This window comes from Typopeltis vanoorti, chromosome 6 (genome assembly GCF_054136105.1).
Source record: "Typopeltis vanoorti isolate ZY-2024b chromosome 6, IOZ_Tvanoo_1.0, whole genome shotgun sequence".
Classification (NCBI taxonomy): domain Eukaryota; kingdom Metazoa; phylum Arthropoda; class Arachnida; order Uropygi; family Thelyphonidae; genus Typopeltis; species Typopeltis vanoorti.
The window spans coordinates 57716115-58004472 of NC_143554.1; the positions used below are offsets into that span (position 1 = coordinate 57716115).

Here is a 288358-nt window from a genome sequence, read left to right on the forward strand (position 1 = left end):
GAGGCTCTAAGACTGAGGTTGCAAATTATAGACCAATCAATATATCTGGAGTGGTGGTTAAGATTTTGGAGAAAAAATTGATAAAAATTAGAATTCAGGACTGGGTGGACAGCAATATGATACTTTATAAGGGGCAACATGGTTTTGTGAAGGGTAGGTCTTGCCTAAGTAATTTGCTTACGTTCTATAATAAAGTAACAGTGGAGTTGGATAAAGGAAATCCTTACTCAGTAATACTGCTTGACTTTGCAAAGGCTTTTGACACGATTCCACATGGAACTCTGTTACATAAATTAGAGCAAATGGGTTTGGATCCGAAGATGGTGATTTGGATTAAAGGATGGCTGGTGGACAGATATCAAAGAGTGGTTTACGGAGGAGCTGAGTCCAGGAAAAGGCAAGTGACTAGTGGTGTACCTTAGGGCTCAGTTCTTGGTCCTCTATTGTTTAATTTGTACATCAATGATATTGGAAATACCGTGAATGGAAATATCCACATGTTTGCTGATGATGCAAAATTGGGAAGAGCGATAATCAATTCAAATGATGTGGATATTTTACACAATCTTAAGACCAGTTCAGCATGTGAGAGAACGAGGGGCCATCCCTGGAGATTGTGTAAGAGTGTGGTTAACAAGGGTGTTAGGACTAGATTTTTTTTACTTGGAAGGTTGTGAATGGGTGGAATGCTTTGCCAGAGGTGGTTGTGAATGCTTCAACTGTGAATGAATTTAAGGAGAGGTATGACAGGTATTGTGTAAATAATGGTCAGTGTGTCAATGTCGGGTCTCCCGCGATTAGTCTTTTGACTCCTTGGAGACACCGTTAAAATAATAATAATAATAATAATAATAATAATATTAATTTATAATTAGGTATAGTTTCTGGGAAAATTCCCATGCTACTTCTCTTAAACACTATTATTATAATTACGGCTATTATAGCCTGTTTTTGTTTAGGAGTGTCCCTTATTTTAAATACATTGGCTATTATTACTCAAAAAAGGGGTATATATATTTTAGGGCATTGTGGGTGAGTATAGGAGGCAACTGTAGCAGAATAATTGCTTCCTATTATAGCAGAGGTGCCCCAGTTTCTCCATAAGTAAACCCTTGCCCTTCTCTCCTCTCCCCCCCTTTCCCAATATGCGCCCCTAAACAGAATAGTATATATATATTATTAGCACAAAACCCCGGTTTCCAAATTATTTTCCTAAGTCAACCCCCCCCCCCCCTCACGCTTCCTTCCTCCCCCTTGTTATAAACAACCTTCAGTAGGATCATGAAATCGGAAGACATCCTAGTATTCAACAAGGTATGTACAAAATTTTTCCACCTCTTTTATTCTGCTATAATTTCCTCCTATACTCACCCATAATGCCCTAAAATATATATACCCCTTTTTTGAGTAACAATAGCCAATGTATTTAAAATAAGGGACACACACGCTCCTAAACAAAAACAGGCTATAATAGCCGTAATTATAATAATTAATTTTAGATGCCCTGCTGCGAGTCTTAGCGTTTCTGTTTTTTCACTGCCCTGGTTTTCGGTCTTATGGGATGTTTACGTTCGTATCAGCACGTGTTAGTTTGATTGTTGATAGATACGTTGTTATCAGGGGCATACGTTTGCGCGGGGCGTGTTTCAGAATGAGTCTCAGGGATCTGATGAATCCAACCTCAGGTCTTAAATTCTTCCGATATTTCCAGACGCAGGCATTTTCTCATTTAAGATGATTTTAACAGCCAAGGAGCTTTATCGGAGAAATCTTGCAGTATGTGTTGTCATAGTTGTCGGAGTAATAGCAACTTTAGCAGTAACATTTGTTTTGTTGACATTCATTGAAGAAGAATTCCGTAAGTTTGTATAACAATTTCCAAGTTTATGAAAAGTTTTTAGGAATTAAACAATTTTGATATCTGCTTAGTTTAACACATTACCGCGATTTTTGTTTAAAAATTAATATGCATCTATACTTTATGTTAATTGCATAAACTGGTAATAATGAATGTTTTAGTAGGTGACAAAATTGAGTAATTAGTTGAATAGGAGGAATTTTTTTTTGTTGTTGTTGTTGTTTAGGTATTATTATTGATGCCAATTAGTTTATAGTTATATGAGTATTTACTTTTACAACAGATATTGCTACAAGTAGTTAAATTTGTTATGCTTTTTCTCTATTATTATTTTATGCCACTGTGGGGTTTCAGAGACCACTGGCCATCAGCATTGTACCATGCATTTTTGTGTTAATTACAAGTATTCTGTAACTAGTATGTAGGAGAACAAATCCTCCTATGTCAGTAATTAGACTAGACTGCATGACATATCTAAAGTCGAAAAGATTACATCCTTATAAAGACTCAACATATAATGACAAGAATAAAACTGAGGTCTTTCCATCCAGCAACTGTCTGTTGTCATTGCGATTAAAATTAGCCATCGTATTCCTGTGGAGATCATATTCCTTTAGGCCTTCAAATACACATCAAATTTTTTTATTTCTTCTAACTGCTTGGCCACTCACCAAGTGACCATGACTGGGCTACTTGTATATAGAATCTGGGCTGATTGTAAATTATATAGAGGCTGATGACTTCACAATTGAGCTACTTGTATATAGAATCTGAGCTGATTGTAAATTATATAGAGGCTGTGATAGGTCTCAGGACCTCTTGTGTCTGAGGCTGATATTATTATTATTATTATTATGACACCTCCAGGGAGTCCAAAGACTCATCGAGGGAGAGTGTGCCGACAGCATCGAACGATTGGTCCCCTTCCAACTACTAACCGCGCTCAAACTTACTTAACTGAGCCATTAGTAGCAGAGGCTCTACCAATCGACCAACCTTCTAAATTCTAATAGATAAGTTAGAATTTATATATTTCTGCTTATATTTCGCTGAATTTCAAATCGGCATCGTCAGAGCACAACACAGCTAGTATATGCAACAGTGAGTAAGTGAAATGTTTGTTTCACAATGAAGTGACCATGACTGGGCTACTTGTATATAGAATCTGGGCTGATTGTAAATTATATAGAGGCTGATGACTTCACAATTGAGCTACTTGTATATAGAATCTGAGCTGATTGTAAATTATATAGAGGCTGATGACTTCACAATTGAGCTACTTGTATATAGAATCTGAGCTGATTGTAAATTATATAGAGGCTGATGACTTCACAAGTTATTGGCCTCTATATAATTTAATATATAATTTCTTTTACTCAAACAGTTAATCTCTGACACAGGAATCATTCAACTATTTTGTTAAATTTTACTAATGTTATTATTTCTTTTACTTAAAGCTTAGCAAAAGAACTGGCAAGCATATTGTTTAATGACCAAGTTGATTTCATCTAATTTTTGCTTTCCTTTTTAGATCTCATCATCAGTTTCCTGCTTTTGATTAAGTGGAATGAAAAACATTGCACCTGTCATTTCAGAAGCCTTTATAATGGTCTCGTATATTCTGAACCCATGTCTTTCCGATTGAGTAAATTTCATGCAATGCTCTTTTTTTGTACAATGCCACAAACAGTTCTTGGCTGCTTTCCAGAGATCCTTCCATTTGGTAATGTTATAGTACCAAATGGAAGTATCATGTTATACTAAATAACATGAGATTGTCATAAAATCTTTCAAAGAAAACCTGACATAGTCATATATTAATGAGGGGTGAAAAATGCATGTGAAGACATACTAAAATTCTTTTGGAAATTTTCTATACTCTAAAATAGAGTAGATCATATTATTCTTTCCATAGTAAGTGGAAAACCAGAGGAGTGGGGGAAGGAGGAAGGATCTTTGACAAGTGCAAAAACCAAGTGAAAAATCTTTCAACAAAATAAAAATGATATATAGTAACTGATATGCAGATTGACAAGGCAGGAAAGAGGCAGAGGATTTAGGGATAAATAGTAGCAGTACATTTCCTTCTCCTGTGAAGAGCAGTGAGAAGAAAATATATAGGCAAATAAGAAAAGGGTGATTTTAATTACAGACAGAATATTAGAAAGATGGGTAGCATCTGGGAGCAAACAGAATGAATTTAATGATAAATTCTTTGGAGGATATTTGAGGGGGTGGGGGGGCTGAGAAGTTCTGATAATCACCATGAAGGAATTGAGGAAGAACCATGTAACTTACACATTATTTTACATATTCCCCACAAAGTGTTATACACTTGTTGCATGCTGATGCATCATTTGCAATCCTCTGAGATAAAAAATCGCATCAGAAAATATATTTTTTGTTCTAGGTGTTTATCAGAACTTCTCAGCTCCTCCTCATAGTTGAGATATTAAATGAGCAATTTATAAACTTATTTCATCCTTGTGAACATGGCAACATACAGAATGTGAATGCAATAGGTAGGGAGGAGCATATGAGAGAATTAAACTTCTAAGCTTGATGATATATTGTGTTTTGAAGGAATGTTCCAGAGAGTTAACAGTAGCTTTGACATATCCGTTTAACATGAGTTTCACACTAGACCAAGTTCCCAAGGAAGGAAAATAGGGCAAAATTGTTCCACTTCATAAGGGGAGGTGATAACAGTGAGACATTGGAGTCGTGATTAAAGTGCTATCGAGGACCAAGATTCAGAATTGGGTTCATAAAGGAAGATGTGTTTTTAGCAATCTACTTACTTATTACAACAAAGTGGGAGATTTTGCAGAAACCTTTGAAAGATTGCAGCAAGACCAGTTGGTAATTAAATTGGAATGGATGGGCCTGGATTGGAGATTGGTATCAACAATTTGTGAATGGATGGAAAGTGATATTTAGTGGCATGTGAGCCAGTTGTTAAACCAACAATGGTTATGTAGATTGGCATGTACTTCAATCCACAATAGCAAGCAATATTTTTTTATTTTTTATTTTTTTTTTACCAAGCCAGTTGTTAATAATTATCAGCAGGTGATATCCCAGAAGAGGAAAAGTCACTAGTAGTGTCCCTGAAGGGTATGCTTAACTTGTATTCTAATGATATTAGTAAGGGTTTGAATGATGATCTGCAGCTGTTTGCTGATGATGCAATTGGAAAGAAGTATGAGGTGTAAATTAGATGTTGTGGCTTTGCAAGAGGACTTCAATAGACTGGATAAATGGGGTGACCAGTTCGATGCTGCAAAGACTGGATGCAGAGTATGCAGTTAGTAGAGATATCACACAGGAGGCGTAGGGAATAAGGAATCTGAGTTGATTGTGAAGAGAGCATAGTGAATTATGGCAATGATGCTGAGGACACTGACATGTAGAAGTAAGGATGTTATGACTTCATTATATAAGGTTTTCATAAGGCTGCATATGGATTTGGTCACCTGTTTTCAAAAAGGATAAAGAGATATTGGAATGACTGAAGTTTTTGGTCTCTGGAATGTTGGAAATAGGAAGACAGATTCAAGGAGGAAAGACATGACTGAGATGTATAAGATGGTAAGGGGTTATTACCAGTTTAATGTTGATGAGGTTTCTCTGTATGATTTCTTCTGTAATCACATTAACGGTATTTCTGCATTTGTGCAGATTCAACATTGATTTCGCATTCTACACTCTCGAGTAGTGAGAACACGTCTGTAGCTCCAGTGGCTTTCATTATTACAAGTTGTCCAGAATACCACACAATCTTACTTAGTAATCCCACCATAACAGCTGTGTTTCTTCTCCTATGCTCCTGCAATTAACAGACAATAACGCACTGGCATCAGAGCCATAAAACACACAAGCAGTTTCTGTGTTTTCTATTGATTTGTCCCATGACCAGTGGCATATCACAAATTTTGTTTTATGTAAAACAGTTTCATTCTCATGTTGATTAATTTTAACGGTATAGATGAAAACACAGACTGATAAGAAAATAACTATTTATTAACTTATTGTTGATATTTCGCTGGTATTCTATCCAGCATCTTCAGAGCACAAAAACAGTTTGTCACAGTATGCAAGACAACAACAATCCAGTATAACAATGGGACTAGTTTGAACAATTGTAATGTACAACTAAAGTCCTAATTAGGTGCCATTTATGTTGGGAAAAAAAAACAACAAAAAAAAACAGAAAAACAGAGAAAGAAAGCAGGTATTAATTTGGTCTTAAGATAACTGTCTCTTAAATCTTTGGCAAATTTATACAGCCATACTTGTTTAAGTTTGGAGTATTTTCAAGGCTTCTGTTGATTCCAGGAACAACCTCTCTGACTTATAAAAGCTTCTGTGCAGCACTTTTATTTTTTCCAATTGATCCTGTGTGCAGGGGTATCTAAAGCATGTGACCTGACTTGCCATAGCAGTAGTGCAGGATGTATCTATTATTATTATTATTATTATTTTTTTTTTTTGAAGATGCTAGAATACCAGCAAAATATGCAATAAGTTAATAGTTATTTTCTTATCAGTCTGTGTTCTCATCTATACTGTTAAAATTAATCAACATGCACGATGAACTTATGAGCCTTCCCACACATTTGAGAATTTCATTCTCAATCTCATCATCTTAAAAAAAAAACTTGCCTCACTTCTATGTTCTCACCAATGTATACAAATAAAACCATCAGCTCTAAACAAATCTGATTTGGTATCATTCTTCTGAATTCCTATTAATTCCTATAAAGAACAACACACTGAATGTTTCCTTTTATTTTTTGATAAAAGGATATCAAAATTTCACGTAGCTTCAACCTGTGATGGCAAATCTTTTAGTTTGGTCTGTCAAAAAATGTAACTTGACTCTGCTGGCTTGACTCCATAACAGGGCTAGAATGTTAAAGAAATAAAAACTTTTCATTACAAATTACGAATTTCACAAAAAATGAGAGATTGTTGAACTGGCACGAAATAATTCAACTCGCTTCTTATTCTCACAAATGCAAAAGCTGAACTGAACTCAAACAGGAAGAATGGTTGTTGTCAGGTGTTGATTAACGCTGGGTGTCACCCAAAACATTGTGGTGTGCTGCCATTGACACACACGTGTCACTGGTTTAGACAAGGAAGGTCTGTTGGTCACAGCAGTAGTATTATCCCAACCTCCAAACTTGGGGTCTTTATACTCGCCCTCAGTTGGCATCTGCACAACAGCATGCAAGTAGCCTATTCTTGAGATAAAGGATGCTATCATCTTAGTCCTAAATTAATCAAGGTCATTAACAGTTAATGCTCTCACTAATTAAACAACATGGATTCTGTCAATCTTACGATCCACAGCAGATCTTGTCATCATCATCCTTATTATGACTGGGTAGCCAGTTTCTTCTCATGTAATAGTAATTTGTCTTTTTCTAATAGTAATGCAAGCAGGTCCCCACAGCTTTGTTCTTTTACCTTTACCTGGTTATTAATGCTCTTCTCTCACTGACCTGAAACCTATTCATCATTTTACTGATGATGGTACACCAGATTTCTCATTTCACAAACATTCTACAACTAATTTCTTAAGTAAAAACTGATTTCCATGTCATTATTTAGTGCAACTAAAATAATCTTGACTACTTTGCAAAAAAAAAAAAAAAAAAAAAAACCTCACCTCACCAGCCTTTGTCAAAGATAACACAAAAATGACTTCTACAATTTAGCTTTCCTAGCACAAACTCTTTTCATGTTTTCTAACCCAGTGTCCTTCCTTTCAATACAATATACAATTTCTCATCAGACTGTACCCAACTATGTAATATTGTTCTCGCACTTCAAATGATGCATTAAAATATTCTGAAAAAGCTTTGTTGTTCATAACAGAGTAATTCAACTAATTATGATCCCTCTATTTCAGACTCACTGCATTTTTTTATAAAGATTGTTGTGTGTGTAGGTATTTTCTTGGGTGCTGTTCTAAACATTTTATTATTATAACAGACCTCCATGAAGTCCTCTCATGGACTCCTCATGGTGGTCTCTCTCTTTCTACTCTCTCTCTCTGAGCAATATATATCAATCACACTGAACCTTAAACTCATTCACAATACATTCCACTCAATATAATAGAGAAATTACTCTTCACCACCTCTATAGGGATGATCTTTCATTCTCACTTTCCATTATATGTGTAGTCTCTTCTGTATTAATCTAGTAAACTCCCTTACTAACTTAAACATTTCTGTCATATCGCCTCTTTTCTGTCTATCTTATAAACTTTGGAATGTTGATTATGGAGAGAAATTGAAATTTCCTAGTCCCAAGTCACTCATCTCTGGATCCTCTCCAGAGTTTCTACATGGCATTGGAACTTAGGTGAGCACAATGGTCTATATGTTGCCTGATCAATGCTTTATATAGTGGCACATCCACTTCCTTATCGTAGAAGCAGGTACTGTTTAGCCTTTGCAGCAGTTGTAATGTCTTTTGAACTTCAGGCCAGTGTCAACTATCCTACCAGATCTGAAATCTTGTCCACCTCCCAAAGCACATTCCTGCCAATATGCTTATACCTATGCACTTATTAAAACTTGTCCAAAGCTAAAAGCCATATGAAAGCCATATATCACATCAGCGCTGAAGATGTAAACAATTAAATATCCCCTGTCAAATGACATGCAATATCATACACATCTCTAGGTCTGTCTTAAGCTAATATTTAAGTTGTACCATATGGTTTATCATGTGGCACCCTGTCAAATGTCTTTGCAAAATGTAATGGCAATATGCCTTGCAGTCATTATTTTAGTACAATAGCCAAACCAGATTACTGAAACAATAATGCTGCAATAATAATGAAACAACAAATCCATGCTGACTCTTGCAGATAACATTACCCCTACCTGCCCAATTTATGCAGTGACACTGTCTTTTACTCCTTGGTCACCTTTCCTATAGACAGACTTTCAGTGAGCAGGCTGCTCAATGCTCAGTTATTTACCACATTCTCTTGAAATGTGATGAAATTCCATCCAGTCCCATAGCCTTATTAACTTCTAGAGTATTCAAAACCTTAAACTCTCCCCATCCCTCTAATAATCAATTCCATTATGTCATCTTCAATGACCACTTGATTTCCTTTTCCATTTAACAGTGTCATTCTTCTACAATCATATGTCCTCCTATTGACCACATCACAAAAGAAGTCATTGCATAACCAGTCTCTTATATTCCAGCTTTGAGTCTTATGTTCTTCATCTCTTTCTATACTAGGTTTATTTCTAGGTTGAAATTCCTCCAATTTTAGTTTTTTTTCTTGCTGACAAAGTTAAAAAAGCAAAAACAAACTGGTGTTGATTGGCTTTCCCAATCAATTAGTAATACTAAAAGAAACAGCCATTTCATTTTGGCAATGCAAAATTACATAGGCAAAGTAGCTATTAAATCCAACGTTATTTCAAAGCCGAATCTATGAAACTATGAAAGGCTCGTAAGTTGATCTGAGAGCTTACGAGAATACAATCCTCAGCATCCCCGAGTTGCCTTAGTGTGGACTACTTAAAAGATGTAGATGTGCCTAAGCATCACATGACACACGAAATTTGTTGCAGCATTCGGTTTTCTGACCATCTACCTAAAGACTCATTGTGAGATGCCTTATTAATTAATATGTCTTTGGCAACATGTAATAGAGGGAACAAGAGATTCAAGAGTTTCGGATTTGGTCATAGCATCAGAAGAGCTGATAATAACTGAGATGACATCCCCCCCCCTCAGTTGGAGAGAGTGACCATGTGGTTTTGATGTGGAAAATGAATAGATATGCAGGAGTATCAAAGAAAAAAGGAACGTATGTGGAATTATAAGGTGGGTGATTATAATAGTCTTAGATATCAACCTGGGGCAGTTCCATGGAGAGTGGAATTGGAAGGCCGGGATATCACTAGTGCTTGGGAAATTGTAAAGGAATTTTTTGTTAGCAGCAATATTAAGCTGTATTCTACGAGTGAAGAAGAGGATAGAGTAAAGTAGATGACAAACAACATTGAACAGGAACTGCAGTTAAAAAAGAGGTTATGGAAGAGATATAAGGAGAGGGTTGGAGAGCAGATGCATGAAGAATATAAGATTCAGGCTAAGAGAGTGACCAGTATGGTAAGGAAGGCGAAATTGGAATGAGAGAAGAGATTGGCACTAATATCCAAAGAAAATCCTAGGGAATTTTTTAGCTATGTGGCCAGTAGGAGGAGAAATGATTGTAGAAGAATGACATTGGAATAAAAAAGGGAATAGAGTGACTGATGCATAGGACATAGTGGAATCGTTCAATGAACATCTTATTGGAACATTTCATCCTGTAGAAGTAAGTTTTAATACTAGAGGGCTAGGGCAGGTTTGAGGTTTAGAGGCACAAGAGGAGAGTGTGTTCCAAATACTGAATACTCTGGATGTCAGTAAAGCTGTGGGACTGGATGAATAATGTGCTAAAGAACCGACAGCTCCGTTGACCTGACTTTTCAATGAAAGTCTGGCTATGGGAAAGATACCCAAGGAATAGAAGAAAGGTAAGATAGTGCCATTGCATATGGGCAGTAGCAGACTGGATGTGTCTAATTATAGGCTAGTTTGTGTTTCATCAGTAGTTGTTGTTAAGATCTTGGAGAAATTAGTGAGGGACCATATACAACATTGGGCAGATGAGGGTAATGTTATCTGTGAGAGTCAACATGGATTTGTTAAGAGGCACTCTTGCTTTAGTAATATGATTGCCTTTTATAATAAAGTGACAGGAGCAGTTTATGAGGGAAAGGCATATACTTCTATTTTTTTGGATTTTGCAAAGGCATTTGGCATTCAAGATTGGTTGTCTGATAGGTATCAGAGAGTTATGTATGGTGGGGGTGATATCAAGGAGGCAGAAGGTTACCAGTGGGATCTCGCAGGGCTCAGTACTGGGATCTGTATTGTTTAACCTTTATATCAATGACATTGTCAATGAATTGCAAGGGGATATTCAGTTGTTTGCAGATGATGTGAAGCTGGGAAGGATTATTTTTGTAATAGTGGATGTGGCAGCCCTGCAAGAGGATTTGAATAAACTAGACAGATGGGCAAATGAATGGGGGTTTCAGTTTAATGCAGCAAATAAAATCTTGAAGTTTGGGATACATCGATGGGAGGCTGCATACTCGATTGGAGGAGCTGTACTGGAGGAAATAGGAGAGACAAGAGATCTGGGGGGTGATGATTGATAGAAAACTGAAATTCAGGGAACATATTGCAAAGGTGGTGAAGGTAACCCAAAGGATTGTTGCAATGCTGAGAAGGATGCTAACAGTTTCACCTTTTTTTTTTTTGTTTGTTTTTTGAGGTACTCGGTAAGAATTACACAATATCCATATCCCAAAAGATAATGGCAAGACCCTTCTCTGGTGACTTTTGGGTTTGCAACTTCTTTGGCTGTGGAGAACCTTTGTGTCTACACTCTATTGTCTGTTGTTTAGTCTCGGGTCATAGTGATGAAACCACGTTTCATCAACAGTCACAATATGAGCCAAATATTGCGCATGATTTCTCAGAATGATTCAAAATCCCTTGAGATGACAGCACACGTTCTCGCATTTGGTTGGCATTCAAACATTTGGGAACGCACTTCTCTGCATCCAGATGTTGGTGGATAATGACCCCAACTCATTCACTGGATATCCTCAGAGTCTTTGTGATGTTTTTGGCTGGTATTTGTCTATCATCAAAGATGGCATGCACTGCATTAATGTTTTCAGGTGTGATTGCTGTAGAAGGTCTTCCTGACCTGGGGGCATCCGTTGTCTCAGGATGCCCAGTTTTAAACTTGACCACCCATCTGACAACTGTAGAATGTGCTGAGGCACAGTCCCTTAAATTCTCACACAAAGTTTGGTGAATCTCAGATGCAGACTTTTCTTGCAGCACAAAATAACTTGATGACAGCATGCACCTCTGTGTCTTCAAATTTCTTCAAAAGTTCTGACATATCTTCTTATATATCTTAAAAGAAAAAGAACAAATTATTATAATTTCATGAAACATGGGGGTTAAAGGGTTTTAAGATATGTTCTTTCTTGGTTATATCAGTTGCTTTAATATCAATTTTTGTTCTAGGTGTTTATCAGAACCTTATAGTCCCCTTCATAGAACAGTACTAAGATCAAAACTAGAGTGGAGCAGTACATGATTAAAGAAAGGATGTCTCATCAAAAATTATTTTAAGCCTTTTCTTTATAAAAAGAAAAATGTATATATGTAACCTGTATGTATGTAAAAAGGAAGGGGGATGACCTCAGATCAAGGGAAATCAGTTGGATTTGAAGAAGGTTCTGAGATGAATAAAGAGAAAAAGGATTGGCTCAAAAAAAAGTATGGAGTTATTACAGATCAAGGAATGAGCTGTTATGTTTGTATACAAATGCTAGAAGTCAGTGGCATCGCATGCCCATTTTGGTTGGGTGTGCTGTCATGTGGGTTATGCAACCTGCACTACAAAATTCACGTCAATTTGACCATATGATTGCATTTTTATCGATGTATGAAAGTGTTGAGAGTACATAGCGAATCAGCACTCATCTTAATTGGTCCAGTGCAAGCAATTGTAGGATAACTTTGAATACTTTATCAATTAATTGTAACTAAATCTGCGTAGAGTGGGGGAACAATCTGTTTGTTTTGGGATTTATTAGAAAACAATAATAAAGGAGAATGCTCTATTTGGTTGGTATATTTGAATTACTCAAAGGTGAAAATATATGAACCATCATTTATAAGACATGTGAGAATGAGAAATGAAAGGAAAGAATAAGTGTGAGTAAAAATACTTTCATTAATGGCAAACAAATTATTAATAATCAACATTTGTGATATGTGTGTCCTATAAGTTGCTGGGCAGAGGGAATAGCATGTGATCCTATAAAGTCTGGACATGAATAAGTGAATTTATGATGGCAAAATTAGAAGAACAAGGAGAAGAAAAGAGATTTGTTTCAAAGTATAAACACCTAACTGGAATATAAACAGCCACTAATACATTTAGTAGTTCAGTTAAAAACTATTAGGGAAAGGCTAATCCATTGAACTAATAATGTTGATCAGCCTGCCACTGGTTAGAACCAACACTGAGAAGTTCTTCTCGGTGATGGGGTGAGCCTGTCATCGAGTGGAACAACAGTATGAGGACCTCTGTAAGAAAAGGGTATATGTGGAACTACGGGGGGGGGATGATTATGAAGAGCTCAGGAGACAACTGAGTGTAGCATGGAATGAGGAGTTGCTGGAAAAGAGATCAATGCAGCTTGGGGGATTTTCAAAACTATCCAGTAGATGCAATGTCTAAATGTATTCCAAGGGTGAGAAGGTTAAATAAGGTAGGTGTGAAATGGATGAATAAAGAGATTAAGCATGCAACAGAGAAAAAGGGCATTATGGAGGCAGCATAAGAGAAGTGGGAATAACCAATTCCACGAAGACTATAAAGACCAGGCAAGGTGGGTGACGGTTGGTGAGGGTAGCTAAAGAGAGGTATGAACAGCAGTTAGCTAATGAAGCCAAAAAGAATCCTAGGGAATTCTTTCGATATGTAGCCAGAAAAAGAAAGAATGACATTGATTGGAGAAAATAGTATAAAGACAGCTGTTGCAGAATGTGTGGTGGAGATACTTAATGAGCAGTTCATAAAGGTTTTTCAATCTTGTGAATGTGACTTCATGGAGAGATTGAGAGCAGCTGATAATGAGGAAGAGAGACTGACTGTAAGTGAGCAAGAGGTGTATGGGGGAGTTGAGCAAACTAGATGTAGATAATGCTGTGGGATTTGATAATATATCACTACTTATTCTAAAGGAATGTGCCAGGGAGTTGCCGCCGGCCTTGACATATTTTTTTAATACGAGTCTTGCACTGGGTCAAGTTCATAAGGAGTGGAAGGAGGGCAAGATTGTGCCACTTCATAAAGGAGTTGATAGAGCTTCAAACTATAGGTCTATCTGTGTGCCAGGTATTGTAGTTGTATGGTGGAGTTGAGCAAACTAGATGTAAATAATGATATATGCACGTAAACACAAGAAAGATATTTAATTAACCAAATATTTTGGTCTGGAAATAGCAGACCATCCTCAGTGGTATTACAAGAACAGTTTAAAAAAAAAAAAAATACTAGCTAGAATACTAACAATTAATCGTTAAAAATAACTGTTCTTGTAATACCACTGAGGATGGTCTGCTATTTCCAGACCGAAATATATGGTTAATTAAATATCTTTCTTGTGTTTACGTGCATATATCATTCAGTCTTATGTCACAAGTATCCCTAAAACAGCAAATACTAGATGCAAATAATGCTGTGGGACTTGATAACATATCACCACTTATTCTGAATGAATGTGCCAAGGAGTTGCCGCCGGCCTTGACATATTTTTTTAATACGAGTCTTGCACTGGGTCAAGTTCATAAGGAGTGGAAGGAGGGCAAGATTGTGCCACTTCATAAAGGAGGTAATAGAACTTCAAACTATAGGCCTATCTGTGTGCCAGGTATTGTAGTTAAGTTGTTGGAAAAGCTTGTGAGAACTAGGATCTAGAATTGGGTTGACAACAATGGTATTATCTTTCATGGACAGCATGGATTTATTAAAGGGAGGTCATGTTTTAGTCAATATTGCTAAAGGATATGTCTCGATAATAGATTTCACAAAGCCTTTTGATAGATTACCGCATGATAAGTTGATAGTCGAACTAGAATAGATGGGGTTGAATATTAGATTGGTGCATTGGATTGGAGACTGGCTATCTGATAGGTATCAACAAGTTGTGTATGGGAGAAGCGATATCCAGGAAAAGAAAAGTTACTAGTGGTGTGCCTCAGGGGTCTGTTTTAGGGCCATTGCTGTCAACTTGTGTATTAATGATATTGGTGAAGATTTTGATGGAGATATTCAGTTGTTTGCAGATGATGCAACGTTTGGATGAACCATGAAGAGTAGAGAAGATGTTGTGGCCTTACAAGAAGACTTGAATAAATTGAGTGATTGGGCACAGGAATGGGGATGTGAGTTCACTGTTGCAAAATGTAAGGTTTTAAAATTTGGAAAAAAAAAAAAATGGGATGTAGAATTTATGCTTGGTGAGGATATATTGTTTGGGATATATCGATTGGAGGAGCTGTACTGGAGGAAGTAGTGGAGACGAGATCTGGGGGTGATGATTGATAGAAAACTGAAATTCAGGGAACATATTGCAATGCTGAGAAGGATGCTGACCTGCAGAGATAAGAGTTATCATTCCATTGTATAAGACCCTGATCAGACCACATTTAGACTATAGTTCTCAAATTTGGTTCCTCAGGATTTGAGGGATAAATTAACTGTGGAAAGGGTACAGAGGAGATAACAAAGATGGTTTCAGGATTGTACAATGTTAGTTATGAGGATCAGCTGAGGGAATGTGAACTGCAGAGTTTGGTGGATGGAAGAAGGAGAGGTGATATGATTGAGACTTTTAAACTGTTGAGAGGTAGTTGCGGGATTGACAATGGGGAGTTCTTTCTCGCCTTCCTGATGTTCTGTCATCACTCCTTTCCACTGTTCTTGTGAAACTGTGGGAAGGAGCAATGACAAGGGGGCCATCCCTGGAAGTTGCAAAAGGAAGCTGTGAGCAAGAGGGTGAGGAGTGGAGAGTGGTTGAACCGTGGAAATGCATTGCTATAGAGTGGTGAGAGCAAGAACGTTGTGAGTTCAAGGAATTGTATGATAGATTTTGTGTTTCCTATTTCGTATGCTGATAGAATCAGCACTAGATTATTTTTTTTTAAAACTCTTCTTCACCTCTTTACCATCCTTACAGCTTGAGTCATATGTCAGTCTTCAAGATCAAAAAAGACACTTTCACCACATGCACGTTACTTTCTTGTTTTGTATCTTTTTTATATTAAATCCACCCATGAAAGGTTGTAAGTGTATCATACATTTATCACCATGAGAAGGCTAAGAATGAGATAACATGGAACTTTTTTTTTCTCCCTCCAGGCCTCTGGTATGCAGAGTGGTAGTGGTTTCTTATTAGGCAGTGATGATTGTGAAAGTCTTCAGGTGGTAGAGAAACATCCATTCTGCAGCGTGCTTGATGGAGAGCAAATGTGCCAACCAGGCCAGCAAATAGTACTACATTCAGCATAAGCTGGTTATCTCTTTTATATGCCTTTCCTTTTCTCATTCAATTTCATTCGTGTGGCCTCCCATTTAATGGCGCTAACACTACGACTGTTTTCTCATATGCTGTTGTGACACATAATTGGAACTACTAAATTCTGTCATGTTTGAAGTGTTTGTTGCATTTTTGCCAAAAACTTCAAAGATAATTAATGCATATAAACAGCATTTCTTTTTATGCAGAAGAAGGAATCCAATTCTTTAAAAAAAAAAAAAAAATGCAAATTCATACAAAAACGGTTTGTCAGATGGTCATTTGTAGACTTGAAGAATAAATTGAGTGATTGGGCACGGGAATGGGGATGTGAGTTCAATGTTGCAAAATGTAAGGTTTTAAAATTTGGAAAACAAAAATGGGATGTAGAATTTATGCTTGGTGAGGATATATTGTCAGAGGTGGAGGAAATAAGAAATCTGGGGGTGATAGTGGATAAGGATCTGAAATTTAGGGGACACATAACCAAAATTGTGAAGACAACACAAAGGCTTTTGAGAATGATGCAGAGGACACTGACTTATAGAAGTAGGGAGATTCTTGTTTCATTGCGTAAGGCTTTGATTAGGCCACACATGGACTATTGTGCCCAGATTTGGTCACTTGGTTTTCAGAAGGATGAAGAGATGTTGGAAAGGGTTCAGAGGCGACTGACTAAGGTAGTTTCTAACCTCTGGAATGTCGAGTATGAGGAAAGATTGAGAAGATGCAACTTGTAGAGTCTGGTAGGCAGGAAGAAGAGGGGGGGGGAAGATGTGATAGAGACCTAAGTTATTAAGTGGGTGTTATAGGATCAATGCCAGGGTTTTACAGAAAATAGTGAGAGATCAGGGGAGAACCAGAGGTCATCCCTGGAAACTGTATAAAGAGGGTGTGAGTAGGGAAGTGAGAGGCAGGTCTTTTTCTTGCAGAGTTGTGAATGATTGGAATGCCTTGCCTGAGAGTGTGGTGTCTGCAGAGAATTTGAGTGTGTTTAAAGCACAGTATGATGAGCTGTTTGTATGATAAAAGGTCCTCCTAGATGAGTCTTTGACTCCATGAGGGGTCTTGGGTAATAATAATAAAACACTGAGTTGGACGGTCCTTCGGTCACTTGTAGGGAGTGATCTGGGGGACCCCTACCCCTAATTTTTAGAGAGGTCTTTACTTAAACAGCACTTCAATAAAGATAGAAACTGGTCTGGGTAGTGACCTTTCCCTTAATGCATAACATTATACATGCCTGCAAGGATATGTGGTTTGCATTATGGGATACTAAGGCAAGTGATGAGAACTTGTACCACTTTGCCATGAGTTGCCCCAGTCCTCAAAATACTTCAGGTGCAAACTTTGTTTGCTTACACTTGGATAAAGGATTAAACCAAATATATAATGTATGCTTCTTCTTTTATACGGAAACCCAAATATCATCAAATCAATGTTCCTTGTCATTCCTAAGCTGTTTCATAGTGTCATGCACTTTTTTTACAACAGTACAATGTATCATAGGATGAAGTTTGCAGTATATTATTCAAGACATCAGTAAAACCAAATAAAACAGAAAAAATTTCTAGCCACAAAATTGTTTGAAAATCTTGCAAGAAATGCAAAAAACAACAAGCTTTGATCCACATTCCATTTCCCAGAATCTCCACTATGTGTTCAAAAAATTCAATGAATTGATGTCCGTGACGTTTTATTGTGCTTGTTAAACAGGAAGTAAAGTTCCATCTAGTTGGTGCGACAAAGGGTAATTTTTTAGCAACAAAATCTTGCAAAGCATTTATTCTTCTCAATGATTTAGAAAAATATGCTGCCAATTCACTCATAGCTTGGAAAAATAATCTACATTCCTTGATGTTCAAGAGGTTTTGCTTCAGAACTAAATTAAAAATGTGGACATAGCAATGTGTAAATGTTGCTGAAGGATATGTCTCGATAACTTTCTTCTGTAAGCCATTAATACGGCCACTCATTACACAGGCACCATCATAAGTTTGGCCTACTAACTTGTCCTTGATATTAAATTCTTCAACTCTGTTTGCAACATGTTTAAAAAGACCGCTCAATGTTCTATCATCACTTATGTCTGTAAATCCGATGAACCTTTCATGTATATTTGTCCATTACAGACAAAACTGAAAAAAATTGATAGCTGCAATTTTCACATAACATCCAGAATAATGCTCACAAATGTAGCTGCAGGAGTTTCTTTTTTTTATAGCATCTTTAATCACATCAGATATAGTGCTAATAATATTATTTTGTACTGTGGAAGAAGTTCTTTGAAATGCAGTCGAATCCTTTAAATGACTGTCTAAAAAAGAATCGTACTCACAGAGTGCATTTAAAAATTCTATTTAATTTCCTTGATTAGTTGAATCTTCAGACTCATCACGACCTCTCAAAGGAAGTCCTTTCTTAGCCAAATAGCATACAGCATCAGTTAATCTTTTTAAAATGTATCTATTTTTCTTTACCTGTTCATTATGACAGGTAACTTAAATTTTTTATTGTTTGTCAATGAGAGTGTCAATTCTTTGTTTTCCAAACATCTTGAGATTTAAAAATGGTTGAACATGTGATTGGGAATGCTCATGTTTTTGCACTGTGGCTGTTAAATGGTTAAGGTCAGAATATCTATACTTATTCCAAATGCCTTTCTCTCTGGAGAATAATAAACAAGGTCAACAAAAAAAGTCTTGACTGCACCTCACATCCAGTTAACCATTCTACTGTACTGTATTGTGAAACAGAGAAGTGTCTGATGTACTCAGTTTTAGCATCTTAGTGCTTCCTCTTTAAATTTGGAAGAGGAGGACAAGGCTTACCTCATTCAAGTACAGTCATACAATCCACAAAAGTTCTGGCATGAAATGGGACATTCAGTAGATTGTCAACACTGTTTCCCATTGTAAATATGGGCAAAAAAGTTATAAATTTATGGAAACTTATATATTAAAAACTTGTCTATATTATATATAAAAACTTACTTCCCACATCAGTTCACACTTCAAGCATGCAAAACAGATGAAACTCAGAAAACAAAAACAGCAACTCATGACAATTGGATTGATTGACACAATAACCAATCACAGCCTGTAGGTGCTATTGTCTCAGAGCTCACCCAGCCTTGCCTTCTCAGTCATTTAAAACTACTAGAACTAAGAATTCATAGTGTTCTAGTAGTTTTAAATGCTGTGCACTCTTTACATCTTTTCAAAGGACTCAAAGGTGTATGTATTTTGAAAGCACTCAGGCTGTTAATGTGAATGTGATGCATTGTTTACGCATCGAAAAGTGCCCTCTTCATGAAGCATTAGTATATTGTGTTTTATTTTTAGGAATCATGTGAAACCAGGAAACAATTAGGGGAGTCTTAAACAGGAATAAATGCAAAAATATAATATTAGTAATACTGATATTCTGTGGATGAGCACTGCACACATAGCACACCTGGAATGTTCGTCCCTGCTAGAAGTATAAGAAAGAAGGCAAATGGTTGAATGAGGATGACATTCTGACAGGAATAGAGATGGAAGGGTAGGATGTATTTTGCAAAGATGGAAAAGATGATAGAAAAAGAGTTATATCCATATAAAGTAGAGATGCAAGAGGGAAATAGTAGCAATGGTTTTGAGACTGTATGGTATGAAATAGAGGTGAATCGAATGAAATACTTAGTTGATGTTGTTATAGACCTGGTAATGTGGATGGTAGTGACCATGAAATGTATAATAAAATTAGCCAACCAAATAAGAAAAGGGTGATCATTAGGAGCAATTTTAATTATGAAAATATAGACTGGGATGATGTGATGGCAAGTAGAAGTAAAGAAAATGAGTTTCTCGAGTTTTTGAGTGACAACTACCTCAGGCAGTATATGAGGGCATACGAGGATTGAGGGTCTTAGATTTGATCATCTCATCAGAGGATGTTATTATAAATGAGCTGTAATGTTATCTCCAGTTGGAGAGTGACCATGAAGCAATTACTTGGATGGTTGCCAGCAGTTGGAGGACTTCTGTGAGGAACGGTTATATGTGTAACTACAAGGCTGGTGATCATGAGAAGCTTGGGAGACAGCTTGCAGGTGTAGCATGGAATGAGGAGTTGGCTGGAAAGGAGATCAGTGCTGCTTGGATGATGATTCAAGAACTGTCTATTAAAAGTAATGTCCAAATGTGTTCCAATGGTCAGAAAGTTAAATGAGGTAGGTGTGAAATGAATGAATGAAGAGATTAAGCATGTAATACAGAGGAACAAGCCATTATGGAGGCAACATGAGAGAAGTGGTAATAATCAATTCCATAAATGCATACAACTGCTGCAGAGGATATAGTTGAGAGATTAATGAGCAGTTCATAAAGGTCTTTCATTCTTATGAGTGTGACATCATGGAAAGTTTGAGAGCAGTGGATGAGGAGGAGGAGAGACTGACTGTAAGTGAGCAACAGGTATGTGGGGAATTGAACAAATTTTATGTTAATAAGGCTGTGGGACTTGATAATATATCCACACATATTTTGATAGAATGTGCCAGGGAATTGACATCTGCCTTGACATATTTGTTTAATGAGTCTTACATTGGATCAAGTTCCAAAAGAGTGGAAGGCGGGCAAGATTGTGCTGCTTCATAAGGAAGGTAACCAAACTCGAGCATCAAATTATAGGCAAATCTGTGTGTCAGGTGTTGTGGTTAAACTGTTGAGAGGCTGGTAAGAACCAGAATTGGGTGGACAAAAGTAACATCAACTTTGATGGACAGCAATGATTTGCTAAAGAGATGTCATGTTTTAGTAATTTACTTACTTATTACAAGAAGGTGACTGCTTCATTGGACAAAGAAGATGGATACACAGTATTCATAGTGAAGAATTTATGGATACACAGTATTCATAGTGAAGAATTTATGGAGACACAACACATGTGTTAGAATAATTACTTTACTTAACATTAAGGAAGTAACATTCAATGTTTCGACCTCTGTATTGAGGTCATCAAGAAAAATATATACATATAAGATACAAGCTGCATGACAAGGCACATACAAAAGTAAGATGAATCTAAATGCTTGTTAATCATTTACCCTAGCCTGACCTCTGGTGAAAAAAAATGAATTAAACAATTTAAAATAAAATAAAAACAGAACTACATAGACAATTTCTAAAGTCCTAGTGTTGCAATTTTCTGTTTGGGGTTGTTCTGGTTGCTATGAGAGTTGAAGATGGATCCTCCACATTCTTGGAATAATTAATCCATCATTTTTGTTCAGATTTGGATGATGTTTTAGAATTTCATAAGCTTCTTTGAATTTTCTTTCAGACCAGGTTTTGGTGTTGTGTATGGACTTGGTGCCTTTCCAGTCAATTCTGTGGTATGTTTGGAGTGGTTTTTCCCATAGTGGAGGTATTTAATGTGGCGTTTGTGTTCATCCTTTCTGACTGGAATGATGTGTTTCCCCCCTATGTAACGTAGGTTACAGGTACATTGAATTTTGTAAATCCCTGGGGGGGGCAGGTATGGAAGAGGATCTTTGGAAGAGCTAATTAAATTTCTTAATTTTGTCAGAGTTTTGAAGGTCGTCTTAATGTTATATTTAAGTAGTGTTCTATGTATATTTTCTAAAATGCCCATAATGCAGGATATGGCTATGTCATTCTTATAATCTTTTTTACTTTTAGTGGCATTTTTATGGAAGACCTTGTGAACTGTTTTTTTTTTTTTTATTGTAGCCCTTTTTGACAAATGTTTGGTTAATAATTTCAAATTCTTGATTCAGAGTTGTTCATTGGAGCAAATTGTTAGGGCTCTGTATTTGAGGGTTCTGATTCATCCTAGTTTTTGTGTTGGATGGTTGGTGGTATGAATTTTTATGTATGTATTGGCCTGAGTATGTAGGTTTGCAGTAGATTGTGAAGGAGAGACAGCCTGAAGGAAGACATATGACAAGTATGCCTAGGAAAGGAAGAGAGTTGTTGTTTTCAATTTCGATGTTGAATTGGATATGTTTATGTTGTTTGTTCAGGTGGCTTAGGAATGTATTTAGTGCTTTGCAGCTGTGGGGCCAAATAGCGAAAATCTCATCAGCATATCTGAGCCAGACTTTGGGCTTTAGGCTGGCCGAATCTACAGTTGATTTCAGTTCCTTTTTTTTTTTTTTTTTTCCAGATAGAAATTGTGCATCCTGTTTCACCTATATAGAGCATATTGCAGGTGCAATGAATATGGTATACTCCAGGGTGAGTCATTGGACAAAGTGGAATTCTTGGATGAGTTGAATAAGTTCATTAATTTTGCAGGAAGTTTAAAGGTGGCATTAAGGTTGCATTTCTGTAATATTCTGTTTCTTTTATCTGGTATCACTTACATGTATAGAATGGCTACAGTTTTTATTGTAATCTATTTTATTTTTGTTTTTAAGTGGAGTCTTGAGAAGAATTTTGTTGATAGTATTTTTGCTGTAGCCATTTTTAAGGAAGGCATTGCTGATAACTTTTAATTCATGTTTAAGTGCTCACTCACTGGAGCAAATCTTTATTTTTTAGTGTGTTAGTGACAGTGTGTTTGTGTTGGGTGGTGGTGGTAGTAAGAGTTTATGTGTATGTGTTTGCGAGTATGTGTAAACTTACAGTAAACAGTGAAGGAAAGACTGCCAGAAAAAAATGTGACAAGTGTATCAAGAAAAGGAAGTGTGTTTTGACTTTCATTTGTAAATTGTATGCATTTGTGTTGGAAAAAAGGAACATAAAGAACACCACATTAAATTTAATAACTATGGTAAATGTTGGCTTTCTGATCATGACCTGAATATACTCTACAAAAAATTGACTAGAAAGGCTCCTGTTGTTTACGTCATGCCAAAACATGGTATGAGCATAAATTTAAAGAAGAGCCTGTGAAATATTAACAATAATTGTGGTCTAAAAATCCCAACAGTAAGGATGGCATATATTCCATCCACATAACCTTTTGGTCTAAGAGTTAATTATAATTAGAACCATAGTAATCTAGGGTCCTAACTTTAATATAACAAACATTTATGTTAAACTATAAACTATTGATTAGGCCACCAATTTTGCTGTAATTCTCGTAGACAAGCTTATACGTTGATTATGCATTACTAAATCACTTAAGGAATTGATAATGTACATAAGAATATAAATTAAATTACACTTTAATAAATATTTCCGATATTTTGGCAACGTCACGTTGCCATCTTCAAAAGGAACTTACAAAAAGGCACGTGCACGTAGGCACTACGACACAGTAACTGTGAATGAAGTGTTCAAGCTATTGTTCTCCTAAAAGTCCTAATGGTGCCCCCAGCAGGCTGTGTAGGTGTTCTTGGCCATTGGGCTGAAGGGCTGCTGATGTAAGCCTCCCAAATTTGGGGCAGTCTCATGCAACCAAATTTGTTGAGGTTTGGAGAGTTTTTTAGGGCTGAGTCTGATTCCATGAATAGTCTTTCAAATTTGAACTTGCTATGGTGTATTATTGTAGCTTTCTTCCACCGTATTCTGTGGCATGTATCCAGAGCATGGTCTGCAACACCAGAGTGGCTATACTTGTGAAACCAGGTGTAGTCCTTGTGTTCCGAAATTCTGATATTTGCTGTCCTGCCTGTTTGGCCAAAGTAAGACAGTGTACAGCTGCAAGGGACCTGGTAAACACCAGGTAGGTCTAGGGGAAGTGGTTGGTCTTTAGTGGAGCGGATAAGGGATGCCAATTTTCTGTATGGTCGGTAACAGGAAGTTAAGTCATGTTTTTTTAAGATTTTGGTAATTTTTTCCGAGGTGCCTCGGATGTAGGGAATGATGATGGATTTAGAGTAATCCTTGTTGTAAAGGGGAGGGGGGGGGGGTTGTGGTTTGTTGTTGGTTTCAATATATTTTGGATTTTATGAGGGGGGGGTAGCCATTGGCTGAGAAAGTGTTGAGGATGTGATTTAGTTGAGTGTTTAGGGCCTTGTCATTAGAACAGATTAGTTTAGCCCTATTGTATAGTGTTTTCACCACTCCATATTGTTGTGAAGGGGAGGGGAGGGGAATTGTTGGTGAATGTACCTGCCTGTATAGGTGGGTTTTCTATAAACATCAGCAGACCTTCAGCCCAATGGCCAAGAACACCTACATAGTTTATAGAAAACCTGATTTTCTATAAACTGATTTTGTCAAGGTTCCATCAGGCTGGCGGGTGACTTGTGTGTCTAGGAAAGGGAGGCTGTTGTTTTCCTCTTTTTCCAAAGTGAACTTGATTCTGGGATGTTGGTTGTTTAAGTGTGTTAAGAAGGAGAGGAGTGCATCAGTGCCATGTGGCCAAATAGCGAACACATCATCAACATAGCAAAGCCATATGGTTGGTTTTTGTGGGGCAGAGGCTAAGACTTTTTCTTCAAAGGTCTCCATAAAGAAATTGGCCAAGGAGGAAAAAGAGGAAAAACAACAGCCTCTCTTTCCTAGACACACAAGTCTCACCCGCCAGCCTGATGGAACCTTGGTTTTCGCAGTTTATAGAAAACCCACCCATACAGGCAGGTGCATTCACCCCCCCCCCTCACAACAATATGGAGTAGTGAAAACACTATATAACAGAGCTAAACTAATCTGTTCTAACAGCAAGGCCCTAAACACTGAACTAAATCACATCCTCAACACTTTCTCAGCCATTGGCTACCCCCCCCCCCCATAAAATCCAAAAAATATTGAAACCAACAAATCACAATTCCCCCCCCCCCTTTTTTTTTTTTTTTTTTTTACAACAGGGATTACTTTAAATCCATCACCATTCCCTACATCCGAGGCACCTCGGAAAAAATTACCAAAATCTTAAAAAAAAAACAACATGACTTGACCTCCTGTTACAGACCATACAGAAAATTGGCATCCTTATCCACTCCACTAAAGACCAACCACTTCCCCTAGACCTGCCTGGTATATACCAGGTCCCTTGCAGCTGTAAACTGTCTTACTTTGGCCAAACAGGCAGGAAGGCGAATATCAGAATTTTGGAACACGAGGACTACATCCGGTTTCACAAGTATAGCCACTCTGGTCTTGCAGACCATGCTCTGGATACACGCCACAGAATATGGTGGAAGAAAGTACCAATAATACACCGTAGCAAGTTCAAATTCGAAAGACTATTCATGGAATCAGCCTCAGCCCTAAAAACTCTCCAAACCTCAACAAATTTGGTTGCATGAGACTGCCCCAAATTTGGGAGGCTTACATCAGCAGCCCTTCAGCCCAATGGCCAAGAACACCTACACAGCCTGCTGGGGGCACCATTAGGACTTTTAGGAGAACAATAGCTTGAACACTTCATTCACAGTTACTGTGTCGTAGTGCCTACGTGCACGTGCCATTTTGTAAGTTCCTTTTGAAGATGGCAATATCGGAAATATTTATTGAAGTGTAATTTAATTTATATTCTTATGTATGTTTTCAATTCCTTAAGTGATTTAGTAATTTTGCTGTAGTAAAAGTATTTATATCAGTTTGTTCTCTGTCGATGTTATAAATAGGATATAGCTTTGATGTAGTTTTTTTTCCACTAGAGGTCAGGCCAGTAGAATAATGGTTGATCAAATCATTGTCACTTTGGTATACTGTTTCAAATGCAATATAGCTTGTCTTTGTGTATATGTGTGTATATTATTATTATTGTTCCGGGAAACTCCAAGGAGTCGACAGACTCATTGAGGGAAGCCCTAACATCATGTCAAGAACAACTATTCAACATTCACACAGTATCTATCATACCTTGCCTTGAACTCATTCACGGTCGTAGCACCCACAACAGACTCTGGAAGCTTATTCCACTCATTCACCACTCTCCAAGTAAAAAACCTAGCTCTAACACCCTTGTCAACCACGATCTTGCCCAGCTTCCATGCATGGCCCCTAGTCCTCCCACCACCAGTCATATTTTCAAAAATATCTTCTGGATCAATCTTATAAAAACCCTTCAGTAATTTGAATGTCTCAATCATATCACCCCTCCTTCGCCTATCGTCCAATTTCTGCAACCGACAAATCCTCAACCTATTCTCATAAGGTTCATTCCACAGACCTGCTATCATCTTGGTCACTCGTCTCTGGACCCTCTCGACTTCCTCCCCATCACGAAGAAACCCTGGTGCCCATAACTGGGCACAGAAGTCCAGGTGGGGTCTTATCAAGGCTCGATACAGAGGAACAACAACGTGTTTGTCTCTGCATGTTAAAGTATTTTTCAGAAGCCGAGTGATTTGGTGAGCTGTTTTAGTCACTTTTTGCAATGTGCCCCCTAAACTTCAACTCCCTATCCACCAATATATTCCAGATGATGACTTTAATATGAAGATTGAAATGTCAGGAAAGTAAAGTAATTATTTCTAACATAGTTGTAGTCTCCATAATTTACCAAAATGAATGCTAATCATGTGTAACACTAAAGGAAAGGTTTCTCTCTTGCTGGGACACTAGATCCAGCACTCTCAAAACTCATGTCCCCTCCATTACATGCTCTCTCTCTCTCTCAGCTAATTATGTCTTAGTAGCTGTATAAATTCCATTTTTCTTCCTTTCCTGTAAGCGTTCATCCTTCCAATCTTGATAAAAAAAAAAAAATCAAAATGTAAATGGAAGAATTCATTATACCTAATTTAATAACAGAATCACTTCATCATCATCATCATTAGTGTTCTGTCTCTTGACAGGTCCAATAGTATAACTCAGCAGATTCTCTTCCCCCAATTTCCTCTGTCTCTTGCTTCCTCCTTCATTTCCTGATATCTTCTTGTTCCCATTATATCATCAAGCATCGTTTCACTTACATTAATTTAAATCTTTTTATTTGTTGAAGTTTTGACTGTGTTTCATAACCATTATAAATGGTATCTGATGAAGAGAAGACTGACAAGTGCTGCCATCTCCCTAAAACAATATATTTATTATCTGAAATAGTGTAGGTTCTAAGTTCAATTTCCTTGAGTTTATGAGATGAAAAACTCGAGTTTCTGAGAGAAAAAAAAACTTGCTTGCCCATGCAAGAGATTGACTAACTTGGGAACTTGTTGAAGAAAGGATTAAAAGGAGATTTCATCTCAGTTACAGAGACATCAACAGAGAGTACAATGAGACTTGTATTCATTGTACTCTCTGATGATGTCTCGGTAACTGAGATGAAATTGGAAGCATTAAATACTATTTTTAATAATTTCCTAGTGCTGTTTCACTTCATTATCACGAGTTTTTCCCAGCACTTAAGCCTTGACAGATGGATAGAAAAAGAGAAAGTCATACAGAAGTTGTGATATCCTGGGAATTGCAGTTCATTTAGGCCTGTTGAAAGGAGCATAGCTTTAGCTGGAAATGTTAAGGGCTGGTGAGGTGGCATAGACTAGGATAGTTAGAGGCCTGACAATAAGTTGCTGTATGTTTAAAATGCCAAGAGTATCAGAAGTAGGATGAAAGAATTTGTGCACTGATCCAATTGGTGTGCACAAAAATTGTTTGTGTAAGTGAAACCTTGTTAATTGAGGCAGTATACTGAAGAGCATAAGCAAGGGCATGCTATAAACTTTTCCATGGATTTCCATGCAGAATGGTAAAGAAGTTGGTGTGAATGATATGCATTTAACATGCCACTAGTTTAAATATCCTGGCATGAATGTTTGATCTTTAGAGGATTTCCAAATGTGTGATATAGGATTTATTGGATAGTAATTCAAACCTTAATAAGTTGGATTGCTATTCAGAAGGCCTGTGGAAATGGCATATGTATTCATAGCACTAGGCTCTCCGAAGAAAGACATTTTAAGTTTGATCTTGTTGCTGACTAGAAGAGATTGATCTAACCCTTTCTTTGACTTGTTCCTGAGTTAGCTGATCTCTACTATAGACTCCACACTATTTCAGACAATAATATATTGAGCCAGGGACACGATGGTAGTACTTGTCTGCAGTGCTCTCTCTTCACCAGATGCTGTTTAAAATTAGTGATATTCTTGGGCCAGCTTTCTTATCTGCTAACAGCAGAGTTTGACTACTTCTTAAGCTCCAAATGCTAGATAGGGCGAAAACAGCCTTGCTTGCCCTCTGTTGGAATAAAAGACATTAGCAGATACTAGTTACTATTTTAGAAATGCATATCTTATTTATAATTTGTGATATAATAAATATTAAATTGTCATTTTATTTATTTATTTTTTGTATTTTCCAGTTGAAGAGAAAAAACCCCTTAATGTTGTTCTTATTGTTGTTGATGATTTAAGGCCAGCTTTAGGTACCTATGGTTACAAAGGTATTTTAACACCAAATATCGATCAAATTGCAGCAAAAGGAATTAAATTTAATAAGGCCTATGCACAAGTAAGTAAAGACTATATACTGGCCTAAAATACACGAGTAGCCAATTTGATGATTGGTCTATATGTATATGCTATATTCACGCACATGTAATGAATTTATACTTACAAAATATGTATATACAGCAATACCTTGATTAATGTGCCCCTGATTAGTGCGTCATTTTTTTTCGATACCCAATTTCGATTTGTGCATCTCTAAAATTCAATTAGTGCACCTATATACATCTTAAAAATAAATGTTACAGATTTTAAAAATTTTCAATCTATACATTTTTTATGGCTAACTATTTTAAAAAATCACTCACCAGGATGAAATAATTTAGTTACTGATTTGAAACATTTTACGAAGTTATTTTTTAATGGCATACTACACTATTTCCATGTACACTATGTTCCAAATTTACTGCCAAAATTTATGTTGTCTGCTTTACAATAGCATTTTGCCGATCTCATGCAATTGTTTTTCTTACTTTTTTATTTTAAATTATTTTCCTAACCTTTTAATCATGAGTAAAAGAATTAGTGAGCAAAAAATAGAAGTGTGAAAATGATTCGAAAAGTAATCTGATTGGAAGTGAACAAGGTGAGTCCAGAGCAAAGATAGGACAAGAACACAAAAATGGGTGAATCAACTGCTGAATACAAAGAGAAAGGTAAAGCTGCTTCAAGTTCATCATGCATGCACTCGAAATCAAAGTATTATAATGTTTGAATTAGAGCGATGTCTTTTTACATGGATCAAAGATTGTAACCAAAAACGGATCCTGCTAAACCCTGGCCTTATTAAATCAAAAGCATTGTCTCTTTGTAACCTGGAAAGAAAGGACTATCAATGATGGAAAAGAAGAATTCCACATTAGTGCTGGGTGATTTGAGCGTTTCAAAAAGAGAAATAGCCTACATAATGTTCTAATCATCACAGGCGAAGCTGCAATTGCAGATAAGGAAATATACAGAGATTTTGAAGAAAATTGTGTAAGAAGGGAACTATTGTGATCAACAAATATTTATTGTCGATGAAAACAGCCTTTTTTTGGAAGCGAATGCCTTCCAAGACTTTTCTAATCAAATCAGAAAAATCTCAGCCTGGTTAGTTGTGAAGTCGCAAAGTCGAATGAAATTACTGCTAGCAATATGTGCGCTGTTTGGAAGCACATTCTTCTACATTGTGCAAATGATTTTAGAGGCTTTTCAAATGAATCTGAGTTAATTAAATCTCATTCTGAGAAGTTGAATGATTCTGACCTGCTAAATTTAGATGCGCAGCGGGAAGATCCTGAAGAATATGAAGAAAATTTAATCACTGACAAGCCCAAAGAGGTTTCACAGAAACCATTTGAAAATAGTTTTCATACAGTCGAAGATTTTAAGTAGCAATGCTTAGAGACCGACCCTGGTGAAGAGAGAACCAGTAAAATTTACAGAAGAGGCAATAGGGCCATACCATCAGTTGTATGAAAAAAAAAGAAACAGAATGCCTGCCAAACTACATTAGCTCAATTCTTTGTTAAGAAGCAGAATAATAAATTTATATTCTGAATATGTTTTATTGTACTTCAGCTTCATGGTTTTCCTTTAAGGAAAGACATAGGTGAGACATACCCTAATTTTTTTATAAAAAAACTTAAGGGTCATAAAAAAAATTTGAGGAACAAATTATACATTTTTCCATAAGTTACTATATTCGATTAGTGCATTTTCAATTAATGCACCTGTTTTAAAGAACGCATTAGGCTCAGTAATCGAGGGATTGCTGTACATACTGTATATTAGCATGCCATTTTTCTAAAAAAAAAATGGGGAAGGGATTTAAAATACACTTTCTGAATGCAGAGCAAATCATTCTTTTGATGGTGTAAGGTGCTAATAAAAATGTTAATTTATCATTGTATTAATTTATGTACTTAAAAATTATATAATTTTTTTAAATTATATAATTAATTCTAGAAAATGAGTTTCTTGAGTTTTTGAGGGATAACTACCTCAGACAGTATGTAACAGAGGGCACACGAGGATTAAGGGTCTTGGATTTGGTCATCTCATCAGAGGATGTAATTATAAATGAGGTGTCAAATCATCCACCAATTGGTGAGAGTGACCATGAGGTGATTACCTGGGTGGTTGCCAGCAGTGCGAGGACCCCTGTAAGAAAAGGGTATATGTGGAACTACAAGGGGGGGGGGAGTGATTATGAAGAGCTCAGGAGACAGCTTGTGGGTGTAGCGTGGAATGAGGAGTTAGCTGGAAAAGAGATCAATGCAGCTTGGGGGATTTTCAAAAACTATCTAGTAGGTGAAATGGATGAATAAAGAGATTAAGCATGCAACAGAGAAAAAGGGCATTATGGAGGCAGCATAAGAGAAGTGGGAATAACCAATTCCACGAAGACTACAAAGACCAGGCAAAGTGGGTGACTTGGTTGGTGAGGGTAGCTAAAGAGAGGTATGAACAGCAGTTAGCTAATGAAGCCAAAAAGAATCCTAGGGAGTTCTTTCGATATGTAGCCAGCAAAAGAAAGAATGATTATGGAAGGATGACATTGATTGGAGAAAATGGTATAAAGACAGCTGTTGCAGAATGTGTGGTGGAGATACTTAATGAGCAGTTCATAAAGATCTTTCAATCTTGTGAATGTGACTTCATGGAGAGATTGAGAGCAGTTGATGATGGGGAAGAGAGACTGACTGTAAGTGAGCAAGAGATGTTTGGGGAGTTGAGTAAACTAGATGTAAATAAGGCTGTGGGACTTGATAATATATCACTGCATATTCTGAAGGAATGTACCAGGAAGTTGACACCTGCCTGGACATATTTTTTTAATGAGTCTTGCACTTGGTCAAGTTCCTAAGGAGTGGAAGGAGGGCAAGATTGTGCCACTTCATAAAGGAGGTGATTGAACTCAAGCATCACACAATAGGCCTATCTGTGTGTCAGGTGTTGTGGTTAAGTTGTTAGAGAAGCTTGTGAGAACTAGGATCCAGAGTTGGGTTGACAACAATGGTATTATCTTTGATAGACAGCATGGATTTGCTAAAGGGAGGTCATGTTTTAGTAATCTACTTACTTATTACAATAAACTGACTGCTTCCTTGGACAGAGGAGAAGGATACACAGTAATATACTTGGATTTTGCAAAGGCTTTTGATAGAGTACCTCATGATAAGTTGACAGTCAAACTAGAGCAGATGGGGCTGAATATTAGATTGGAGACTGGCTATCTGATAGGTATCAACAACTTGTGTATGGGGGTGCAATATCCAGGAAAAGGAAAGTCACTAGTGGAGTGCCTTAGGGGTCTGTTTTAGGGCCATTACTGTGTAACTTGTATATAAATGATATTGGCGAAGATTTGGATGGAGATATTCAGTTGTTTGCAGATGATGCAAAGTTGGGACGAACCATTAAGAGTAGCGAAGATATTGTGGCCTTGCAAGAAGACCTGAATAAATTGAGTGATTGGGCATGGAAATGGGGGATGTGAGTTCAATGTTGCAAAATGTAAGGTTTTAAAATTTGGAAAACAAAGATGGGATGCAGAATTTATGCTTGGTGAGAATATATTGTTGGAGGTAGAGGAAATAAGAGATCTGGGTCTGATAGTGGATATGGATCTAAAATTTTGGGGGACATATTGCCGAAATTGTGAATACAACACAAAGGCTTCTGGGAATGATGCAGAGGACACTGATGTGTAGAAGTAGGGAGATCTTGTTCCGTTGTATAAGGCTTTGATTAGGCCACACATGGACTATTGTGCCCAGATTTGGTCACCTGGTTTTCAGAAGGATGAAGAGATGCTGGAAAGGGTCCAAAGGTGACTGACTAAGGTAGTTTCTGACCTCTGGAATGTTGAGTATGAGGAAAGATTGAGAAGATGTAATTTGCAGAGTCTAGTGGACATTAGGAAGAGGGGAGATATGATAGAGACCTACAAGTTGGTAAGGGGGTTGTTATAAGATCAGTGGTAGAGAAGTTCTACAGAGAATGGTCGGATATCAGGGGGAGAGCCAGAGGTCATCCCTGGCAACTGTATAAAGAGGGTGTGAGTAGGGGAGAGAGAGGCAGGTTTTTTTCGTGCAGAGTTGTGAATGATTGGAATGCCTTGCCTGAGAGTGTGGTTCTGCAAGGAGTTTGAGTGTGTTTAAGACACGGTATAATGAGATGTGTGTGTGTGTGTGATAAAGGGACCTCCCAAATGAGTCTTTGACTCCATGAGGTCTTGGGGTAATAATAATAATAATGAATCATAATGCCTTAAAGCGTGTAAACAGGGCTGAAGATAATTCAGGCGATATCTAATTATATATTGGATTACATGATTAAAATGTCTAGGGCAGGGGTTCGTGCCAAAATTGCTAAATCGTTGATGCAAAATTTTCTCACGTGCCAACTGAAATTTTGTGGAGTATGTTATTATTTGGTGTCTTTTAAGTGTTGGGTGAACTTTTCAAATAATCAAAAAAACATACTAGAATGGTAAAATCAAAGATTGTTGTAAGAGTGTTATTGAAATTTTTTTCCAATTGGTTATACTATAAATTAAAGATACGAAGAAATTATATGCTTGGTTTAATCCTTTATCCAACTGTAAGCAAACATAGTTTGCACCTGAAGTATTTTCAGGACTGGAGCAACTCGTGGTACCCATAATTCAAAACACATTTCCTTGCGGACATGTATAATGTTATGCATTATGGATAGCGTTATATATCCATAATGCATAGCATTATTCATGTCTGCAAGGAGATAGATGGCATTATATATGTCCACAAGGAGATGTGCTTTGCATTATGGGACACTAAGGCAAGTGATGTGAAGTCATACCACCTTTATCACTAGTTGCCCCAGTCCTGAAAATATTTCAGGTGCAAACTTTGTTTGCTTACACTTGGATAAAGGATTAAACCAGTATATAATTTCTTGGTATCTTTAATTTATTGTAAGAGTGATTATTATAAGTCATGCAAGATTGAAGGAATGTAAAAATTCTGTTGATAGCATGGATATTTTTTATTTGCTTTTAAGTGTAATTTTAGCCACCATATGCAGTCACACAATTTAAAGATGCAATTTTTAACATCAGCAAAAGAGTCAATGATAATTCTGAGTTTTTGTTTTTTTTTGTAAAGATCAATCAGACATAAGTTTTTTCAAGTTTTCCAATATATTACAGTGCACAATCTCAAAATTGTTTTACTTGACTAAAGCACAATAAAAGAAAATGAAATTAAAGATATTCTTTTATTAATTCTTAATCCCTTATGAGTAATACATAAAAATTCCAGATAAAATAAAATGTTATTTTACCTACATAATATATTAAACAGAAGTTAATCTTTACCATTTTTTAGCAGAAAACATAAAATCGAAACTAGAGAAAGAAAAATAATGGACGTTTTATTTATTTAGCATCAATTAGACTTCTGCTGCTGTATCACTGATAACAGATAATTTATATAATTTTGTAACCTTTAGAGATATGGATACGCTACTAGTTTCATCTGTAAGGCTACTCCTATTACGAAACTTAACAAAGTTCATCACTGAGAACAATGATTCACAAGAATATGTAGATACAAAAATGGATAATAATGCTGTTGCAAGGGTTTTTAAACATACAAAAGATTCTGGAATAGTACTCCAAGTCCTTAGTACTTTGTTTTCTGCACTTCTCTCTGTTACTCCCATCTCGAATTGCTCCTTTTCAATATTTTCCAAGTCAATAGACTTCTGCCTCCAAATTGAGCTACTCTGAAAATCAATCAACTGCAATTCAAAATCATTCATATCCATGAAAACATCTGCAAGTTTAATTTATCCAGTTTTATTGTGTCTGGAAACTTAATGAATTTTGCAGTCTCTTCTAATTCTCTGAACTTAACAAATCTTAGAGAGAACTGCTCAACAGTTCGCACAGTGACATTTAAAAATAGCTTTTGAAGGCACTGGTGGTCTGTTTTGTCATCCTTTTGGAGATCATTGATGCATTTGTTTAGGTTTGCAAAATATCTAAATCTCTCACTGTCTACATCCCTCTTAAAAACTCCTAGTTTCATATCAAAAGCCATTATGTCATCAAACATAACATCAAGAGTCTTTCCAAAGCCCTGTAATTTAAGGTTCAAGTCATTTAAATGTTCTCAAAAATCTGCAAAAAACACCAGTTTAGAAACCCACACAATGTCATACATTTCTTTATGACATTTGTTGATTAGTCAAAAAGAGATTTATCTCATCCAGGCATTCAACAAATCATTTCAGAACAAGACCTTGACTAAGCCAACAAACATTGTTGCACATTATTAGTCCTTTGTACACTGAATCCACCTCATTCAATCGTTTCTGAAATTGTCTTTTATTCAAAGCACATGCAGAAATGTAATTAACAACCTTTGTCAATTAACAACCAGAGTCAACATGGATTTGTTCAGGGGCGCTCTTGTTTTAGCAATATGCTAGCCTTTTATGATAAAGTTACAAGAGCATTAGATGAGGGAAAGGCATATACAGCCATTTTCTTAGACTTAGTGAAGGCATTTGACAGGATGCCACATGATAAGCTGATATTTAAGTTGCAGCACATGGGTCTGGATTGGTCAACTGGATTCAGGACTGGCTGTTCGATAGGTATCAGAGAGTTGTGCATGGTGGGGCAGTTTCAAGGAAGCAGAGGGTTACAAGTGGGGTCCCACAGGGCTCAGTACTGGGACCTATATTGTTTAACCTTTATATCAGTGACATTGTCAGTGGATTGCAAGGGGATATTCAGTTGTTTGCAGATGATGCGAAGCTGGGAAGGATTATTAGTAATAGTGCAGATGCGGCAGCCCTGCAAGAGGATTTGAATAAGCTAGATAGATGGACAAACGAATGGGGGGTGTCGGTTTAATGCAGCAAAATGTAAGGTCTCTTGAGGTTTGGGGAACATTGATGGGACACTGCATACTCTATGGGAGGAGTTATGCTGGAGGAAGTAGGGGAGACAAGAGATCTGGGGTTGATGATTGTTAAAAACCTGAAATTTAGGGGACATATTGCAAAGGTAGTGAAGGTAACACAGAGGATTGTTGCAATAATGAGGAGGACACTGACCTGCAGAGATAAAACAGTTATCATTCCGTTGTATAAGACCCTGATCAGACCACACTTGGACTATTGTTCTCAGATTTGGTCTCCAGGATTTGAAGGGGATAAATTAACTGTGGAAAGGGTACAAAGGCGGATAACAAAGATGGTTTCAGGACTGTACAATGATAGTTATGAGGATCGGCTGAGAAATGTGGACTGCAGAGTTTGGTGGATAGAAGAAGGAGAGGTGATATGATTGAGACTTTCAAACTGTTGAGAGGTGGTTACAGGGTTGACACTGGGGAGTTCTTTCGCATGGTTGAACAGCGGGAAGGAGTGATGACATGAGGCCATCCCTGGAAGTTACGAAAGGAAACTGTGAGCGAGACGGTGAGGAGTGGTTTCTTTGCATGGAGGGTGGTTGAACCATGGAATGCATTGCCTGATGGAGTGGTGAGAGCGAGAACGGTCAATGAGTTCAAGGAGTGGTATGATAGACTTTGTGTTTCTTAGGGGGGGACCTCCCCCTCGATGAGTCTTGATAGACTTTGTGTTTCTTAGGAAGGATCTCCCACGATGAGTCTTTTGACTCCATGGAGGCCCGAATAATAATAATAATAATTGGTTACTATTTGCATCACTTCTTGAAGTTCCTTTAGGCTAACTTTTTGTACATAAAGTCTCCTCGTGTATAATGCAATGAAAATCTATCAGTGGATGACCAACATGTTTTGCAAACAGATTTATAAATTCTGCTTCCTTACCAATCATGCTGGGTGCACCATCTGTTGTGACAGATACCACTTTTGAAATATCAATTTGCAGAATAGATAATTCGTTCATAACTGCTTTACAACCCTACTGGTACACTCATGTAGTGTTACAAGGTTAATCATCTCTTCACATACTTTGTCAACTCTACAAAATCGAGCAAAGATTGCTAGCCTAGCTGATGATGTAATGTCTGTGCTCTCATCAACACAAATAGAAAAGAACTTACTTGAAGCCAAATCTTTTGTTAATTGTTCCGTTGTATTCCTTTCCAACTTAAGTATCCTATCCTTAACTTTTTTTTCTACTCACAGACAAACCTTTAATGCACTAAATAATTAAAGTATACATTTTTGGTCGTTTTTATAATAGAAATACAATTTTATTAATACAGACCAGTATTTTACAATAAACATTTATTAAAACCTACCAGTTTCGCCAGCAAACTGTCTGGCTTTTTCAAGGCATTACGGAGATATGAAAGTAAATGCAAATTAAAAGGAACATAAAAAACGTTGTAAACCAAACTAGTATCTATGGTTACACGTTTCGCGTGACAGAGATGGCTTATTGTTCTTATTCATTATCACGCATGCGTGTTTGTTGTAGACTTGTAATGTGATTACTGGCTAGCTGTAGTTCAGATCGATTGAGAGAGAGGATCAAGTTTTTCCACAAACTGTTTAGAATTATACCCTGATTTCTGTTGAGGTTTCCGCCGGTTATTAGTACTATTGTGGCTTCCTTAAATACACGATGCCTGTAGTCGTCATCTAGATATGGCATGGAGCTGTTTTGCCAATCTATCGTGTGGTTAGACGTGCAGAAATGATGTGCTAAGCCGGAAGAGATGCTTCTGTTGTGGTTTACATCACCAACATGTTCTTTTTGTCTAATTTCTAAACTTCGTGAAGTTTGTCCGATGTAGGCAAGACCACAGGAGCAGGGAATGTAATATACTCCTGGATATTTGTAGAACGGAACTTTATCTTTTGGAGATCCTAAAACTTGTCTGATGCTGGTGGTTGGTTTGAAGACCACTCTGATGTTGTGGGCTCTTAGTATTCTTGCTATTTGATAAGAAATTGACTTGATGAAAGGTATCACTACAGTAGAAACGTGCTGACGGTGGGATTCTTCTTGTCTGGGGTTGTCATTGTATAGATATTTTTTGATGATGTTTTGAGGATATGCATTTTGTGATAATGTGTTGGCTATTAGTGAGAGTTCATTCTGTGTATCCTCCTCTTCTGATATAAACTTTTTGGCTCTATGTTTCAACATGTGGATAATACTCAGTTTGTGTGACTTGTGATGGTTTGAAGTATAGTGAAGATATCTTCCAGTATCTGTGGGCTTTCTGTAAATGGATAATTTGACACTGTTAGGTTGTTTTTTTATCAAAAGATCTAAAAAATGCAGTTGGTTGTTGTTTTCTATTTCCAGAGTGAATTTTATCTTGCTATGTATTGAGTTGATTTTATCCACAAACGATTTAAGGTTGTCTAAGCTGTCTTGCCATATTGAAAAAGAAATTCTCTCTGCAATCTCTCCGAGACCATCTACATGGTGGAGATATGTGGATGATATATTCATCATATGGCAAGACAGCTTAGACAACCTTAAATCATTTGTGGATAAAATCAACTCAATACATAGCAAGATAAAATTCACTCTGGAAATAGAAAACAACAACCAACTGCATTTTTTAGATATTTTGATATAAAAACAACCTAACAGTGTCAAATTATCCATTTACAGAAAGCCCATAGATACTAGAAGATATCTTCACTATACTTCAAACCATCACAAGTCACACAAACATGAGTATTATCCACATGTTGAAACATAGAGCCAAAAAGTTTATATCAGAAGAGGAGGATACACAGAATGAACTCTCACTAATAGCCAACACATTATCACAAAATGGATATCCTCAAAACATCATCAAAAAATATCTATACAATGACAACCCCAGACAAGAAGAATCCCACCGTCAGCACGTTTCTACTATAGTGATACCTTTCATCAAGTCAATTTCTTATCAAATAGCAAGAATACTAAGAGCCCACAACATCAGAGTGGTCTTCAAACCAACCACCAACATCAGACAAGTTTTAGGATCTCCAAAAGATAAAGTTCCGTTCTACAAATATCCAGGAGTATATTACATTCCCTGCTCCTGTGGTTTTGCCTACATCGGACAAACTTCACGAAATTTAGAAATTAGACAAAAAGAACATGTTGGTGATGTAAACCACAACAGAAGCATCTCTTCCGGCTTAGCACATCATTTCTGCACGTCTAACCACACAATAGATTGGCAAAACAGCTCCATGCCATATCTAGATGACGACTACAGGCATCGTGTATTTAAGGAAGCCACAATAGTACTAATAACCGGCGGAAACCTCAACAGAAATCAGGGTATAATTCTAAACAGTTTGTGGAAAAACTTGATCCTCTCTCTCAATCGATCTGAACTACAGCTAGCCAGTAATCACATTACAAGTCTACAACAAACACGCATGCGTGATAATGAATAAGAACAATAAGCCATCTCTGTCACGCGAAACGTGTAACCATAGATACTAGTTTGGTTTACAACGTTTTTTATGTTCCTTTTAATTTACATTTACTTTCATATCTCCGTAATGCCTTGAAAAAGCCAGACAGTTTGCTGGCGAAACTGGTAGGTTTTAATAAATGTTTATTGTAAAATACTGGTCTGTATTAATAAAATTGTAGCACTAAATAATTTTTACCTTTTCTGAAAGATTGTCAAAAAGGAATGGAGCACATCACCAAGTAGTTTTCCATGTTGGGCAATAACTTTTGAAACTTCAAAACTAGCTGCAATTAAGTTGGAACTAGTCGTACCTGAAATAAATTTCATCAAAATATTGGACTGTTTTTTTGTTTTCTTGCTCACGTTTCTTGCTTAAGTTCTTATGAACAGTTTCAAAATGTCTCTTTACAGAAGAAGCCCTGCAAACAACTGATTCAGAACATAAAATCTGTAATGCTTTATTATCTTTCTTAATCATACCAAATTTTTCAGTCCAATATTCTTTAAATTCTCTAATACCCTCTTCATTTGAATGTTGATGTTTCTTTGTTAGTTGTTGTTGCACTCTGTGCAATCTGTAAATGGCAGGAAGTAAATAAAAATATATGATAATCGTATATTTATATTATTATTATTCAGGCCTCCATGGAGTCAAAAGACTCATCGTGTATATATGTATATATATAACATAAATATGAATAGAAAAAAGGAGGAAAAAAGAAAGAAAGTCAAGACGGGAATAAAGCGAAAGGCAAAAGGAAAAAAGTATATTATACCTGAATGACTAAAGTTGTACAACCATAAGGTACATACAAAAAATACTTGCTTTCTTCATACAGCTTTCAACTTTAATGAAAATCAGATTATGGGGTGTAAAAATGTCAACAGAGATGTATGGACACTGACAAAAATTATAATTTGGACTCAGAAAATCTCATCATAATCACTCTCTGAATACACTTAACAAGTTTAAGCAAACCAAAAATTAGTACAATTATAAGCTTACCTACACACACACACACACACACACACAAATGAAAGAGAAGAGTATGCATGCAATCTTATCATGTGCAGACAACACTTCATAATCTTGAATATTGATAATACATTTCACATAGCTTTAACAGTAACTTATGTTTATGGCAATGTAAAGAAAATTTGCATTTCTTCTGCTTCTTTTCAGCCGTTTTCTGTCCACTGCTGGACGAAGGCCTCCTTCAGTTCTTTCCACCTTTCTCTGTTCTTGGCAATGATTGACCAATTTTCTCCAACAAAATTTGACAACTCATCACTCTACCTTCTTTTAGGACGTCCTCAGCCTCGTTTCCCTTCTTTTGGAATCCAGTTCGTTAGTATGGTGGTCCATCGCTCATCTTCTCTTGGATAGATATCCGGCCCATTTCCATTTTATTCGCTTGTGGTGAAGAATGATGTCAGTGATGCGAGTCTGGCTTCTTATCCAGGTGTTTCGCTTCTTATCTTTTAATGTGATGCCCAGCATCAACCTCTCCATTTTTCTTTCAGTTGTTGTTAGTTTATTTGCCAGTGCTTTTGTTAGCGACCAAGTTTCGAGGTTATATCGTAGTGTGTAGTGTTCGTGCAAGCTCCTGATAAGATAAGTATTATTTTCAGTTATCGTTGATAAAATTACTTAATATTGCGTAGTTTTGTTTGCCTTGTGTATTTTAGTGCGTCTGTTTGTGTGTTTTTGGTGTGTTATAACTTATTATTTGATAAAACACGTTGCAAATAATTATGGTACCTGTACGAAGGAAAATGGCGGCCAGTAATGATGGTTCACCATCTTTATCAAAGAACGGTAGTATAAAAGAAATGAGTCAGTGTACTAGCTGTGAAATGTACGCTTTGCGGAGTGCGGTCGGAGTGTAGATAGATGATAATAAAGAATTGAATGTGTCTACAAAATGTAGGGAGAATGAGGAATCTAAGTGTATTTCGGATCGTGAGTGTGATATTTTTGTCAAACTTCAGAATGAAGAAAATAGCGAAATGACAAGAAACGGCAAGGTTGTAAATGAGAATTATGAGAGTGTGAATGTAGAAAGTGTGAATGATAGTATTAATGGTTTCTCAGAGAATAAAAAAGATGAGATAGATGCATTGAGTGAGATTGCGTTGTTGAATGGTGCGATAGAAAGTGCAAAACAGCAGCTAGAATGCATGAACAAAAGTCGACTGAATGAACCAACCAATAATAAAAGGTATGACAGTAAAAATAGACGTATGAATGTGAACATGAACAAAATGAAGGATAGAGTGCTGTATGGAGACTCGTTAGTATGAGGTGTGTTAGTAGAGGATTTGACAAAATCGTACCAACCTGGTGCGACCATAAAGGATGTAACTGAGTCTATTAGAGAGCAAAAGGAAAGGGTGAAAGAAATGATTGTTGTGGCAGGTACGAATGATTTGAAAGGAGATAAAATGGAAATGATAGAAGACCTGAATGAATTGTTTGAGGTAGCAAAAGAAAAGAGTGAGAGAGTTAGAATGATTAGTCTTTTGCCATGGTATGACAGTGAAATGTTTAAAAGGAGGGCCATAATTGCAAATGACTTTATGCGTGGGTTATGTATGACGAGTGGTGTGGAATTTGTGGACGTGTGCAGTGAGTTTGATGGGCGAAAGGATCTGTATAAGATGGATAGCTTGCATTTGAATGGTTACGGTGTAAGAAGACTGGAGAAAGTGTTGCTGAATGTAGTGGATGTGCAAATTCAGGGAAACTAGATTTGTTAAGGGGGGGGGGAGTAGATATACAGGCCTTAGGGAGGCAGTTGAATGTAAGAATGAATATAATTTGCTAGAGCAAATAAGGACAACAAGCCAGAGTGGGATAGTTAATATAAGGCATAAAGGTAGGGTTGGGGCTAATGGGGGTCTTAAATTCATGTACACTAATACTTAGGAGTATTAGGAACAAGAAGGAAGAGTTTTTGGCCATGGTTGGCACTTCCAGACCACAGGTTATTGGTATTAGTGAAACATGGCTGACTGTAGATGAGATAGCTAGTGGGATTGAATGTGATGGGTATAGTGTGTTCAGGAATGACAGAGAGAATAAAATGGGGGGAGGAGTGTTGTTGATGATAGCTGATGAGCTACAGCCAAGGAGAATAGAAGTTGAATTGCAGGATAGAGAAAAGAGCACATTTGAGGCCATTTGGTGTGAGATTGTGGCTAGCAGAATTAAATATACAATTGGGTGCTTCTATAGACCAGGTGATGGAAAAGATGGTGGTGACAGTATGCACAAGCAAATAGAAGAAATGAGTGGAAGGAGGGTGATTATTATGGGAGATTTCAACTATGGTCGCATTGATTGGAGTGAGGAGAGGACACACGGGAGGAAGGAAATGGATTTTATGCGGTTATTAAGGGATAACTATCTGCGACAGCATGTAATGGAAAATACTAGGGGTCAGAGAGTACTTGACCGAGTAATTACATCTGAGGATTTGGCTGTAACAAATATGACCACATTGTCACCAATCCGTGAGAGTGATCATAGGGTCTTGACTTGGGAGGTGGCTAAAGGTGTAGAATTTTCAATTAAGACAGGGTACATGTGGAATTATCGGGCTGGAAAGTATGACAAGCTTAGGAGTTTGATTGGCTCAGTGCCATGGCATGTACAACTGCAAGGACTAGAAGTTGATAGTGCATGGGAGGTAGTTAAGAAGTGCTTGCATGAAGCAATGGCTGACTGTATACCTAGAGTCCAAATAATAAATCAAGTAGGGGTTAAATGGATGAATAACACCATTACGCTTGAGCTGCAAAAAAAGAAACAACTATGGAGGGAATTTAAGGAGAAAGGTGACCGGCAGGCACATGAACGGTATAAAGCACAGGCCAGAAGGGTGACGAGTGTGGTAAGAAAAGCAAAAAAGGATTACGAAAGAACGTTGGCCATGCAAGCTAAAGAGAATCCTAAACAGTTTTTTAGATATGTAGCAAGTAAAAGGAAAAATGTACATGGCAGAATGATTTTAAAGAATGCCGATGGTAGGGAGGTAACTGAATCAGTTGAGATAGTTGAGTTACTGAGTGAGCACTTTGCAAGAATATATCATCCAGGTGGTGACATTGCAGAAACGAATAAACCAGTAGATTATACGGGAATTGTGGTGAATGAAGAGGAGGTGAGTAGTCTATTGCATATCCTCAATGTCAATACATCTGTGGGATTGGATGGTATACCAGCTCGTGTAGTACGAGAAGCAGCTAAAGAATTGTCAGGACCCTTGACCATTTTGTTTAATTTGAGTCTCGGGTCTGGGTTAGTCCCGAGCGGGTGGAAGGAGGGGAAAATAGTTCCACTGCATAAAGGTGGTTCCAAGACTGCTGTTGTAAATTACCGACCGATTAGCATATCAGGAATCATTGTCAAGGTCTTAGAGAAATTAGTCAAGAAAAGAATACAGGATTGGATAGATGAAAATGGGATATTGTATGGGGGACAACATGGTTTTGTGAAGGCTAGATCATGCCTCAGTAACTTGCTCACGTTTTATAACACAGTGACGGCTGAACTGGATAGGGGTAGTGGGTTTACAGTGATACTACTGGACCTTGCCAAGGCCTTTGATAGGATACCACATGGAACCCTAATCAGTAAACTGGAGCAGATGGGGATGGACATAGGTTTGGTGAGATGGATAGGAGGGTGGTTGAAGGAGAGATACCAGAGAGTGGTTTTTTCAGGAGTGGAGTCAAAAAGACATCTTGTGGCTAGTGGAGTGCTGTAGGACTCTGTTCTTGGACCACTGCTTTTCAATTTGTTCATCAATGATATTGGAAAGGATTTGAGAGGAAGTGTTCACTTGTTTGCTGATGATGCAAAGTTGGGTAGAGCAATTGTGAGTGCACAGGATGATTTGGATAGTTTGGAGGACTGGGCTAGGAAAAATGGATGTCAGTTTAATGTGGCAAAGTGTAAGGTTATGCACTTTGGGGTGAAAAGAATAGCAGCAGTATATCACATTGGTGGAAACCTACTCCAGGAGATTGATCAGGCCAGGGATTTGGGAGTGCTGGTGGATAGGGAGTTGAAGTTTAGGGGGCACATTGCAAAAGTGACTAAAACAGCTCACCAAATCACTTGGGTTCTGAAAAATACTTTAACATGCAGAGACAAACAAGTTGTTGTTCCTCTGTATCCAGCCTTGATAAGACCCCATCTGGACTTCTGTGCCCAGTTATGGGCACCAGGGTTTCTTCGTGATGGGGAGGAAGTGGAGAGGGTCCAGAGACGAGTGACCAAGATGATAGCAGGTCTGTGGAATGAACCTTATGAGAATAGGTTGAAGATTTGTGGGTTGCAGAAATTTGACGATAGGCGAAGGAGGGGTGATATGAATGAGACATTCAAATTACTGAAGGGTTTTTATAAGATTGATCCAGAAGATATTTTCGAAAATATGACTGGTGGTGGGAGGACTAGGGGCCATGCATGGAAGCTGGGCAAGATCGTGGTTGACAAGGGTGTTAGAGCTAGGTTTTTTACTTGGAGAGTGGTGAATGAGTGGAATAAGCTTCCAGAGTCTGTTGTGGGTGCTACGACCGTGAATGACTTCAAGGCAAGATATGATAGATACTGTGTGAATGTTGAATAGTTGTTCCAGACATGATGTTAGGGCCTCCCTCGATGAGTCTGTCGACTCCTTGAAGTTTCCCGGAACAAATAATAATAATAATAATATGAGATGACTAGAAGTATACACTGGTTAAATGTCTTCCTTTTTAAACAGTGTGGGACATCATTGTTTTGAAAAATGCTTTTCAATTTTCTGAATGCACTCCAGGCAATTTGTACTCTCCTATTTATTTTCTTTTGGAGTCCACAGTTTAGATCAATGAGATGACCTAAGTATGTATATGAAGAGACACTTTAGAAAATCGATAAATTCTTTATGAAACACAAAAAATATATAAATGATGGTAAAGGAGTCATGGCACGTCTAACTGCCCAGCGAATGAAACAACTGAATGGAACAAAACTTGTACGTCAGTATATCGCAGAAATAGTATGCTTGTTTCATTTTCTTATTACTTATTATTACTAAAACAAGTTGATGGTGTTTGTTTCTTTATTGCATTTTTATTTGGTATCGCTCTACTTAATAAAATTGTATTTTATTAAGTTAAAGTATACAACTCAGCAAAGATATTGGATATGTATTTATTTATTTAATTACTTTTTAAGGTGAGCCCTGGATTGCTTGCTAGAAAAAAAGAGTCATTGGTGTGCCACGTTTTGGCTTGCATGCCAAGGGTTCTGGTCTCTGGTCAAGGACTAAACTTTAGTATTCTAAAATTTTGATGAAACTGATGTTCTGGTATACTGAAGTTCAGTGAAGTCAGGTTCACTCTGCAGCATCTAAATTCTCAGCCTACACCTTAATGTTGGTGGGCCCATTGGTAGCCCTGGATATATCCCCTCAAATAGGCATTAGACAGTCAGGCAGGAGTAAATGACCTTCAGAGGAAAGACCAGACCTATGCAGTAGTGGTACTAGGCATTAAACACTAGGTAGATAAGTTTCATCACCTGGTGATGAAACTTATGTACCACCTGATGTGGCACACTTATATACTACCCTAGATGATAAAGTGGGGCCAAAAAGCATTTGGATTTCAGAGCAAAGTACTAGTTACATTTTTCCTCCATTTCTTCCAGCATGTAATGAGTGATGTTTTCAGAACTATGGCAAACATAATGGAAAAATTCGTCATTTCTTCTTGAGTGTGCATCTTTAAAATGGTTATTTCAACCATCTCCCACCAGATAGTGCAGTATAATGGTTGTCTGAATCTATTATTAACATTAAATATAGGAAGCTTTCAGATCAGATAGTGAATCTTTCTGCCACTGTTCTGCAGTGTGCCTTGAGAAGATCTAAGTAGTGGTGTGTGGGACACTGCTTAGGCTGATTTCATCCACTTCCTCTGCAAATCGCAGAGGAAGTGGATGAAATTCTCCAAATTGAAACATAGTGAAATAGATTACATTCTGATAAAAAGTAACCTACCACAGCCTTCAAATTCACTTCAGAAATATGTGATCTACTGTTCCATATCAGTGACATTCATTTCGACATCCAGTCTGCACATATCTTTTCTTAAAGGAACTCATATTCTTCAAGACTTTTTTACCAGTCATTCTTTGACTATTTTGTCTCAAAGCTGGCATCGGTGTATATAACTGTGACATACCTTCTCAATGTTTTCCAACTTAGAATCTCCTCTTTTTGATCTTCTTTGGTTAACAATCTTTTAGCCACTTTAGAATCATTATATTCATATGTTGTCTCTGTTGCTTTCCTAATGCCCCCAACCAATCTGTATCTTTCGATTTCCTTTTTATAAATGTTATTTATCTTCATTTCAACTGAAGTCATTTTCTTTGGAGATTTTAATGTTCAAAACTTCAACTGGCTTTCCTTTCCTTGCACACAGATTGAGCAGAGATACTGAGACATTTTCCATCACCAATAATCTTACACAAATTGTTTGCATGTCTACCAGAACCTCACCAGTCTCCATACACTCTAGTAGATCTTTTTCTGACTACTGACTTAAGTATACTCTGGATGTTTCTTGTTCTTAGTATATAGCTAAGCACAATATAGTGTTGATTGATTTCTTTACTCAAGCAGTAATTCTCAGTCACTGCCATCCACATGTTGTATCCTATCATAAAAATGTCAAATGGAAGGATCTTTGTAAATTCTATGCCTTATTTCCATAGTTCAGATATTGTTTTGATTGTTATTGTATGAGCACCTCCTTTGAGTCTTAAGATTCATTGTGGGGGACCCAGACTATCAAAACAACATCTATTGTACCTCTCCTTGAAACCATTAACAGACAAAGCACTTACCACTCATTCACTACTTTCCAAGTGAAAAATTTAGTCTTCATGCTTTTGCTAATCACACTCTTACCCAACTTCCAGGGATGACCCCTTGTTCTGCTCCCTCTAGCTAAGTGGTGAAATATTTCCCCTGCATCAATCCTATAAAATCCTTTAAGTAACTTAAATGTTTCTATCATATTCTACCTGAGCACAGTAATCCAGATGTGGTCATATCAAGGCTTTATAAAGAGGAATGATAACCCCCTTATTCAAATCCCTGGCTTCATCAGTTAAGTGCCTCCATTGTGCAATTGGAAGTACAGTATATTGCGTCCTTTGATTGGAAAAGGCATTTGATTCTTGTCATGACAAGAAGAATCTTTATATGTTTTTTTTTTTTCAATTGAAGGTGAGTTAGCCGATCTGATATGGAGGTAGGTTTTTTTCTCTCAGAACCTTGGGTTTTTCATCTCTCAAACAGACTAATCAAATGTAATCAGCCTTGAGTACACACACACACACACACACACACAATTTGATGTTGTTGATGATGGTAGTGGCGGCTCGCTGTATTTGGTGGATTAAGTGGTGGCGAGTTGTTGAGTAGGTGCACTCCCTCAATGAGTCTTTGGATTCCTTGGAGGCATCACGTAATAATAATAATAATATTCCTCCTGTCCCCTTTTTCACCTATCAACCAACTTTTGCAGTCCACAAATCCTCGATCTCTCCTTATAAGGATAGATTAAGGATTTGTGGACTGCAAAAGTTGATTAAGCATTGATTAGATTGAGCATTCCACAGACCACTCACGATCTTGGTTACTTCCCTCTAGATCCTCTCCACCATTTCCTCATCCTGAAGAAACCCAGGTGACCAGAGTACAGTAATCCAGGTGTGGTCCTATCAAGGCTTGTTGGCCGAGTGGTTAGTGTATCCACTCTCCAGCCAAAAGGCTGCGGGTTCGAATTCCACCGTGGGCATTGATGTCTGTGATTGTCCGTGAAAATACTAGTAGTGGTGGTGGTGGTGGGCGGTAGATGATGATCGTAGTTGTGGTTCATTGTAGTTGGTGAATTGAGTGATGGAGATAGAGTTGTAGAGTGGGTGCCCTCTCTCGATGAGTCTTTGGACTTCCTGGAAGTGTCATATAATAATAATAAAGAGGAATGATAACTCCCTTACCCAAATCCCTGGCTTCATCAGGTTCCCGAAGTACAGTTCTCTCAGTATGGTACACAGCTTTCAATCTTTGCATCCCAAAATGCATAACTTTATACTTTTCCACATTAAATCACCATCCATTATGTTTTTCCTATAATCAACAAACAACTGAATATCTCTCTTCAAATTATTTTCTATATAATTTATGTACAAATGAAACAGCAGTTGTCCAAGCACAGAGCCCTACATGCTACTAGTCACCTGCCTTCTACTGAATTCTGCTCCTCCATATACTACTTTTTGGTATCTGTCCATGAGTCACTCTTTTATCCATATCACCAGTTTCATATCCATCCCCATTTGTTGCAGCTTGTGTAATAGAGTTCCATGTGATATCCTGTCAAATGCCATTGCAAAATTCAGCAGTATCACCGTGCAGCCATTCCCTTTGTCCAACTAAGCTGTCACTCTTATTATAAAAAGCCATTCTACCCTTCATAGAGTATTATATTCATATCCACCCATTCCTGAATTCTCTTTTTGGCCAACTTTTCCAGTATTTTTACCACCACTTCTGAAATATTGATTTATCTATAATTTGCTACCACAGACTTAGATCTTGCTTTATACAAAAGAATTATTTTCCCCTCCTTTCTATCTCTTGGGAGTTTACCAGAGATGAGACTTAAATTAAACAGCCTAGTCAAAGCCTTTGTCAGTTCTTCTGCACATTCTCTTTAAAAACGTAAGCTGAAATCCCATCCAATTCCACTGTTGTATTTCCATTCAGATTCAGTTCATCAATGTCTGTTCTCACATCAGTCCCTGTCATCTCTGCCATAACAATATCTTCACTTGGATGATATACCCTTGCGAAGTGGTTGCTCATGAATTTTGTCTACTCTGTCACCTCTACCATCTGCACTTGAAACAGCACATAATTGAAGGGACACATGGTGTGAGAATGTTGGACCTGGTCATTGGTTCAGAGGATATATGCATAAGTAAGGTGTCCTCGTTACCTCCAATTAATGAGAACGATCATGTGATATTGACTTGGGAGGTTGCAAAATTTGTCGATTTCTCTCTTAAGAAGGGGTATACAGAACTACAAGTTAGGCAGTATAGCAAGCTTCGGAGTGAGCTTGCAGCTGTCCCATGGCAGAACATATTGCAGGGGAAGGATGTTAGCAGTGCATAGGATAAAATCAGAGGGTATCTGAGGAAGGCAATATCAGATTCTGTCCCCATGTCAGGAAGACAAACAAGGTAGGCATTAGATAGATGAGTAGTAGTATCAAGCTTGATCTGCAAAAAAAAAAAAGAAAATCTTATGGAGAATTTACAAGTAGAAAAGCGATCAGTACACCCATGAGCAGTACAAGGCTCAAGCTAGAAAGGTTACCAGCATAGTTAGAAAAGCTAAATCTGATTATGAGAAGACCTTAGCCAAGGAGATCAAGGGTAATCCTAAAGAGTTCTTCTGCTATGTGGTAAGTAAAAAGAAGAATGACTTCGGAAGGATAACTTTAGTGGGTGCTGATGGTATTGAGGTGACAAATTCAGATGTAATAGTAGAGTTACTGAGTGATCACTTTTCAAAAGTCTATCACCCAAGTGAGGATATCTCTGTACCTGTAGCAATAACTAATGTGAAAATTGAAGTTAAGAAATCAGAGGTACTTAGTAATATTGCAAAATTTAAATGCAAACACTGCTGTAGGTTTAGATGGATTATCAGCTCGGGTGTTGCATGAATGTGCAAAGGAATTGTCAACACCTCTTACTTGGTTATTTAACTTAAGTTTGAATTCTGTATCCCTAGGGAGTGGAAGGAAGGCAAAGTAGTTCCTTTGCATAAAGGTGGCTCTAAAACTGCGGTAGTTAATTACAGAACAATCACCATCTCAGGAGTGGTGGTAAAAGTATTGGAAAAGTTGGTTAAAGACAAAATTCAAGACTGGGTGGATCAGGATATAATACTCTATAGGGGCCAACATGGTTTTGTTAAAGGTTGACCCTGCCTTAGCAATTTATTAACTTTTTATAATAGAATGACATCTGAGTTGGACAAAGGAAATGGCTACACAATGGTACTTCTGGATTTTGCTAAGGCTTTTGACAGGATACCCCATGGAATACTGTTGTGCAAATTGGAGCAGATGAGGATGGATACTAAACTGGTGATATGGATAGGAGAATGGCTCAGGGAGAGATACCAGAAGGTGGTGTATGGAGGAACAGAGTCCAGGATGAGGCAGGTGACCAGTGGTGTGCCTCAGGGCTCTGTGCTTGGGCCATTGTTGTTTAATTTGTACATAAATGATATAGGAAATGGCTTAAAGGGAGATATTCAGTTGTTTGCTGATGATGCAAAGTTGGGTAGCACAATAAAAAATCAAGCTGATGTTGAGAGTTTGGAGGATGATTTAAATAAGCCGGCAAAATGGACAGAAGGTAATGGATGTCACTTCAATGTGGAAACGTGTAAAGTTATGCATTTTGGGATTAAAAGATTACTAGCTGTGTATTACATTGATGGAACGGTACTCCAAGAGATTGATGAGGCTAGGGACTTAGGGGTGTTAGTGGATAGGGAGATGAAGTTCAGGGGACACATTGCTAAGGTGTCCAAGATTGCACATAGGATTACTTGGTTATTGAGGAACACCCTAACATCCAGAGATAAAGAGGTCATTATTCCCCTTTATAAAGCATTGATACTTCCACATTTGGATTACTGTGCTCAGGTCTGGTCACCTGGATTCCTTCAAGATGAGGAGGTTGTAGAGAGGGTTCAGAGGAGAGTGACTAAGTTGGTGAGTTATGTAAAAAAAAAATGCTACCTACATTGATAAATTGAGTGCTTGTGGATTACAGAGGTTGGTTTGATAGGCAGAGAAGAGGGGATATGATAGAAACATTTAAATTACTAAAAGGTTTTTATAAGATTGATGCAGGGGAAATGTTTCAGCTGTGTGATAGTGATGGAAGAACAAGAGGTCATCCCCGAAAATTAAGGAAAAGTGTGGTTAACAAGGGTGTGAGAATGAGGTTTTTTGCCTGGAGGGTGGTGAATGAGTGAAATGCATTGCCTGACTCAGTTGTGAGTTCCTCGTCTGTTAATGAATTCAAGAAGAGATATGATAGATATTGTTTTGATAGTTTGGGTCTCCCACGATGAGTCTACTGACTCCATGGAGATACCCGTAATAATAATTAAAGTTATCCTTCCATCATCATTCTTTCTCATGCTTATCACATAATGAAAAAACTCTTTGGGATTTCCTTTTGCCTGCTTGGCTAATTTCTTCTCATAATCTGATTTTGCCTTCCTTTAGCATACTAGTCACTCTTCTTGCATGACTTATACTGTTCATGAGTTAGCTAGTCATTTTTCTCCTTATATCCTCCACAACATTTCCTTTTTTTTTTTTTTTTTTTTGAAGCTCATGCTTATTTACACCACTCATCCATCTAATTCCTATTCAGTTTATCCTCCTGACCTTGGGTGTGCAGTATGATGTTGCTTCTCCAGATATGCCTTGACTATTCTCCATGCACTGTGAACATCCTTCCTTTGCATAACTTTATGCCATGGTATTGCTTCATGCTGCCTCCTTCCTTTCATAATCATCATTGCACTTTTCTTAAAAATAAGGCTGCCGGTACTGTCAGATTTCTATACTGAAATCTAAGCACACAAATAAGATCCTAGATATGTATATTTTGCTATGATAATTCTCTATTTTTTACAAAAACGAAAAGCTATTTAATAATATTAAAATTCATTAAAAGGAATTTCCAGAATTTACAATATATTGAACTGAAACAACAGTAATTCATCTTAAAATCTAAAAAGATAATTATCTAAATGACATCTTATCTGGTTTTTAGACCTGAAAATATCCCAGCTAAAAAAAAGATTATGTTTCTCTAAAAAAGTGAGTGGTTCTTGGTAAATGGGAGGTTAGATGTGAGATTAGTCATTCAGATGTGAGAGAGGTGAAACATAGATGGACAGAATCCAACTGCCCCTGGCAAGTGTTCAGAAGGTACAACTACCATTTGAACAGGGAGCCATTTATTTACATTTGGTCCTTTCAGGATCAGATTTGAATATGTTAATGTATAATTTGATAATAATTATCCAAAAAAAAAAAATAAAAATTCCTTACCTCAGTCTCTTAAAGCAGCAGGATACAGTTATCCAGTGTAACTTACTTTCCATTTTAATATCTATAATAGCAGATTTCTTGTAGACTGACCTTCAGGAATATAAGCTTGGTTTGCATAAAAATTAACCGAGGATCAAAATTTTAGATTCCTTTGCTCTTTCATAAAAGAAATTTGCCCATATTAATCGAATCTTCCAATGTATTCTTCTTTAGTAAGCTTACATGCAATGATTGTGTTGTTCTTTATTTGTGAACAATGCGAAGGGTATAGTGTGTTCAGGAAGGATAGAGAGAAAAGATTAGGGGTGGGTAGTGTTATTGATAATAGCCAATGAACTGCAACCAAACAGAATAGTTTCAACTGCAGGCCAGTGAAAATAGCACATTTGAGGCTATCTGGTGTGAGATTGAGACCAGCAGAACAAAATATACAGTTAGGTTCTGCTATAGACCAGGGGATGGAAAAGATGGGGATATGCATTGGCAAATAGTCTCAATGAGTGGAGGAGAGGTAATTATTATGGGGGGATTTCAACTAATACACAGTTGAAATCCTCCCATAATTATTTTTATTTTTATAGTTGAAATCCCCCCATAATAATTTTTATTTTTATTTTCTTCCTCCCAGGAAGAAAATAAAATCCATTTTCTTCCTGGGAGGAAGAATATGGATTTTATGCAATTACTAAGGGATAATTACCTGAGACAGAATGTAATGGAACATACTAGGGATTCGAGAGTTCTCGATCTAGTAATTGCATCTGAGAATTTGTCTATAACAAATATGACCACATTGCCACCAATTGGTGAGAGTGATCATATGACCTTGACCTGGGAGGTGATTAAACGTGTGGAATTTTTAGTTAAGACGGTGTATACATCGAATTACCAGGTGGTAGTTATGGCAAGATTAAGAAATAATAAATTTAGTTTAATCCTTTATCCAAGTGTATGCAAACAAAGTTTGCATCTGAAGTATCTTCAGGACTGAGGCAACTCATAGTAAAGGTGAACCAAGCTCTCATCACTCCTTGTCTCAGTATCTCCCATAATGCAAAGCACATCTCCTTGCAGACATGTATAATACTATGCATTAAGGGAAGGGCCACTGTCCAGACCGGTTTTGACCTTTATTGAGGTCTCGTCAGTGGGAGCCAGACCCAGAATTGGTGATACTAAGGCAGAAGCAATGGAGAGGTCATATTTATTTATATGAGTTGCCAAAAGGCGTACCTTATTATTAAATAAGGTACGCTTTTTACCACCTTATTATTAAATTACTCTGGATTTAGAGAAAGATGTTGGAAGTTTATTTTCCACTTGGCTAGACTATAATAAATTTAGTTTAATCCTTTATCCAAGTGTATGCAAACAAAGTTTGCAACTGAAGTATCTTCAGGACTGAGGCAACTCATGGTCAAGGTGGACTAAGCTCTCATCACTTGTCTTAGTATTTCCCATAATGCAAAACACATCTCCTTGCAGACATGTATAATGCTATGCATTAAGGGAAGGGCCACTCAATCCACACGATTTCGACATTTATTGAGGTCTCGTCAGTGAGAGCCAGATATTATTAAATTTATTTTCCACTTGGTTAGACTATAAGTAAATATGACTTCTCCATTGCTTCAGCCTTGGTATCACCAATTCTGGGGCCGGTTCCCACTGACAAAGACCTCAATAAAGGTCGAAACTGGTCCGTGTAGTGGCCCTTCTCTTAATGCATAGCATTATACATGTCCGCAAGGAGATATGCTTTGCATTATGGGAGATACTGAGACAAGGAGTGATGAGAGCTTGGTCCACCTTTACTACAAGTTGCCTCAGTCCTGGAGATACTTCAGGTGCAAACTTTGTTTGCATGCACTTGGATAAAGGATTAAACTAAATTTATTATAGTCTAACCAAGTGGAAAATAAACTTCCAAAAAGCTTAAGAGATTGCTTGAATCGGTGCCATGACATGTAAAACTGCAAGGGCTGGATGTTGATAGTGTATGGAAGTGGTAAAGGAGTGTTTGAGGGAAGTAATGGCAGACTGCATACCTAGAGTCAGGAGAGTAAATTAAGTGGGAGTTAAATGGATGAATATCATCATCAGTACTGTTCATGTGCCTGCAAGGTGATTTGCAGGCACATGAATAGTACAAGTCACAGGCCAGAAGGATAACTAGTGTGATAAGAAAGGCAAACAGAGATTATGAAAGGAAGTTAGATGCAGACTAAAGAGAATCCTGAACAGTTCTTTCAATATGCTGCAAGCAGGGATGACTCGTGCATAGGCATTGTGGAACTGCAGCACCCTCCAATTTTTCTCGATATATAAATACAGGGTGTTCGGGATAAATTTGACAGTTTCGTAAGGAAAAAGAAAATCTTCTTTGTATCTATTAAATTTAATGAATTGACAAAAAACATTACAGGCAGAGTTAATTACAATACTATCAACAAGATTTACTCAAAATAACCACCATTAGCATCGATCACAGCTTCAATCCTGCTTCGGAACCTCGAACAAGCTGATGCTACAGTCTCCCTGGGAAGGGCCGCAAAAACTGTTTTAATTTTATCCATTAACTGGGCTTTTGTATTACTGGAAGTGCGATTGGTGTCTTTTTCAACTGCGCCCCATACAAAATAATCCATGGGGTTAAGGTCTGGGGAGTTTGGAGGCCAAACATTTGGACTGGTGAAGTCGTAGAAATTTTCAGACAACCATTTTTGACTTTTCCCAGAGGTGTGGCAAGGGGCCGAATCCTGCTGCCATACATACGGCCTACCATTGGCTACCCTTGTTATCCAGGGCTTGACTACAGTGTTTAGCAACTCCACGTAGCCATCTGAAGTCAACCTGAGGCCCTCTTGGAAAAAATGCGGAGGCATCACATTGCCTTCAGAGGATACACATCTGAAAACCATCACAGTTTGGGGAAATTTAGTCTGCATTACACGAGGAATGTCCTTTGTACTGTATGCAAGCCATCTGTTATTCTGCGTGTTGTGTTTTTGATCCTGGCAAAAGTTTTTCTCATCGGAAAAGAACCAGATTGTTTGTGGTTCCGCAGGATGTTTCACTTTGCTTAGAAGTTTCTTCGCGTTTATCAAACGTTTTTCACGGGCCTTTTCTGTAAGCAGCTGACCTTTGCGGCGCTTGTATGAGTAGTAGCGGAGGTCTTCATTGAGTGCAAGCTTCATAGTAGAGGCTGCAACATTCATTTCACGTGACAAAGCCCGAATTCCAATGCCAGGGATCTTCAACACCTGTTCCTGCAGATTTGCGAGGAATTCTGCTGTACAAACGCAATCAGATCGTCTGCTAGGGATCTTTCTTCTTGCTACATCCTCGTAGTCACCATTGCAAGTCTCTAGTTCATGCCTGATTGTTTTTACTGTATTCAGGGAGCATTGGGCAGCAGTCGAAATATCCTTATTTTGATGGCCGGCACGAATCATCATGATACAAGTTATTCTCTTCCATGATTCAGGTGGGTTCCAGCTATCCATCCTTTCTGACATCTTGTATATGAATGAAGAAGGGTCCAACCTTTTAAATGAAGAGAAGTGTGTGTTAATACATGTAACTTACGGAAAAATATAATTAATTATAAATATGTCAAATTTATCCCGAACACCCTGTATATTTATTAATTTATTTATATTTGCTTGTAATATTTAATTTTATCATCAATCCTATACAATTCTCTTATTTTGTATAAAAAATAATAAAAATCTATCTTGTAGCACTTAGGAGTCCGAAGGATGCTAGCAGCACGGTGTTTACCACAGTGTCATATTGCTGTGCACGCAAGCATATGCACGTCATAGTGAGATGTGAGCTATTAGCATAATGCGGCACTGTCTGTCGTGCATTTCCACTGTTGTTTATATGCAGTTTGTACCAGTAGTAGAGTGTTCATAGTGCTTTTCGTGTTTACTCTGCTCTTATAATATTTGGACATTACAATTAAAGGAATGGATTTTATTTTAAAGTAATTTTGAATTATACTAAAGTGTATAATTTTATCGATAATAAGCAATAATTTTTCATGAAACAAAAGAAGAATATAAGTGTATAATTTTATCGATAATAAGCAATAATTTTTCATGAAACAAAAGAAGAATATATTTTATTTTAAAGTAATTTTGAATTATACTAAACTTTATAATTTTATCGATAATAAACAATATTTTTTCATGACTTATGCGAATCCAGAGTTACGCGGTTTCGTATATGTACGTATTCCCATCCTGCTTCACACCTCACCACTAGTTGTATCTTTCAGGTGCCAGCTGCAATCGCCAGTGTTGCACATGCTGTGAACAAGCATTGACGTGTTTTGCATGGTCTCCATTCATACACGATTTTTTTTGTCTACAAACCTTGTGATTGTTTAATGTTTTTTTCTTGATAAAAATTTTATCACATAAAAAATAATAATGTCATCCAAAAGAAGCAAGTCCGATTCTTCTACAGCTAGCAAGAAAAGAAAAACATTGACTTTGGAAACAGAACTCAACATTTTTAAGGATTTTGAAGGCAGATTGAAAATTTGTGAGCTAGCAAAGAAGTTCGATCTACAGGAATCCACTGTAAGAACAATCATAAAAGAAAGGTTTACAGATTTTGGAGGACATAGATTCTAACGAGGAACGAATTGTAGCCACAAGGCAAGGAATAAAAAATCATTAGCTTGCCATAAAGAAATTTTGCGTGACAAAAAAAAGACATTATGCCGTCAGACGAGCTTATTAGATTTTATGAAACCATCGACATCGAAATAACTTTCTTTTTTTTATGTACAAAAAGCTACAATTATGATTATATTTCTTAAAAAATATAGGTGTTATTGTAAACCTTTGGTCCTAATTGTATGTTTGTATATATAAATTACATGCAAAATTATACCCCAAGTTACGCGAATTCGACTTGCGCGCTTTTTGTTGGTCCCATGTAACTTCGGGTTTTACTGTATTTTATTTTTAAGTAATTTTGAATTATACCAAACTGTATAATTTTATCGATAATAAACAATATTTTTTCAAGTTGCAGCACCTCCACAATTTCAATCCATGAGCCGCCACTGGCTGCAAGTGAAAGAAACAATGTATATGGCAGAATGATTTTAAGGAATGCCAATGGTAGGGAGACAACTGGATCAATTGAAATAGTAGAATTAGTAAGTGAACACTTTACAAGAGTATATCACCCAGGTGGTGATACTGCAGGAATTGGAGAGCCAAAGGCTTATATGAGAAACTGAGGTAAATGAAATGGAGGTGCATTACAGATTACAGAACCTTAATGTGAATATAGCTTTGGGATTGGATGGTATACCAGCTCGAGTTTTATGTGAAGCGGCAAGGGAATTGTCAGTGCCCTTGACAATATTATTTAATCTAAGTGCCAGCTTTGGATTAGTCCTGAATAAGCTCCAAGACTGATGTAGCAAATTACCGACCAATCAACATATCAGGAGTTGTTTCTTTCTTTCTTTTTTGTTTTAAATGTTCAAATTTGTCTTAACTTTTTTTCCTATCCTGATTTACGCTCATGCATAGACCCACACCTCACCATGTAGCATTCAAAACCGAAATCCTACAGAATAGATTGGTTAATCCTTATTCTAGGAGTGTGTGTTATGTCTTTAGATGTGTGTGTGTGTGTGTGTGTGTGTTAACGGGGCCAGTCACATTGCATTCCCCAAGGATTACAACCTTGTTCCTTGCAATAATATGTGGTCTTGTATGTATGTGTGGGGATAATACTAAAACATGTTGCTCAGTTGCATGTTTACTAATGCCACATGCATCAAGAATCAAAGACAGGAATTCACATAAATTTCTGAAAGTTACCAGAATTAATGAGATCTCATTAAAAGAGGAAAATAATGTTGTGGGAATAGAATGTAAAAGATATGGATTTCTGTATAGTGTATGGAGAAGATTATTATTATTACCCAAGACCCCATGGAATCAAAGGCTCATCTGGAGGTCCTTTTATCAGCCATGCTTTAAACACACTCAAATTTTCTACAGGCACCACACTCTCAGGCAAGGCATTCACAACTCTGCATGAAAAAAAACCTGCTTCTCACTCCCCTACTCACACCTTCTTTATACAGTTTACAGGGATGACCTCTGATTCTCCCCCTGATCTCCCACTATTTTCTGTAGAACCTCTCCAGCATTGATCCTATAACAACCCCTTATTAATTTGTAGGTCTCTATCATATCTCCCCTCTTCCTCCTCTCCACCACACTCTGCAAGTTGTATCTTCTCAATCTTTCCTCGTACTCAACATTCCAGAGGTTAGAAACTACCTTAGTCAGTCGCCTCTGAACCCTTTCCAACATCGCTTCATTCTTCTGAAAACCAGGTGAACAAATCTGGGCACAATAGTCCATGTGTGGCCTAATCAAAGCTTTATACAGTGGAACAAGAATCTCCCTACTTTTACAAGTCAGTGTCCTCTGCATCATTCTCAGAATACTTTGTGTTGTCTTCACAATTTTGGCTGTGTGTACTCTAAATTTCAGATTATTATCCACTATCACCCCCTAGAGCTCTTATTTCCTCCACCTCCGACAATATGTCCTCAACAAGCATAAATTCTGCATCCCATCTTTTTCCAAATTTTAAAACCTTACATTTTGCAACATTGAACTTGCATCTCCATTCCCATGCCCAATCACTCAATTTATTCAAGTCCTCTTGTAAGGCCACAACATCTTCACTAATCTTCATGGTTCATCCCAACTTTGCATCATCTGCAAACAACTGAATATGTCCATCCAAATCTTTGCCAATATCAATAATATACAAGTTACACAGTAATGGCCCTAAAACAGACCCCTGAGGTATTCACTAGTGACGTTCCTTTTCCTGGATATCGCACCCCCATTCACAACTTGTTGATACCTATCCAATGCACCAATCTAATATCCAACCCCATCCACTCTAGTTTGACTATCAACTTATTATGTGGTAATCTATCGAAAGCTTTGTGAAATCTAACTATATTACTGTGTATCGTTCTCCTCTGTCCAAGGAAGCAGTCACTTTATTGTAGATTACTAAAACATGACCTCCCTTTAGCAAATCTATGCTGTCCATCAAAGATAATACCATTGTTGTCAACCCAATTCTGGATCCTAGTTCTCAAGCTTCTCCAACAACTTAGCTATAACACCTGATACACAGATAGGCCTATAGTTTGATGCTTGAGTTCTATTACCTCCTTCATGAAGTGGCACAATCTTGCCCTTCTTCCACTCCTTAGGAACTTGACCCAGTGGAAGACTCGTATTAAAAAAATATGTCAAAGCTGGCATCAACTCCCTGGCAAATTCCTTTAGAATATGTGGTGATATATTATCAAGTACACGGCATTATTTACATCTAGTTTGCTCAACTCCCCGCACACACCTCTTGCTCACTTACAGTCAGGCTCTCTTCCCCATCATCAACTACTCTCAATCTCTCCAAGAGTCACCTTCACAAGATTGGAAGACCTTTATGAACTGCTCATTAAGTATCTTCACCACACCTTCCGCAACAGCTGTCTTTATATAATTTTCCCCAATCAATGTCATCCTTCCATAATCATTGTTTCTTTTGTTGACTACATATCGAAAGAACTCCTTAGGATTCTTTTTGGCTTCATTAGCTACCCTCACCAACCAAGTCACCTGCCTTGCCTTGTATTTGTAGTCCTCATGGAATTGGTTATTTCTACTTCTCTTATGCTGCCTCCATAATGCCCTTTTTCTCTGTATCGCATGCTTAATCTCTTTATTTTATCCATTTCATACCCACCTTATTTAACCTTCTCGCCCTTGGAATACATTTAGACATTGCATCTACTAGATAGTTTTTTAAAATCCCCCAGGCTGCATTGATCTCTTTTCCTCATTCCATGCTACACCTGCAAGCTGTCTCTTGAGCTCTTCATAATAGGAAAGTAAATGGGATAAAAAAAAAAAAAGGTAGGAAAGTAAATGGGAGATATACTGCTATTGATAGCAGAGGAGATGATGCAATTAGAGCAGAGATCTGCAGTGGCATGTGCTGTAGTATGAGACTGTTTTTAGTGTGAAGTAGATTCTAGTGGAGAAATACACAGCTCAGTGTTGTTAAAGGCAAACTTCAGGTGATCACTATGAACTACATAAATAACTTAAAAGATATAAGAAGAGCAAACATTATGGGTGATTTTTGTTATTGGGATGTAGACTAGAAGAAGAGAAAGAAATTTAGTGTTACTGGTGAGCATATCCCACGTGATACTACCATCACATGTAGCTTTCAAATGTAGAAAGGTATATAAAAATATATAAAATACAAAAATATATTTTATATATACTTTGCTTTTATATATTTAGAAATGCTTGATTAAATTCAGTTTCACATCGCATCTAATATGCTTATATATGACATAAAGTATTCATTATTTTAGCAGTCTCTCTGTGGTCCAAGTCGTCTCTCCTTTTTAACTAGTCGAAGGCCTGATACAACAAGATTATATACAAATGGAAAGTACAAAAGGGCTGAAGGATATAATTTTACTACTCTTCCTCAGTTATTTAAACAGCATGGGTACTACACAAAGAGTATAGGCAAAATATTTCATCCTGGTAAGAAGCTGATTTATTTTACTATAGTTTGTTATTTACAATGTGTATGATGTGTTTGACATTCTTTCCAAATCAGAGAATATTAGTTCTGTTAAAATTCACAAACAGATGAATTGAGGTGATTTCCAAATGAGGATATCATTTGAATATCACTCCCATATATTAAAGTAATTTCTCTATGTATTGCTCAAGTTTTAAAACCTCTTAATATTGCACTATCCTTTTGTCCTGTCAGAAAAATTTCCAGAACAAAAAAAGCCATTAGGAAAAAGAAAACCAGGACGTCCTCTTAAACGATTCAACGATGACTTCTAAGGCAACAGGCCATGCTAGGCCTAAATCCTTGATATGTATGGTGGTGATGAGAAAAATTTCTACCATCCTTTCTTCACTTAAAGATAAGTCTTCCAGGTGTCTACCAGATCCCCTGCTTCTGTGGTTTCTTACTTTAGACAGTTTGGCAGTCTGCAGCCATCCATTGTGAAGAACATAAATCTTATATCGAGTATCTTGAATCTGAGTAGTCTTGTCTAGAAGAACATGCCATCCTGACTATTAATGGAAAATATTATTATATCAATTTTATGCAATTCCTGGTTCTGTTGTTATTGTATTTATTTATTTTTTAATATTTGGGAATTTACTGACTGTCTGTTGCCCCTAATGCTGTAGTGGCTTTTTAAAATTGATTCTCTTTTAGTGTAATTTATTTTGTGTTCCATTGTTGCTATTGTACTGAAGATGCCTATGATACTTAGGCAAAAATTTTATGCCTAATAAATTTATGTCACTTAAGTTTAAGTTTCCATCTTTAATTTTTCAAAAATGTTTGTAATATGTCCTCTAAATAGTGAATCTTTCTCCACTATCATCCCAGATCTATAACCTTGTCCTGGTATAAAAACTGGATTACAGGAAACTTGTCCGTTTCCTGTAATCCAGTACCATCAACATGATACAAAGTATAATATTTTCATCCTAAAGTGCATTGCCTTATTTTTGCATCATTAAATTGGCAACCAATTGTCCTCCACCCTCACACTACCAATTGGGGGGGGGGTTGAGACAACCTTCTCGTGGTTTCCCTCGTGGCACATTGCTGGTGCTTCAGACACAAGAAGTCCCAGTGATGTCACACTAGTAGCATGAAGCTAATGTCTCTAACCAGGCATCCAAAGGTACCAAGCCTCCTGGACCACATGCAGCAACCATGGAAAATACACATCCCAAAAAAACTCTATGCCAGCTCGATCATTGCCTGGAATAACAAGGATTGTGTAACTTGTTTGTGAGGAGGACAAGCTACAAAAAATAAGTTACAGTTCTCCCCTGAACAACACTCTCTCAAGATCTGTTCCTTAAACATAGAAGGATTATGCAAATCCAAAGTTGAAGTCTGGCAAAATAGCCAAGACAAAGTGATCAATGTCCTGGCTCTCCAGGAAACCCACATGCCCGACACAGCTCTTAACAGACTAAAGATACCAGGCCTAATTCTTGTGTCTTATAACTGCCATCTCAAGCATGGTCTGGCAACCTAAATCCAGCCCGGACTCAAGGACATAACCCAACATGTACCTAAAACAGAATACTCCATAGGCATTAAAATTCAAAATACCACCATCAATAACATCTACAAACCACCATCGCAATCCTTGTCTGACCAGATAGACAAACTGCCACCTCACCCTGCTGTCTATGTTGGTGACTTCAACACCCATCACACCATGTAGGGCTATTCCTCTAACAACCAAGATGGTGATAATCTCATTAACTGGATGGATACATATAACCTGTATTTGATCTGTGACTTGAAGAAGGCACCTTTCACTCAGCCAGATGAAACAGAACCTACACCCCAGATCTGTGCATAGTCTCTAAAAATGCTGAAGACCACCCTCTGCCAACATCCAGAACCATTCTCAACAGATTCCTTAATAGCCAGCACTGTCCTACTCTAATAGAGACAAGCACATCAATCTCAATCATCACTGGCACATCAGTTGTTAGAATGGAAACTTTGTGGATCCAATTGGAATGTATTTAAGAAACAATTTGAAAAAACCATTACAGCAATACCACTCCACATTTGTTAAACTAATCAAAGCTGCAGCAAAAGCCTCTATTCTCGGAGGCTACAGAAAACAGTACATTCCATGCTGGAGCAAGGAAACTGAGGAACTTTTAGACAGATATGAAGAAACTGAAGACCCAAATGCTGTTAAGAAGCTCATAATAACACTCAACAAAAATAGAAAGGATAGATAGATCTGAACCATCCATGAACTTGACATTACCAGGACTAGCCAGAAAAGCCGTTCACTTCTTAGAAAATTAGGTGGGGCTGAACCAACAACATAAAAACTATCAGAGATAACTCCAGACTAAATGGCTAGCCATCTACTGAAAACCTCCAAGAAATGTACCAGCTCTACCAGGAAAATATCCATGCAATCTACCATCAGAAAAAGACCCGAAGATGGACCCCGAGCTTCCTGAACTTGTACGCCCGGTATCTCCTGGAGAGCTACAGGAAACCTTAAAATTTACCAAGAATAGCAAGGCTGCAGGGGGTGGATGGCCTCCTCCTTGGGTTTCTCAAACATATCAGTCAGTCAACAAGGTCAAACATGGCTGGTTGCCCTGTTCTCAAAAATTATAACAATTGGAGAACTACCAAAACTATAGCAGGAAGCCAAAATAATTGCTACGCCCAAACCAGGGTAAGATCCACATAATGTCAAGGATCTACAACCTATTTCCTTGCTTTGCCCCACCTTTGAGCTCATTGAAAGAATTCTCCTTAAAGAATTTCACCATTCATTGAAAGAGCACTCCTGATTGAACAAGCTGGCTTCAGACCAGGTTCTGGCTCTGACAACACAGATTGAAGCAGGCTTCCAGAAGAAAACTTAAATCTGGAGTCACTTTCATTGACCTAACATCAGCTTGCTACAATCTGGATCAGGGGTCTCCTAAAACTAGGCAATATTATAAGGTGCAAAAAATCTTTCAGCTTTTTCAACCTCTACATGTTCGACATACCAGCTCAAGCAAATGCCGATGACCTAGCAATCCTACACCAGTCTACCTCCTTTGCCAACCTGGAAACAACCTTGAACACAGACCTAAACATCCTGAAAGAGTACTTCAAGCGGTAGTACCTGAAGCTAAATCCAATAAAACTGTGTACACAGCATTCTACCTAAACAATGCAGAGGAAAATCGATACCTCAACCTCTCTCTTTTTTGCAGTAAGATGATAGAACATGACCTGTTTGCTGATGATGTAAAGTTGGGGAGAATTATTAGTAGCACTGCTGATGTTAATTCCCTTCAGGAAGATTTGAATAGACTTTTGACTTGGACAAAGAAGTGGGGGTTGTAGTTTTAATATCAATGAATGCAAGGTGTTCATTTTGGAGTGCAGAAATATAAGGTTGTGTACTATATCGATGATGCCGTACTGCAGGAAGTGGATGGGATTAGAGATTTTGGAGTGATGGTTGACGGTGGACTGAAGTTTAGAGGATGTATTACTAGTGTTGCAAAGGCTGTACGTTGTAGTGCTGCTATGATAAGTACTCTAACATGTAGGGATAAAGAAGTGGTTGTGCCACTGTATAAGGCACTGGTCAGACCACATTTGGACTATTGTGCTCAGATCTGGTCATACTGTGATGTCAAGACATTGGAGAGGGTCCAGAGATGAGTGACTAAGACAATGTCAGGACTTTGGAGTGCTGGCTATAGAGATAGAGGTTGAGAAAATGTGGATTGCAGAGTTTGGTGGATAGGAGGAAAAGAGGTGACATGATAGACATTCAAGTTATTGAGAAGATTTTATCAGATTAAATGAGAGGGGATTATAAAAAGTGTAGAAAGTGAGAGGGGAAGAACCAGAGGTCATCCCTGTAAGCTAAGTAAGAGTGTGGTGAATAGGGGTGTGAGGAGTAGGCTTTTTTTACATGGAGAATTGTCAGTGAATGGAATGCAGTGTTCTTTGCTTAATCTTACTTTATCTATAATATTTGTGTCTTGTACCACAGATGATTTGTCTGTTAATATGTAATCTATTTCATTTTTGTTAGTTCCATTTGGGTGTCTCCAGATCTCTTCTTTTTTTTTTTTTAGGTTTCTTTTTGAAAAAAATGTTCATTATTTTTGGATTTCTTTATGCTGCAAAACCCAGTAACACTTCACAACTTTCATTTCTGATGCCAGTACCGTTAATTCCCACAGGTGATTCATGTGTATTTTTCTTTTTTCCTACCTCTGTATTAAAATCTCCTAGCAAAATATTAAGATAATGTTTGCAATTTTCTACCTCTTCATCCATATAGCTAATTGTGAGTAGTAAACTTGCACTACTCTTAGTCAGTTACTCTAATAGCATAGGTTATATCTTTTATTTAGTGTCATTGTGATTTGGCAGATTTTTTTCTTATATGAATTTTACATTTTCTAACTTATTTTTTATTTTTGTTTATCACTTTGCTGTTATTAGATGTCCACTGCTTAGATCTTGGATTGTATTTTCTTTTTGTCTATGTTTAATAATCTGTCATCACTGGTAAGAGTATCTATGTTATAAGCAGCTATGTATAGAATTCTTGCTGATTGTGTCTTCATATTTAATGACTTATCCATTTTTAAACTTGGTCAGGCTTATTTCCATTTGAGACAGCACTTCTTTGCAGGTTTGGACCTGTTTCTTCATTTCTGGCCAAAAACAGTCTAATGTGATTTTATTAGTTTGTCCATTATGACCTTTCTTTCTTTCTTCTCTTCATATTCATGGAAGTTATTTGATCCAATCTCCTATGTTGACTAGATGGATTGGGAGATACATATTATAGCTTTCTGCCAGATATATAGAATAATAGGAAATGGAAGGAGGAGGAGCCCCTTGAGTTACTCTAATGGCATAGGGTCTGAAAAATCATTAGAAGTAAGAAAGTAACAAGATGAAATAAGGAGACAGGAAAGGGGGTGTGACTATCAGATAAGTATGAAGTATGATCAAACCAACTCAGGTTGCTCTGTGCTTGCTCACTAGATGTGTGCCCTAGAGGAATCTGTTTTTTTTTGTTGGATTAAGTTCTTCAGCTATCAATAATACTCTCTCCTCTTGCCCTATTCTCTCTATCTTCTCTGAAGGCACAATATCCCTTACATTCTATCTATGTAACTACATTATTCTCCAGCAACTATGTCTCGCTGATGCTTATAAGTTTTGGTCGAGTTGAGCTGACCAATGCCAAAAAACTCCTCTTCTTTATTTCTGATACTTCTGACATTCATGTGTATGCATTTCAACAGTTGCCCTTGAATAATGTCATTACCAGTCCATTTAGATTCAAAACCTGGAAAACTGCACCCAGCTGTTCAGTCATTTCTGCACTCACACACTCATTTAACCCAGAGATGGCTATTTTTGCATGGTCATTCTTCACTCACACTCATTTGTCCCAGTGGTGGCTAGACACATGCTTGTTTAAATCCCCATATAATATCTCTAGTTTTCTTGATTTTTCACTTCCAAACTCTCACTGAACAACACTTTCTCCAAACATCTACCTCCAAAACCATTCAAATAAATCAGACATGTACCATTCAATTCCATCAGGCATATACAAGTCCTTTTGCTCATCAGATTCATTTCATACATCTATAAACTTCACACCATTCCTCCTGTACAATCTTCTCATTGATTCATTAGTAATCATGGTCTTTCTCAGTTTTGTTCTATCATACCAAGGTAGCAGTTTCACAATCTTTACTTTCTTACTCTTCATTTTTGCTTCTTTCAGCAACTCTTTCATATCCTCTCTAATTACATATTTTTCACCTTTCAAATCATTTGTTCCTGCTAAAACAATCGATTGTTTCACTTCTTCCTTCTGAATGCCAACAGCTTCACTAACCTACTTGATCTTTGTACTTTTTTCCTTGAAGTAAATTCGCTAGGTGCTTAGCCAATAGGTACGTTAGGGATGACCTGCCATCCACAATCGGACGAAGTGGCACTTCTTCTTTATGCACTTTAGGTGCCCCATACAGTCTAGGAGTGATGGGATGTGAGGATTTCCATGTACAAAATCCTCACCATAGATCCCACAATGAAGAACCACAATGAGACAAACTTCCTGATCCGTAACATGAATACTTGGCCTGAAGAATTAAAACGAAAACTTAAATCCTCACATCCCATCACTCCTGGACTGTACGGGGCGCCTAAAGTGCATAAAGAAGAAGTGCCACTTCGTCCGATTGTGGATGGCAGGTCATCCCCAATGTACCTATTGGCTAAGCACCTAGCGAATTTACTTAAAGGAAAAATTAGACAAACAGAGTCCTACTTAAAAAATTCTCAACACTTTGTGGACAAACTAAAAAACATAAAAATTACACAGACATAATGGCCAGCCTAGATGTAGTGTCCTTGTTCACGAATGTACCAGTAGAAGTAGTAATGAACATTATCAAAGATATCTTTCCTGCAGATATCACAAAGATGTTCAAGCATTGCCTACAATTAAATTTTTTCAAAGTTAACAACAAGATATACAAACAATTAGAAGGCCTAGCCATGGGCAGCCCTCTGTCGCCACCATGTGCAGACCTTTTCATGGAGAAATTTGAAAATGAAATATTCACCAGCATTACTCCTAAACCTTCTATATGGTGGAGATATGTGGATGACATCTTCATCATATGGAAAGACAACTTAGAAAGCCTACATCTGTTTAACAGAATTAATGCACTCCTCAATAAAATAAAATTTACTCTAGAAGTAGAAAATAACGAACAGCTACACTTTTTGGACTTACTAGTAAAAAGACAAGGAAACAGCATCAACCTGTCGATTTACAAAAAACCAACGGACACTGGAAGATATCTACATTACTCTTCTAACCATCATAGGTCACAGAAACACAGCATCATCCACATGCTAAGAAATCGAGCTAGAAAATTTATCTCTGACAAGGAAGAAGTTCAAACAGAACCGTCTCAAATAGCTACAACTCTATCACAAAATGGTTATCCTAGACACATCATCAACAAATTTCTATACAAAGATAACCAACAAGAAAGAACAGTCGCCCAGCATATCTCAACAGCAGTCATCTCCTTTATAGGTTCTACTTCAACAAAAATTGCAAGATTGTTAAAGACACATAACATCAGGGTTGTATTTAAACCAACAAATAGCATAAGACAGGTCCTAAGATCCCCTAAAGACAGTGTGCCATTTTATAAATATCCAGGTGTGTATAATATTCCTTGCACGTGCAGTCTTTCCTACATCAGACAGACTTTGAGAAGCCTGGAAATAAGACAGAAAGAACATATAGACGATGTTAATCACAACAGAACGATCACCTCAGGATTGGCACATCACTTTTCAACTTCGAACCACACTATAGACTGGAATAACAGCTCCATGCCCTATGTAGACAAGGATTACAGGCATCGAGCATTTAAAGAAGCGGCAGTTGTACTACGTACGGGAAGTAACCTAAACAGAAAGCAAGGGGCCATTCTGAACGATACCTGGAAAAATCTAATTAACTCCCTCAGTTCAACAGAGCTACAGTACGCAAATAATCATATTATGCATTTGCATGTAACGCACGTTCATGATGCTGAGTAGTTATGTCACGCGAACGGGGTCACCCTAGCCACCTAACAGGTACTAACGGTTATTTGTATTTTGAAACCTTTTTTGCATTTACCTCTTTTTTGTACTATGCAAGCCTTGAGAAAGCTGGTCAGTTACTAGCGAAACCGGTAGGCAATTTGTAAGAGCTTAAGTACGTTGTAAATATATGGTCTATGTAACAATAAATCTTTATTTTGTAATACTTTATGACCAAAACATGTACAATTTAAATACACACACTACATTACACTAAATCCTGCATATTGAAATCAGCATATTTAATTCATTCACTTATCAAGGCATAATTTTTAGGACTTCCTGAGTGAAGTAAGCAGATTACATGCTGTGAGTTTTTACATATCACCAGCATTAACATAAAAGTAGAAGAAAACATTAAAAAGTACAGTTTTTTACTTTTGTACCAGTTACTTAATTATGTGTGTAATGTAATTTCATATAGCTAAAGTTCGCAAAGAACAGGTGCACTGCAGTTTGAAGTGCACCTGTGCACTTATAAAAATTTTGTTGTATTTTAACTGGTTTTACCTAGCTAGATAATAATTTCTTACTCTACCATTTGCTGTTGTCACTTGGCACCCCACTCACAATATACTAAAAAAAAAAAACATTGTCTTTCTAGGTTGATATACTAAATACACTGAAAGATGGAACAAAAAAAATTCCAATTTTCTTCATTTTCAAAAGGCTGAAGGGATGAAAATAACAGAATGGGAACCAATTTTGCTTTATAGCTACCTGTCAAGAGTCTTCTTCTGCAGCTTCTCCCACTTAAGTGGGGTCACTGTTGATGATGAGTCTCCTCCACATCCTCCTGTCTTGGGCTGTCACCACATCCAAGTTCTTCATCCTTCAAGTCCTCTTCTACCAGCTCCTTCCATCTCTTCTTGGCCACCCACGCTTCCTCCTTCCTTGCACATCCATCAGCATGACCCTTCTTCCCACATATTTGTCCTCCCTCCTCATCGCATGACCAAACCATCTCAACCTTGCCTCCTGTATCTTCGCTCCTAAGTTCGTAACTCTCACTGTTCCCCTCACATAGTCATTTCTCAGACGATCCTTTTTGGTCACATCGCACATCCACCTAAGCATTCTCATCTCTGCTACTTCCATCCTGCTGATGTTATTTTTCCTCAGGGGCCACAGTTTCCACAGCATACGTCATAGCTGGCCTCACTGCTGTTCTATAGATTTTGCCTTTCAGATTGATTGGCACCCTCTTATTGCATAACACTCCAGCCATCTCCCTCTAGTTCCTCCAACCCGCTTGTATTCTGCATCCCACTTCCTTCTCAGCTCAGTTGAACCTAAGTATCTAAAGTCCCTCACCTTTCTGATGAAATTTCCTTCCATCTCCAGATCTCTCCTGGCTGCTGCCCACTGTGCAACACATATACTCTGTCTTATACCTCTCTCTTCCAGTACTTGTCTCCATCTTTCCAGTTTAGTTCCACTTCTAATCTTGAATCTGCATACAACATTGTCCAAGGCGCATCTTCTCTCACCACCTCCATCACAATATTAAACAGAAACGGACTTAATGCTGACCCTTGATGCAAGCCAACTGTTACTTGAAAACTTTCTGTCTGTCCCAGACAGGTCTGAACTCTTGTCTTCACATTTCTGTACATTTCTTCAGAACCTTCTTCTCCCTCAGACACCTCCAGACCTCTTGCCTTGGCACTCTATCGTATGCTTTTTCCAGATCAATAAATACCAGATGTAGCTTCCGTTGTTTCTCTTGAAACTTTTCCATCATCTGCCGTAACTCAAAGATAGCATCTGTCATTGATCTACCAGATATGAAGCCAAATTGTTCCTTTGCAATCTCCACCTCCTTCCTCAAGCTTCCATCAAGAACCCTTTCTAGGATTTTCATTGTGTGGGACATCAACTTTATTCCTCTGTAATTCTTACAGTCTTGTGCATCCCCTTTACCCTTGTAGATGGGGACAAGAGTACTCTCCCTCCATTCCTCGGGTATATTTTCCTGTTGGCAAACTTTCATGAACAGGTCCCACAGCAGGTCAATTCCCTCTTCCCCCAGTGCCTTCCATGCCTCCACTGGAATCCTGTCGGGGCCCACCAATTTTCCATTCTTCATCCTCTTCATGGCCTCCATCACTTCCACTCTACTGATGTTCTGCACCATCCCCTCAGAAGGCTGCCCATCTTATCTGTGAGTCCTTGCATTTTCCTCATTCAAAACTACCTGTCAAAAGTATCCCTCATAATAATTTATCACTTATAATAAGTAACACTCCACCTTTACCTTTCTTATCTGCCAAATACATCCCATCATCACATCCTTTTACTTTTATTTCTGTCAGACATCATCTTCTGTCAGTCATGTCTTACTTACACAAGAATTCTTTTGATATTCTACGTCTATCAGCAGTAAAGTCATTCCCTTTCTGATTTCTGATACTCCTGGTATTTGCATTATAAAAAATGCAGTGGGGCAATATTCCCATTTCTATACCTATCTTTGCTTTACCCAGGCTCCACTTGGTTCTGCAATATCCTACCTCCCATATCTCCCAATCTGCTATTTCTACATGAGGATATCCTGCTACCCTCCACTTGGGCAACTGTAGTTTGTCCTGCCCCAAGACACTTACTTGCTCAGGGAACAGTAATCTTGCCAAATGTTTATGTTTTTCCATTTTCAGATGTAACCAATATCTTGCGTACTGCTCTCTTCTTTCACTTCATTATCACTGCTGTTCTCCTCTTTTCTGTCTGTTTTTCTCTGTTCCATCTTGAAAATGCATCTCAAATATTTTGCCTTATTCACCTCTCAGGTTATTTGCACCAGCCGTCACCATCTCATCTACATTCTGACATTACTTCATTGCCATAGTCACACTCTGTTGTTCCTCCTGTCAAGTGTTTCTTTAGCATTCTACTTTGCACACCTCTGAAATAATCAAATCTCTATATGCTACACTCCTTACATTTGTACTCATTCTTTCTCTCTCCCCCCCCTGTTTTCCTTCCTTGCTCTGCTACTTAGCTTCCTCTCTTCCCTAGCTCATTCACTCTCCCAGTTTTCTCTTTGCCTGCCTATTCTATTTTCTTTCCCCCCCCATCTCCTATTAGTTTTCACTTTTTACTCTTTCATTTTATAAATTTCTTCTCTTTGCTATCTTTCATTCTAATGACCTTTCTTACACTTCTACTATTTTCATGCATCAGTTAATCCTGTGTCAGGTTTCCTAATCTCTTCATTCACTCTCAAAAAATTGAAGATAAAAATGATCTGAATATCTCATATAATGCTCTCAGAAATCATTAAATGAAGTAATAACAAATAGTAGTGGGATATGCCCAACAATATGCATTTATAAATATGTTTGCATATCTGGGGATGGGGGGGCTATTAGAAATATGAAAAGTCAGTTGGAATAGAGCATGTGACCTAAACTGCTGAAGATATTTTAATTTAAGGGAGCTTGTAACAAAGAATTTACTGTAACATGAAAGGAATACATTAGCAATAAAGATGTTTTACTTGTTAGAAATATGGGTTTCCTCTCATAATAAAAAACAGACTAGCCAAATAAAATGAAATGATAATTTATCACAATCATTTTAATGAATTCGGTTCATTGTATTAAATTAAAGGTATATTAATAGATAATGGCAGGAAAAGTTAGACACCTCCTGTTTCTTTTGGTGTGTGTGTGTGTGTGTGTGTGTGTGTGAGAGAGAGAGAGAGAGAGAGAGAGAGAAAGAGAGAGAAAACTTAAACAAAGAAATTAAGTGCATATGCCAGATTGGATTGACTGAATGGATAAGATACTTGTTCTCCACCCAACAGACTGCAGATTAAAATCTCACCAGAGGTGTGATTGTAACCATGGATATTTATGATCGCCTTTAGGTGGAAGATGAACCTCATCTTCTTATTGGAAGCTTGAGGTGGCTTGAAAAAGTTCCATGTAAAATTCCCACAGCACTAATATATTATAGGTTTCCAACCTTTCATGGGTGGGAGTCACATAAAAAAGAGTTTTTGGGGTTAAAATAACCCATAATATAAAAAAAAATTGGTTTTGACATCCCTGCTTCAGGATATCAATATTTTTTTTCAAAACAGAAGGCTATTTTAACTGCTCTTTGGTATGTGTGAAATATTCATGGCAACAGAATTACATTTTAATATTTGTCTTTAACATAGATCTGAAATTTAGAGAAATGGGGATGTTCTTATTTTTTTTTTCCCTATGATTTTTTAGGGACTTTATCCAGTGATGATGATTATCCTTACAGCTGGTCAGAGAAACCTTATCACCCACCTTCTGAAAGACTGAAAGATGTAATGTTGTTATTATTATTATTATTATTCATAATTTATGAATTAAAAATCTTATTTTTGATAGCTGGTTTTTCTTGCTAAGCAGAAATTGCAGAAAAGTTTAATGTGATAATTCCTTTTGTGAAATTTTTCTTCTCAGTTAAATACTGCTAGTGAGTCAGTAACCCATCTCAGCATACAGTAGAAGTTCAGTTAGAATATTCCACACTGGAACTTTTTTTAATCATCAGTTTTAGAATGCTTGCATGAGAAGAACAGTGGATAGCACTTTGACATAATTGGAATACCTACAAGAATTAATAATAGAGAAGGGATATATGTAGAGATTTAATAAGCACACACACATTTCTAGAATGCTGTATATTTTTAACTTAACACTGTGAAGTATATTGCCATGTAAAGTTTATTTCCTTTCATGGTCAAGTAATATTAAACATATCTAAACTCTTTTAAAAAATGTATTAGTATTATTTTTTTGTAAATAATACTAATAGCAAAATGTGATCTGAATGATGCAGCAAAATAAATGTGAGGGTTGCTGTGTAACTTCACAAATTTCTCTAATTATTATTATTATGTGACACCTCCAAGCAGTGCAAAGACTCATCGAGAGAGGACAATCTACTCTACAACTCTGTCTCCACCATTTAATCTGCCAACTACTAATACTTCATCATCATCATCTACACCAATGGCATTTACTGCCTGCCACCACCAGTATTTTTTTTTCTGTAAATTGCGTGTGTACTCATGTCCGATTTTTCTGTATGTGGAGTGAAAAACCTGAGTTTCTCGGAGAAAAAACATGTTACTTCCATATGAAATCAGCTAACTCACCTTCAATTGAAAAAATTCATATAAAGATTCTTCTCATCATGACGAGAATTGAACTTAGGCCTTTTCCAATTGAAGAATGCAAAGTACCGTCCCTCCAATTGTGCTATGGAGGTGCTATAGCCATTGCACATTTGTGGATCAGTTAACTGAAGGTTTGGTTATTTGAGGGTTGAATAATTGAAAGGGCAGGTTGAGTCCTCCTAATGAAGGACACTTATTGTATTGAAATACCGTATATATATTAGAAATATGTGCAGTGTTTAGCACCTACCAGTTTAATGGTGTTGATTAAATAGCCATCAAAAAGAAATAACTTACTTATTTTCAATATTTTCAGCATAGTTATGCCATCTTTGAATACAAGTTACGTTGGTTGTATCAAATTGCTATGAAGCTGACTTACTGAATAAACTTTGAATTTACTTTATTTGATTATTTTAGTTTTCTCTGAGGTTAGATGAAGAAGTAAAGGTAGGTTTTGATAAATGCTGGATGACAATGTACTGGAGGCTGTGCAAATAAGAAGGATGTCCATGGAAAAACAAAATTAAATTCATCATGGAAAAACAAAATGAATTTAATGTATGAGTTAAGGCTATTGATCTGTTGTAGGAAAGTGGTAAGTTTGTTTTCTGAATGAGACCAAACAACAAAAACATTATTATTATTAAGAGAGAGACCTTCAGGGAGTCAGGGACTCATCGAGGAGATCACATACTACTACAGCACCAGCTATCATACTTATTCTTGAATTCATTCACACTGTTTGCACTCGCAACATCCAATGGCAATCCACTCCAATCACTCACCACCCTATGAGAGAAAAATCTAGCCCTCATTCCCTTCTTAGCAGCATTCATTCTCAGCTTCCAAGGATGACCTTTTGTCCTTTCCACATCTTCCATAAATTGAAAAATTCCATCAATTGAAATCTTGTATGACCCTTTCAGAAGTTTGTAACTCTCAATCATATCACCCCTCTTTCTCCTGTTTGCTAGTGTCTGTAATCTACAAATTCTCAGTCTGTCTTTGTAATCAGTATTCCACAATCCTGATATCATTTTTAATGCTCTCCTTTGCTCTCTCTCCAATAGATCAGAATCACAGTGGAAACCAGGAGACCAGACCTGTGCACAATAGTCCAAGTGAGGTCTTATCAAGGCCTTGTAAAGGGGCAAAATGACATTCTTATCTTTACATGTGAATGTTCATTTCAGCATTGCAATTATCTTTTGAGTTGTATTTGCAATCTTTGCCACATGGCCCCTGAACTTCAACTTCCTATCTATTGACACTCCAAGATCCCTAGCCTCATCAATTTCTTCTAGCCTAATCCCACCAATATAATATGACATTGGATACCTAATCATGATGAAGTGAATGACTTTATATTTACTGACATTGAACTCACATCCATTTTCCCCTGCCCATAATTCCAGCTTATTGAAATGATTCTGCAAGTACTGCATGTCACCAGCATTCCTAATTATCGTGCTGTATTCTGTCAAAAGCCTTACCAAAATCCCAAAGTATCATGGTGTATCCATTCCCCTTGTCTAGTTCAATGGTAACATTGTTATAGAATGTGAGCAAGTTGCTAAAACATGATCTTCCCTTAGTAAACCCACGTTGCTCATTGCAAAGTAGATTCACTATCAACCCATTTATGAATGCTACTCCTAACCAGTTTTTCCAAAAATCTTCATCACCACTCCTGAGATACTAATTGGTCACTAGTTGGATACATCGGTCTTTGCACCACCCTTGTGCAATGGAATTACTATACATTCTTTCCATTCCTGCGGAATTTTCCCTGTTCTGAGACTCATATTAAACAGCCTGTCAAAGGAATAGCCAGTTCAGCTGAACACTCTTTTTAGCACACATGCTGATATCGCATCAGTCCCTATTGCTGAATTCTTATTCAGTTTTTGCAACAGCTGTAATATCTTGTCTTCATATAGCTGAGTTTCTTCATTCAGTGAAGAGGTAGAAGTGAGGTCAATGTCGCATACAGCGGGTTGATAGCTTTTAACAAAATGCATTAGTTAAACAACCTCTTCTGCATCTGTAAACCCTCATGTCATTTGCATTTAGAAGAGTTATTCTTTCATATTCATTTTTTCTTTTACTTTTGCAGCATATCGATAAAATTCTTGTAGGTTGTCTTTAGCACGAAGAGCCAGTTTATTTTGATACTCAGACTTTGCTTTCCGTACAACAGTTGTGATATTCTAGCCTTTTCTTTATTCTTTTATCTTTTGTCTTATTCTTAATGAAAGCAGCACACTGATTTCATCTACTCTCTTCTCCCTTCTACGTGTTAAGCCTACTGGCTTGTAACAGAGCTATCTTAAGCCCTTCTAAGTCATACCCAACCCGAGGATAAGGTGACTAGCCCTATGCCTCCCAGTATATTCTATGGCTGTAGCTGCATGTGTTCATGGAACCAATTTGCCTGCTTGCAGGAGGAAAACACCCAGATAAATTGGGGAGAAAAACCTGCTGTCCATGCCCAAAACTGGCTAACTTGGCTATGTCTGAGAAAGATCCTTAAGCTCCTCACGTCAGTGATGGGAATCGAACCAAGGACACTCCTTTCTCAGGCATATATGGTTGCCAAGTGCATAGCCACTAGTTAGCGGACCACTAATCTGTGTGGTCCGTGAAGTTAGCGGACCACACAGATTTCTGAACTAGGTAAATTACATGGAGGTAATTTGCTTCTGAAGAGTAAATTAGCAACTTCAAAGTGTAGGTTATTATTAGCATCTTTGCTTGAAAGTCCTGACAGATTGCTTTCGATATTATGCAAAAAAAAATCAAGATACAGAATGAATTTAGATACCACAGCAAAATCATGGCCTTAAGCCAACACACTAGTCTCAGCATCAGACAACAGACATCCAAAAGTTAATTGCTGTGGTTATCGTGTAATTTGATGTTCATAGTTATGACACAGGTACCTTTAAAGATTAAACCTCTTTGATTGTTACTATTCAGCCATCCAACTGTGGCATACATGAGATCGTACCCACTTGAACATGCTGAACAATACTCTGGGATCCAAAACATCTTCAAATGTCAGCAATCCATATGTTATTTCTTTTTTTTTTTTTTTTATTTTACTTTTATGTTATACACCCAATGAAGTCTTCTAGGATGACAAAACTAGTCGTGCATTCAAAATAATAAATAGTTATTATGAAAGAAGCCATATGGCTTCATTAGGCTGTGTAAATTATATAGAAATAGGAGATATTAAAAATCCAACCTTATTTCAAAGTTCAATTATATGTAAGACTGAAAGTTTCGAGATTTTGACCAGAGAGTTTATGAGAATACAATCCTCGGAATCAAAGTTGCCTTCACTTGCACTACTTAAAAGACATGAGCACTGTCCAGCCATCTGTATATTTGCCTTTTATTAGTGTATTTTATCAAACCTCTATCAAAATGCACAAATAAAAGGCAAATATATGTATGGCTGGGGACTTTTAAGTAGTGCAACCTATGGCAATGCCAATGCCAAGGATTGTATTCTCATAATCTCGCTGGTCAAAATTTCAAAATTTCCAAAGTTTCTACATACATTTGGCTTTGAAATAAGGCTGAATCTTTAATTTCCCTTATTTCTACAGGGTGTTCGGGATAAATTTGACAGTTTCGTAAGGAAAAAGAAAATCTTCTTTGTATCTATTAAATTTAATGAATTGACAAAAAACATTACAGGCAGAGTTAATTACAATACTATCAACAAGATTTACTCAAAATAACCACCATTAGCATCGATCACAGCTTCAATCCTGCTTCGGAACCTCGAACAAGCTGATGCTACAGTCTCCCTGGGAAGGGCCGCAAAAACTGTTTTAATTTTATCCATTAACTGGGCTTTTGTATTACTGGAAGTGCGATTGGTGTCTTTTTCAACTGCGCCCCATACAAAATAATCCATGGGGTTAAGGTCTGGGGAGTTTGGAGGCCAAACATTTGGACTGGTGAAGTCATAGAAATTTTCAGACAACCATTTTTGACTTTTCCCAGAGGTGTGGCAAGGGGCCGAATCCTGCTGCCATACATACGGCCTACCATTGGCTACCCTTGTTATCCAGGGCTTGACTACAGTGTTTAGCAACTCCACGTAGCTATCTGAAGTCAACCTGAGGCCCTCTTGGAAAAAATGCGGAGGCATCACATTGCCTTCAGAGGAATTCTGCTGTACGAACGCAATCAGATCGTCTGCTAGGGATCTTTCTTCTTGCTACATCCTCGTAGTCACCATTGCAAGTCTCTAGTTCATGCCTGATTGTTTTTACTGTATTCAGGGAGCATTGGGCAGCAGTCGAAATATCCTTATTTTGATGGCCGGCACGAATCATCATGATACAAGTTATTCTCTTCCATGATTCAGGTGGGTTCCAGCTATCCATCCTTTCTGACATCTTGTATATGAATGAAGAAGGGTCCAACCTTTTAAATGAAGAGAAGTGTGTGTTAATACATGTAACTTACGGAAAAATATAATTAATTATAAATATGTCAAATTTATCCCGAACACCCTGTATATAATAAATAGTTTTTTCTCTTTTGTTATCCCTTGGCTTTATTTATTTTTAAGTTTCTTCAGTTATGTCAGATAGCTGAGTAAATCCATTGCATCAAATATATGTATACAGGGCTTGAAAAATCCACTCAGCTGTAGAAAATAGATTACTGAAGAAAATAGATTTATTTTGTCCTAAATTTAAAAAAAAAACTTTCTAAACAAAATCTTTTAAAACACAGAAGATAATTCATAATATAAAGGGCATTATTGACAAAAATTAACACTAATTAAATTTTTCAAAAAAAAAAAAAATCAATGTTGTTTTTATTCTACCTCTCTTTCTTGGAATGGGTCTCACACAAAGGAAATGTTCTCCAAACAACAAGGCAACACAGCTAATCACTTTATAGACTTATTGGAACATGTCATTAAAATAATAGAGGAAGGGGCATCTTGGTCCAGTGCATTTTTTTCGTGGCAAGTAGGATTTTGCAAGATTTGTTGAGTCCTATTACACGCACACATAACACACTTAGATACAACCAGATACACTGTAGGTCCTCATATCCTGGCTTAGGGTGCAAGGTATAGCAGTAAAAAGGTGCAACCCAGACCATACACTGGGTACATGGGATCCAGCCTGATATTAATAAAAGCTTCCTGAACAAATAGTGATTCATTCTTCTGCCTCAGAGTTTGTGAGATCATATTTTGAGGGAGTTCAGATATGGTGGTATTCAGATGAACTGTTCAGGCCATGTTTGAACAAAACTGAGTTCTCTCTATGTGTGGTAACAGGCTTGTGAATTTTTCAAATTTCACTATATGCCCCTGCTTGGTATTTAACTCTTCTACTTCAATGAAGGACAACATAATCAAGTTCAATTTTAATTATCATAAAAAAAATCTCCTGAAAAAAAAAAACAGCAACAAAAATCAAACAACGAAATCTCAAAAAAAAAAAAGAATGCTCAATCTATCCTTATGAGCATAGATTAAGGATTTGTGAATTGCAAAAGTTGGTTGATAGGTGAAAAAAGGGGGGGGGGGCACAGGGAAATATGATGGAAACATTTAAGTTACTTAAAGGATTTTATAGGAATGATGAAAGGGAAATGTTTCAACACTTGGCTAGAGGGAGCCGAACAATTTTAGTTCAATTTTAATTATCATAAAAAAATCTCCTGAAAAAAAAAACAGCAACAAAAATCAAACAGCTAAATCTCAAAAATAAAAATGCTCAATCTATCCTTATGAGCATAGATTAAGGATTTGTGAATTGCAAAAGTTGGTTGATAGGTGAAAAAGGGGGGGGGGGCACAGGGAAATATGATGGAAACATTTAAGTTACTTAAATGATTTTATAGTAGTGATGAAAGGGAAATGTTGCAACACTTGGCTAGAGGGAGCCGAACAAGGGGGATCATCCCTGGAAGTTGTGTGATTAGCAAGGGTGTGAGGATTAGATTTTTTGTTTGGAGAGTTGTGAATGAGTGGAATGGGTTGTCAGAGTCAGTTGTGAGTGATTTGTCTGTTAGTGGGTTATAGTGGTATGGTAGACTGTGTGGGTCTCCTGTGCAATGAGTCTTGGGACTCCATAGAGGTTCCCATACAATAATAATAATAATAAAACGTCAGGCATCAAAATGATATTGATAATTATTTTTGACTCTCAAGACATAGTGCACAAAGAATTCATTCCACACAGGCGAACAATGAATATTGAATTTCATTCTGTATCAGACAATCCATAACTTTTGTGTGTCAAAAAGCAATGCACATTTAAAGTTATGGATTGTCTCCTTGAAATGCATTCAGCATGTTCATCCCACCCTTGCATCCAGCCACGAGATTTGTCTTGTTACATGATAACATGCTTGCTCACAAAACTGCAAATGTGCATTGGCTTTTTGACACACAAAAGTTTCTCTACCCTTTGTCATCTCCTTTACGCATGAGATTTATTCCTTCTGGACTATTTTCTGTTCCCCAAGTTGAAAATGAAGCTGTGAGGACATTAGTTTGTGATTGTTTCTGCTATCCAAAAAGCTTTAGCCAATGAATTAATGATAGTTGAACAAATGCTATTTTCTGCAGCTCTCTGAAAACTATGCAACCATGCTAAAGCCTATAGATGCTAATGGATCACATTTCGAATAACAAATATGTTTTATCTTTCTTTCTTGTGTTTTTGATTTTTTGTAATTTTTGCCCTAAAACTTATGGACTACACTGTGTATGATCTCATGTCAGAGATTAATAAAATTTTGAATATCTTCTCCCCATCTTTCTGTTCTGGCCCAAAATTTCTTTGTCACGTGTAGTTGCATTCTTTTGCTATCTCTGTTGGTCTCCAAATTCTGCTAACCTGATCTTTTTGGTTACCTATCGCTAAAGTTTGATTTGCTGCAGTTCAAATACCTAAACATTGAGGTTGTCTTTCCTGGGGAGGTCATTATCCACAACTCCAACTGGCATCCCATCTCCATTTCCTGTGATCAAGCTAGTAGATATGGTGAAGTATTTATTGTTGTTGGCAGTAATCTAACTCCTACAGCACATCTGTCCAACAGAGCACTAGATAAGCCTCTATTCTGCTAATATTTCTCTTTTCAGATACACTGCAGATATCACTACCTCAAGATATCTCCTCTTGGTAACTTACACTCTGTAATGGAGCACCTTTTGCTCGCCATCCTCAGTCTGAAGTCCTTTGGCATTACACTAGTGTTAGATGGAATGACCTCCATGATTTCTGCTCCACATTTTCATGTTCTCATCACAGTTTCCATTCCCCTAATTCAAACACTAGTTTTGACCAGATAATAGCAATAATTCTAACTGGAATGAAGGTCTTCATTTCCCAACTCCATCAAAAATCTCTGATCATTATCTCCTAGCTTGGTTCTCCAATAAGTGTGGCAGTTCATTTCAAGAAAAGAATTCAAGCATATCTTAAATGGCTTGAGGCCAAACTACAGCTTTGCAAGACACTGATGGGTGAGCCTTCTGGTTCAACTTTTGCCTTTCCATGCTATCACCTTTCACTGATCTACAGTGAAAAGATAAGGCAGAATTTGGGTCATCATTCTTTTTTAGTTATTGCATAGATGACCATGGCAAATTTCCTCCCATCTTACCAAGAATAACTTACTCCATATCTCTTTTAGTTTTTTGTCAGAAAGAAATCAGAATAATTTTAAATAGCTTGGACACCAACAAACTATCTCATCCTCATAGTATCTCTCTTTTGTGCTCCAGATCTAAACATATTCTGTTATTGCCTTTTTAGTCTGTTCCACTTAACTGGCCATAGAAACAAGCCAAAGTTCAGAACTTTTTTCCAAAAAAAAAAAAAAAAAAAATGTCAGCCAATAAAATTAGCATCCAGTTGCTCTCATTTCAGGTTTTTTTTTTTTTTTTCAAAAATAATGGAGAAAGTTATCAGCAGCAAATGTCTTCATCACCTTGGAAGTTCACTAGCTTTCTGCCTTTTGCAATAAGTGATTGCCAGTATGGATTTTGCCACTCACTATACTTGATGTCAAACTATACTTGACATCAAGTATAGTGAGTACTTTGAGATCATGATCTCAAACCAAGGAAAGGTTTGAGAAACTTACATACTCACTCTCTCTTTACATTTTTAGGGTATTTAACTGGATCTGGTTTGCTGAGCAGAGACTTGCTCAGCAAACTACCAACTTATGGTCTGCTTTCTGCCTTTTGCAATTGAGTTGCCTGCTTCCTCTGTTGTTCAGCATGTCACGGAAGAGGGCTTTCTTTCCTCATATTTCCTCACCAAGTTCATTTAGGTATAAAAAGGAATGTGCTCTGCTCTGCTTTCGTCCACTCTCTTCCTTTTGTGCCTAAATCATTTTCTATTGCAGATCTCAAATCCTATCCATGGCTTTGCTGATGACAATATGTATGTGTGAGAGGAGTGGTTTAAATCTTAATTTCAGTACAAAAAGAAAACAACACCTGAAACTGAACTACAAATCAACCTTACACACAGATTTGTATCTGAGGATATATCTCATAAGTAGTTTAACCTCTAAAATTAACCTATTTAACACATTAAACTCATTAAGAGATTGCCTTAACCAAAATAAACATCTTTAATATACAAATAACACAAAATACAGTATGATGAAAAAGAAAAAAAAAACAGTACTGAATAACTACAGGAGTAAATAGGTTTAAATAAATAAATCCGCTACAAGTCTGCAAGATTCTCTGACTAAATTGAATAGCTGTTCTGTTGTAATAGATATGGTATGAACGTCAGCAATAAAAAGACAAAGACAATGAAAATAGGTAGAATCATTGAAAATGTCAACTGTGTTGTGAATGGAGAACCTGTGGAACAAATAAAACATTTCAGCTATTTAGGCACGATTTTTATACTGAAGATGGTAAATTAAATATAGAAATAGACAACAGAATCAGCAAAGCTGGTATGGTGGGAAGTCAATTGAATAAATTCATATGGAATAAGAGAGAAATTAGTCGGAACACTAAATTAGCTGTATATAAGACAGTGTTCAAATCAGTTTTAACTTATGGATCTGAGAGCTGGGTCAGAAGTAAAACACTTGACCAAAGACTAGAGACCACAGATATGAGAGTCCTGAGAAAGATTATAGGCGTGAACAGATGGCATCAATGGCAGTATCATATTAAAAACGAGGATATTAGAAAAGAACTTGACATTGTCAGCATTCAGGAATTCGTTAGCAGAGCTAATCTCAGGTGGTATGGTCACTTAAACAGAATGGGCGAAGAAAGATTAGCAAAACAAGTGTTCTCTGCCAGGTTGGCAGCAAAACGACCCAGAGGAAGACCAAGATATAGGTGGATTGATACGGTACAAAGTGCTTTAGACGATAGAAATATAAGATCTGATAATGTTGGAGTGTTGACAAGTAACAGACTGATTTGGAGGAAAATTGTAGATAGGAAATTAATAATGATGTAATTTTTTTCATGTAGTACTATCATATCCTGTACACTACACCCCTTGAGGGTACATGGCAGGAATTTGATGATGATGATGATGATGTAAATAGGTTTATTTGTAAATAAACCTATTTGTTTATTTATATGTACATCCACAACTTTCAGTGGAATCTCAGTACATTACATGCTCACAATGGACACACACCATGTCTTTCAAGACAGGTTTTGTAGCACATGCAAAGGTTCTCTGTCATCTTGGAGAAGAAGGATTGGGACATTGACTGGACATATCATAGATTTTTATCTCTTAGTTCATCAAGATTTGAAAGTAGGTCATGGTGGAATACCCCAAACGAAGGCATCAAGCAATGTGAGATCAGAAGAACGCGATAGGTACGGGAATTCTGTGAACCTCGAAATGAGCCCTCTTGGAAAGTGCTCTGATAAATAAGCTCTAGAATCGCATGATGTGTGACAAATTGCTCCATCCTTTTGGAATACCTGTGTATGAAATGGAATGTTTTTTGTACGACACATCTTACACAAATCCTGGGTGAACAGAACCAACACATTCTTGATATAGCATTTGCTATTCAAGATCGCAGTGACGCTATCCTCTTCAATGAAGTAGGCCTCAATTATGCCATGGCTGGAAACTGCACATTGTGTAGTAACCTCGCTGTCAAGAGGTTTCTCTTGGACAAAATTCAGGTTTTGAGAAACCAAGAAACCTGTAGGTTCATCTGTTTACATGACCGCTTAGATGGAAATGTGCTTCATCCGAGAACTAGACATTATGGAGGAAGGATGTGTCTTCATAGACATTGGCCTACACGTGCACAGTATTCCCACTGTGAAGCTTTATCCATTGCTGTTAAACAATGACCCACCTGAATGACATATGAAAAGGCACCCAGCTTCTTAAGGATTCTCTGTAGTGACTGCCTTGGTATCCTAAGTTTTACTGCTGTTCAGCATTGACTATGTTTCAGAACCTTCATTGAGAGATTCCAAGGTACTCCTGGTACCTTGGAACCTCTCAATGAAGGCAATAATGACACTATTGCTTGGGGCATGCTTATGGAAACAATGAACTAACTGCTCACAAACATGCCATAGGCTTAGCCCATTTGCTCTACCTACTTCATATGAAGGACAATAATGCTCAACAGTAAACGTCTTTTCTTCCAACATCAACACCATTGCTACAGCTAAATGTAATGTCATAGAGTCTACACGTGCTCTTCTATTAATGTGCATGCAGTCGAATGGCATATCTCATACCACATGTACTGAAGGGGCTCTCAAAGTTCAGTACTATTTTTTTTGCACCATACCATACAACATCAAATCAACTACTTAACTAAGCAAACCTCAATACAGTCTTCAAGCAACATGGAAAACTGAAGCTGCACAGCTTCCCTTCAATTATCATAAGCTAACAGTTATTATACTATTTGGACAAAACTTTTGTAATTTCAGTTTCTTGTTTTCTACACAAACTTTTATTCTTTCTTGAATTTACACAGAAAAAAGATTTGAGATGCATTCTTAATGCATCTCAAATCATGGAACACCGAAGATAACATATTTTGTCTTCATCCTATATGCTTCAATAACGTAATTCACTTTCTATGTGAAAGTTAATTAATTGTTTATACAGTGAAGCAAACTTCACTGTATAAACTACTAGAAACCTTATCACCTGTTTTGTCACTTCAGTTTTTTTTTGTATGAGCTTTTGAAGAAATAAATAAAACATCAACAATTTTGATAAATTTTAAGACAGAATCCTAAATAAACTTTACTGGACTCATTTCTATATAAACTGGAAATCAAAGTTCCTTTCAGCTTTAACTGAATTAAATCCTATATGGATTAATAACTAAAATATAAACTGGAAATCAAAGTTCCTTTCAGCTTTAACTGAATTAAATCCTGTATGGATTTATAACTAAAATAAATTTTACTCATCTCTCTCTCTTTTAAAGGATATCCTCTTACATTCTGTCATTTCTAACTTTTCTTTTAATTTCTGTTCAGTCTTCATTTATTGAAGACACAGAAACTCTACTATATTTCTCCTGCTGTGTTTCTCTCGTGCTTCCCAACAGCTGAATGCTAGACAACATTCAGTAACGTTCCTTTCACTTCTGTGCATGCTCAGAAATATGTTACATCAACTTTTGCTCCAGTCCACTATTTTGCATAACTATTACTACTTTCTGTGCTATACTTGAAATGACAATAGTAATTTTCATGATACAAGAAAGTTTATTTACTTATAATTTAAAAAGTGAAACAAGTTGATAACATTTCTTTGTTTCACAATGTGCATTACAGCAGTAACTTTCACTTCCCTTGTCATTGGCAGCATATTTTGTAAACAACGCTTGTCTAGATAACAAAAACACAAGCATTTCAACATTAACAGCTCAATACAAAATTACAATTAATCTCTAATATTTAATCTAAATACATTTATTTGACATATAAGCAACATTTTTAGTCAAATATAATAACATTGCAAAATGTCTTGCTTGCGACATACAAAAAGAAACATTTAAATAACTACTTTTATAAAATAACTTCTTACTAACTTCTTAATTTTATATTCATTTATTTTTATATTTTTAATTTGTGGGATATCTGAATTTTAATACAGATATCCTACAAATTCACTCCATCCTTCTTTTTTTAACAAGCCTTGTAGTACACAATCTTTCAATGCTTAGATCCTTTAACTGAATTAAATCTCCAAAGCACTATCTTATTTCTAAAAAGAAAGATCTTAATTTTGATAATATCAAGATCTCTAAACATGATAGTTTGCACATGAAGTAACACACATGCAAACTTTGTTTGCCTACACTTGGATAAAGGATTAAACCAAGAATATAATTTCTTGGCATCTTTAATTTATAGTATAACCAAGTGAAAAAACTTTCAACATCTATATCTAATCTAGAATATTTTAGTAATAAGGTGTGTCACCTTTTGACTACTTGTATTTGAAAATATGACTTCTGCATTACTTCAACCTTGGTGTCACTTCTGGGTCTGGCTCCCACTGATGAGACCTCAATAAAGTTCAAAACTGGTCTGAGTAGTGTCTCATAATGCATAGCATTATACATGTCTGTAAGGATATATGCTTTGCATTATGGAATACTCAGGCAAGTGATGTTAAGTCATTAGCCTCTGCATCCAAGTAGCCCAGTTGTGAAGTTAATTCATGTGCAAACTTTATTTGCTTACACTTGGATAAAAGAAAAAATATATATATAACAAATACTTGTTATATTATTGATTAGGTCACCACTATTGCTATATTAAAAATATAAAGGATAATATGAATTTGTTCTTTGGCCATGTAAAAATAGGATATAGCTTTGATGTATGTTTTTTTTCCCTCACTAGAGGTTAGGTCAGTTAAATAACACTTGATAAAATTAGTGTCACTCTGGCATACTCTTTGAATTGTAACAAATGTAGCTTATCTCTGTATTATATATGTGTGTGTGTGTGTGTGTGTAGTTCAGATGATGACCGTAATATGAAGGTTAAAAAAGTGTCAAGAAATTAAACTAATTATTCTTAACATGGTAGCAATCTCCATAATTTTATCAAAATGAATGGTGATACACTTATTTTACTACTTGTATGCTAGGAAAATATATGACTTGTGTATTTGATTTAGTCTTATTATCATCTGGGGGTTTGTCTTTCACTGATGAGACCTCAATAAAGTTTGCAACTAGTCTGGGTAACCCTTCCCATAGTGCATAGTGATATATACCGCTGAACGGAGGTGTTCTTTTGTAATATGAGATAAGGCAATTGATGTGAAATCGACATCCTCTGTATACAAGTAGATTTGCTGTGGAGATACTTAACACACAAACTTTGTTAGCTTACACTTGCATAAGGATTAAAATAAGAATATAATTTTTTGCCAAATATAATATGTTTTATTTGCGAAAAAAATTCCTTTTCACAAACATCATACTTTTGATGAGATTTGAACACATGTTGAGTGTGTTGACTGAGGAGCAGATATGCTATCTACTTGACTAAACTGCTAGTTTGAAATTTCTGTCAGTCCTGACTAGTAAATTCTGTTATAATGAAACTCACTTTAATATGAGTACATTAAAAGTTCCAGCCAATTCCTCATAGCATCAGTGTTGTTCAGAAGGAAATTCACCTTTCCCTAGTAAATCATCCAGATATAGAGAGTACCAATCATGCTATAAATTTTTAAATTTACATAAAACTGAAACTGACACATCATTTTTTTTAGCAGTAGGCTATTATAAGCCTCATATCCTTTTCAAGTATCCTAAGAAATATTATGGTAAGTTATTTATCTGTTGAGTATGTCTGAAGTCCCACCAGAACACTTGAGCTTGGTGGCAGAGGATCATGACCATTGGAAGTCCCTCTTGCAACTGCTGCCCCCACAACCCAATTAGGAAAGGTGGGCCTTGAAGATGGATGGATTTATCTGTTGAGTTAAATTCACAGCTATTAAGAATTATATGTTTGGTTGATATGTTTTAGCTCCAGAAAATCCACCTTATTCTGTTTTGTGATATGTTTTTTATAAATCTAGCATACATCATAAGCTAGATGCATTACAACAATTTTCTCCTCTTGAAGGGTAGTCCTTAATAACTAAATTTTCTTTTGTCTGAATTTCACGCAAACTCATTTGTAAAAATAAGTAAATTTTTACAGTAAGTTGTTAACAAGATTATTTGACATATGTTTCTGAACTTTGCTTAAAACATTTTGATTGTGTTCCAACAGTCGACATTTTACCTACCCAGCAGTTATTGTGTAAGAATTTCTTTAGTAGATGATTGTATTAAATAATGTGATCTCTGAATTAATTTCGATAAATGTTGACTATTGGAACACAATTAAAATTTTATTTTAGTTAAAATTAAAATAAAATTTTAAGCAAAGTTTCAGAAACATATGTCAAATAATCTTGTTACCAAGTTCTGCAAAAATTTACTTATTTTTACAAATGAGTTTGAGTGAAATTTAGTTGAATAATTCTTCGGATGGACCTAGTGATCATTATGGGAGATTTTAATTATGGTAACATAGACTGGGATAAAGAAATAGAAAGAAAAATAGAATGTAAAGAAATAAAAATAGAAATAGAAATGTAAAGAAATAGAAGATCTAACAAAGATTGGAAGAATCGATAAAGCTTATAACATTATAAAAGGAATAATAAACAGGGGAACATACTTATAGATAAGGAAGAAATTTTTGTAAAGATGAAAGGAGTACTTAGAAGATCTATATAGTGGAAAACATCTAGATGCCAAGGCTGTAGAAGATGAAACAAGACTTGATGTGGAAGAAATTGGTCCAACTATATGAAAAGATGAATTTGAATGGGCACTGAATGAATTGTCAACCAACAAGGCACCAGGCATTGATAACATCCCTTCAGAATTAATAAAATACTCAGGCAACATAACTAAGTCATACGTTTTCAAGATCATAAAGGATATTTATGAAACAGGGATCATCCCCAAAGATTTTACACAATGCTCTATCATACCCATTCCTAAAGTAAATAATGCAAACAAGTGTGAAAATCATCGAACAATAAGCTTAATATCACATGCTTCAAAAATACTACTCAAAATTATACAAAAAAACTAACAAAGAAAGTTGAAGAATATGTTGGCAATGACCATTTTGGATTCAGGAAACAGCAGGGGACAAGAGAAGCAATCCTAGCTCTAAGAACAGTTATTGAAAGAAGATTGGAGAAGAATCAAAATACTCTGATAGTCTTTCTTGACTTGGAGAAAGTCTTTGATAGTATTGACTGGAATCGCATGTTTCAACTCCTAAAAACAATAAAGGTAGATTGGAGAGATAGAAGGCTCATATTTAATCTTTACAAGCATCAAGAAGCCCTAATAGAAGCAGCCAGCAATACAACAAAAACCGCAATAGCAAAAATACGTAGAGGTGTAAGACAGGGGTGCTCTCTTTCACACATATTGTTTAATCTGTATATTGAAGATGCAATAAATAAATTGAAAGAACTAATAGAAACAGGAATTAAGATAAATGGAATTGATATTAATTGGCCGTGATTTGCGAATGATATAGCAGTTATAGCTGATAATGAAAACAAACTGAAAGCGCCACCTTAACAAAGATGGAAGAAATCTTCACACAGTACAGCCTAAAAACTAATTATAAGAAAACAAAATTATTAATTACAAGTAAAACAAATCCAATGAAAATAAACCTGGAAATAAATAATAACCTAATACAACAGGTATCCTCTTTTAAATATCATGGAAGTCTTATCACAGAAGGTGGAAGAAACCAATCAGATATTAAAGCACAAATAATCCTATCCAAAAAAGCATCTATAACAGAGGAAACATTTTTACCAGTAAAGGACTTGGCACCCAGCTCAAAAAAAAAGATTAAGGAAAACATACATATGGAGCATTGCATTATATGGTTGTGAGACCTGGATTATAACAAAACAAGACATTCATTAATGAAACACATCAATAAGAGAAGAAAAAGCCTAATTGAACATCATTTGAGGCATGGGGGACTGATTACAGAAATAATGGAGGGGACTGTAGAAGGAAAGAGTCCACGTGGCAGACCAAGAATTTCATATATAAATAACATAATGATGCTAACTGGTGCTAAAAGTTATGAAGAGATAAAAAGGAGGTCACAAGACAGGATGTTGTGATGTGCTGCTATAATTACCAATCTTCGGATTGATGCACCAAAGAAGAGGAAGAAGACTGGGATGAGTTTCTTGAGAAAATGAGTCCCTCAAAAACTCAAGAAAATAGTTTCTCAAGTTTTTGAGGGACAGCTACCTCAGGCAGTATGTAACAGAGGACACACAAGGATTGAGGGTCTTGGATTTGATCATCTCATTAGAGAATGTTATTATAAATGAGCTATCAAATCGCCTCCAGTTGGAGAGTGACCATAAAGTGAATACCAGGTGGTTCCTAGCAGTGTGAGAACCTCTGTGAAGAAAGGGTACATGTGGAACTACAAGACTGTTGATTATGAGGAACTCAGGAGACAGCTTGCAGGTGTAGCATGAATGAGGAGTTGGCTGGAAAGGAGATCAATGCTATTCAGGTAATATTCAAGAACTGTCTAGTAGAAGCAATGTCTAAATGTATTCCAAGTGTCAGAAGGTTAAATAAGGTAGGTGTGAAATGAATGAATGAATGAAGAAATTGAGCATGTGATACAGAGAAAAAAGCATTATAAAGCATAAGAGGAATAGTACTTAATCAATTCCATGAGGATTACAAAGAACAGGCAAGAAGGGTGACTTGATTGGTAAGGGTAGCAAAGGTGAAGTGTGAGCAGCAGTTAGTTAATGAAGCCAGAAAGAATCATAGGATTCTTTTGATATGCAGCCAGCAAAAAAAAGGAATGATTATAGAAAGATGACATTGATTGGAGAAAATGGTATGAGAACAACTTCTGCAGAGGATATAGTTGAGATACTTAATGAGTAGTTCATGAAGATCTTTCTTGTGAATGTGACATCATGGAGAGTTTGAGAGCAGTTGATGATGATGATGATGATAAGGAGAGACTGAATGTAAGTGAGCAAGACGTATATGGGGAATTGAGCAAAGTTGATGTTAACAATGCTGTGGGACTTGATAATATATTACTACATAGTTTGAAGGAATGTGCAAGGGAGTTGACATCTGCCTTGACATATTTTTTTAATATGAGTCTTGCACTGGATTGAGTTCCAAAGGAGTGTAAGGAGGTCAAGATTGTGCCACTTCATAAGTGAGGTGATAGATTGTGGCTAAAGTGTGGAGAGGTTGGTGAGAACCAGGATCAAGAATTGGGTTGATACAATGGTATTATCTTTGATGGACAGCATGGATTTGCTAAAGGGAGATCATGTTTTAGTAATATACTTACTTATTACAATAAGGTGACAACTTCATTGTACAGAGGAGATGGATACACAGTAGTATACTTAGATTTTGCAAAGGCTTTTGATATATTACCCCATAATAAGGTGATAGTCAAACTAGAGCAGATGCGGTTGGATATTAGATTAGTGCATTGGATCAGAGATTGGCTGTCTGATATTTATCAGGAAGTAATGTATGGAGAGCGGTTTACCAGAAGAGGAAAGTCACTAGTGGTGCACTTCAGGGGGTCTGTTTTAGGGATAATGCTGTTTATGTTAATAATATTTGTGAGGATTTGGATGTGGATATTTAGTTGTTAGCAGATGATGCAAAGTTGGGAAGAACTATGAAGATTAGAGCAGATGTTGTACAAGAAGACTTGAATAGACTGAATGAATGGGCATTGGATGTGGTGATGCCGGTTCAATATTGCAAAATTTATGCTTCAGGGGAATATATATTGTTGAAGGTGGAGGAAATAAGAGATCTTGGGGGTGATGGTGGATAAGGACTAAAATTGTGAGGACAACGGATTCTGGGAATGATCCACAGGACACTGACTTGTACAAGTAAGGAGATTCTTATTCCATTGTATAAAGCTTTGGTTAGGCCACACACTGATTTGGTCATCTGGTTTTCACAAGGATGAAGAGGTATTGGAAAAGGACCAGAGGTGACTGACTAAGGTAGTTTCTGATCTCTGGAATGTCGAATATGAGGAAAGGTTCAGAAGATGCAATTTACATAGTCTAGTGGATAGGAGGAAGAGGAGTGATATGATAGATACCTACAAGTTAGTAAGGATTTGTGATAGGATCAATATTGAAGAGGTTTTACAGAAAATGGTGTGAGATCAGTGAAGAACAAGAGGTCATCTCTTGAAGCTGTATAAGGAGGGTATGAACAAGGGAGTGAAAAGCAAATTTTTTGCATGCAGAGTTGTGAATGATTGGAATTCCTTGCCTGCAGATAATTTGAGTGTGTTTAAGGTGTGGTATGATGAGCTCTGTGTATGACAAAAGGACCTTCTAGATGAGTCTCTGACTCCATGGGGTCTTAGGTAATAATAATAATAATATTGGCATTTAACTTCTAGAATAATACTCTGTACCTGTACAAACTGTTAAACACATCCTCAGTTAAAGAAACAGTAAATTGATTTTCTAATGATCAGATAATGGAGAGATTATTGTATGTATACATAATTCTATTTATACACTTACATAATAGTGTGTGTATTATAAGTAAATCAAGGGGATTTCATATGTATTACCAGTTTTAAATTTTCTTATGTAATTTATTTCAGCATTGCTGTTCATCAGAAGACAACTGTCACAGGAACCTGATATGTCCAACAGATACTACAAATTTGGAAGATATAGAGAGTACCAATCATGCTATAAACTTTTTAAATTTACATAAAACTGAAAATGATGCACCATTTTTTTTAGCAGTAGGCTATTATAAGCCTCATATACCTTTCAAGTGTCCTAAGAAATATTATAGTAAGTTATTTAATCTATTGAGTTAAATTCACAGATATTAATAGTTATTTTAGAAAAGACTGATTTGTGCATAATAATTTTTAAATGTATAACTGTATTAAGAGGAATTTTTGTTTCCTGATGCATTTTAAAAATTGATATTTATTGTATGAAAAATTACATTTTTATCATTATAGTCCAATCCATCTATTATTATTACATCTGATGGGGTCAGGACTCATCGTGGAATGTACATATTATCTCGCACAATGCTCATTCAACCATGTCTTAAACTGATTCACAACACACTCAGGCAGTACATTCTACTCACCAACCACTCTCTATGCAAAGAACCTGCTCCTTACTCCTCTGCTTACACTCTCCTTGTACAATTTCCTGCAAAGGCTTCTTGTTCTAACCTCCCCTCCCATTCTATGAAAAATCTCCTCTATGTCAAACTGACTAGCTTATATATCTGAATTATATCCCCCTTCCTTCTATTCACAAGGCTTTGCAATTTATATTCCCTCAATCTGTCCTCATACTCCACATTCCAAAGGTCACTCACTGACCACCTTTGTGAATCTTCTCTGGAGCCCTTCTAACATATCCTCATCACCACGAAAACCCAGCAACCAAATCTGTGCACAATACTTCTTATGAGGCTTGATCAAGGATTTATACATCATAACTTCTTTATTTCTGCATGTCAGGATCCTCCACATCATTGGCATTATCTGATATGGCATCTTCAGAACTTGTGCAATGTGACTCCTGAATTTCAGGTCCTTGTCCACTATCACTCCTAGATCTCTCATCTTCTCTGCTTCCTTTAAAGTTTCCCCACCAAATTTGTACTTTGCATCCCATTGTTTCTTACCAAATCTCAAAACCTTACACTTTGCAACATTGAATTGATAGTTCCACTTACCTGCCCATTCATGCAATTTGTTCAAATCCTCCCCTAAGGCATAAGATCTGCTTTTCTCTGCATTGCTCTCCCCAATTTTACATCATCTGCAAACAGCCTGCATATTACTTGTTAAACTTATCCCAATATCATTAATATAGAAATTGGATCATTGTCCCAAAACCAACCCCTCTGGCACACCACTAGTGACTCTCATCTTTTGGGATACTGCACCACCATATACAACTTTCTGATACCTGACATCCAGTCACTGATCCAACTCTGAAGTCTGTTATTCAGTCCCATCTGTTTCAACTTTTTAACAGCTTATCATGTGGGAGTCATTCAAAAGTCTTTGTGAAATTGAATTAAATCACTGTATATGGAACTTCTCCCGACATCCAAGGCATTTGTCACCTTGTTATAGTATACAAGTAAGTTAGTAAAGCATGATCTTCCTTTAACAAACCCATGCTGATAACCACAGAGAATACCGTTGTTATCAACCCATTTCTGTATCCTACTTCTCACCAATCTCTTCAGTACCTTCACCACAACTCCAGATTTACAGATTGGTCTATAATTTGAAGCTACAGTCTTATCACCAGCTTTATGCAGTAGCACAATTTCACCCTCCTTCCACTCCCTTGGAACCTGCTGTTGTAAGACTTATTAATCCCTGGATTAATAAGAGTCTTTATACTCTCAGTAATCCCTGGAACATTCTCTTAACATGCATGGTGATATGTCATCAAATCCTATGACCTTATTGACATTAAGGTTATTTATTTCTCAAATACCTTCTGCTCAATCACAATTAAGCCATCCTCTAATATGTCCTCTTCACTAAATTTTCTCATGATTCCAGCCTAATGAGGATGAAATACCCTTATAAATTGATCACTGAATACCTCAACAATAGCTTTTGCAGCAGTTACCATTCTACCATTTTCATCCATTGACATCATCTTACCATAATCATGCATTTTTCATAGTTTACCTTCCTAGTTACCATAATCATGCATTCTCTAGTTGCGTTCTTCCTTCTAAAGCAAAAGCATATTATGAAAGGAAGTTAGCAGAGCATTCTAAAGAGAATTCCAAACAGTTCTTTCTATATGCTGCAAGTAAAAGAAAATAAAATATATGACAGAATGATTTTAAGGAATGCTGATGGTCGGAAGGTAACTGAATCAGTTGAAATGGTAGAATTAATAAGTGAGCACTTTGCAAGAGTATATCATCCAGGCAGTGATATTGCAGAAATGAGGGAACCTATGGTTTATATGGGAACTGAGGTGAATGAAATGAATATGCATATTACAGAAACTTAATGTGAATACATCTGTGGGATTGGATGGTATACCAGCTCGAGTCTTATGTGAAGTGGCAAAGGAATTGTCAATGTCTTTGACCATATTGTTTAATCTAAGTCTCAGCTCTGGGTTAGTCCTGAGGAGGGGGAAAATAGTTCCATTGCATAAAGGAGGCTCCAAGACTGCTGTTGCAAATTACTGACTGATCAGCATATCAAGAGTCATTGTCAAAGTATTGGAGACGTTGGTCAAGAGCAAAACAAAGGAATGGATAGATGGAAATGGGATACTGAATGGGGGACAGCATGGTTTTATGAAGGGTAGATCATGCCTCAGTAACTTTCCCATGTTTTATAATACAGTGACAGCTGAATTGGATAAGGGTTTACAGTGATACTGCTGGACTTTGCAAAAGCCTTTGACAGGATACACGTGGAATTCTAATCAGTAAACTGCCACACATTATTATTATTATTATTATTATTATTATTATATTACACCTCCAGGGAGTCCAAAGACTCATCAAGATAGAGTGTGCTAACAGCATCGAACAATTGGGCCCCTTCCAACTACTAACCGCGCTCAAACTTAACTTTCTGCGAGCCATTAGTAGCAGAGGTTCTACCAATCGACCAACCTTTGGGGATGGATATAGGGTTGTTGAGATGGGTAGGAGGGTGGTTGATGGAAAGATATTAGAGAGTAGTTTATTCAGGAGTAGAGTGCAAAAGAAGGCCTGTTACTAGTAGTGGGCCCCAGGGTTCTGTTCTTGGATCATTGCTATTTAATTTGTTCATTAATGATATAGGAAAGGATCTGAGAGGAACTGTTGAGTTATTTGCCGATAATGCAAAGTTGGGTAGAGCAATAGTGAATACACATGATGGCAAAATTTTGCAGGATAATTTGGATAGATTGGCAGACTGGGCTAAAGAAAATTGATGTTCAGTGTAATGGGGCAAATTGTAAGGTTATGCATTTTGGGGTGAAAAGATTATCAGCAAATATACCACATTGGTGGAACTGTATTCCAGGAAATTTACAAAGCCAGAGACTTGGGAGTGTTAGTGGACAAGGAAGTTAAAGTTAAGAGGGCATATAGCAAAAGTGGCTAAAGCAGCTCCTCAGATCATTTGACGAGCAGAGACATGCAGGTTATTGTTTCTCTTTATTGAGCATTGATAAGACCCCATCTTGACTATTGCACACCGATCCTAGGGCGAAGGTTTCTTGGTGATGGGGAGGAGGTAGAGAGGATCCAGAGGCGAGTGACCAAGATGATAGCAGGTCTATGGAATGAACTTTATGAGAACAGGTTGTAGATTTGTGGGTTACAGAAACTGATTGAGAGATGGAAAAGGAGTGATATGATGGAGACATTCAAATTACTGAGGGGGTGGGTGCTTAAGGGTCAAAGCTGTATAACTGAGAGGAGACCTCCACATAGCCTTTATAGCAGAGAACCGACCAGGACTTCTGACCTAATGTCCAGTCCTCACCTTCTCGTGGTGTACTGTGTTAGGTATCTACCTGGATACTGAATGAATGAGAATGGGCTGGCAATTTGGGATGTAGCCGACCAAATTGGATTCTTATTGGCTTGCTTGCTTGTCAGATGCCATCTCCTTCCAGGAGGTTGACTATCATGAGTTTCCACCATGTACAGTTTTGTGCTTCTCTTTTACATTCTTCATAGGACAAAAAGGTCTAGTCCTTAATATTTCCCATCTGATCTGTTCTTTGTCTTCTTTTTCATTGTATCATTACTTCTAGAAGTGTTTTTTGTAGGGATTCATGCTGTAGTATGTGACCAAGGTAGGTAGTTTTCCTTTTCTTAATGGTTTTCAACAGATCCTATCTTCTCCGATCATCTCTAACATTTCTTATTGGCTTAAACCACAATATAAAATGATGGTACAACATGACAGAAAGAATTTCTTGGCATCTGGGGCATCACCTAGTTAAACAAGCTCCCCCCCCCCCATTGTTTTCACCAGGAAATCAGGGCGAACAGCAAAAAGTCAGCTACTAGAACAAATCCAGAAACACACCCCAACCCAACATCACCAGAGATCAAGATTGATACTATTAACATCAGAAGCCTGAATGTCAAAGAAATGGAGCTAGCCAAAAAGTACCAGATCAACATAATAGGGGTGACTGAAACGGAAAAACAAAAACTGGTGAGATCTTTCCGAGCAAAATGTTATATTCAGGCAATGACAATCAAGGAAAAGAAGGAGTAGCTATTTCGACACTATATATGAGGCTAATCTCCTTGAATATCAGGCAATATCAAGTAGAGTGATTTGGGCAAATATCAGAATGGAGAACTGGACAATGAAACTTATTTGTGCCAATGGTCCCACAGAAGGTTCTACTAAGGTAGAAGTAGAGGAATTTTTTGAGGCTTTAGAGAAAGCAACTGACACAGTGAAAAATGAAAAGTTGATTCTTGTTGGGAATCTAAATAGCAGAGTAGAAAATGATTGTCAGACATATGAAAATATTTTTGAAAAATTTGGAGAAAAGTGCAAAGCTAATAATAGTGCCAAATACCTGTTGGATTTCTGCTCAGGACATGGACTGGTTATTAATAACACAGTGTTCCAACATAAAAATGTGCACAAATTCACATGGAGAGAAGTCTCATTGATTATGTTATTGTTGAAAGAGATGTTCTCTCACTGGTGCAGGACACTAGAGTGTACAGAGGATTTTAAATTGGAAGTGATCAACATTTAGTATTGAGCAGGATAAAATTGATTTTAAAAATTTTATGGAATTTACAACCGTGTTAAAAAAAACTTTTTTTATTATCCTGACGTTTCGATCTTCACATCAAGATCATCATCTGGAGCGTACATAAATATACAGGACAAGCTGAGTTACATCATTAACTGTAAGCTAGAGAAATAATGAGTTGATCACATGTTATTCTACTGGTGTGACCTCTGGTGGAAAATAAAAAAAATAAAAAATAAATAAAATAAAATAAAATAAAAAATAAATTTTTACATCAAGCTAAATTCTATTTTTACAATGACAGGAATAAACATTCTTTTAGATGGTTTTCTTTCAGAAACAATTGGTGTCCTATTTTTAGTATTACAATTCTTATTTTTGATTTACAATACTGAATTTTTTACAGTCCTGTTTATAGTTCTTGGTGAGGAAGGTCGAATATATACCTTCCATATGTTTGGGATTTTTAAACCATCATTGTTGTTCAGATTGGGGTGGTTGCTGATAATCTCACAGGCTTCCTTGAATTTCCGTTCATACCATGTTCTAGTATGATGTAACTCAGCTTGTCCTGTATATTTATGTACGCTCCATATGATGATCTTGATGTGAAGATCGAAACGTCGGGATAATAAAAAAAGTTTTTTTAACATGGTTGTAAATTCCATAAAATTTTTAAAATGAATTCTGATCACCGTGTAACCCTAAAAGAAAAGATTAGGATAAAATTGAATTTCATATTGAAAAGAAGAACATGTAAGAAAGTTTTAAAGCGAATAAAAGTTGAGCAGCTCTCAGATGTAAACTGTAGACTGAAATATACAAACATTAAAATAAAAATGAAAGAGTTTGAGATCAGGAACCAAACCTTGGAGGATCAGTGGCAAATCCTGAGGAAAGCATTGATTGATACAGCCATGTGGGGAGGTTGTGTGCAAGGATTGAAAAATCATAATTCCATAGTGGACACAGGTTAAAGAGGCAGTGAAGGAAAAGAAGAAAGCATATCAACAGTTACTGGCGAATAAGTCAGCTTGTGCTCCTAGAGAATACAGAGACTAATGTAAGAAAGCTAAACACTGTAAAACTAGCTAAACAAAAGTCATGAGAAGATTTTGGTAAGACCATAGAAAATAAATATCAAGAAGGTTGCAAGATATTCTAGAGGTTGTTGAAGAAGCTTAGAAATGGAGGAAAGGGTACTATAAAAGGAATTAGAGATGATAAAGGTGACATGAAAACTGGAGAAAAAGATATCCTTGAAGTATGGAGTAATTACTTCGAAAAATTGCTAAATGAAACAATCAGTGACAGCCCAGGGGTAAAAAAACACTCAACAGACATGCAATCAGGAATACATATCCATGCTTGAAGTAGAAAAAGCCATCAAAAGCCGGAAATGTGGAAAGGCAGCTGGAATAGATGATATTCGATCAGAAATGCTGAAGTATGGAGGTATAAAAGTCTTACAGTGGCTGTACTGCATAGTTCAGAATGCCTGGACAGAGGGACAAATTCCAGATGATTTCAGTAGAGCTCTCATAGTACCCATATACAAAAAGGCAAATAAAACTGAATGTGAGAATTATAGAGGTTTTTCCCTGTTGAGTGTTCATGGTAAGATTTATGCAAGTATACTTGAGAAACAGTTGAGAATGATGGTAGAAGAAAAGCTTGGTGAAGAACAAGCAAGATTCAGGCCAAAACTAAATTGTCAGGATCAGACTTTCACTTTATGATAAATAGTTGAGAAATCATGGGAATATAACAAGGATCTGTGTTTAAGTTTTGTAGATCTGGAAAAGGCATATGACAAAGTGCCAAGAGAAAAGCTATTCAAAACAGTACATTTACATGTCAATGGAGCATTATATCACGCAATACTTAGGCTTTATTTGAGTTGTAAGTCAGCAGTTAGAATTGAAGTACAGGAAGATGGTTTAATGTTAAATCTGGTGTCAGACAAGGATGTATGTTATTCTCTCCATTATTCATTACCTATATGGATCACATTATGAAGGAAAGTGGTGTTAAACCTGATATCAAAATTGGAAATGTTAATCTCAGGTCTTTACTTTATGCGGTTGATGTTATACTTCTAAATAAATCTGCTACAAGTCTGCAAGATTCCCTGACTAAATTGAATAACTGTTGTAACAGATTTGGTATGAAAGTCAGCAATAACATGACAAAGACAATGCAAATAGGCAGAAGCTTTGAAAATATCAGCTGCATTGTGAATAGAGAACCTATTGAACAAGTAAAACATTTCAGCTACTTAGGCATGAATTTTTGTAAAAATGATAAATTAAATATGGAAATAGACAACAGGATCAACAAAGCTGGTATGGTAAGAAGTCAACCTACTTAATTTATATGGAATAAGAGAGAAATTAGTCAAAACACTAAATTAGCTGTATACAACACAGTGTTCAAGCCAATTTTAACTTATGATATGATAGCTGGGTTAGAAATAAAACACTTGGCCAAAGACTTCAGATATGAGAGTCCTGAGAAAGATGAGGAGCATGAACTGATGGTATCAATGGCAATATCATGTTAAAAATGAGGAGATCAGCAAAGAACTTGATATTGTTTTCATCCAGGAATGTGTTAGCAAAGCTAATCTCAGGTGGTATGGTAACTTAAACAGAATGGAAGAGGAAAGATTAGCAAAACAAGTGTTCTCTGCCAGGTTGGCAGGAAAAAGACCCAGAGAAAGACCAAGATATAGGTGGATTGATACAGTAAAAAGTGTCTTAGAGGACAGAAATATAAGATCTGATAATGTTGGAGTCTTGACAGATAACAGATTGATTTGGAGGAATCCATGTGTAGTTGTGCAGAAATATCTTTTGTTATGAATGAGAAAAGATCTAGGGACTAAGTACTGAGTATGGACTGATTTATGTACTGAAGAAATAGTCCCTCAGTATATGATCCCTCAGATGTAGTAGGTTCCTAGTTTGTGATGTGAAAAACTTGGGGTTTTCACTCTTCATAAAACAGGCAAAGCAGCCAGATGCTTGTGATTAATCCTCTTAATCTTGAATGCTAAGAATAGCAACATGTACAACAGAAAATTAACTGAACAATCATAACTAGTATAATTTTCTGCAACTAAAATAAGAAAAAAAGGAAAAGCTCATGTAATGGAATAAAACAGTTTTTTATTGAAAATCGCCATTATATTTTCTCTTATATTTTTATATCCATCACAGATATTGAGAGAAGTAAATATGATGTCTTGCTGTTAAAAGTCAAATGCATATATGGTAGAAGGGCAAACAAATGATAGATTATCTTTGGAAGCTGATGACTATTATATGTGATAAGAGAAGGAGCAGATGTTTCTTCTTTTTTATTGATCCCACTCTTAGATGATAGTAAGTGGTACCATGAAAAAACCTGCTGAGAAACCAGATTTTTTTATTTGTGATTTTTTTTGAAATTCAGATCATGTAACATTTCTAAAAATTTCAACTACAAGAAAGAAATGTACCACTGGATATATTTCTTTCTTGAAAGAAAGGTAGCTTATTTAGAAGATTAGGGACCATAACAATTTGTGTTTCCTGTCATGTTTCCCTGTGTTTCCTTGTCTTCAGCATTGAATGCTGTAGTACTGAGAAAATTATGTATCTCTTTGAGGATTTCAAACAGGATTGAAGCCTAAAACAAACATACATAAATTTTGTAATTTTCTTTGATCACCTCAATTCTTGATATGTATTTTTGTTATAATGGGAAAAAATCCACTCCCAGTAGAACTTAAATCAGTTATCTCCACACACAAAGAACAAGAATTATAGTTAATTTTATAGTTTTATTATTACTTAGAAAACATCATTGCAGTGTTAGTTTGATTTTTTTTCCTCCCCTTCCCTTCAGATCTGTATCCAGTTGATAATATAAATCTCACAGATAGCAAATATGTTGCTGAATTACCACCTGTAGCTTGGAATCCATGGATGGATATAAGATCTCGGGATGATGTAAAAAATCTTTCCCTTAATTTTCCATATGGACCACTACCGGATTATTTTCAGGTAGGATTTGAATTATGTGAAGTATGGATATGGTGTCTTGAAACTTCATTTAGTTGATATAATAAATAAACTTATGGAACAGGGTGTACTCATTCAAGAATTTGAAATCAGTGATGTTAAATCATTTTCCACAACTAATTGTATATATCTATTTTTTTTTCTTTTCCTAATTGTTTTAGGAAAAGAAAAAAACTTTGTGCTGTAGCTGTATTTTAGTTTGTTTAGATAGAAATATAAAAAAGATATATTTGATTCTAATTTAAAGTATTCATTCTAGAATTCATGATTCAGGTGATGAAAATCAGCAGCCTTTTAAGATATATACCTATCTGACAATCATAATTTACTTTCAAAAGTACTTTTCTTAAACTATATCTTTTGAATTGACTCTCACCCTAACAAATTCCTAGGGCTATAGTGAATAGTTAGTTATAGTGGATAATTTTCTGTAGTGAATTTCTTTTATAATCGCATTGTACCTATGTAATTTTGGTAGGGAATTTTTTCTGTAGTTTGTTATAGTAGTGTTATAGTGGGCAGTGCTGTAACGAGGGCGTGGCGAAAGAGGCGCCCCGCCATGGGCGCAACTAGGTTTGGAGCGCAAAACATAAAAATTGTAAAAAAATAAAAATAAATAAATAGATATAAAAGTCTGCTATTTTATATTGTATTTTTAAATTTCGGCAATACGCCACTTTAGACACACAAATTCTGCAACACACTGCAACTCATTTTGATGGGGTTAATAGTAAGTATTTAACATATTGCATTTAGTAAAATTTGACTTGTTACATTTAAATTTTTCAAAGTTTTGTCATTTTTGGGTTGGGGGGGGGGCCTAAGTTAGACACTTGTCACAGGCGCTTTATACCCTCGTTACTGTACTGATAGTGGGAGTTAAGTATAAAGTAATATGGTATGGATACTTAGATGTTTCCTCTATTAAACATCAACATGAGTGACTGTAAAAATATTTTTAATATTACCATCCTGAAATTAACTAGAAACTTATTTTACTGTACCTGAATGCATGATTAAAAAAATTATGAATGCACAGTGATTAAAAAATATATATAAATGTACGGTGATTAATTAAAAAAATTCATCTGTTACTTGCTGATGTAATTTTTAATTAAATTTATTTATTTTGGTTTTCAAAAGGTATCTTGCATTAAATGTGTAAAAAGGCCAAGGTCAATTCATTTTAATGAATTAATAATATTAATTCCCAGCATTACAAAAACCAAATAAATGTGATGTTATTAAGTTTCTGGTATTTTGTTAGACTTCAGACTAGCAAGCATTCTCAGAGAGAGAGAGAGAGCTGTGGGGAACAAAAAACAAAAGGTACTACAATCAATTTGTAGAAATATTTCAACATTGTAATGAACAAAATAACTAATGTCCTCTTATGGCTGGATTTTAAGTAATTTCCTGTTGTTTGGCTAAAAATTTTAAGATGATCATCTCCCATATTTCTAGTTAATTAATGCATTGCACTTGGGAATGCTTCATTGCTGATGTTTATTTTTGGAGCTGCTGTATTATAGTATAGTTTTCTTCTATTTAATCCTGTGTGTGGGTTGGGGGATCCATTGTGTGCCACTGCTCATATTGAATGTCGCATCTATAATCTATCTTCCATAGTTCCTAACAGTGTTGATTTGGAAGTAATCAAAATCCTTATCAAATCTAAATTTCCTGAAAGCAGCAAAAAGAATAGAAACAGTTGAACACTTAGAGAACAAAGCCCTCAGCACAGGTATGCTGTGTTTGTAGTGTATCTGTTGTCAGTGTATTTTTTTGGTTTGTGGCTAGACATCTTGGATACATATTTAGGACATTTAAAACAGCCAACATCCAAACATACACTTAGACCTAGAAAAGGAATCAAATAATGGTCTGCTCTCCTCGACAACACATTAATCACACTTCATACAAATAGTTCATTCGCTGTCTTTTCAGTTTCAGAAGGCCAATATATATATATATATATATATATACAGGGTGTTCGGGATAAATTTGACAGTTTCGTAAGGAAAAAGAAAATCTTCTTTGTATCTATTAAATTTAATGAATTGACAAAAAAACATTACAGGCAGAGTTAATTACAATACTATCAACAAGATTTACTCAAAATAACCACCATTAGCATCGATCACAGCTTCAATTCTGCTTCGGAACCTCGAACAAGCTGATGCTACAGTCTCCCTGGGAAGGGCCGCAAAAACTGTTTTAATTTTATCCATTAACTGGGCTTTTGTATTACTGGAAGTGCGATTGGTGTCTTTTTCAACTGTGCCCCATACAAAATAATCCATGGGGTTAAGGTCTGGGGAGTTTGGAGGCCAAACATTTGGACTGGTGAAGTCGTAGAAATTTTCAGACAACCATTTTTGACTTTTCCCAGAGGTGTGGCAAGGGGCCGAATCCTGCTGCCATACATACGGCCTACCATTGGCTACCCTTGTTATCCAGGGCTTGACTACAGTTAGCAACTCCACGAACAAAGCCCGAATTCCAATGCCAGGGTTCTTCAACACCTGTTCCTGCAGATTTGCGAGGAATTCTGCTGTACAAACGCAATCAGATCGTCTGCTAGGGATCTTTCTTCTTGCTACATCCTCGTAGTCACCATTGCAAGTCTCTAGTTCATGCCTGATTGTTTTGACTGTATTCAGGGAGCATTGGGCAGCAGTCGTAATATCCTTATTTTGATGGCGGGCACGAATCATCATGATACAAGTTATTCTCTTCCATGATTCAGGTGGGTTCCAGCTATCCATCCTTTCTGACATCTTGTATATGAATGAAGAAGGGTCCAAACTTTTAAATGAAGAGAAGTGTGTGTTAATACATGTAACTTACGGAAAAATATAATTAATTATAAATATGTCAAATTTATCCCGAACACCCTGTATATATATACACACACAAAGATAGTTATATAAACAGTCAGAATCTTACTCAGCACAACACTATAGTGCTTTAAAATCAGAGCTGTAGTGAAAATATTTTGCACTCCTAGCAAACCATGCATTTTGCACCATTTATGAAAATTTTAAATGGTAAGAAAATTATTATTATTTTCTTGATCTCCATGCAGTCACAAGACTCATCGTAGGAGGTCAGTACAAGGTCAATACTCTCATACAACTCTTTAAACTCATCAACTAATTACACTTGCACCATCCTCTCAGGCAATATATTCCATGCTTCTACCACTCTCCATGCAAAAAAATTACTTTTCAAAAGTACTTTTCTTAAACTATATCTTTTGAATTGACTCTCGCTATAACAAATTCCTAGGGCTATAGCTAATAGTTAGTTATAGTGGATAGTTCTCTGTAGTGAATTTCTATTATAATCGCATTGTACCTGTGTAACTTTGTTAGGGAATTTTTTCTGTCGTTTGTTATAGTAGTGTTATAGTGGGCAGCACCGTAACGAGGGCGTGGCGAAAGAGGCGCCTTGCACTTTCGGGTGGGGTGCCTCTTCTGCCCCAAATTACTTCTTATCCTTTTATTCATTATTCACTACTTCCTTTTGTAACTCAGGGATTGTCATTTGTCCTTGTTCCTTCTTCTTGTTTTACTATATGAAAAATCTCCTTAGTATTAATATGATAATAATCTTCAACCACTTAAATGTTTCAGTCATATTCCCCCCTTTACCTTTTATCCACCAAACTCTGCAGTCTGCATGCCCTCAATCTGTCCTCATAATCAGCATTTTATAGTCCTGAAATCATTTTTGTTATTTGTCTTCACACCCTTTCCACAATTACTTCATCCCCTTCAAATCTTTGTGATCACCAGATCTGAGCCCAGAAATCCAGATGTGGTATGATAAAAGCTTTATAGAATGGGAAACACCACACTATTATCTTTCGTGGTCAGTGTCCCACTCAGTATTGCAGCAATTCTCTGAGGCATCTTCACAACCTTTGCAATATGTTCTCTGAACTTCAAATTTCTATCTGCAATCACCTCCAAGATCCCTTGCTTTGTCCACTTCTTCCAGTATGACTCCCCCAGGTGAATATGAAGCATCCCAATAGTATTTGCTACAAATTTTATATATTTAAATATATATATATATATATCGAAGTTCATATTTACTCAGTTAATAATGTTATGAATATTAATATGGTTTAAATGACTATAACACCGAGATTAAAAAAGAATAAGGTTTAATCGTGAGACGCTACTAGTTTTGTTGAAAAAATCAACTTTCTCAGGTGTCCAATACAGAGAATTATATAAAAAATAACAGAAACATTGTAAAATAACAACAAACAATGTTTTTGTTTGTAAACATTTAAATATATAAATATGTTTCTGTTATTTTTTATATAATTCTCTGTATTGGACACCTGAGGAAGTTGATTTTTTCAACGAAACTAGTAGTGTCTCATGATTAAACCTTATTCTTTTTTAATCTTGGTGTTATAGTCATTTAAAGCATATTAATATTCATATATATATATATATATATATATATATATATATCAAGGATAAAGTGGTTAGCCCTATGTCTATAAGTTGTTGAAAGTTTATTTTTCACTTGGTTAGAGTATAATAAATTTAGTTTAATCCTTTATCCAAGTGTGAGCAAACAAAGTTTGCACCTGAAAGTATCTTAAGGACTGGGTTAAGGTGGTACAACACCAGGGCACTCCTTGCAAAGGTGGAGCAAGCTACCAACACTCCTATCTCAGTATCTCCCATAATGCAAAACACATCTCCTTGCGGATATGTCTAATGTTATGCATTAAGGGAAGGGCCACAACCCAGACTAGTTTCGACCTTTATTGAGGTCTCTTCAGTGGGAGCCAGGGCCCAAGTGGAGATACCAGGCAGAAGCATTAGCAGGTCATCTCTACCTATAGGAGTTGCCAATTGGTATGCCACCCTTTTTTAATAAATTACTCTGGATTTAGAGAAAGATGTTGAAAGTTTATTTTTCACTTGGTTAGAGTATAATAAAGTTGTTTTGCATTATGGGAGATACTGAGATAGGAGTTTTTTTTTTTTTTTTTAAATAACGAAACCTGTGGTGCGTTCATAATTAGAAGAAACACACGTATAAACCACAGTGAAAATTATTTAATTGTAAATATTTCATCCTAAGTATCTTAGGACATCATCAGTACAGTATTTAAACAAAAATTAGGAATAACATACAGTTAGGGCGCATGATTACAATAGAATCTCATGAAAACGTGCATAACGTGCTAAAGTAGTACAAAAAAAAAAAAAAAAACGTTAATTATTTAACACAGTTTTGTATGATAATTTCCCATACTTTAGAAATAGTAAGAACGTCGTTGCGGTTTAGGTTTGGTCTGTGTAGTAGGGCTTCAGAACTTTCTTTGTATAAACGTTCATGTTTAAATAAAGATCTATGTAAAAGTTTAGCCTTTTCCCAATGGATCCTATGATTTGGATTTTCAATTCTGTGTTGAGAGAGGCCAGATTTCTGCGGTTTAAGAAGACGAATGTGGTCTTGATGTTCCGAGATGCGTTTCTGAACAGACCTACCTGTCTGTCCAAAGTAAGATAATTTGCATGAGCATGGAATCTCATAAACACCAGGTAACATGAAGGGTGAGAATTTGTCCTTAGGAGAAGGTAATAAGTATGGGAAATTATCATACAAAACTGTGTTAAATAATTAACGTGTTTTTTTTTTTTTTTTTTTTTTTTTTTTTTTTTTTTTTTTTTTTTTTTGGTACTACTTTAGCACGTTATGCACGTTTTCATGAGATTCTATTGTAATCATGCACCCTAACTGTATGTTATTCCTAATTTTTGTTTAAATACTGTACTGATGATGTCCTAAGATACTTAGGATGAAATATTTACAATTAAATAATTTTCACTGTGGTTTATACGTGTGTTTCTTCTAATTAATTGAGATAGGCGTGTTGGTAGCTTGCTCCACCTTTGCAAGGAGTGTCCTGGTGTTGTACCACCTTACCCCAGTCCTGAAGATACTTTCAGATGCAAACTTTGTTTGCTCACACTTGGATAAAGGATTAAACTAAATTTATTATGTCTATAAGTGTTCTTTTGTCTGTAAATTGTGTGTATTTTCTGGTTATAACTTTTATTCAGTTTAGTTAAAAAAAATCCCAGAGACTTGCACTACATTTTGTTTAAGAGCACAACATCATCTGCACAAAGCAGAGAGAGCAAAGTCTGATATATCTGATTTTGATATCAGGTTTAATGCTACTTTCTATCATAATGTGATCCATATAGAAGATGATGAATAAGAGTGGGGGTATCATGAACTGTTTGTACTAAATTGAAAATCTGATCATGATAACCTCTATTTGGCCTGAACCAAGCTTGTTATTCTCCAATTTTCTCTTCCAATATTTTTCTTAGCTGCTTCTGAAATATGCTTGTATAAATCTTATCAGGAACACTTAATAGAGAAACTCCTATATAATTTTCACATTTGGTTTATTTCCTTTTTTTTTTTTATAGGTAGGAAACTATGAGATTCTCCAATTACCTGGAATTCTATCCTCTGACCAGGCCTTTTGAGCTATGTAGTCACTGTAAAACTTTTATACCTCCATATCATTTTTTGCTTCAGTATCATCTAATCCACTGCCTTTCTATATTTCAGGATACTGATTGTATTAATTACTCGTGGATATATTTTACCAATGTTCTTTCAATGCTTAAGTCTTTCATTTGAAATTATTACCCCAGGTATCTAGGATATCTTTAATTTAAAATTTTTATGCTACTTTTTTCATATCTTATTCCGTTATTATACTCTTACTAAGCTTTTTCAATAGTCTTGAAAACATTTTGCCATCTTCCTGATATTTATCTTCTGTATTCTTATCGATCTCCTAACTTTTGTTTACAAGTAGTTTACTTCTCTTATATCTAGTCTCTGTATTTTTATATTTTTCTCTGTATTCTCTTAGGAGGTATACTGACCTTTTTACTTGGAACTTTTGATTTACATCTTCTTTTTCAGAACTGCTTGTTTAACTTCTTTCATTTTCCATAGAGTTCTGAATTTTCTATTCTTGCAGACGTTTTCACCACATGCCTTGCTAGATGAATCAATGTTTATTGTTTTAATTTCCCACTGAGACTCCAACATTTGATTCTTGTTTTCAAACTTATTTTTTCTTGAATAATTTTTGTATAGTTAAGTCTATAATTCACTAATCAAAGCCACTGAACTATTTCTTTAAAAAAAAAACCTCTTCCAATTTCAAATTATTATTATTAATGTCTGACTTCCATGCAGTTTGAAATTATTATTAATGTCTGATGTCCATGCAATTTCAGATTATTATTATTAATGTCTGACCTCAATGCAATTTCAAATTATTATTATTAACATCTGACCTCCATGCAGTCAGAGATTCATCGTGGGAGGTACACGCTATTGCACACAATACTCATCCAACCATGCCTTAAATGAATTCAAGTGTCTACATTCACAACACACTCAGGCAATGCATTCCATTCACCAACAGAACAAAGAACCTTTTCCTCACTCCTCTGCTCACACCCTCCTTATATGAGGGTGGTCTGAAAAGTTCTTGGCCTTACAATGAAAAAACGAATTTATAATTTCAAAATTATTTTTGTTTTTCAACATAATCTTCCTTAAGACTAATACATTTATTCCAGCGATGCTCCAGCGCTATTATCCTGTCTCTGTAGTGGTTCTCTGTAAGATCTGCAAAAATATCCCTCTACAGCTGCAATCACCTCTTTATTCAAAGAAAAACACTGACCAGCGAGGCAGAGTTTCAGTTTTGTGAAGAGATAGAAGTCTCGAGGGAGCCAAATATGGGGAATAGGGTGGATGTTCCAACAATTCATAGTGCAGATCCCTTAATTTTCCCATTTCCAAAATCACCTTTGTGGGCAGGTGCATTGTCCTGATGAAAGATGATTTTTTTTTTCTTCTGCAAACCGGGTCTTTTCCCACAAATTTTTTCATCTAGTCTGGATAAAAGATCAGAAATATTCCCTGGTTATTGTTTTACCTTTTTCAAGATAATTAATAAACAAAATGCCTTTATCCCGAAACACTGATGCCATGACCTTTTCTGCTGATGGAACCGACTTTGTCTTCTTTGGCACTGAACAACTGGCTTCTGTCCACTGTTTTCACTGCTGTTTGGATTCTGGTGTGTAATGGTGAATCCAAGTCTCATCCATAGTAATAAATCGTCGCACAAAATCAGTTTTATTCTTGTTAAAACGCTCCAAGCACTGTTCAGAGATTTTCATGTAAATACAGTTTTGATCTGCTGTGAGCAAGCGTGACACCCATCTTGCACAAAGCTTTTTCATTGGAAATTCTTCATGCAAAATATATCCTACACGTTCTTTTGAAATGCCTATAGTCTTAGCAATTTCATGCACTTTGACTCGCCAGTCATCCAATACGATATCGTGCACTTGACCAATGATTTCTGGTGTTGTTACACTTTTTGACGCCCTTCATGTGGATCATCTTCAAGGCTGGTACAACCATATTTAAACTTGGCAGCCCATTTCTTTTGGCATTATATCTTCTTTTACAAAGAATTGTATATAATTGCACGATACTCAATTTTATCCATTTCGAGGGATACAGACCTGTATAAAACAAACTCTTGCAATTTCACATGGATGCTTATGACAGATGTACCAACTTAGGGGAAAAAAAATCTTGCAGATAGTGTTGCCATCTATGGTTAAGGCCGAGAACTTTTCAGACCACCCTCTTGTTCTACTCCCTCTCCCATTCTATGAAAAATCTCTTCCATGTCAATCTGATAACAACCCCTGACCAGCTAATATGTTTCACTCATATCCCCCTCCCATTCTATTTATGAGGCTTTGCAACTTACATTCTCTCAATAGAGTCTCCATAGCTCAGTCAGTATAGACAAAGCCTTCTAGTTGGAAAGACCTGCGTTCAATTCCCATCCATGTTGTGAGGAACCATTATCTGGTCTCTTTCGACGAAAGGTGAGTTAGCTGGTCTTATACAGAGGTAGGGGGTTTTTTCACCTGGAAACTCAGGTTTTTATGTGCCTCCACAACAGGCAAACCAGCCCCATGAACATACACATGAATTACCGTCAGGAATACTTGAGATGCAACGATAGGTCTGATTCATCATTTATGCCGGTTCCTAGCCTGGATAAAAATGGGGGAGGGAGGGGAGTATGGTGACATACCTTTCCATAAAAGGGGCTCGTGACTGTTGTATCATTATATGCTAAATAAATAATAATTCTCTCAATCTGTCATCGTACTCCACATTCCAAAGACCACTGACCATCTTTGTGAATCTTCATGAGATCATTTCCAACATATCCTTGTCACCATGAAAACCCGGTGACTAAATCTCTGCACAATAATCCATATGAGGCCTGATCAAGGCTTTATACAATGGCATCATAACCTCTCTATTTCATTGTGGCCCCTGAATTTCAGGTCCTTGTCCACCATCGCTCCAAGATCTTTCATCTCCTCTACTTCCTTTAAAGTTTCCCCACCAAGTGTATACTTTGCATCCTGTTGTTGCTTACCAAATCTCAAAACCTTACACTTTGCAGCATTGAACTGACAGTTCCATTTACCTGTCCCTTCATGCAATTGATTCAAGTCCTTCTGTAAGGCCATGACAGCTGCTTGACTCTGTATTGCTCTCCCCAATTTTGCATCATCTGCAAACAGCTGCATATCACTAGTTAAGCGCATCCCAATATCATTAACATACAAATTGAACAACAATAGTCCCAAAGCTATGAAAAATGTGCAGTGTACCACTAGTGATCTTCCTCTTTCAGTATACTGCGCCTCCCATATACAACTTTCTGATACCTATCTGACAACCAGTTACTGATTCAACTCAGAAGTCTGTTATTCAATCCCATCTGTTTCAATTTATTTAACAGTTTGTTGTGTGGCAGTCTCTCAAAAGCTTTTGCAAAATCCAAGTACACCACTGGATATGCATCTCCCCCTGTCCAAGGTATTTATCAACTTGTTATATATTTCATACGTAAGTTAGTAAAACATGATCTCCCCTTTAACAAACCCATGTTGATAACCACAGAGACTTCTTCTTTCACTCTGCCTTATTCCATGTTAAACAGGGTCGGCGCACCAATCTTTAACCTTCCTCTTCCAAGTTCTCCGGTCCAGAGCATCCTTTGGACTCCATCCTTTCTCCCTAAGATCCTCTGTCATCTTATCCCTCCACCTGAGCTTGGGCTTGCCTCTTTTCCTCCTTCCTTCCAACTCCATATACTCCACTCGTTTACCAACATACTCCTCACCCTTCCTCTCAACATGTCCAAACCACCTCAGCCTACTTTCTTGTATCTTCTTGCCAATTGGTCCCACCTTGACAGTCCCTCTGATGTAGTCATTCCTTATCCTGTCCTTCTTTGTCACACCACTCATCCATCTCAACATCCGCATCTCCGCTACCTCCATCTTCCTCTCCTGTGCCTTGGTTATAGGCCACGTCTCCGCACCATGGAGCATCGCCGGCCTCACCACCATCTTATAGAGCTTTCCTTTCCTCTTACAACTCACTCTCTTGTCGCACAGGACCCCGCTCATCTTCCTCCAATTCATCCAACTGCATGTTATTCGGTGCTGTATTTCCTCATCCAGGTCACCATTCTTCTCGACAACTGACCCAAGGTACTTGAATTTCTTCCCTGAAATTAGCCTTTCACCCTGGAGTCGTATGATGATATCCTCGTCACTCCCCGTTGACATATATTCAGTCTTCACCCAGTTAATTCTCATGCCACTCTCCTCCAATGCCTTTCTCCACTCTTCCAGGGTATTTTCAAGCTTCTCTCGGGATGATTCACATAGAACAATGTCATCAGCAAACAGCATGCTCCATGGTGCCTCCTTCTTGACATCCTTCACTAGTACATCCATGACCAGGTCAAAGAGGTAGGGGCTCAGAGCTGACCCTTGGTGTAGCCCTACGACAATAGGGAACCCTTCTGTCATGCCGACACTAGACCTGACCTGAGTTTCTGTTCCCTCATACATCTCCTTCACCAACCTCACGTACTTCTCCGACACCCCCTTCTTCCTCATACACCTCCATACCTCCTGCCTGGTCACTCTGTCGTATGCCTTTTCCAGGTCTATAAACACCATGTGCAGATCCACTTGCATCTCTCTATATTTCTCCATCAATCGCCTTAGCGCAAATATTGCATCCGCTGTCCCTCTTCCTGGCATAAATCCAAACTGCTCCTGAGTTTATAACAGACTACTGCTGTTATAAACTCATTGCTATATCCTACTTCTCGTCAATCTCTCCAGTATCTTCACCACGACTCCAGATATACAGATTAGCCTGTAATTTGAAGCTACAGCATTATCACCAGCTTTATGCAGCGATCAATTTTACCCACCTTCCACTCCCTTGGAACCTGTGCTGTTGTAAGACATACCTTATTCAGCCCTTTGGCCTTCAGAATACATTCACACACTGATGCTATTATGTATTTCTTTGTCAGTTCTGCTCTTACTGCATTTTTGTTTTTCTTTCTAACTGAGTCACTCTCCTAGCTTGTTTTTTATTCGCTTCATGTAATCGATTATTACCGTTATTCATCTTGTACCACCTCTAAAGTGCCTTATTCTTCCAGATTTCATGCTTAAGCCCCTCATTCACCAATTTTACATATACCTTATCAGTAATTTGGCCTTCAGAATACATTCACAGACTGATGCTATTAAGTATTTCTTTGCCAGTTCCCAAGCAGCATTTATTTCCTTAAATTTTATATTACTGTTTTAACTTGCTAATTAATTTCATATGTGTAATCTGACAATGATAAAGGTAAGTGAAGAACCAGAATATGAGACCAAATTCCCAGTTATAATTAGAATTAACTTTGGTCCCTGTCTCCCATATTTAATTTAGATTTTGAATGATTCAAATTCAGGTCTCTAAATAAAAAAAAAAGAAGAAGAAGAAAAAGAAAGAAATGAGTTTCTAAGAAGAGTGAAAAAGAGATATTGATAGCATTTCAAGTTTCTTTGTCTATCATTCTGACATTATTAAGCTGCCTTTAAATGAATGAATTGATGAAGAAGATTCAATGACTACAAATTTCACAAACTCTTAAGCTAATTGATATGGTAACAAATATTGACCCAATACTACTCACCCAAAAAGGGCTCAACAGCAGCAAAGAAGAGCAAAAATACAGATTGAATGAGTTGGGAGAATTTCATTACTATTTGGAAAGAATTAATAAATTTGCAGAAACTCAAAAGATGTGTTCAGCTCCTGATAATCATGCACAAATTTTATTCTTCTTTTGTTCAGATCAGTGGTCTGTAATGAATCATTTTTGTAATTATTTGTATTATGGGTTTTGATATTTAAAAAAAAAAAAACCCAGCACTTGAAAGTTTTTTATATAATAAAGAAGTTCAAGATTTTTCAATTCTTGGTCCATCAAGTGAACCATCTGTAGACAAACTCTAGTAAGTAAAACTCATTTATTTTCTCTGGATATGCAAATTAAATAACTAAAATATACAGAATTTTTTTCACTTAAAATGTAAGATGATAAATTTACTTATAGAACTGTATTTTGCATTATATTTTTCTGTAGCATCCGACATCTTTTCACGTAAAGAGGCCAAGAGAAACTAACCTAAAATTCATTACAGATTTCTCTCCACATAACACACCTCAGATAATCTAGTAAATTGTAGATTAAATTATCATCAGGTACAATTTTATTTTGCTATACACATCACTTTGTGTAACACAATTCAGAGTGACAAAGAAACCTAATGATAATTTAGCCTATAATTTGTTTAGTATTCTTTAATGATGATTGCAAGTTAAGGGGGGGGGGAAATCATTAGCAATTTTTTTTTGTGTTATTTTCACCCATGAAAGGTTATTTGCAAACCTTTAGTATTGGAAGTTTTTTCCCACTTGGTTAGATTATAATAAATTTAGTTTAATACTTTAAAAAGTGTAAGCAAACAAAGTTTGCACCTGAAGTATCTTCAGGACTGAAGGAACTCATGTTAAAGGTGGACTAAGCTCACATCACTTGTCTTAGTATCTCCCATAATGCAAAGCACTGGTCTGGGTAGTGGCCCTTCCCTTAATGCATAGCATTATACATATCCTTTTCCAGCCAAAAGACTGCGGGTTTGAATCCTGCTGTGGGCATGGATGTTTGTGATTGTCTGTGAAAATAGTGGTGGAGGTCGGCTGTAGATGGCACTGGTGTAGATGATAAAGGTAGTTGTGGTTGGTGGAGATGGAGAGTTGTAGAGCAGGTGCCCTCCCTTTATGAGTCTTTGGACTCCCTGGAGGTGTTATGTTGTAATAATTTTTTATTGATTTCTAAAATATTTGCAGATATACAATAATTATCTTGGATGACATTCCAACTTATAAATTTACAACATTCAGCACTAAGTGCTGCATATTTGGTTCATTTTCTACATTGGATTTCAATTAAAATTTTTAGTAATACTTTTCTGCCTCTATATTATGTGTTAATAACGAAAATTATGCAGAATTTTTTGTATTATGAATAATAATAATAATATATATATATTTTTTTTTAAACTGTAATAACATTTTATTTATCATCATATGGAGTATTTACATATATACAATAAAGTATACTATTGCATTTTCTGTTCAGTACAAAATGTAGAGTACAGTGATTTTTTTAAATATAAATGTACATAATTTTTTTTTTCAATGTCAATATCATAGCATATTATTATTATACAGCCTATTTACATATACACAATTTTTTTTATTTTTTTAATATCAGTATCTTCATTATTGTTATACACCTTACTGACTATTTTGTTTACATAATCTGCAGTCTTTGATTATGAGGATTACGTGTAGATGAGTGAGGCGGATTAATCCCACCTACTTCAAAGCTTGGGTTAGCTTTTATGAAGAGAGTGGGATTAGCCTTCACTATTTATGTTGTTGTTACTGTTTATGTATGGATGTAGGCATTGGATGCTGGTGATTTGTGATGTGTATATTAGTGTTAATGGTATATTAACTTTGTTGGTATATTTTCCAGAGTTTGTGTTTTAATGTTCTGTAGTTATCTATGTGTTTTAAATTTCTTGGTAGGTTGTTGAGTTGCATGGGTATCCGATGTGATCTCACAAAAGAACCATATGAGTTGTTGAAGGGTGTAGGGATGTAGAGAGTTGTTGTAGGTTGTGTTATATGATATGTGTCTCTGTTGTTTCGATAGGTGATGTTGAAGTAATTTCTTATTAATGTTTCAGGTTTTTAATGCCCAGGATTCTGTGTGTCACCATGTGCTGGTTGAATATTGGTTGTTGCATATAAGGTGTCCAAATCACTATTGACACAATTCTCCTATGTAATATTTCTAATTTTGTTAGATGGCTGTTTGATGTGTTTGCATAGACTGTTAATACCATATCTGAGTAGGGATTCACAGATACCATGATATAGGAGTTTTTTTATGTTGGATGGAATAATGTCTTTTACTTGGAAGAGTTTGCTGTGATGATCGGGAGGCTGGATGATCTGAATAATAATAATATTATTATTATTACAGCCTACTCCAAGGTCCTTAGACCTCATCAAGGGGGGGGGGGGGCTAAAATCATGTCAAGAACTATCCAACATTTGCGCAGTATCTATCATAGTTTGCTTTGAACTCATTCACAGTCATGGTATCCACAAGACTCTCTGGCAACTTATTCCACTGATTCACTACTCTCCAAGGAAAAAAACCTAGTTCTAACACCCTTGCTAACTACACTCTTACTCAGTTTCCATGGATGGCCACTGGTTCTTTCACCACCGCCACTACCAGACCTGTTCTGAAAAATTTCCTCTGAATTAATCTTGTAAAAAACCCTCAGTAATTTATATGTCTCTATCATATTACTCCTTTTCTGCCTATCAACCAGTTTCTGTAACCCATCTTCAACGCAGTAGTCAATATGAGGGGGGGGCGTCTTAACAGTGCTCGATAAAGAGGAAAAATGACCTGCTTGTCTCTGCTCATCGAAGTATTCTTCACTAACCAAGTGATCTGATGAGCTGCTTTCGCCACTTTAACTCTCTATCTACTAACCCTCTCAACTCTCTGGTTTTGTCAATTTCCTGAAGTACTTCAACCAATGTGGTATACAGCTGGTAATCTTTTCACCCCAAAATGCACAACCTTACACTTTGCCACATTAAACTGATATTCATTCTCCTTTGCCCAGTCTGCCAACCTATCCAAATCATCCTGCAAAATTTTGACATCATCTGTATTAACTATTTCTCTACCCAACTTTGCATCATTGGAAAATAACTGAACAGTTCCTCACAGATCCTTTCCTATATCGTTAATGTCCAAAATTAAACAGTAGCAGTCCTAGAACAGAACCCTGCAGCAGACTACTAGTCACAAGCCTTCTTTTGGATTGTACTTCTTAAACTACTCTCTGATATTGGATAGTGAAGAGAGCACATTTGAGGCTGTTTGGTGTGAGATTGAGACAAGCAGAACAAAATATACAGTTGGGTGCTGCTATAGACCAAGTGATGGAATAGTTGGTGGAGATAGTATGCATAGACAAATAGATGCAATGAGTGGAAGGAGGGTAATTATTGTGGGGATTTCAACTATGGTAACATTGATTGGAAGGAGGAGAGGATGCATGGGAGGAAGGAATTGGATTTTATGCAGTTATTAAGGGATAACTACCTGAGACAACACATAATGGAATATACTAGGGATTCGAGAGTGCTTGATCTAGTAATCGCATCAGAGAATTTGACTGTAACGAATATGACCACTTTACCACCAATTGGTGAGAGTGACCATAAGGTCATGACTTGGGAGGTGGCTAAAGGAGTGGAATTTACAATTAAGCCAGGGTACATGTGGAATTACCGGGCTGGCAAGTATGACAAGCTTAGGTGTGTGCTTGGCTCAATGCCATGGCATGTAAAACTGCAAGGACTGGATGTTGATAGTGCATGGGAGGTGGTTAAGAACTGTTTGCAGGAGGCAATGGTTGACTGTATACCAAGAGTCCGAATAATAAATCAAGTAGGGGTTAAATGGATGAATAACACTATTAAGCTTGAGCTGCAAAAAAAGAAACAACTGTGGAGGAAATTTAAGGAGAAAGGTGACCTGCAGGCACATGAACAGTACAAAGCACAGGCCAGAAAGGTAACGAGTGTGGTAAAAAAAAGCAAAAGCTGATTATGAAAGGAAATTAGCTACGCAAGCTAAAGAGAATCCCAAACAGTTTTTCGATATGCTGAAAGTAAAAGAAAAAATTTATATGGCAGAATGATTTTAAGGAATGCCGATAGTAGGGAGGTAACTGAATTAGTTGATATAGTGGAATTATTGAGTTAGTACTTTGCAAGAGTATATCATTCAGGTGGTGATATTGCAGGAATGAAAGATCCAACAGGTTATACGGGAATTGAGGTGAATGAAATGGAGGTGAATAGTATATTACAAAACCTTAATGTGAATACAGCTGTGGATTTGGATGGTATACTAGCTCAGGTCTTGCGTGAAGCGGCAAAAGAATTGTCAGTGCCCTTGACCATTTTGTTTAATTTGAGTCTTTGGATCTGGTTTAGTCCCGATTGGGTGGAAAGAGGGGAAAATAGTACTACTGCATAAGGGAGGTTCCAAGACTGCTGTTACAAATTATCGACCAATCAGCATATCAGGAGTCATTGTCAAGGTTTTGGAGAAAGTGTTCAAGAGAAGAATACAGAACTGGATAGATGATAATGGGCTGTTGTATGGGGACAGCATGGCTTTGTGAGGGGTAGATCATTCCTCACCAACTTACTCACATTTTATAACACAGTGACTGCTGAGCTGGATAAGGTTAATGGGTTTACAGTCATACTGCTGGACCTTGCTAAGGCCTTTGACAGGATACCACATGGAATTCTAATCAGCAAACTGCAGCATCGGGAATGGTATAGGGTTGGTGAGATGGATAGGAGGGTGGTTGATGGAGAGATATCAGAGAGTAGGTTATTCAGGAGTAGAGTCCAAAAGACAGCCTGTGACTAGTGGTGTGATGCAGGGTTCTGTTCTTGGACCACTACTATTTATTTTGTTTATTAATGATATCGGAAAGGATCTGAGAGGAACTATTCATTTGTTTGCTGATGATGCAAAGTTGGGTAGAGCAATAGCGAATGCACATGATGTCAAAATTTTGCAAGATGATCTGGATAGATTGGGGGACTGGGCTAAGGAGAATGGATGTCAATTTAATGTGGCAAAGTGTAAGGTTATGCATTTTGGGGTGAAAAAATTAGCAGCAGTATACCACATAGATGGAACTGTACTCTAGGAGATTGACGAAGCTAGGGATTTCGGGGTGTTGGTGGATAGGGAGTTGAAGTTTAGAGGGCACATTGCAAAAATGGCTAAATCAGCTCATCAAATCACTTGGTTACTGAAGAATACTTTGACGAGCAGAGACAAGCAAGTTATTGTTTCTCTGTATCAAGCCTTGGTAAGACCCCATCTTGACTACGGTGCCCAGATCTGGGTGCCAGGGTTTCTTCTTGATGGGGAGGAGGTAGAGAGGATTCAGAGGCAAGTGACCAAGATGATAGCAGGTCTATAGAAAATGAACCTTATGAGAACAGGTTGAAGATTTGTGGGTTGCAGACATTGGTTGATAGGCGGAAGAGGGGTGATATGATTGAGACATTCAAATTACTGAAGGGTATCTATAAGATTAATTCAGAGGATATTTTTCAGAACAGGTCTGGTGGTGGGAGGACTGGGGGGGGGGCATCCATGGAAACTGGGCAAGCATGTTAGAACTAGGTTTTTTGCATGGAGAGTGGTGAATGAGTGGAATAAGTTGCCAGAGTCTGTTGTGGGTGCCATGACTGTGAGTGGGATCAAGGCAAGGTATGATAGATACTGTGTGGAAGCTGAATAGTTATTGACATGATGTTTAGGGCCTCCCTCGATGATTCTAAGGACTCCTTGGAGTTGCCCGTAATAATAATAATAAATTTCCATCAACCGCACTCCTATCCATCTCACCAATGCTATATCCATCCCCATGTGCTGCAGTTAACTGATTAGAATTCCTTGTGGTATCCTATCAGAATCCTTTGCAAAGTCCAGCAGTATCACTTTAAACCCATTACCTTTATCCAGCTCACCTGTCACTGTATTATAAAGCATGTGCAAGTTACTGAGACATGACCTACCCTTCGCAAAACCATGCTGTCCCCAGAAAAGTATCCCATTTCCATCTACCTATTCCTGTATTTTCCTGTTGACCAGCTTCTCCAATATTTTGACAACAACTCATGATATTATTTAAATTAAGGGGATATTAAATCCCACATTGTTTTAAAACCAGATAAGAAACTCAAAGATTGGAATCAGAGAGTTCCCCCTTAATAGTAATATCCCCTTAATTTAAATAGTGTTTATATCGCCAAAATGAAGCCTATTGGCTCTTTATATTTAAGTAACTCATGATGTGCTGGTTAGTAATTTGCTACATCAGTCTTGGCACCTCCTTTATGCAAATGGAGCTATCCCCCCCCCCTGCTTGGGAATAACCCAGAGCTGAGACTTAGATTAAACAGTATGGTCAAGGGCACTGACCTTTCTTACCACATTAGTTACCCTTCTGGCCTGTGCCTTGTATAACTGATTAAAAAATCAAATCTCATACCAGCTTGCAAAATTACAAGAAACCCACAAAAATTATAATATTACTAAATTTCAAATAAAACACAGATAATGAAAATTGGAAAACACCGGGAAAATATACAGATAACTGTATAATCAGGAAATCATAGAAGTTAATCAATGATTTCCTGATTATTCTAGGAATTTAAGCTATGTCATTTAAGTTTGAAGCCAAGAATCCTAGGAGCAGTCTTGGCTTCAAACTTAAATGACATAGCAACAAAAACACAGACTCTCCATAGTATGGGCAGTGATGAATAAACTTAATAAAATTTGGGAAAATGACAAAATTACTACATCTTTAAAAAAAAAAAAAATCTAACGCCTTTTTATTCTTTGTATATACAGAGAGTAGGCGAGGCCGTTTTTAGCCCTATCTAACATTTTAGAGACTGAGTGGGCAGTTCAATCTCCACTGGTACCCAATCAGAGATAGCTGGCCCAAGGCTATCATTAATTAAGCAGCACACAGTGAAGAGAGACGGCTCTACAGGTGCCACAATCTCGTGGTCCCTAGCCCTAACACTCGTATTTAATGTTTGAAATAATGTGGGTTCTATGGTCGATTTTCTTGAGTTTACGGGACGAAAAACCCGAGTTTCTGGGAGAAAAAACCCGCTTGCTCGTGCCAGCGATCGACTATCTTGGGAACCGGTCGAAAAAAGGCTTAGAAAAATTTCCTCTAGTTGCCGACTAGACTCAAAACCAAGTCTTCCTTGCAGCCAAGCGCAGTGGTGTGCAAATGCCACATCCACTGAGCTACACAGGCTCTACCAACAGCTCACTATGGGATAGAACTTGGACTTTAAAAACAGAAGAAAAGAGGAAATTTTTCCTTTTGAAATGAAATGAAATGCTTCAGGAAAATTGAACTCATTGGACAGAACATAAGTGTAATGCATAAGTGCTGCAAGATTTGATCATCCCTAATTCAATAATTTTCACACTCTAAAAGCATCACCTTTGTTGGTTTGGCCACATTGTGCAAATGAAGCCAGCCAGACTTCTTTGCCTGGTGTTTGAGGACACTATGGAGGGTACAAGACCCAGCAGAAGACCAAAATTAACACTGCATAAAGCTTTTAGAACTGCATTGGCCTTTCAAAGCTGTTTGCATATGAATGAGCTTGCTTTGGATAAAGAAGGGTGGAAGACTCATCCATGAGGGACTCAACTTGTCTTAAGGATGGAAGAGAAGAATGTGGTTTCTGCCATTCTCATTCTGTAGCAAACCTCCATGCTAACCCTATCCACATTTGGACACAGGTCATTAAAAAATTTGGAGAATCTCATGTGACCACTTTTGATATTTCCATTGCACCTTATTGTCTCACATCAAGGCCTTTTCAACAATCTACCATCTTATGGTCTCCCTCCTGCCAGCTTCCTCTCAGGCTGTTCATTGCATGGCATGGTGGTGGTGGTAGCTTCCTCTTATCATACTTCTTTATCAATGACCTTTTCTTTAAATCATATTTGCCAGCCTGGTTGGCCGAGTGGTTAGTGTATCCGCTCTCCAGCCAAAAGGCTGCAGGTTCTAATCCTGCCATGGGCTTGGATGTCTGTGAAAATAGTGGTGGTGGTCGGGGGTAGATGGTGCTGGTGTAGATGATGAAGGTAGTTGCACTTAGTGGAGTGGTGGAGACGGAGAGTTGTATAGCAGGTGCCCTCCCCTTGATGAGTTTTTGGACTCCTTGGAGGTGTTATATAATAATAAAATAGTAATAATAATAATAATTTGTAGTTTTGATAATGACATTACTCTCCTCTTTTTTTATTCTAGAAACCTTGTAGTACTCAATGATTCAAGCTTGAAGATCTTCCATAACTATTGTCTTAAATGTTGATCTCACCATTTTCAAGTCGAATGATAATAATCTATTAAATTTCATTGCTATTAAAAGACACTCCTACTACATAGAAGAAAGATTTTATTTCATTTCCTTTTGCTTTTGATAATGTTCAGACTTCTAGTCAAGATTATTTACAGTGAAGAATTTATGTAGACACAACAGACATGTTAGAATAATTACTTTTAACATTAAACAAGTAACAATCGACATTTCGTTAAATGATTAATGAGCATTTAGATTAGTTTTACTTTTGTATAGTGTAGCAGCATGTAACTTTTATATTGTACATATATATGTTCTCCCCTGATGATGACCTCAATACAGAGGTCGAAATGTCGATTGTTACTTGCTTAATTAAGTAAAATAATTATTCTGACACGTGTTGTTTCTTCATAAATTCTTCACTATGAATGCTGACCACTGTGTAACCTTAAAAGAAAGGAAAGCTTAGTCGAGATTAGTTTCCCTTTCTTGGGCTGACTTTAAAATCTAAGTTTAGAACAGTGTTCTTCTATACTGTTTTTTCCCTATTGAATAAAACCTCCAACTTTTCAAGAAAGTTGCTAATACAAGTAGATACGTTCTCCTTGATCACTTGCCCACACATGACTCTGTTGTATTGGTCTTGTGATCTTTTGTATATGTATCGAGTTGGTGTGTGTGTGGGGGGGGATGTTTTATGTTGCTCCCCTCCTTCACAAAAGGTTATTTGCAAACTTTTAGTACATTTTATATCATTGGTGGGCTAAGGATATTTTTTTAAATTTTATCAATATATATATATTTTATTTCTTTTTTATGTAATCCAGAAACCCTGCTCTAGAGACTAAATATGGAACTTTTTTGAATCGCTTCAGGCCTTCAATAAGCAGAGCAGTGGTCTCGTGCTGGGTGATGAAATTCATCTCCCATCTAAAGACAATCACAAACATCTATGCCCATGGCAGGATTGAACCCACAACCTCTCTGTTGGAAACTGGATATGCTAACCACGTGGCCAACCATGCAGACAGTATTTATATATATATATTATCACCTAGAAAGTATTAATATGATGCAAAATGCTACAATAAAACAGTAATAAATCATAACTTGGGTGCAAAAAAAAAAAAAAAAAAAAGCGCATTTGCTACACTACCTACACATTTTAATTCTAACCATATTCCAAGTAAAAAGTTAGTTTATCTGAAAGAGTACAGTTATACACTTCTATGGAAAGAAAGTGTCATTGCTTGATGCATATGATAACATTTACATAATGACGGTTAGCTTGTTAACTTGTTTAGAGCTTTGCACAAAGCATTTCCTTTAACATGAGATAATAGTGATTGATAATCATTGACTGACAGTAAAAGCTTTCAGTAAGGTCAACTAAGGCAACTCCTTATTTTATATCATACAGTATGGTGAAAAAAAAAACAGTACTGAATGTATGGAAGGAGTTATGGAGTAAATGGATTTATTAACAAAGAAATATATGTTTACACCTGATATGTACATTCACAACTATTAATGATTGTTAAAGCATTAACAACAGTAGATTATGTGCTCAAAATTAGCACCTTTTTCTTTCTTTCAAGGCAGATTTTAGTGTATGTGAAGGTTCTCTGTCATCTTGGAGAACAAGGGTTGGGACATCTGCTGGACATATCATGTAATTTTATCCCTTAGTTCATCAAAGTTTGAAGGCAGGTCATGGTGGAATACCAATTCCTTCAACATACTCCAAAGAAAAGAATCAAGCAATATGAGATCAGGAGAATGTGAATGGTACCAGAATTATGTGAACCTCAAAATGAGCTTCCCAAGGAAGCGTTCTGATAAATAGGCTCTAGAACCACATGATGTGTGACAGGTTGCTCCATTCTGTTGGAATACCTGTGCATGAAATGGAATGTTTTTTGCACAACACATCCTATGCAAATCCTTAGTGAACGTAACCAACATATTCTCCATGTTGCATTCACTATTCAAGGTTATGGTTAAATCACCCTCTTCAATGAAGTGGAGCACCTAATTATGCCATGGCCAGAAACCACACCCACCATGTGGTGTCCTCACTGTGAAGAGGTTTCTCTTGGACAAATTCATGTCTTGAGAAATCAACATACCTGTAGGTTCATCTGTTTACATGACCGCTTAGATGGATATGCGCTTCATCCGAGAACTAGACAGTATGGTGGAAGGACAGATCTTCATAGACATTGGATAGTATGTGTGCACAGTATTCCCACTATGCAGCGTATTCCATTGCTACTAAGCACTGACCCACCTGAATGATCTAAGAAAAGGCACTCAGCTCTTTAAGGATTCTCTGTAGTGATCACCTCAATATTCCAAGTTTTACCTCTGTTTTGGACACTGTAACACTTGTTCTAGCACACGCCCATGATTGCCATTTGTGTTAACAGTTTGTGGTCTCCCCAATTGTCCTTTGCATTGTGGCAGAACACTCCTGGTATGTTGAAATCCTCTCAGTTAAGACAATGATGACACTATTGCTTGGAGCATGCGTACGGAAATGACATACAAACTACTCACAAACATGTCATAGACTTTGACCATTTGCTCTACCAAGTCTTTATGAATGAAAATAATGTTCAACGATAAATGCCTTTTCTTCCAATGGCAACACCATTGCTACAACTAAATGTAATGGTATAAACTCTATACCTGCCCTTCTATTAATGTGCATGCAGTTGAACAGCATATCTCATACCGTGTGTACTGAAAGGGGGGGGGGTGTCAAAGTTCATTATTGTTTTTTTTAGCACCATATCATAATTTAAGTTCTACACAGTCCTTACTCTTTAACACATTTGCTGCCAACTATGAGTATACTCATAGTTGGGATATGAGTCTCACAAGCCAACTACGGATATACTCGTATGTCAATTACCGACCTCCTTTGCTAAGTACGAGTTAACCGGTAGTATAAGCTCCTTAATTTGGACCCTTGGCTTGTGAGTAAAGCGGAGAGCACATCTGGGGGGGGGGGCTTGGTAGACGGAAAATGATTTCAGCAAAAGTATAGTATATTATATATGAGCCTCACAAGCCAACTACGAATATACTCGTATGTCGATTACCGACCTCCTATGCCAAGCACGAGTTAATCCATAGTATAACCCATAATTTGTAAATCAAATTACAAATAGTACACTTTAGAACAATTTTCCACGCACAATGGGTGGTTTTCCTGGCACACAGAACAATAATAACATGTTTCCTGTCATTTATTTATTTTTATTTTAATTTATAAGCTACGAGATTACTTGTAGTTGGCGTATGAAACAAAATTCTGTCTGATAAGCTGGCTACGTGATTACTCGCACTGACCTTGAAGAAATGAAAGTTCTTGGCATGTGGTAACAAACTATGCCCTAGGAGCGTGGCAGCAAAAGTGTTAAATCTGTTCATAATTAGGTTTAATGGAAAGAATACAGCACAGAGAAATAATTAAACACAAGTTTAATAGTATCTATATTTCTTCCCTGTCAGAGACATCATCAGGGATGCAATATTGAAATCGCAACAACACACACAAAAAGCTAAGTGAAAAAGTCAAACCAGAAGCCTGAAGTCTTATGGAGGTGCCCCATTGTCTAACGTTTGCTGCTGGGTGGGAGACCTACGAGTTTCCAACATACTGAGGAGTTTTGGACAGCTATATTTATTTAGATTAGGTTGTTTTTAAAATCTGTATTGATTCTAAAAAGAAAAAAGTTTCAAGTTTGTACTTGCTGCTTTGAAGCATGGTAGCTATTTCTTTTTCCATTAGGTTCTGTGCAAGCAATCCAAAATATGGTTAGCTAGGCTTGACTGACTGATCATAGTTGTATTTCTTGTATTCTTCAGTGCAGATGTTGACTGATCTCTCAGTTTGACTTTAATATGATAAGTTACAAGAACTTTGTAAACATCAAGAACAGAGAGGGGGGGGGGAGTGAATCCTTAGGAGAGCAGATAAGTGCAGACAGCCTTTTTTGATATTGTGGATGCTGTAGCTATTAGATAGAAAAGTGTGGTGTATATGATTGAGTTCTGTTGCAGGAGAGGTCTCATTGAAACATAGGTTATAAGCTCTGTGGGTTAGTGTTTTTATGACACCTTCCACAACCTTCTCTTCAGAAAGATTTGGTAATGCTATCACCATCCCCTATGTCCAGGAGACATCAGCAGAAATATCCAGAATCTTAAAGAAATGCAATCTTTACACCACATTCAAGCCCCACTTACAACTAGCTATCTTTATCTGCTCTACTAAAGACAAGCTCCCTCCCCTCTCAGTTCCAGGTATAGAGTTCTTTGTTCCTGCAAGTTGGCCTACTATGGACAGAGAGGAAGATCAGCTACCATCCAGATGAAAGAATATAAAAAATATATCTGCAGTCAATCTGGCCTTGTAGACCATGCTTCGGATACAGCTCACAGATTCAATTGGAAAAAGATCATCATGCTCCATCATAGTAAATTTGAATCATAATCGACTATATGAGAAATGCTAATACTTCAAGATACCAGTTTACATCATAGGCTGCCGACATGTGTCCATAGAGGGCGCTGTTGTGTCCTGAATAGGCTAAGAAATGTTTAATGTAAATTATTCAGGTCACAACTTTAATATAATTTAGGCAGAGAATATGGAACGTTGGCAATAGGATACGTATAAGCTATTTACAAGTACAAAACAATTAAAATTTAGGAATTTCATGAATTTGTATAATAAGCTTTTATATTTTACATATAATCTGTATTAAGTCTGAACCAGATATAGAGATCCATGTAAGCTGGCAAATCCATTTGAAAAAGCCAGCCTCTAGTAATAAATTAGCAAGGCCTATGAGTCAGGGTTCAAGGGTCACTTTTGCCGTCCTGCAATATGAAAGAGAAGGGAGGGAGAGAAGTATTGGAAAAAGAAACCTAAGCGTCTTCCAAGAAAGGAAGGCAGACACATGCGAGAAAAAATAGAGGGAGCTAAGGTGACCGACGTTAGCACACGTGACCGCATTAGCACGCATCGTGAAGATCGAGATTTGCCCAGAGAAAAAAATTAAACAAAAAGGCCTTGCAAGCACGATTCCAGATCTTTTTTTCCTGGTTCCTGATCTCTCAGACAGTGGTCGAGCTCGTCGTCGTCGGAGAAATTTCCTGGCCAGTCGGGGAAGGCATTTGGTTCGTCTGTCGTAGCGTTCGTATTGGGCCAAGCTATGTCCATGCTCTAGGATAGCTGTGCATTGTCGTGCAACGGAAGAACCAAATTCGATGCCGGCCGTACAAGGCAACGTTACTGTGCCACCTCCCAATTTTCCTGCGGAGATTCTATTTGCACAGATCTACGGAAGATACCCTCTAAAAGGACTATATTGAAGGCCTTGATGACCAGACAAGGCAGGAACAAAATTTAAGAATTCAAGGACAGAGATGGTAATGTAGACTTTTGAAATTGTAATTCCAGTTATAGAAGAGAGTGAATTCCCTGTGAGAACATTTATATTGGACTGAACTTAAGGGACTGTAAGAGTAGCCTACAACTAGGCATAGGTCCGAAACAGTGTTAAGATTTGTTTGCCCATGAGGCCTAGTAGATATCTGATTATGCTAAACTTAATGTGTAACTGTGTTGTTGTGTTAACTAATGGCCACGTGTATCAGAATGGCGTGTCAGATGACCTATGAATTTATACTAAGTTGATTGTATTAGTGGTTATTGCAATTTAATGTGTGATTAGTATAAATTAATTAGAGCCTTTGATCTAAATTGAGTGCAACCATATTAACCTATTTGAATTGTATTATTGTGTATCACCTTAAAGCTCATTAAATTGTTTCATTCATGTATTTGCCTGATCTGCTTATGTTATATGAATTCAAAACTACCGCTCATAAAAATATCAACGAACTAAGCAGGATAAACCCATGAGTACAAGTATATTAAGCTAGCCATGACTGTGAGAAAGAATTAAGCAAGCGGAGGGGTAAAATTAATCTGGATCTAATTATCATGTGTCACTCTGAAGGGGTCACCCTGAGCAAGAATCCTTTCTATTCTAGGTATTAGCTGGTGCAGTAAAAAATAAACGTGTTAATACTTATAGGGTGAACTCCATCAGATTGTTGTGTGATAAAATGATGTTTAAAAAAATAGAGAGGCCAATAAGACTGCAAAGATCCTAAAAAATAAATTAATTTGATAGGAGACAAGCGATTTACTTGCATGTGTGAGAGAGAAAGGATAAATAAGTAAAGATAAGGTATTGCGGTAAGCCAACTACAAACTTCGAAAGGCAGAAAGTAAAAGTAAAGCAAAAATAAAAATCCATAACAGTGCCCCACCTAGTTAGGACTCTAGTCTTTCATCCACATGTTTCAGTTAGTTTTGTGTTGCCTTTGTGTGTGTGTGTGTTACGTCTCATTTTGTTTTACTCCTGACGATATCTCTGTTACTAAGATGAAATATTGGAAGCACTAAATACTATTTTTAATCATTTCTACTGATATTTCACTCCATTAAACTTTTATCATGAGTTCAACCATTTTTATTGGCAGTATTTAAAAATTCTTAAAAATGATAGTGATAAAAATGATAAAAATTATTATTATTATTATCCAGGTCTTCATGGAGTCAAAAGACTCATCGTGGGAGGTTGTTTTTAGGAAACACAAAGTTTATCATACCACTCCTTGAACCCATTGACCGAATAATAGTAATTCTACTCTGGTTGGATGGAATATAATGAAATTTGGTACTTGGAATGTTTACTAAAATTTGTTGAGTCATCTCAATTTTGACCTTAATTGGACCATTTTCAGTGGCAAAATTATGTCGACAGTAACAAGCCAGAAATGGCTATAGTTTGCTGTTGATTATGATTCATATTGCTATACAAGAATACTATTATGAAATGCAACTTTTTATGATAATCTCCAACCATTTCCCTATTTCCCTATTGTTGAATATAGTTTACAGGTTTATAAATACTTAAGTACAGTTTATAAATGTACATTTAATTTCTCATTTGCTCTTCAACATTATTGTTTATAGAAGTTATTTCAATTTGCAGAAATATGTTTTACAAGGTTATTATGCTTGCACTACATATGTTGATGATCTTATTGGTCAGCTTTTGGAAGAACTGGAAACAACTGGCTATGCTAAGAATACAATGATTATTTTACTTGGTGACCATGGTAAGATACTTAATTGTGATATATACATTTTTACTTTGGTTTATTCTTATTCATATGTGCGCACACACACAATACATTTCCACATTACATTCAGCCTTCAGATAGTTCCAGAATATGAGTTCTCTGATTATTTTACCTAGTTGTGCAGTTGGTTACCAAGGCTGTGATGTATTGTCTTTATGTGTGTATATATATATATTGGTATGAGTAGGTTTTCTGTATATAGAGATTTTTAATCTTTCAGAGCAACGTGTAAGCATGACATCCAGGAAAGGCAAGGAGTTATTATTTTCTAGATCAGCAGTAAATTTTATATTAGGATGTTGGATGTTGAGATGATTAAGAAAAGCTATGAGAGATATGTGCCCGTGATTCCAAACACTGAAAATATCATCAACATATCTTTTCCAAACTTTCGGTTTAAATGAGAAGGAAGATATGGCTTTCGCTTCAAAATCTTCAAGAAAGATGTTAGCTAGAACTGGGGACAAAGGATTGCCCATTGCCAGGCCTTGTTTTTGTTGGTAAATGGAGTCCTGATATTTGAAGTAACCAGAATGAATACAATGTTTTAATAAAGCAAACATTTTTTTGCATAATTTGTCCTTCAGTAATGTAAGTACCTCATCTGTAGGAACGTTACTAAACAAAGATATAATGTCAAAACTTGCTAGAATGTCATTTTCATTGATGGGAATATCTTTTATATGCGAAACAAAATCTGTGGTATTTTTGATGAAAGATGAGATTTATTGGAGAAACACTTGAGGTACTTTGCTAGATATTTTGAAAGTTTATATGTAGGTGAATCAATTCCTTCCACAATTGGGCGAAGAGGGATGTTATCTTTATGAATTTTGGGCATACATGTGTGTGTGTGTGTGTGTATATACACACACACACACACACACAGGGTGGCCCATGAGTCATGGAACAATCCAGAGAAAGGGCCTGTATTTGTGAAGCCAAAAATGGAAGGCATTTATGTCATGTGGTTTTTTCATAACTAATAAAAAAAAAAAAGGTGATGTTAAAAAAACTTATTCAATTGCTTCACAAAGACAGGCCTATTTAAATGCACTAAGAATGTATCTACACCTACATTAACTACTACACACAGTGTTGTTGTTGGCAGTAGATGCTGTTGATGTAGGTGATTGGTAGTAGAGGTTCTGTGTAGTAGTGGAGACGGAGAGTTGTACAGTAGGTGTCCGTCTGTGATGAGTCTTTGGACTCCTTGGAGGTGTCACGAATAATAATAATAATAAAGGGAGTGATTACACTATGATACTGTGGACTTTGCTGAGGCTTTTGGCAAATCACAGCGTGGAAGACTGTTGCATAAGTTGGAGGATATGGGATTGGATTATAAGCAATTAGGTTCAATAAGGGGATAGCTGACTTGCCGATATTAAAAAATGGTATATGGGGAATGAGTCATTCATCATCAAATTCCTGACATATACCCTCAAGGGGTGTACAGGATATGATAGTACTACATGAAAAACTTACATCATTACTTACTTCCTAACTACAATTTTTGTCCAAGTGAATCTCTTACTTGCGAAGACGCCAACATTATCAGATCTTATATTTCTGTCTTCTGAGGCACCTTTTACTATATCAGTCCACATATATCTTGGTCTTCCTCTGGGTCTTTTTCCTGCAAATCTGGTAGAGAACACTTGTTTTGCTAATCTTTCCTTTCAAATTCTGTTTAAGTCACCATACCACCTGAGATTAGCTCTGCTAACACATTCCTAGATGCTAACAATGTTCTTCCTAATATCCTCGTTTTTAATGTGGTATTGCCACTGATGCCACCTGTTCATGCCACTAATCTTTCTCAGGACTTTCATATTCATGTCTCTAGTCTTTAGTCAAGTGTTTTATTTCTAACCCAGCTCTCAAGTCAATAAATTAAAATTGGTTTGAACACTGTGTTGTATACAGCTAATTTATTGTTTTGACTAATTTCTCTCTTATTCCATATAAATTTATTTAGTTGATTTCCTACCGTACCTGCTTTATTGATTCTGTTGTCTATTTCCATATTTAATACCATTTTCACTAAAAATCTAGCTGAAATGTTTTATAGGTTCTCCATTCACAATGCAGTTGATATTTTCAATGTTTCTGCCTATTTTCATTGTCATCATCATCATCATCATCAAATTCCTGCCATGTACCCTCAAGGGGTGTACAGGATATGACAGTACTACATGAAAAAATTACATCATTACTAACTTCCTATCTACAATTTTCCTCCAAATCAGTCTGTTACTTGTCAAGACTCCAACATTATCAGATCTTATATTTCTATCGTCTAAGGCACTTTGTACCGTATCAATCCACCTATATCTTGGTCTTCCTCTGGGTCGTTTTCCTGCCAACCTGGCAGAGAACACTTGTTTTGCTAATCTTTCCTCTCCCATTCTATTTAAGTGACCATACCATCTGAGATTAGCTCTGCTAACGCATTCCTGGATGCTGACAATGTCAAGTTCTTTCCTAATATCCTCATTTTTAATATGATATTGCCATTGATGCCATCTGTTCATGCCTCTAATCTTTCTCAGGACTCTCATATCTGCGGTCTCTAGTCTTTGGTCAAGTGTTTTACTTCTGACCCAGCTCTCAGATCCATAAATTAAAATTGGTTTGAACATAGTCTTGTATACAGCTAATTTAGTGTTCCGACTAATTTCTTTCTTATTCCATATGAATTTATTCAGTTGACTTCCCACGATACCAGCTTTGCTGATTCTGTTGTCTATTTCTATATTTAGTTTACCATCTTCAGTAAAAATTGTGCCTAAGTAGCTGAAATGTTTTACTTGTTCCACAGGTTTTCCATTCACAACACAGTTGACATTTTCAATGATTCTGCCTATTTTCATTGTCTTTGTCTTTTTATTGCTGACGTTCATACCATATCTATTACAACAGAACAGCTATTCAATTTAGTCAGAGAATCTTGCAGACTTGTAGCGGATTTATTTAGAAGTATAACATCATCCGCATAAAGCAAAGAGCTGACATTAACATCTCCAATTTTGATATCAGGTTTAATACCACATTCCTTCATAATGTGATCCATATAGATAATGAATAACAGAGGGGATAACGTACATCCTTGTCTTACACCAGATTTAACATTAAACCATCTTCCTGTACTTCCTTCAATTCTAACTGCAGCCTCACAACTCAAATAAAGACTAAGTATTGCTTGATATAATGCCCCATTGACACCATATAACTGCAGCGTATTGAATAGCTTCTCTCTTGGCACCTTGTCATATGCCTTTTCCAAATCGACAAAACTTAAATACAGATCTTTGTTATATTCCATGCTTTCTCGACTATTTGTCGTAAAGTGAAGATCTGATCCTGACAGCCTCTATTTGGCCTGAATCCAGCTTGTTCTTCACCAAGCTTTTCTTCCACAATTCTTCTCAACCGTTTCTCAAGTATACTTGCATAGATCTTGCCAGGAACACTCAGTAGGGAAATACCTCTGTAATTCTCACATTCAGTTTTATTTCCCTTTTTATATATGGGTACTATGAGAGCTCTACTCCAATCATCGGGAATTCGTCCCTCTGTCCAGGCTTTCTGAACTATGCAGTGCAGCCACTGTAAGACTCTTATACCACCATACTTCAGCATTTCTGGTCGAATATCATCTACTCCTGCTGCCTTTCCACATTTCAAGCCTTTGATGGCTTTTTCTACTTCAAGTATGGATATGTATTCCTGACTGCATGCCTGGTCAGTGTTTTTTATCACTGTGCTGTCATCACTGCTTGTTTCATTTAGCAGTTTTTCAAAGTAATTACTCCATACTTCAAGGATATCTTTTTCTCCTGTTTTCATTTCACCTTTATCATCTCTAATTCCTTTTACAGCACTCTTTCCTCCATTCCTAAGCTTCTTCAACAACCTCCAGAATATTTTGCCACCTTCTTGATATTTATTTTCTATATTCTTGCCAAAGTCCTCCCATGACTTTTGTTTAGCTAGTTTTACACACTGTTTAGCTTTCTTACATTTGTCTCTGTATTCTGTAAGAGTAAAAGCTGACTTATTTGCCAGGAACTTTTGATATGCTTTCTTCTTTTCCTTCACTGCCTCTTTAACTTCCTGTGTCCACCAGGGAGTTCTGATTTTTTTATCTTTGCACACAACCTCACCACATGCCTCTCTGGCAGAATCAATCAATGTTTCCTTTAGAGTTTGCCACTGAATCTCCAAGGTTTGATTCCTGTTCTCAAACTCTTTCATTTTCTTTTCAATAATATTTCTGTATTTTAGTCTACAGTTTACATCTGAGAGCTGCTCAACTTTTATTCGCTTTAAAACTTTCTTACATGTTATTCTTTTCAATATGAAATTCAATTTTATCCTGCTCAAGACTAAATAGTGATCACTTCCAATTTCAAATCCTCTGTACACTCTGGTGTCCTGCACCAGGGAGAAAACATCACTATCAACAATAACATAGTCAATGAGACTTTTCTTATTCCTAGCCTCTTCTCTCCATGTGAATTTGTGCACATTTTTATGTTGGAACATGGTGTTAGTAATAACCAGTCCATGTCCTGAGCAGAAATCCAACAGATATTTGCCATTATTATTAGCTTTGCTCTTTTCTCCAAATTTTCCCAAAATATTTTTGTATGTCTCACAATCATTTCCTACTCTACTATTTAGATCCCCAACAAGGACCAACTTTTCCTTTTTCATTGTGTCAGTTGCTTTTTCTAAAGCCTCAAAAAATTCCTCCACTTCTACCTTAGTAGAACCTTCTGTGGGACCATAGGCACAAATAAGTCTCATTGTCCAGTTCCCCATTCTCATATTTGCCCACATTACTCTACTTGAGACTGACTGCCATTCAAGAAGATTAGCCTCGTATTTTGTGTTGAATACTATGGCTACTCCTTCTTTTCCTTGATTGTTATTGCCTGAATATAACATTTTGTATTTATTGCTCAGAAAGATCTCACCAGTTTTGGTCTTTTTTGTTTCAGTCACCCCTATTATGTCGATCTGGTACTTATCTAATTCCTCAGCTAGCTCCATTTCTTTGCCATTCAGGCTTCTTACGTTGATAGTACCGATCTTTAACTCTGGTGATGTTGAGTTGGGGTTTGTTTTCAGATTTGTTCCAGTAGCTGACTTTTCGCTGTTCGCCCTGGTTCCCTGGCAAAAACAACGGGGGCCTTGTTTAACCGGGCGACGCCCCAGCCGGCATGAAATTTTGTCATGTTGCACCATCATTTTTTATTTTGGTTTAACCAATAAGAATACAATTTGGTCGGCTAAATCCCAAATTGCCAGCCCATCCTCGTTCGTTCAGTATCAAAGTAGATACCCAACAGGGTGCACCACGAGAAGGTGAGGATTGGACATTAGGTCAGAAGCCCTGGTCGGTTCTCCGCATTCCTTTAAAGGCTATGTGGAGGTCTCCTCTCAGTTATACAGCTTTGACCCATTGCTGACCTTCATACCAAATCTGTTACAACAGTTATGCACTTTAGTCAGGGAATCTTGCAGACTTGTACTGGATTTATTTAGAAGTATAACATCATCCACATAAAGTAAAGAGCTGAGATTAACTTCTCCAATTTTGATATCAGGTTTAATACCACTTTTTATCATAATGTGATCCATATAGATAATAACAGAGGGGATAATGTATATCCTTGTCTGACACCAGATTTAACATTAAACCATCTTCCTGTACTTCAATTCTAACTGCTGATTTGCAACTCAAATAAAGCCTAAGTATTGCATGATATAATGCCCCATTGACACCATATAACTGTTGCATTTTGAATAGCTTTTTCTCTTGGCACCTTGTCATATGCCTTTTGCAGATCTACAAAACTTAAATAAAGATTTTTGTTATATTCCCATAATTTCTCAACTGCTTGTTGTAAAGTGAAAATGTGATCCTGACAGCCTCTATTTGACCTGAATCCAACTTGTTCTTCACCAAGCTTCCCTCCCACAATCCTTCTCAACCATTTCACCAGGAACACTCAGTAGAGAAATACTTCTGTAATTCTCACATTCAATTTTATTTCCCTTTTTATAATATGGGAACTGTGAGAGATGAATTCCAGAAATCATCTGGAGTTCATCCCTCTGTCCAGGCCTTCTGGTTGAATATCTTGATTGCATGCCTGTTGAGTGTTTTTACCACTGTGCTTCACTGATTATTTCATTTAGCAATTTTTCGAAATAATTACTCCATACATCAAGGATTTCTTTTTCTCCAGTTTTCATGTCACCTTTATCATCTCTAATTCCTTTTACAGCACTCTTTCCTCCATTGCTGAACTCCTCCAGAATATCTTGCCACCTTCTTGATATTTATTTTCTATGTTCTTATCAAAATCTTCCCATGACTTTTGTTTAGCTAGTTTTACACAGTATTTAACTTTCTTACATTTGTCTCTGTAGTCTCTAAGTGCACAAGCTGACTTATTTGCCAGGAACTTTTGATATGCTTTCTTCTTTTCTCCATTCGCTACATCTTTAACTTCTTGTGTCCACCATGGAGTTCTGATGGACTCCATCAGAATCCAGTGATATATCATAGGGATTGGTACTTAGTCTATTATTATTCATTCTTTACACTAATGACATTGGGAAGGATTTGACAGGTGACATAAAGCTGTTTGCTAATAATGCAAAGATAAGCTTGGTAATTGGATATGCAACTGTCATGCAATACTAGCAGAATGACTTAAATATATTGGAATTGTTGGTGTCTGACATGGCTGTCAGTTTAATGTTAGTAAATATTTAAGTTATGCACTTTGGTGTTATGATATGTCCACTGGCATGTTATATAGGTGGGATTATGCTAGAAGAAACTGATCAGGCTAGGGATCTTGGAGTTTTAATAAATAGAAAATTGAAATTCAAGGGCCATATAGCAAAGATTGTAAATACAATTTAGAAGATAATTGATTAATGAAGTAATCATTAGTATGCCAGGATAAGATAGTCATTTTGCCTCTTTACAAGGCTTAGATACCACCTCATCTAGACTATTGTGTAAAGATCTGGTTTCCGTGGTGGTGGTGGTGGTCAAGCTATAGTGGAGATGGCACAAAAGGGTGTTATAGACATCGGTCTGTGGAATGTATATGGTGAGAACAGACTGAGAATTTGTGGACTTCAGGCACAACAAACAGGAGAGAGAGGGGGGGGGGGGGCTATCTGATAGAGACTTCATCATCATCAAATTCCTGATATATACCCTCAAAGGATGTACAGGATATGATAGTACTGTTAGATCTTGAATGGGAGAATTTATTGAAAAATTAATTAATTCAAGATTTAACAAGTTTAACGTATCAACAAGGAGAAACTTGTACTTAAGCAAACAAAAGGATTGTGAATAGGACTATAAATACCTTTAAATGTAGAATTATAAAAGAAAACTTGTTTATTCAAATCTAAGTAAAGATTTCCAGTTTGTAAAATTTAACCATAAAAGGGTATTCTATGTGAAATGAAATGTTTATCAAGATGTAAACAAAAGTCCAAAGTTTGCAGGTGAACGTTTGGCTTAAGGCGTAAGCATTTACATGGAAAGTGGTACTAGCTTGTTTTCCTGGAAGACGCTACACAAGGAGACGCGGTATACCAGATCATCTCGCAGGCAAAGGAGACAAGTGTCGTGCGGAAGAATGTGGCAGTAAAGAGGGCCCAAGGGTGCAGAATAAAAGGGGTTGCTCCCCTCTCTCTCAGGACTTCTTGGTTTTCTTCTCCTGACCTTTTCTGGGTGGTTGGACGTGGGCCTCTCTCTCGCCTCCTGATGGATTCCAGATTGCCCTTAGATGTTAGATGTCGGCACCTGCAGTTCCAGTGCCCTGACTAGCTATCTCCTTGGGACAGAATAGCTGAACCAGCAGCTTTGATGAGGACAAGCGGCAACGGAACCAGACAAATGTCGGCATATCGCCAGACGTTCGGGAAAGCCAAGTAGGATGACCTCTATGAGTAACCACGTGGATAAATACCAAGCGGAGATGTTCTGACCCCAATTCAAGGGAGAAGGACCGGGCTGTGTAAGACGAAAATGTGAATTGAGTGATGGATCTGTTAATCTTCCCAAGAACTGAAAAATTACAGAATTTTGTTATTCCTTTCCCATTTAGAGTGAAGAATTGTTATATAGTTAGTGAGCAACAATGTAGTATAGAACTCTTATGTGATTATCGATGATAGCAGTGGCTTAACTCGACAGAGCATTTTGTTAGAGAAAGTTTATGGATGATTTCTGACAGGTATTTTATGTGAATAATTAACGTAATTTAGAAGAGAACTGAATGGAGGAAATTTAAGACTTGTATAATGTGTAGTTTAATGTTTAATCTTATAGAAGGAGCTAATGATTGGATCCATTTGTGTTTTAGTTGGTTAAACTAGTTCTTTATTTTAGAACGACATAAAATTGACTGAGTGCATGAATGTAAAATGTATAAGCTTAAGATCTCAATAAATGTGCTTTATGTTTTGTACCTGACATTGGCCTGAGAATGAATTCAAATTACCACTCATAAAATCAGAACCTAAGTGTAGTAGAATAGATGTTTAAAAGGCACGATTGCAAACAATATTAAACATAATTGTTATTGAAAATTTCGGTACTAAGAGTAAGTGTTAGATTCTTCACCTCTGTATGTTATCTGAGAGTGTTTCCCTGGTTAAGAATTCCTTCTAACCTAAAGATATTGGCTGGCGCAGTGTAACAAATAAATTTGCCAGTATCTGATCGGGGAGACAATCTCAGACAGTAATCACGAAGGATTTTGTCCCTAACAATAGGTAAACCCTTTGGCTGGGTAATTGATTCACGTGTATAATCTAGAAATCAGCCAAATATATAGATAGTCTTTCTATATCGTGTAGTTAAGGAAAATTTTAGGTTTAGATCTTGAGAGTAATTAGGGTAAAAGCAAATTAGATCTAAATAAGGAAAAACAAGTATAAATTAAACAAAGCCACGAAAGTGGTGACGTAACAGTGCTACATGAAAAATTTACATCATTACTAACTTCCTATCTGCAATTTTCCTCTAAATCAGTCTGTTAAATGTCAAGACTCCAATCTTATCAGGTCTTATATTTCTGTCTTCTAAGGTACTTTTTACTGTATCAATCCACCTATATCTTGGTCTTCCTCTGGATCTTTTTCCTGCCAACCTGGCAAAGAACACTTGTTTTGCTAATCTTTTCTCTCCCATTCTGCTTAAGTGACCATACCACCTGAGATTATCTCTGCTAATGCATTCCTGGATGCTGACAATATCAAGTTCTTTGCTAATATCCTCATTTTCAATATGATATTGCCATTGATGCCATCTGTTCATGCCCTAATCTTTCTCAGGACTCTCATATCTGCGGTCTCTAGTCTTTGGTCAAGTGCTTTACTTGCAATCCAGCTATCAGATCCATAAGTTAAAATTGGTTTAAACACTGTCTTGTATACAGCTGATTTAGTGTTTTTGCTAATTGCACTCTTATTCCATATAATGATGGATATCTACAAACTTCTGAAAGGGTGATATTGGATACTATTAGAAGAAAATTTTCATTTTATGGAGGGTGGAGAATTCGGTAAGAATGCAGAAAATAAATATCAAGAAAGATTACAGGTTAGCTTTACCCTACTGATGACTAGTCGTTGCGATAGTAATCCTGCTCAGTACGAGAGGAACCGCAGGTTCGGACACTTGGTACATGTGCTTGGTCGAGTGACCAGTGGTGCGAAGCTACCATCTGTGGGATTATGACTGAACGCCTCTAAATCAGAATCCCGTCTAGCCACTGCAACTATACCGTTCGTGTCTCGCGCGTTAAAAGGCAGCACTAGCCGGAGTTGCTTTCGTACCGTTCTAGAAGTTATTGAAAAAGCTTAGACATGGAGGAAAGAGTACTATAAAAGAAATTGAAAATGATAAAGGTGACATGAAAAATGAAGATAAGGATATCCTAGATGTCTGGAGTAATTACTTAGAAAGACTGTTAACAGTTGCAGAAAATTTTCAAGGGAAATGCAAACAGGATTACATATCAATAATTGAGGTAGAAATAGCCATCAAAAACTTGAAATATGGAAAGGCAGCTGGGATAAATATTATTTGATCAGAAATACTCCTATGGAGGTATAAAAGTTTTGCAGTGGCTATAATATAATTCAGAGGGTCTGGTCAGGTCAGGTCAAATTCCAGATGATTAAAGTAGATCTCATGTCAAAAGGAAATAGAGCTGAATGTGACAATTATAGAGGAATTTCCTTACTGAGTATTCCAGTAAGATTTATGCAAGCATGCTTGTGAGATGAGGCTAAGAAAAATTGTGGAATAGAAACTTGGAGAGCAAGCTGACTTTGGACTAAATAGAGGTTGTCAAGATCTGCTTTTTACTTTATGACAAATAGCTGCAAAAAATATGGGAATATAACAAGAATCTGTGTTTGAGTTTTGGGGACCTAGAAAAGGTGTACAAGGCACCCAGAGAAAAGTTTTTCAAAACACTACAGTTATATACGGTAAATGGAACATTATACAGAACAGTATATAGTCTATATTTAAGGTGTAAGTTAGCAGTTGGAATTGAAAGAAATGCAGAAAATGGTTTCATTTAAAATCTGGTGTAAGACAAGGATGAACATTATCTCTATTCTTATTCATTTGTATGGATCACATTATGAAAGAAAGTGATATTAAACCTGATATTATAATCAGAGATATCAAACTTAGCTCTTTACTTTATGCAGATGATGTTTTACTCCTAAACACATCCAGTGCAAGTTTCTAGGATTCTCTAGATAAATTGAATAACAGCTGTAACAAATTTTGCATGAAAATTAGCAATAAAAAGACTAAAACTATGAAAATAGGTAGAAACATCAAAACTTCAGCTGTTTTCTCAAAGGAGAACCAATAGAAGAAGTAAAATAGTTCAGCTATTTTGGCACAGTGTTTAGTGAAGCTGGCAAATTTAATTTATAAATAGACAACAGAATTAGCAAAGCTGGTATGATGGAGAGCCAGTTGAATAAATATATATGGAATAAGAGAGAAATTAGCCAAATCACTAAACACTAAAGCAGTATATATCAGTTTTAAGTTATGGATCTGAGAGTTGGGTTAGAAATAACAGTATGTGATCAAATACTAGAGACCACAGATATAATAGTTCAGAGAAAAATTAGGGGGCTGAACAGATGGTATCAATGGTAGAGTCATATTAAAAATGAAGAAATTAGGAAGGAAAATGACATTGTTTGTATTCAAGAATATGTTAGTAGAGATAATCTGAAGTGATATGGCCACTTAAATCAAATGGATGAGGAAAGGTTAGCAAAGCAGGTGTTTGTTGCCAAAATGGTAAGAAAAAGACCCAGAGAAAGACCAGCGTTTAGGTGGATTGATTCAGTCAGAAGTACCTGAGGAGCATGAAATGTTAGATATGACAATATTGCTGTGCTTACATATAATAGACTAATTTGGAGGAAAATAGAGATGAATAATCATGTGGACAGACTTATGTGTTCGTCGAACACGTTGTTTATTTTTTAATGGTATATATTAGAACACAGAAACTAAGTAAATAATTAATTTATTAACTTATTGCTGATATTTCGCTGGTGTTATAACCAGCGAAATATCAGCAATATTTCGCTGGTTATAACACCTTCAGAGCACAAAAACACAGTTTGTCACAATTTTGTCATTTGACAGAAGCCCTGAAACACACTCCAAATCTCAACAAATATGGCTGTATTAACTTGCCTAAGATCTGGGAGACAGTCATCTTAAGAAAAAACTAGTTTTTTTTTTTTGTTGTTTTTTTTCCAGATAGAGGGCGCCAAAAATCAGGACTCTAGTCATTGTGTTGCTGTTACAATTTTGTTTAACTAGTCCGTTGATTACACCATGTTATAGTCTCGCGTATTGTGATAAACTGTGTTTTTGTGCTCTGAAGATGCTGGTTATAACACCAGCGACATATCAGCAATAAGTTAATAAATTAATTATTTACTTAGTTTCTGTGTTCTAATATATACCATTAAAAAATAAACAACAGAGATTAATAATAATGTAAACTTAATCATGTAGTGCTGTTATAGTAGTCTGAACATCTCTTAAGAGTACATATTAGGAAATGGATGATGATGATGATGGTTGAGGATAAGGGGAGGATGAGAGGGCATCCATGCAAGTTGACAATGAGTGCAGTCAAGAAAAGGGTGGGGAATGGATTTTTATCTCTTAGAGTAGTGAATGATTGGAATGGATTGCCTTTTGGAATAGTGAATATAGATAGTTTGAAGTAAATCAGTCTGCACATTTAGCCGAGTGGCTTTGCACTTTGCAACCATATGCCTGGGGAAGGAGTGCCCTAGGTTTGATTCCCGTTGATGATGTGAGGAGCTTAAGGATCTTCCTCAACCATAGCCAAGTTAGCTGGTCTTGGGCGTGAACAGCTGGGTTTTTTCATCCTGACCCGTGAACACACAGGCTACAGTCATAAAAATACGGCAAGGAAGGCAACAGGAAACCACCTTGCATCACTATCTCCCTAGTAATCAGCTGCAACCCTCTCAAAGAGAGGAAGCCACAGGATCAGATCAGAAGTAAATCAAGTGGATATGACAGGTGGTTAATATGGGTTTTCCTTGATGAGTTGATTGCCAGGACTCATCGAGAGAGGTCTCTGGTAATGATCATGAATTTATCAGGTCATTAAAAAAGACAGCTACAAAAAAAAAAAATGAATAAATAAATAAAGAATCTTGTCCTTGTTGGAAATCTAAAAAGCAAAGTAAGAAATGAATTCAACACACAAATATTTTGGGAAAATTTGGAGAAACTAGCAAATCAGATAAGATTTGTTAGTTTCTCCATATCAAGAGTTGAAACATTTTTTTTTTCTTTCTCACCAATCAGGCAAATATGTCACTTTATCTTCTTAGCCTAGATTGCACGTTCAGCTGTGAACCTGATCAATTTTGAAGCTTTCCTTAATGCTGTGGTTAATTTTTACCCTGTTTTACAATAAGGTAAAGTATAACAGGGTAAAAATTAATCACATGACCATTTTTTATTATTTATTTATTCATAATGGGTAGAATTATATAAGTATTATAAGAATTATAAGTAGCACTGCTGATGCTGAATCCCTTCAGGAAGATTTGAATACTTTTACTTGGACAAAAGAGTGTGGTTGTAGTTTTAATATCAATAAATGCAAGATGTTGCATTTTGGAGTGCAGAAATATAAGGCTGTGTACTATACTGATGGTGCTGTACTGCAGGAAGTGGATGAGATGAGAGATTTGGAGTGATGGTTGACAGGAGACTGAAGTTTAGAGGGCATATTGCTAGGGTTGCATAGGTTGCAAATCGTAGTGCAGCTGTGATAAGAAGTACTCTAACATGTAGGGATAAGGAAGTGGTTGTACCACTGTATAAGGCACTGGTCAGTCCACACTTGGACTATTGTGCTCAGATCTGGTCACCTGGTTTTCAATGTGTTGTGGAGACATTGGAAAGGGCCCAGAGACGAGTGACTAAGACAGTATCAGGAGTCTGGAATGCTGGCTATGGAGAGAGGTTGAAGAAATGTGGATTGCACTAAAACCTACAAAACCTCGCACAAACAAAGAAATATTAGAAACACCACAACGTTGTTTACAAATTTCTCTGCCAAAAAGACTGTGATGTCACCTACACAGGCTCTACGATCAGACAAGACTGCAAGAGCATTTACATGACTGCAGCATCCCTATTCCAGAACATTTAAACAATAATAAATGCAACAACCAAAAGAAAAACAGGATACAAAGTACAAGAAAGACTGAGATAGCAGTCCATGCCCTTGAACAAAAGATACCCTACAAATCGACAAGACCATAATATTAGACATGCAAGACAATGCTTAGAATATCAGAAACGATAGCCATAAAATGAGATGGAAACTCGATAAACTTCTACCAATCCTACATAATCTCCGAGAGTTGGAAGCTTCGCAACATAAAAATTAGGTCACGACTCCGACCAATAGGAGACAACACAAGTACACCAAAGACAGAAACACCTAACCGACATGACATAGCATCCACTTCCCTCACGAGTTCTGAACTCTCGGCCCTGACTTTTTTCCATTAAATCCCTCCTCTTCCCCCCAAAAAAAATTTTTATCTTCAGATCCTTCTCTCACCCCCCCCCTCCCAAAACACTCTCTACCCACCCTTAATAAAAGTAATATCATACATATATTAAAAAAACCCAGGTTTATTCAAATAATTCCCCCACATTACTTTACCCCCACTTCCCCAGAAAAATCCCCCTTCCTTTAACAGCTTAACAGCATATGAAGGCACATTGTTGGAAAAAGGAGACAGAAAACAACATCCAAAAAGGTATGTCCAAAATGTTCTCCTATTTTTATTCTTCATATATTAGTTTTATAACACTTCAGTAATATCCTAGAATTTTGGGTAAAGAGCCAATGACATTCTAAAAAAACAGGGCACACCTAAACGAAAATATGCTATATTAGCAATTAAAATAATAGTGGATTGCAGAGTTTGGTGGATAGGAGGAAGAGAGATGGTATGATAGAGGCATTTAAGTTAGTGAGAGAATTTTATCAAATTAATCCAGAGGGGATTATAAAAAGAGTAGAAGGTGAGAGGGGAAGAACCAGAGGTCATTCCTGGAAGTTATGTAAAAGTATGGTGAAGAAGGGTGTGAGGAGTAGATTTTTTACATGGAGAAGTGTCAGTGAATGGAATGCATTACCAGAATGTGTAGTTAATGCAAGGATGGTAAGGATTTTAAGATGCTATATGATAAATATGTTGTCAGTTGAATGAACCTCCCACGATAAGAATGTCGACTCTATGGAGGGTGTAATAATAATAATAATATTTTGATTATTTTCACACGTTCTCAGTTCTAAGACTTACACCATGTCTGGAATCACTTCTATGAAAAAAAAAAGTCAAATAATTTTTGCAATATTATAAACAAATGTTGAGACTAAAAACATTCAAAATCATCATAAAACTCTCAATAAAATAAATTATATCTATACACAAGCAGAGTTAACTACACTAGTAGGTTTTTCTGAATTCTGATTTGCCTTTGAAACTGGCTGACAGACAGGGTCGATGATGTCTCATATGATGCAGCAACAACTGAGAAAATATATGAAAAAGGTTTGTTGCATTTTTAGAATCAGCATAAAGAAATTATACAATTTGGGAAAATATACATCTAAAACAATCTATAATAGTTCTATCTTATCCTTCCAAGTTTTTTGATATCCATATTAATAGTTTTCAAATTTTGCATATTCAATCATTGGGTACAAAATAAATTATCTGCCTCAAATAGCTAGTTATTTTGAAGCTATATGATGTTTGCATGCCTATTATACCTATTGCCATTGAGAATGCAGCTGCCAGAAATAGATCATAGTATAAATGAACTGGTTTGGTTTGTAACAAGTTGATTAAATTTATATGGAATAAGAGAAATTAGCCAAAACAAAACTGGCTGTATTCTGGTCTTCAAATGTTCCTAACCCAACTCTCAGTTAAAAGTAGAATTGAACAATGTCTTGATACAAACTGTTCATCCAGTGTCTTAGTTTAACAGATGGCATCAGTGACAGAGTCATATTAAAAATGAAGCAGCTAGTAACAAACTAGACATTGTCAGCATTCAAGATTTAGTGAGCAGAAGTAATCTAAGATTGGATAGTCCTTTAAATGAAATGGGAGAGGAATGATGAGCAAAATGGATGCTTAATGAAAGAATGGCATTAAAGAAAGACAAAGTAAGACCCAAAAGTAGATGGATTGATGATGTCCTTGTTAAATGGCAGTATAAGATGTGACTGTATTGGATCTGGCAAACCATATATTAATATGGTACATAATCTCTGAGACTGGAAGAAAGCTGTTGATAGGAAGTTACTAATAATGAAAACTTTATCATATATTACTATCATGCTATTATATACTCGTATATTAAGGAAAAATTTTATCAATCAGTGAACACAATCATTTTACCTTTATCATCATTATCAAATTCCTGATATGTACCCTCAGGAAGAAGTATATATAGAATATTACAGTAGTATGGTATGTGTAAAAAAACAACAGTACTGAACTTTGACACCCCCTTCAGTACATGTGCTATGAGATATGCCGTTTGACTGCATGCACATCAGTAGAAGAGCACATATAGAGTCTATGCCATTATATTTAGCAATGGTGTTGACATTGGAAGAAAAGACATTTATTGTTGAGCATTGTTTTCATTCATAGAGAGTTGGTAGAGCAAATGGTCCAAGTCTACAACATATTTGTGAGAAGGTTGTTCATCGTTTCCATAAACTTGCTCCAAGCAGTAGTATCATCATTGCCTTAATTGAGAGGTTCCAGCATACCAGGCTCTGCCACAATGCAAAGGACATTTGGGGAGACCATGGACTGTTAACACAAATAAAAATCATGGGTGTATGTGCTGGAGCAGTTACAGTCTTCAAAATGCATTAAGCACTGTTCAGCAGTAAAACTTGGGATACCGAGGCAGTCACTGCATAGAATCCTTAAGGAGCTGGGTGCCTATTTATATGTTATAAATAGGCACCCTGCATGGCAGGAATACTATACATTTATGCTGACCAATCTCTATGATGATCTATTCTTCCTCCATAATGTGTGGTTCTCGGAAGAAGCACGTTTCCATCTTAGCAGTCATGTAACCATATGAACCTGCAGGTTTCTTGAGTCCTGAATTTGTCCAAGAGAAACTTCTTCAGAGTGAGAAGATCACCATATGGTGCGATTTTCAGCCATGGCTGGAAACATGGCTGGGCCCTACTTCATTTGAAGAGGTGGTGAAACCATGACCTTGAATAGCAAATGCTATATTGAGAATGTGTTAGTTCCGTTCACCCAGGATTTGCATAGGATGTGTCGTACAAAAAACATTCCATTTCATGCACAGGTATTCCAACAGGATGGAGCAACCTGTCACACATCACATGTTTCTAGAGCCTGGTTATCAGAAGACTTCCCCTGGGAGGTTCATTGCGAGGTTCACAGAATTTTGGTACCCTTGACATTCTTCTGATCTCAAATTGCATGATTCTTTCATTTGGAGTATGTTGAAGGAATGTGTATTCTGCCATGACCCACCTTCAAACTCAATGCACAAAGGAATAAAGATCCTTGTTCTCCAAGATGACAGAGAACCTTCACATATGCTACGAAACCTGTCTTGAAAACCAAGGTGCCCATTTTGAGCATGTAATGTACTGTTGTTAATGCTTTATTTGACCAAGATTCCACTGATAGTTGCGGATGTACATATCATCATGTGTAAACATATATTTCTTTGTTAATAAACCTGCTTACTCCATAACATATATTGTTGTAGTTATTCAGTAGTGTTTTTTTTTTTTTTTTTTTTTTCCACCATACTGCACTACATGAAAAAGATAAGTTAGATCATTACTAACTTCCTCTCAACAGTTTTCCTCCAAATTAATGTGGTATATCTGTCAAGACTCCAGTATTATCAGATCTTATATTTCGATCTTCTAAGACACATCTTACTGTATGAATCCATCTCAAAATTGGTCTTCCTCTTGGTCTTTTTTATACAATTCTGTCAAAAAAAAACCACTTTTTTTGCTAACCTTTTTTTTTATTACATAACACTTCCAGGGAGTACAATGACTCATCGAGGAAGGGCACCTACTCTACAACTCTGTCTCCACCACTCAATTCACCATCTACTGCCCATCACTAGTATTATCACAGACAATCACAAACATCCATGCCCGCAGTCGGATTCAGATACGCAGTTTTTTTTTTGGTTGGAGAGTAGATATGCTAACCAGAGCTAATCTCAGGTGGTATGATCACTCACTAGACGGCCTAGTTGGCCATCTAGTGAGTGATCATACCACCTGAGATTAGCTCTGCTAATACATTCCTGAATGCTAACAACATCAAGTTCTTTTCTAATATCCTCATTTTTAATATGATACTGCCATTGGTGTCATCTGTTCACTCCCTTAATGTCTTTTAGAACTCTTACAACTGTGGTCTCCAGTTTGTGATGAAGTGTTTTTGTTTCTTACCCAGCTCTCACATCCTTAAGTTAAAATTTGTTTGAACTCTCTGCCTTGTATATTTCCTTGTAAATTTCTGTCTTATTCCATATAAAGTTATTCAGTTGAATTTCTACCATATCTTTTTTAGCTAATTCTGTTATTTATGTCCATTTTTAATTTGTCATTTTCATGAAAATTATGTCTAAATAATTGAATGTTTTACTTTTTGTATAGATTCTCCACTCAGAATTCAGTTGATGTTTCTGATATTTTCCCTATTTTCATTATCATTTGCTTTTTATTGCTGATTTTCAATATGATTTTTTATTTTACTTTTTTACTTGCATTCTACTTTATTTGACTTTGATTCTTTTTCATTTTACTTATTTTTATTCTTTCTAAAATAAAGAAGAAATCATCTAATCTCGGAAAGATTTTTCGACTCCTGTCTAGGATACAAAAGACCTTTATCAGGGCTTTTCATGTGAAGATGAGTTAGCTGGTTTCATATGGAGGTTGTAAGGGTTTTTCTTCCTGGAAACTTAGGTTTTTTTTTATCTCATAAAACAGGCAAACACATGCAGTACAGAATAACATGCACAATTATCCACAGCAGACAATGAAAATCAGATTAACTTCCCTATCATAAGCATAGGTTTCTAAGAAGCCATGGTTACTTGGTAATGACAAACCATTGAGTCTAACAGAAAGGGAAGATATTAGTATGGATTACTGTGGTTATCTTTTAGATCTTTTTTATATTGCTGAATTTGGAAAAATGCTATGAACAAGCATAGAAAAATTGAAGTGATTGTTGGAAGACATTTGATCTAGCTTGACTGGTTAAATCTTTATTATGCCAAAATGATGAAATGTGTGAGTGAGTGAGAGAGAGAGAGACAGGTACAGTACATCCTTAAATTTTGTGTATTCTCCAGTAAGTTTGCATGTTATATGGGATGAGGAACTTAGCACCTCTCAAATTTAGTACAAAGGTTTTTTAAGTAAACTTTCACTGTGTTTGCTGCCACTTGGATAACAGATTAAACAAGAATATAACTTCTTGGGAGGTGTAATTTACTTTCTAACCAGGTGAAAAAAAAAACTTTCTGTACTACCTCATTTTGTGCTTGGAAGCTTCTTTATAAGATAAAAAACTATTCTGATTTAGAATTTATATTGAAAATTTATGAAAATTTATGAGCTAAATTTTCAATTTTAATGGTACATTATGCATGGATTTAATTTATTTTGAAGATGATTTGAGGTAAGCGACATTAATTTATTGATTCTAACATAACATTTCAAATGTAAACATTAATTCAGCATTTTCAATTTCAGTTTAAATTATTGTTTTCATTAGTAATTTTCATATTTTTAATGTTTGGTTCCTTCCAATCCTTTGTGTTATGTCAACAGTGAATGATTTCTCCTCATTTCTATTTATGTATGATTTGTAAATGAGCACTGCGACACTGCAGCATCCCCAAGGAAAAAACAAAAAAATTAAATTTTGTTTGTTTATAAATAATAACAATGCTTACAACATTATATAAATGTAATACAACATGTTAAAGGTTACTGTTTATGTTTCGACATTGATTGAATAGTTAATAATTGGAATTGTTTGATTAACACATTAGATTATGAAACAAATGTGCTGCAATCTAACACAGTGTCGGAATTATCATGTTTGGTCAGTTGCGGCTAGACTCGCCGATATTCGTTTGCACTTGTCACTAATGTAAGAAGTGAATCTGACACTATGCTCAACGAGCAGTGTCGTTACAGATGAATTGTATGCTTGCACTTGCTCTTTCTGTGAGATACGAAACTTTTATTATTGGTGTGTGTTCATGGTGAGGGTGAAATATTTTTGGTAAATCTTATTTTATTCTGTTAAAATAACATATAATTATTTATTCTTCTTCTTCCTTGGTGCTACAGCCCCATGTAGGGCCTTGGCCTCCCATTTTTAGGTTTCATAATTCATTACGAGGTGGGGTCATTACCCCCATGCTCAACCATGTGTAATTGTCTGTGAAACTTTGTGTTCTTAAGACCAGTTTGCCTGCTTTGTGAGGAAAAACCCCAGATAAACTGGGGAGAAAAACCCTGCAGTTCATGCCCAAGACTGGCTAACTTGGCTCTGTCTAAGAAAGATCCTAAGCTCCTCACATCAGCAATGAGAATCGAATGCAGGACATTCCTTTCCCAGGCATATGGTTGCGGAGCGTGTAACCACTCAGCTAACTGCACGGACTATAATTATTTATTACAAGGTTGAATTGTGATGCGTGTCACTGTTGAAAATATGAAAAGAATTATATTTTTTCAGTTATCGTTACATGAAAAATTATTGTTACATGAAACAAATGCACTTGCAATCTAATGCATTATTGGAATTATCACATTCGGTCAGTTACGGCTGGACTCACCGATATTCGTTTGCACTTGTCACTGCATGTAACAAGTGAATCCATCACTACAGATAAATTGTATGCTTGCACACGTTATTTCTCTGAAATATGAAACCTTTATTATTGGTGTGTATGTTCATGGTGAGGGTGAAATATTTTTGATAAATCTTATTTTATTCAGTTAAAATAATGTATAATTATTTATTTATTATAGATACAAGACTGAATTATGACAATTTTTATTTTGTATTCTTATTTTGCATATGCAGCACCCCCACTTAAAATTTTTACTGGCTGCCACTGGTTTCTGCCATATATGGTGTTCTGACATCATTGTAAGATTTCCAACTGTTTCCTTTGTCTACTGAGATTTTGACATCATCAAAATCTCAGTAGACAAAGGAAATTCATTTACTCTCATGAAAGTTTTGAGCTTTTAATGTATGTCACTTCGTTATAGAAATAATATGCTATAATGACAAGCACTACAGTGCATGTGTCCTCTAGTTTAGTTCATTAGTGAGTTGGTCTCAATAGACCAAATGGTAAGTCTTGACAGTTGTGCCATTTTTGATGGGTGGTGATAATTATACTGGCTTGTGATTTGTGATTGTAGGATTTTAATAGTTACTTGTTTCAAGATCAGAGTTACTTGTTCTCGTGCTAGCTATCAGTTTATGAGGGAAAGGCATATACTGCCATTTTTTTGGATTTTGCAAAGACATTTGACAGGGTGCCACATGATAAGCTGATATTTAAGTTGCAACACATGGGTTTAAATGTCGGGTTAGTCAAATGGATTCAGGATTGGCTGTCTGGTATCAGAGAGTTGTGTATGGTGGGGCAATATCAAGGAAGCAGAAGGTTACAAGTGTGGTTCCACAGTATCAGTGACATTGTCAATAGATTGCAAGGGGATATTCAGCTGTATGCAGATGATGTGAAGCTGGGAAGGATTATCAGTAATAGTGCAGTGGCTGCCCTGCAAGAGGATTTGAATAAACTAGACAGATGGGCAAATGAATGGGGGTTTCAGTTTAATGCAGCAAATAAAATCTTGAAGTTTGGGATCCATCGATGAGAGGATGCATACTCGATTGGAGGAGCTGGGGGTGATGATTGATAGAAAACTTAAATTCAGGGAACATATTGCAAAGGTAACCCAGAGGATTGCTGCAATACTGAGAAGGATGCTGACCTGCAGAGATAAAAGAGTTACCATTCCATTGTATAAGACCCTGATCAGACTACACTTAGACTATTGTTCTCAAATTTGGTCCCCAGGATTTGAAGGGGATAAATTAACTTTGAAAGGGTAGAGAGGTGGATAACAAAGGTGGTTTCAGGACTTTACAGTGTCAGTTACAAGGATCAACTGAGGGAATGTGGACTGCAGAGTTTGGTGGATAGAAGGAGAGGTGATATGTTTGAGACTTTTAAACTGTTGATTACAGGGTAGACATTGGGGAGTTCTTTCGCTTGGCGGAATGGCAGAAAGGAGTGGTGACAAGGGGGCCATCCTTGGAAGTTATGAAAGGAAGCTGTGAGCAAGAGGGTGACTTATTCTCTTTTTCAAAAGATTTTGAAAAAGAGAATGAGTAATCTGAGAAACTTAACAATTGATGGTAAGAAAGATGAAAGTGATGTGAATGTATCAGAAGTTAAATAACAAAGTGTAGTTAAAGATAAGGTGGTGAGGGGCGTTGACTGCAAATAAGTGTGTATGGCTGGCAGCCAAATTGAAAGAATGAATGAGAGTGAAAATCGAATGCGGGATTCGAAAATTGAGTTGTTTAAGATGAAGCAAGAGATGAAATGAATGTGGAATGAAGTTAAAGAATTCAAGATATGTATGGAAGAATAAAAATGATGAAAACGAATAGTATTGGTATAAAAGAGGTAACGAAAGACCCACGAGTGGCATTGTATGGTGATTCAATTATTAAATGTGTACTGGATGAGAGGATGCACAAAATTTACTGGAGGTAGAATGATTAGAGTGATTGAGGCATTGGATATAAGAAGTAAGCGAACAAAAGAGTTAGCAGTTGTAATAGGGACAAATGACATGACTGCAAACAAAGAACATGTCAGATTGGTTATCAGGAGGTTGTTGATAAAAGATAATAGCATGATAGGAATGGCAGTAAGTGTGTTGCCCAGGTATGACAGTGGTGAGATGAAGCAGAGAGCAGGGATTATGAATGATATGTTAGTGGAAATGTCTGGGGAGAAAGGAGTGCATTTGTTAATGTGTGGAATGAGTTTGAAGGATGAAGTGAACTGTATAGGAGCAATGAACTGCATTTGAGTGGTTTTGATGTGAATCACTTAGAGAGAGACTGCTGCTGGAACTTAGAGAAGTGAGTGCAGAGAATGAACCTGATCAAGCGGGAAGCGATGTGGAAGAACAGGAGAGTAAGACTGGAGAGATTGAAGAGGTGGTTATGAATAAAGAAGTGGATGGTGTAAGTATAGAGAATGAGAGAACAGGTGTGCAAGATAGACAGACTGGGAAACGGAGAGGCTAAGGGTGGACAGAGGAAAACAGCATGAGAAAGGTAGATGCTCCAGGAGGATCTGAATGCATGTGTAGACAAAAAAAAAGGGAAGGGGATGACCTGGGATCAAGGGAAAAACAGATGGATTTGAAGAAGGTTCTAAGATAAATAAGGAGAAAAAGAAATGGCTCAAGTTAAGCATGGAGAAGTCACATCAAATAAGTGGTATCAAAAACTAGTTATAGATCCAAGAATAAGCTGCTCTATTTGTATACAAATACTAGAAGTGTAAGAAACAAAGCAAATGATTGCATTAATTGAGTCTGTTCACCCAAAAATCGTTGGAATAATTGAGACATGGTTGGATGAGGATGACATCCTGATAGGAATAGAGATGGAAGGGTATGGTGTGTTTCATGAAGATAGGAAGGATAAAAAGGAAGGGGAGTGCTATTGATGATAGAGAAAGAGTTACATCCATACACAGTAGAGATGCAAGAGGGAAATAGCACCAGTAGTTTTGAGGCAGTATGGTGTGAGATAGTGGTGAATAGAATGAAATACTTAGTCAGATATTGTTATAGACCTGGTAATGTGGATAGTAATGACTCTGAAATGTATAATCAAATTAGCCAAGCAAATAAGAAAAGCGTGATCATTATGGGTGATTTTAATTATTCCAATATAGAATGAGATGATGAGATAGCAACTGTAAATAGTAAAGAAAAGGAGTTTCTTGAGTTTTTGAGGGACAACTACCTCAGACAGTATGTAACAGAGGATGCATGAACCTTGAGGGTCTTGGATTTGATCATCTCATCAGAGGATGTAATTATAAATGATGTGCCAAATCATTCTCCAGTTGGTGAGAGTGACTATGAAGTGATTACTTAGGTAGTTGCCAGCAGTATGAGGACCTCTGTGAGAAGAAAAAGTATATGTGGAACTACAAGGTTGGTAATTATGAGAAGCTCAGGAGACAGCGTGCAGTTGTAGCATGGAATGTGGAGTTAGCCGGAAAAGAGATCATTGCAGTTTGGGAGATATTCAAGAACTTTCTAGTAGAAGCAAATTCCAATGGTTAGAAGGTTAAATAAGGTAGATGAGAAATGGATGAATGAAGAGATTTTAAAGTATGTGATACAGAGGAAAAAGGCATTATGGAGGCAGCATAAGAGAAGTGGTAATAACTAATTCATTCCATGAGGATTATAAAGACCAGGCAAGGAGGATGACTTGGTTGGTAAGGGTAGCAAAAGTGAAGTATGAGCAGCAGTTAGCTAATGAAGCCAAAAAAAAAATAAAAAATCCTAGGGAGTTCTTTCCATATATTGCCAGCAAAAAAAAAAAAAAAAAAAAAAAAAAAAAAAAAAAAAAAAAATGATTATGGAAGGATGACATTGATTGGATGAAAGACCTTAATGAGCAATTCCTAAAGGGCTTTCATTCTTGTGAATGTGATATCGTGGAGAGTTTGATATCACCAACTGCTGGCATCTGCCTTGAGATATTTTTTTAATATGAGCCTTGCACTGTGTCGAGTTCCAAAGGAGTGGAAGGAGAGCAAGATCGTGCCACTTCATAAGGGAGGTGATAGAACTCAAGCATTTGCGCACCCAGGGAGGGGGGCCAAAAGGTCCTGGCCCCCAAAAAAGAAAAAGGAAAAAAGACTAGAAAATTAAAAAAAAAAAAAAATCTTTTCCTAATTAAAATTCTTTTTTTTTAAATTTATATTGTGTCGTGTCTTCTATATCTATACTACATATGAATTAGAGGTCACATAAGGTCGAAATACCCTTTGGCTTTCGGGAATCATGGGCGTTGTGAACGCAAGGCGAATGAAGTAGTGCTCGAGCGATACTTTGTTTGCCCGAGCCGGGCCAGAGATCACTGGTATCGTGTGTTGGACTTCACTGCAGATGCTCAGTCATAGGTTGTATGCAATGCATAGTGTGCATTCTCAAATCCCCCCCCCCCCCCCAAGATTAAATCTTGAGTGCTCGCTTCCCTCCCCAGATTAAATCTTGAGTACTCAGCCCACTTCCAAGATTAAATCCTGAGTGGGCCACTGAACTCAAGCATCTAATTATGTGTCAGGTATTCTGATTAAGTTGTTGGAGCTGGTGAGAACTAGGATCCAGAATTGGGTTGAAAACAATGCCATTATCTTTGATGGACAGCATGGATTTGCTAAAGGTCATGTTTTAGTAATCTACTTACTTATTACGATAAGGTGACATTTTCATTGGACAAGGAAGAGGGATACACATTGGTATATTTGGATTTTGCAAAGTCTTTTGATAGATTACTGCATGATAATTGATAGTCAAACTAGAGTTGATAGGGCTGGATATTAGATTAGTGCATTCGATCAGAGACTGGCTATATGATAAGTATCAGCAAGTTGTGTACAGGGAAGCAATATCCTGGAAGAGGAAAGTCACCAGTGGTTTGCCTCAGTGTCAGTTTTAGGTCCATTACTGTTTAACCTGTATGTTAATGATATTGGCAAAGATTTGGATGGAGAATATTCAGTTGTTTGTAGGTGATGCAAAGTTGGACGAACTATGAAGAGTAGAGAAGATGTTTCGGCCTTAGAAGAAGGCTTGAACAGATTGAGTGAATGGGTATGGAAATAGGGATACAAGTTCAATGTTGTTAAACAAAGATGGGATATGGAATTTAAGCTTATTTATTTATTTGTTTTATGTCGATCCCATACATGAGAGGTTGATTGATCAACCTATAGTACATTAGTACTGTGTATTAATAGCATATGTGAGGATATATTGTTGGAGGAGGAGGAAATAAGAGACCTTGGGAAGATAGTGGATAAGGATCTGAAATTTAGGGGAGGACACATTGCCAAAATTGTGAGGACAACACAAAGAATTCTGGGAATGATGCACAGGACACTGACTTGTAGAAGTAAGGAGATTCTTGTTCAGTTGTATACAGCTCTGATTAGGCCACACATGGACTACTCTGCACAGATTTGGTCACCTGGTTTTCAAAAGGACGAAGAGGTGTTGGAAAGGATCCAGAGGTGTTGGAAAGGATCCAGAGGTGACTGACTAAGGTAGTTTCTGATTTCTGGAATGTCGAATATGAGGAAAGGTTCAGAAGATGCAATTTTCATAGTGTAGTGGATAGGAGGAAGAGGGATGATATGATAGAGACCTACAAGTTAATAAGTGGTTGTTATAGGATCAATGTTGGAAAGTTTTTACAAAAAACAGTGGAAAATCAGATGAGAACAAGAGATCATCCCTGGAAGCTGTATAAGGAAGGTGTGAGCAGGGGAGTGAGAAGTAGGTTTTTTTGCATGCAGAGTTGTGATTGACTGGAATGCATTGTCTGAAAGAGTGGTGTCAGCAGAGAATTTGAGTGTGTTTAAGGTGCGGTACGATGAGCTCTGTGTATGACAAAAGGAGCTCCTAGATTAGTCTCTGACTCCATGGGGGGTCTCAGGATAACAAAAATATTAATAATAATAATAATACATGTGGGTTGAGGAGCAGCAAATCATCTCAAAAATTTGTTGTGCATGTTATGTGTATTTCTCTGATTTATGTATATTTTGCTTCGTTTCCTAAGAATTTTCTTTTGTTTACTGAGACTCAGTATACATTTTACGCAATTATAGGATACATAATATCAGATGATTATTGGAATTATCCACACTTTCTGGAATCCTATATTCATTTTTTTTTAGCAGCTCTTTTGTCTTATCAATAATAAACATCTCACATATGCTAATATTTTGTTGTAGATCAACAAACAACTTCGTATAATACACAGAAGTATTCATTTTTATTCAGAAGAAGATAAATTTTTAAAATATGAATAAAACCAAGGTATAAAAATATCTATAAGATAAATGCAAGATATCTTGGGTTTATCTTATAGATCCAAAATTTCAAATTTCATTAAATTCCAACAAACCTGGAGTGCAGTTATTACTTTGAATCATTTTGAAATACTCTGCAAGCAACTAAAAATGGCTGCATTGAAATCAAAACTTGAGATGGTTTAACAAATTTTGGTAATAATCTCAGATAGTCTATTTCATTAAAATCCATCTATATAGTGCAGACAAATGACATGAATGTATGAATAAAATGAATACAATAAGCATTATGCATATTATGAAACACTTAAAAATTGCTATTTTATTTATTGGATTTCAGATATATAGTCCATACAGTTAACCTAGTGGCTGTGTACTTCGCAACCATATGCCTGGGGAAGGAGTGTCCTAGGTTCGATTCCCATTGGTGACGTGAGGAGCTGAAGGATCTTCTTCAGCCATAGCCAAGTTAGCCGGTCTTTGGCATGGACAGTAGGGTTTTTTCCTCAGTTTATCCTGGGGTTTTTCATCCCGCAAAGCAGGCAAACTGGCCTTGAGAACTCAACACTACAGACATAGGATACACCGGGGTGTAGGGCTGACAACCTTATCCTGTGAACGGTTTGAGGTCCAATGATTAATAAACCCTCGACACTGCAAGGTAAAAAAGTGGGAAAGGAAGATGAGATGATATATATATGTGTGTGTGTGTGTGTGTGTGTGTGTGTGTGTGTGTTATTTCAAGTGATTGAAATATCATTCATATACAGATATGAATGAATATGGTATTGCGAGTGAATGTAGTGATTATTTGATCTGAGCTAAGAAAAGTGCTTAGTCATTTTCCCTTCTACTTGCTACATATAAAAAGACTAAGCACTTTTCTTAGCTCAGATCAAATAATCACTACATTCACTCGCAATACCATATTCATTCATATCTGTATATGAATGATATTTCAATCACTTGAAATAGAACACACATATGTGTGTGGTCTTTCTGGCCTGCATATATATATGTGTGTTCTGAAATAGAACACACACATATATATATGCAGGCCAGAAAGGTGACACTTACTGAGTCACCTTTCTGGCCTGCTCCTTGTACTCCTCATGCAACGGATCATTACCAGCATTCATTTTGTGTTTCCTACACAGTTCCTTATTCTTCCAGATTTCACACTTAATCTCTTCAGTCATTCATTTTAGGCCTACTTTGTTTAGTATTTTCACCTTTGAGATAAAGAAGTCAAATTTAGACATATATCACATGTAATGAACACAGAATCTACAATAAGAAGTATTCTTTTTTTTCAGGAATAGATAAATTTTTACTACATCTATTGTTTTCAAAGACTAGAATAAAAATGTCCCTATACTGTTAAAAAACTTATCAACCTCAACAGATACTATATTGCTCAAGCAAGAAAAAGAAGAAAAACTAGTAGCTTTTGTTTATCACTCGAACGAATGGGAAAAACACTCTTCTTCCATAGACTATGTTGCATGCATGCATCAGACACAATAACCAATCGCAGCCACTAGGCACTGTTGTCTCGATACTCACCCTGCCTCACCTTCTGGGTGGTTTAAAACCACTGGAATGCTAAGAATTTGACCTGCTGCAGCATCTGTGTCTGTTCAAAGGGCTCAAAGGTGTGTGTGAGTGAGTGAGTGAGTGACTGCACACCCAGACTATTAACATAAAGTAAATGTAATGCAATGTTTAAGAATCAAAACTGTTCCTTAATGAAGCATTAGTGTACTGTGTTTAATTTTAGGAATCATGCAAAGTGAGGAAACAATTAGGGGAGTCTTTAATGGGAATAAATGCAAAAATGCAATATCAGTGATATTGCTATTCTGTGAATGTGCACCTCACACCTTGCACACCTGGAATATTTGCCCCTGATATATATATATATATAGTATTTCTACAATAATTTTTTAAGTAAAGTAAAGCCAAACAACAGATTCAGAATAGCCTTCCCAAAAACAGTACCACCTTCAAATGTAAGTCCTGTCCTAAACATCCTAAAGTGCTCAGTAAGATACTCTTAACCTATTCTTTGCTTAAATTATAGTAATTATCTCAGTATAAATTTAGCCACCCAATCAAAAAATATTTGAATATTCCATTTGTGAAAAGTTTCATATTCTTTTACAAAATAGTTTTTGATTTGTGTCCAAAGATATGTACACGTGCACTCGTGCACACACACACTATATATATATATATATTTATTTATTTATTTATATATTTATTATCATTATTAATTTTTTTTTTGTATGTGAACTTTCAGGTTGGTCTTTAGGAGAACATCAAGAGTGGGCTAAATACAGTAACTTTGAAGTGGCTGTCCATGTTCCTTTAATTGTACATATTCCAGGAATAACAGAACATAATAAAGAAGTCAAATTTAGACATATATCACATGTAATGAACACAGAATCAACACAACATGTAAATAGCTTCAATACAGCGTATTTTCATAATTCTGACACCAGAAATTTGAATGGTAACTTTGGTCCTTTAGAAACAAATGAATTTGTTGAATTGGTAGACTTATTTCCAACCATAGCAGAAAGTGCAGACCTGCCAAAACCTCTGTTGTGCCCAGTTAATTCTTTTCAAATTGATTTTTGTACAGAAGGAGTAAGTCTCATTCCGTTAATGGAAAATGTTATAGAAGGTTATCCATATGACAGAGCACCTTTTACATGGAAGACAGCTGTATTTAATCAGTATCCAAGACCATCAGATAACATAACAAGAGAAAGTGATGAACCTGCAATGGAAAATATAACAGTAATGGGATACTCCATAAGAACACACAAATATAGATATACAAGATGGGTTCATTTTGATATTCAAAACTTTAAAGTTGATTGGAAAACCTATTATGGACATGAACTTTACTTGCATAATATATCTTCTGGAGAGAATAAAAATGTAGTTCATCGATCAGAATTTTCAAAGTGTGTAGAAGAACTTTTTCATAAACTGAAAGACGGATGGCAGCATGCACTACCTGATGAAAATGATCACCCAAGTGAATGTTGATATAAATATTTGAGCCTATCACTTGACATAATAGAAGAATAGTGGATGGTGATTTTGTTGTAACAAATGTAACACTTAAGAGACTATACTTTATATGAGCAGGTAAATATGTAATATATATATATATATATATGTATATAAATTTTGCGTGTTCAGAATTTTCAACTTGATTGGAATCTCATTACAAATAATTGCATAATGCATTCGTACTGAAGGAAATAAAAAAAATCTGTGTATCATTTATAAATATTGGATGTCGATCTTTCTTATAATGACAGTAGTGCCAAATTGCTCTACTATCACTGAACAACTATCTGGCTACTTTCTCCTGATAAGAGTTTATTAATTAAAATCAAATGTGCAGAATGCATTTAAAATTTGATTTAACTCAACACAAACTCCCAAACACTTTTATGTTGTATTATTATTATTGTCATCCAACCTCCATGATGTCAGAGACTCATCATGGGAGGTACACACTATCGCACATAATGCTCATTCAACTGTGCCTTAAACTGATTCAGTGTATCTACATTCACAGCACACTCAGGCAATGCATTCCACTCACTAACAGAACAAAGAACCTTCTCCTCACTCCTCTACACACACACCATCACTGGAAACTGATGGCTTCTTGTTCTACGCCCCTCACCCGTTCTATGAAAAATCTTTTCCATATCACCCTGATAACACCCCATGATGCTTATGTCTCAATCATATCCCCCCCTTCCTTCTATTCAAGAGGCTCTGCAACTTACATTCTCTCAATCTGTCCTCATACTCCACATTCCAAAGACCACTGACTACCTTTGTAAATCTTCTCTGGACCCTTTCCTACATATCCTCGTCACTATTAAAATCTGGCGACCAAATCTGTGAGCAACAATCTGTATGAGGCCTGATCAAGGCCTTATACATTAGCATCATAACCTCTCTATTTCTGCATGTTAGGGGTCCTCCACATCATTGCCATTATACGATGTAATGTCTTCTCAACTTGTGCAATGTGGTCCCCTGAATTTCAGGTCCTTGTTCACCATCACTCCTAGATCTCTCATCTCCTCTACTTCCTTTAAAGTTTCCCTATGAAGTGTGTACTTTGCATCCAATTGTTGCTTACCAAATCTCAAAGTCTTACACTTTGCAGTATTGAATTGACAGTTCCACTTACCTGCTCATTCATGCAATCTGTTGAAGTCCTCCTGTAAGGCCATAACATCTGCTTGACTCTACATTACTCTCGCCAACTTTGCATCATCTACAAATAGCTGCATATCACTAGTTAAACTCATCCCAATATCATTAATGTACAAATTGAACAAGAATGGTCCCAAAACCGACCCCCTGTGGCACACCACTAGTGACCTTCATCTTTTGGAATACTGTACTACCATATACAACTTTCTGATACCTATCTGACAACTACTCACTGATCCATCTCAGAAGTCTGTTGTCCAATCCCATCTGTTTCAATTTATTTATCAGCTTGTCATGTGGCAGTCCACCAAAAGCCTTTGCAAAATCCAAGTAAACCACTGTATATATATATATATATATATATATAAATGCATGCATGTCCCCTGTCCAAGGTATTTGTCAACTTGTTATAGTACATTAGTAAAACATGATCTCCCTTTAACAAACATGTGCTGATAACCACAGCGACTACTGCTGTTATCAACCCATTTCTGTATCCTTCTTCTGACCAATCTCTCCAGTATTTTCACCACAATTCCAGATATTCAGATTGGCCTATAATTTGAAGCTGCAGCCTTATCACCAGCTTCATGCAGTGGATCAATTTCATCCTCCTTCCACTCCCTTGAAACCTGTGCTGTTGTAGGACTCATATTAAACAACATGCTAATGCTACTGCCAGTTCTCTGAAAACATTCCCTTAAGATGCATTGTGATATGTCATCAAATCCTATTGCCTTATTAACATCAAGATTATTTATTTCCTTAAATACGTCCTGCTTATTCACAATTAAGTCATACTCTCCTATATCCTCAACACTTAAGTTGCTCATGATTCCACCCTGATGAGGTTGAAACACTTATAAATTGATCACCGAATGCCTCAACAATGTCTTCTGCAGCAGTTAGCATTCTACCGTTTTCATCCATTAACACCATCTTACCATAATCATTCTTCCTTCTACTTGCAACATATCTAAAAAATACTCTCTGTGGTTTTTCTTTGCCTGATTTGCCAATTTTTACTCATACAGCTATTTTGTTTTCCTTACTAACTGAGTCTCTCTTCTGGCTTGTTCTTTATACTTTTCATGTAACTGACTGTTACCATTATTCATCTTGTACTGCCTCCAAAGTACTCTTGAAGGGGTGTGCAGGATATGATAGTACTCCATGAAAAATTTACATCATTAGTAACTTCCTATCTACAATTGTCCTCAAAATCAATCTGTTACCTGTCAAGACTCCAACATTATCAGATCTTATATTTCTATATTCTATGACACTTTATACCATCTATGTCTTGGTCTATGTCTTGATCTTTTTCCTGCCAACCTGGCAGAGAACACTTGTTTTGCTAATCTTTCTTCTCCCATTCTGTTTGAGTGACCATACCACCTGAGATTAGCTCTGCTAACAATGTCAAGTTCTTTCTTAATTCCAATCTATACTGCCATAATTAAAATCACCCATAATAATTACTCTTCCTTTGTTCACTTATTTAAGTTGTTTATACATTCACTATCCTCCACATTCTCAGCTGCAACATCCAACTAAACATGTCTTCCTGTCAACTTCCATATTACATCACACTGCCTCATAACCCATTGCCACTATTTTCTTCTTTCATGTCTACCTTATGTGGACATAATTCACCTGCTATCATCAGCAGCACTCCTCTTCCCTTCTTCTTCTTCTTTCTATCCTTGTGAAAAATACTTTATCCTTCCATTTCTATTCCTGTTAGAATATCAGCTTCGTTCAAACATTTTTCACTTATTCCAATGATTTGGGGGTGAATAAACTCAATCAGTGAAACCATTTCATCTCTCTCATTTCTGATACTTTTGTCATTTGTAAACAAACACAGTAATTTATTGTTTGGTCTATAACCAGTCCTCTCCAAGCCACTTGTTGGTTGTAGCTTGGAGTGGTATGGTGGAGCCACACCACTCCAGTCACCTTTATCATCACTTGCCACATAATTTGCTCTGTCTCGACTTCCCCATCCATATCGCAATATACTCCATCTTCATACACACATTCACTGCCACTTTCAACATCCACTCTTCCTATGCCATGTCTCCCTGTCAACCTAGGCTCCACTCCGTTTCCCCTGTTCCTCTTACATTCCCATTCTCTCTCTTCATCTTTCACACTATTACTGTTTGCACTGCCAAGCATTTCTGTCTCTTCAATACTGCTCTCCTGATTTTTCACTTCATCTCTTGCATCGATCACATACTGTACTTCCACACACACACACACTGTGCTTCCATCTAGCAATACTTTCTCCAGTTCACTCACTGAAATTTTTACTTTTGCCATAATTATTACTAAAAAAAAAAAAAAACTGAAATTTTTTTAGTAATAATTATGGCAAAAGCAATTGCCAGATTGTGAGGCCAGTCTTATTTACTTTTTCTGCTTTGCCTGTTTTACGGAATGAGATACACAAGTTTCTATGCACTGGCTAATTCACAGTACTAAAGTATAGAGCTGAAAGGCTTCGATTTAGCATAGTTATGATATTAAAATGGAGGATACTATGGATCCAGCCATACTTTATAGCCAAATATAGAAACTTAAAGTGTTTCAGAAAAAGAGTTTCAAAAAGTTTCTCCTTGATTTTGGATGTCTATGAAAATCACTGATAGCATTGGCCAGCTGTTAATGAAGGAATAGACTGCCTACCACCCCTCAAAATGTTTGGCTAAACATTATCGCCCTATTCCCTATGGAAAATAAAAGGCTTTAGTTTTGTGACTGTGGAACAAGTTATTAAATTCTAAGAATACATAGATCATCCACTTCTCAGATTTTAAAAATTAAGATTTTATAGGAACTGATTCTTTAAATCGTCGTCGTTGTCGTCCGGTAGCATCCTCTAGCAAGAGGGTTGCAGCAGATGAGTAGCTCTTCTCCATTTATCTCTGTTTGTCGCTTCCATCATTCTTAAACCAGTCCATTCCACGATGTCATTAAACCACTCTCTAGTTGGTCTTCCACGTCTTCTCTTCTTCTCAATTTTCCCTTGTAATATAGTTCTTGTCAGGTGTCCCGAAGAACCTCTCAATTGATGTCCTGCAAATCTGGTCTCTCTTTGCATAATATTCTTTAGCAGTGTTCTTTCCATCCGAACTCGTTTTGAAACTTCTGGATTTGATATTCTTTCTGTATAGCTAATCTTTTCCATCTTTTTATAACACCACATTTCCAATGCATTAATTCTTTCCATATCTCTCTTTCTGAGTGTCCATGACTCACTTCCATAACTTGCAATACTCCAAACTGTTGCTTTAACTATTCCAATTCTAACACCTATTTTAGTGTTCTTGTTTATTAAAATTCTCATCATTTCCATAAATGCCGATTTAGCTTTGCCAATTCTATTTCTAATGTCCAACTCTGAAGTTCCTTTCTCTGAGATCCAGCTACCTAAATATTGAAATCTTTCCTTCACATCTTATTTTTACGTTATCTCCTATTTTTCTACCCATTATCATTATTTTGGTCTTTTTTGTGTTAATTCTTAGTCCATACTCTTTACAAGAGTTTTCAATTCTTTGAATAATTTGTTGTAACCCATTTTCACTTTCTGCCATCACCACTACATCATCCGCATATCTTAAGTTATTAACGATTCGTCCGTTTATTTTTATTCCTTCTTCTACATCCTCAAGTGCCTCGCTAAACATTTGTTCACTATAAAAGTTAAACAGTAATGGTGATAACTTGCATCCTTGTCTGACTCCTCTCTCCACTGGGAATTCTCCTTTTTCCTCTCCATTTACACATACTGACGCTATTTGTGACCAATATAATCTCTTTAAAATTTCCAAGTCATAAGAGTCAATATCAGTATTTTCTAGAATGTCAAAAAGCCTTTCATGTTTTACTGTATCAAATGCCTTTTCAAAATCTAGAAATCGCAAAAACAACTTTCCACCATGGTTTAGTGTTTTCTCCCCAATAATTCTTAGTCAAGTTATAGCCTCTCTAGTTCCTTTGTTGGTTCTGAATCCAAACTGTTCCTCATTCATTTCTTTTTCTATTTTATTCCTAATTCTCTCTAAAATTATTTGCACCAGAATTTTTGTTGTGTGAGTTATAAGACTTATCATTCTAAAATTGTTACAGTCTAAAACTCCCGTCTTTTTTGGAATGGGGATAAAAATTGATCTTCTAAACTCCTCTGGTAATTCTTGTCCTTCATAAATTCCGTTAATAATTTGCCATAACACTTCCATACCTTTTTCACCTATATTCCTTATAAGTTCTATCTGTATACCATCTATTCCAAGTGATTTTCCTTCTTTCATCTTTTGAATTGCTAGATTCAATTCCTCCCTCATGATGCACAGTCTCTGCCCACTATGTTCTTTCCTTTGATTTTCTCCTCTTTCCCTATCTTCATAAAGTTTACTTACATATTCTTCCCATCTCTGTAATATTTTCTCTTTTTCTATCAGAATTTCACCTCTTTCATTCTTGATTATCTTTAAATCAGATATTAGTTATTCACATAGGATGTCACTGGATAGGATATTGGAAGTTTAGTCTCTGCTGAAAGAAGTGTTAGGGTTGTAGATGCTCTTTCCACACAGCATTAGTAAGACAAACACTAATTTTGTGATTCAAACCCACAGCCTGTTGGATGGAAAGCAAGTACACTATCCAATCAGCCAATGAAATGGCAAAATCAGGTATGAACCACATATAATAACCCACAGCGTATTTATATAGAAATCATGTTTTTGACATATGTTCACTGTCTATACACTTCAGTGTCCAAGTTAGATACTGTGTTAATTGAGGGAATAAACAAAAAAGTTTTAGCAGTAAAATGTATTGATTCATTTTTGCTCATTCATTTGAAGGACTACAGTCATTTCCAAAGTACTTTGGAAATGATATTTACATCCCTAGCAATGGACACCTGAAGAAAGACTTTCTTAAATTCAATTCTAGTTGCCGACTAGAGAAACATTTTCTAACCCTTTTTTCAACTAATTTGCATGTTGAACTCTGGCTCAGCCAAGCAAGTTTTTTTGTCACTTAAACTCAAGAAATTCAAGAGAACTCATACTATTACAGACAACAATATATTGTATTATAGACCACGAGATAACGACACTTGTCTGAAGTACTCTCTTCACCCGATGGCACTTAAAATTAGTGATATGGGATTCTTTGGCTAGCTATCTTTGCTTAGCTAACAGTAGGGATTGACCCCATCTCCAAAAGCTAGATAGAGCGAAAACATCCTTGTCCACTCCCTATGGGGAATAAAAAGTATTAGCAGATAGCAAATTCACTTGAAACCTGTGGATAAATGAAATAAGGTTATGTAGTTTTATTTGGATAAAACAATTTAACCAGCGATAAATAGGAGAGTGCTCAAGAATATTAAAATTATTTTGCGATTGCAGAATGTAGAGAAAGGGAGAAAAAAAAATGAAAGAATTGCTTGAAGAAACAAGAGTGAAAATTATTAATCTGTTACCAATGTATGAAAGTACTGTATTCAGAAAGGATCTAGTGGCAAAGTTTGATGCGCAGGCTTGGTAAAAGGAATAATTACAAGTTTTTGGATGTGTGGAGTGAGTTTAAGGGAAGAATGAATTCATATAAGATGGGTGGACTGCACTTGCTCCTGTGGTGTATCAGAAGTCTGGAAAAATTTCGTGGTATCAGCAACCAAGTTATGCAACTATGTTAATTATACGAACTAGCATAATTATGGAGGTGATTTTGATGGAAAAATGTTCTCATCTGGACTTATTAAATACACTGCTTAGAAAGAAGTCACGGACAACATAATGTGAGGAACAAACAGCCATGACACCCACCTTAATACAGCAGCAGCAGCCTTATGACATGGTGCATTGTCTGGCTGAAAGAGACAATGGTCATTTCCATTGAAACACTACAAAGTAGGAAGCGCTGCATTGTCCATAATATTCATGTACCTCTCAGAGTTCAATGTTCGTGGCACCAGAAACATAGGTTCGAGGCCAAACTAGGAAAAACAGGACCATTCCATCACAATGCCATCTCTGAATTTCATAGTTGGGGTTATGCACTCTGGTGTATGATTTTACTGGGCATCTGCCACACCCATCCACCTGCTCGGTAAAGGTGTGGCATGATTTGTCACTCCATAACACAGCTTTCCAAGCTTCCATGTCTCGTCATTCTCTCTGCACCACTGAAGATGACATTGCATATTGGTTTGGGAATGTGGGGCTTGCATATTGCAGTCATACCTGGGAAACCCATGTGAGCCTCAGTTATGAATGTTTTTGTGCATATTCTGTTCCAGCTGATGTCTAAAACTCTGCAATCAATGTATTGGCTGATGAATGGAGGTTTTTACATATCCTTTGTAAGCACCCTATTGTCAGCTTAGTGAGTGTCATGGGGTGTCCACTGCAGGTAGCACTTGCAGTTGCCTCTCTGTGTTTCCATCTCAATATGGTGTCGATGATTGTTGACCTGGGGTGTCCTGGTTTGCCAAACAGATAGGCCTGCAACATGACATCCTGTCACAATGCCTCTTTCAAGCTCAGTTAGTTCCTTTCTCCTAGCCATTTCACCCAGACAGTTGCACTGACTTGGGAACATATTCTTCCAATTTACACCAACTACACATGACTTGTTACATGGCACTGCCTTGCTCATGTGGTGTCCGTTGACTTCTTTCCAAGCAGTATATGTTGATATGTGCACAAGTGAAGCATTAGATATGAATCTGCAAGTTATCCAGCTGGGTCATATAGACTACAGAAATAATTAAACATGTGGCCTCATTGTGGGCAGTAGTAAAAGAGGAAGATATACTAACTGTAATTGAGTATAGAGTGTATAGTAATTTTATGGACAGACAAGATAGTAGAGAATGGAATGTGCTGTCAATGGAATGGAATGTCTGTTAACCATATCAGAGAATTTGACACCACAAATTATCCATATCATTTTGATGGGATGCAAACTTGCAAGATCAAATAAATCATGGTGGGGTGTTATTGACCTAGTCAGTCAGTCACTAGTGACAATAAACCATGATGGGTCTAAATGATTAATTATCAGTTTTGACACTAATTATTTGAACATTAATTTTGTAGTGATGAAATTTCATGAGAATAATGAAACAGATTTATTGAGTTGTTTGAGTTAACTTCCATAAGCAATAATGGTGGCAGTGACTATGCTGTACTGACCTGGGGAGTGGTGAAATATATGGATATTCATTCTGAAAACCTGGGTTCAGTCCCATGGTGATGGTTGCTGGATATCATGGATTTCAAAAGTTCCCATTTCATGGGAAGCACAGGAAAAGAAAATTACATAAATGGTGTAAAATCGGAATGTGTATCTAGATTTCAAAAATAAATATGGATAGGAGTGAAATGGAAATGTGCAATCATATTAAGCAAGTGATTCTTAAGGGGGAAAAAATGTGGAAGAAACACCACATGATGAGATTAGTTACGAAAATTATAAGGTGTAGGTTCAATGATTATGTATTATATGAAATGCTGCCTGAGAGTGACAGGAATGGTGCTGCATGTTAAAGAAAGAATGTGAAATAATAACTACTTAATTACTGTGACATGGTGGACACAAGAGACTTTCAGTTATGAGCACCAGTTTTGCTAATATCTATCAATATGGTATATGCCACCTTCAGTTTATGTTACTCTACAGACAATAAAAAAGATGGAGAAACTCAGGTGCATAAATACAGTAGGTGGTGGTAATAGAGCTTTTTGTACAAAGTGAATAAGAATTTGGCAATAGGTTGATGTGTTATCAGCTCAGATGTTAAAAGAATGTTCAGCTGAATTGACTGTGCATTTGATTTGGATGTATAAAATGAGCCGCACAGGGAAGATTCCATAGAAGTGGGATGAATGTATAATAATCCCATTGCACATGGCGAAGCAAACAGATACATCTAGCTATCAACCCACTATTATCTCTTAGATGATGATGATTTTGGAAAAGTTGACAAGAGCCAACCTCAAAAATGGGTTGACAGAAAAGTTATGCTTTTCATTGAAATATGTGTTTACTAAAGTAGGTCGTGTTTCTGTAACTTTTTCACATTTTATAATCATGTTACTATTTAGCTAGACAAGGAGAATGGAAACACCATCATACTTTTGGACTTTCCCAAGGCTTTTGACAGTATGCAACATACATAAGTTGGAGGACATTTGATTGGATTATAAACTATTAGCATGGATAAGAGGAAAGTTGACAGACAGATATCAAAAAGTGGTGTATGGGGATATTAGTCTGCAACACTTAAGGTAACTGGTGGTGTATCCCAGGGATCAGTCCTTGGTTCATTGTTATTTGATCTTTACATTAATGATATTGAAAACATCAGGAGACATACAGCTGTTTTCTGATGATGCAAAAATACATAGGGTAATCAGGATTGTAATTCACATGCAGCACTTGCAGAATAGGTTGGACCCATGGGTATATAAAAATGATTATCATTTTGGAGTCATGGTGGATAAGAAACTAAAGTTGAAATGTCCCATTGCAAAAATAGTAAATACAACTCAGAGAATAATTGGAAAAGACCTGGGTTTGATTCTTGTTGTGATGATGGGAATCCTTATATGGGCTTTTTCAGTTGAAGGTGAGTTAACCGATCTCATACGGATGTAGCAGGGATTTTCTCCTGAAGCTCAGGTTTTTCATCCTGCTTACAGACAAATCAGCCTTCAGAACACATGCAATTTACAGACAAAAATACTGTTGTTGGTGATCATGAGCAGTAGATGGTGTTGATGGTAGTAGTGTCATAGTAGGAGAATTAAGTAGTAGTAGTGGGGAGGGTGAGATGTATTTAGTGAGGTAGAGTCCCTCCTGCGATGAGTCATTGGACTCCATGGAGTTGGCGCATAGTAATAATAATAATAATTGCAGTGTTGAAATGAATTGACTTATAAGGAAGTCATTTTGCTTCTTTACAAAGCACTGATATGACTTCCTCCAGACAACTGTGCACAGGTTATGCAGATAATGTAGAGAAGGTACAAAAGAGAGTATTAAAGATGATGTTGGGATATAAGAATGTAGATTAGGACCAATTAAGAATGTGTGAACTGTGAAATCTGATAAAGAAAACTTTTTAAATGGTCATATGTCTTAAACAGTAGATGGAACTTTTTATTTTATGGAGAATGGTGAGAGGGCATCCATGGAAGTTGAGAATGAATGCAGTGAGAAAGTGATGATAGCTTGATTTTGTTTCTCATAAAGCAGCACATGATTGAAATGGTGTGCCTTTGAAGATAATGTGAATGACATCAATATAAAGTTTGAGACCTGGTATCAGTGATGTGTGGTCTCCCTCGATGAGTCACTGATGCCCTGAATCTGTTGTATTAATAATAATAAAGTATATACTACTACTAACTGTTTTGTGCCAGAAGTATGCTGAGTTATTCCACAAATCCCCCCTTTGTATAATTTTAAAGGCATGTTCTACATCGTGAAATTCATAGATCTAATACGTGTCCAGAAACAATGTATTTCCAATATAGATCTCTTTATAGTGATAGTATGAATGGTGAGAAATTGCAATGTAGATAGAAGGGAAAAAATGTGAAATAAGCTAAATGTGATAACTGGTAGAGAAAATTGTAGGATGAATGCACCTCACACCAGATGTTCACACTGACTACCATTGCCACTAAAAGTTCTTGTGTTCGAAAGTTCTTGCTGGTGCATGTTAACCAATGCATGCAGTTGATCAACTTTCCCCAATGGTAGAGTACACTATTGATTTCAAATGTACTCACAAATAAAAATCCACCAAATTTCAGTCTGGTGATTGAGGATGCCAAATAATTAATCCAGGTGACCAATCCATCTTTCAGTAAAGGCAATCCATCTCTCTTGAAAGATGGATTGGTATGGGTCAATTATTTGATCCACCTGACCAATAGCTTATTCGTTTTATGTGATTTTTAAATGTATTAAATTCCAGTTTAGTAGTTTCATGAATATACTTAAAATTGTAGGTAGTGCAATTGAATAATTTCATTTGAATGCAGATTTCTGAGTATCATTATTATTATTATTATTGCACGGGCACTTCCATGGAGTCCTGTGACTCATCATGGGAGACCCAAACTATCAACACAATATCTCTTGTATCTCTCCTTGAAACCATTAACAGACCAAGCACTTAAAACTGATTCAGGCAACCCATTCCATTCATTCACTACTCTCCAAGCAAAAAATCTAGTCCTCATGCCCTTCCTAAACACACATTTACTCAACTTCCAGGGATGACTTCTTCTTCTGCTCCCTCTAGCCAAATGTTTAAGCATTTCTCCTGCATTAATCTTATAAAATCCTTTAAGAAAGTTAAATGTTTCTATCATATCTCCCCCCCCCCCTTTTCCCCCCATCAACCAACTTTTGCAATACATAAATCCTCAATCTGTCATCATAAGGAGGATTCTACAGACCACTCACCATCTTGGTTACTCGTCTCTAGATCCTCTCCACCACTTCCTCATTCCTAGGTGAACAGACCTGAGCACAGTAATCCAGGTGTGACTGTATCAAGGCTTTATAAAGTGGAAGGAAAACTCTCTTATCTTTGTTTGTTATTGTGTTCTTTAATAACCAAGTAATCCTGTGAGCTATCCTAGCCACTTTAGCAATGTGCCTTCTAAACTTCAACTCTCTGTCTACTACTACTACTCCTAGATCTTTGGATTCATCAATTTCCTGGAGTATAGTTTCTTCAATGGTATACGGCTTGTTATCTTTATATTCCAAAATGCGTAACTTTTCACTTTTCCACATTAAATCGACATCCATTATGTTTTTCTCATACCGTCAGCCTATTCAAATCATCCCAAGCTCTCTACATCACCTTGATTAATTATTACACTACCTAACTATGCATCATCAGCAAATAACTAAATATCTCCCTTTAAATTATTTCTCATATAATTTATGTACAAATTAAACAGAAGTGGTCCAAACACAGAACCCTGCACACCACTAGTCACCTGCCTTCTACTGGATTCTGCTTCTCCATATACTACTTTTTGGTATCTGTCCATGAGTCACCCTTTAATCCATATCATCAGTTTCATATCCATCAGTTTCAGTTTCATAATAGAGTTCAGTGTGGTATCCTGTCAAACGGCTTTGCAAAATCCAGCAGTATCATCGTGTAGCCATTCTCTGTTATCCAAGTCAGCTGTCATCCTATTATGAAAAAGTTAATCGATTATTAAGGCATGACCTACCCTTCACAAAGCCATGCTGCTTCTCATAGAGTATCATATTCTTATCCATCCATTCCTTTATACTAAATGCTAATTGGTCTATAATTTGCAACCACAGACTTAGATCCTCCTTTATGCAAAGGATTTATTTTGCTCTCCTTCCACTCTCTTGGAACTTTGCCAGAGCTGAGACTTAAATTAAACAGCCTAGTCAAAGGCATTGCCATTTCCCCTGCACACTCTCTTAAAATGCATGCCAATATCCCATACAATCCCACAGTCGTATATGCATTCAGATTCTGCAATATCCCAGGTACCTCTAATTCATTAACCTCTATTCTCATATCAGTCTCTGTCACCTCTGCCATAGTAATATCTCTACTTGGATGATATATGGTCACTCAGTAGCTCAACAATTTCTTCTGCCTTTGTTACCTCTCTGCCACTAGCATGCATTAAAAAATAAAAAAATAAAAAAACTCTGGGATTTTCTTTCATCTCTTCAGCTAATTGTTGATTTTTCCTTCCTTACCATGCTGATTACCTTTCTTGCCTAATCCTTGTACTGTTCCTGAGTTAACTGGTTCATCTGTCTCCTTATATATCCTCCACAACAGTTTCTTTTTTGCAGCTCATGCTTAATGATACTACTCATCCATGTAACTCCTACCTAATTTATCCCCCTGACCTTGGTTATATACAATATATATATACCAGGTGATCCAAAAGTTACAGAAAAAGTAATAATTCGAAAAGTATAGACAGTAGCACAATGCAGTTTTCACAGAAATATACAGAAAGACATGGGATTTTTTTTTAATAACGAAAAATTTTATTGCCAGAATAGTTACATTTGTCACTGGTAGGTGGCGCTGTAGCAGTCCCGGAGCTGCTACCTGTCACTATTTAAACTGTGAGGTATGTAAATTTCAGATGTAGTGAATACTGAAGTTAAACTTTCAGCATTTAACGTTTATTACTGAAGTTAAACGTTCTGCCAAGGTGAGGCATGTTATCCTTACGAGATAAAGCACTTTTAGTTAAGCTGTATTATCAGAACTCCGAATGTGCAAGTGTGGCTTTGCGCACCTATTGTTCGATGCGGGTATTAGAAGTGGGCATCATAGCTATCAGTGAGGAACAAGACCGATGTCTTGTTCCTCACTGATAGCTATGATGAACAGGTTTGATGACACTGGCAGTTTGGAAACACTTGCAAGAAGCGGGAGACCCAAAAAACCTATTGCAGTTGTGCACGAGGTCGAACACAAGACCGACACACAATCGGCAGCTTCCGCACATGGGGAATGTAGTGCGCTTGAAATTTCAAGACGAACTGGCATTTTGTACGGGCCTGTGTGGCGATCACTCAGGATCATCCTCAAGAGGTATCCTTACAAAATCCAACACGTACAGGAACTGAAACCAACCGATTTCGAGAGACGTCATGAATTTGCAAATTGGGCTTTTCAACAGATGGAAAATGTCAATGCGGAATGGCTGTCAAATGTCCTGTGGACTGACAAGGTGATTTTTTGCTTAATGGAAATGAAAATGCACACAAATGCCGCATCTGGGCGAGAGAGAACCCACACGCGATTGTGGAAACCCTTTTGAATCAGCCAAAGGTGACAGCATGGTGTGGGTTCACTGCATCATTAATTATAGGCCCCTTTTTCTTTGAGGAAGTCTACAGCAGTACATTATGTTTCTGTCACAGGCGAGCGTTATGCAGCGCTTTTAAGAGACAGCATCATTCCCTCCTTGCAAGAGAGGCAAGCACTCCCATAGTGTAACATTCATGCAGGATGGAGCACCTCCGCACATCACAGGTCCTGTCCAGCACCTGCTGCGATCGACATTTGGCAATGACTGTGTCCTCAGTCGCTCTTTCCCACACGAATGGCCACCAAGATCTCCAGACCTTACACCTTGTGACTTTTGGTTATGGGGCTACTTGAAGTCACAGGTGTACAGAGGTCGGCCGACGTCATTGGCCATGTTGAAAGAAGCTGTTCGCCATCATGTGACAGGAATTACAGCTGAAACCCTCTTCTATGCTGTGCAGAGTGTCGTACCACATCCGACGTCCATTCTCATGAATGATGGCCGTCACATTGAACATTTGTAATCCTAGCTGCATTGTGAACTGTGCTGTACTACTGACACAACTGAAGCGCAAACTGTCGGTGGCAAATGTAACTATTCTGGTAATAAAATTTTTCTTATTAAAAAAAATCCCATGTCTTTCTGTGCATTTCTGTGAAAACCGCATCTTTCTACTGTCTATACTTTTCGAATTATTGAATTTTTACTTTTTCTGTTACTTTTGGATCACCCAGCATATATATAAATAAAAGAGATATATACAATGTGATATATCCCTTTTCTGATATCTCTTGACTCTCCCCCCGTGCACTTTGAACATCCTTCCCTTGCAGATTATTGTGCCATGGTACTGTTGCAAGCTACCTCCTAAGTGTATCATAATCACCTGTTTTATAGTTCTACATAATGACCTTACCTTAAGCTGCATTTCCACATGTTTTACTACCTCCCGAGTCAAGACCACATTATGCACAATTGGAGGCAGTGTAGCTACCTTGGTTATGGACAGGTCTTCTAACCCTATAACAAGATCCAATACTCATATCCTGAGTCCCCCTCCATCAAATTTTTCAAGTAATTACCTCTCAGCAAGTGTATCGTTTCCATTTCCTTTCTGGCATACGATCTTTTCTCCTTCCAAGTAAAGTCTCCATTGTTGAAGTCTGCCGTAATAATTATTCTACTTGCATTCATTGTACTAATCTGCTAATGCATGTCTTCCACATCATCCCTAGTGATTCTAGGCACTTAATTAGTTAAAAGCAAGCCGAGTGGTTAGCATATCCACTCTCCAGCTAAGAGGCTATAGGTTTGAATACCGCCTAGGGTATGGATGTTTATGATTGTCTTTCACCTTCACACATTCATCCAGACAAATATGTATATGCTCTCCCAAGATGGAGTGGGTCACCTTGGAAGAAGTAGACCCAACCTCCCTCAATAGGAGAGGCCTTCATCCAGCAGTGAGGAGGTTAAAGGCTATTTTCGTTCATTCAGTTAGTTATATGTAAATGCTTAATTATTTTATATTTTGAAGAAGAGTTAAAGAAGTTCGTTCTCTATGATTGTAAAGCATAAGAAATTAAGAACTGTATTTAATTTGAAGTGAACCCAGCACGTTTGTTTAAAATAGAAGATCATCATCTCACTGTTAGTTCTTTTTTTTTTTTTTGCTTATTTATTTTCTAGTGAAACCCAAGACATTAGCATGTAAGGACTTTGGTCTGAAGATTCACAAAATCATGCTGACTGACTGCATGCAGTTTGTTCTTAATACCACCGATTTCTTAAAAATTCTTGTAAACACTCCACTGTGATCCTGCTGAAATATGGATATCACATATTATTTCATATGCTGATTAGAAAGCACTTGAGACTTCCCAAACGTTTGAAGTGGACATTTTACAGTACCGGCTTTCAACACGTCTATAATTAGCAGAGGCTTTAAAAGTTTAAGAGGTTAATAGAAGAGTCACACTGAGCATTGTAGTGCTTCAGATCTTACACAACAGGAAATTATTACACCTGTAGTCAGCAGTCTCCAAACCATTCAAACTACTGTTAAATTATTCAACACTCAGTTGCACTTCAGAGCAATATGGTTCAGTGGAGATACACAAGCATTAGTTGTTCTATGTCAGTTGAATCATCTGCATATCATATTACGCAGGACATAAGAGAGAGAGAGAATCAACCTATATATTCTGCTATCATCGTTTATTTTTTTTTCCCTGATTAGGTTCAAAAGTTTCTTTTGTAAGTTTCTGCTGTTTTTCTTGTTCTTTTTATCTTATTTCAGCTGTTTATAATTATATCTATAATATCTTGGTTTAGAGTATTTAAATCTTTTAGTTCTTTTACTTCCAGTGTCCTTTTATTTATTTCTGTTTGATATATTTTTCTATTTTGGTTAAGCATTTCATTTGTTATGGAGTCATCTGTTTTTTGTATAAGTTTTCTTCTTTCTTCTCTTGTATGTATACTTATTCCTCCTTTTAGCATTCTGTGATCGTTTCTGTGTTGAATTTATTTAAGACACCTACAAGTACATCTTTGATTATATTCATTCGGTTGGTTAGGATGCAGTCTATTTCATTTGTTGTATCATTATCTCAATGATTTTGGTGTTAGGTGTCTGGAGAGAACTTTGTTTGCCGAGCATGCTGAAGCACAAATTCAGGAAAACTTAAGCAATTAGGATGGAAGTAAGTGAGTTTGTGTGAAGGCATCCATGAGGTGAGAGTGTGAGAATGATCAAGTGTCAATCTAGTCTATCAAGCAAAAATATTGAATAGAATAGTCAATTCAGAAAGTAAAGGTGGGTGGGAGACTTAAGGGATGCTGCAGTTTCTATATACTGATGCCAGAAGTATCAGGAACAAGAGGGAGGAGTTTTGGGCATTGGTTAGTGCAACCTCGCCAGATTTTATAGGCATTAGTGAAACTTGGCTAACAGCAGATGATGTAGTTACAGGGATTGAATGTGAAGATAGAGAAGATATGATGAGGGGAAAAATATTGCTGATAATTGCAGAGGAATTGCAGCCAAAAGGAATAGGAGACATGCAGGAGGGTGGCTGTTCATTTGAAACAATCTGGCACAAGATAAAGTACAGTAAGACAAAATATACAGTTGGTTGTTGCTATAGGCCAGGGAGTTCCACAGATGATCTGCAAGACATGCATTACAAAATTAGCATAATGAGTGTAGGTCGAGTGATTATTATGGGGGATTCAACTATGGTGAAAAAAAAAATATATATATATGGAATAAGAGAGAAATTAGTCAGAACTCTAAATTGGCTGTATACAAGACAATGTTCAAATCCAGGGACGGCTCGTTTTAGGCACTGCAGAACTGCAGCACCCCAAATTTTTCTCGATATATAAATATATTTATTAATTTATTTATATTTGCTTGTAAGATTTAATTTTATCATCAACAATCCTATACAGTTCTCTCATTTTGTATAAAAAATAATAAAAATCCATCTTGTAACACTTAGGAGGACGAAGGATGCTAGCAGCACTGTGTTTACCAAAGTGTCATATTGCTATGCGGCAAGCATATGCACGTCATAGTGAGATGCGAGCTATTAGCATAATGCGCCACTGTCCGTCGCGCAGTTCCGCTGTTGTTTATATGCAGTTTGCGCCAGTAGTAGAGTGTTCATAGTGCTTATCGTGTTTACTCCGTCTCTTTAAATATTTGGACATTACAATTAAAGGATTTAATTGTAATGTCCAAAAATCGTAAATCCATTACTTTAATTACAATTAAAGGAATGGATTTTATTTTTAAGTAATTTTGAATTATACTAAACTGTATAATTTTATCGATTATAAACAATATTTTCTCATGAAACAAAACAAGAAGAATATATTTTATTTTTAAGTAATCTTGAATTATACCAAACTGTATAATTTTATCGATAATAAACAATATTTTTTCATGTTTAATTTTTTTTTTTAATTTTTACCATAATTTTGATATTTCATCCAAACACATGTACACTGTACTTGCAATGCGTATGTATATTTCGAAAATTGCAACATCCCCATGATTTCAAGCCATGAGCTGCCTTTCAAACTTACTGATCTGAGAGCTGGTTGTGAAATAAAACACTTGACCAAAGACTAGAGACCGCAGATATGAGAATCCTGAGAAAGATTAGGGATGTGAACAGATCGCATCAATGGCAATATCATGTTAAAAATCAGGATGTTAGAAAAGAACTTGATATTGTTAGCATCCAGGAATGTGTTAGCAGAGCTAATCTCAGGTGGTATATGATCACTTAAACAGAAGGGAGAGGAAAGATTAGCAAAACAAGTGTTCTCTACCAGGTTGGCAGGATTGTAGTTAGGAAGTAAGTAATGATGTAAGTTTTTCATGTAGTACTATCATATCCTGTACACCCCTTAAGAGTACATGTCAGGAGTTTGATGATGATGACTTCAACTATGGAGATATAGACTGAAAGGAAGAAAGATTACATGGCAGTAAGGAAATAGAATTTATACACCTACTAATAATTACTTAAGGCATCATGTGATGGAGGGGGACTAGGGGTGGGAGGGTATTGGACCTGGTCATAGGATCAAAAGAGCTATCCATTACCAAGGCAACAACAACATTGCCTCCAATTGGTGAAAGTGCCCATGCAGTCTTGACTTGGGAGATTGTACAACATGAGGAATATTCTGTCAAGAAGGGGTATATGTGGAAGATATGTGATTATGAAAAGCTTAGGAAGAAGCTCAAATCTGTGCCATGGCATAAAACACTGCAGGGTAAAGATGTTTATAGTGCATGGGATATAGTTAAGGGTCATCTGGAGGAAGCAATATTAAATTGCATACCTAGGGCAAGGAGGGTTGATCAGATAGGAGTTGGGTTAGTAATATCATTAAGCATTAGCTGCAGAAGAAGAAAATGCTGGGGAGAGTATATAAAGAGAAAGGAGGCCAGCAAACTCATGAACAGTACAAGGCTCAGGCAAGAAAGGGGATTAGCATGGCAAGGAAGACAAAATCAGATTATGAGAAGAATCTAGCCGAGCAGGCCAAAGGAAATCCTAGAGAGTTCTTTCATTATGTGGCAAGCAAGAGGAGGTATGACTATGTAAGATGAATCTTGATGAGTGATGATGGTAATGAGCGGGATAGAAGCAGATAAAATAGTTCAGTGACCACTTTGCAAGCATATATCATCCTAGTGAGGTTACTACTTTAACCTCTGCAACAGACACTAATGTGTGGAAAAGAGGTGGATGAATTGGAGGTTCTTAGAATATTGCAGAATCTCGATGTAAATACAGCTGCCGAATTAGATGGGATATCAGTTAGGGTTTTGCGAGAATGCAAGGGAACTGGCACTGTCTTTGACTAGACTCTTTAATTTGAAGAGTCTAGTCGACCAGAAGAGTGGAAAGAGGACTAAATAATTCCCTTGTATAAGGGGGGTTCTAAGACTGCAGTAGCAAATTATAGACAAATCAGTAACTCAGGTGCGGTGGTAAAAGTACTAGAAAAATTGGTAAAAAAGAGAATTCAAGAATAGGTAGATAAAAATAAGATACTGCATGAGGGTCAGCATGGCCTGGTGAAGAGTTGGTCATACCTTAGCAATTTACTAACTTTTTTATAATAGAGTAAGAGCTGAGTTGAATAATTGAAATCACTACACAATGATTTTTGCAAAGGCATTTGACAGAATATCACATGGAACTCTGTTACACAAATTAGAACAAATAGGGATGGATATGACACTAATTAACTGGATAAGAGGATGGCTGCTGAACAAGAGTGGCTCGTGCGTAGGCACCGTGGAACTGCAGCACCAACACAATTTTTCTCGATATATAAATATATTTATTAATTTATTTATATTTGCTTGTAATATTTAATTTTATCATCAACAATCCTATACAATTCTCTTATTTTGTATAAAATAAAAAATAATAAAAATCCATCTTGTAGCACTTAGGAAGATGAAGGATGCTAGCAGCACTGTGTTTACCACATTGACATATTGCTACCCGCGCAAGCATATGCACGTCATAGTGAGATGCGAGCTATTAGCGTAATGCGCCACTGTCCATCGCACAGTTCCACTGTTGTTTATATGCAGTTTGTGCCAGTAGTAGAGTGTTCGTAGTGCTTATTGTGTTTACTCCTTCTCTTTAAATTGGACATTGCAATTAAAGACATAACATTTGTTATAGTTTTTATTTTAAAACATTATTAGGGTTATTGACAATTATGACCTCAGAAATGCAACCTCAAGAAATAAGTTCTGTGACTGTAAGTGAACTACAAATTCTTCAACAGTCACACAAACATCAAGGAAAAAATTATTAACCTTTTCGCTCGAAACAAAACAAGAATGGACTTTATTTTTAAGTAATTTTAAATTATACTAAACTGTATAATTTTCTCCAGATAATATACAATTTTTTTCATGTTTAATTTTAGTTTTTTTTTTTTAATTTTTACCATAATTTTGATATTTTATCCAAATATGTATACAATGTACTTACAGTGTGCTTGTATATTTCGAAAGTTGCAGCACCCCCATGATTTCAAGCCACGAGCCATCACTGCTTCTGAACAGATATCAAGTAGTGGTATGTGGAGGGGAAGAACCGAGGCAAAAACAGGTGACTAATTGTGTGCCGCAAGGCTCAGTGCTGGGACCATTGCTGTTTAAGTTGTACATAAATGATATAGGAAATAAGCTGAAAGGAAATATTCAGTTGTTTGCTGATGTGAAATTAAGTAGAGTTATGGTTAATCAAGGCAGGGGTGTAGTCCTAAAAGAAATAGTGCCCTTGGAAATAAAAATCCAGAGCACGAAGTGCGGCATCATTGTTATTATATTATTATTATTGCGACGGCCATGCGGCAGAGAGATTGCCTTATTTTCTGGAAAAAAAATTACAAGAGCGGCAAGCTGATATTTTTTGACTGCAAGCTGGAAATGCATTATAAGTCTTATTATTATAATTCTTATAATTTATTATAATGAATTTAAAAATTTTGATAGTTTTAAAAAGTAACCTGCTTGCAGGATGATTTAAATAGGCTGTCAGTGCAGGCAGAAGATGACGGGTGTCAGTTTAATGTGGAGAAATGTAAAGTTATGCATTTTGGTATAAATATATTACAAGCTGCATATCACATTGATGGCACTATACTTCAGGAAATAGATGAAGCTAGAGATTTAGGGGTGGTGGTAGGCAAAGAGTTAAAGTTTAGAGGACACATTGCTAAGGTAGCCCATAAAATTACTTGGCTATTAAAGAACACATTATCATCGTAGAGATAAGGAGGGTGTTATTCCACTTTATAAGACCTTGATACGCTTATATTTGGATTACTGTGCTCAAGTCTGTTCCTCTGGATTTCTTGGGGAAGAGGATTCAGAGGCGAGGTGACCAAGTTGTTGAGTGGCCTGTAGAATGTTCCCTATGAGGATGGATTGAGGGTGTGTGGATTACAGAAGTTGGTTGATGGGAGAAAAAAGGGTGTATATGATAGAAACATTTAAGTTGCTTAAAGGGTTTTTGTAGGACAGATGCAGGCAAAATGTTTCAGCACTTGGCTAGGGGGGGGGGGAAACAAGGGAGTCATCCCTGGAAGTTAAATAAAGGTGTGGATAGTAGGAGTGTGAGGACTAAATTTTTTTGCATGGAGAGTTGTGAATGAGTGGAATGGGTTTCCAGAGTCAGATGCCAGTGCTTTATCTCTTAATAGATTCAAGGAGAGATATGATAGATTGGGTCTCTTGCGAAGAGTCTTCGGACTCCATGGAGGTGCCTGTATAACAATAATAATAATTTGGTATTTTCCATATCCATCTTTGTTGAGATCTTGTCTTAAAGTTGTTGGTATTTTTAGGTGATTTTTGGTTGCAAATCGATTAATCTTTTCCCACGTTTATTCCTGTCTCCTAGTCCAAATTTTCCTGTTGGGAGTTCTTGTGCATTTTGATTTTATTACTATTTTTGAGTTTTAGTCACCTATGATTAAGGTGTAATGAATTTTTTCTTTATTCATGAGGTCTTTCAGTTTTTTGTAAAATTCTATTTCATTGCTTTCATGGTTTGTTGTTGATACATATATTTGAATGATTTTAATTTATTTTAATATCTTTAATTTATTTTCAGAATCAATGGGGCCATTCTATCTGATATTCTTTGTTTACTTATTATCTCGTGTATTCTTTCTGAATTAGAAAACCATCTCCGTTTCTGTTGTTTTCTAAATTTCCATAGGTAGCATATGCTCATTGTTTCTTAGGTGCATGCTCCCCCCTGCTTTCCTTCTTACTTCACTGAGTCCAGTGATGTCTCATTTAATTTCCTTTATTTCTTCCCATCTCTAAAAAAGTTTGCTTCTTGTCTCATTGTTCTTATGTTGTATGTGTATATGTACATGTCTGTTATTTCCATTTTCTGAAGTTTTTGGAAGTGTTTTTTTTTTTTTTTAAACAAAAGTGCGGACCTACGTCCAAGCCTGCATTGGTCTTTTTGGTGTGTGTGATCAGGATGGAGATTTTTTAGCCTTAAAACTCCACGCTGACTAGACTGGTTGGTGTTTCATTTTGACTCTCTAACATGAGGTACGGACCATTTATGGCCGCTCCTTTGGAGTGTAGACGCCGCTGTGGATGTAAGCTTTGGGCGGCTTACTCTCGCCTTGTCACAGCATCGTCATTGGGTTTTATGGTATTTTGTGGAGTCAGCAGTGCCACTCACTAGCTCACCACTCCTGTTAATACTGCCGCTGTTGGTCCGTGCAGCTTATTGGATATTCGCTGTTAGCATCTATATCTGGTTGTCTTTTTCCCTATTCGCCACCTGGGGTCCTTCCTGGTAGCAGGCAACTCTGCACCAAGAAAAGGCAAAAACTAAACAAAGCCACCAAAAAGAGAATAAGAAAAGAAATCACAATATAACAGAAAGAAACTATTGAAAAAAGTAAAAGCATCAAAACTACTATGCGAATATATGAAGGAAAAGCACAAATAATCAATATTAAAGATAAGAAAACGATAAATTGATTCAGGAAAGACAAAAAATAATAAAATCGAAGAATTCTACAGTAATTTATATAGCTCTGAATAGACCAATCAGGACATTGAAATCCACTGCAACATGGAAGTACCATCATTATTGATTGATGAAATAGAAAAAGCCTTAAAAGAAATGCCAAATAATAAAAATGTTTACTAGATAAAATTACAACAGATATGATAAGACATGGAGTAAGAGAGTTACTAAAAAAAGGTTCAAATGCTTGACAGAATCTAAAATCCCAGATGACTGGAACAAAGCACAGTCTTAATATCAAAAAAAAAAAAAAAAAAAAAAACTTACAGATCTAAAATAACCACAAACTACATGAGTATAAATTATTCACCAAAATACTAACCAAAGGCTGAAAAGCAAACTAGAGTTCTCACAAACAAAAAATTAAACAGGATTCGGAAGTGGATATTCAACTAACGACCACTTCCAAACTATTAACCAGATCAGATAGAAAATCAAATGAATAGAATATAACACTTTGTATGGCATTCATCGATTATGAAAAGCATTTGATACAATAGAAAGAACAATAGTTAGAGGCACTAAATAACCAAGGTATTGAACAACCATTCAACTAGGATAACATATATATATACCAGAATGCAAGAATTACTTGCATTCTGGTATATATATGTAATGTACAATTAAATAATATAAAAGCGAAAATTAAAAGAGAGGAATAAGACAAGGAGATACAATATCACCAATGATATTCAATGCTTACCTACAAGAAATATTTAAACTTCTGAATTGGGGAGGGCGGGAGGTATCACAATAAATGGTCAATATCTAAGCAATTTAAGATTTGCAGATAGCATTGTACTATTTTCTAAAATACCCGAAGCGCATAAAGAAATTATTAAAAAATTAAGTACAGAAAGCAAGACGTCTGGTTTCGACATAAATATTAATAGAACTAAAATAAGGTAGAACAATAATACAAACTACAACCAAAAGATAGAAATAAATGACAGCGAAATAGAAAATGTAACCAACTTGAAATACCTAGTCAAATAATAGCATATATAGGAAAGGAATTGGGAACAAAAAGTAAAACAAAGAATAAACCAAGGATGGAGACAATTTAGAAAAATACAATAAATTTTTTAAAGAAAACATACCTATCTGTCTAAAAAGAAAAGCATATGAACAATGCATCATACCAACTACGACATGGAGCAGAAACTGAGCATCGCAAGAAGGCTGGAAAATAAATTTGGAGCTGCACAGAGAAACATGGAAAGATGAATGTTAGATCAAAAGAATAGATAAAGTAAAAAGCAGAGATACAGGAAAAACATCAATAAAGAAATAAAAAATGGAGATTGGCAGGACACATCACAAGATAGGGAGACAACCACAGGGGGAAATAATTGTATAGAATGGCAAGTACAAGGTTCAAGAAGACCTAGACAATCAGCATTGTCTAGGTTTTAGGAGAGATGAACTACATCATTCAATAGGAAACGATTGGAACTCGGGTCAGAGAAGAGAAATGTGGAAAAATATGGATAAGGATTTATTATTATAATGGTGATGATCATGCATTGCTTGTTCTTCACATGACAATAGCTCGACGATTAAAGTCATGGATACTTGTGGAGTGTCCACTATCCCTAGTTTAAGTTTATCAGTCAGATAAGCAATAACATCGGTCACGAGTGTCACTGAAAGGCATTTGGAAGAAGTCATTTTTATAAAGAGAAGGACGAAGCAACGACACTCGATCGCCAACAGGTTTTGATTTCTGTTCTGCTGAATGGACAACGGAATGTTGCACCAGTTATCCATCTAATCAGTAACTGTAGTACTGATTCTCAAAAACCTTTGTCACAATTCAAAGGGATCCACTAAGTGGATCCCTTTGGATTGTGACAAACTGTATACTTAAGTTCAGTCTAGTCGCCCATTGATGGGCGACTAGACTGAACTTAAGTATACAGTTTGTCACAATTTTTCTAAGCCTATCTTCGACCGGTTCCTGAGTTAGTTGATCTCTGGCACTGACAAGCGGGTTTTTCTCCCGGAAACTGAAGAAAATCGACCGTAGAACTCGTTATTTCAGACAGTATATAGGACAGTGAAGTTAAGTTTCACACGTTTCTTTATAAAGTGGTTCTTTGAGGAAACGACTTATGAATAACTCTTGTATTGTTCCAATGAGCTCTATGTTTAGTTTCGATAGCTTGCTCTGCAAGTCCAGGACTATTCAGGTTCATGATATTTAATATAGACTTGTGTTCTAACCCAGTAAAAGCAGATCCTCCTGTTTGTCTGAAATAAGATAACTCACACGAGCAAGAATTCTGGTAAACCTTGTATAAATGAGTGGTGGAAGCTTGTCCTTTCTCGCTTCTACTAAGGATTTTTCGGATGAGGCGAAAGGCAACAAAAATACTCTCGACTAACTAAAACTTTCGTTATGTGTTCACTCATGTCATGCACATAAGGGATAGGAATGCGAATTATTTCTTCTTTATTTAAAGAGGTACAATAACTGTAAAGCTTTTTTTATTGATGAAAGAATCCTTAAAACAATTAGATAAAGAGGTGGAATTAATAAGTTGTAATTCTTTCCGTAACAGTTCGTCTTAAGAACATAAAGAATGGTCACGATGTTTTAATAGTTCCAGGCTTTTGACTACGACGGTGATGAGATTCAGCATGGATACAATGAATTATTCTTCTTCCTAAAACACTGAAAAATATAGGCTACCACCTGCTTGACGAAGAATTAAAAGATCTAAAAAGATTAATAGTGTATTTACTTCTTTTAAGGTGAACTGGATCTTGGGATGAAGTGTCTCAGTGCATTTAATTTAGAAAGAAACTTCTGTAATTCAGAGGAAGAGCCATTCCAAGTTGCAAAAATATTATCTATCTACATATCTGAACCAGTGTGTAGGTCTAGGTGAAATGTTATCAAAATACGTTGTTCAAAGTGTTCCATGAAGAAGTTGGCAATAGTAGTAGAAATAGGATTGCTCATGGCGGTTCCTTCGATTTGTTGATATAACTTGTTTTTAAAGGAGAAATAACCAGAATCAAATAGTTTAGCAATATCTAAAGGAGATTTTCGTCGAAGTAATTCAATGGTATGTATCAGATAAAGGAATATTAGTAAACAATGATACATCTAAACTAATATCTGAAGCGTCCAAATTTGAAGATCAGAAATTTTATTTTAAAATCCAAAGTATTTTTTGTATAAGTAGCAATTCTTCTAGTTGAAGTAGCAAGTAAATTAGATAAGAATTTAGAAATTTTATAAGTGGGACGTCCTATACAGTCTATAACTGGTCTTAACGGAATACCTGGTTTATGAACTTCGGGAAGACTGCACAATCTAGGTGGACAACCAAAGAAGGTTTTAAGCTTTTTCTGTTGATCTTCATCCCAGATAAAAACATTATCGATAAGATATTTAAGTCTGTTTAGTTGACTATTGGTAGGATCAGATGTGAGGGGCCTGTAAGTTGAATAGTCTATAAGTTACAGAGACATTTTTCTCCCATATTCTTTTCAATCTTGAGCATCAACAGCCTTTCCCTTGTCAGCCTTAGAAATAATGAAATCATTATTATTATTTAATGATTTCAGTGCTTTAAATTCAGAGAAAGAGAGATTAGGACGTGGAAGCTTGGCATTAAGAATTTTTGCACATTCGAAACGACTTATGTTAGCTGTTTTTTGAGATAAGGATCGAAGATCTATCCATACTAAGAAAAAAGGTCCATAAGGAATACCTTCTTGGGAGAGAGGGCTAAATCATGTCCTTCGTGATGTCGCCGTCTCTTCAGTTCATCCTCTGTTAGGGGACGACTGGAAATATAGATGACTAGTATCTGTAATACGAATAGATATTATGAGTACTACTTCTGGAGTGGCTTAACAGGTAAATCAACCTTACCCTTTAAAGGATCGCGATAAGCATTAAAAACATGTTGGTATGAAGTTGATGAAATGCGTACAATTTTATTCAGGATTTATCTGAATTTTATTAAAGCATTTGATCGAGTACCGCATGATAACTACTGTTGAAATTTAGCAGAATGGGGAGATTGATAGTCATTTGGTAGTTTGGTTAGAGGGATGGTTGACTGACAGGAGACAGCGAGTTGTGTATTTAGGTACAGTGTCCAGAGAAAGGAAGGTGACGAACAGAGCCGGACCGTGCGAGTTTGCAGGTTGTGCCCCGCTCGAATGCGCCTGATCAGGAGGGGCGCCATTTCAAGACGATAAATAATAAATTCTCTTTTACTGGGGCACTGAAATATAACTTTGAACAAAGGCGCCTCTTATCCACTGGGCCGCACTGGTGACGAGTGCCACAGGGTTCTGTTCTGGGGCCACTGTTTAACTTATATGTCAAGGATATATTTCACCGTGTGAAAGGAGATATTCAGTTGTTTGCTGCTGATGATGATGATAAATTAAGAAAAGCAAGGTCAGGACGTTCTGATGTGTTACAAGAGGATTTGAATGGGTTGGTGCTTTTGGCTGAAAACTGAGGATATCATGTTAAGATTATCTTAAGTATAAAGTTCTGTAGTTTGGCCAGAGAAGTTGGAATGAGGTTTACAATATTGGAGAAACTTTGCTTGACTCAGGAAGTGGAGACAGGGACCTGGAAATCTTGGTGGATAGGGAACTGAAGTTCAGGTGAAAATTGTAAAAGTTGTAAGGGTTACCCAGAAAATTACTGCTGTACAATCGAAGAAAACTGATATGTGGAAAAGGGCTCGATTCTACTATTTAGGCACTAAGTATGCTCCTTTGGATTTATGCTCACATATCTGGTCACCTACCTATATTGGCAATAAGGAAACATTGGATAGAGTGCAGAGGCAAATAACTCAGACTTTCAGGGCTCTGGAATATAAAGTATGATGATATATTTAAGGAATGTTGTCTTCGGAGTTTGGTAGATAAGAGGGGATATAGGTGATATCATTGAAATGTATAAGTTGGTGAGAGGAGCCTATCAAAGTCAAGGGAATTATCGCATAGGATACTAGGTGAGGCGAGAATAAGAGGTCTACTTTGGAAACTGTACAAAAGTCGTGTAAGAACGAAAAGATTTTTTTTTTTTTTTTTTTGCTTGCGGGCTAAGTTTAATGAGTGGAATTCGTTGCCAGAGTGGGTGATGAGTACTTCAACAGTGAATGTATTCAAGGCATGATATGATAGATATTGTAGTCTGTGAGTGTTCAACTTATTGTGATGAGTCTTCCACTGCAAGGAGACTTGGAAATAATACTAATCCTAATAACATCTAGAGTCCTGTATGAATGGCCCATCTGTTTCAGGCCCTACACTATTTGAAATACAATATCTGGAGAAACAAATGGATGTAGTCAGAAAGGAGGTAGTGGGTATGAGAACTGAGTCGAGGGCGATGAACAGAAATATTAGGAGTCTTGAGATTATAGTGTAGCTGAAGCAACAAGAACAGGAATAGAAATGGAAAAAGGCGAATATGAGATCAAGTGAGAAGATGGAATTCACAAGAAGTTGAGAGAATGAAAGAACAAGGAAAATAGACACAATGAGAGCAGTGCGGGAGTAAGAGAAAAAGAGAAATGCTAGAAGAAATGAAAGCCAGAGAGCAATATGAGAAAGTATGGAAAGAAGAGAGTGATGAACACCAATGTGGGAAATGAAACTCTGGGTTTGCAGAATAACATGTTGGACGGTGCTTGTCTGGTTGAACAATGATTGTTCAACCAGACCAGCACCGACAAGGCAATGATATGATCAACCAATATGATCTGGTTGATCATATCATTCATTACTATCGCCAGGTGCTCTCAAAAAAAAATCTCAAATTCTTTGCTACCTATTAACGTCTTTCAAGTCGTTACTATCAACTCACAAACTGAAAGGCAACGTTAATAGGGTAGCAAAGGATTTGAGTTTTTTTTTTTTTTTTTGAGAGCACCTTGCGATAATAATGAATGATATGATCAAAAGAATATGTCGATGTTTGGAGTGCATTTGATGTTTGGACCATTCCTTCCATTCCTTTCACCAATTTCAGAAGAGAGCTGAAATTGGTGAAAAAAATGGATCTAATGTGAGCATGGAAGGAGAACCGTTTGAAGAGGTTGCTGTTCTCTGAGCAAGTGGAAATGCTTGGCAGGAAAACTATAACACCGGACAAAAATGTTGCAAGTCATGTCCCCAGATTAAATTAGTCATTTCTTATAGATTTCGAGGTGCTGAACAGTAACATGACAATGAAAATGCAAAATTGGCTACGGTTTGCGAGAGATCTGCAATAATTGTCTGAAAATTTCTCGGCCTTGACCATAGATAGCAACACTATCGGAAGATTTTTCGTTTTCTAAGTTGGTTCATCTGTGAAAAGGATCCTTGTGAAATTGCAAGTCATTGTATTCAGTAGTTTGTTTTATACATCTGTCTGAAACAAAAGTGCTGTCTGTAGCCCTTGAAATGGATAAAATTGGGTATCGTGCGGTTAAAAAATTCTTTGTAAAAGAAGGTGTAACGCCAAAAGAAATTCATTCGAAGTTTATAAAAGTTTATGGGCACGCTTCTCCTTCGTTTTCGACAATATTAAGAAATGGACTGCAGAGTATAAACGTGGCCATACCAGCCTTGAAGATGATCCACGTGAAGGACGTCCAAAAAGTGGAGCAACACCAGAAATCATTGATCACGATATGGTATTGGATGACCAGCTAGTCGAAGTGACTGAAATTGCTGAGACTATAGGCATGTCAAAAGAACGTGTAGGATATATTTTGCATGAAGATTTGCAAATGAAAAAGCTTTGCGCAAGATGGGTGCCGCGCTTGCTCACAGCAGATCAAAAACGCATTCACATGAAATATCTGAACGGCGCTTGGAGCGTTTTAACAATAACAAAACTGATTTTGTGCGTTGATGTATTACTACGGATGAGATTTGGATTCACCATTACACACCAGAATCCAAACAGCAGTCAAAACAGTGGAACAGAAGCCGCTTGTTCAACGCCAAATAAGACAAAGTCGGTTCCATCATCAGGAAAAGTCATGGCATCTATGTTTTAGGATGCTAAAGGCATTTTGTTTATTAATTATCTTGAAGAGGATAAAACAATAACCGGGGAATATTATTCCGATCTTTTAACCAGACTAGACGGAAAAATTCGTGTGAAAAGGACCCTGTTTGCAGAAGAAAAAAATCATCTTTCATCAGGACACTGCACCTGCCCACAAAGGTGTTTTTGGAAATGGAAAAATGAAGGGATCTGCACTATGAATTGTTGGAACATCCACTATATTCCCCAGATTTGTCTTGACTTCTACCTCTTCTCAGAACTAAAACTCTTCCTCGCTGGTCAGTGTTTTTCTTCGAATAAAGAGGTGATTGTAGCTATAGAGGAGTATTTTCATATCTTACTGAGAACCACTACAGGGACGGAATAATGGTCCCTGAGCATCGCTGGAATAAATGTATTTGTCTTAAGGGAGATTATGTTGAAAAATAAAAATAATTTTGAAATCATAAATTCGTTTTTTCATTATTAGGAAGAGAACTTTTCAGCCCACCCTCTTACGTACTTATCACATATATCGGTAAATGACTTCTTGTACATCCGACGCCGCTTTGCCAATCGCTTGTAATTGCTGGTCAGGATCACTCTAGCGAGTGTCCAACAGTAGTCAGCCAAGATGTAAGTGGACCACTTTCCCTGGTATCGTTTCTCCATTGTTGCAATTTCCTGATAGAAACCTTCACTATACTCATCACTAACCATGTCGCAGTTGTCGGGGAAGAAATCCAAGTGGGAATGAAGCTAGTGTATTTTTAAGGACATATTGCATCCAAGTTTGTGAACAGAGACAACAAGTCCTCAACCAGTTCCTTGTAGTTTTATGTTCTGATATTTCCGAGGATGTTAGTTGATACCAGACGAAACGCGTCTCAAGCTTTTTTCTCATCACCCTATAGCAGGTTGTCGAACATCTCATCTCGTCAATGAAGAACTCTCGGATATGGGGATCCACAAAAATCCCTTTTTTAATTTTCGCTTCTCTGAGTCGAGGAAATTTGTCAGCCAGGTACTTGAAAGCTGATCCATTCCGGTCAATGGTTTTTTTACCAGATCGAGTTTGATGCGTAAGAGTGGTAGCAGACGTTTGTGCGTTTCTGCTGGTGCTGAATGTTGCGCATTCTTCTCTCTGACCTTCAGAGATTTCTTCACAGGCCACTCTCTCTCTTCACATAGTGCAAAGTTCTTGCTTGGCTGTCCTGTTCACAAAAACAGGAAAAAAATCAGCAGTACTTCATATATCCTAGCTGCAGACCCATCCTCACACAGGACACTAGAAAAAAGAACTCCAAGTTACCACAGAGATTCCAGCCGCATTACTGTAATGAAAACAGTCCAACAGCTGTTGGTTATAATAGGTTTATTTCATGTAGATAACATGTCCGGCTGGAACAGATGGAAGCTGCTTTCCATCCCCCCCCCCTTGAGACTCAATTTCGGCTAATCTATGAACAGTCTCCATTCGTGCGGGTTATGTTTGACTCGACAAATTCATCTTCCTTTCGAAGTAAGGCGCAAACTGCACGTGACGAGTGCGAAACGAAGTCACTCGGACATTTTCCTTGAGAAGATTTCACTGTAGAAGTCTTGATCCCAGTAACCCTGTTTTGGCTTTAGACAGTTCTAGATCGAAAAAGATAGTTCATTTCTTCTTGTGTGATTGTGTGGCGCAGATGGTGCACCGTGGCCGACATATGGATCATCATTAGAAGCCGAAAGCTCAGAACAACCCGGCATCCTTTCGCCTCCGTCCTCATCGTCTTTTGAATTCTTTCGGAAGTTCGGGAACAGGAAGTCCTTCACCGTGGACTACTGGTCGGACTACCATCGGATTTACACTGCAGGGATTACTTGTGGAGTAATTATGATGCAAGGTTAAATAGAGGTGTAGCCCAGGAAGTCGTACAAACATTTGCTCACCCTACGATGACCAGCGAGTCGAAGTGGCTGAAATTGCTAAGACTATAGGCATGAAAGAACGTGTAGGATATATTTTGCATGAAGAATTGCAAATGAAAAAGCTTTGCGCAAGATGGGTGCCGCGCTTGCTCACAGCAGATCAAAAACGCACTCACATGAAATATCTGAACGGTGCTTGGAGCGTTTTAACAATAACAAAGCTATTTTGTGCGTCGATTTATTACTATGGATGAGACTTGGATTCACCATTACACACCAGAATTCAAACATCAGTCGAAACAGTGGAACAGAAGCCGCTTGTTCAGCGCCAAATAAGACAAAGTCGGTTCCATCAGCAGGAAAAGTCATGGCATCTGTGTTTTAGGATGCTAAAGGCATTTTGCTTATTAATTATCTTGAAGAGGGTAAAATAATAACCGAGGAATATTATTCCGATCTTTTAACCAGAGTAGACGGAAAAATTCGTGAGAAAAGGACCCGGTTTGCAGAAGCAAAAAAATCATCTTTCATCAGGACACTGCACCTGCCCACAAAGGTGTTTTTGGAAATGGAAAAATTAAGGGATCTGCACTATGAATTGTTGGAACATCCACTATATTCCCCAGATTTGTCTTGACTTCTATCTTTTCTCAGAACTAAAACTCTTTCTCGCTGTCAGCGTTTTTCTTCGAATAAAGAGGTGATTGTAGCTATAGAGGGGTATTCTGCAGATCTTACTGAGAACCACTACAGGGACGGAATAATGGTCTCGGAACATCGCTGGAATAAATGTATTAGTCTTAAGGGAGATTATGTTGAAAAATAAAAATAATTTTGAAATAATAAATTCGTTTTTTCATTGTTAGGCAGAGAACTTTTCAGACCACTCTTACGTACTTATCACATATATCGGTAAATCATCATCTTTTGACAGTGATGTTCAGGTCAACTGCATTGCATCATTACAGAATATAAACATAATTGACAACTTTATGCTATCAAGAGAATACCCGACTTAAGGCTACCCATGCTGATTTTTGCCACTTCATATAGTTTTCTATCAAAAGTTTTGTGCTTCATAATGTGCCCCTGTTTGTGAAGCAAGAAAAATTCATCATTATCATCATCAGCAGCAGCAGGCATTTTCTGCAGGCTGCTGGATGAAGATTTCGTCTTCCCAAAGTTCTCCAGTCTGTTCTATCTTGAAACATTCCGATGCCACTGAGTTCCAACCATTGCTTTAATCTTTACCTGACACACCTCCTCTTTTTAATCTTTATTATTATTTGATGCTTGATTAACTTAAATTAATGCTTAATTTAACTTCACGTATCCTTCGGAATGTAGTCCTCAAATAAATGCTGCACTATTTCTAATTAAAGATTTGACAAAAAATTTCCAGTTTAATTTTTTTTTATATATATTTTTACTTTATATAAATCTCATCCTCTAAAGATTGCAAACTTCTCATGCAAACGTCTCACGACGGTGGGCTAAGATTAGATAGTCTAATTCGCCCTGCTCCAGAGATTAGACATGGTTCTTTCTCAAACCACTTTATGCATTCACCCGACAACGAAAATCATCGGATTCCTAAAGACATTCCGAAACATCTTTTCCTATAATGGAATTTCGAACCCACAACCCATGAGTGGCGACTCTACTGGGTCGGCAAAATATAGAGGTAACATAATTTTCTTTTCTTTTCTTTTATTATTATTATTTTTAATCTTCTAAAGGCTCGTTCGAAATATTCTTCTGTCAACAACAACAACAACAACAACAACAACAATAATAATAATAATAATAATAATAATAATAATAATAATAATAATAATAATCTCAACCTGCCATAATCCATAAAAAATCGATAGAATTTCTGCAATCGACGAAATTTTAATGTCATTTTTCGGGGTATGCCTTTTCTATCAGTGTCGGATTTATACTTGCCTTAGAGGATTGAAACATCTATTATTTATTTATGAATATATATAAAAAACATATTAAAAACACATTCATTATGAACAATGTAGATTGTGAACTTCAATTTTCTTTTTCCACGACAGGAATCTGGATCTTATTATTTTCATATATATTGTATAAAAGAGAACTGTGCAGTGGACGATAAGTCGACCTTAATGGAGAACCCAATTTTAGCAAACTAGCAGCGAAATTCGTTTGTTCATAGATGTAAAGAGTGAGGAAAGTAAGTGAAATTGTTTCAAACTTGTTTTTCTATCCTGAGAAAGTGCTTTATTTTCATTATGTCAACGAAGTTTCTCAAAAGTTTTAGAGGCTTTCTATATATAGGTCGACTAAAAGCTTGTTCTCTTGCGATGATAAGAAACCACAAAGGACTTATTACTACACCTTAAATCATTATACTAACCTGTAACGAATTTTTTTAAAGTATTGTAACTTCATTGTTTAATTCTTATAATGCTTTTCAAAAAACAAAATCCGAACACTGTAGCATGTTGCAGAAAAGCAAGAATATTAAAGTGAAGGATAAAAAAATTTTTAGATATCAGAATGCCTTGTAATTCACATTGCTAACTAAAAATAAGAAGACCCAGGATGAAAATAGCATTCGCAGTTTGCTAATTCTATTTGAAGTTAGTAATGTTGATGATATCAGACACGGAAAAAAAATTACCAACATGTTGACCGACTGCGATGTGGATGAAAGTTGAATTGAAATCGTAATAGGTAAACTCCAGGGTGATATACTTAAAGTTCTTTCATAGCCTATAGGCTATGAAAGAATTCAACGAGTAAGATCGATAACAAGCAGAGAGAGGCACTTATACAAATACCGGAAGTTTCACAAACAACTACACAAGTTATCATATGTTACATGTAATCTCAGCTGACACACTGGTTGAAGACTGGTTGATATGTACGAGTCTAAATATACTCAATCTGACAAGGGAGTAAAAGTTAGCTGTTCATAATGCAATTTAAACTTTTGTGAGATGCCTGCTTCGTTAGTTTTTTTATTTATTTATTTTTTCAACATTATCTAATTTATAATGCTGACGAAACACTTTATCGTGTTACTTTGCTGACGTTTCCTAGCTAAAATGAATCTATTTCCTTGATGCTAGATTTAAAAGAAAAAAAAATATTTACTGACAATTCTAAAGTATATAGCTGTATAAAGAATTGTCTCTTCACAATAAATTACACAAAAAAGTATTTAAAGATCTTGCGATCTACTATTATTTAGCGTGTGACATATTGCACATCACAAAGCGTAGAATTTATGACAAACAATAAAAGATTGCAAGTTAACATGTAGATTACAAATAAAATTATTGATTCTTTGATTGCAAACAGGAAGTCACTAAAATTTCCTTTATTGTCTCTTAAGGGGGGGGGGAAGTCTCGTATAAGATGTCGCACTGACTGCTTTTCAGCTCCATAATCGCAGTTTTGGAGAACTGCATTGTCCCATTTGTGAAAGGCATCAGCATATCTACCGTGTCCTGCTCTGATTCTGTTGAGAGATGACCAGATTCTACGGGGGGGGGGTTCTCCTTGATACATGATATAGTGTCGCACTCTGTTGGTCATTCTTCAAACCACTTTGCTGACCAGGCATCGTTCATGCAGAAGGTGTTTGCCAGAAGCATCTCTGCAGTTTTTAGTGGAGATTTTCTAGAATGAAGTCTGTTGATCTTAAGGTCTTCAAGGTCAGAGTGGATAGGGAGCTGTCGATTGGACATGACCTTCTTGTATTCTTGAAGAAGTGCATTTGATCTGAGTAGGTTTGGCGGTGCGATATGGTTCTGAGTTGGGAGCCAATAAATAGGAGCTGATTTAATCGTACCCGAGATCAGGTGCATGGTGTTATTCAGTTGCACATCAACAAGTTTCACATGGGCACTGTTCATCCAAACTGGAGCACAGTATTCTCGGCAGAGTAGACAAGGCCAAGGACTGAGCACCTGAGCACCTGAGCACCTCAATGTGTTAAGTATAGCAACCCCCAAGAGGCACCACAGAGATTTTGTATTATATTATATCTCGTTTTCAGTTTTTCAGCTGTTTTAGACAAGTGAGTTTTATACGATAATGTTCCGTCAAGGATGACTTCAAGGTATTTAGGGTACTGATTATATGGGAGAAAGTTATCCTCAAGATAGACTTCTAAAGGTCTATTCGCCACTTTGTTGCTAAGGTGAAAGCATGAAGTTACTGGTTTGGTTACGCTAGGTTTGAGTCTCCCATTGCGAAAATATTTTCCAAGGGAGTTCATATCAGTAGTTAGGATTTCTTCCGTCATTTGGATAGATTTATGGCTAGCTGCTATAGCCCAGTCATCAGGATACCCGAACTTTTTGGAGAGTCAATTGGGCATATCGGTCACATATAAAGAGAATAATAGCAGAACTAACACTGAGCCTTGTGGCAGGCCATTGTTTATCTTCCTTTGCTTGCTGGTGAATTTCCCATAATAATTTGGAATGTTCTATTGGTAAGCATGTTTTCTATAAAGCGAGTAGTGATCTGTCAGGGAATTTCACGGAGAGGTTTACTGATTATTCCTTGCCTCCAGGCTTCATCGTACGCAGCAGAGAGGTCGATGAACACCACAGATGTTTTTTGCTGCAGCTGGAAGCCTGCCTCTGTGTGAGAAATAAGAGAGAGAACTTGATCTGAGCAGCTCCGTTTAGGTCGGAAGCCAGCTTGTTCATGGGAAATCCTTTCGAGTAGTGTTGGACTGATCCTATTATGTAGGAGGCGCTCTAGTAGTTTGGATTTAGCAAGGAAATGGGTCGATAATTTTGTGGGACGTCGTTTGATTTCCCAATCTTTAGAATGGCGATTATTTTAATTCGTTTGAACAATCGAGGGATGTTTCCAGTCTGTAGAATGTCAGTGCAAAATCGTGCCAAACATCGTTAGCATACTGTCCGCAATGCACTAAGATCTGGATGGATGCTGTCAAAATCTGGAGATAGGATTACAACCCTGACTTATGTTTTGTCACCTCTACCAGCCTACAGACAGGTCCTGATTGAATTCCCATGTAGCCAGCACCGCCCAGTTATTGTAGAGATTGGCTCTCAAATTCCATTAGTCTCTTCATTTCCCCAGCCACGGTGGAGCTTTAAGAAGACCAACTGGCCTGCTTTCTCTGAAAAAACTTGACAATGCCTAGGACGGATAGCCCTTTCTAATGGAAATTATGATAGATTTGTGGGCGTAGTGATAAGCGCAGCCAAAAAGACCATTCCCAGTGGATATCGTAAAGAGTATACTCTCCTGGGTGGGTTTACTCTAATAGTAATAATAATAATAATAGTAATAATAATTTAGCTCAGCTCATACTTTCTATATTGATTTGGCAGATTCGGACACTTGGTCCAAGTTTTCTGGTCCTGCGGTCTCTGAGGAGGAAATAGGGCTTCACCCATGTTCATTCAATCCTTGTAATGTGTACTGGCCAGGATATCTCGCAGATTATTTGGCCATCAGGATTTGCTAGTTCATTTACCGTTATCCAGGGTGCATCACGAGGAGGCGAACTAGCTCTACACCCTTCCGATCTACTAAAGATTCATAAGTCACAAAATAATGTCTTCATGAATGGAATGAAAGTTTATATTCTTTTTTGCTTTACGATGGCCACCCCACCCAAGAAATGTTGAAAAACACACAATGTTGGATTTGTAATAAGACAAGCTAGGCGGTACCTGGTAGTAACTTTAGAATTCCGAGACAAAACTAAAATATGGTAAGGACTGCTCGTCTCATTGCACATATAGTGTCAAAATGTTGAAATCTGTCTAGCCTAATAGGTTAAGAGTTAGTTAAGGTTCGAATTTATCTTCTTTTTCATACCATTTTAGGTTTCCATTCATTAGTAAAAGTGGTAGTGGAATGGTCTCAAACTGTGTAAATGAAAATCATCTACCACTTAGGTTGAGACATACTTCAAAATTACAATCATAATGAGAAGCTTACTCACTTGGAGTACATTTCCCCAAATATAATTATTTCATATGATGGATTTAATTTGTGACATATCTTTTACTATTGCATTATAATAAACATGCATCATCCAGAAAAAGCTATTGTTTTTCCTAGCAGCAACTATTTTTAAGAATGGTGTGGATATTTGTGATAGATTTATCGATTTATATTCAACAAACTGGCAGTATTTTGAATCTTAAAAAGAGGGAAAAAATACGACATATTTTTACCAGGAAGGAGAGTTCATATTGCGCACACGAGAGGGCGGATATTTATGGTATACGCTGTTTTACGCCATACTATTCCGTATACAAAGTAAGATATTAGCTGTATCCTGTTGACACAGACAAAAGTTTTTTGTTTTTTTTTGTTACAAAAAGTAACCTTAATGTGGCCAAATTAATTTCATTAAATATGTGCAGAAGACATAGTTAATGAATAGAAAATTGCTATCGAGGATAAGTTCTTACATTCCCCGAGATGACTTGTCAAAATTCATTAGAAAACTTCTTAATGGTTAGTTATGTTTATTTTTATCATTGCTTTATAACTGCGTAGGTCGTGATTTGCTTTCCTCTGTTTAGAACGGATTGATATTTTTGAAATACCGTCTTGAGTACCCAAAATATAATTATATATAATAATAATATTATAACATCATTAACATTATATTTATATTTATTATATTTATATTTTTATTTGTTTATATTTATTGTATAATAAATATTACAATAATGATGATAATAATAATAATAATATTATTATTATTATTATAACCTACAGCATACTGTAGGTTACATGCAAATATTATGAATAGTTTACTCGTAGTCATTATTTCACTTCCTAATAGAAATAAATTGCAACTCAACACTTTCATTGCCAAGCTGAAAATTGGAATTTCGTGTGATGGCCAATTTTTTTAAATTTTTTTATTTAGTTAGCGACGTCCACGCGATAACACGTGATCGACCGTTTGGTGAGAACTCGCATCGCGTGATCGTGCGATATCGTTCATTGCCAAGCTGAAAATTGGAATTTCGTGTGGTGGCCAACTTTTTTTTATTTTTTTCATTTGGTTAACGACGTCCACGCGATAACGCGTGATCGGCCGTTCGGTGAGGCCTCGCATCGCGCGATATCGCGTGATTGGCAATGAACATGTTAAAAAGGTGGATGGTGCTCATTAACCTAAGAATAAAGCAATATAACCAGAAAGAGAGCGAGAGAGAGAGAGAGAAGAAAATACACTTTTATTCTTAGCACTTATTTGCAGAGAATTGGGCAGGACTCGTAATATTAAAACATTTCAAATTGCTTTTAGTTACTCTTGTGAATTTGAAGTCCGTTCACTCTGATGTTGACTTCCATTTCTCAATTTCCTAACATGCTTTAGTTTCTTTCTACGAATGATCGATGAAGACGACACTTACTCTGAAAGCTCGTACAAGGCTTTCTACTCCAACACACAACATCACTGCTTTATTTTAAGAAATAAAATTCACTTCTATTCCAGAAGTCTTAACTCTTGCTCACCATTCTACTGTCTAAAGTCTTAAAATTTTGCTACTTTTATGTTGTTGCATTTATCACCAAACACGATTTAAGAATATTGTTAACTCTTCCACACCTGTTCTAAAATATGATCTTTAATTATTCTATAGAGTAGTTTTCGTACACAATATACACAAAAATTTCCCAAAAAACTTTGATTGTATTTTAATTAGAGAAGTGTAATTGTTTATTTACTGCGAACTGCGCGATAGAGTTTATTTTTATTTGCTGAAAATTGAGGAGAAATAATTTAAAACGTAAATTTTGTATATGAACATAGATAATAAAAAAAATATTCACTACAGTTTCTTTTTAAAGTGTTTTATATTCCATGTTATCATACTGGCAAACACTTAGGATTTTTTGTATTGTTTTATAAATTATAGTTTGATAATATAGTAGTAGAGTTTAATATTGTGTTTATGCCGTTTGGGCGGAAAGACCTGGGTTCGATTCCCGTCAGTAACGTGAGGAACCTTTATCTTGTTTCTTTCGACTAAAGGTCATTTAACCGGTCTCATACGGAGGTGGAGGTTTTTTTCCTTCCGGTAACTCGGGTTTTTCATCCCTCAAAACAGGCAAGCCGGTCCCGTAAACACAATCATAAAATATATTGCGGCAAGGAAGGCAATGGGAAACCACCTTGCTCATAATCATCTTCCTAGTATGGTAGCATATAGCTATCCCCCACCAGCCGTATTGCTGAGACAATAGGATAGGATAGGATTGTGTTTATGAAGGCGAAAATGATTTTGAAGAAAAAGTCTTTTGTAACAAGAGGTTTTACTTCGTGGCAAAGTGAAGTGGCAATAATGCTTAGCACTTGGAGTTGTGAGTTAACGATAACAACAATATTCTGAAATAATGAAAATGAAATAATAAAGTTCTAAAGAAAAATCTTTGCCTTTAGAACTTTAAAAAGTTTCTAAAGTGATTGAGAATTTACAAAAATAAGACTTTTAACTGAGTTGACTTGATATGGCGCACAGATTTTTAAATAGATTAATCGAATTGAATTAGATTAAGGGTTGTACCGGCCTGATAGCTGATTTAAACTGTTTGGTTCTCATCAGAAAGCAGAGAGAAACCAAGAGCTACTGAAATGTTTTCACTTATTAAAAATACCTAAAATTTCAAGCATAGGAGCCCCTGGTATCAGATGAGAACTAATAGTTCGAAACAGCTGTCGGTGAAACCCCCTTCATTTAATAAAATATAGTCGCAACTAAATTTGATTTGAGCCGACTGTGTATTATCAAACAAACTAATTATGCCATAATTATTATAAAGGTCAGAATTAAACTTCACTGGATTCTTACTAAAAAATTACTAGTGTTAAAGTGCATTGAGTTTACATCTGATTTCTAGAACTTTCTTTTATTTCTCTCTCTCTCTCTCTCTCTGTCTCTCATTAAATGAACAGGCGACTGAATGAGCGTATTGTGTGTGTGTTGTGTGTGTGTGTGGGGGGGGGGAGTTGGGGGGGGTGTATATGCTGTTTCGTCATTAGCAAAATATCACACACACACACACACACACACACACACAAATATATATATAATTAATCAAGATCCATGAAACTGTTTACGAAATCTTCAATTTATCGATGCTTTCAAAAGTATTAAAGAAATTATTGTTGCAACACGGTTTCTTTTCTAATGATATCAGCATTACTTTCAGCCAAATTTTTTTGTCTTAAAAGCTTTATGTTTTATAATATTTCTGACACCGATATTTTTATTCATCCTTGCTAAAATTTTTCATTTGATCCTAATAGCTTTAACGGTAGTGTGGTGGGTTATGTACATTCGTCTATCTATCCTTCTTCGTACGAGTTTTCTGACATGAATGAATATTTATAGTCTGTATTGTTTGTCTCAAAGCGTTTATTTCTTCTTTATGTCCAGTAGATGCTTCTTGGAAGGTGACGCCATCTACGATGCCATTTACTCTGACATATAGCACATCCTCCTTTAACACGCTTAGGGCTGTCTGTGGTGATTTCAATTGTCACCATTCGGAATAGCGAATGACACCCAGAACATCAAATGTACATACGAATAAATGTAGTATTTAGGTTAAAAGCGAGGATTTCTGCTATAAGATAAACTTACACTGGTTCATAAAATATTGTCTTTCTTGTTTGTCTTCCTACAAGTATATTTCTTTGGGGAAAAACAAACAGAAAAAAGCTCTGAAAGTAACCAAACCGAACCCTAAATCTTTTTTTTTTTTTTTTTTTTTGCATTTCCTATTTTTTCCCATACGTATGTCTCTTTCCGTTTCTTTCTCAATTCAAAGGAAACAGATACAAATTAACAGACATCTAAAAATCGTAAGATGTTATTATGAAATTTGTATGCAAGTGTGATAAACAAGCAAATTAAATTCGTGAATTTAAAGGCATAAATTTGCTGTAAAGAATGCATAAATGTGATGATCCTAGAGCAATTCCCAGTACTTTATTAGGAATAATGCAATAACTCTGTTAGGCCTATGAATTGTAGATGAATCAATTATTTGTTAACTACATTTAAAAATTTTTTAAAATTAATAATTAATTTTTTATAAAAAAATGAAAGCATTAATAATAGTTTAAATAAATTTAAATTATTGTTCTTTCTGAGATTTTTATGAGAATAAAGTTTATGTTTTTACATAAGTTTCTAATATTTGATCAAACCATATAGACTAAGTTTGATAGAACGATTCCAAATGACAGTAATAATTCCATTCTGTTTGGATGAAATCTAACGAAGTTTGGTATTTAATGTTTGGTGTAATATTGTTGATTCGTTTTACTATGATCGTGTTAATAACAGAAATTAATCACACAGAACAATATTCTATGTTTTCTGTACCGTCGTTCAGCCATATTGCGGTAGGCGCCGTCGCTACGCTAACAGGAACAATTCCTGTTAGTGTAGCAAGCGCGGAAAGAAGTTTTTCCAAGCTTAAATAGATTAAAAATTATTTTCGAACAGCAATGATCCAAGAAAGATTGGTTGGTCTAGCAACTATATCGATAGAGGCGGACATAGTTTATAATTTAAATTTAGAAGAGCTTACAAACAGTTTTATTGTGCGATATCCCCGTAGAGCAAACATTTAATTAATATTATTATGTAATCGTTTTGCATTAATGTTTCTCTTTTAATAAAAACAAAATAGCAATTGGATATTTTCTTATATTTTTGTCTTATAATCCATCAGGGCGATATTTAATTGTTTGCCTCAGGGCGCGATCTAATCTGGCAACGGCCCTGTATCTTCTCTATAAATATATGAACACAGCTCTAGATTCAACTGTTGTTATAATGAATGGTTAACCATACAAGAAAGCCAATACGAACGCACCCTTTTTTTTAGGAGTGGGATTTTACTGAAATTTGGCATTTTAACATCTTTACCGGGCATCTCAGCATCTTTACCGGGATGATAAAGAGAGCAAAGTGTGGGAAGAAAGTTTTGCACCAGAGCAGATCAAATTGGAGGTTTAGCATTCTCTGACATGAGATGTCAAACCGAATAAAGGTACTTGAGCAGTCCTTATGAACTATGTAAAATATAGTTTGGGCATTTGAGATGGAAGAGACAGTTGTTGATGGCGAGCTCAGGTCCTGTTAAGAAATTCTATTATTTTTATTTTTGTTAGTTTTTTTTTTTTTGGAAGAGGGGATTTTTGGTGGGAGTTTTTTTATTTATTTTTATTTTTTATCTTCAACAATACCTGTACTTAATCATGTTGTCCTTCATTGTTGGTGGAGAGGAAGAGTCAAATAATGAACCACTCCCACAAAGGGACAATTGTCATTCAACAGTTTAGTCTGCGTACCGCAAGTGGTAGCATTATTCGGTAGGCACTATATATATATATATATATTAATCACGTTAAAAAATTTAGTCATCTGATTTTTTTTTTTTTTTTTTTGTTGTTGTTGTTGTGGTTGCATTATTTATAATGGCAAACTTAGGCAGAGCAAAGTTGCATGTCTGCGGTGCATAAAGCTAAAACTGGGTCGACATTTCATAATTCGGAATAGAATGTTTGACGCCATTCATCGTATTTTTGGCAAGAATGTAATTTTATAAATACTCTCAGTTTATTACAGACATCATTAATATCATTATAATTCTTATGAAAACGACAATTTTCGTAAGAACTACAATAAGTTTCATTTACAACACAGTTTCAAACTACGTTCTAGATAAAGTTATAAGAATCTCATATGCTTATACGTAGGGCAATACTTTTCGTACTCAGGCTTAGGTTCACAAATTGGTGATGATTGCAATCACTATAACCTGTCGATTTTTATTAGCAAAATTTGGTAGAACTATTCGAAATAATAATAATAATAATAATAATAATAATAATAATAATAATAATAATAATAATAATAATAATAATAATAATAATAATAATAATAATAACAACAACAACAACAAGAGTATAACGATACGATGTATTGAAAGTGGTAGAGGGAATCTTTATATTCATCGCTGCTATAAACTTTCCCAGTGAGTTGTGTTAGATATTTAATATCTTGCTCATTTAATATTTTCTTAAAGGATATAAATAATTTTATGAATTTTAAAAGTCTTATTAATGTTCTATTATTCTGAAGAGATTTTACAAATATAGTCTCAATCTCTATTTAAAATCACTAGTAAAATACGAAACTTGTCCTTCTCCGTTAGAATTGTATCGTTCAAGTAGTGCGATACTAATGCAACTCTGTATCTTTCAGACTTTTGCTAATACACATTTCAGTAAGAATAAAATGCGTCTTGGAATTCAGGATTTCTTTTAGATTATATCTAAATAGCGCAAATACTCCCCCCCCCCCAAACTTCACAGATAAAGCCTCAAGGGAAGCAATTTTTTTTTATTTTTTATTATTATTATGTAACTTCCAACCTTCGAAAGGGCTTACACCCTTTGGAAGGGTGTATATTAATACCGTGAGTGGGCTAATAATTTTTTTATTTTTTTGCATAGTCTGGAAACCCAGCTGTAGAGACCAAGCAAATCACTTCAGGAGCCCACACTGTGCGAGACAATTCATCTCCCACCTAAAGACAGTCACAAACATCCATGCCCGCGGTAGGATTCGCACACTCAACCTATTGGTTGGAGAGCTGGTAATCTAACTACTTGGCCAACCAGATTTTCTGTCAGTCATAATCAAGATAACTTGTTAGCCTGCCAACCTGAATGCCAAATAATCCTGATCATTCTTTCAACACTTTGGACAGCTAGAGTATGTCCATTTGAGTATCGTTTTCGGTTTGAGCATTGTCTTTGTTTTATTTTGTGTTTAATTTTCAGTTATCTTTCAAGAATTTGTTCATATAATCCATTTTGTTATATCTGTTACACTTTCGTAGTGAAAATGCAATAATTGAAGCATTTGTTAAAAATGAGTATCATGTATTGGGAATTAAAATAGATCGACACTACATAGAGTTTGCCTTGAACAAGATAGCATGTAGAAGTTTCTTTTTTTTTTTTTTTGTAATGTGACTTCCATCCACGAAAGGTTTTTGTAAATCTGTAGTACATTCATACCGTGGGTAGGCAAAGGATTTTTGTATTTTTTATTAATTTTATTATTTTTTACATAGTAGAGAAACCCCACTTCGGAGACCAAACATGGAACTTTCTGAAGCCATTTCAGGCCTCCATTAAGCGGTGTGGGGATGGTTCTTGCTTTTTTGCAACCAGTGCTCAAGGCTACAATATTAGGGATAAAATGGCCATTTCATATCTAAATGTATAAGAACTGTGGTTACATGGGCATAATATGTCTATCTTCAATACGAATCGCTTAACAGAACAGAAGTTTCACCCAATTCGGAAGATGTCAGTATGAGCAATGAAAGTGACTTTTACCGACCAGAAACTTAGAGTGAACTACAACAGTTTATACATAATGAAATTATGATATACTCGAAGATTTAGGTCTACAGCTGATTCTTGCACAGAATCCTCGTATTGATTCTGAAACCCCAAGAAACTTCCAACTACAAACTACATTCTTCCTAGTAGAGAAACCTTGAGAATGAATAATATGATAAAAAAATTATAACATTTTCTCAGGAAGAATTCACTATTGTATTGCAGCGATATTTCTAAACCCAGATACATTTTTATGCCATGGCTCCATGTTTTAGGTATAGCATCAAGTCTGGGTGAATTTTCTTGAAGGAGATCAAAAAAAAGTAATAACTTAAGTGTCTTTACAAAAGAAAACAAGTCTCATTTATAAGAGAATGTCAACTGCATTTATTATTACGTTAGTTAATGCACACTCACACACTTTAATTGTTTTACCTTTGTAGTTAGCACAGGCAAAACAGTTAATGATAATGCTAGGGCAATCTTGTAATTTAATTACGGCAATATCAACGTTTACATTTTCAGACTAACAAATGCAAGCCATAAATAAAATGCATAAGACATTTATTTGCAAGCCTTGAATCTAGTGTCATTTGCTATACAGTGCATTTTATTCTTTATTCAAGTTTATACGATAGCTACCTAGGTAGCATAAAGCTTTTTCATTTTTTTTTTAAATATGAGTTTAATTCGTTTGTTATTGTGTAAATATTGAAAATATTTAGCCGTAAAAATTACTTTTTCTGCCTCAAGCAATTAGATCTTGTTTTGTATATGACTATCGAATAACCGTTCAATAAAACTATAATACCCATCCATATATTAACATTCTTATTTCTTCTTTCACGAAGGTTTTATATTCTGGAAACTGGAATTTTTTTCATCTCGCAGAATAAGCAACCCTGCTGGAGAATTCACAATTAACACAACGCAATGCAGTATCCATATAGCCATAGTTCTTAGTTGGACAAAACTCTTCGATTTGTTGTGGTCATTATTTGGTTATGGTCATATTTTTTTTTTTTTTTTACTCGAGGATTGCTAAAATGTAGTTATCCATAACCAATTTTTGATTAAATATGGTGTTTTGTCCTTTCAAAAAATTATTTGGCTTGTAGATCGTCCCGAAAGTCTAGTAGTTTTCAAATGAGTTCAGTCCTCCAGCACAAAGTTCGCAGGAGGTCTCCTACAAGGGGCGATTAAAACCACCCACCACCAAAAGATATTCAAAGGCATCCATGGTTAGGCTGGATTCAAATCTATCGTGTAGTTTGAAAACTGGAGACGCTATAATTCTGGTTAACAAGACAGAATTGAGTATGTTCTGTAGCCCATTTTTGCGAGAATAATAAATAAAAAAAAATAGCATAATTTTTAGAGACACCCTTCTGTCTCCTCCTAAGACGACAGTTTAACCTTGCCTGGAAAAAGACCTAATAAAGTTCCTCCTTTCACAGATGGGATTCGCTTCTAGCTATCTTTAGAGCTGTAGACATCGACTCCATTGGTTGGAATTAACTGGGTTAGAATTTGAGCTAGGACTGGAATCATGGTTAATCTCATCGTGACCTCTTTTCTGACTAAGCGATGCTCGAGGAAAGTGCGCAGTCATACAAACTGCACAACATTATAGTACATCGAATTGAAAGTGTGTAATATACAATTACCCTGTATGAATAGAAATTTGTTAGCTTGCATCAGCCATTTATACCAAGTATACGTTTTTAAAATATTTTATCTTTCAGGTGTGTGTGTGTGTGTGTGTGTGTGTGTGTGTGTGTGTGTGTGTGTGTGTGTGTGTGTGTGTGTGTGTGTGTGTGTGTGTGTGCGTGCGTGCGTGTGTGTGTGTGCGTGCGTGCGTGCGTGTGTGTGTGTGTGCGTGCGTGCGTGCGTGTGTGTGCGCGTGCGTGCGTGCGTGCGCGCTTGCCCCGGTACAAGCTTTCTTGGGATCCTGAAAAAATGCTTGCGAGGGGGAAGGAATGCAAAAACTGTTTTTTTTTAAAATATATTTTAAAATATCACTTCAAAACACATGAGATGTTCCTAGATATATTACACGACAGTTCTGTGAGTGAGTGGGTGGGCAAGTAGTTAGAGAAAAGAAATGAATTTGCTGATGTGTTTCTTGAAGATCTGAGGGTGGTAATCATTGGGAAAACAGTATAGGAAAACCGTTCCAAAGAGGTAGAGGCATATGGAATGAAGGAGGGTGAGAAGTTGGTTTGATAAGTTTAATGAATTGCTTCAAGTGTATCTCTTTTTTATTGGATCCAAGATAATCGAAAATTGAAATAAAATAAAATAAAATTAAATTAAATTAAAAATTAAACATTTATATTTCTTTTTTAAACTGTTCTTTGAGGTTCGACATTACATCAAAACGCTGTATTTGAAAGTTGTATTAAGTTGAGTTGGGAAAAAAATTCTAATCGGTATCGTCAAAATTGCAACTTAGCAGTCCCTGAATGTAATGATGCCATGCTACTAAGCAAGTTATACAGTACTGCTGTCCATTTGTATAAAGGACAGCAAGTTAGAGAATCCTTTGTAGTCTGTACATTATTAAGAATGTAATTCAAATAATAATATTTCTGAAAATGTTTGATTACATTTTAATCCTACAGCGATAGCTATCAGCATTTCGCTGTTTTATGAAATTGAAAAGATTTTATTTTTCTCAACTTGACTAAATGTAAGATATTCTTAATCTTTTGAAAAAAGAAAGAAAGAAATACATTAGTTAACTTTTGTATTTATCGTGAACTTAGAATATATCCACTCTTGTTCTGTTGTTAATTTGTACTGTGATTCTCAACTTAGCGGTCACGATATACTTATTAAAATACTGACAGTCCCTTCCGCTCTAATTCTTTTTTGTGAATAGCCTGACTTCCAGTTTCAGCATTTAGCTGGTCATCTTATTTCTTCTTTGAACTTCAAATTCAGCTCTTTCGCTGTTACAGGTGAACACTGGCAAATGCTCCTTCCAGATGAATTCTTCTTTCATTCAGGATTTTCTTTGTTCGTTGTCATTTGATTCCTAACAACAGCGGAAGATAATTTTCTGTTATTTGGGGAAGAGAAGAGTGCATTACGAATGATAACTGCGATTTCTTTTCCATGATGGCCAATTTAGAAAATTGCTTCTGAGAAGTATGCTGAAGTATGCTGCATTCTGTGGGGCACAAGTTCCGTTACGCGGATGTACAGTTGGATATTATCTAACCAGATCAACACAACAACACCTGTTGGCATTCTTGTTTTCTCATTTATCAAAGGAAACTTTGCACACAAGGTGAGGTAATTTTCATTTATCTGAGCGTGAGGTTAATTGTCTCATGTGTCAAGATTTTTTCAAGATTTTTCAAGATTTTCTTTGAAAGGGAAACGTTTACTGAAATATGAGTTGAGCACCTTACCAATTGTAATAACTGTTATGACATATTCAATAGTTTAATATTCCCGAAAGTCACGGAATTTGTCTATACTTCTTTTTTGTATTCTGTAAACGTTTTCTACAAATTCGTTATTCTCTAAATGTTCCTTCACTTTCTTTATCCGACGTATCTATATCTCCGTAAGAAAAGTCTCCGCACAAACACACAACAGCGTTACTTTAGATTCTGGTCTTTTCGTTTTCACTGTTACATATGTAGTATCACTTCCGTAAAATGTTGAGGATTTCGCCGTGAACTGTTTTTACTGTTGTTCTTTTATCCGCTTCCATGAATAAGAAGGCAGCCGTTTTTCTACTGAATGTAGTAGGTTAAACATACAGATCGTTTCCTTGGTTACTAGAATCAATAGACCACTATTTTAAATCTTCTCATGAAACTTTAAAAAAAAAACATTGAAATAGAACTTTGTAAATGTTGTGATATCCTATTTCCTTAGCTTTATTTTTATTGTATGAAAAGACGTCAATGTTGAATTTAAGTCATAATTCACAAAGTCTCTTGTAAGCGCCTCAAGCTGATTTGGAACGTTTGTCAAAGTTTTGGTAGTATGCCTACAAATGCAGCCATTGATCCTTTTCGTTTCTAGATGGCATTCAGTTTAAGCTGTATTTTGCTAATATCTCATGCAAGACTATTATAAACATTGTATTTAATTTTCTAAGAAATGTTATCGAAACGGTTCGGAAAGAAGATAGGAAAAAAACTCGATGATGATCTAGTGGTCTTGGTTACCAAGGCATTCTCTCCACACACACACACACACGCACACACACACACACACATGAGGGAGTGCACCCGCATGGCTATAATAATATGCAACATTATTCACTTATATAGCAATAAGTTAATTAATATACTGCATTATTATATTTATTATTATTATTATTATTATTATGAATAAACAAAAACAGAAGTAATGTATTTTTCATTCTGAGTTACGACAAAAATGTAGCTTTCACACCAAAAAGTGTCAAACAAAAATAGTCAGTTGCATCTATAATACATGAGAATGTGAAATATAAAAATACCAACATTTCTCATTTTTTAAAAGTTGCTAAGTTTATTTTTTATCCTATGATCGACCTGTTATATATACAGACCAATCCTCCATCTTTTGTCTGACTGTGAAGTCTGAAGGACTAAGACTGACTGCCTACTGTTTCCTTCAAAAAGGTGAGTTGAGGCTGTAGAAATTATAATTTACTTACTATACTAGTGTGCGCGGAAAAGTTGTGATAATTATCACAACTTTTCAATTCCTTTTCAATTCCTCAATTCCTTCATGGTGATTATAATCAACATGAAGGAATTGAGATAGAACCATGTAACTTACACATTATTCTACATATTCCCCCACGAAGTGTTATACACTTGTTACAAATTTGCGCATCATTTGCAATCCTCTGAGAAAAAAAATCTTTCCCTTGTTGCCAGAAACCAGTCATTTTTGTTGTTTTGGGTGTTTAGCTGTTTATCAGAACTTTTCACCCCCCCACCGTAAATCTACTTTAAAAAACCTAAGTCTCTGAGGTCGATTTTCATCATGTTCTGCAGGAAAAATTTCGAGTTTCCAGGAGAGAAAAATCCTATCACCTCTGTATGAAACCGGTTAAATTACCTTTAGACTTATAATGGAATCTTTTAGCAATCCAGCACTCTGCGGCTTCCCCCCCCTCTCTCTCTGTGTGTGTGTGTGTGTGTGTGTGTGTGTGTGTGCGTAACTTTTGAATTATATTTAAATATTTTTTGTGGCCCATACTAATTAAATTTTAATTAGTAACTAATTAGAGATTTGTATCTGCTTCAGTTATTTCTGTTAATCTCATGATTTCATAGTTTTACTCTTTGGTTTCGTAGCCCGGAAACTTTATTGAAAATATAGAATTCATCCAGACTAATATTTGGTGATGTAGGAATCTGCCCCCCCCCCCCCACATGAAACAAAGATTTTGTTGAATTTTTCATATGCATATCTAATAATGAAACTTAAAACTGCGAGGAAAATGTCCTACCCCTCTCGATTTGTTTATGTCGGTATTACATATGAAAAATTAACGTGTAGTGATTATAATTACTTTTTATTTTTGTGATGGAAAATAAAACTATTATTCACATGTTATAATCATTTTGATACTGTTAAATTAAAAATGACAAAAGTCGTTCAATATATGTTGGTATTTATGTAAATATAATTTGTTGAGATAATTGCTGAAACATTAAATAAACAAAGGACTTTGAAGTCTTGAATGGAATATCAAGCTTCAAATTATTCACTTCTGTTATCGCTCGCCTAAACGTAACTTGATGTTTGCTAGCAGTGCTGACAGAAAGTGTTCGGTTTCTGAAATGCTTTGAATATTCCAAACAGTTGGTATTCCTCAGAGGACTGTTTTAAAATCTATCTGTTTCAGCACTCAACATCTGACATATTTGTGTTTACTCCGCAGGCTGTAAGTCTGTTTACTTTCTTTAATATTTAGAAATTTCTCTTGAAAGTATAAACAATTCTGTCATCATGTCACTGTGATCAGCATCATTAAGAAAGAGTTTGAACGCGACACTTCTTGGAAACTGGATTCCGTGAAGTTTCTTTAGATGCAATAAATATTTATACTTTCCCGTTGCGTTTGTAACTCAGATATACTAAAGGTGAGCTCATCATTATATTTGGATAGTTGGGCGGTTGTTAACTTTGTGTTTAAATGAACAAATTGCACATTACTGTCTACTGTATGACCAAGTGAAATATTTGAGATATGCATATGAATCTATTACACACCCTGTGTTGAAATAAAGATTGGCACAGCACTGAGTGAGAGAGAGAGAGAGAGAGAGAGGACGTTGTTAATAACAGAGAGTGGCTTAACAATATATTGTCGCAAGCAGTGAACTGTAGGATCTTAACATGTCCTTATTTATTTCTTGTCGCGATTAGAAGAAATACACGCAATCTAATGGTTCCTTATTTATTTCAGCATCTGATTAATAGATCAGGCCTTGTGTTATTATATATTCTCAGTCTCTTCTCTTCTCTTGTGGTTATTATATTTTAGGCATTTTTAGCAGCAAAACTAATAACAGACCGCCTTATAGGTTTGCAATATCTGTCTGTTTTGTCAGGTTGTGTATTTGTCTATTATCTTTTATCCCCCCCCCCCCGATGAATATTCATCGAGGGGGGAGGTATAGTTTTTTCTATATATTTTTATCTATGTATTTCTATATACCTAAAAAACACTTTGTACCACTAGGGACTATATATAACGCTATATACTAATGGAAAGAAACCGAGGGATGAACTCCATTATTTTTTTAATTATAACACGTACTCCATTTCCTATGATCGATACCTCATGAAAACGAGCTTACCAAATGTTTGCAAGTTGGAACCAGATATATTCCACTTCTTTACTGAGACTGCCTAACTCCGTTAGTACTCTTAATAATTTACACCAAGAAGCGTGAAAATTACCGTCACCCTACTGCCTAGTATGTAAATAAAAGCAAACACGATGCAATTACTCTGACATACGCAGCATTAAAGAAGACGAGGGCGATATATTTATGGGGTTTGTACTTAAATGTATGTAAAAATTTGATAATAAACAACCATTAAATGATCGCCTTTTAGCAATGTGCTTACGAACAGTAGCTGCCCTAATTAATCGAACCTTTCAAATTCACATGCTCCAGCACGACGCGTTCTCAGATAACCCATTAATCACTGGGTTATAACACTGTCCGCGATACTTAGAGCAACTAAATAATCCATAAAGATGTATTTTACGATGTCAGCCAGTCAGCTGAGAAACTACATTAGTGACTTCGTGCAGGATGTTTCTCAGATGCATATCACTCCCATGAACCACTTTGCTCTCTGCTTTAGGTTATCGCCTACCAAGCATGTATTCTATATGCGATCGTTATGTTTATTGTATATAGTAATAGTTAGAAATCGCAATGGGTTACAGATCACGTACAATATACGATATTTACATACTGCCTTCATAACTCTAAACCGTAATACAAAATAAAGTGAGATACGGTGGTGCATTGCTAAAAGGCATAGGAGTGACGTAAAAAAGAAAAAGAAAAGTACAAAGAAAAAGTACTAGTGCTGACACGCGCAACGAAATATTCTTTGTAGCGGCGATTTTAATCTCTTCCTCGGGATATTAATCACACCTAGTGAACATCATCTGGACTTATCTTCTTGCATTTGCAAGCTAGCTGCTGACCGAGTAAATAGTAAATATTCTCTCTCTCTAAATAGGTTTACGGGTTCGAGCCTTACTAAGCATGAATGATGTGCAATTCTTTATGTAGTAGTGATTGTTGTCCGATATGAGACTATCACTCAAGACACTTCAGATCTGAAGTGTCTTGAGTGATATTAGCCCGTAATGGAGATTTGAAGTGGCTTGAAAAAGTTCAATATTTGGTCTCACTGGCCTTTTCCGGATTATTAATTCTTAGCCTTAATGTGCCGTAAGTTACCAAACTTTTGTGGATAGGAGTGACTTAAAAAAAAGAAAAGTACAAAGAAAAAGTACGAGTGCTGACACGCGCAACGAAATATTCTTTGTAGCGGCGATTTTAATCTCTCTAGGTGTACATTAATCCAGATAATGTACACCTAGTGAACATTATCTGGACTTCTCTTCTTGCATTTTGTTTATTAAAGAATGCTAGCCTTAAATAAAGTACTCAACACTGTTTCAATTGCTCTTTCATGATATTAATCGCATGGTCAATGTAATCTCGTACTAATTTTCTTGCTGTGTTTTATTTCATTTGCTATTTTTAAGTACCATAAGATAAGTAAATATCTTAATATCGCGAACGCGTTTTCAGCTTATAATCCCCTATTGATTTCATCTTTGAACCCCTGTGAGAAGGCTAAAATTTCCGACAGTGCAGATCAGAGTGTTTGAGTTATTTAATTTCCTAATGAATCAAGAGCTGCGAAAGCTAGTGGTTGGGTGCAATTTTGAAGTGCTACTTAAATTATTATTATTTTTTCATTGCAAAAATCCCATACAGAATGTACATTATTAGCAATTAATATTGCCAACCAGATAGCCTCTCCTATGCTCCAGTAAGTACTGCTTTCTCTCTATTTGACTCGCTTTTTTTGACATATCAGATATTCGCATGATTCACTTCTTTATCACGAGACTTTTTAGGAGATATCACTTATGTTTTGAGAAGTAGGTAAATCATCGATGAAGAACTACTGTGCGACCACAGATGCGAGATCCCTCCACACTTCTGCGCATGACAGAAGAAGGCGAATCCATTCCGATAATAGGATAATCAATGAAGAGTGTTTATTATTATACGTCGGAAAATTAGCTTTTCTTTTATGAAAATTCTAGTTTTTAAAGTGGTAACTATTTTGCTTGTACAACATTTGGAAAAGTTTACGTATAAAATACGTGATTTCGCGTGTTGGTGACGAATTCATACAATGACTTTTCTTAGTACTGTGCCAGCCAGGGTTCTCGCATGTGTGGTAGGACAGCAGTTGGAGTCATTTGAACAATGCAACTTATAGGGATGATTTGGATCATTTTCCTTTCTCTTCCTTCTCTTAACACCATCCTCCATTTTGATTGAATGTGTCAAGATTCTTAAAAATATTAAATAATACATGCAACGTGATCATTCCAAATTTGGTAAATTCCAAAATCACTTGAACATAACAACCTAGCATGATTCGCATAACATTCTAAAATTGTGACTTGTGTTCCCCGTGTGTTGATTATCATGGATCATACCCTCTTGTAATCTGAAGCTGCCTCAGTTCTGTTTCCAAATACTAAGATTCTGAGTACACTGACTTTTTCAGTTTCTGCTGATCTAGAGTAAGAGCTTCCTATATTCTTTATTTCAAAGTTACAATTCGTCCTATTTACCTCGAAGTATCTTGTAATTCTGCTTCTTTTATCCTTTTCTTGTTCTATAGTCTTCTTTCACTTACGAGAATATGCGCTTTAGGTATCTGGTATTCGGACAACATGACCAATCCACAAAGGTTAATGGTGGATAATTATTGATTAATAATCATAAACTAGTCTGAATTATGTGACTATTCTCAGTGATTCGTAAACGCTGATTTTAGTCTCATTGGAATGCTCTTCTCAGAGGTTCTCGAGCAAGTCCTAATCAAGACTCATGTCATTTTTTTTACTCACAAACATACACTCACAAAGCTGAATTATAAGCACAAATTTACAAAGCTGCCCATTTGCAAAGCACAAAATCACAAAGCGTACATGCGTCTTAGTTATACTGTCCAAAAGATAAGGACGAACTACATATACCTGTATATGAAAATATTTTCATTACTACAGCCAAATGGGGACGTAAATTTATTGTGGCATACTAATAAATTATATTACACAAAACATGTGTTATAAATTTCGTACAAATTAAATTGCAAACACTTTTTTTCACAATTTACACATTTCCCAAAGACGTAGATAAAGAATTACTGTACAGTGCTTACACAAAATTACGCGGTGAGACATTTCAATAAGGACTGTATCCACCTGAACTGCAATGTAGCTCTCATAATGTCGTACCATGCTTAGCACCAGGTGATTCAGGAGTTCTTGAGGCAAACTGGCCCACTCCTCCTCCTTCAGAGCAAGGTGCACGCTGACCTGCGGTGGTGCGTCGATTAGGTTTTGCTGTTGTAACCAGAAATCTGTCTTCATGTTCCATGGTGGAGCAAGGGCAACCTCTTAGCAAACGTCTGGAACACATTCTATTGGTTTGAAACGCTGTCCAGAGCCTGGATACAACGCTATGTAAGATTCCAAACTCTCTGGCAATGTCCGTAATTCCGAAGCTTTCTTCAAGCTTTCCAATAATTCTTCCTTGCGTAAAATCATCTGGTGATGTCTTTGAGACCTTAAGAGACATTCAAGTTTGCAACTTTATTCCTTCATGAAAAGATCTTCCTTCAAACACAATTCGTTTAACGCAGCTTTTGTCTTTTATCCTGTTGAGCGCTACCCAATGACCCCTTTGCAAGCTATTTGAAAAATTGAATGTGTTTCCGCTTTCTACTCGAAATCGTCAGATATACAAATTGCCTCTAGCTGATTGGTCTGAATTTGTGGTTATAATCTTCAGAAATAGTGTTGGTCCTTAAGTTTTGGACGCCAGTGTATATAGCATATAGTGTAAAGTAAACCTTAACCGAACAAAAAACCCAGTACACTTACATGGGCCATATACATTCTTCGTCTGACTGCAGGTCCATACACAAATGATTTTTTTGAAATAATGAAAGCAATTGGAAATAAAATAAACAATAAAAAAATAAATTTTCACACATTTAATAGCAAACAGAAAAAAAATGAAATGTAATGATACGAGATATTATACAATGAAAGAGTATGATAATACGTGAGCGTGCAATGCAATAATGATGATGATGATGATAATAATAATAAAATAATAATAAAATATGAAAAATAAATCATTATGATTCAAAGCAGATGCGGAAAAACCATTGGAAAAAACATTCTTTTCGAACTCCTTTTATCGTGATAGAATTCTGAATCTGAACACACAAAATCAAAGGATCTCAAAGGATCAAACCCTTCACTGGGTTTGATTCCTTTGATTTTGTGTGTTCAGATTTCATCACAGCAACAAACTGTTAAATGGAAATTTCGAACCTAAGGATTGATAAGTAAATCTCTAGAAACATCCAAACGAGGCTGATTTTGCTTTTTGGAAGGAAAATCTCCTGTCACTGGAGTGCTTGGCAACTGTCCCAATGCCAAAGCGTTCCTGCACTTCTATCGATCCTTCTTCTACTTATTATTATACAGGCACCTACCTCTGTGGAGTCTGAAGACTTATCGAGGGAGACCCAATTTATCCATGCAATCTATCGTACCTCTCTCTGAACCCATTAACTGACAAATACTCACAACTGACTCTAGTATCCCATTCCACTCATTTACTACGCTCCAAGCAAAAAATCTAGTACTCACACCCATACTAACCACACCTTTATTCAACTTCCAGGAATGACCCCTTATTCTGATTCCTATAGCTAAGTGCTGAAACATTTCTCCTGCATATATCCTATAATACCCTTTAGGAAACTTAAATGTTTCTATCATATCAGCTCAGTAGTAGTAGTAGGGGCACTCTGAACCAGATCAAGTTCAAGATAAGATAAGGAATCGTGACGTCACTGTTAGGATGTTGAGATGATGACGTCATTGTGTGTGTGTGTGTGTGTGGACGCCATGAGTTTGAAATTTCCTTGGGGGGAAGATGTGTCAGTGATGCCAGTTCTTGTGTTTTGGTTCGCATATGGAATTATGGGTGATGGTAGAGATAAGGATTCGTGTCGTGATTGGTGGGGCAGTTTAAACCAAATAGGGGTAGGGTGAATGGGGGAAGCGATGTTAGGGTTATGGATGTGTGTTGTTATCAGATGAAGATAAGTGACGTAATTTGTTAGTTGTAAATAAGTGACATTGTTTTGAATGGAAAAGGAAGATATATTAGTGTATAAGGATTCGTGTCGTGATTGGTGGAACACTTTAAACCAAATAGGGATAGGGTGAATGGGGGGGGCGACGTCAGTGTCTTGGATGTGTGTTGTTATGAGGTGTAGATAAGTAAATGGTTTGCGTATGGCTTTGTGGGTGATGGTAGAGATAAGATAGAGTATGGGATGTTTGGAATTTGGGGGGCCCCTTTTGTCAGGGACTTCATGTGGTATGTTTGGTTCGCTTAAGAATTGTGGGCAATTTTAGAGATAAGGAATCGTGACGTTATGTGTTTGGAAATTTCTGTGGAACATATGTCTCTGTGACATAACGTGATGTTTTGGTTTACCTATGGAATTGTGAGTGGTGTTTTTGAGATAAGAAATCTTGGAATTTTCCCAGGGTTACACACATCCGTCATTGTCTTCAAGTTTTGTGTTTGGTTGCCTATAGATGGAAGTCCTAATTTTCCAATATAGTTTGGGGTATTTCTTTCCTGTTAAATAATATGGGAATTCATAGAGTAAAGTAGAGTCTAAATGGCGGCAGCGTTTAAGAATTTCTGAATAATTTAATTATATATTGGTGTTCCTGAAATACACACTTTTTTTCTCATATACATAACTCATCCGAATATTTTGATTTGTCTACATTAAGATCTTAAACTTCATTACTTTTGCTAATTAAAGTTATCTTTTTTACAAAATGTTTTGACTATTGGTATTTTTAGTTTACAGTCAAGAGAAAAACCAAACGGTATTTAAAAAATATATTAAATAAAGGGAGACTTAAATTGATAACTTTTGTATGTAGTCTAGAAATTCTAATGATAATTTAAATTACTTAGTCTTTCCAGAATGGTAACATCTTGGAACTATTCAGGTTTTCTGACTATTCCAAATTGTTGATTTTTAACATATATTCACAGCACAAAACACAAAAACACAAGTTCTGAAATGCACTTGACTCTTTCCTTATCGGTTAATATGCACTTCATTTCTTTCCTTCACTTATGGTGGCACTGCATCATTTCCCTTGGCCCCCTTACCCCCTTTAGCCAATTTGTTGTCCCTACATGTGAACTTTTCTGACTGGGGGGCTTGGAATTCTCCTGGTCTTACTTGAGGGTTTGATAATACTTCCCACATGACAATCCAAACTTCACATTTTTCATGACTCACCTCCTCCCTTTGATGTTTTGCATATTATTATCAGTTCGGGGTTCGAGTATGTGAACGAAATATTTACAGATAACTCAATCATTATCAATAGGTAGCATTAGACAAATTTCTAAAATAATTAATTACAGGATTATTTTTAAACAATACAATTATATGTATTGTTTAAAATAATACATATAATTCTAATCAATAAATAAATTGTGTGAATTTCTTTTCCCCATACACTGTAGATTTTCAAATGTGTTATCTTAAACTGTATCATTTCCCTTCTCTTTTTTGTTAAGCCTACTTGTGAACTTTCCTGACTGGGGCATTTGCACTGATTTTCATTTATCTTTAAGATGTCTGACTCATTTCTGCTCATTTGATTTTCGCTCTCTTTCAGACACTATGGAAACAATAGTATAGATATTTGTAAATCATTAATCACTTCCTTTCACATATGTATCGCGTTATTCTTCAAAGGTAAAACCAGATCATTCTATGGCTTTTACAGTAGAGGCACAATTTTCCATTAACTTAACATGTCTTTTCCTGACTAAGATCCGCCAGCGACCGACAAATTCGCATCTCTAGAAGCGTAGAGATGCGATTTTTTTACAATAATTAAACAGAATTGCATTAAGGTATAATGTTATGAATTTATATATAAATTTGTAATCAGAATAACTGAGAATTACAGTCGCATTTTAATTCCAAAGCTCTGAACTTACTTACTTATGTAACTGAAATTTATTTATTTTTCTTTCGTTAGTATTAGTAAGTCAAGTAACGAAAAATGAGACAAACAAAGTTTTTTCACATTCCTAACTAAACAAAAATTAAGACATTAAACTTAACATGTGTCTGAAAACAGGGTTATCATATTTCTTGAAAACAATATGCAACAATGTCAACTATCAAAAAAAAAAAGAAAAAAACAAAAATTGTAAAGAAAAATAAAATGTTTACCTTCAAATAAATATTTATGATCACAGCAAGCAAGAAATTCATCATCTTTTCAAAGATTTGAAATTGATACCCATGTTTTCAAAATGGAAATAAAGAAAGAACAAAAGAAAGTAATAAGAAAGAAAGAAAAATTGTAAAGAAAAATAAAATGTTTACCTTCAAATAATTATTTATGATCATAGCAAGCAAGAAATTCATCAGCTTTTCAAAGTTTTGAAATTCCTACCCATATTGTTTTCATAATTTGTTATCAACTTCGTTAATATCTTTTGATTTTTCTCTTCCAATGGCGAGTATTATTTGATATTTGCATGTTGATTCACTTGTTATCTGCATGCTACGATATCTTTTTATTTTCTACAACAAATATTTTAAGAGTTTAGTAACTTAATGGGTTAAAATATCTAATGTCTCTCTGTAAATAACCAAATTCTAACAGTTGTATTGTTAGAATTTGGTACAACTGTGTTTTCTAGTCTGGTAAAGGTATATACAGATGTAGTAACAAAATTGCCACTTTTCAGTTCATTTGTACTTTATTCACAAAACTACAATTCCATTATTTGCTTTGGTCTCTGTTTTTAATTCCCCCAACACTAGAATGTATGGGTGGTAATGCTGTGAAATAAGTTTCAAATCGCACTCAAGTCACTTGATTTTATCTGCACATTACGATACCTTTTTTTCTACATCAATATTTTTAAGAGTTTTAGTAACATGTTGGGTTAAAATATCTGTCTCTCTGTAAAATAACCAAATTCTAACAATCATACGTAAAGTACGACTGTTTTTTTCTAGTCTGTTGGAGCTATCTACAGATATAATAATAAAATTGTCACTTTTCAGGTGAAATATTCTCCACTAAAATTCGTTATTAATTTAATACCTGATTCCTTTTGCTTCCAAGATTTGACACGGTTTCTTGAAATATTTGAGGGCTTGCATGAACAAATAAGACTTTTAATTCACTGAGTGGATTTTCAAAAAAAAAGTCTCTAGTTAGTTAGTGGCATGAAATTTCGCAAGGGAAAAAATGGTCTTACTTAAATTTGTATAACACATCAATGATACCCAATTTGTTCATTTAAATTTACACATTTTATTTGAGTGAAATATTATTTACAAATGTATTTACTGAATCTAACATACAGAAAATAAATAAAGTGAAAAATACAATCTATTTTGTGTTCCTTAATCTTCTTATTGTTAAATTTGCGCTGTTGTTCAAAGGTTCTTCTCATGCTTGCAGAATTGTCATCATGTGGTTTTTGACAATGTGACTCTCATCTGAAAGTTTATTTTCATTTCGTGATCATTGGGAATTTGTTACCGTATGGCACCACAAATAAATAGTTATTTATTATTATTATTATTTCACTGATTATTAGGTCTGATCTTATATTTTATGTTAACTTTCTGTTACAAAATTCTAAACAATTAGCACTCTTCACAAAGAAACTTTCAAAGAATTTTGTGGCTTACCCATTATTTTTACTTTTCCAGACACAAAACACCTCAACACAATACAGCAGCTGCAGTGAATGAACGATTGCCTTAAGTCCAAAGAATCAACATGCAAAATTAAATGAATCAACATGCAAATGATATTTGCATGTTGATTCATTTGTTATCTGCATGCTGCGATACCTTTTTATTTTCTACAACAAATTTTTTAAGAGTTTAGTAACTTGATGGGTTAAAATATCTAATGTCTCTCTGTAAATAACCAAATTCTAACAGTTGTATTGTTAGAATTTGATACGACTGTTTTTTCTAGTCTGGTGAAGGATCTACAGATGAAGTAACAAAATTGCCACTTTTCAGTTCATTTGTACTTTATTCACAAAACTACAATTCCGTTATTTGCTTTGGTCTCTGTTTACACAAAGTAAGATAAACACACATCAACAGTATATATCCAGCAACATGCGAAAACATGAAACATATGTGTCATATCCCTTAGCCAATTTGTTGTCCTGCTTGTGAATTTTTCTGACTGGGAGGGGGGGGGATTTCATAAAACTTTCCACATGACAATACAAACTTCACATTTTTCATTTACTCACATCCTCCCTTTGATGTTTTGCATGTTATTATCAGTTCGGGTTTTGAGTATGTGAACGAAATGTTTACAGTTAACTCAAACATTGTTAATAGGTAGCATTAGACAATTTTCTAAAATAATTAATTACAGGATATCAGTTTCCCCAGATTTTTTTTAAACCAATTCATATAATTCTAATCAATAAATACATTGTGTGAATTTCTTTTCCCCATACACTGTAGATTTCAAATGGGTTATATTAAACTGTGTCATTTCCTTTCTCTTTTTTGTTAAGCCTACTTGTGAACTTTCCTGACTGGGGCATTTGCACTGATTTTCATTTATCTTTAAGATGTCTGACTCATTTCTGCTCATTTGATTTTCGCTCTCTTTCAGACACTATGGAAACAATAGTATAGACATTTGTAAATCATTAATCACTTCCTTTTACATATGTATCGCGTTATTCTTCAAAGGTAAAACCAGATCATTCTTGGCTGTTGAACTATGGCTTTTACAGTAAAGGCACAATTTTCCATTAACTTAACGTCTTTTCCTGACTAAAGTCCGCCAGTGACCGACAAATTCGCATCTCTAGAAGCGTAGAGATGCGATTTTTTTTACAATAATTAAACAGAATTGCATTAAGGTATAATGTTATGAATTTATATATAAATTTGTAATCAGAATAACTGAGTCACTGTGGAAAACGCAACAACAGCACACATCTTTGTTCATTAAGTTACAAATGCATATTTTATATGGCTCAAATATTAAATCACCAAATGCTAACAGTCACACTTTAATTCCATTCACAGGCCCCATTCACAGGCGACTCACAATCTTAGTCACTCGCCTCTGAATCCTCTCCACTGCTTCCTCATCCCCAAGAAACCCATGGGATCAGACTTCAGCATAGTAATCCAGATGTGGGCATATCAAGGCCTTAAAAAGAGCAATTGAAACTTCCTTATTTCTACTTGTTAGTGTGTTCTTCAGTACCCAAATAATCTTATGGGCTATCTTAGCAATCTTAGCAATATGTCCTCTAAACTTTAACTCTCTGTCTACCACCACCACCCCTAAATCTCTAGCTTCATCTCTTTCCTGGAGTACAGTGTCATCAACTTGATAAATGGCTTGTAATTTATTTATCCCAAAATGCATAACTTTACATTTCTCGACATTAAACTGATACCCCATTAACTTTTGCCCATACTGGCAGTCTATTTAAACCGCCTTGCAAACTCTCCACATCGCCTTGATTAACTATTTCTCTACCTAATTTCTGCGTAATCAGCAAACAACTGAATATTTCCTTCAGGTTATTTCCTATATCATTTATGTACAAATTAATCAGCAATGGTCCCAGCACTGAGCCTTGTGGAATACCTCTAGTTATCTGTTTTCACCTCGATTCTGCCTTTTCATATACCACTTTTTGGTATCTGTCCAGCAGCCACCCTCTTATCCACTTAACCAGTGTCATATCCATCCCCATTTGTTCTGATTTGCTTATCAGTGTTCCACGTGGTAGTCTGTGAAATTCCTTTTCAAAATGGTGCAAAATCATCGTGTAGCCATTTCCTTTATCCAACTCAGCTGTTACCCTATTGTAAAAAGTTAGTAAATTACCAAGGCATGACTGGCCCTTTACAAAGCCATGTTAACACTCATACAGTTTCATATTTTTATCTATCCATTCTTGAATTCTCTTTTTTATTAATTTTTCTAGTACTTTTACCACCATCGCCTGGGATACTGATTTGTCTATAATTTCAACTGTAATCTTAGAATCTCCCTTAGATTCATGATGAACATTTGTAAGAAGTCATATCCACTAGCTTCTAATCTTTTCAAGCTTTTCCTTGGAGTATTCGACATCCGAGGTCCCAGTCTACGAAAGTTCGGACGAATTGGCTTTGATGTGGTTTGATGGAGTGTCCAGGAATCACCTGAGAGCATTTTACAACCCCCCCCTCTCTCTCTCCCAAATACCAATTTTATCCTCTGCTCCATTAAGGAGTATATTGTGTTCTCTGTTTGTGTGATTCCTTCTATTATGGAGAGACTGGTAGATATGCGATGGTATTTTAAGGCCCGATGATTACATCCCTGTCCTCTTGTCAGACAGATCAGGTCCACATTTAGTGAAAATTTGAAAAAAATGTCTAAGGTTTTAGATAAAAGGCATTTTTAATATAAAGAACTCTCTGAAGTTTTGACTTAAATAAGAAAGGACTCCACGATTTTTTTTCAGTTTTTGGAAGTGGTTTGGGGGTGGTGGTTCGCAAACAATTCTTTCTTTTATATTTCACGATCAAATTGTTGTTCAGTTGATTAACTTTTCTGTTTACAACACAGATATAAGAAAAATATTAACTAACACTGTCGGCAACACTATTAGCCTTTTGAAATAATATTGACACTAATAGGTGACAATGACTTAATTCAAAAGGCGAATTACATGGGTATGAAAAACACTAATCATAAACGCTGCTTTCGGCACATGGCGACAAACTGAACAGTGCACGAACAGTATTGCAGTTTTCACGTGAGATTAAAAAAAAAATGTACTGTGCATCCACAGATGCGAAACCCTTCGACACTTCTGTGCATGTCAGGAAAAGGAGAATCCATTCCGATAATAAGATAATCAATCCGTCTTTTGGGATGAGTTGTTTATTATTACACGTCGGAGAATTAACTTTTCTTTTATGAACATTGTATTTTTTTAAAGCAGTAACTATTTTACTTGTATAAACAGCTGGGAAATTTTACGTTTATGCACGTGATTTCACGTGCTGGTGACCAATTCCTACATCCTTTATTTCTTTCTCCCATTCAGCGTGAATTGACACTTCTTGGCAAGTTGCCAAACTAGGGTCTCGGATCTGTGGTCGGACAGTATACTAATACGGAACAATGTATTAGACTTCGGGAAGGTTGGTTACTCTAAATATAACCAAAATTCTGTTTTGTAATAAAAAAAAGTACTTAAGTTGGTGTTTTTCCTGTTTTTGTTGTTATTATTATTTTATTTTATTTTATTGTGTTCTACTTAGTTTCAAATTTCCATCGTATGCGTATTTACATGTTATAAGTTGATTAAGCATGATGTATTTGGAAACAGATTATATCAAGCCTGAAATAAGTGAGAGAGTGGATAAAAAATAATGTGAATTTTAAAGATTAAAACTGATTAGATATCTTCAATAAATAATATTATGTTCAATAAATAATATTAACTTCTGTCCTTCCTTGCGATGTTTTTAAATAAATAGACCACAAGTTGTGGAAATAGAAGACTGAAAACTTAATGGATAAATAGGAGAAGGAGAACTTTAATAAGAAGGACAGAAGTTACTGCGAGCACTAAACATTCCATTATGACCTGTAATTATGCCATAAAGGATTTCATAAACGAACAGTATTGACGAGATATTGAGTGCATTCTCTTTGTATAACAATGCGCCGTGAGTCAGACAACTGAGCATAGCGCTTGATTGTGCCTAAAAAGGAGGGAAGGTAGTAAGAAATTGTGCTAACTGCATGCTGCTGAAATCCAGATATAAAAGTAAGTTAAATTTTGAGTGCTCTTTTTAAATTAGATGTATATATTTGTGACTCTTCTTCGAAATTACTGAAGTTTTCTTTTAGTTGTGTAACGAAAATGGTATCAGTTGATCCATACTTAACGCTATGCGACTTTAATCCAAAATAGGTAGAATGCAACTACGCGTGTCGGTATCTTCCAATCGAAAACAAGAGAGCGCGCGATGTGACGTAAGAGGAAAAAATACTTGTGTTGGGGCGAAAAAAGTGTCAGATAACTTATTAAATAAAGGACTGTTCGTTGACTGGTGGCCAGCTTGTGGGGAAGTATGGTCGACTCAAGTTGAACTGAGAGTAATATATCTTCATTCTATACGTCTTCATTTGTCGTTTCTTATAGCCAATGTAACTGCTTGAATGTCACTTAATTTATGGGTATGTGGGGTCGGCTTATGAATGGTACTCGAAGTAAATATCGCTTTGAAGTGATTAAACAGTGCTGTAATCTTTTATGGAGTGCACCCTCTTCAAGAAAGAAATTAACTCTGGATAAGAATTGCTGTAGAACACAACAAAATAATTAAGCAAGGATGCTCCCCTTGTTTTCGCTTGATCTGAAATGTAACAGTGTTCAGATTAATTGCTTCACTTCACCTGTTTACTTCTGAAACCGGCGAAAGAAAAATAAACTGACTGATGGAGTTCGTTTTCAAAAGAAAATTAACTCACTGATGAAATGACTGGAAACGTCACTACTGACAAGTGAGCTCATTATAGTTTACAGTTATATTAATGTAAAATAAATGAGATGATATTTATTAGTATAAAATAACAAGAGCTTTTATAATATTTTTATTTCATTATTTTTTTATTTTTGTTTCCTATGAGGCTACGTATTAGTAAAGCAAAGTAGCATACACAGTATACAACTCTGTCAATGATTATGACTAAAAATAATTCTTATACAGAATTTATTGCTTTAATCTTTTTTTATAAATAAATTAAGCCATTACAACCACAAAATTATTTTTGATGTTAGCAACTATAAAAGAGGATTTTTTTTTTTTTTTTTTTTTTTGTTTTTAAACAAAAAAAACCACCTTTTACGTCGAGTGTTTTCCAACCGGGATGTCGCAAAATATATGTATTTCTCTATTACCTTATTTCGTTTTTTTTATTTTATTTTTATTTTTATTATTATTATTTTTTTAAATGAAGCTGTCACAAAATTTTTAATATTTACTTTAGGGTATCTAGTAAGCAAAAAGATTGGAAAGTGCTGAGTTAAGTAAGCATGGCGAATATTCACATCAAAATTTTAATGTTCAGGGAAATTTTCTATAAAATACTGGATGTAGTCATACTGAAATGTAACAAGAAATATTAACAGAAAAAATGCGCCCTTAATATAGGAAAAATGAGATTACGTGGTTTCTTGCAACAATAAACTTTTCAGTTGTAGTGGGTTAGTCTAATTCCTCATGGCCTGCAATTTTTGTGTGCGATCGTGAAGTGGAACATACTGTCGTTTGCCGACTTAAAAAAAAAAAAAAAAACGCCTTCACCAGTAATCATTCTTTGTTGTTGCAGTTTCTAAATTCCACATCTTCACTCATCATAACATATTCATTGGTGTTGTTGAGAATCATTTCATACAAACTTCCAAGCAGAAATTTATCCAGTTAATAACAGTTCTTTCAGACTATTCAAATTTATTCAACAAGGTCTTTTGAATTTTGAATTCCAATGTGCACCCCAGTATCACATAATACATACTGTGTATATATACTGTATACAGGTGTCTAAAAGCTAAGAATAAACTACATTTTTACCTGTATATGAAAAAAATTTCATCACTACTGCCAAATGTGGACATAAATTTATGGTCACATACTAATAAATTCTATCACACCAAAAATGTGTGATAAATTTCGTACAAATTAAATTGCAATATGTTTTTAGCACAATTTAACAATTTCCTAAGGACGTAGCTAAGGTAAAGTGCTTACAGAAAACTAAGCGGAGAGACATTTTCGTATGGAATATGTCCACCCCGAACTGCGATGCAGCTCTCACGCACCAAGTAATTCAGGAATTTTTGAGGCGAACTGATCCACTCCTTCTGAGCAAGGACCTTGTTTATTTCTGGAAGGAAATTTTGAGTAGCAATGCGTCTCCTTATTGTGTTCCAAATATGTTCCGTGAGGTTTAGATCTGGGAAGCGTGCTGGTCACGCGATTCGAATAATATAATCTGTTTATTTATTCGTATGGGGGTTCTCCCCGTTCCTCATCCTGTCCCATAGGTTGAGCCCTCCTAATGAGGGATTAAGTATGTATGACTGTAAATCCGTATATGTTCATGGACCGGTTTACCTGTTCTGAAGGACGAAAAACTCCAGTTTCCGGGTGAAAACCCTCTATCTCCGTATGAGACCGGCTAACTCACTTTTAATCGAAAGTGACCAGTAAAGGTTCCTCACGTCATAGACGGGAATCGAACCCAGATCTTTCGGACCAAAGGGTTCGTCTGTACCGACTGAGCTACCGTGGCAATATAATCGGTCTCCACTGTTCGTGTACGAATCGAACAGGACGTTGAAGAACTTCGTTGCAATATCGTTCATCAATTATAGTCCCATTTTCCAGCACTTATAGCTCGGTGCATCCATTAAGCATAATGGCTCCCCTCATAATGACCCAAGTACCGCCGTATCTATCCCTTTCAAGAATATTCTCGTGTGGTAAGCAGTACCACTTTTACGACAGATCAAATGTCGTCTAGAATCGGAGTAAAGACTAAAACGACTCTCATCTGTAAAGAGTACATTAGCCAATTAGAATCAATTAGAGTACATTAGCCAATTTTTATGCATAGAAAACAACTGAAAACAAACGTGTTCTGCGATGAGCACTGGATAAAGGGACGCAGACTACAGACCTTCGGGTCTATAGGATTACTTTTCGTAGACTTCTTGCCATAGTTTGTTGAGACATCCACTTACCTTTGCTTGAATGGAGCGACTTGCATGCCGACCTGCCGTGGTGCGTCGATTACGTTTTGCTCTTATAACCAGAAATGTCTCTTCATGCTCAGTGGTAGAGCGAGGGCGACCTCAGCAAACCTCTGGAACACATTCAACTGGTTTGAAACGTGCTAGAGTCTGGATTCAACTCTATGTAAAATTCCACTCTCTGGAAATGTCAGTTAATACTGCGGCCTTCAAGCCTTCCAATAATTCTTCCCCGCGTGAAATCAATTAGATGATGTCTTTGAGACATTACAAGACATCGAAGTTGGCAACTTTATTCCTTCAAGAAAAGAGCTTCTTTCAGACACAATTCGCTTATCGCAGCCATTGGCATTTTATTTTGTTGAGTGCTATAGTACGTCCACAGATTCGAGACCCTTCGACACTCTTCTGCCCATGTCACCAAAAGGAGAATCCATTCCGATAATAGGGTAATAAATCCGTCTTCTGGGATGAGTTGTATTACACGTTGGAAAATAACTTCTCTTTTATGATCATTGTAGATTTTAAAGTGGCAACTATTTTGCTTGTATAACAGTTGGAAAATTTTATCTATAAAGCACGTGATTTCCATGTTGGCGACCAATTCGTACGTCCTTCATTTCTTTCTCCCCTTCAGCATGAATCGACTATTCTTGGCACCAAGCGAAGCTCTACAAAGTGTGGGCGAACAATACCACGTGATTTCTTTGTTCGTGATTCGGAAATTTAAATGTGTACTCGCTTTCTACTCGGAATCATCAGTTATCCAAATTGCGACAAGCTGATTGCTCTGAATTTGCGATTGTTATCTTCAGTAATAGCGTTCGTCCTTAGATTTTGGATACCACTGTATATCTGATGGAGTCTGACGTCACCGTCTTGTGTTCCGAGCGCTCATCGTATGGTCTGCTTCCAGCCCTTGTGAATGGATTGCTAGCTTCTCTTGTCGTTATAGTGGTTGGTTCCCCTCTCATCTGAGTTTTCCATCATTGCAGCAGTAATCCAAAGCTCTGCACTTTCTCCCACACCTTTTCTCATATATATATATATATATATCAGTGTTCTTTTCTTTCCAACGTCCAATCTTATTCATAGCTTTGTCGATACAGTGCGCTCCATTCTTCTGCGTCACGGTTGAATGTTCTGTGTGTATGGGGATCTTTTACTCCATTGGGTTCTGACCTCTGCCAGCCTTTCCATCTGTTGGAATGAAGTCAAGCCTGAGTGGATCTTCAAGGCTTCACACCATCTTCTCGTTCTATCTCTGCCTCGGTAGCCCCCAACGCTTCCTTGAAGAAGGTCATAAGGCAGTCTTTCTTGGAGCATCCTGGCTATGTGTCCAAATGACACTGTAACTGTCTTTTTGTATAAATAGTGAATTTTTTTGTGAAAATAATTAAGTGAATTTTAATTCTGCCAATACACAGTCCTGCATTCTTTCCCAGGAGAAATATCATGCCTCACTGCCCCTTACTTTTAATAACCAACGAAGATTTTAATTTTTTCTTATTGTACTGACTTTATCCTAGCATAAATACATCATGTCCATAGCTTATTTACCCTCCGAAAAACTTGGTATTCTTTTTTTTTTTTCCCTAAACATTACCTCCCTATAAGGGAATAAAAGGCGTTAGCTGATTTTTTTACATTACCTTTCTTTTTCCCAACTCCTAACACTTTATACAGTAGATCTCAAATGCGCCCCACTTTAAAATATTGCTTTCACATATGGGGTGATTCACCGAACATCTCCCTCACAACTCGCATTTTGAGAGAGTCAGTGAGAGATGCGTCATTATTCACTTAATAGATAACCCTTCTATTATTAACATCTCCAGTCGCTTTCCCATAGACGCTCTATTTCTGCATCATGTCTTTTCGATTGATATTTCCATGAGTGCTGCTCCACTGAACTGTCCAACACTATTTCCCTCTAATCGCGTACGAACACAGGCTGTTAGTCAACATCCAGATACCATGCAATTCCACACTTACTGAACCAGCTTCTCATTCTCTTCCTTCGTACGGCCTTCTCACTCCTCTTCAAGAAACACATTAACATTCTTTTCTTTTCTCTGATTACTTGTCCACACACGGTATCGTCTTGTTATAACCTCTCATGTGTTGAAATCTCTCATGTGCTGGGTTAACAAATTTTCTCTAAAAATACGTGGGCGACAAGGTGAAGTATACTTTCTTTCAGAATTCAAAACTATCTTTTTGAAACCAGCGTGCAAAGAATTTTAGTATCCAGCGAAACAATTTTCTTGAATTAGATGCTGCCGGATGCATCGGGTTGTTTGCCAGTGTTGATGCAATAATGAGGCAAGCAAAATTGTTCCGCACCCGACTTCATTTTTTCTACTTCTCCTGACAAAACATGAAATTTCGTTTAAAACTAATCTGTTAATTTGGATATTCATTTTGACATAGTTTTTTATTTTACTATTCGGGAAAAAAAAAACTAAAAACATTTGTGCATTGAAATCAGTGAGAGAGAGAATTAATCCCTTCTCGAAAGCGAAAACTACGACTAAGAGAAATGTGATAAAAGAACAAAATATTTGTCACTTTGTGCTGCCAATGTAGTAAAAGAAATTGATTTATTTATAAAGAAAAAAAAAATTTATAAGACGAGTAAATGAAATGTATTAAATTATTTATTTGAAATAAGCTGATTATTAGATGAAAGCACAATTTTTTAATAAAAGTCTCCAATGACTAGTGTTGACAAATAATCATCGCCATTTCCTTAAAAATAACTTGAAAGTTATTGTTTTTTAAAACCTTTCCAATTTCTTAACATATAAAGCTGCGAATAGTACTCTAAATATAATTAGTCATACTTAGTTATCATTCTTGATGGTTTTATTTTATTTTTTTTTTTTAAAAAAGAGGATTTTAATAGGGTTTATATTTAGCCAACGAATTCTATAACAGATGTAGAACTTGAGAGAGAGAGATTCACTGCAGCAAATTTGTTATTTGCTGCCATAGACTCTTGAACCGGTTGATCCAGTGTCAGTTCTCAGGTGACACATTTTACTACACACTACTTCAAACCTTTTCTTTTTATGCTGCAGTAGTTTTTCTTTTCTTTCTTTCTTTTTGCTTTTTTTTTTGCCTACTTGTATATACTCATTGGCCAAAGTAACAGCTGTCTTTCCATTCATCACAGCCGCAGTAACACAGAATTAAGGTCAAGCGGTAGGCATCGACTATAAACAAACAGTCGATTGCCTCTAAAAGAGGAGACGGTGTTACATTTAAGTGTGCGTGTGTGTGATAACGGACAAAGGTTATCGGGGAATAATTGAGTCAGGCAGGTCGATATGCATATTCAGTATATCAGTCACAAGTACTCTGCAAGGCTGTACACTCGTGTATCAGACATACTGAGAATGGTATGATAAACAGAATACATCAAGTCAATATTGGGCATGTGGCCGGGGGAAAAAAAGTTAATTGAAGAAGCAGTGAACAGTCAACAGGATCGTAAAGTTTAGCAACGTTCTACAATTAGTCAAATAACCGTAGAGTACAACAGGGATTGCATTTGAAAGTACCATGCTTTTGACATGTCCCCGAATGGAGTGCAACAGCAAATGACCATTGAGGGCCATTCAACAGCGTTGTGAGTAACCCAGCTAATGTAGATAAAGAAACATCAGCAGTGGACACCAGTGAAGGGGACAATGATCGCATGCGCATGAAATAGCGAGTCCTGACTCCATAATTACGAATAAAAGACTGCAAGCAATTTCAACAGGTATTGCCAAAATATCATTTGGCATCACCTATTTTGCCTGCTATTCCTGAACGATATTTTCTTGTTTACGTCTATACGGCTTTATTTGCCTGCTGAATGTCAAGTGATCAGTCTTATAATTGAGAGTTCGCCCCCCCCCCTCGAAAACTCAGGCTTTTCATCCCGCAAGAAATGCAAACTTACGAGCAATAACCTCGTACTTAACTAATATCATACACTGACCTCATGCTCTTATTTGCGGATTTGAGTGTACAGCCACCCCGATTCTTTTTAAACTTTAAGTATATATATTTTTCACTATGAAATTAATTTTTATTCTGCTCCAAAGTAAATAACGATCACTTCCTATTTCATATCTCCTGGATATCCTGCCCTAAACCTGCGTGTATCACTAATATATATACAGTAAAACCCCTTTTTTACACTTTTCAGGGGACTGATGGAAAGAAGTGTAAATAGCAGGAAATGTAAAAAAAACATTAAAAAAAGGCTAAAAGATGACTTACATACTAGATTACAAAATTTAAAAACTGAAAATAAATGAATTTACAATGTACTTACATTTATCTATTTAAAAAAATCTTTAATTGCTGATTTTTTTTTTTTTTTTTTGACTTAGCGCCAGATTGCTTTGCATTGAGTTCAATGCTTGACCTGTTTTTTACTATCGTATTCAAAGTGGACACGGAGAGTCCAAGATCTTATGCTAAGTGCACACGTGTTCCGACATGCCAATTTACACGTCGCAGAATTGCCATCTTTTCTTCTACCGAAATACATTTTCTGTCTTTTTTCTCCATGTTACTAACATGGATAATCCACCACCGCAAAGCAACTTTCACACGCTAAATTACGTTGCAGAAATTCTGCAATATCAATTCGTACTGTGATTGAAAAATCACGGTATCGCTCATCACTACAGTACTGCTGCATGCACGCAAGTCACCGTGATGGCGGAAACGAAACTACAGCCAAAAGCAACGCCACCTAAGAACAGAATGCGCAGATTTCCGCTGAAATCGATTCGAAAATCGGTATTACCACCGAGAAAAAAAAACGCAAATCATGGGAAATAATGTTCACGTCAAGTTGTTAATGGCAGGAAAAGAATACATCGTGAGAATAGGCTTCAACAGAAAATGACGTAAATGGCAGGAAAACGTAAATTGCGGGAACGTAAAAACGGGGTTTTACTGTGTGTGTGTGTGTGTGTGTGTGTGTGTGTGTGTGTGTGTATACAGTGGTGAGCTATGGAAATTTTGACAAAGGGTTCGCATCGTCGAGCAAAAAAAAAAAAAAAAAACAGGCCTAACTTAGCCCTTATAATACTTACATTGCGACTTTGTAGAGCTTCTGACAGATATGATAATTCCTGTAGGATATCAATCATTAATGCTAGATCTTTTAAAAATTCCAAATTGAGAAGCCGGTTTAAAAAGCCCTTATATTTACTTAAATATAAAGAGCCAATAGGCTTCATTTCGGCGATATAAACATTATTTAAATTAAGGGGATATTAAATCCCACATTGTTTTAAAACCGAATAAGAAACTCAAAGATTGGAATCAGAGAGTTTCATGCCGAATATAGTATACTAAACTATAAAAGTATCGGCGATTACTAGCGTGAGCCAATGCAAGTAGTCCTAGTACGTAGTACAAACTCGGGCAACTCGCAGCAAAGGTGGATACTTTTATAGTTTATTATACTATATTCGGCATGAAACTCTGATTCCAATCTTTGAGTTTCTTATTCGGTTTTAAAATAATGTGGGATTTAATATCCCCTTAATTTAAATAATGTTTATATCGCCGAAATGAAGCCTATTGGCTCTTTATATTTAAGTAACTTAATGGGGCACCTTTTTGACAACTCGTATAGCAGAGTATATAAGTTCTTTTCGCTATACGCTTTGGTATTAATTTTGTCCAGCTACTCACTGATGAAGCCTCAATAAAGGCTGAAACCGGTCTGGGTAGTGACCTCCCACCATAATGTAAAAACAGCATACATTTCCTAAGAAATGTGTTTTTACATAATGGAAAATACCAAGAATAGCGATCGGAACTTTACCACCTTTGCTGCGAGTTGCCCGAGTTTGTACTACGTACTAGGACTACTTGCATTGGCTCACGCTAGTAATCGCCGATACTTTTATAGTTTATTATACTATATTCGGCATGAAACTCTTTGAGTTTCTCATTCGGTTTAAAAACAATGTGGGATTTAATATCCTCTTAATTTAAATAGTCCTTATAGTCCTTATATTTATCATTCGATGCAAAATGCTTGCATAAAGCTGGGTAATTTCTCCACAAAGCAGGAGCCGTTCGTAAACTGCAAGCTGTCCATCGTGGTCCAAACACACACAGTCGATCTTTAAAATTTCGATACCAAGGTCTTTTGCAATCGTATTTAATTCTCGTTGATTTTTTGGTAAATGATAAAAAGCATATAATTTATCCGTAAATATTTCAAAATGAATTATTTCTTTAATGTGTTTTATCGAATCGTCTAATGCTAAGTGTAAACGATGAACTACGCAATGCCAAATTACAACGTTGGGAAATTTTTGTAGAAGTTTGATTGCAACACCTGATTTGTTTCCTAACATTACACTAGCTCCATCAGAACAAAATGCAATGAAATGATTTTTTATATAGTTATCAGAAAATCCATATGAATTTAAAGTAGCAATTATAGTAGAATGTACACATTCCACGGTGGTATTTTCTAGTTCTACAAGATTATTAAAGAACAACAACAAGGGGCTCGCAAATATGAGAAAAATTTAACAAAGGGCTCGCGCGAGCCCCTTATAGCTCACCACTATATATATATATATATATATATAACTTTTTTAAAATATTTTATCAGAAGGTGAATTACTTGATCTCATACGGAAGTTGAAGGGTTTTAACTACTGGAAGCGGTGTGTTTTCGTATCACATAACAGGCAAACCGACCAAAAGAAAACACGTCATTTACAGATAAATTACACTTGCATTATAGCTTTAGTTCTTCTTTCGTAAGTTCTAAAAGCAGAACCTGCTTTTAAGAATAGTACAATCAATAAGATTCATCTTATTTCTTGCATTCTGATTCTGATATGAATTTGCTTATAAGCTTTCCTCATTTCCACAAATTTTCAAAAATATTTCCTTGTCTGCTATTACTTTTCCAACTCAACTTCTATTGTTAAGATCTCTACAGAAGCTAACTTTCTTTTTCTTTGTTATCTACAATCTGATGACTTAAAAGAGTTTCTCTCTCTCTCTCTCTCTCTCTCTCTCTCTCTCTCTCTCTCTTCCTTTCCTATTAGGATCTCCTGTGGGACCATAAGCACAAATAAGACATTTCGTAGTTGTTATTTATCAGTATCTCGCATGTTTGTCTTTTTCTCGACAACACCAATTATGTCGACATGGTGCTTCTCTAATTCTCCTGCCAGTTCCTCTTCGTTTCTGTAAATACTTCTTGTTTAATGGTGCCTGTCTTTAACAAAGCATATACTATATATAAGAACTGTATGCCAAGCTCTTGTCTCATGTTGTTCTTCACAAAAGCTGCATTAATATAAGTAAAAAATATGAAAAACAATTCTTCAAAAATATGAAAATTTTGAAGCGATTCCATTAGAGGACTTATTTGGAAATTCCATGAATATTAAAAGAATCCTGTTATGCGCTTAGAGGACGATTGTAGAAGTGTAGGTTGTATTCTAATAAGAGAAACAATTCCATACACTTTGCACCGAAATATTGTTTTATTGTGAAACTGATTCTATCTATCACGGATACTTTTGACTTCGTAGCTAGTCAGTTAGAGCTATTAAGACCGGATTCATGTGATGCCAAGATAGTCGCAAGTAGAGTAAAGAAACACACGTGACGGTGACTCTAATTAATGGGAAAAGCATTTTTAAATATTTCTAATTAAAAATGTTTCTTAGTTTTATCTGGTATGCTAATATAAATCGCAGTGAGTGCTATTTACTAGCACGATTCAAGTTACAAGAAGAAAAATAATGAATAATAACAAAAAAAATTGCATCCAACAGCAGCCTAATAACAACAAACCATATAGACACTGCTTCTGTGACAGTTTTCGTACTACACTGCGCCGATCAGCCAGCAGAAAAGTGGTCTTGTACACAAGAGTGAATACACTGGAGAATTTTCGTGACTATCTTCTTTTTTTATATGTTCCAGTCTTTAAAGGCAAAAGAAGAAATTGGTTCTATTTATTAGCATCTGGTGATGGTTGGGAAGTGGGATAGCACTACATAGACACTAGGATTGCTTGTAAAAATGTCGCGTGTCCATCGTGGGAAAAAAAGAAAAACAAGTAATAGAAGCTACACTACTGAAAATTGGAGTTTATACAAACAGCAAAATTTGAATTCGAAAGTGTGGTGATGCATATTATAAACTAATAAAATGTAAAAATAAATAAACCTGCAATTTTATTATAATAAAATAGTTTTTCGCTTTTTTAATATAAAGCTGGGAAATTATTTTTATTATAATTTTTATATAAAAACAGTTTTTACATAATAACGTATTTCATAAAACATTACATTAAAAAAGAGAAAATGAAAATCCCAAAGTACTCCAAAATAAGTAATTAAAAAAAAAATTAGAAGAGGATCGTCTTGTATTTTCACCAGTTAGATACCCTTAGGTGTTTGTTAAAACTAACGCACTAAATCTATGCCAATATCAATTTGCTTGACTACTGGTCTAAGACTGAAAATCTTGTAACTACTCACGAGTATACTAGCACCAGGGGGAGAGGAGACTCAAAAATACTCTCAGTTCATATACGATGCTGTTTTAATAGCGAGTCTCACATTAATTAGCCATCTACTGTAAACCCGTAATAGATTTATTATGTGTCGCACAAAGTGATCTCCAGGTTAGTCAGGTGAATAGCATATCCGCTCTCCGGCAAATAAGCTGTGGGTTCGTATTCCACCACAGGCATGGATGTTTGTCTTACTGATTCTGTGTAGAAAGGACAGCTGCGATCCTAACACTTTTTCTAGCAAGGACTTCACTCCCAAAACCCAATGAAGGACGGGAGTAACTACACAGCTTCATTAACAGACATCATTTATTTGTTTTCGATTTTTCGTTTTTGAAAATAATCGAGCACTACTTTTCCTTTGTTGTTAACAACAAACTATATTTGTATTATACAGTAGCAATCAATAAGTACATCTGATTTAATCCGGAGATTATGGTTTCAAGCAATATTTATGACTTCATTTTCTAAATAGGCTATTATTATGTTAATACTCTTGGCCAGCAAGGGACACTAAATCCTTTACCCCTTTATAATGCACGAAACATGTTGCAAGATAGAATCATAAGAAATGGTAAGAGTGCATAATAATAATAAACTGCGAACGCTGATAATTTATTGCTTTCGCTGTACGACACAGTTGTAGGTATCTAAGGACATTAGAGACTTCGTTTCAGGGAAGTATATAAAAAATACGAAGAAAACTCAAGACTTACGTAGGTAATAACCACAGGCAATATTTCTACACCAGGCACGTCACAGCATGAAAAGGGATTTCGTAGACATTAGAACTTTTCTGATAGCGGCTCAGTTAAATCGGAATGAAATCCTGCGAGGCCAATGTATTTAACCAGGGCTTTAAACTAAAGGCAGCGATACCTCAATACGGAAATAAAACAAATAAATTAGGATCGGACAGCCTGAATATATTAGATTAAAATCGTAGTTGTGTTTTGAAACATAGTTATGTTTTTTTTTTTTTTCTACAAAATAAATTTAGATTATTTCCGTTTCCTTGTATGAGATTGTAAGAGAAAAGCAAGTTGAGGATAATACCGAAGTGATATAATTGTGTAACTGCCGAAACCTTTCAGGAAACAGATGCACATGATGCAATAAAATATGTAATGAATGAATAGTTGCAGTCTTTTCGATTGTTTCAGTAGGCTGTTTTCAGTTAATTAGTCTGTATATATCAGATAGAAGAGCCTTATAACTGAAAAAAAAAGAGAAGTCCATTTTCTTTCTCCTTGAATTATTTTAACTATTTCTGAGGATTCATTAATAACCAACTTAGTGTTTTACTATTATTTCTGTACCATGAAAAACTGACTGAATATATTCAAGATACCAAGTAATTTTATATAAACTTGATTTTAATCCTATTTCCCAAGTAAGCAAACAGACAAAAAAAGTCAAGTTTGCACCTGCAAGTAGTGCAAGTCCGAGGCAACTCGTGGTAAAGGTGGATAAAGTTCTGATCACTTTTCTTAGTATTTTCCACTTAATGTAAAGCACATCCCCTTGCGGAGATGTATGATGCTAAACATTAAAGGCAATGGTCACTACCGGTTCGACCTTTATTGAGGTCTGGCTCCCACTGACGAGACCTCAATAAACGTCGAAACCGATATGAGTAGTGACCATTGCCTTTAATGTTTAGCATCATACATCTCCGCAAGGGGATGTGCTTTACATTAAGGGGAAAATACTAAGAAAAGTGATCAGAACTTTATCCACCTTTACCACGAGTTGCCTCGATTGGCACTACCATGAGTTGCCTTGGACTGGCACTACTTGCAGGGGCAAGCTTGACTTTTTTGTCTGTTTGCTTACTTGGGAAATAGGATTAAAATCAAGTTTATATAAAATTACTTGGTATCTTGAATACATAATATACCCAAGTTAAAAAAAAAACTTTCTAGACTGAATATATTTTATTTAATTATTCGCACATATATTGTTGTTATTGTTTGTAATTATAAACAATCAGGCCAAGTTTATGATGATTATGTGTAATTGCATGTTTTCAAAATGAGAGATAAAGACTTCGTTTCCGGAAGGCGAAACCTCGTCACTTTTACATTAGACCACTAACTCAGTTGTAGTTGAAAAGCTCTAATGTAAACACCTTGCTTTTAGGTAGGGGATTCGAACCAAGGTCTTAAGAACACTGTCTTTATCCCACATATAATCTACATTAATGCACTAAATTCTATTTGATATGCATGCTCGAACGATACGCAGATAATTGCTGTATAGTGACTTCAATGGGGATGTTTCAGTTATCATCCTGTCCGCGCGGTTAGCCGAGTGGCTGTGCGCTTCCTAACCATATAGCCTGGGAAAGGAGTATCCTGGGTTCGATTCCGGTCGCTGACGTGAGGAGCTTAAGGATCTTTCTCAGACATAGTCAAGTTAGCCGATCTTGGGGCGTGGACAGTTGGGTTTTTATCCACAGTTTATCCTGGGGGTTTTTCATCCCACAAACAGGCAAACCGGCCCCGTGAACACACACGGATACAGTCAAGAATACCTAAGGCAATCCCTTCAGCCAGAGGTCTGAGTTGTCAGCTATGCCGGTCCCGAGCCCGGATAAAAATAGGGGGATTGAGGGGGTATCGTACCTCTCCTGGGAAACGGGCTCACGGCTGTTGAATCGCCATACGAAATGAATGAAGCTATCATCCTGAGAGAATCATATGTGAAAATGTTGGTCATTGAGAGATTTTTTTCTCTCAGTAACCAACAAAAGACGCACCTCTCATGTAATAATCTTTATGAATGTAAGTTTTCAAGAGTTAAACTGAAAAAAAAAAAGATTGAAGAAACCCCATTTGCGTGTGCCACCGTAAAAATTAAAAAAAAATGTGGACCGTTATTAATTATTCACATCGATCTGAACTAAGTGTCTGTTAGTTGCTACCTTACTGTGATTAATCTACGTATACAGTGTGAATGCATATGACTGATTACGGAGAATTTTAATGGCATTATGCCTAGCAATACCAAGTAGAATAAGGAAGTAATAGCTGATAATATTATAGCAGGCAGTACAGACATGGTTGAGAAATAACACACCAGTAGCAAGGACGATACGGATACATACAATGGCTTCCCTATGAAGCTACCATCGCATGGTCTGTCTACACCCCTTGTGACTGGCTCTTGTCATGGTGCATGGTTTCCTCTCTTAATGTTTCTCTGTGAATATCGGGATATCACTATGCACTCTGCTTTCACCCACACTTCCTACTGTACATTGACGACTTTCTTTCACTGACCACAAATCCCATCCCCAGTTTTATTCTCGATAGTATATCTACTCTATTCCTCTTCTTCATTTTCACAAAATTTGCAGCGCTCAAATGATTCACGTTTCAAGATCTTCCATAAAAATGGCCCTTGAACAGTGATCTCTTTACGATTCTCTATTGGGGTGAAAATAGTCTGTTGTACTTAAGCGCCATCAAACACAGTCCTGTCTTCTATCTCATAAGGAAGATCTCACTATATCTCACCCTTATCATTGATAATACTGAACTCTCCAGTAAAAATCAGATTTCTCTTCTTGAACTGACTTATATCTAAATCCTTTCTAGAACTGACTTATATCTAAATCCTTTCTAGAACAAACCCATCATCATATACTTTTTCCTCAGCCTCCATAAACTTAGTATCTTCTGCTGTTTAACACTACTTCTCATTTGTATTACTACTGCTAACCCTACATAAATCCCAAATCCTAGTATACCTAGAATATTATTCTCACATTTTGTGCGGTAGTGTGCTAAAAACTTCCGTAAGAACTTTATGCTCTCCAGAAGAGGGCAGCCATTTAATAGGTAACCCTTCTTTCTCGTTTTCACAATTATTTGTAGACGTTCTGTTTCTGTGTTTTTCCTGGGTGCGACTCTAATGAACTGCCTACAACCAATCCACTTCCCTAAATGCTGGTTATCAGCCATACTCAGTTCAGCTTCAAACTTAATTGTGCCATCTCCTATTTCATTTTATCTATCTCTAAAGATAAACGGCATGGAGAACGACTATAGCGATAGTTTTTCCTTAGGACTATGATATCCAGTTATTCAAGTTAAATTTTACGACCTCTTGTGTGCAGTTGGTGTATGTATGTGTGTGTGTGTGTACACACACACACACACACACACACACACACACACACACACACACACACACACACACACACATCCAAAAGTATTTGGACATCTTACGTTCAATGCAAATATTCAGGGAGTGTCTGCGTAAGTTTGGTAATAAAATGTTGCATGTTTTATACTGTACTCGATGTCAAGATACCATGATCAGCTGATCTGATGGCCTTCCAACGTGGGATGGTAGTTGTGTGTTACATCAGTAGTCTTTCTGTCCGTGACATTGCCATTCGTCTGAGTATACTGAAATTCATCGTTGCTTTTGTCGTTTGTAGATGGAACATTGATGGTGCTACCACGGCAGGAAAACGCCCTGGGAGGCCACCGATATTCACTGACCGAAATCGATGAGCTTTGTGTCGGAATGTTCGAGAATCCCGCACGTCATCAGCGGCAGTCAACTTGGAAAATGCTGCAGAGATATAGTCGGAACACAGAAGCTAGAGCCGTCGTTGGCAGGCTGCCAAGAAGAGTCAATTCATGTTGAAGGGGAGAAAGAAATAAGGCGAATGTAGGAATTGGTCAACAACACGTGCTTTATACGTAAAAATTTCCAACTATTATACAAGCAAAATAGTTATCACTTTAAAAACTACAATGATCATAAAAGAGAAGTTAATTTTCCGAGCGTAATAATAAACAACTCGTCCCACAAGACTGATTGATTACCTTATTATCGGAATGAATTCTCCTTTTGACATGCGCAGAAGTGTCGAATGGTCTCGCATCTGTGGGCGTACTATATTTGTCAGCACTAGAACTATCGGCAGAGAGTTGCATGCCTTAGGTTATCACGGCAAAGCTGCTGCGAAAAAGCCACACATCATTGACTTCCCAACGTCAAACAACATTTACACTTGTGTCTCTCACACCGTTTCTGGGCCATAGATGATTTGGAAAAAGGTTCTGTGGAACAATGAATCGCGCTTCCAAATGTTTCACTCTGATGGTCGTGTTTGGATCTGGAGATTCCGGGGAACGATTGCGGTAGGACTGCATTATTTCAACTGTCAAGTTTGGTGGAGGCTCAGTAATTGTATAGGGGGGTAGGTGGATGGGTTTGATCCATTGGTGGATGCACCCAAATCCATGACGTCTATCTGGACAACTTAATTCTTCCGACACAGTGAAAATATTTCGACGTATCCTTGCATGTTTCAGCATAACAATGCTCGATGCCATACTACACTGCTTGTCCGAGACTGGTTTCCGCTAAACAACATTGAAGTGTTGAACTGGTGGGCTCAGAGTTCAGAACCTCAACCCCATCGAACACCTTTGGGATAAATTAGAATCGGGAATTCACTCAAGACCACAGCGGTCATCATCAGCAATGGAGGTAGCTTTGCGCGAGGAATGGAAGAATATTCCTGTTGCGACATATCAGACATTGGTTGAAAGCATTCTCCGAAGGATAATTGCTGTCATTCAGGCCCAAGGTGGTCCTTCTCGGTACTAGAAATGTAATTAAAACAACGCTTTTTTTTTTAACACAAATAAGTTCCAAATACTTTTGTCATATATCATGATTAACTCTTCGTCGTGACTGAGGACTTCCTGAGAACTTTTTTTTTTTCAATAGCTCTTATAGAACAACACACGCGAAATTCGGTAGCAAGTTCCTTACCGTTTGTTAATCTAGTTATAATTAAAGCGCGAAAAGTGATTTATACACGAAATTTTATGACACATTAATTAAGTTAAATCGAACTAAAATCTGAATTTATTTGGTAGTTATGCCTAGCAAATGGTATTGCAAAGTCAAACGAATCTCTCGAGAAAAGCGGTAGTTTTTCATCTTAGTGGCAGCGTCGGAAGACATTAATGACAACTCCATCTTCAGCAAACATCAGAATATTCAATCTACCAAATTTATACCGAAGATTCGGTTTTATTTAAGATGACTGTATGGTGGAGAAATCAAACAAAGATAATGAATTCTAAGAGGGGATGCGCAATAAAGAATCGTTAATATATATTCTTAAAGTGGTGTTCCTAGAAAGGAAGCCTAATAAATTAATTGACGTAATAGACTATCATTAAATAGATCACTGGACTCTGCATCTTTCAGCCATTCTTCAAATCGACTGTCTAATCAACCATAAATCTTTCATTTCATTTAAGATTGTCCGTGTCCTGGGACTTCTTCTCCGTCTTAAATGCTTCGTATTATTTTAGGTCAAGGTTATAAGAATGTAAGGCTGTATTAGAAGGATAATTCTTCGTTTTTTTTTGCCAAAACTGCGAGCTTTTGAAACTCGGAGGGAGGCTTGAAATTGTTTACCCTTTGGTCGGGGAAAGTAGTAAGTCCGAATCCTGTCTAGGATGCAAAGGGCCGTTATAAGACTTTTCAGCTGAAGACATATTTGCATTTTTCATACGAAGGCGGTAGGATTTCCCCTCCAGGAAATTAAGTAGACGCTGAGGGATTTTAATATAACGCATGCCCTGTACTATTTCTGTTGTTCAAATTCCTCATTGTTGTTCATCGGTCACACTGATATCTTACAATGCGTAAGACGAAAATTTGTACAATGAATAATTTCTACTGTATCATTTTATAATTATTCATGACCGATGACCTCATGTGCATATACTTTCCTCTACTCATGATATGGGCGTGGTCGTTTGAAAGGACGGAGGGAACATAATTAAGACCCGATTCACGATGTTCCACTGCACCTGTAGTAAATGATTCTTCATTGCATGTGTTGTTCAGTTTTACACCAGTTGACTCATCTTTACACGAAAAAGTCCTTATATTGCTCACTTCCTAAACGTCATTCGCATCCATAGTTCTTGGCAGCCAAAAGGCATTGTTGCCGATTATGGAGGTAACGGAATTAAAATTAATGTCAAGCGGCATCATTTCCAATTATCACAATATTTTGCGGCATGGTGGGATAATGGAGGGGTGTCTTGGAGGGACTTTTAGGATAATGAAAAAAAAAAGTTTCCCATTTTAACATATTGTAGCATCTACGGAATACGCTTGCAATTCGGTAGGAATTCGCAATTTCACGTTTACACTGACAGTTTGCACTTTTCTGTAGCTATCCCATCATATCTGTATGGTATGCGTTGTTTGTTCATTTTTTTGAAGCCTTAAGGTTTTCTGTATGGGCATCACCTATCACAAAACATTCTCCGAACTCTTCATGAAGGTAGTACCTAACTTAAATGATTAAAAAAAAAAAAGAGTTAAACCTTATAAAAACTCAACAAATTTTACAAGCCAGTCCACAGCAGGCTTTTAGAAACACCCATGACTTTTGTAGGATTCGAAACAAACGACTTTGAAGTAAACAAGCAATTCCTTTTTACAAACCGAGCTACTTGAGGCAGTCATTTTCATTTGTTGAATTTAGGTGACTTAAACACAAGAAATGGATAAAAATGATTTGTATTGTAAAGAAATATCTCATTTATCTTCCTTGATAAGAAGAGGGGGAAAAAAAAAGAAAAAAATTCACTTCCACCAGATATACTTTCTTGGATTTATTATTATTATTCGTGACACCTCCAAGGAGTCCGAAGACTCATCGCGGGAGGACACCTACTATACAACACCCCGATTTATAGCTATGTTAGCTGAGTTGCCTTATTATTACTGATAGTCTGATGATCCCCCCCCCTCCTCCTTTGTGAGCTTCATTACGATTGTATGTTAAATAACTATTTAAAAACGCAAATTAATCGTTTTTCGTCTAGTAGTTCTGTTGAAATGCCGCATGGATTGGCTCCTGAATGGTAATTATTACTAATGGCTCTTGTTTGCTTCAATAGAAACTCCACAACAGCATTTATTTATTTTAACTTGGTTAATATGTGTGCTTGAAAAAACGATTCCATATCGCAGGTTATTTGGTTATAGAAAATATTAACAAATCACAAGACAGTTCGAAACGACGAATATTATGACAGAGTGATTTCGAGTGTTATCTGCAATATCCTTTTAAAAGTTATAGGACACTCCCCCCCCCCCTTCCACTATACGATAAGAGATGTGACTACGCAAATTTTATGGCCTCTTAAAGAGTTGATTGATTGGTTTGAATTTTATTCTGTATAGGCTTCTGAGTCCATATTGAGCTCTGCTAGTGGTTAAAAGATGAAGGAATCAATGGTTCGCTTGGGAACTATTCGATAGTGGGTGGCATTTTGAGAAAATATCTGTTTGTACTGCTATTGCTGACAGAATTCCTGGAGAATATTTTTACCTGAATTTTTTGCGCCAACAATTTATTCTCTTTGTCCAACCCTAATAAAATTAATACTAAAATTAATACTAATACTAAATTACTGTAGATTTTATAAACTTTACCGTGTTGGATTGCTATAAAAACAATAACAATTTAAACTTGCAGGTTTAAGTTCCTATTCGCTGTCTAACAATGCATTTTGCTAAGAGAAGTCAGATCTTTATCAAAAAGTTCCTCAATTTTCTTGAAATAATTGGTAGTTATGTGTATTTCCTTAATGATTTATACCTCTTGAAATTTGAAGGAATAAATAAATAATTATACTAGCTTTAATAAACAGGAATGTATGTCGATAATGACACTTTATAATGAACGACTCTCATATACACTATCACTTCAACCACAAAAAGAGAGTATCATTTGTATCAGGGTAGCATTTGAATTTGTATCATTTGAATAATGGAAGAAGCAATTAAGAACACGAGATCATATGTCTGATAATTATGTGATTGGTCTGGTTTATATATTTGGGAAATAAGGAAGGAAACATTCTGCATGAAATCCAATATCTCGCACATCACATATTAAACAGGCTTGAAAACCAAGTATTTCCAACCTAAGGGAAAATATATCATAGGTGTCAGGGTACCTATGAAATTTGAAACATTTGTGAATTGTTACCAAGCAAAATAATTTGCATTCCGCGTTTATTGGTTTTAGGATAAATGATACAACCGCAACCAACTCTTCAACTATTGACATTTTTTTTGCCTATGCTTGAAGCTGAAATTCCATGTGATATGTTATGTTATGTTCGAATGTGCTAATCTTGTATATAAATTTTTATTTCTCTTCGATTATATCACTTAAAGAAAGAAAGAGTTAAAAAATAAAATTATTAATCTCTAGAATATATTTCAAATATTTTTACAATATTTGTTTCTTTTCCCAATTCAAGTGTTATGCTAAATTCATTTTTTTTCATGCTTTTGAAAATATCCTGAAATGTTAAAAACAGATAAAATGGCGCTCGAAGACAGGTGTTTTGTGTTCTAAAAAATAGTGTCTCTCTTTCGTATGTGGGGTGCACGTTAATGATTAATGACTTGTATGGATGGACCCCTAAATGATTCCTGATTCATTTAGAGCTCCCACGCGCTTTATTAGTGAAAAAAAAAGAAAAAAGAAATAGGTGAGTTATAAAAAAAAAAAAAAAAAAAAAGGAAGATAAATTTTCTAATCGATTTGCTGTGTTAGACGATCCTCCTTTTTCTTGTAGAGCCTTAAGTTTTTCCTTACCCATGCCTATTAATTTCGCGTTAATTATTCACCATAAGAAATGCAAGTGGCTTTTCTATTTCATTTTCTTTAGTCAGAACTTTTGAAGAAATATAAAAGAACCTCCGTCTTCTTCTTGCATATTTATTCCTCCTAGTGACTACTTTTGTGCGTGTGTTTGAAACTATTCCGAGTAATTTCCATTTAATGTTTCGTTCCTTTATTTGCATTAACAGAATTTGTTTTTGCATTGCATTCATTTGACATCTGGAAACGATCTGAAATGTGAGATTTCTACCACTTTTTTGTGATTTATGCTCTTAAATATTTATATTTCTTCTTCTTTAATTATTTTGAATGTATGTTGCTGACGTCTTTCAAGTTTTGATATCGACAAATAAGTTATAATTGCATAATAATATTCTCACAGAAAATTTCCGACATTACGTTTTATGTTGTACTAGTGCCAACTATTACACAGTGTGTGTGTGTGTGTGTGTGTGTGTTTTCTTCGGCTAGTTTGACTGTTTTGCAACGATAAATACAAGCATAGTGAACTCATTTTAAAGCAGGTTTTTATGCAGAGAAAAATATCCGTTGCTGTTCCTCCCAGGCGCAATTTTTTTAACATGCAAAGACGCTTTTCCTTTGTTACAATACGGAGCTTCAGCTTCGTTTCAGCATTGTTGAAAGTTCGTTATCTATAATGGGAAAGTTTTTCTCAGTAGACAATGGTCTCACTACGTTAATTAAGCCCTTATTCTTATAAATCATTAATGAACTGTCTTGTGGCAATTTCCCACACCAGTTGCTAATGATTTCTTTGCGCTCCAATGATGAAAAGCTAAAATAAAATAAAAACGTTAAATAGAAAAAAAAATGTTTCTGTAAACTTACTTCGACTCTTGATTTGCTCTTTTGTCTTAAACAAAATTTTAGTTTGCTACCTGAAGAACTTTTAGTTGCTCGTAGTTTTTCTAATATGTTTGCAATCAAGAACAAAAATCGAAAAAAAATAAACCACGAAATGAGCCACTCAGTTAATTTGCTTCAGGGGATTTTTCCCTTTCCCAGTTTACTTAATGCGACTTGTATCAGGATACATAAGAAACCTTTAGAATAAGTTGTTTCTAGTTATGTTTTTTATTTCTCTATCTTATCTCGATAGTGTAGAAGTTCGCCTCTGAAATTGAAATAAGATAATTGAGAATTAAGCTGTAAATATATAACGATGCATAAACACAGAGAGACAATGTTAACATGCATAAGTGTGAAAAATAACAGCCTTATTATCTCTTTCTTCTCTTTTAATTGAGCAATTGGAACACCGAAGTTTTTCAGATATCGGTGCTCAAGTTGTTACCAGTATACTTACTCCAGAGGCACCCACTTTTCTTATGTCTGCTCCAGATACATTTTTGGCAGGAATATTTTATCGAGCTGGATTGCCTTCTGCAGGTTACGTTGGACATCCCAATACTTCCTTTTTCCTTCAAATAAACTCTGTCGAATAAACTCTCAAGAAGTGAAATAATAGTTTACTTCATTTCTTGATTGCATAATATTGGTTAATGCAGTTGCTAAAAAGAAGCAGTTTTTTTGTTTATCTAGCTATTTTAAATTATCCAGTTTGAGTTCGAAGGGTGTTAATCTGCCTTGTATTAAAACGTTTCTGAATACACTTCTTTTGACTTACTTACTTACCTACTGTCCTCTTCCGTCGGGGACGGGTTGAGTCTTCCATATTTCCACAACAACCTCCAGGAGTCTCGGTTTCTTGCGTGCCTGGTGAGCTGTCTATATGTTTGTAATCCAGAGTTGACCTTTATTGTTGTTATCCATTTAGTTCTTGGTCTTCCTTTTTTTCTTTTTTTTTTTATTCTTGCATACAGAGCAAGGTTGGATAGTCTTTTTGATGGCATTCTCTCGACATGTCCGTATCACTGAAGTTGTCTTCTTTTGATCTTTTCGATTAATGAGTCTGTATATTTTAGGTTTTGTCTTACAGTTTCATTTGTTTACTTTTCTGTCCATTTTGTTTTATTTATTTTTCCGAGACATTTCATCTCAAAAGCCTCCAGTTTTCGTATCTGTCTTCTTCGAAAGCATATAGCGCAGTGAGTATTATAATTGCATTATATAATTTTATTTTTAGCGGTTTGGATATTTTACTGGAGATTTTTTGACTTACTGATTAAATATTATTTATTTCATCCAAAATATTTGTTTTGTAATGAAATAATTCTGGAAGTGAAAGAAGGCATACCTCGAAATAATTCCGTATGTTAGATAAATAAATCAGATATGCAAAATAATGTTTTTTTTTTTAATATGAGAGAAGGACTTCATGGCCATTATCTGTTGTACGTTTATGCTCTATCTTTACACGCCGCCACATACTTTAGGAGATGGAAAAATTTAGTAGCTTGAGAAAGACAGAAATGCCACTTTTGTATACATTTTCAGAACTTCGTTTAACCCTTTCATTGCCAAGCTGAAAATTGGAATTTCGCGTGGTGGCCAAATTTTTTTTATTTTTTTATTTAGTTAGCGACGTGCACGCGATAACGCGTGATCTGCCGTTTGGTGAGAACTCGCATCGCGCGATATCGCGTGATTGGCAATGAACATGTTAAGTAAATAAATGAATGAATGAATTTAAATATAAATTATTAACATTTCATTAGGTGACCACACCATATAGTCATGCATAACGACTCTACTGGAAGTGCTCATGATTTAAGTTGGAATTAGTTTGAATAATGGAAGAAGCAATTAAGAACACGAGGTAATTATGTGATTGGCCTGGTTTATCTATTTGGGAAAGAACGAAGGAAACATTTTGTATGAAACCCCATAACTCACACTTCACATATTAAACAGGATTGAAAACCAAGCATTTCCAACCTAAGGGCAAATATATCATCGTACCTTTACAACAGTTTAGGTATTGCTTGTTTAAAACAACCTTAGCGGCCATTATGGATCAAATACGCATCCTCATACGCTTCGTATCCATCGTATATTTCAATGTAATATCAATGGTATTACAATTTTAATATGCACTTCACATCCATGATAACCTTGTCTATAGACGTCTTGGCCGGTAGCGTCGCTAAACGTTAACAGATTTTCGTTTGTGGAAACTCAGGCGATATCATCATCATTATAATATGCATCAACCCATCCACCACTCATTCAGCAAAACACATGACGAGCGTTAGGTTGCACTGATCTATCACAATGTTAGATCCAGAAGGAAGTTTTGTTATTTTTAGAGGTACAAACACACCTATTTTAGTTTCTTTCCCAAGTCATATCTGTGACCAAACGTAAGTAAAGTTGGAAAAGTCATAAAAACGAGGCGAGTTAATTAATAACACACCCATTCCCTTAGTTTTCTTTTTCTTTTTTTTTAATTCAAAAGCATTATAACAGGGTCCGCATTTCCTATGATTTTTATCGAAGTCATCAAGTTATCTACTAAAAGTCAACGTAACTTCGGTTCGTTTTCCAGGAAACCGCACCCATTTAATTTTATATATTGCTCCAACTTTCTAGTAATAACTGCAAGTGTAGAGTGTACTTTAATCTAGGAAGAACAAAATCGTTACTTTTATTAGTGAAAAAAATACATATCCATAGAATCTGATGTCGGCGATTAGTTAGATATCGTTAATCAAATGAACGAGCTTGAAGTATTTCAACTACGTTTTACATCAGGCTGGTTTGTGACACCTTTATGGTGCTTGGAAGAACGATACGTTGCAAGACTGGCTTCCAATCTTTTCAAGAATATTTTCTAAAGCTATTCATGAAAAGATTGGAAGTCTCTCCTACACAGGAGTGTAGGAGAGACTTCCAAGTTATTTCTTTTTCTCTCTATCAGAAACTCCAATTTTTTCCTCATAAAAAATTGAAAAGTTATCCAATAAACACAAATGGTTGATGCATTATATATTGCATCAACAGTTATTCTGTTGTCGATTAATGACAATATATCAATACAACAGGAATTCATGATAGTTTTACCTAAGGAATTCTAGTCCTTTTACTGTCTGTTACGATATTGGCATTCAGCTGGTATCCCTAGAAACGGACTTTCAGATACCCTGAGTTGATTGCAATTGATAACATGCATGTAAGAGATTAACACATTGTTATTTCACGCATCGCTCCCGTAAAGACTTCGCGAAATTTGCCTTTCGGTTCAAAAGACCTAGCTTCGAATAACGTCTAGAATGCAATGAACCTTTACAAGGACTTTTCACTTGAAATACAGTCCATAATCTATCTCGTATGTTAGAGACAAGATTTTTCGGTGGACTGAAATGCTTTTCAGTCCTTCAAAAATTAGCAATTGCCTATATTATAATAAGTATTATTGGTGCCGATGGCACAAGATTCCAAAACTGATCCCTAAACATGCCGATCTGTACGCTATATTTTTAGAATATGCTACACCATGGTAACATATTTTAAAAATACCGTATCAGTTTGTTTTCGTAGATAATGATAATTTAGAGTTGAAATTGTACAAATTGTTTTTATAATCCAGCCCTGCCTGTGATTGGCATGACGATGGTTTGACGATATTGTTTTGAGTTTAACCTGAAAAATGGAAGTCAGTTGGTGATTGCAATTATATTTAATTGGATGCTAAAACTTAAACAAAAGATAACAGAAGTCAAATAAGGGGAAAAAAATTGTTTCTACCAGCATACATACATTTTGTAAATTCTCGTATAGAAAAAGTCAACTGCTAATACATTTTCTATACAAATATTCTCGCAGTCGCCCGAACGGTATTAATGAATAAATATTGCGGAGCAGAACGCTGTTTTAATACACTATTAATAATGGAAGTGCTAGATTAATTTTAGAGCTAATTTATGGTAGAATAACTCATGACCATCGGACAAAAGATAAATTAGTGGAAAATAAAGAACTCGAAGCTGTGTGGTTGCTTCTAAGTTAACGGATGGCAAAATCACTTTCTAGTGGTTACTGCTTCATTAACTTTTTTAAGTGGGTCATAACGTAGGATAATTGTCTGTTTTACGAAAATAAAAACACTGGCTTAATCTATTATACACCGTGGCAAATAAATTCTGCCAGAGGCAGCACGTGCATGAAGCATGATTTAACTCCTATACTATGAGATTTGCCTAATAAGCAAGTGTAAAGGGAAGCTGTGATAGTCGCGTGTAATAACGATCTATTTTTCAGGAAAGAGTTAGCCACGGAAAGATGAGGGGTTTCTCTTTACAAAGTGAATTATGAAGTCTTCTTTCTATCAGTTTGCTTAACGACTCTGTTGGGATTACACGTTAGGAACAATTTTACCACAAAAACCGAATAAGGCAGAAGGATTCATTTATTACTCTCTAAACCTCCCGCGTGACTCATAAGTTCTCTTTCTCTCATTCATTCACACCTGAAATGTTACCACAAAGGGTACTAGAGGATCACAGCATACCTTACCGCACTTCCCAATATGAATCAGTTTAATAGGGTTTGATACTATTCATAAATTTGATATTGTTTATTGCATTGCTAAGCCTAAATTAGTAATCATAACCATATTAAAAATAAATAGTTCGTCCATAAAAATAAAACTTGAGTCACATCTCGATTTAAATTTAATCTGCACTCTAAAACGCATTTCGCGTACATACCGTTGAATTATTTGAAGTAATGGAAAACATTTAAAACTTGTAGAATAAACATTTTTGAATTAAGTTGTATTAATAAGTCGTAAAAATCAGCATCAACAAGTCATGATAAAACTGGTTATCTTTTGTTTGAAATGCTATAATAGGCTATTAATCGAAAGATTAACAATTGCTAACAGAGTGATATGTTTCTGATTTAGTTCCTCCCCCCCCCCGATTTTTTTTTTTTTTTTGCAAAGCAAAGAGAGAATTTTTACTATATATAATCACATAGATAGTTAACTGCACTTAAGGGATATAATCATCAAATTTTTCTTCTTAATACTAGTTTCAAGATAAAGGACACTTCTCGTTATTACGTGAGTGCCGACTAATTGCGATAAACATTCTTGTTACTTGGTGCCAGAGTATCTTGTTTTTCAAAGAAAGAGATAGATACGTTTATTTTTCACGTAGGTGTCTATTACTTTGATGAACTTGATGGCTTCTGATTGCTTCATTGCGAGAAGATAGTTAAGTTTTTTTCAGGTCGAGCTCAGATATACGCTGCCGTATTTTGATACCGACGAAGTCAATTTGCTGATTTGACAGATTGACATCCTTTTTTAGATAACTCTTTCCAGATTTCTTTTATATTCAACATAAACGTTACTGTTGACTAATGCTAACACGTCGATGTCTACATTAATTAGGAAAGACTTTGGATTTCGTTTAGGACCTATAAAACATTTATAACGGTTCTTCATCTGACGTTGAGCTAACCGGTCTCACACGGCGATGGGACGACTTTATTCCAGCAAATTCTGAATTTTTATCTGCATAACTGACAAAGACGGTTCTATAAAAATTTGCCGTAAATATTTTCGCCGTAGGAAAATTCGCCGCAAATATTTTCTCCGTGAACATTTACGCCGTAAAACATTTACTCCGTAAGACATTTTGCATTAATTTTTGTAAATAATCAATTGATGATAAAGGTATTATAAATTCATTAAAAAGGCAAATCTTTATTAAGATGAATGTCAGTGACACATAACATAATGAAATCATTTAAAAATTGTGCAAATTAAAAGAGATGCTGTGTAAATAATTAACTTTTTGCCGCGGATCGTCAATTCAACAAATCCATCAGTAACATCGCTCATTGGAAAAAATGCTAATACTGTTAAATATTTAATTTTCGTGTTGAATTCAGCATCTGTTTGATAGCGTAACTTCAAACCAATGGCAACAAGTTTGTGATAAAGATTTTGTGCCATATGATATAAACAACCTGTTATAGTTGTTGATGTAAATATGTCAGAAAAAGCGTTGATAGTTGCTTTCTCGAAGTCAGCAATTAATGTTTCGGGATCTAATGATGAACGTAAGCCTTTAAGGCAATGAATAATCTGCTGTAAGTTAATTCTGATTTGCCAGGAAGCAAAGCAAAAAGCCGCCATGGAATCCTTGGGGGGGGATCTCATGTTAGTCCCAAGCCTGGATAAAGAAGGAGGGTCAGTCAGATGAGTGTCGATGCTCTGGCCGTAAAGAAAAAAAAACACGATTGTTATCTGATGCCTATACGATCAACAGCTACAACGTGCCGGCTTGGATGTCGGCCGGAATCCGCGATACCAATCGAGAGATTCCATATCATACTCATTACCTGGTGGTGATATCTGCTTCTATTCTTCAATCAGTTTCCCAGCGCTATCTAAATCTAGTTTTTTTTCATATTAATGTTTCAAGTACTCACTACAGTATCTTGTCCACCGCTGTACAATTTTATCTTTATTCATCAATACTTTGCCTTTTTCATATTTAATTGTGGTCTGTTTTGATTGCCACCTTCTATTAATGGTTCTAATCATTTTGTACACCTCCCTTGTTTTATGCTCTTCATAGGACTGTTCTATCATTTCATCTTATACGGTTGACTGCTTTTTTCACCTCATTAGAACTTTCTTCTATATTGCTCCTCTATTTGTTCTGATGTATCCCTTCTTATCTTCAACATTCTTTTCTCCTGTACTAACTTCACTGTTTCTCGTCTAATCCATTTCTTCTTGATCTTCTCTACTTCTGGTACCGTTTCTTCAACTGCATCTTCTATCGCCTTCATTACTCCTTCACTCTTAGATTCGAATTTTTTTCTTTGTTCACACTTTTAAGTTTCTCCTCTAACACTGTTCTGTACCGTCTTCCTATTTCTGCTTCACTTATTATTGCTTTCTTCGTTTCTGATGATGGGATGTATATTTACGTTTTTAATTTCAACTATGTTTGCAATCACTAAACTATGATCCGAGTCTATATCCGCTCCTTGAAAAGTTCGACACTGCTGTACTGATGTTATCCATCTTCTTTTAATCATAATCATATTCATCATCTTCTTGGTTTTCCTATCATTTGATCGCCACGTCCATTTTCTACACTCCTTTAGCGAATCTTGTGTTACAGATCATCATCTGGTGGTCCACAGCAAATTCTAACATTTTTTCACATCGTTCATTTCTTTCTCCAAAATCATTTTTCCCATGACTCTTTCTCCGCCATTATTATATATTACAACCTTGACATTCCAATCTCCTTTAATAATTAACACATCTTGCTTTGGTATTGTTTCTAGTGTCTCTGTCAGATCTTTGTAAAATAAGTCAATATCCTCATTTGTGCTGTCAGATGTGGATTCATATATCTGGACTATTGATATATTAAATGGTTTTGCTTGAAATATTGCTGCTGTGATTCGTTCATTGACTGGTTTGTAGCCTGAGAATGTCTTTCTAGCTTTTTTGTTAAGAAGGAAACCCCCCCCCCCTGCTTCGTGCTTGGTGTCATGACCTGACCATGTGACTTCGCATCTATTTATCGTTCCTGCTGAAATCCATCGCAACTCCACCAGTCCTAGTATATCACGCCGATATCTCTTCATTTCCTCGCGAAGTAATTCTAGTTTTCCTGCCATCCAAAGCGTCCGTACATTCCATGGTCATATTGATTATAGTTCTGTTAGTTTCAGTTTCCTTTCGGTATCCCACTTTTCGATCCAACCCTCGATCGCTCGATTGGAATCACGGACCTTGTTGATCCGGGCGACGTCCGAGCCTGCGTGTTGTAGCTGTTAATAGTATATGCATCAGATAACAATCCTTTTTTTCTTTACGGCCAGAGCATTGACACTCATCTGACCGACCCTCCTCCTTTATCCTGGCTTGGGACTAACATGAGACTCCCCCCCACCTAAGGATTCCATGGCGTTTTTTTGCTGTGCTTCCTGGCAAATCAGAATTAACTTACAGTAGATTATTCAGTGCCTTAAAGGGCTTATATTCATCATTAGATCCCGAAACATTAATGGCTGACTTCGAGAAAGCAACTATCAACGCTTTTTTCTAACATATTTACATCAACGACTATAACAGGTTGTTTATTTCATATGGCACAAAATCTTTATCGCAAAATTGTTGCCATTGGTTTGAAGTTACCTATCAAACAGATGCTGAATTCAACACGAAAATTAAAGGCTTCACAGCACTAGAATTTCTTCCAATGAGCGATGTTACTGATTGATTTGTTGAATTGACGAAAAATCCGCAGCAAAAAGTTAATTATTTACGCAGCATCTCTTTTAATTTGCACACTTTTTAAATGATTTCATTATGTTATGTATAATTGACATTCACCTTAATAAAGATTTGCCTTTTTAATGAATTTATAATACCTTTATCATCCATTGATTATTTACAAAAATTAATGCAAAATGTCTTACGGCGAAAACATTTTGTTTTCAGAAAATTTTCCTATGGCGAATTTTCCAGTCACGGACAAAGACAACAAAAAGCACAATCATTACAGAAATAATAAACGCCTTAGTTGTGTGCTAACGCTAAACAATCAACCAACCACCTTACGAGCTGTTTTTACTCACATCTTTTCTGAGCAGCCACCATGGGTGGTTCAAAATTACTTAAACTATTTGATTATGAAGATCCTGGGCTCGAACAACCATAGAAAGCGATGAACCCTTCTCATTACTTTTCTGTAGAAAAGGATAGAAAATACTAGTTACTTCAGCCTATTCAATGAAGAATGAGTTGCCTAGTTTTTCACTATGCGTGAGCGTTATTTCTCCAGAAAATTCATTCCCAGCCTTAGTTGCTTTGACTACAGTTAGATGTAATTCGGCTGGTGTTTCTGATGCGAACTGTTTTTTTTTTTTTTTTTTCTTCAGTGATTTAAGTTTGAAGCGATTGCATTTTACTTTATCGTAAGATTCCCACACCGTGCTCTAGAGACCAAGCGTGACTTTTTTTACAAGCCACTTAAGTCTCCAGTAAGTGGGATAGTGGTCTCACCGGGTTATGAACATCATCTCTCACCTAAAATACGTTCTCAGATATCCATGTCCAGATTGGTTTCGAACCTACATACTATTGCTTAGAAAGCAGAGATTCTATTCTAAAATTATCGGTTTTGGAATTTACATATTACCATACGAAATTATGATATGCCGGGTCACTAAGAAGAAATTAACCAAACTTCAGGGACCAAACTAATCGGTTTACTTTTCAGTGAAAGAATACGGTTAAATACCGCCAATAAAATAACACGAACTGAACACTGTTTACAAGATCGGAAATTTTTTTTTTTTTTTTAATGTTGGGCCCATATATAGGAGGTTGGCTGGTCAACCTATAGTACGTTAGTATCGTATATGGGTGATGGGTTGTGAAAGGAGAAACTTGTTTATATTTGATTTGAACGCCTGTATATTGTATTCCTTGGGAAATACGTCAGGGGAAGACTGTTCCATAGTACTGCAGTAGCAGGGATGAATGAGGAGAAGAAGAAACTTGTTCTGTGGGTTTCGAGGTGTATTGTAAAAGGATGTTGGGCGGCAGCTGCACGTGTTCCAGTAGGCTTAGTACAGGGTGGGAGAATTATTGATGCTGTTTCAGATGAACCTTTCCCGTGAAAGTATTTATAGAATATACAGATTGCAGAGACTAAACGTCTATGTGAAAGTGGTGGGGAGCGAGTTGGTGAGGGACGGGTCATTTATTAGTCTAATCGCTCTCCTCTGTATTGAGTGAAGCATTTTGAGGGAGCTTTTTGGAGCCCCACTCCAGATGTGAGAGCAGTATTCGAGAGCTGGGCGGATTTGTGATTTGTATTGTGTTAACGGTTGTTTTTTGGAAGCTGAGGATGCAATGGTTGTGATGTGTTTATGCCACCAGAGACTTGATGTCAGGGTAATTCCCAGAAGAGAAATTTCATCTTGTCTGTGAATTTGAGTGTTATTGAAAACAGTGCTGGGAAAAAAATGTTCTTTTTTGTGAGAAATAAGACAGAACTGGGTTTTTAGTAGCGTAGAAGTTGACAGGGTTGTCTGAGCCCCATCGGAGGATGACTTGGAGACACAGACATGAAGAGTTACAGATTTTTCAGAATTATGAAACAATACTTCATCTCCCATTCACGATGGATGAGGAAATATAGTTTTTCCGCTCATATTGATATGAACGTTTTTGCTTACCCTCAAAGAATCAACTACTGAAGTTGCAGATTTCTCCTATGTATATTAATGACTGCATATGTTAACATAATCTTCAAATACATCACATGATACAGTTTCCAGCGGAAACTGTATCATCTGATTCCATTAGTAAAAAGTTAATCACATATGCCCGACTTGCATAAACTGATAAAATATTATTAATTTGAGAAAATGTCAAGTTCAGTGAAAATGAAATAAGAAATTATTATACTTTATCGCTATTAATCTTTGGAAACAACACCATCAATATATATCCTGTTGCAATATTTATATGGTCATGTGACTGTTTCATAAACGCTAATATCGTGTTGGCTCGTCTTTGGCCAGAATTATAGATCCCATTCTCCTGGTGGATTTCCGACTATATGTTGATAAACGGAGACCACTATTTGGTCCTGTTCATTAAAATAGCAGTTTATTTAGTGTAGTTGGGCATATTGATCTGTAGGGTTCGAGCTGGGACTTTGCAATGGTTAGTATAATCTTTGCATTCACATTTCTTCAGTCCATGTCGCTAGATCCGTCGGTATGGTATGGTGCATTTAACAAGGTGATACTAGAGGAGACGGTTGTCCATACTTCCATAGCATAGACAATACCGCTAGAGAACTGTTTAAATGTTGTATTTGTGCACAAGGACTTTAGGATGCATAATAAAAACAAATCAGGAGAGCTCATCTTCACACTATAGCACCAGCACCTTTACCAGACTGGAAGTATACTTGAGTAAAAAAAAAACTTTCTCCTGGCAACTGTGCCCAGGAGAACGTTATTTGATCTGAAGGTAGTAGTGAATTATAGTAATGAAAATAGGATAGTGAAAAATACGAACCACAGTCCAATCCGTCATACAAGGCTTTCCAATGACATACAGATCACAGCAAGCCCTGCGCCACGCAGGTCTTATCCGAACATTATCTAGAGTGATGCTTGGCTTCCATGCTGCAGCGCTTTCATGGAAGAAGTCGAAGCTATAGAACTCGCTGCGTAATGTTCTGGCATAAATTTATTTTGTTGTAGATGCCTCCTGATTGGCAGAATCCACTGCTGCACGATGAGAGGACTGCATAACTCTTTTTACTCTCATGCCCGCTTTTTTATGTGGCGTGTCGTTGTTTCTTTCACCGTCACACTTCCATCTTTTAATAAAGTCAGCCATTCATATTGAATGTACAAATTCTGCGACTATAGCAAAAACTTAAGCTATAGCGGCCTATAATACAAATACGTCATACAGCAATAACTGTATATGCATTATTTGAGAAAAGTATTTTGAGTGCTCAAATCGCATTCAGTCTGTATATACATCATTCAGATATTGCAATATATTGTAAATTGCTTTAATTTAATAAATATTTTTTAGAAATATTAATGCAAAAAAAAAGAGAGAGAAAAAAGATTTTGTTTGCATTTGAAGCTGATCTATTATTATCTTTGTTACGTGCAATATCATTCTGGCTCTCTCACTTTCTATTTTTTTTTTTAAGCTTTCAGGTGTAAGTGTGTGTTTTGACACCACAAGTCGAAGAAACTTTTACAATGTCACACACCCATATTTACATCCGAAGAACATTTCTCTTTCTCCTTTCTTCTGTAATATGGCAAATGAGTTTTAAAAAATATTTTTGTTGAAGGTAAAAATCCAAGTATAAGATAAGCTTTCGTACACCATTCTTTGCTTAATGCATATGGTGTAACAGTACCCTTCTCGATTACTCTAGTGTCTCTGAAATAAAAGAAAGATGTCACAGTTTGCATTATCACAAAAAACGACAATGTTTCTCTACAACTTTCATCAGTTTTTCAGGGCTTTTTGCACTTTGCGAGGAATATCCAACCATTTTCTTTACATCGAACTTTCACCTGAGGGCTTTTGATAGTGTTTTAGCTTTCGAATTCTCTCTTTGCGTTTCACCCCCCCCCTTCTTTTATATTCCTTGCACAGTTTTTTTTTTATTTGGACACGCTTTAAAAGTACTGTTGTTCTTAAAGTCTGCTTTAAGAAGTAGAATTTTTATGTGCTATTATCTTTCTTCTTGAACTTGATATTATATGTGGAGTGGACGGTTAGCGCCTCATGAGGACGATAGAGCTATTTGTTCATATTTTACAAGAGGAAAACAGGGACATACCTATTTACAGTAGAACGGCTATAGCATATTTCTCGACAGAGTTTTACACCCTGTTAGAGAAATATACTGATTTACGGATCTTTTACATTTGTCCTGAAAGAAAAATATTTTGCTCTTTGTGCCTTTCCCTAGCATATATGAATTAAAAAGAATTGTATATCTGACGAAATAGTACATTTTTTTTTTGTGAAGAGTTTCTCATTCGATTTGTTTAGGAAAAAACTCACCAACAGTAACTGTTTCTTGCCAATTAGGACAAACAATATCAGCTGCTATTATAACAACAAAAGAATAATTACCACATTCGTAAAATAAGATCGAAGCTCATCTTATTTTATTTTTCATTTATTTATTTACTTTAATAGAAATTTCTGTGAGAAATCTGATTTGATCACTTAGCCAAACTTAAGTGCTGTGTTGAGATAATCATCCAAAATTTAACTCCATGAAACTAAATATATGCAGAGCGATCACAGATGAATTGAAAAGACATCGTTCTTTCAGGTAATCGATATACTTTTTTACTTGGTGTTGTTCATTTGAATAACAAAAAAAAAAAAGAAACTCATAATCGAGAAATTAGTTTGAAATACATTTGTTAAATGAAACTTTTAATAGTAAAATGCTCTCGGATGTAAATCTTGTCCTCTGGTTGACCCACTCGCTCTAGCGATATTAAGACTATAAATGTCGAATTTAATTAAAACGAGTACAATGGCTTTTGTTCCATCAGCCGTAAAAACCAGTGAAACATATCGTTAATAAGGAGCTGGTACACTCAACACTAATTGTGTACTCCCACTCTTACGAAGAACATCTTGGTAGTCATCGTTTGGTCATTTTCAGTTTCTTTGGTTGAATAATTACGTATAACTTACCGGATATTGTAGAATGTTGTCAAGAAACATTTGGGCTGAATGAGTACCTTCTTGGCTGTGATTTCAACTGTGTGATTTTAATTTGCTTTTACGTTATATCGATACACACGTAAGTACTTCATTTCCGTCTTTCAAATATATTAACGTCTGAAAGAAAACGCGAAGTAGCTAAATACAAGCAACCGAAGTTCGATACTAAAACAAAGACGCATTTAAAAGCTTTCAAAAGGTTAAATTATCCTCTTGCATTCATTTTTTTTTTTTTTTTAGAATGAAGTTATTTTTATTACATTATTACTATTAATAGTTTCATGAGACAATGGGGGTAAACACGGAAAACTGTTTTTGGTTCACAAAGCAATCTTTGTGAACCAAAAACAGACAATTTCCATACCTTATTTTAATAAGGTATGGAAATTATGGTTTATCAGATTTTTTAAATTCCTCAATCGAAACAAGCACACACATAACGTCTCGTACGATAAGACGCCGCCATCAACAGATAGTAAGAAAATGCAATAATCTTTCACTTATAGAAGACAGCCGTCGTTCATCCGTCGAATCGATTTTTTAGTATAATTGATGCATATGCACTCATGATTAAACATCTGTTGTCCGCGACAATTAGGTCTCACATAGTGTGGGTGTAAATTTGGAAGCAATCATTACTGACTGCATATTCGTTAGGAATCTCCTCAGACCGTGCGCTATATAGTTTAATGGTAACGCATTAAAATAATTTAGGGTAATCAAATGAATAATCTTATTATTACTGTGCCAAATATGCCTGTGGTGATAACCAGGAAGATTTGCCAAGGTAGTTTGGACTGAGTTCAAGGTTTCTCTCATTTGCACCGAACATCCAAAAGGTTAATTTTTCCCATATTGCCTTGTTTATTTATTATTTATTTATTTATAGTCTTTCATACGCTGGTGGCAGCAGTTTTCTCTCTCCCGGAAATTCAGGGTTTTTCCTTCCCTTAAACTCCGTTTTTTCATCATACACCGGCCTCATACCCTTAGCTGCTTCAGTCAAAAATGAAAATCAAACAGAAACTATTTTTAGCCATCTCCTAATGATTCCTTCTCTCTTAAAGGAGAAATATATCTACACGCGCGATCAGATAATGCATGTCAGAGAATGCCTAACGTGGCTTCACATTTTTTATCTTTTACATATAAGGATATCCATACATTGTTTTATAATCTCCGTAGTTCTGTTCCCATTGCTTTCCCTTTGGAACATCCAGGTTTGAATTCCGTAAACGACATGAAAACCGTTTTTAAAAATTTTCACTCAAATGCGTGTTATTCGATCTTATACGGTGATGGAATTTTTTTTTCTTCCGAAAACACTTTTTTTTAAATCTTTCTGAATGTACGAACGGATCCTAGAACATACACGACACACATTATCTACAACACTGCATGTGTGTTGTGCCCTCCCCCCCCCCTTCCATTTTTTTTCGTTGGCAATGGATGCAACCATTCTTTTCTACGATGCGGCACGACAACAGCAACCGCCTTATTCATTGACTGCGTTTATTGCTTCTCTAACTCGATATCCAAGTTTTCTGGTAAGTTTTATAAACAGGGCATCCCTCTCATGTAATCCTGGAACCACTTCTGTAGTGTGGCCCGTGGACAATTTGAAGTAGCCATCTCAAGGTGAGTAAATGCTGATCATTTGGTGATGTACACAGGATGTCTGAAGTTCTTCATCGGGTGTACATGTTTCGGGATGATGCATCTCCGATTATTACGATTCCTCTGTCGACTTTATTTCCAGTATTTATATAAACAGACTTTCTGTTTACTCTGTACCTTGTTCCTTTCTTCTCTTAGTACAAATGGAACACGGATTCATCGATCCATGTGATCTTTAAATAACTTTCACTCTTTCTTCGGACGATTCGTTTGGTGTCCACTATTTTCTGTTGAGAGAGGTAGTACACGATAGACGTGTCGTGGACTCTAGCTATACTAAGACGCTATATAAACTCTATCATATATATATTAGACCACAGTTTTTATGATTTTTCTTTTTGCTTCATTAGCTGCCGTTTTCTGGCTACACACGTTTCTGTTTTTTTTTTCTTTCCCCTGTGGGTTGTTCTTGATAAACCATGATTCAGTTACTCTTGATCACCCAACCAGATCTGCTATTTATTCAATACAGTCGCTTCCACTACCTCTTCTCACAATCATAAAACGTTGCAAGTTATTCATTCTCTTCTCCAAAACCTCTCTCTCTCTTTATCTCTATATCTGTGCTACAAATTTTGTATACCTTGTAATAATTACATAGCAGTACACGAGTAAAAACGTTATTTCAAAATATAATATTCTGAAATGAATAGAATAGTATAATTCATATGCAGATATGCACAGGAGGTTTATTCCTGTACACACGTACAGATTGACTTTGTTTTCTCTGGAAAATCATACCATAATATGGACCGTGCTTTAATGAAATATATGAACAAGTCTTTTTTCTTGTAGACGTGGTGAAATTTCGTTTTATTGCTTCGGTCATTAGCGTTCAGGGATGAACAAAATCCTTGCTACTAGTCCCGTATGATATTGGCTAACTCATCTTCAGTTGAAAGTCCTTATAAATGCTTTTCGCATCTTAGACTCTTTGTTGTCTGCGTAATGGAGAAGCTTGCTGTTATTTAGAAAATGGCAAATCCCTACGCGTGTCACTGTTTTGGAAATTAGTCTCGCTGTGTGTGTGTGTGTGTGTTTTCGGAAATTAATTTCAACATTTCAAATCTGCTTTTCTCAGAAAGTTTATTTTTGTTCACAATAAATGCTACTATTGTTTAACAGTGTATTGTCACTCATGAATCTCTTTTAGTGGCTTTCTCACTGAAAGTTTCAAACTCACAACAATTCTACTACAAGTGCTTTTACTCACACTGAACCTTATTTATTGCACGTGCCTTATATGATACGAGAAGTAGCTTTCAAGTGATACACTTCGTTATACTGAACGACTCGTGTGCAGTGAATAGAGTCGTTGCATGCCGAGACATGTTTTAGTGCATTTTGACTTGACTTATTATAGAGATAGTTATATATTAATTATATTAGTTTACTGCCAGTTTGCTATTATGAAAAGGAGTGTGTTCTACTATGCCATCATAAAAGTCAATGACGATAATTTAGCACAAACTCTGACCGTTAAATTATTTATTCAGTGAGGGAAAAGTATGTAAGTGAAACCAGGAAGTTTAATTAAGACTATGCAAGCAAGGATTTGTGACGAATACATTCTGTTCTACGCTTGACGTAGAATAGAATGGTTAGAATAGTTTCTTCATACAGATGTCTGATTACACGTTTAATCGCCAAAGAGTGAAGTTTGAATAAAATTTTGTAGTGCATTCGCAAGAACGACATTGGAATCGCGCGTAGAAGCGAAGAAGAAACGTTCATGAGAGGTTTTCAACTGAAGGCGAGTTATTCGGTATCATTCGGAAGAAAGCTTTCTCTTTCTCCGAAACTGTTTTTTTTTTTTCTCCCCGTAAAAACTGAATGGAGAACGCACGCAATCTGTGGATGTTATTACACTAGCCCTATAGCCTTGGTGCTTCGACTGTAAATACGACCAAACCACACCGAACTGGAAAACTTAAATAACAGCGCAGTACACCAACTTGCAAAGCATTATCACATATTTTGGCACAGTAAATATCACCCACTTTTTTCCAGTGACTACTTTCCCAGTCAAGAACGACAGACTTTATAGTACTGAGGATATTCAAAAGAACACCATGCAATTAGAGCGGTTGCAAATTTTAACAAATGTTTCGAACATAACCAGCATCGTTGCCCACTTTCCAAGATTATTTTGAACAGGACAAAGCATGTTTTTCCTATTCATTAAATTCATTAAAATCGTGTTTGATTGTGTGATTCCTCTATTATCCAACCCTGTATTATATATCAAACTGACTATGTGCTAGACATAATTATCATCACCTTATGAACCTTAGCTGACTTATCATATAATCTTAAACAGCAACTGCTGAAGCGATTAATGAGTCTTGTTTTTCTTCTTTGGCTAAAATTTGCCATCAAGAATTACAACTTACTTCTGTTGCCAATTAGTTCTCGTCTTACCTGGCTCCTAAAAACAGGTTCTGGACTAGCATTTATTTTTGATCACTTTTCTTCCACCTTTCCGGAAGAAATTACTTGGATTAATTTCTTCACAGAAGTGATAACAGAAACAGTTTCTTTAAATGCTGTAGTGAAATGCAGTCTACTAAGATAATGTCACTAATTGTTACCGTTGATTGCACTTGCTCATTAAAGTATCAAACTTTGTATCAAACTTGTGTAATTCTGTTTCTGCTGGAAACTTTTCTGAACTCGTAACTGTAACGAAGGCTGCAACATTTTCAACCAAACGTTACAATAGTTTCATTAAAAAGAAAAGAAAAGTGAGCGATTAGCACAGTTCTGTTAGGATTTTAAACTCAATAAAATTTATTTAGCCTGAATTCTGGTTGGTTAATTATTTTTGGATTTACAGCAGAAGCAAGCAAGACTGTGTTGCCAGTGTATTATGCCTCTAAATTGCGTCTGTTCTTTTGGTCTGTTTTTTTCTTTTACGCGATGAAAAATCCCAGTTTCCGGGCCGAAAACCCAATCACCTTCATATGAGATCCCCAGAGTTCTCTAATAACTTGCATACCAAGCAAAGAAAAAATTCCGAAACGCACTTAAAATCCTAAGTAATAAAATGTATAATTCTCTGCAAGTATTATTTTCCATCGCGACGCGCAGTTCAACTCCGTTGTTGTTTGAAATATTTTTGTGTTTTTAATTCTAAAAAAAGATATTCAACAGATGTCGTATGCCCTTGGCAGAGTGTACATAAACGAAAATTGTTTTGATTGTATTCATGTAGAAGTTCTGTGCCTTTTCAAGTCATTCGTGATATTGTACAATATGTTTGGTTTCAATTTTCTGTTTAGCTAGGTATATTTTCGTCTGTTCTGCTTAATAATAGCTCTGTAAAATAATTAAGCTTCTTGGTAGAAAATAATTTCTTTGTAAGTGAAGTTATAGTAATAAAAAAAGAAATTAAGTGGAAAGAAGTACAGTATTAAAATTCATGATTGAACGGACTAGCAATAAGCAAGCGATTACTTACTGATGCCGACAACGAAGTCGTCGTGCATGTCAAAAAGTGTCATAATGTAACAGTGACAAACGATTTAAATGCCATCGTTGAATATTCAGTTGCGTAGGATGTGAAATGTGATAAGTGCCAGAAGTCGCATTTACTGGGAGAATCTGCTGCATGCAGCTGTTGTCATGGCAAACTGAAAACAACATTCTGAAACCTTTTGATGAAAGAAAGAAATTTCTTGAAAGAAAGAAACTTGCTGATGATGAGAAATGAAATAATCCCAAAACAGATGTTTGAACGGCGATAGTCAATTTTACCGACTTTTGTATTTATTTTTTTAAAAATAAATACTGATGTCGTATTTTTTGAAAATTCATGATGAATATTTTTTGAAATAAATTCATGATGAAGATTGAACGTTCAATGCTGGTCCGTTCAATATTCATCATGAATTTTAATACTGTGCTTCTTTTCACTTAATTTGTTCTATTTATTGATATTATAGCTTATCGATAGTACAGAGTACTATCTGCTGATGTATGGCTACCTGGTAATCCTCTCTACAGAGTCTGCGTTTGTGAATTGGTATTCATTGGCCAGTTCGCACAGATATGAGTTGTTGCAAAACCTAGAACACAGTGTTGTTTGCGGGCAAAAGTATTTATATATTTCTGAAAGTATCTATTTAGTGTTCATTCTCATTATGGTTGACTCATTATCAGAACCCAACACCGTACAAATTATTGGTTGTAAATCATCGAACCGGCTTCTAAATCAATGAAGTATGATACGTATAGTATCATACTTCGTACGCGCTATGGATATAATAAAACATAATTTTAGTTTTCATAGTAATTTAATTCAGAGCTTCTTTCGGCTTTGTTTAAACTTTTTTTATTTAAACTTAATTTAAACCAAGCTTAATTTAATCTGAAATTGGCACTAATGATGGTTATTATAGTATAATAACCTTGGCTTGGCTTCCGATATGTTTTGAATAGCTGATATTATTGTTATGGTTTACTGTATTTGGAATATTATTTAGGTGACCAGCTAATTAATAATTATCATATCATATGTCGGCGTATAAGACAATATTTGAAGTTAAGAAAAAATTGCTGAAACATGAGATCATCTTATACTCCGGGTATGATATCTGAATCCTTGAATTTGACGATGGATCATCAAGCGATCGTTTATCTCCTACAGTAATGTGTGTTGTCAAGCGGTGTTATGTTTGACATGTACTGTGTTCTAATACTTTTGCTTTTATTTTATCTTATTATGCTAATTAGAATATTAAGACTCTCAGCCGGCATATACAGTAAGTAGTGAGGTACGTGCTATGGATATTATTGATAAATTAGGAACGATAGTTATTATAATACTTAGTTCATATGACATTTTAGAAAATAGTGATTTGATGATTATATTATGTAAATAAGCACCGCTGAACAGGCTAATAGTTTTTGTTAGTGTATATATGTACAAAAATAATTAAAATAAAAGAACGAGATGCATTGTAAGGAAAACATTATCCTATTCAGGAATGAAAATTTATAAACTTGATTGCATATTTCGGCTGTTGCTATAAGAGTATTCGCCAGTGTGTGTGGCTGAAATGTTCAAATTTAGGGATGGTTTTCCTCCAAGTGCTTCTGTTTCCTCCTCAAAAATAGGAATTCATCCCACCGGCAATAACTCTGAATTTATTTTGATTTTGAAAGTACGGTAATTGAGAGTTAATGTTTACCACCCCAGATGGACTTAGGTCTCTTGATGAAAGTCGAAAATAATAATAATAAAAGAAGAAGAAAAATTTTTAACACTTTATTATCTCTCAAATAAATTACTTGCATATACTGTAAAACTTAGGTAAAATACATTTTTTACATGTGGTTCAGTACAAGTTATAATTAAAATTTAAAATTTGCGTAACGTGCGATTGAGATAACAGAATAAATCATAATCACAGTAATAACTAAAATGATGGTTTAGCTACATAAGATAAATAATATTATTTCGTGTTATAGTTAATTTTTTTTTTTAAATTCTACCTAAGTGTTATCATAGAGTATTTTCCCTTTTTAGTAGGAACATTCAGTGCAAAGTACAGTCATTATTCAGATACATACATATGCCAGTAGTTAGAGTAGTAGTAGTAGTAGTAATAATAACTTGTTATTGTTATTATTAGTAGTAAGTAAATTAACGAGTAATGGTAAAATTAGGCAATAATAAAAATTGTTAATATCAAATTTAGTATAAAGAATAATAATAAATGTGGACTAAGACAAAAAATGTTATGATACACACATAGTGAAGTATATGTTACCATTAATAAAATTCATTGTCTAAAGTGGGGGGGGGGAGATAAGCGCGTACGTTATGAGGACGGTGTTCTATAAATAATATCGGCTAAGGTAATGTGACCTGGATGTTAATTGTGGTAATAGGATTATAGTGTGGCATTGTGATCCCGCCGTCTTCGAAGCTAGATTAAGTTTTTGTGAAGAGAATGCGATTATTATTGTTTACAGTTTGTGTTTTGGTGCAGATGTGCATGTGGTGTTTATCTTTTAATCTCCTAGATGACTGATCATGTTTAGCTTTTCCGTTCTGTAGATGTAATGTGCTGATTGTGTTGGTACCACTGCCATAGTTTTTGTTCTAGTGTTCGATGATTGTTTAGAATTTTTAAGCTGTGCTTAAGATTGTTGAGCATAATAGGTATGATATGCGCTCATATAGCTGCCGTATATATTACTGTAGCACCTTGTAACGTAGAGGATACTTTTAGTATTGTTTATTATAGACTTATTATGAAAATATGTCTTTATTTCATTCAGGTCTTGGGGCGATGCGGATGCCTTTTGTGGATTGTTAGGACTGCCGTGTTGTCTGAATACTGATATATATCTGGAGCTGTATGAGAGATTGTGAATGTATTTTATGTACATGCTGAAAACGATGGCGATAATATTGTGCCTTGAAGAACTCCATGTTCGGTTTGAATACCTGTATTATGATTGGCACCTACTCTTGTTACCTGGTTTCTGTTTGATAGTAATTTCTGAATCAGAGGTGTAGCTTTTCGCGTATTCAGTGCAGAGTAATTTGTTAAGCAAGATTTGATGGTCGAGACTATCGGATACTTTGGTTAGATCCATGAGTATGGGGAATTTCTTTTTATCTTGCATATAGTTAGTAATATCTTCTAATAAGGAATTGTTTTCTGGAATCTGCATTATTTTTGGGAGATTCTGTTGTATTTCTGTAGGTAGTTTTTCAATCTAGTATATATTTTTACAGAGTTTTTGAGATAATAGATAAATTGGTAGTAATCTGTAATTTTGCATGTTATTTCTTTTATCTTGTAAGTAGCTGCTGTTTTTATTTGTTGGGGAAAATATATATATCGGATATTGCCTTGATCAGTTTCAAAAATACTGTATGTTTTTGTTCAAAGTGTGTTGTAAGGTCTATTAGCCCGATGTCGTCTACTCCTGGGCTAGTTTTGGGATTTAGTTGCTAAGAGCATCTTTCAATTCCCGTTTGGAGACGAATGAATGAATACACTTTGCTGCTGACTATGGTGGGTTGATTTTTATTGGACATGATTAAAGTGATGTCTCTCTTGATTAGTGTAATGTTGTTTTACAAAGTGTTGGTTAAAAGACTGCTAGACGGTGTGGTCCCACGTCTTGGCCGAAATTGTTGGCAATGAAGTCTTGCAAGGATTTTTTTACGTTTTCTGTTAAAAACAATTCGTTGAATGTCGACCATGTTTCTTTCCTTTCTTTTGCCACTCTCTGCAGAAAATTTCTGATAGTAGTTTCTTCAGGCGGCGCCTATTTTGGCTGTTAGTTGGTTTCTTTTATGTTTATATAGTGATTGCGTTTGAGTGTCATAAGGTGATTTTTTTTTTTTTTTGTTAATTTCTTCCACAGACCGTTCTTGAGAACGGTGCTGTTTATTATATCATATAGTACGAGAGGTTTACGTATATCGTATATCCAGGGGTTTACGTCTGTTTCCTTTCTTACTTTCTTTTTTTTTTAAAACTGTGTTGAATCCCCCCCCCCACCACCACCATTTTTATATATCTCTTGTAAAATGGATGAAAATTTTCATATAAAGTTATTGAATCATCCAGACTGAGGAGACTGTTATTGTGTGTTTTTTATGAGATTGTCAACGATGTTTATTAATATTATTATTATTATGACTGTCGAGTCTAGTTTGCTTTGTAGAGTTTTGTTTGTGTTTGTGGAATAGATGACTTATGCTATAAATAGTAGTAGCTATTACGTAATGATCTGCTATTTTGGTTGTAAATACTGATGTGTATGAGTTGTTAGGTGCCTTTCATGTTGATGTGTTTAATGCATAATTTTTAAACTAGCCCCTCAGTAATTCCTCTCTTGTTGGTGAGCTCATACTGTCATGCTACATTCGTGGCTGAGGAGGTAAGATCTAGTGTATTGATATTGGCATCTCCAATTAAAATGAAGCGGTCCAGTGGGCATGGTGATACTGCTTATCTTATCCGGGTTTCAAGTGCTCGGAAAAGCTGTGTGGGTTTATGTCCCGAGGCTTGTATGTTGAGTTAATAATGTATTTGTATTTTGGCTTCTTGTTAGCAGTGATTTCAAACACTAATGCTTCTGCGTGTTCAGAGTTGGTTGTAATTTCGACAACATGCTGTCCTTCCTTGACAAAGGCCATAATGCCACTCCTCCCTCTTTTCTGTCGTCTACACCAAAGTGTAGCGGTAGAAATTGTTAATATTACAAGAGGAGTCTGGAAAGTTCTGATAATGTGTCCTTCCTTGTTCTAGGTGTTTATCAGAACTTTCACCTTCCCTCGTAATATTAACAATTTCTACATGCATCTCTGTATCGTTTATAGAATTTTTAATCAGAATTACTACGTATTAGTCAGCGTGTTACTGAGCGGTGCTATGGGGGGGGTGATACAGTGTTTCTTCATAATTCTTATATTATGATGTAAAATGGTTAGTTCAGAGTTTGTGTGCAGATTGTCTTTCTAGGTGTTCAGTGTCTCGTAAACATTGGCTTGATTAGGTTCTGATTGAACGTATTCGTTTCCCGGGGTTTGTGTTGACCATAAATCGCGCGTAGAAGTAGGATACTTTACAGTTGCCTTTTATTGGGACTGGGGTGTACCATGTTATACTGACAGTATAGTTAAATCATAAAGGGATGAACTTACATTGTCTCCACTCTGATCATCTTTCCGCATAAATATCTGATAATCGTTAGCCCACATGAATTTGTAGTTTTTTCCCGGTTTTCGTTTTTCTCCCCTGGAGCAGTAGATTCATATAGTATTGGAGCCCAATGATCTGCTACATATCGGTGATGGGAATTGCAACTTAAGCATTGCTGTTGTTGGATATATTTCTTACTTACTGTATGAGTACGATCTGTCAAAGTTGTGCTACTTAAATGTGCTATAATTTGAGCTAGTCTTTATTATGCTGTAGCAGTGCTCGGCTGATTGAAGTTATATCTGTTGGAATTTACGGGAATTCCTACCCCTGCAGTACCTATCGTCTGTATTAAAAGGGCGGTGAAGTCTTGTCTTACTTGATATTCCATCTACAGATGATGTTTTTTCAAATTTCTATTTCTATATGTTCCATTTGTGTTTACACTACTTGGAGTACGTATCATGACCCAAAAGTATAGAGATCGCAACAACAATAATAATAATGATAAACAGCAATAACAATTGAAATATTCATCTCAATTTTGGGAAGAACACATTTTAGTAACGTTCCTGAATTTAAATTTCATTGAAATATGTTCAGAAAAAGTGAAGGGTTAATAGAACACTCTCATAGGTGGGAACATGCGAAATGATCCAATCGCTATATATGCCTTTTGCGAAACCACGAGGGAAAGTCAGTAAGTTGCAAATTGTTATAAAAAATAAAACAAGTGATAATACGAATCTCGGAAAAGCATTGATTTTTCTACATAATCGCCTTCAGCAGTTATCTTATCTCATTGATTCATCAGTCTTTCAAACCCAGCAGCATAAATATCTTTTATCTGTTGCCTCACCCAAATCTGAACCTCATTTTCATCCTCCTAATCATCAACAAAATGTTTGCCACCAAGGTTTGTTTCAACGGGCCAAACAAGTGAAGTTGCTTGGACCAAGGTCGGGGCTGTAAGGTGAATGTTGAAGGAGTTCCCGCTGAAGTTCTTGAATTCTATCCAGGATGTTCCTGTAGCTGTAGGGGTCTCGCATTGTTATGCAGGAGCATACTTCTCTTGTCAGTGGGCCTGAACGTTTTCGGTGAATTGCATTCCGAAATTTCAATGCTGAATATCACTCGTTTCCAATTCATTTGTTTCTAATTTACGGACTTTTCTTCGAATGTAGTAATTACATTTACTGGGGATTGCCTGCAATATTATATTTACTAGGCATTGTATACCATAGGCATACATTGCTAACCGTATATTTATTCTCTGTAGAACTAGCTGCTAAAAAGGATTACTTTTATTTTTGTAATTTTGAGTCATATTTTTTCAGTCATTGTTCACATTAAACTGAGCAACAAACAAACTGAAACAAACTCCGTTTACTGCTCCAGAGTGACGCGATGTTTGTGCCACTTCAATGTCAAAGGTTACATGCTGTGATCAAGTAGTAGGAAAAACCAGCAAGGTTGATAACATGAGAATGCCATAAGGATAAACCCGTATAATCTATAAACAGATGGCAATACAATCATTTGTTTATAGATTTCGACTAATTTTGGATAAGAGAGTCCTAAGTTATAAATCTCCGATTCGGTTTTTATATAAACTGATACGTCGCTGCTTAGACTGACCTTTACACTTTCAATGATTTTGTTTTGATGCTTCTCTCATGATATTATTTCTGAAGCAATTTCCGTCGGAAATATCATGCAGATTCGATTCACACCAGCTAAGAGAGATGCGATATTTGAAATGTAGCTTGCGGGAACAGGCATGGATGTTCATAGCATACCATCGCGCCAGTAACACCCTCGCTTGGCAAACATTGTGGTTATGTTTGCAGTCAGACATGTTTTAGTAGAACGATATATCGTTACTGAAAGGAACTGACCTTACAGTATAACAGAATATGGAAGGGAAGAAAACGTTATTCAAATATCACAGCACAATTCCCATTAGCACCCGAAGCATTTCCGTTAACGTCCATGTACCATGGATGATAGTCTATTAAACGTTATATATTGAGAGCCCCTACCGTATCTAGCGAATAACTTATTGAATCTTTTGCCGTTGGCTTAATGCACTCTGCTTCACTCCGTCCGTTCTTCTCTCCGCCACCCTGCATACTTGCATTACTGCGTATTGTTCGCCAACGAGGCGCAGTTGACTCGCAATGAAACCAAGAATACTAGAATCTTTCAGTTTCTGACCTTAGGAAAATTTGCGCGAACAAGAAAAAGTAACTTCCAAGATTTTTTTTTTTTTTTTTTATGCACCATATGTGCAAAACCGGAGCCTCGGTAGCTCAGTCAGCATAGGCGAAGCCCTTTGGTCGGAAAGACCTGGGTTCGATTCCCGTCAGTGACGTGAGGCACCTTTATCTGGTCTCTTTCGACTAAAGGTGAGTTAACAGGTCTCATACGGAGGTGCAGAGTTTTTTCTTCCGGTAACACACGGTTTTTCATTCCTCAAAACTGGCAAACCGATCCCGTGAACACACACACACACATTATTCTGTTCCCACCAGCCGTATGGTTGAGGGAATAGGATAGGATAGATGTGCAAAACCAAGCTTTAAGAATCTCGAGATTTTAAATTAGAGGATACCAACAACGTTTTTTTTCCTTTGTTCATGTTTTCTGATCTTGTTCTAAAATTTATGAAGTTACATTGGAATATGCCATGTCAGTTATAAATAGTTCGTTCAACGATTAATTTCGTAGTTTCATTTTATTATTTTATTGGGATTTGTTATTTTATTTAGTTTTTGTGAATCCTATCCACGAAAGGTCACAAACGTAGTCCTAAAACCATGCTTTTGAAACCAAACGGGAACTTTTTCAAGCCACTTAACGCCTTCAGTAAGCAGTGTGATAGTGTCACGATGAATGTCATCTTTCAAGCCGCACTTTGTCTTTATGTGGGTATCGCAGAGATGAAATAAAGGTTAGACAATCCGGAAACTGTTTCAAGTCACTTCAGGTTTCCATTAAGGGTAGATATCAAACCGAATTAACGGATGCCAACCACCTAAAGGTATTCACAAGCATTCATGTCCGCTGTGAGAATAAAATCCACAACTTGTTGGTTGGAGAATTGACACGTTATCCACTTGGCCAACCAGGTCGACGCATGATTCACATGCAGTATCACTTTTCCTTGAGACTGAATAATTTAACCCGCAAAAAAAAAAAAAAAAAAAAAAAAAAAAAAAAATTTAATTTTAAACCTAAGTTTAAACTTTACGGACATAACCTAATATTAGTTCAAAATTAATGCCTGTCTTACCATGCGCTCTACGGGCAAACCCTAATAAAACGGGGTAGAGCACATGATCAACAGAAACTGGCCAAGGGTCTGCCTTAGGCCAGTTAGATCCTCAACCTAAACTTATTACATAACTGTATTTCCACCCAACCCACCCACTTCAAGTCCAGATTTTCTTCCAACTATCCTATAATTCTTCTAACTTCAGACCATAAGCTTCAACAGGGTTCCCAGGCTTGCAAAATCTATAAACCCCTCTGACTCATTCAGTGGCCAGAGAGGGCTAGGATGGAACAGGCCAATGGGAACCTAATAGATTCAAAATGGTAACCCACAAAAGGAACAGGGTACAGCTAGAGAAGTGGAAGCGGAGGCTGAAATTTTGATAACTGTATTCTGAAATGAGTATGTCTTCCATTGGCCTTGGCTGAGATATGCCCTGGTCATGGAAGACTCCTAACTTAGGTTGGCACATTTAGACAAAATGGTACTCAAACACAATCTGTTCTTAAAAAAAAAAAAAAAAAAAAAAAAAAAAAAAAAAAAGAAAGAAAGAAGAAGCCTGGCTGGCCGAGTGGTTAGCGTATCCGCTCTCCAGCAATGGGCTGCGGGTTCGAATCCCGCCGTGGGCATGGATGTTTGTGATTGTCTGCGGAAATACTAGTGGTGATGGTCGGCGGTAGATGGCGTTGGTGTATCGAGTGGTGGAGACAGAGTTGTAAAGCAGGTTTCCCCCCCCCCACTCTCGATGAGTCTTTGGACTCCCTGGAGGTGTCAAATAATGATAAATAATAATTAAATAAAAAACCCAAAATGTGCAGTGCGTCTTTGAGAGACGCACTGCACATTTATGGAGTGTACTTTGCCATCTTTTTGGATAATATATAACTCTCTAAACGCTTCAGAATACAGAAAATGTGAATAGTTTTTATTTTAAAAAAGTAACTTTATTAAACTAAATTTTTCTGCTGGAGATGGGAAAATTCTTTCTTTCACAGTCCGAGCTGTCAATTTGATTTGGAGTTTTACGTTCACGAGATAAAATAGTAAAAATGGATTTTTGCGTTGGCATTAATCTAATTTTCCATTTTCCTATTCTGCAGTGTGCACTTTGGTTTTAAAGAGAATTTATAAAAAACTTGCTCTGACTTTTGCACGACATTCGGTGATAAAAAGCTTCCTAATGAATATTTCAAAAACGAAACGAGTTTTTATTTTCTTTTAATCCATTCATTTCCTGACCCTAAAGATTTCTAAAGTATATTCGGAATATTTATTTTTAAAAATACATCGATTCACAAGGTTTATAAAATAAATTTCTATGTTTTTGTTTTCGTTTCCTAGACAAAATGTTTTCAACAGCTGAAAACTTAAAAATTGACAAAGTTAGTGGTCAGTAAATGAGAACTAATTGAATAGTATTAATTAGTATTCAGTTGTAATAATAAAGAACGTAATTCTTTATTGTTAATTCTTCATGTTTTGATATGATTATGCAGTTCTTACAATTCGTTAGGATTTGACATTTCAAAAATGCCCTTTCGAGAGAGGGACATTTTTAAAATGAATTTGTAAGAATTGTCTGATGCTCTTAAAATTAGACTTCTGCTTGCAAATCGAATACAGAAAGAAATAATCTGTGTAGTTTTGCAAAAGCGAAGCCATAAGTGCAGCGCAGAATATATTTTTCGGTATTTTGATTAACAAACCCAGTTGCTTTTTTTAATCAACTGAAAAGTATCATTTGCATGCTTGGGCAGCTCCCCCTCCCCCGCCGTACTTATTAATATAAATGCCAGCTTTTTCAGTTTCTTGCGATCCTTAGTAGTTTCATTATTTTAAAATCATATAACCATTTCTTAAATTCTCTGTATGCTATTATTACACTATTTAATAATACTTTATAGTTTTATAAAAAGTATTTTTATTAGGATAATGCATGACAACAATCCAGCAGTTACATTGTATCTAAATTATCACAGGTATGGGTACACGTATGCATAATTCACCGCTTGGCAAGTTATTTAGATTTCTATAGCGGTTCAGTCTACTTATGCTCTTGATGTTTTCCATTCCCTTCCTTCATTGTCTTCCTAGAAATATACTTCATTCTCTTCGTATATTTTTGAGAATTTGTAGAAGTATTTAATAGGCATTCTCAACACATGCCCGTATCGTTCGTAGCTATTTTTATTACTATTATTGGATATTGTCATTTAATTATTTTCTGATCTCATTGGTATTCATTTGAGTTCACACTATTTTTTCCTTTTCCTCAAACACTTGTTTTCCAAAGAGTGTTAGTCTTCCTTTTGTTTGACTGCCCAAGGCGCACTGTGGGAAGCACATCAGAGTTGAAATACATTTGTAAATTTGGTCATAATAAAGCAGACTAAGGGATATAGTCATTTAATTAGTCTTCTTCCTGTTCATTTCCTTCCACTTCGAAGTTTCTCTGTTTCTAGCTATTGCCATTGTTTTAATTTTAAATAACACGATATCATCGGCTTATTTTATTTGATGTAAATTTTGTCCATTCCCAGTTATTTGCATGTTTTCTTGGATTTCCGTCAGGCATAGAGTGAACACATATGGTGAGAGAGAACGTCCTTACGTGACTCCTCTCTCAACTGGTATTCTCCGAATTTTATTATGGCAATGGTATTTTTATTTTATTGGAGGATATCAAGGTTTCATTTGTCTGATTGTCGGATTTTCTTTCATCCTTAACCCCTTAACGTACCTATTAAAAATCAGAAAGCGGTCGTTTTTCTGCCAATGTTTTGGGCCAGGGTGATTTGCTGGAATCAAATTCATCATTATTTGAAAAATAATGATGAATTTGTGCAAACCCAAACGAAATAGCCGATGCACGCCGTTGGCAACTTTTCTCGGCTGAAAGGAAATAAGCACAAGATTGTCTAGCGTCTATATTCGGTTGTATTCATATGTGAAACCAAAATTCAAAATCAATTTTGGTGCAATGAACAAAAGACGTGTCACAGACCTCTTTGTATGTTAAGGGGTTAATATTTTTGGAACTTTTTTTTTTTTTTTTTAATAATTTTTATTATTAGCTTTTGCGAACATTTATCTCAAGTGATCAATCCAAATATCATAATTTTTTTTTTAACTTACCGACAGAGTGCTTCTTTTTCTTTCATTTTTAATGGTACAGGATCATACGTTTTTGAAAGTTCTTTTATTGTGCTATATATCAATTTTGTATCATGATGGATAGCCGCTTTATAACATATATCTGCTTTTGTGATTTATCGAATTTGATTTTGCTTCTCTACATTTAGATATTTTTCATTTTAAAATGAAGCTTGTTTAATAATCCAAGATGAACTTTAATTTATTCCTAGAGATGAAATGTTTGGATATGAATACTCGCTGTTGTTGTTGTTGTTAGCATGTATCACATTGTTTTCTGTCAACTACGCAGAAACTAGAAACATTCACAAATCTGTTTCATTTTTTTTTTATCCTGCGATTCTCTTTTATGCCAAGGCAAATGCAAAACAAAATGTTGCCCACTGCATTCTCCCTTGTTTTCGACGAAATGATACAAGTAAAATTCTTTTACAGATATTATTTTCTATTTCAGACTCGGTATATATCCTCTATTTGTTATTCATATATTTTCCTTTCTTTCACTTATTCTATTTTAATAATTCACTAGTTCTTTCCATGCTCTCCTTCTAGTACAGTAAAATTTCGTTATCTCTCAAATATCGATTTTTAGTTACATTTCAGTGCATTATCTGCTCATCGTTATTATCTATACCATAAGTAGAAAACATACAGACGTAAAATTCGAGGACAAAATTCACAATGCATAGTCATGTACGTTCCAGCCTACTTACCTGGAACACACAATAGTACAATACATTAATCATTTAATGAAACTGATTCATTTACAGAATCTTTACGACGAAGCTAGCTGTGAAGGTTTCTCTCTCTAAACTCTCAAGCATATCAAACGCTGGATGCATGTTAATCTTGATGTTTAACGTAATGAGGCCCTTTCAGTGCTTTATTCTTCTCGATTTGATTTGTTATTTATTTTTTGTTCAGTTGTGTGGGCAAATTTCGTCAGGGTTACAGATGAGATAAACATTTGTTCCACTGCGGTAGAAACTACGATGATACGATAGAGGAATGGGATGAAACAGGCAGATTCGATCGCTATGTACAAACATGACGAGCCCTTTCTCTGCACAACACTATATTTATTCGGCTCGCTTCCATTAAATATATTTCGTATTGTAACGTGGCTAATGTAGTAATCAACAGTTTTCTTGTTCAAAATTCAACTGTAAGAAAAAGTGCAGTTTAAGTGTTTTTGGCGTTCTAAACGGAATTGCAGCCGAGGTATTTCCACTCAAAAGATGGTATAGTCATTCTTCCGGTTGTGCAACGGAGGACCTGACTCAATTAAACAGAACAGTTCTCTATCAGTATGTTCGGAACGTGCTGTAAGCTTTCTGACACCTGGGAAAAACAGTTCGGCATTTTTTTAATTAATGGGCATTTAATTAATTTTGTTAAATTAAAGAAGTTATTCAGTATTTATTATATTTCCTAAACCATGTCTTATTAATTTGGCAGTTGGTAAAAATGTCATCGTCATTCTTTCTCTAAGTGGACCACAGCCATTTCAATTCGAGTTCCCCGGTGTAAAATAATATTATCCATTCTCCTTAAAGTTTATATTAGACAGAATCACCGGCTACTCCACCTTGTTAATCCATGGTTTAATGTCGATTTTATTATTTAGAATGTGTTTCTGTTTATACGAATCCTACCTAATACTCTTTCGTATCCATTCTTGCTGCCGATTGTCACCAGTTAGTTGGGAACGTTTCCTAGGATCCATTTGGAAATTGATATTATTTGCAGTCTGTTATTGGAAAGAATTCCACATCAACAGCTAGAAGTGAGTACACCTGCCACCAGATTACGCAAGCCAATCAAAGTAAATTGAATTTTTAGATTTTATCATGTAGTTGATGCAGGTTTCTTACGTAGATAAATGTAATTAGAGCATCTGTTTATGTTAATACCCCGCTTACTAATTATCAAGATAGCGTCATAACTTATATGACGAAGAAAGCTAAATGCATTTATCTGTCTGTTAATTTCTTTCACGAGCAGTGATAGCGTCTCCAAAGCCAATAATGAAATATAAGTAGGCTCTACTTTGTACTGCTGGCAGCGAATTCAAGTTATTCTAATTGATAATGACGTTTTTACAATTCAGCATCACTGGAGTTTTTACCGTTTGCAATTCTCGACTAGCTTCATGTAATTTTTTCTACACTTCTCTGAGAGAATTTAATATACGTATCTCAGTTAAAGGAGACGACATATTTGCTTGTATACAGACTAGCTGGAATGGAACTGACCGTTGAAAATCATTTAACGATGGAAGCGTGATGGCATATTTACTTTAGCAAGAATTATCGCGTTTAAAAACATGATATACTGTACATCGTATCCCAGGTCTACATGAGCGAAGCTTTTGATAAACGATGTCAAAATTTGGTGCAGGATGGTGGCTTTATTTTTGATGTAGTTCAGAAACACCTTGTTGATGATATGAAAGACCAGTCCAGATTTGTTTTCTCTTCCCCCAGGCATCTTTAACACATGTTCTGGGCTGCTGATCTGTTCCGGCTGCCCTGTTTATTTTACACTACGCATGCTCAACGAACAGTGGATTTTATAAATGTGGTTTAGGAGGATGTAAGCATCTTGAGATCTGCGTAGGTTAAGTTAAGTCTACGTTTATGTCATGTTTTTGAAGTATTAGAAATTTTGTTTGCTATATGAGGGTTATAAGAAAGTGTTACCTTGCCTTTTTGGCATTCTTGCTTATCTGCAGTTACCTAGAGAGATGTGATTTGCAGGATACTAGTGATCATCTTGTACTAATATCCATTTTAAGACAGGATGTAACTGATATATTTAAGTTCTTGATTCACCTTGCCAGATATATTGTATGGTCTGTCTCTTTAGCCTTTAATTATTCTTATTTTTCGCTCTGAGATGTAAAATGGAGATATTTTCTACTGCGTGTAAGCTTTCTGAACATTAACTTTATTCTCTTTTCTGAGACCTCTAGAAATATATCAAGAAAATCCTGTTGCCTTTAAGTTGAAAAGAAGTGAAATTTATGAGTGATTGTAAGCTGTCCAAGTAATGCGCGAATTCTAGTTGTTTCAAATGATTCCATAAATAAATTGGCTAGGAGCAGATCCTCTTTTACTTCACAGTATTTTCCTTGAAACTGGAAGAAAAATTTTTTTCCATGCGGGTTAAACAGGATGGCGTCCAGTGAGAAACGATTTTGAGTTATTCTAAGGTGTCTTCGTCGTGGGAATTTATAAACAAATTCGACAGAGTTAAGCCATTCTGAATTGTTTATTATATTCAAGCCAGCTGGAATAGAATCAACCACTGAGATACGGTAGGCAACGTAATATTTTCTTGATTTTATTTAATATTATGTAAGTTCATATTCTTAAAATTATAATTTAATTGATTTATTGTTGGAAGTAAAATACAAATGCAGACAACAAATAACTCAGTCGGTCAACGATGGTCTTTTGTCAGAAAGGATTGGATTCGAATTCCATCTAGTACGCGGATACTTTATAAGTGATTTCCAACTGAAGGCAGGTTAATTTCGTTTTCTACTGTATTGAGGTAGAGTTTCCCCTTCTGTGAACTCGGATATTACATCCGCAATCAAGCAAATTTGTTAGAGAATTCTCGTGACTTACGCATGAAATGTGTTCATAGGCAAGACTAATCACCTTTATATTAAAATTATGGTTAGGAAAGCCAAGATACTCGACAGGTTGGTGGTCCTAAAATTCTGTCAGCCATTGATAAATGGAGCATTCAAACGTGCGTAAGAAACGCGGGAAGATAGAACATCACGATCTTTTGATCGCAAATGAGAATGAGATAACGAAACAAAACAAAAAAGATCTGTTGTGAACCCTCTGTCTAATCTCACTTTGGATTTTCGCGAGGATTTAAAAACTGTACACCTAGACAGCCGCAGCAGTTGATATTACGTGTTATACTTTTATGTATATTTGTGCTTACATTAATTTTAGTTTTATTTTATTATATTTATTTTTTCATATACCTCCCAGACCTGCTGAAACAGTAGTCCAGTAGACTTCTAAGTAGACTAACCTAACCATGAAACAAGTCTCATGACCCGTCTACCTTTTTTTGGTTTGTGTCGAAATGCTCACTTGTCTATACTGTATTATAACACAGCTTCCTGCGTTAATTATATTTGCCTGTTGATATATCCTCCAATAATTCAGATAGTGTCTACTCCAAGAAATTCAGACAACGTTATACATCTAGGCAATGCATACGGTCCTAGAAGACTGTCGCTGAATATGCTAACCACATTGGAAAAGCGTTGCTGATGCGCGCTCTTTGCATCTTTTATGCATGTCATTTGTCGCTATTACGGAAGTCTGTAAACAGTCATTGCAAAATCAGGGTGTGCTATGGATTGCTGAGCATTTGGACCTCGAATTGAACACTTATGTGTTGCACACGGAATGATTAGAGTTTCTGCTTATGTATGACACGACGCCCATTTGACCAATAGTCATAGCTCACATAGTAATAGTTGTTGCAGTCTGGCTTTAGATAGTTGGAAATACTAGCCCCATACAGTCTGCGCTTCTTGGGTGTCCTATGCATGCACAAGCGTGCTCCACTTCAGTAAATTCGTTTCGAAGACGCCGATCGATACTTCCTTAAAACTACAGGGAGTACCGGTGTACAAACAATTCTACGAGTCATTGCTTATTCGTTCAGTGATATGATATGTTTGATTGTAAAAAAGAAAGGTATGCGAGATAAGACAAATAGTTCGCATACCTTTTTTTTTCTTGTTTTGGTGCAAGAAGTTCAGAAATTTATCAATAACAAACTTGTTTCATTATCCTATGTTACATCAACATACGGATGTGAGTGGGGAGACTCCCCCCCAGAAAATCCTTGCTCAGTATTCAAATATTGACCACCTACTGACCAGAGAAAATCCGCAGACAGCGTGCTCTCTGTTCACTTGGAGATAGGATTAACCATCCTATTACCAAAAACTGGTTTTTAAAAAGCTAGATATTGGTCTCGAACAGATCAATGGGCTAAGGCTGCCCACCGGAAATGCCCATTTATGTTGAATTCTATGCTTAGACGATTCTGTTGGTACCGCACTGTTCTTCAAACCAGTTCCCTCGTCAATCTAGATCTGTCTCAGAGCGGTCACTCATTTGTAAAAGCGGCAAGGTCTTTCATCAGAGAATTGCACAATCGTCATAGCGTGCTGCATTATTTATATCACTGTGGTTATTACCGTTGACAGAAACCATCAGTGCAACACAGCGTCATGAAACGTAACGCTTAAGACATTTCCTTCTCCACAGCTAGCATCACCGGAATACTTCTAGATTATGTTCATGTCGCTCTATTGAAATAGTCCACTGCTTTCAATATCTAGTTTTTTTCCCATAACTATTTGTCCAGACTCCAACTTATTAAGTACTCCGTGATTTTAACTATCATGGAGCATTGGGACCTCACATGTTGGTCCGTGTACAATCAAATGTTGTACACGGAACGGTTGCAGTTTCTGTTCACGTGTGTTTTGTTATATGTCCATATGAATAATAGTCATGGCTCACACAGCGATAGTTGCATTCATTCCTCGAATTCATTTATTGTATTTTATCTACACTTGACCAAAGTTGTAGGCGACAACTCCGATGCAAACATTACGTTTTGTTTGACTCCACTGGTGTTGGTAATCATGTGATTAATATAAATTAATGTTAACTCCATTAACAGTTAATAATTGTTAAAGCAGTTGCCTCATACTAATTTACTTGAAGCTAATTCGGCTGGTGGATATGCCTCCAATTCTCTAATCTATAATGCAAATCAGCCTGGTTGGTCAAATGGATAGCGTCTCCGTACTCTAACCTTTTCGTTTCTAATTATTTTACATGCAAAATATTGTGAACGTATTGAAGTGAATTTCATCGCCCGGTACGAGACCAATCGCGACCGTGCTTACTCGAGGCCTGAAGTTCCATGTTTGGTCTCCAGAACAGGGTGTCCGACTTATCTAAAAATAAATACAAATATTAAAAAAAAAGAACAGAACCTACCCATTATTAATGTTCTAAATTGTGGGTGGGAGTTACATAAAAAAGTCTAAGATAAATCTTCAAAATACATTGACTAACTGTTTCGCAGTTAAGTTTTATTTCTCAGTAGATATTAATTTCGAGGTTATGATCGAAATTATTGCTTCCGATTCTATTCTTGAAATCTTAGTTACTATACTGGTGTTCAAAACCTAAGAACGAACACTATTTCTGAAGATTGCAACCGCAAATTCAAACGAATCAGCTTGTGGTAATTTGTATAAATGACGATTTTGAGTGGAAAGCGGGTACACATTCAAATTTTCGTATCGCGCACAGAGGAGTCACGTGGTAACACTCACCAGGATAAAAGGCAAAAGGCTGCACTAAACGAATTGTGTTTGAGGGAATAAAGTTGCGAACTTGGATGTCTTGTAATGTCTCAAAGGCATCATGTAGTAGATAATTTTCTTTCTCTTAGCTTTAACACATTTTTTTTTTTAAAAAAAATCTTACTATAACGAAAGGTTGCGAGCCCATAGTACACTATGTTTCATGGGCATCTTCATCATTAAGCACTCTGGAAATCTTCCATTAGACAACAAACAAACGCGGTGCTTTTCAGCCCTCCAGATCTGAGATCAACCCATATTGTTGGTCATCTTTAAAAAAAAAGAAAAAAAACCATTCTATATATATTCATTCATTCAGACATATACTGTATATACATAGAAAGTTATATATGTGAATGTTATATATAAATAACTAATTTTTAAAACATTCTACTTTGATATATTTTCATTATTCGAGGAGAAAAACTTGAAAACGAAAAAGTTACTGAAAATTATTATTATTTTTTTCATCCTAAGTTCCATTGGCCGAGTGGTTATTGTACCTGTTCTCCAGAAATCTGGGAGTAGATTCGAATTTTGCCTGTGGGCATGGATGTTTGTGATTGTCTTTAGAAAGATAAATTTCATCGCCCGGTGTGAGACCAGTGATTCATTTATTGGAGCTCTGGACTGGCTTGAAAAAGTCATGTTTAGGTTCTAGAGCAGGATTTCCGGACTACGTAAAAATAAATAAAAAAATTAAGAAAAATAGAAAAAAATTCTTAGACCGCTCACGATACTAATATACAGTAGATTTCCAGTCTTTCTTGGGTGTTTCACTCATTTTTCTTCTTTAAATTACCAGTGTATAAGTATTTTGTGTTGTATTCGTGGTATTGTTTTTATCCACATTTTATTTGTGTGTGTGTGTGTGTGTAGATATGCTCGCCAACTTGCCCATGGCTAGTAGCTGCAGACTTGACGATATATATTTTTTATTCAATAAAAGTAACTTACAGCATCACTAAGCACTTTATGGAACTTCTATTGACTTAATGGAACGTACGGACATATCGTTCTTTTCACCTCACTCTTTCCCTAATGAAAATTCCTTTGGGAAATTATTTACTAAAATAAAGAGCCAAAAGGCTTCAGTTCGGCCATGAAAAATTATATAAGTAAAGTGAATATTAGATCCAGCATTATTTGAAAGCCGAATGTAGAAACTATAAAATTTTCGTGAAAATAAGTTGACCAGTGAGCTTACGGGAATACACTTACTGGCATTCACGAGTTTCCTTAGCGCGCATGACTTACAAAATATAAGTCATGCGCGCATGACTTACAAAATATAACGCTGCCCACGCCTTTGTATATTCGCTTTCTATTAGTCCATTTTGATGAGGTTTCACTGGCCTGACAGCTGTTCTGAAGAGACCAGGCACTTTTTAAGTTAAGCACCTCTCTAAAAATTAGAGGATCCTCAGACCACTCCTTATGAGTGACCGAAAGATCGTCCACCGCCACTTCCACTCAGTGACAGACTCCCCCTGCCACTGAGCAGAACCGCTCATATTCCAGGATAAAGCACCCTGCCGGAAAACGCCAATTCCCAGAGACTCAAATTGCTCCCTCAAGGCAAAACTCCCCCGAAATCTTAAGCCCCCTCCTCACCAGGAGCCAGACCCTATTTATAAGTAAAGAGCGTCTCTAAAAATTAGGTGATCCTCCACACTCTAAACGAGTGACCGAAGGATCGTCCAACTCAGCTTTGGTTCCACTTAGTGGGAGCATCCACCGACAAAGTTCCATACGAGCCACGCCGGAAAACACTTTTTCCGGAGACTTTATGTTCTCTTAAGACTTTTTCTCAAAGCCTTAAGAGAACATAAACTCTCGTTCAGTACTAAGGAACTGGAAATTCGGAGCGGTGTATTTTTCGTAAGCGAACTCTCGGTCGGTGAGTAAAGTATTTACTAAAAAAAAAAAAAAAAAAAAAAGAGCCAAAAGGCTTCAGTTCGACGATGCAAAATTATATAAGTAAAATGGATATTCCAGCATTATTTCAAATAAGGTTTCAGTGAAACCTTATCAAAATGGACTAATAGAAAGCGAATATATATCGAATATTTGAACGCGTGGGCAGCGTTTATGTTTTCTAAGTCATCCGCGTGGCAACTCATGAATGCCTGTGAGTGTATTCCCGTAAGCTCTCTGGTCAACTTATCTTTACGAAACTTTCAGAGTTTCTGCATTCGGCTTTGAAATAATGCTGAATCTAATATCCACTTTACTTATATCCTTTGGGAAATATTTGAATTTTGTTTAACAGCTTTGACATCATTAGATCCTTTCAGATTTTTTTAAACCTCCAGAAAAAAATTGCACAGAGACAAATCTGATAAATATATATTCTTTTACGTCAAAAATTTCTGGTGGGGTTAACAGATGCTGCAGAACTTTATTGAAATAGGCTTCTGGTTTAGATCTTCGATTAAAACGAACTGCCCGAACCTACAGGAATTCCTGTCTCTTTGGCCGTATTACGTATAGTTGATAATCACCAATCGTTTCGAACTCGTAAATTCAGCACATTATTTTGTCCAGTTTCAGTCCACTTTCTTCGGTTTTCCCTTTGATATCGGTGTGCTGATTGCAGTCCATAGCGCAATCAGTTTCGTTTCTTCTCTCTTTAAATCGATGGCGCTACTAGAGACGAATTGTGTACGTCTAATGGAAGTATCTTATTCTATTTCTTTCAGTAAATCTTTTGTTTTGCTATCTGTCTTTGAAACAAATTTAATGCAAACACTAGCATCGTAAAAGCCACGAAACAAAATATTTTAGTATTATTGATTCACCAAAGCAGAATGACGCTACACAACAATCTATTAGCTGGCTTTTCTCAACTTGAACAGAGTTTATATATATTAATATGCACTTGGTTAGCTTCGAAATGTACGTCCAACCAGACACGTTTTCAATAATTCATTGACCTTATTTCATTTATGTATAATATAAATGTTTCTGTTTTAGCAGAACTGCTGCTCTGTCATTGATTACATTTTGCTGACTGATGATGTTAATTGCAACAGAATTTCACGTTTGAAAGGAAATTTAAATCACTTCCCTGATAGAATTAAACTTCAAGGTTGTAGTAGTCTGGAAAATTTAAGGTGGTAAAATCTAATATACTAAAAGGTAATGGCGACAAATAAGGCTCGCCTAAGAACTAGTCCATTGTAAAGTTACTAGAGTTTTACTCTATGCGAAAAATAGCATAGTTTTCGAACGTTCAGAAACAAATGAAGTTACCAGAAAAAAGAAACACGTTCCTTTTTTCCTCATCTGTAAGAGAAAGAGGAAAAAATCTTTTCTCTGTGGGATTTTTATAAAAATGCTACTTAATGAATGTACAAGGATGTGCTGAAAGTAATGTCTCTTTGTTGCATTAAAAAAGCCACGTAGCCTTTTTGAAATACTAATTCGTTTATTTTTCCTGTGCTTTTTTCGAAGGTTCACAAGTCTCCTTCTAGAGATCTTCGCCTTAGATCAGTGAAAACGGAATAAAAGTGAAGATGTTGTTTGGCCTTACTACCGCTGAAACAACTTAAGTTATAGAGGCTGCTATGTGTTCTTTTTTGTCGGTTTACTTGTTTTGTGGAATGAAAATCCCGAGTTTCCGGAGTGTGTGTGTGTGTGTGTGTGTGTGTGTGTGTGTAGGGGGGGGGGACCATACCACCTCCTCATGAAAAGGTTGGTATACTTGTCTAGAAAAACCTTCCACCTCCGTATAGGACCGGCTAACTCCCCTTTTGTCGAAAGAGACAGATAAAATTCCTCACGTCCTAACGTATGTCTGTTTTTATGACAATGAATATCCACTATTTCCCGAAAAAAAAAAAAAAAACGTAAGAAAAACAACACCTCCTTCAGTATATCGAATACAGGAGGACTTAATTTTAATATATTACTTTAATCAGATCAGTAAATGAATGATTGCATGAAATATTGTATACAGTAATCTTTGTAATTGCTATTTTGTGTAACCGTAGATGAAATTTTAGGTTATAATTTATTCATGTGAAGTCATAATTAATATAAATGTGTTTTTAAAATATTGCTATTTCTAAACAGCTAATATACTATAGTTCGCCCACCATTTCTAGATCCCTTCTTGGCTTGGTGCCAAGAATAGTCGATTCATGCTGAAAGGGAGAAACAAATGATGTACAAATTGGTCGCCAACACGCGAAATCACGTGCTTTCTTGTCTGTCGCTGTACTAGTACTAGCTTGATTTTTGTTGTTCTCATTTTGCATTATTTTTTTTATTATTAATTTGTATGATGGATCCAGTACAGTCAACAAGTTATATTGTTACACGTTTCAGTAGCTCTTGCAAAAGAATATTGAATAATGTGCTGACATTCTGCGAAAAAGAATCGTCAGAAGGCCGTCTTCTTGTTCCCCTTTCTCAAGTCATAAAACGTGCAAGTGCAATTGCGGACGTATCGGGGTGGACTGTTAAAAGGGAATTTGTAGGGAATCAAAAGGTGAAGGTAAGCAAAAATTTAAATCCCCTAAAAAAAAGCGCCAGAGAAAGAAAACCATCGAAACCGTAGCTTTGAATGATTTTGATGTAGACGTTATAAGAAGAGCTATTCACGAATTTTGCGTGGTCGAGAAAAGAGTACCAACTGTTCCGAAATTGATTCCTGTGCTTAAAGAAAAAATTAATTTTCCTTGGAAAAGAGAAACTTTAAGGAAAATACTTAATGAAATCGGATTTTGTTTTAAAAAGTCCCAGAATAAAAGGAAACTTATCATGGAGCGAAGTGACATTGTTTTATGTAGAACGCAGTATTTGCACGTATTAACACTCTACGTACATTTTTCCAACTGTTATACAAGCAAAATAGTTACACTTTAAAAACAGCAATGTTCGTAAAAGAAAAGCTAAATTTTCCGACCTGTAATAATAAACAAACTCAGTTTGTTTATTATTAAACAAACTGAGTTTGTTTAATAATAAAGAAGACAGACTGATTACCCTATTATCGGAATGGATTCTCC

The 288358-nt window shown here is 36.2% G+C and overlaps 1 protein-coding gene across 3 annotated transcripts; it reads left to right on the plus strand.

Annotated features, from left to right (window-relative positions):
- Nucleotides 1-1577: 1577 nt before the first annotated feature.
- Ids (iduronate 2-sulfatase) lies at nucleotides 1578-193628 on the plus strand. 3 transcript variants are annotated; one of them, XR_016548485.1, is made up of 9 exons: nucleotides 1578-1858; nucleotides 28276-28424; nucleotides 60514-60691; nucleotides 72620-72699; nucleotides 92324-92522; nucleotides 101364-101521; nucleotides 129217-129343; nucleotides 158587-159449; nucleotides 193552-193628. XR_016548485.1 is itself a non-coding variant. In XM_090394841.1 (8 exons), the coding sequence occupies exons 1-8, from the start codon at nucleotides 1735-1737 to the stop codon at nucleotides 159345-159347; spliced, it is 1776 nt and encodes a 591-aa protein (XP_090250967.1). In that variant the 5' UTR covers nucleotides 1578-1734; the 3' UTR covers nucleotides 159348-159581. The 3 variants fall into 3 exon arrangements, 2 of the variants coding, with proteins under 2 accessions (XP_090250967.1, XP_090250968.1); XM_090394841.1 differs by lacking the exon at nucleotides 193552-193628 and having other exon boundaries at nucleotides 158587-159581; XM_090394842.1 differs by lacking the exon at nucleotides 193552-193628 and having other exon boundaries at nucleotides 60517-60691; nucleotides 158587-159581.
- Nucleotides 193629-288358: the final 94730 nt, after the last annotated feature.

Excerpts from the sequence above, each read along its gene's own strand:
- Ids (XM_090394841.1), top strand. The coding sequence starts at position 1,735 with ATGATTTTAACAGCCAAGGAGCTTTATCGGAGAAATCTTGCAGTATGT. Across the intron at positions 28,425-60,513 it reads TTAATAAGGCCTATGCACAA|CAGTCTCTCTGTGGTCCAAG; the intron begins GTAAGTAAAGAC and ends TCATTATTTTAG. Across the intron at positions 101,522-129,216 it reads CACTACCGGATTATTTTCAG|AAATATGTTTTACAAGGTTA; the intron begins GTAGGATTTGAA and ends TTCAATTTGCAG.